Consider the following 278257-nt stretch of genomic DNA (forward strand, 5'->3'; position numbering starts at 1 on the left):
TTGTTATGCATTTAGCTAAGATAACTAGTCATTTTGCATCATTTTAGAACCTCTTTTATACACTTTGCATATTTAGGAAGTTTTTCCATCATCCTTGCATACATTGTACATTCGAAGTATTTCAGGTGTTTAGGAGACGTCGGAGACGCAGACGATCGAGCCACTCTCAGCGGCCGCAATCGAGCCATCCTCAACCGCCGCAATCGAGCCACTCTCAACCTACGCAATCGAGCCACTCTCAACCTACGCAATCGAGCCACTCTCAGCGGCACCAATCGAGCAACTCTCAGCGGCACCAATCGACCCACTCTCAGGGCATTAGTCGAGCTGCACCAATCGAGCCACTCGTGAGTCACCACTCGAATCACCACTCGAGCCATCACTCGAGCCCCCGATCGGGGGATTCAACTTTTGACGTCTTCATCAAAGTTGTAGCGAATTGAGTCATCTTTCCAATGCCGTTTATTTCAAGTCAATCGGAGTCGTGGTTCAAGAGGTATCACCATTTAAATGGAGACATATACACCCAGCTCGAGTCGCATCACCTCCACTCGACCCCCCTCGAGTTGTATGACCTCGACTCGATCCGTTCCACTCGACCGCACCCCAGGGACAGACGACACGCGATGACCGCACATGTTTGGTTTCACACGCTTCAGAAGATTCCCGAACCGACGCTCTATCTTGTCGTTTTTAAGTTTTAGGGATTCACGCGTTTTTACTATAAATACACTTTGTTAAGTCTTGTTTTGTACATCTTGTCTTTTATCTCGATTTTCTTTTGTAATGTTGACCTAGCCACCAAAAACGTACTCCGATCTTTTAATCCAGATAGCTTTGATTTTATTGAGTTTTTGCATTGGATTTCTTCTACAAAGCTGTTCTTCTCATTTCTATCTATCTACTATTCTTTGTTCAATATTTTCTGGATTTGTATCTTTGATGATGATTTTCGGATCTGAGTAGTGTGTTAGTTCTTGAGGATGAGATATATTAGGTGGAGGATCTTAGGATGTAGAGTGTTTAAGCTTTGATTGTATGATTCCCTTCTGGACTAGAGTTAGAAATACTAGTTTCTCTCTGATCAATTGGGACTAGGTTCGAGACATTTCCACACCCAAAAGGTGTTTGATGAAATGTCTGACCAACTAGTGACAGAGACTTATGTTCCTAGCCTAAGAGATTAGTTGTCTAGGATGTTTGTTGATGTGAATGAACTTGTTTGTCATGCCTGCTCGACCATGTTTCTCTAGCGAGAGCTAGGTATGGAAGTGGTTGAGTCTGAGTAGCTTTTGCCAAGAGATTGGATTAGCTAAGTTGTGATGTTCATTGTTTAGGGATAATTTGCTTGTGGTATGTTAGACACTCTGTAGACTAGGATATTCCACCGACATCAATTACTCCCATCCTTAGGACTTTTCTCTTTTTCATTGATATTACATTTCCGATACTGTTTCATTTGTTCATGCTTAGAATCTTTTTCGGTTTCACTTATTCTTGTTCGCTTCTTGTCATACATTTTTGTTTCTGATTCCGTGACTCATTTCCGTTTAGTATTTTGACCATTGTAGGATTGTTAGAAAAACACTCTTTTTGAATTGGCTTAACTTGTGACTTCTTGATTGTATCTTGAGTGATAGTAAAGATTCCCAATTGGATTGACACCTTAAGTATTACAACTGCATAAGGTTAATTGAACCTGCTAGGAAGACACACAAAAATCCTAGTATCAATGCTTCAGCAATTCTCCAAGATACCCCTCTTGTTTATGTCACAAATGATAGATCAGTTCAGAACTTGATAGATTTTAGTAGTAGGAATGTTGTTCGCTTTTGCGTTTCTACGCGATGCATGGATGGACAGCCGGTTAAAGAATATGTTAATGATATAAACAACTCGTGTTCTGCTGACGATGGGGAGCCAACAGATGAATTTGGTAACAATGTAGATCCAGGTGCCGAAGAATGTGCAGAAGCTTTCCATGATGATGACCATGCAGATGAGAAGCCGAAAGATGTTGATGACATGGATTTGGATTACAGTGAGTACGGGAAATTTGAAGATGAAGATGACGATGGAGATGGAGATGACCTGGATGTAGATTCTGAAGAAGGGAAACCGTTTTTTGGTGGTATTCATGGACAATTAAATAATCCATGGATAGACCAACTGAAAGTAGGTCAATGCTTTCCATGCAAAGATGATATCATAACTGAGGTGTGTTTGACCGCTGTGATGTTAAAATTCTCTTTCAAAATTAAGAAGTCCACAAAGTCTTGGTTGGTGGCAATATGCTCTGTGCCAGGATGTACATGGAGGGTCGTGGCCAGTGTGAAGAATGACCCAAACACTTTTTGGGTCACCAAATATTTGAACGTGCATACATGTTCTATTGTGGACCGCGACTCTAACCGTAAGCATTACACTCCTAAATATATTGGGAGGCGTTTTATAGACCATGTAGGAATAGTAGATGGTGTTGTCCCACAACATATCAAAGATTCAATGAGGACAATGTTTGGTATGATTTTGGATTATACAAATTCGTACAGGGCTTTACAATATGCCCAAAAATATGTGAGAGGAAGCGCCGAATCCGGATATGCGAAGTTGCCTTATTGTCTTAGGAAATTAGAGCAGTCAAACCCTGGAAGTGTCGTTGACATTGTTGTTGATGACGAGCATAGGTTTAAGTCCCTTTTCATATCTTTCGATGCTTCAATCCGTGGTTTCAATTACGTGAGGCGAGTTATTGTGGTTGATGGGACCCATCTCACTAGCAAGTATGAAGGTGTATTGCTAGTTGCTTGCACAGAGGATGGTAACTTTCAGATATTTTCGTTGACTTTTGGAATTGTCGACTCAGAGTGTTATGCTTCATGGGAGTGGTTTTTCACCAAATTAAGTGAGTGTATCTCGGATGAATATCCATTGGTAGTAGTTTCGGATAGGCACAATTCGATAACTAAAGCATGTCGCAATGTTATGCCATGGGCAACACGAGGGATATGTTACTACCATCTCCAACAAAACATAATTTCTAATTTTAATGGAAAGCAACTGATGTACTTGGTGAAAGGGGCAGCATATGCATACACATGATGATTACAACCGCTAGATGGTCTCACTTACTAACGTAAATCCGGCCCTTGCAGCGTACTTGAATGAGGCAGATCCAGCTTTATGGTCTCGAGTTTACTGTCTAGGAGATAGATACAACATCAAGACTATTAACATTGCGGAATCTATCAACTCCATGCTAAAGAAAGCCAAAGGTTATCTCATCACATATCTCATTGAGTTTATTACGAAAAAGTTAGGTAGGTGTTATTGGAAAAGACGAGAGGATGCACTGAATCTGACAACTACTTTTAGCCGGGGTGTTGAGTACTTATTGGCCGTAAGGGAGCATTACCCAGATATGATGACGGTTGAACGCATAGATGGTTGACGTTTCCAAGTTAAGGGAGGGCAACGTGACTGTATGGTTAACTTCGAAGCAAAATCTTATTCATGCGGGGTGTTTGATGTTGAGAAAATACCTTGTTCACATGCAATTAAGGCTGCCAAGTCAAATGGTTGGCATATGTCTACCGTGACCGATCCTTACTATAGAAAAGATTTTGTATATGCGTCGTACGCGACTAACATCATGCCCAATGTCGAGCACGATCCAATTGGGTCAGATGTCCGATGTATACCTCCCGTACCGAAGCGTCAGCCTGGCTAGAACTATTACGTAAAAAAGGGAGCAAGCCGAGAAAGGCTCAGAAGCCATATGCTTGTTCAAAATGCAGGCAGCCTGGACATACTCGACCTCATTGTGTGAGTAACATTCACTTGACTATTTTTAATGTTTTGTGGATGCTCGTCGGTTATACTAACAAGTATTTGTTCAGGTTGCTGAAGACGGAGAATAGAAGTTGACTTCCTCGTGAAATCTACTAATGAGAATTTCCTTAGCAGTAATTTGTCTTTGTAATATTTACGGGATTATTCCACGTGTTCAAGTCGACATTATTAAAGACAGTGTTTGCCTGTCATTTTCTCCTAAGGGGATTTCATTTTCTTCTCTTCTTCGTCAACTAGCATCAGATAGAGAATGATGAGTCAAATTTCAGGGTCAGAGTCTGATACAAATTCGCAAATACAAATTCCTGGTCCAATCTGCAACTACTGCGGTAGATCGACGATACTTGTGAAATCATGGACAGATGCAAATCCAGGAAGAAATTTCTTCAGATGCACTGTTCATGGGTTTTCCAATTGGTCAGACGAAGAACCATCACTTGGTTGGCAAAAGCGGAGCTTATTGGAGGCGAGGGAAGAGATTCATCGGCAGAAGGAAAAAATCAAGGTACTTAAAGAATCTATAAGAGCAATGAATAAACAAGTTGTTAATGGTTTGGTGAACTCTGAGTTGGTTAACAAATATGAGGAAGATAAGAAGAAGTTTGAATGTGATGTGATGGTAGCTAATGACAGGGAAAAAATGCTTCGACAATTCATGGTATTGTCTTGGATAGGTTTCATTGTTGTCATCGCCATGATTCTTGGGATGGGTATGAAATAGGTTGCAGTAGAAGTTTCCGAATTAACTTCAATCAGATGTCTACTAAGCTTTCGCTACTTGTATCTCTTTTTCTACGACTTTTTTTTTTTTTGGTTTTTTTTTTAGGTCTGCTACGCTATTTCACCCTGTTTTAAGCTTAACGTTTGAAGTCACAAGAATGTAACGAGAACTGCCAAAATTTACCAATATTCCACATAAACCTAGAAGACAACAAGAGCAATCATCCTAATACATTAGAGTTTAATAAGGAGGATCGCACAAAAAATTTCAAGATCCTGCCCATCATCAGAGTTTAACAAGAAGGATCCCACCCACAAAATATCAAGATCCCCCAACAGAAAGAAAACATCATCCTAATAAGTCATACATAATTAGTTTAAGTTATTGAAACAAATTTCTTAGTTAGTCCCGGATTGGGGGAGGATCATAGAGCCCAAAGTCTTCGACATAGTTCTGCTCATTTGGTCCACGACATTCAATCTCGTGAAATAAGTCACAAGCCAGCTTCTCCCTTATCCATGTGATGTTTGCGTTGCACAAAGCAGGAGGGAAGGTTATTCTGTGGGCATGGCATTCTATGTACTTCAAAGTATAAACACCACAGTCACCTGGCTTCCTGTTCAAAGGCACTCCCTTTATAACCCGCTCATGTGTGAACTTCTCGTACGAGTACATTTGTTTGTGGTCATGGCTGGCTAACTCCCACAGCACGTAAGAAACCATCACGGCAATAGGCTCAACTGCAGATGCAAGCTCTTCGTCGTTGGTGACACTTGGAATGTTGTCCCAGACGATGATGTGTCTCTTTGGAATCGAGATCCACAAAGCAACCTAGTTCGTCGATTTGACGTTTAGCAGTGCGTATAAGTCGTCCACTTCCAGACTCCTCTGTCTGTTAGTCTGAGCATACAGTGGATACTCCCCTGCGTGGTAGCTGAAAGCACCGGCAGGCAGAAGTTTTCCAGATCCATTAGCGTGTGGCTCAGACTTGACAAAATCAAAGTACTTGGATGTCCACAGATGAGTGAACATTGCGTCTAGGAAGGCAACTATATTTGATTTAAACAACTGTGGATGCAGTGTGTATCGATGTCTCAATAGATTCAGACCGGCATCCATGTGATGGATATGAGTTTGAAAACGAAGTTAAAATAATATTGAAGATTGTCAAAGTAAATCTTATAAGAAGTTTTCTAGTAGACTTACCGAATCTCGTAGCCACTGGGTTCTTGTTTGCAGTTCGTACCACCATAGAAAATTTCAAGATTTATCTGAAACTTTGCTCTTGAAAGTCCTGCGGGTGAAGAAAATGATTTGGAAACATGTAAGTTATTAGAGGTTTCGAAACATAGAATGGTTTGGAAACATAGAAGGTTGTTAACTTACGGATCTTTCTTTAAGAAATCAAACAAAATCTTCTTCTTCTCCTTGTCTGCTTTCTCAATCTGATTGTATGCAGACGTAGCTGTTAGAGCCTTGAAGCCAACCTCTTAGCCCTTTCAGCCTTGCCATGTGCCGCAATTCTAGCAGCTTCTATCCTCGGTTCTTGTTTCTTAGCTCTTGCAGACAAGTCAGCTACAGTTGGGATTTCTGTTCGAAGGAACATAGCTGGATCTGAATCAGTGTCAGATGATTCAGAGCTCACTACCCAAGGCACCTTCGTATCTGTTCGAGCAACAAATGGAAGTGGTTTATCTTTCAGACTTGAAGATTGACCTGGCTTGTTCTATAAATTCCGATTTAAAAGTTATATGATTATTGATGAAAACAAACAAATAATATTAAAGTTGCAGCATATGTTTAAAAGTCTCGAATAAAACAAAGACAATATGATTATTGAAGTCTACTTCACATCAGGAAGTCTACTTGATACACTTGATATTGTCTGCGAAGTTGACAACTTCTGGAAGTCTATTTTTTCTTCGCCTTGTACCTGGTATTGTGATTGTGAGGGATCGTAGTAGGAATTTGCAAGTGTTCAGAACTAACCATATCCGTTTTTTGATTGACAGACTCTTCATTTTTCCCAGTTGCTTCTTGAGTGGCAGTCTGTTCCTTTGATAAAGGATCTGCCTCTGACTTACTAGTTACATCTCCCTTCACTTTGGTAAGATCCGAAGCCAGATTTTCAGTCTTCTCATTCAGCATGTCAAACCTTGAATCAAAACTGCTGAATCCGTCCTTAATCTCTTGAAGCACAGCTGCTCCCCACATGCCGAGCTCTTCTTAATAGAATCCAGGAGATTAAAATCCAGGTCAGTTGAAGGACCTGGACAATGCCTCTTCCCACTTGGTTCACCATATGTACCGGCTCTTTTCTTCTCACCCTTTTCCTCCTCCTCCACCTTCGCATTGTTGGATTCATAAATACCGTCCGTCTCCCACAAACCTCTCCCCCACTTCCATGGACCAAAATCCCCATTGAACACTCTCAAAATATTATCAATTTTGCCATCTGCTTCATCCTCTTCCCAAACAGGGCTAATCATGCCACCAATAGTTTTAAAGTGATTGAAACGAGTCTACATTTGATATAAAACAGTGTAGTTGTTCAAATCTAACACGATAGTGGTTAAGAGTGTTGTTAATAGACAAATCTAAGATAGTAGATAAACTATATGCGTATCTGTTTTAGAATGCCCTCTTTGACATATTTTCTACCGCGAGAACCGCGGTAAGCAAGCAACGGTAGAGTTGGTTTATTAGGCAACGGGTCGTCAAATTTCTTGGCAAAATCTGGCATAGATTCGTACACCCAAATCTGCAGAGGTTTGACAAATCCGTCTATTGTGTAACTCTTGTTTATGTCCTTCTCCTTCACAGACTGAATGAGATTCTTGAAAGCAACTCTTCCCCAGGGATAATCAAGAAATGCATCTAAATCCATGACTAGCCTAGCCATATTTAGACGGGTGGGTGTTGAGGGTTTTCTAGCTTCTATAAACCCATCGTAGATGGCTTATTAACCCAATCTAATACGATCTACTCTATCCCAAGAGTAAGCGTTCTTACATGCTGCAACGAGTTGCTCAATACTCGGACCACTATCTTAACTGACTCCAAAATTCTCCCAAAACTCTTCCATCTCGTCTGTAAGTTCAATCTGTGGCTGCTCCAAGGACTCGACATCTTCACAGTTAAGTCCAGTGATGGCTTCAAACTCATTCAAAGAAAATCTTAACGGGTTAGATCCAACCAGACTTCATATCTCGTACTTTTTGTTGCAGACTATCTGAAAGCTGAGCATACGGTGAACCAGTCTGGAAGCCCATCCGAATTGGAGACGGTTGAACTGTAAGAAGACACCCAGTCGAGAGTCACGAACCTCATCCCATTCATCCGTTTCGAGAGCTTTGTACAGTTCATCAAACAGCTTCATATCGTTGCTGTAATAGCCGATGCTTTTACGCGGAAACGGTTCCTCACCCTTTGTGTAAAACCTCCGAGGAAATTCTGGATTGTTCGCCTCCTCCATTTTGCAAGATAAGATTAGGTTTGGCGGGAAATTAGAAATTGAGAGATTGAGATGGAAGAAGACAAATACAATAAGTCTACAATTGAATTGAAAAAGATGTCTAAAATCAAATTGAAAAAGAAGTCAACCTTTAGTTTAGTCGAAGAGGAAACGGCGGCGAAGACGTTGCAGCGAAGATGAAGCGGCGGGGTTGAAGAATACAGAGTTCGGCGAGATATGGTACAAAGACGTTAAGCAAGGTAAGCAAAAAGACAATCCGAAAGATGGAGATTTAAGTTTAACACGAAAAGAAATGGGAAAATCAACCGTTAGTGATAAGCGGAAGAGATAAGCGGAATAGAAAAGTTGACAAGAATATGAGCAAGACGGAATCAAAGATAACTATAGTTGTTATCATGGTTTTAAGTTGTGCAAAATTATAATAATTATAATAATCCCGGTTTTAAAAAACCAATTCCTGGTTATTTGAAACAGTACCAGAAAATTATTGATGAAAATCGATTAAAACCGGATCCCGCTTATCGGTAAACCAATTCCCGCTTATCGGTAAATTAAACAAATATATATATATTACCGCCAACTAACGTCAAATCAATTTATACCTTGTAATGATTATGTTGATGACTTCTCTGGCAGACTTTTCCATGGGAAACTGAACCGTCTGCAAATCAATCAAATCAAATTAATATTTGTACTAATTATGCTGAAGACTTATTAGGAAGACTTCTTCCTGGGAAACTAAACCATACTTTAAACTGCAAATCAATCTAATCAACCAAATTAATACATCGTTAACGACGATGAACGAGTTTCTAACTTTCTATGATATAGGGACAAAAGTTGCGGGTGAATATAGAATTCTACACTTATAAGTATGAAATGAAGTGATATAGAAACTTTCTAAGAATAATTATCCAACCGTGAATGATTTCAGTCTCCGATTCTTCGTGGATGTGATGATTTAGATTGACCGATAAAGATACTGAAAGACATTCAATCTCCAATTCTCCATCGTGAAGATGAACTACTTTTTCGGTTGCAGTTTTAAAATAATCAGAAGGCCCATGACTTGGTTTATATATATGAGACGAAACGGTTACAATGAACAGTTACATATAATTAATTAATAACGCAAACTATCACGTCGTAAATCATTAACGAGTATACTTCACACGCAGACTTCATCGCCTGACTTCTTTACTCACATTGTACGAATGACTTCATAATCTAAGTTTTAAGTCTTATGTAAATGGTTGAAGTCTACTAAATAAGTCAACTACTGAAGTCAACAAAGTTGTCCAAATATTATAGAAACTGAAGCAAATTCACAGATTACAAACATAAATACGCTATTCAAATAAACAGACACGATAAAGAAAGGTTCACAGATTTTAGTGAAAGATCTACGAAACCAAAGAGATAAATACAACAATGAGGATTATACCGGCGATTAACACATTCTCGACCACCCAGCGTACACGACGAACTGACAGACGTAATTTCTTCATCTGATCTTTCACCTTGTATAGCTCCTGCTGAACCCATAACATATCTTCATTTTCCTGGATGGCTGTAATAGAATCCCTTTGGTCAGCAAGTCCACCTCGTATTGCTTGAAATTCTTGCATAATAGCCTCATCCCACCATTTCATAATATGGTCCTCTCCATCCTATACAAAGAAATAAATATACCCATAAGAATATTATTTATACTCAAATAATAATTATACCAAACGAATAAACCACCACACAGTCTAACAACCTCATAGTTATTGCATCCAAAGAAAATCCTTCCAGGATTGTCGGCTGTAGTGGAACATTTCATAATGGTTTCCCTTCCGCATAAACATTTGTCAGGAATTCCAACTGTCATGCCAAGAAAGTTTACTTCGGGTGGACCTTCACTCCATACTTGCAAAGAACTAGAAGATGGCTGAGTGTAGCTGTGTAACCCCATATCTGTGTGCAAAATGAACAAAAAACGATGAGAACATATATATTTTTTGAACAAAATTAGCTAAAGCGTTACAAAAGCAAATCGCCAACGAGAATGATGAGAATACTTATCTGAGATGTCCTTGAGTTTTGAAGACGATAAATGATGAGAATACAATCTGAATTCTTGAGCGCAACAATATCAGAAATTTTTGAGAGAGAAATTTTGGAGAGAGAGAGAGAGATCACATAAAAAACTAGGGTTGAATTACAGAAAGAAGTATATATATGGTTAAATTATCCGGTTAGGTTAATTATCCGGTTAGGTTAAAATCAAAGAATCGGTACGCATTCGGTTAGGTTCAGCTATCGGTTTGGTTAAATTATCGGTGAAATTAAGATAATATAATATTAATGGTTGATGGCATAACAAAGTTAACCACCAATAGTCTACAGAGAAGTCTACTTAAGCAAACTCTAAATCAAATAATTTTAGCCTAATCAATCTTTTCTCCCTTAATTTTACTGGTTTATATGTAAATTTATTATAATTTTTTAATTAAAATTTAAACTATAATTAAGGAGTAGACATATTTTTATGTCTTCTTGTTGACGTCAATTTGTAATCCACCTTAAAAAAAACTATTGCAGACTTCCTCCAGGTTACATCTGTCATTACGGCTTCTGTTTTTTGTTTGGTCGTAAGGGAGTCAACTGTAATTTCAGTACCCTTAGTGGTTATGTTTCTCAAATATCGAATATGGGGTCTACTATTGCATTCAAGACCAAATAAAGGTCTACAAAATGCAATTGTCCTTGAAAGATAGTAATTAAAGAGAAAATAGTTATAATATATCTTGAAAATCAATTTATAGTCTAATATGTGTTGTATGTGAGCCAGTAAAAGGTGAAAAGAAAGTAAAAATGTCAAAAGGCAACTAATGCATTATAGATAATGATGAAAGAATTATAGCTATAATTGTTTGAAAATAAATTACTAAAAATTAAACAGATAATAATGCACATGTCTAAGTTAAAATCTTTGACATCTTATTCATTGTGTGAAAAAAATGAGTTTGTAGAAAAATAAATGACATACATTATTAAATAGATTATTAGATTCCAAGTCGGGCTTAACCATTTGGTCATATAATCATGGAAAGTGAGATAAGATAGACATACTCATGAATTAGTCTAGAATTCTTTAATGGTACGCTGCACTTGCTTTGATGGGTAAAACAAGCTCGGTAAAGATGTTATAACGATATGATATTATATATGTAACTTTACACTATGATATTATATATGTAACTTTACACTAAGTAATGTTCATGAGATTTGGTATATTTAGATTTTATATCGAATAGTGTCATGTTAGTATCAACATCTAATAATAATTGATATATACAATTAGGTCAACAATCGATAATCAACATCAAACCCTTTACAGACTGTTTTCATATAATATGAATAAGAAAAAAAAATTTAAGATAAAAAATCATGAGGTAATCATCAATGCGGTTTATTTTCCTGCGAATTTTTGAAGTGATTTTAGTTACCACATAATATATATCAAATTATTTATTTGTTAAGAAAAAATTATCGTCAACAATATATGTTTTATATCACTTAGTAACATAAGTTCAATGTTTATATAAATTTATACTCAAAAATTTAAATGATTCTATTTGAGCTATAGAATTTATATTGATATAAAATGTTTTATGTAAAAAGCATATGTGTGCACGAGTACAAATTCTAGTTTATAATATTTTAAAATATTCTATAAAGTTTAAATATTTATAATATTTTAAAACATCTTCTAAAGTTTAAATATTTATAATATTTTAAACATTCTATAAAATTTAAATATTTATAATATTTCAACATTTTAAAAGTTTTAATATTTTTAATATTTTAAAGTTAAAATTTAAAAACTACGATATTTTAAAACTTTTTAGTGGACTGGATACATCAAAGCAAAATCAAATTGCTGAGATTGAAGAAAAAGAGAATGCATTAGCTTTGGAGTGCGAGGACAAAGAGAATGCTACTATTGCAACGGCTGTCGATAGAGAAGATATTTCTGTAATAAAGGTGAGTGGACAGAACAAAGCAAAGCAATGTATGACTGTGGAGACTGAAGACAAGGAAAATGCATTACCGTTGGAGTGTGAGAACAAAGAAAATGCTACTAATGCGACGGATGTAGTTGATAGAGAAGGCGATGATAAGGAAAATTCTTCAGCCTTGGACAATAACAGGTACGGAAAGTGTTGGTTGTTTGCTCTACTTTGGGTTCTCTTTAGCTCATCACCTCACAAATATACAAATTCTCAAGGAAGCACACACGGAGAAGAAACCACAGTGTACTCTTGCCAAAGAAGAAGCTGCAAGCATTATGGGGTTCCATGGTGAAAACATGGGTTCAAAACATCAGCTAGTTCGAGTAAGTTCATCGTGTGAGTGTTTCTTTTGGTGATATAATAATCTCCAACTTGCAGGTAGAGAAGAACACAACTTCCCGGCTAAAAGCTCCAAGAGCCACAACACTTGTCTCTGAAAACATGATTAATGGAAAGAGGTAAAAACTGCTTGATCAGAAAGACAAAGTATAATCTATAACTTGAGCGAACATGGCAAACGAGTCTTGACTTGTCATAGCAGTTACCTTTTCTCGCAATGTAATCTGAAAATTTTGTGCATTTTCTCAGGGTTGCATCAGGTAGAAAGAAGCAAGTGGCAGCAAGGAAAGGAGATGAAACCGTGGAGGAAACCTCACAGATGGATGGAGAATCTAAAGAAGTTGCAGTCATCAACAAACCTTCTGTTTGTGTTCTTGCTTCAGGGGAGAAAAGACCTGCAACTGTCCCAAAGGGACCAAACTTCCATAGTATTCATCTCCCAAAGAGCTGTACAAAGAGATTGGCATCACAAGTCCAAGGTCGATCGGCTTTTTATAAAATATCTGCAGTTTAATTCACACGGAGAGTCTTGTAAGTTTGGTTGATTTTTGATAATTAACAGAAGTGAGATTGTGTTGTTGTCTATAATTAAACACTTGCTCAGTTTCCAGATTGATCAATACAAAAAATGTTTAAGCTAACGGAATCCTGGTTGGATGATGAAACGTTCACTGAAATGAGTGTTAACTTGTACTTAAAGCATCAAGTAACTTGAACAGGTAAAAATGATTTGAGGATTGCCGAGATGTTTTAACGGAACCTATTAAATCAACTAGGTGAATACCCGCAAGCCGCAAATAAAGATTTCCAACATTATGTAATCATATCATAGTTATTAATGAAATCACAATGTAAAGAAAGAGAAGTGATCAAACGATTTAAAATAGTGTTGAAGCCACGCATGCAGTAAAAAGATTTCCAGTAGACCTGCGGCTTAGATATCTAGCTCTGTCCTGACTCTTTTAAGGGCCAGGCTAACCTTCACTTTGTTTTTAACCATTAAATCGACCATCAAATGATTTATCTATGCCACTTATATTGTACTTCTCGTACACATTTATCCAATTTTCCCACCACCAAACTTTTGCTTGTTGCGCCACTCTTCGGCTACAAATAACCACTCATTGTTAGATTGAATGATATGAATCCTATGTGTACGTAAGAATATTCATATTTCACATTACCTGAACTCCAAACGTTTGAGAACTACAATTCTGCCACTGAGGATGCCAAGTGTTATATACACGCCTTCTTCACACTCGATCTTTTTCTCCTCCACTTGAGAAGCACTCACTATAGATGTTGGGCCCTGAAAATCAAATGATAAGTCACGACTGGTTCGAATCCAGTGATGCACAATTTTGTCTCTTCGGAGGCTTGCGTCCAGTTTTTTTCGAGACTGTGGATTTGAACATTTTCCATCCGTTATACCTGCAGGCATAAGTGTTTCAGGGACTTATATCAGCCAGAATTGTAATTAAGTGCAGATTACAATATCTCCATGCAAGTTTTAAAATATCACTTCCCTTACCATTGGGCAAATGCGCACCGTAATTTTTGAAAAGCATCTCACTCACAGGTTCATTTCTCATATTGCTTGCGTCCATGTTTTTTCGAAGCTCGGAATTTGAACTTTGTCCATACGTTAAATCTGCAGGCATAGAAGTAAGGGTGAAAAATATTTTCCACATGCAAACGTACGCTAAAAGATTGGTACGAATTCCAAAAGTTATATACACACACACACACACCTGGTTCACACTCGGTGTTTTCCTCCTCCACTTGAAAAGCTTTCGTTAAGGATGTTGAGAAATCTTTTGAGAATTCATTACTGGTTTTGTATCTTCTGAGGCTTGCGTCCATGTTTCTTTGAAATTGGGAATTCGAAGATTCCCCATACATTAAACCTGCATGCATAGCTAATGTGAAGCAAGAGAATTATTCATTGCGTGTGTGATATAGTTTAGTATACATTTGGATTTGCATCCAAATAAATCATCTAGATGCAGATACCAAATTAGAACAAGTAACAACATAGGGTGTACGTGTATTCATATCCAGATAAAATGGAGAAATGAACGGGCCAGTACGAAAGACTTATAATCAATGATTCTAATTCCAATGCTAATACTATCTAGCTCCGAGCCATTTTTTATATTATCAATTTCGTCACGCAATACCTTGATCTTTGCCGTTGGGATCTGACCCAGCATAGCAAACTTTATTTCTTTCCTCAAAATTACCACCACCACCAGTTGATTTATCCATGCCACATATAATATTATACTTCTTGCACACTCTTGCACAATTCTCCGACCACCATGCTTCTACTTGTTGGGCCACTCTTCGACTGCAACCAATAACTTATTGTTAGATTACTAGCTAGTTAAGATTCTAAAGACTACGTAATATGAAAAAACAAGCGTAACATTGTGTAAGATTCCACATTACTTGTAGCTCAAATGTTTGAGATCTCTCGTTCCGTCACTGTTGACATTAAGTAATATAGACACGCCTAGTGCTAAGTGGATCCACTCTGCTTTCACTTGATAAACACTTGAGCTTGCGTCCATGTTTCTTTGAGGCTGGGAATTTGAACCTGCATGCATGCATATATATGTGTGTTAAGTTGAGGGAATTATCAGCAATAATTGTAATTCAAGTGTTAACAACACTATCTCCATGCAATTTTTTATATTGATTCCCTCACCATTGGTTAAACACGCAATGTAATCTTGATCTTTGCCATCTAACCCATCATATCTGATTTTTAGGTTGCTCTCATTACGAAACTCCGATAGCATCTTCACCCACTGTTCCTTGTCCCATATCCTTCTAAAAGACGAACCGATGTGCTTGAGAGCATTAGGACGATTACCCGCAAGCTTTGCCGCTTCAGCTGCAAGGTTGCTGAAACCATCAGGTGGATAGTTTTTCTCGAAAGCATATCGACAAAACATTTGAAGAGCCAGTTCATCTGATGGGAATTCCACATCATAAACTTGTTGAATCTTGTGAGCCCTGAGAAGTTCCCTTTTCTGAGTAATCACAACGATTCTGCTCTCAGGTCCAAACCACCTTATTCGTCCTACCAACGTTTTTAGTAGCTCTAGTTCATCAACATCATCAAGAACGATAAGAACTTTCATGTGCTTTAGTCGTTGCTCCACGGCACCACATTGCTCTATCTTCTTTATATTCTTTTGACAAAGAATTTCTGATAAAAATTGTTTTTCCCAACACAACTTCTGGTCATAGTCGCTCCGCAATGTTCTCTTATATGCTACGAAAGCCCGATCCTCGAACTGCCTAATGAGTTTGATGTATAGAGCTCTTCCTATGGTAGTCTTACCACTTTCAGGAGGTCCACAAATCCCTATCATTCTCGCTTCCTTATATGAGCTTTAATCCCAACGAAGTCTCTAAAATTATCTGATGGGGTAATAAGTTTGTTTGAAACATCGTTGGCAATGTTTTCAACCATTTCTGCTTCGCTACGCCTACATAACAATAATGATACAACAAGACTATGGTTAGGTTGATTAGGATATGGTTAGGACATTATAATTAATTAGTGGTTTACTTTATGAGTTTGGTTTTCATATTATCCTTTATACGTTAGAGTTATGCATTAGGGTTATGATTAAGTCGTATGAAACCTATATATATAAGGGTCTCTATCAATTAATAAAAGAAGAAGCCCCAAGAATTAACCTTAATCTCTAAGGGAGAACTAACCTTTCATATTCTTCTTAATTCACAAGGAAAGAAAGGTTCATAACAAATAACAATAGCCAATTCTAATCAAGGAACATCCCTAAAAGCATAAACTAATTCTGAGATGTAAGCTAAAATATATATAAATAAAAAAAACATAATTACCAGTTCCGAAGATCTTCTCCGGCAAGATTTGCAACCTCTGCTAGAGCTCGCATCCATTTTCGTATCTCATTCTCCGTTCTGCCGATGCAGGTCTCTCCAAAGACCTTGCCGAACTGTCCCGTCTGTTTTCTAACATGAGAAGGATCTACTTTGTAGAAAATAGGAATCACCATTTGATCAAACTCCTCATGGCACTCTCGGATCTTGACCAACTCATCTAAGCACCACTTGGAAGAAGCATAGTTCTCAGAGAAGACGACGATCGCGATCCTCGATTCTGCTATCGCCTTTAAAAGCTCCGGGTTGATATCGCGGCTTCTTTCGATCCTGTTGTCGTTGAATGTTTTTATAAACTTGCGATCGAGTTCCTTACGAAGATGGCTGACTAATGACTGGCGGACATCTTCCCCTCTGAAGTTGGGGAAAACATCGTGTCTCCGGGAACGAGAAGAAGAAGAAGAAGAAGAAGAAAAAGAAGAAGACTTCATGGATAGCTATAGAAAGAAAAACACATTTCCAAAAGGGAAACCATTCTGAAGTTTATATACAGATATGGAAAAGATGAAGACGACATCAAGGTTGAATCCACTCAAAACCCAAGTTGAGCAAAGATTTCTCATCCTATAGCAATTAGGGCCACATCCTATAGCAATTAGGGCCACATCCTATAGAAAATAAGGCCACATCCTATTCCTCTATACGTCAACGGTTCATCAACACCACCAAAAAAAAAAAAAAAAAAATCAATTCATTTCAGGAAGATAAGCTTTATTTTGCAGTATGTGTTTTTTTTTGACAGAGTTGGTCTCTGTTCTTGAACTCGTTTATATTATTTTTGAAGTTGGAAAACAAAATTTTTGTTAAATTTCTAAACTGAACTATAAGTCTCATTTATTTAAGTTATTACCAATTTGCAAAATCTTATATAAGTAAAATTCAAATTTTGGTAGATGTTACCAAATTAATATACCTTGCACTACTCATAATTATGACATTTACTTGAGATAATTTTGTGTTTACTTTCAATTTTTTTTTGTGCGTGTTTGTGGCCATTTTTTTAAATCTTGTCCAGTTATCACTATTAATGACATTTAACCTATGGATTATGATTATTATAACCTATACTGATTGCAATCATTTTATACACCTGGGTTTATAACAAAAAAAAACATGTGAATTAGTGCTTTATTGTGATTCATACATTGTCACCGTTCAGAGCCTAAATAACTCTTTTACTTACACTAGAGTCTAAAACGTAAATTCAGTACGTAATAGAGTTCCTTCCTACAACTTCTTAAGTTTACAATACTTCATTTTGAGTTCAACCAGTCACTCCATTATAAAGTTAGAAAAATAGCCATTCTCATTCCAATGTAGCTAAAAGATAGCTGTTAACTTTTAGAAATTGGAGACTAAAAGCATCCCTTTCCATATAGATACAATGGTTCGTTGATCTATGTGCGCCAATGATCGTTGATTTCTGGTGTGTTAAACGCTAAAAATCATGCCTAGCTCATTTTTTATGGGTTATAGAGAATTAAGTGCATAGGAATCTTTGCACATTACATAAGTTCTTATAAATGATTGTATTAAATCCATGCGCAATAATCATCATATTGTTCTAAAAACATATCCAACAAATCCAATGGTCATCTATTTTTGCCTCTATAATAGAGATCCCCTATAATAGAGGTGAGTTTTATTCCAATCCATCCCTATTCTTATCTCTAAAATAGAGATTATTATTTTTTCCTCTATTTATAGAAGAACTCTATTTTTTCTACAAATGTTTCCTCTATATATAGAAGAAAAAATAGCAATCTCTATTTTAGAAGTGAGAATATAGGTGGTTTGGAGTAAAACTCACCTCTATTATAGAATTACTTTATTATAGAGGAAAAAATAGGGAAAACCATTGGAGATGGTTTAATATATTTACGCAATTACTTTAGAAATCCGAGGCGTCTATGCATATGTATATTTACGCGCAACAAAGAATTACGTTTAAAATAATAAATTAGTTACATGACTTGAAAAAAAAAATGCATATGTATAAACTTTTCTACAGAACTTTTTAAACGTATGGTTTAGTTTCTATACGTTTTAAACTTTTCTACACATTGGAAAATGGTATGGGCAATTGAGAAAGACAGTCATGTGAATGTCACTTTCTTTTTAGCTGTCCTCTATGGTCGATCGGGGCATATCTATTATCTATATTCCCTACCTACCATTTATTCACTATATACCCACCCTCTTTCATATTCTTCCATTCTCAAATATAACATATTTGATATTTTCTCATTTTTCATGAAAATGAAATCTTATTCATGTATTCTATACATGGTCCTCTATTAATGAAAATAAATTAAAAAAAAAGTAATTTATAGAGAATTCCAATGACAGCTTGCAGTTTTAGTTTTTTCCTTGGTTTGTCTCTTTGAGGAAGCACATTTGTTTATTTTTATTTTTATCGGAATAGTAATATTTCTGAACATTAGGGAGATTGTGTGTTTTGGTGCTCTCTTTTCTTGCGATTAATATACATCGATGTCATCAACTAACAACGTACGAGAGGTAGTATTGATCATGTTGTGTTATTATTCTTTTTGTAATCATATTTTTGTCCTATGAGGCTATGATTACGAATATTATGTTCCGTGACAATATAGATAGAAGATATGAATTTACATCACATACAAAGTCTCTCTTCAACTAGAGTTGACGATAAACTTATTAAGCAAATAATGCAAACAAATATCTGAATCGTACATATCAAACACAAACTCAAATATGATAAAATGACCAACACTAATAATCGTGAAAAAAAATATGAAAGTAAATTACAAGAAAAGGCTGACCGATTCAATAACCATCTCAAACGAGGATAAAATGTGCTGCAACAACTCCAACAACGTACGACAGTGTTACGACGTTGTTTCTAACATTGAAAGCTCCGGAATCAGGCGAGGCCATGGCCGGCGGCATGGGTCCCGGAGAAGGTGCGGATTCCATTCCGGATGGCATCGGCGGGGAAGCCATACCGGGAACTGTTACTGGGCTTGGGCTTGCGGCCATTGGGCTGGTAGATGGAGTCATTGGCATCATTGGTGGTGAAGCCATAGGCATAGGTGGTGGAGCCATAGCCATGGGTGGTGGAGTCATCATAGGCATGGGTGGTGGAGTCATAGGCATAGGTGGTGGAGTCATCATAGGCATGGGTGGTGGAGTCATAGGCATAGGTGGTGGAGTCATCATAGGCATAGGTGGTGGAGTCATCATAGGCATGGGTGGTGGAGTCATCATCATTGGCATCGGAGACATCGCCGGAGGAGGGACCATGCTTCCACCGCCGCCGCTAGACATAGGCGGCATGGACATTGAGCCAGAAGGAGCCATCATGGGAGCTTGAGCTAAAGAGAAAGGAATTAAAGCCATAGACAATGCAAGCCAGAGGAAGGTATGTGAACAAGAAGAAGAGGCCATGGTTATGTGTGTTTGTGTGTTGAATAGTGGTTTAAGTAAAGTGATATATAGAGAGAGATATGTGAAAGTAGTAGTAAAATGAAGAGTTGCATGAAAGAGAAAATGAAGGTTCTTTATATTATAAGGATATATATTAGGAGATTATTTGTTTTGATTTTTAGATCGTTGGATACATTGTGTGACACGTATCAGTCGATGGATAGGTATCATGAGATGCTGATTTAGTTTCCTCCACATATTGGAAGGAAAAAAAGATGAAAATTCCAAAATGAAACTTCTTTGTAGGTACAGATAGAATTGTCAATATATATGCAAAATAGGGATATTATGATTACAATGCCTTATATTTTCAAAACTTCTTTATAAATTTATATTATACACTTATATTGGAACGATCATTCGGATTCACGGGTTGGTTTTTGAAGGGGTCATATCATATTTATTAGAACAGGTCATTAATGATGTTAGCCATTGATATGCTAGAACGATGTTGTTTTCTTGACAATTTAACAGAAAATGATACCCATATCAAGATATTCTACGATATTATCAGAACGATGAGAAAAACTCATAGGAAAAGATAAAAGAGCATAATGCTATGTTACAAAACAAAAGACAAAAAACAAAAAACAAAAAAAAAATTAGGGACCATTGGTGTTGTATTTGGTCACACAGCCTAATAAAAGCTCCACGGCCAATATTATGTCCGCACCCACTAACCGACATTTTGGTTAACCCCATACAATTTCCTTTGTCTCTCACGAGCAGTACTCTTTGTCCCTCATTTACTATTTATCCATCTTTACATCTTATACCATCACAAACGCACATGTTCTATCCATCCCCACGTACATAAATATACATATATCAGGTTCGTACATGCATGCATATATTTTACAGGATTGATTTGAATGTCAAATCGACGAGGATTGTTGTTCTCTATTAGGACATATTCGTTTGCCTGTCGCCAGCGACAGAAAGGAGCGACAGCGACAGAAAGTTGTTTGTTTACCTGTCGCTGGTTTAGCGACCAGTCGCAGCGACTGTCGCCAGCGATCAGCGATCGTAATTTTCAATCGCTAAAATTTTTAGCGACTGTCGCCAACGATCAGCGACTGATTGCTGAAACTAGTCGTTGGATCCAGCGACAGGCAAACGAACAACATAGCGACCAAGAAAAATAAAAAAATAAAAATTGATAAATTAAATATGACCAAAATTAAAATTAATTAAATAAAAATATAACTGCGTATAGTTATTAAAATTAAACTAAATCTAAGTAAATAAAATAAAAAATTAATTTGAATATATTTAAATAAAATTCTAAAAAAATCAGTTATAACAATATTAAAATGAATAAATTAAAAATAAAATTCAAATTAATTATTTAAAAATATGTAAATATGTTTTTAATTTATTTTTATGGCTATATGTAATTTGTTTTTTAAAATAAAAATATAAATTATCAAAAATTAAGTTTTATTAATTTTTTAAAAGAATATATAGTATTTAGTCGCAGCGATAGGCAAACGAACAATTTAGCGACAGTTTCTAGCGACTGTCGCTACCGTCGCTAGCGACAGACAAACGAACAACATATGCTGTCGCTGAAATCTGTCGCTGGTCGCTGTCGCTGGATCCAGCGACAAGAAAACGAACAGAGCCATAATCTCCAGCTTTCTGATTGTATGTTGTAAACTGAATTGGTTTTATTCGACTTGCAAGTAGCAACAAGTTTGATCCTCGTGAATAATTGCAATGCTCTAAAATTTATCTATACAAGACTACGATCATCAATTCACAATAGTCTAGTGGTTAACTTCAATGGTTGGGCACTATAAAAGCATTAAACAAGAAGATAACTTCAATGGTTGTAATTAGTTTATGTTTTAGTCTAAAAATTTCCGAATATTATAAAATGAATCGGCATCTAGACCTAGCCGTCTAAGCACACACTAGGCGGCACGCGAACGCCATTAACCAACTAACTTAAACATAGTCCAGAAAAATCACGGGAAAATAACTTGAGTTCACTAATATCATTAGCCGTGATTTATCATATAAGAATATTTCAATAATTACGTTTGGTATACTTTGGTTTACAACAGGTGCGCGATTTTAAATGGGCCTATAGACGCATAAGGCCCGTATAAACGAGCGGGAACATTTATGTGCGAAAAACTCGAAACAAACATCACACGCATTTCACGTGCCATTCTCCCGCTCCTTCTCCATTTGCGCCCCCAAATCTTAAATTATCAAAGCCCTAGCTTCTCTCTGTCTCTCTCTACCCTCAGATTCACAGCATTTGCAATGACGGAAGACTCGGAACCGCGTCAACTCGAGAGTTCTGCAGCCGTAAGAGAGCTTCTAGCTCTAGGTCTCCCCGAGTCAGACGGCAACGACGAGCTTCGTTATTATCGGCAAGCCTTTGAGCTCTGTAGTCTCTTACTCTCTAGTGGCAATCCAGAATCCGTTATAGATCTTTCTTCAAAATGTACATACTTACAAGGTTCTCCTAATCTCGTTCAATTTCTCTGCTCGATCCCTAATTCTCCTATTTCCCTTGCTGGAGATGGCTTCACTGTGACTCTCTCGTGTGAGTTTCTCTCCGCTCCGGCTAGTTTCGCCTTTACTTTGGGTCTTCCGGAAAATGTTCTGTTTGACCAATTAAGGCGTTTTATGGATCCGAGATCTCCGAGGCCAAAGCGAATTAGTGTTGGGCATATGAGAGGTATTAAGTTTTTTTGTATTTAATTCAGTTTAGTCATACTTTACATAGAGATTCTATTCTCAATTTTTGGGGTTATCTATGGAAATATTTCAGAAAATGAGGAACAAGAAGAGCTACAGTTAATGCCATTGCTTAAAAGAAGCCGAAAGGATGAAGATGATGTAAGTAAAATCTCTTAATAAAATATGAAGTTTCTCACGGTTTAGTTTAGTTTCAAACATTTAGGGATTAAGTTATTCTGTTTTTGTTTTCTTTTTTTTCTTTAGGTGAATTACTCTGTAATTGATAGCAGGCCTAACGACACCAGAACTGTTGCCAGTGGGTCTATGCTTGGGACTATTATAGCTTTAGAATCCCAAGCTTCGTTGAAGTTAAATGCACATAACCGAGAAATAATGGCTTTTGATCTTAACGCTCAGCCTGGTCTGCAGACTGAAATTTTTGGTGGCGAGATTGTTGCCAATGCTTCAGTGGATGTCAATTTGCCATATCCTCAGGAGGGTGGAGATTGCGAGCAACTTGAAATTGAAGATTTTCAAATTGCTGACGACGAAGTATCATTCCAAGACGGTGATGATAAAAACAGGAAAGATCTCTACCCTACGGAGGAGATACAAACTACCTGTGTACAGATTGTGGAGGACACTGAAGATCGCACTGTGGACATCTGTAGCACCCCTGTCAGAGATCTACCTTTGAAGCCTTCTGCTACAGAAGCTAATCAAGATAAATCTTTGGTACAAGAAACTCAGGATCAATGCAAATCGCCAGGAAACAGCAAAACGCACAGCTCTTCCCCTGAGAAAAAAAACACTAGAAAAAGTAAAGCTATCCAGAAGTTGAAGCAGAATGTTAACTCTCTTCAACATAAAGATCAAAAGGTAGACATGTCTTTTTCCTCTAGCGTGAGCCCCTTTATGTAAAGCTTTCTACTACGTTAACACTTTTGCACTGACTTTTAGCACTAATGCACACTATATTAAAAGTTCTCATATTTGTGGTTTAGGATCAGTCAAGACATGACACAATTCCAGTTTTTGATTCTTACACTATTGTAGAGGAAGAAGGTTCAGGTATTTCTTTCCACACTCTTTCATCTACATTCCCGGTTTGTTGAAACAACTTTAATGGCTATCGACTAACCATTGGTGAATTCCAAATGTAGGTGGCTACGGTATTGTTTATAAGGCGAAGAGGAAAATTGATGGAACAGAATTTGCCATTAAATGTACGGGAAAGAAAATGATATCTAGCTAGATTTTTATTCACTGCATCAGTGTTTTTTGTTGGAAGACTTGCCTCATGTGTTTTCCTTGCAGGCCCTCATGCTGGCGCTCAGAAGCACTATGTAAATAATGAAATCAGAATGCTGGAGCGTTTTGGGTAAGTAACGAAGTATGATTAGGCATGAACCTTCCACATTTTTCAACATAATGATCTGAAATTGCTGAAATGTTGTTTCATTTAGGGGGAAAAACTGTATAATAAAGCATGAAGGCTGTCTCAAGAATGGAGATTCTGATTGCATCATCCTTGAGCACCTTGAACATGACAGACCTGATTTATTGAAGAGAGAAATAGACGTGTATCAGCTACAGTGGTACGGCTACTGCATGTTCAAAGCTCTATCGAGTCTGCATAAGCAGGTAACGCAGATTTTGGACTGAATTATTTTTAGCATTCATATATCAATCACGCAACTAACCAGTTCTATTGTTTTTTTCCTGCAATCTTGAAGGGTGTTGTTCATAGGGATGTTAAGCCAGGAAACTTCCTCTTCTCTAGGAAGACCAACAAAGGCTATCTCATTGATTTTAACCTTGCCATGGTTAGCATTCTTTTAGCACCCCTTCTCTTATCAAAATTTTACTAGCAACGGCTTTTGGTTAGTGTTATTTACAATAGAATTTGAGGTAACGAAAAAACCTGCTTATTCATTCCAAGGTCAGTGTCTAACAGAGGCACTGAAAAACTTGAGGGAGCACAAACGTTTATGTTGATATTTACTGTTACGTTCCCTTCCCCACCCACCGATATTAATCTCTTTTCTTTTTCCTGTATGGCTTAATTAGGATTTGCACCAGAAGTACAGGAAATCAGGTAAACTTCTCCCCTCATGCATATCTGTTGTACTTGGCTATAAATATGGAAACTAAAGCTATCTCTCTTTATGTTTTCTAGATAAATCAAAAGAAGCTTCAGGTCTTCCAACCGCCAGCAAGAAACATCATACAATGGTTAAATCACTTTATGCGACAAACCGAGGGACCAACAAATCTTCTCAGAAAACTTTAGCGCCCAATAGTCTCAAGAAAGCGGCGGGAAATATAAGAGCTCGGAATAACATAGGCAGATGGGAGATACTCAATAGCCAAGGGGCAGAAGGGTCTGGCTTAACTTCAGCTAAAGATGTGACCAGCACAAGGAACAACCCTTCAGGTGAAAAGAGGAGAGAGCCTTTGCCATGTCATGGAAGAAAAGCGCTTTTAGATTTTCTGCAGGAGACGATGTCTGTTCCAATTCCAAACCATGAAGTATCATCCAAAGCTCCTACGTCTATGAGAAAACGGGTAGCTGCTCTTCCTGGGAAAGCTGAGAAGGAACTTCTTTATCTGACCCCAATGCCACTGCGCTCTAACGGTCGGCATGAAGCAGGTGAGTTCTGGTGTAATCATTGACTCTTGTTTTTGTTTCAGAGTTTAATTTAAACCGTATGTATATTTATATTTTCTGTCCTTACTAGGGGCCGTAATTCAGAAGAAAGACGGTCCTTGCTCAGGAACCAAAGGCTTCCGAGCTCCAGAGGTACATCAACTGTAACTATCGCTCACTTCCCTTAATACTAGTTAAATCCATATGAAATCTTGTTCCTTGTGACTAAAGTTGTAGGCCTGAGCCACTCATTAACACATCTAGGATGAGAAAGCTAATTCTCTGGGGCTGTCGTTGGCTGAATTGGTTTGTGCAGGTTTGCTTTAGATCTTTGCACCAAGGATGTAAGATAGACGTGTGGTCTGCGGGAGTTACTTTCTTATACCTCATAATGGGAAGGACACCTTTCACAGGTGACCCTGAACAGTTAAGATCTGACTTGACTGAATACACCATCACTCGATTCCACTCTTTTTTCTTTTTTGCCGTCTTACAACAACCTTGTGATTCCCAGGAATATAAAGGACATTGCACAACTACGAGGCAGTGAAGAATTATGGGAAGTAGCCAAGCTGCACAACCGTGAATCCTCTTTCCCTGAGGTAACATTTCATCTTGCCACCCTTCTAAACTCTCCATTCATTGATTGCTGCATTAATGTGACAAAATTTACATGCTCTGTTCTACTTTACCGCCAGCATTTGGATTCACATATCACAAAAAAGGGTTTTCATTGTTAGAGTTCTGTGTTGCTTCTACTGCACCCCCTGAGCATGATATATCTTAAAAATGTAAATTACAAACTAGATAGATGATTGTGAGAGATGAATTTAGGTAGAGTTTTGTGTTGTTGTTTCAGGAATTGTACGAGTCAAGGTACTTGAAAGGGATGGATTTGAGAAAATGGTGCGAACTCAACACAAAACGCAGAGAGTTTCTAGAAGCAATTCCACAGTCGCTCCTTGACCTCGTTGATAGATGTTTGACAGTTAACCCGAGGCGACGAATCAGCGCAGAGGATGCTCTCAAGCACGAATTCTTCCAACCAGTACATGAAACCCTTAGAAACCAAAGGCTCCTAAAATAGCAGCAAATGCAATTGCATCCTTCAGTGGTTGCTGACGCAGTAGCCAGTAGGCCAAACTCTAAATTAAGATTACAAATTGTAGAAGTAAATAACAAAAACATTATATGAAAATCTTCACTCCACAGTTAACTCCACAGACTACACCACACAACTCTAGAAAACTGAAAGAGTATTTTAGCAAATAGATAGTTTTGTATGTTATTGTTTTCAATGTATTATTATTTGAATTAAAATCCTCACAATCAGATATACTCGTTTCTCATAATTTTATATGCATGTATACAGTATAGGGAAACAAGACCAATGTATTGCTCATCTTTATCTCTCTCACTAAAAGGGACTTGTACAGGAAGGCTAAGTTTCTCCTCTTATCTCGCTCTCTCTCACTCACTAATCACTATGTATTGCTGATTTACTTCTCTTAAAATAAAAACCTTCGACTCTTCCCTCTTTGGTCTCCCATGGCTGCTTCTTCTTCTTCTGGCAGCCGGAGATACGACGTTTTCCCAAGCTTCAGTGGGGAAGATGTTCGCAAGACGTTAAAAACCCATCTATGATTCCCATAAGTTTTGTATGTTAGTGTTTTCAAGTTGTTCTAATTTATGATGCTCTCGTATGTTAAAATTGTGTTGTTTGGGACCAGGAAATGTTCGGCTTAAAGCCATAATCGTGAACAAAATAAATAATTCACTTGTTGATGTAATGCCTAATATCACGAGGCACGTCCCAGGTGTGTCTGTTCATTGAACTTACTTATAGATTTGTCTCTTATTCGACAACTAAACAAAACAAATCATGTTTAGTTGACACAAACCTTTTGTTTTAAGCTGAACCTAAATTTCTTTAATTCAGTAATCTAATATTCAATATCCAAAGTTATACAATAACCTAAAATTTTTATATATATATTTTTTTATGGTTGTTTTTTTTTGTTTTTTTTAAAAACAGAGTTATACATGTTTATTTAATAATATCTATGTAGTTTCAGCTCATATATACCGTTTAACTCCCATAGACCATGAAGAGTGCTTCAGTGCCAATGTAAGTTTGATTACCCCTTTTCTTTTACCTTCTTCGTTTATATACTACTACTACTGTTGTTGGCAATAACAGCTCTCTATTGCTGCTTATCTTATCTTTGTGCAGTACACTCTTCGGAGAGTGTGGTGGGGAGAAATTAAGGAGGCAACTGAGGCTTTCACTACTTTAAGGCTTGTGGCTGGCAGATTCCACCAGATATCAGCATGCCTTTCCATATTTTTACCTTCTTCTTGAAGAAATCGGTTTCACTCCACTTCACTCCAAGCCAAATGGTGGTACTCAAGGGCGGATCCACGTAGATGAGTGTGAGGTCAATTGACTCCTTACTAATTTTTTTAAAAAAATATATATATATATATATATATATATATTTCCATAGCACTAAAATAGCATTAAAACAAGTTTATGGACAACTATAACAAACATTACATAAATTTCCAAAAATAACACTATTTAACAAAATAAAATATTTAAAATTAATTTTTAGAATTTGTTTTTTTTAGGTTTGGGTTCTCAATTTCACATTTACGGTATAATTTTGAGGTGTATGATTTAGTATTTTGATTTATGATTTAATTTTGAAAGATTAATTGGTGCTATTTTTGGAATTTTAGAGATGTTGTGCTAAGTTTGGAAAAAACTTATTTTGATGCTATTTTGGAGAATCTCCCTATATATATTACATATATTAGTTTTAATACGATTGCACGTTATTCGATCCACATAAAAAACCCAAAAAAAAAAATACATATTTGGTGAACTTTATCTTTAGTGGCCCATTAATATTCTCCTTAACCAAACAATTAAACAATTCTAACTAAATAACACAAAACTCTAACCTAATAACACAAAGATTACGTGAGGTTTTTGAAGAACATAGATGCACGCCTGACTGAATTTGCTGGGAGGTTTTTGAAGAAGAATCACGGATAGCTTCACTACTTCTTCATCGTTCCATGCTTTTCCTTTAGCATTTTTATGATAGAACTATTTGAATACATATATTAGAAACTAGTCTATCAATGTTATTTTGCTTTGGATGCTAATAATTTTGAATGACATGCTATAATCGAATCCTATCCTTAATATTCTAAAATGATTTAGGTTAAGTCATTAATTTTTGCCCAAAAAATGTTTACAAATTATTCTATTGAGATTTTACTAGTAAGATACTTTGCCTACCGTCACTAGCTAATTAATGACCCTAATCCTAATAACATAGATCGTATTTAATCGGATTATTCAATATTACTCTCCACATAACTCTACACTAAAGGTTTTTTTGAATCATGCATCCTAATTGGCCCGTTTGCTATTTGAATTATATTACAAATTGATGTTAACGGTCAGTTACCTATAAATCTTCCCTTCATTACGAAGTCACTTTTTCTATATATAAATTCAAAGATAAATATATTCCATATTCAGTTCTCCATAGATGCATTCATTTTCTATGAATCAAGTACATAATTTTCTAACCCAAAATTACTAGTGGGATTCACACCGATCTCACCCGGAAAATTAAGAATTAGAAACAAAATTATTTTTTTAAAAAACCGATTTTCTTTCTTAATCACAAACAAAACTTATGGGAATCATAGATGGGTTTTTAACGAATTTTGGAAACAATTAGTAAATGAACAATTTTCTTGGGTTCACACCCTTAAACGTGAATCTCTCTTATTCACTCCATTAATTTTAAGTACCCAATCAAAATTTACCATGTAATTAATCCAAGCTAACTAAAATAATTAATATTATCTAAATAAGATAATTAAAATAAATCAACATAATTTAATAAGATAAAAAATCTTACGTTTGATTTTTTAATAATTAACCTTAACATTTTTTTTATAGTTTTTAGTTATAAAATCTAAACTTTAATCATTTTTTTATAAAGTCAAACCAACATATAATTTCATCTAATTGTAAAATCTAAACTCTAACCACACTTTTAGAAAACTAAACAAAAATATAATTTTGTTTAATTGTAAAAACTTAACCTTAATTTTCTTTTATAAACTCTAACCAATAATTTAATGTTAAAATAAATGAAAAAAAGAACAACTTAAAAGTGTGTAATAAAAAATGAGAGAAAAGGCGATTGCGAATGCGATATTTCAGACGGTTATTTTCTGGTTTTCGATCTTCAAATCCGTCCCTTGGAGGGCGGTTTGTGACAGTTGCGCCGGCGTCGTGGAGCAGTTCCTCCACGTTTTGATGGTGGTTATCTCCACGAAGCACCTTTATCTTCGTGATGCTCATGGAACGGTTATCACTCGAATATACCTCTATAAAAGCCTCCTGAGAGATCATCACAAGATACACACTTCTATCCCGATATCAACAATTACAACCTTCCCACTCTGTTATTACAATGTTCTTTTTCTTATGGCTGATAATCTGAGAAGAGCGGTCCAAGACATCAATTTGGGAGCGGATGATGCCCCTGTTGCAATTCCGGCGGATGTTGTTGCTGTTGCAGCAGCAGAAAATTGGTTTATCCTCATGGGTCGTCCTGTCATGCCTCGTCGTCAAAACCTTCGCTCTATCATTGCGTCGATGCCTCGAATCTGGTGTCAAGCTGGATTGATTCATGGCCGAATTGTGGGTGGCAACAACTGTAGAGAACAGAGTTTTGTGCTCTGTTCTCTACAACAACTTCCAATTCATCTTCCCGACTGAAGAAGAACTTGAATTGGTCCTCCGCCGTGGCCCTTGGGCCTTCAATGATCGCATGCTGGTTCTTCAGCGATGGTTCCCGAATGACAACCCACCTCTAATGGATTTCATTCCTTTCTGGATTCAAATCCGTGGCATCCCCTTCCAGTATCTCAATCGTGAGGTCATTTCCTACATTGGTCGTTCAATTGGCAACCTCATGGATGTGGACTATGATGCTGAAGCGGCTGCTCGAGTGGAGTTCGTACGAGTACAGATTCATTGGGATATTCATCTCCCTCTCCGTTTCCAGCGACATTTCCAATTCCGCAATGGTGTCAATACTCTCATGCGATTCAGATTTGAAAGGCTCCGTGGTTTCTGTGAAGTCTGCGGTATGTTAACTCATGATACCGGAGCATGTATCCTGCAAAATGGAGGGGACGAACCTCATGAAGACCCTGATGATGATGAAGGTTTACCACCTGATGGTCATCAACATGGGGGTGTGATCATCCGTGAGTTAGATGAGGAGGAACAAGTCGAAGCTGACCAAAGAAACGAGCCAATGCAAAACGTTGAATTCCAAGAGGAAGCTCTCAATGATGAAGACCTCCAACATGATGATGTCGACCCTGGCAATCACACTATGAATGATCCTCCTCCTACTCACAACCAACAACACTCGAAGATCCTAACTGCTGAAGACTCGAAGGCAAATGGTAAGCGTAAGCGAGAAGACTATCTTGAGTACACAGACAGGCCAGAAAGCTCTGCACGTATGGATGTTGGAGACTCTGTGACCATCTCGGGAGACAACTTGCCTCCCCAACGACTTGAACGAGGCGCGGTGGGCCCTGAACCACCACTTCCCCCATGAGGACAACCGCTTGGAACTGTAGAGGACTAGGCAATGACCTTGCAGTTCGACGTCTAAAGGAGATTAAGAAAATTTACTCTCCAGACATCATATGCCTATTGGAAACAAAGCAAGGAGATGATGCAGTTAGGTCTGTGTGTGCTGAGTTAGGGTATGACCGTGTAGTAACAGTTCCCCCTGTAGGTTTAAGTGGTGGCATAGCTCTTTTATGGCATAGTAATATTTCTGTTTCAGTTCTTTTTCAATCCCCAAATCTTGTAGACACTTATGTTAAAATTAATGGATTTGGTTTCTACTTGTCTTGTGTGTATGGCAATCCAAATCCATCTCTTAGACACTTGATTTGGGAAAGATTGGAAAGAATTGCAGTAAATAGAACTGGTCCATGGATGGCTATAGGAGATTTTAATGAAATCAGGGGTAACCATGAAAAGAGAGGTGGCCCTGCTCGTCCTGAGAGTTCTTTTGCAGAGTTCAGAAATATGATTCAGGCTTGTGACTTTCATGATTTGAAACATCACGGTGATCCTTTCTCATGGTCAGGCAAACGCTATTCACATGATGTAGCATGCTGTCTAGATAGAACAATGGCCAATAATGAATGGCTAGCCCAGTTTGATATATCATGGTTTTTGTGGTTTTTAACCATGATATAAGGAGTCTTTTAGAGTCTTTTGATTTGTTTTCTAGGATGTTTTTGAGTCTTTACAGGTTTTCTAGGATTTTGGCATGAAAGGAGCAAAATAGAGCAATTTGGATCATTTTGGAGCATCAATTCAGAGGAAATCAATTTGGAGTCTGATCCTATGAGGAGCATCGACCGACACCACATAAGGGAGCATCGATCGACACCCCTCTTTGCCGACTCAAGACCCAAGTTTTGGAAAATTTACAAAAGTTTCCCAAAGTCTTCCAAAATTGTAACATAAGTCCCTGACGTGTTTTAGGACATATATATATATATATATATATATATATATATATATATATATATATATATATATATATATAGTTTTTAGGTTTTTGCAAACCCTTAAGTTTTATTCTATCAAGTTTTATTTTTCCTGCAACCCTGTGAGATTTGGAGAGCTTTGGAGAGAGAGAGAGATCAGATCTGCTTTGTAGAGAAGAATTCTTGAACTCCTTCTTACTCTTTATAATCTCAATTGCTTATTATTCAGAAAGATGTTTTGTTCTTCAATGATTATGTCTGAGTAGTTTGCTTGTTAGGTTTAAGGTTTTTCACAGGGATTTTATGAAATATTAGATCTGATTATTTAGGATTCATTATCTATCTAGATCTTCATCTTAGGTTGTTCTTCATATTAATCCTTGATTGGCCATCTAGAATTAATACTTTAGGAAAATAAATTGATATGAGAATATAATTGATTTTCCTGATAAAACCTTTTGATGAGCAAAATTATTTCTTGCAAAGAGATTTGATTTAATAATTTTGTGAACAATCTAAACTTGATTTTATTGCTGATTTTTAACCTAGAATTTTACAAAGAGATTTGGATTTTCTGGTTTTAAAATTTAGATATTATTTGCAGTGAGAACTGATTTAATTTACAAAAGTGTTTAGAGTTCTAGATCTGTTCTTAATTGTTTAAATCCTATTTATTTCCTGATTTAATATTTTCATAATTACCTGAGAAATTTCCTAGGCCTAGCTTTTTGATCTTCTGAATTTACAACAGCTTTATTTAATATTTTGCATTGCTATTTCAATTTTAATTTAATTTGTTTAGCATAATTGAAAAACTCTATAATTTATTGTGTAGTCTTGAGTCCTTGTGGAATTCGACCCCTAAGTACTGCAGTGATCTCTTAATTTGAGAGAGTAGCTCTAGGGTAAATTTGAGCATATCAAATTTTGGCGCCGTTGCCGGGGACTCTTTGATCTACCATTAGATTTGAGTTTTAGATTTTGTCTAAATATTTTATTTTTATTTTTTTACTTACACGTTTTGGTTTTTCCTCTCTTTGGTGTTTCAGGTGCATGCCTCCTAGACCTCACACAAGGAGCAACAAGTCTGGTCCTACTGTGAATTTGTCAAACCAAGAGTTGGGAAAACTTGAGCGTGAGAACAGAACAGCAGCTAAATCTCTGAAGATGGTTAATACGATCATTCTGATGCGTAATGAGGCTGGTGTTTTGAGAGATCAAGAGGGCCACTTGCGCAATGAGCAGGGCCAAAAGCTTGATGTAGAAGGAAACATGATTGATGAACCTGTTGTCAACGAGCAGGCTGTCGTGAATCAGCAAGCTGTCGTCGTTGATGAGCCGAACCTTGGTGTCGATCGACACCAACCAGGTGGCATCGATCGACACCCAGGTTCGGCAGACGGACGTGGAGCTGCAAACTACATCCAGAACCCAGTTCGAAGATAGGACCAAAACCGGGATCTGATCAGGACCATTGCTGACTACAACCGGGCTGATCTTGTGTATGAGAACCGGTCTGTGATTGTTCCTCCACCATTCTAGAGGAATGACTTTGAGCTGAAGCCTGCTTACTTCCAACTGGTTGGACAAAGACCTTTCTCTGCTTTGCCCATTGAGAAGCCTCTGGACCATATTGAGCATTTTGAGGATCTTGTGACCAGTATCAAGGCTAATGGAGTGACTGAGGACTTCATATTCTGCAAGCTCTTCCCATACTCACTTGCAGGAGAGGCATCTCAGTGGTTGAAGCAGTTGCCAGCTGGATCTTTGACATCTTGGCAACAAGTCAAAGTGGCTTTCCTCAACCATTTCTATGATGATGCAATGTCAGATGAGTTGAGAGTCAAGCTATCCACTTTCAAGCAAAGACCAGATGAAGCTTTCAAGGCAGCTTGGCTGAGATTCAAAGCTTATCAGAGGGATTGTCCACACCATGGGTTTTCAAGGGTACAATTGCTAAGTATCTTTTTCAGAGGGTGTGACTGGAAGTATCAGTTAGCTTTGGATGATGCAAGTCATGGGAATTCCAAAACAAGATTTCCAGAAGATGCTGAAGTTTTGATTGAGAATTTGGCTTCTAGCAATAGCACTAAGGGAGCAGATGCTGAAAGGAAGAGATTGCATGGAGGATTTGATTCAAACCAGTTAGCTTCTGTTAATGCTAAGCTGGATTCAGTGCATAATCTCCTTATGGGTAAGAAATCTGTTCATTTTGCTGATGAGGTTGAGACATATGAGCCAGAACCTGATCAAGGACACCAAGAGGAAGATGTGTATGTGTATGGGAATCAGGGACAGCGGTTTGGAAATCAGTAAGGCAATAGGCCTTACAGTGGGAACTCTTCAGGCTACACTTCCAAGCCAGAGTATCAGCAGCAACAAAAGAACAATGGCTATACAAGGACATATGGGAACTCATCTTATCAGTCTCCACCTCCTAAGAATTCTTCAGAGAGTAGAATGGAAGCCATGCTTGAGCAGCTTTTGCAAGGACAAGAGCAATTGACATTGACATTCAATGGGAAGATTGACAATGTCTACACTGAGCTGAATGGGAAGATTGATGCATTGAATGTTCATGTTAAGAAGCTGGAGATTCAAGTTGCACAGACTGCTGGGTCTGTTAAACGGCAAGAGAGTGTTCTTCCAGCAAGAACTGAGTCAAACCCCAGACATGCTTGCAATGCCATATCAGTGAGAGATGAAGATGATGGTGAAATTGCTTCTGCAGAAAAAGAAGAGAAATCGACCAATCTCTCAACTCCAGATGTTGGTGTCGATCGACACCACCTGGGTGTCGGTCGACACTCCTCTCAGACGAGCCCAGAAACCGCAAAATCTCAGGTTCCAGCTGCTGAAAGGGTCTACAAGCCTAAGGTTCCTTTTCCCAAGCCAAGAAAGTCTAAGCAGGAGCTTGAGGAAGCTAGATGCAAGGCAATGATGGACAAGGTGATGATTGAGATGCCATTGATTGATGCAGTGAAGCTTTCACCACCACTAAAGCGCTATGTGAAGAGAATGGTATCCAATGGTTTGAGCCCTGAAGAAGGAGCCTTGTTAACTAAGGATGTTAGTGCAATTCTGTTGAACTAGCCTGTTCAGAGGAAGAAGGAGAGAAAGCAGAAGGTGGTTGTCTCTAAGGAAGTGAGTGCAATTGTTCAATGTAGGACTGCTAATAGGCCTGCAAATTCGGTTTATTCGGGTAATTCGGGTTGGTTTTTTCGGTTATCTGTTTATTCGGAATCTGAAATCTCTACCGAATCTAACTGACTAATCGATCGGTTTGGTTTGGACACGGTTATTTCAGTTTTTGCAATTCGGTTATTTTGGTTTAATAATTTTGGGCTAAATATGTTTTTGATTGTTGGGCTTGCAGAAAAATAGCCCATTGACACACAAAAACAAAAAAAAAAAAAAAAAAAAAACAAAAAAAACTGAGAGGAGTCGAGACAACAGCGGCGATTCATGGAGATTCGTAAAAAAACAGAGAGAAGGAGAACCCATGAGTGGAGATTCGTGGAGGCAACAGCGGCGAGATCTCAAAAGCCGAAGCTTGCGGTATAGAAGTCAAAGGATAAGGAAGAGGAGAAGAAGAATGTAAATACAGAAGAAGAGATGATGAAGATGATAATAATAATATATGGAAGAAGAAGAATCGTAAACGAGGAACATGATGAATCGAAGAAGAAGAAGAAGATGATGATGAAGAATGAAAGATGATAGAGATGGTGAATTGAAGAAAAAGAAGAAGAAGTGAAGAAAAATCAAAAGAGTAACTGATGAAGAAGAGTCAATGGCGGCTAGTTAGAAAAATTAGATTAGGGTTTTCTTTTTCCGGTTAACCGTTTGGTTCAAGCAAACTGAACCGAAAATCTCGGTTAACCGAGCCTAATTAAAATCTTTCCGATCGGTTTATTTAATTAACAGAAACCGAACCGATTTGTCCAAATCTTGGTTCGGTTCGGTTCGGACAAATCAGTTCGGTTCAAATTCCCAGGCCTAACTGCTAAGAAGTTACCAGATCCTGGAAGCTTTGTTCTTGATTGCTCAATCTCCGCAGGAAGGTTCTCTCACTCACTCTGTGATCTTGGTTCCAGTATCAACTTGATGCCATATTCTGTTGCTGTGAGACTTGGGATGACAAAATTCAAGCCAACTCAGATTTCTCTAATCCTAGCTGATCGATCCAGAAGAACTCCTGAAGGTGTTTTAGAGGATATTCCAGTTAAGGTTTGAAACTTCATGATTCCCACTGACTTTGTGGTGCTGAAGTATGATCAAGAGCCTAAAGATCCTCTCATCTTAGGAAGATCTTTCTTGGCTACAGCTGGTGCCATCATTGATGTGCAGAAGGGACACATAGCACTGAATGTGGATGGTTTGAGTATGAGTTTTGAGATGGATAAACTGAGGAGAGCTCCTACCATTGATGAACAGACGTTTTCTGTTGAGAAGATTGCTCAGATAAGCTGCAGAGAAGCAAATTCACGAGCATCAGGCTCAGTGTCGATCGATGCCACCAAGAGGGTATCGATCGACACCCCTCCACGACCGCGACAAAGCTTGTCCAAAACTGATGCTCCAAGTCAGAAACCTGTTCCCAAACAGAAGAGTCATCAATCCACACTCCAGAGTCCGCAGGTAAAGCCAAGGTATGTATCTTCTTCACCTAAACCTTCTCCTATCATCAACAAGAATTTCAAAGAGATAAAAACTGTTTTGCAGTTAACTAAGCCACGAGATTATCGTAGAGCGCTTGTTTCTTCTGTTGATGATTTTGCAGGGCTAAAAAGAGGCAAACCCATCCCTAAAATCCCGCCCTGGTCCTGTTCCTAACATCCTTGGCAGACCTCATGCACCTAAAGCTTATACACCACCTTGGATGAAGAGGATTTCAATGCCACGTTCTGATCCACCGGATGCCTGAGCTCCAATACAGTCAAGCTAATGACTGAAAACAAGCGCTTAGTGGGAGGCAACCTACTGGTAGGTTTTTCTTTTTCTATTTATTTTGATTTTTATTTATTTTATTTTTCTTTTAGCTTTCCTCTTACTTGATAACACTGGGGACAGTGTTGTTTAAGTCTGGGGGAGGTTAGTTACTAACTATGTTTTCTGTTTTTGAGTTTCAGTTGTGTCAGTCAAAACCATAAAGTTTGAGTCAAATTTTTCAAAAATTTTCTTTTTGTCTTTGGGAATTATGATCTTGACTAATGATTTCTCTTATTTGGCTAACACTCTAATGATTACTTGTTTATGCTTGATCTCAGAACTGAAGCTTAGAAAGACCGTGAGCCTTATTAACAATCCTGAAAGCCCTTATTCAATGGATATCTGATTGATCTAACGTTGTCTCAACCTTTATCAGGATTTTAACCGGATTTAATCTCTTACTTTGGGGTTGGACATCAGTGGACTAGACTTCTTCTTCAGGCCATACAAGACAGTGCAATTTTTCAAAGTATGTCTCCCCTCTCTCTTCCCTTCAGTGCTTTAAGAAACAAAAAAAAAGAATAAAAGATGAGATGATTTTGATCAGTTTAGAGAGGTAGGTAAATTACCAGTGACCTCATTATTCTACTCTTGAGTCAAATGATCACACAAAGCTTGGAAGCGAGGGGTAGGTAAATTACCGATGACCCCGGTATTCGCTTACACCTTTGATTTAAAAAAAAAAAATAAAATAATGGAAGTGAGAAAAATGAGAGGAAAGGAGATGTAAGAAGAATGTCTTGGCCTGAAAAGAGTCCATATACCACTAATCAATACACCCAAGGTAAGAATTCACCTTATTTGTGCTTTATTATAGACTAATGAGATGACAATGGAGATTTCAGAGATTCCAAGGGATTGTGGGATTTGAGTAAGGAATGTTGATGCTTATCATGGTTGAGTATAAGAAGTAAGTTCTTGAGTCAGGTAAATGAAGAGTGTGAATAAGAATCATCATGCAATTGAGTGAGTTCCCTGTTTTCAAACCTCTTTCACCGGTCTAAGTTTCTGTTTTGCTTGAGGGCAAGCAAAGGCTAAGTCTGGGGGAGTTGATATATCATGGTTTTTGTGGTTTTTAACCATGATATAAGGAGTCTTTTAGAGTCTTTTGATTTGTTTTCTAGGATGTTTTTGAGTCTTTACAGGTTTTCTAGGATTTTGGCATGAAAGGAGCAAAATAGAGCAATTTGGATCATTTTGGAGCATCAATTCGGAGGAAATCAATTTGGAGTCTGATCCTATGAGGAGCATCGACCGACACCACATAAGGGAGCATCGATCGACACCCCTCTCTGCCGACTCAAGACCCAAGTTTTGGAAAATTTACAAAAGTTGCCCAAAGTCTTCCAAAATTGCAACATAAGTTCCTGACGTGTTTTAGGACACATATATATATATATATATATATATATATATATATATATAGTTTTTAGGTTTTTGCAAACCCTTAAGTTTTATTCTATCAAGTTTTATTTTTCCTGCAACCCTGTGAGATTTGGAGAGCTTTGGAGAGAGAGAGATCAGATCTGCTTTGTAGAGAATAATTCTTGAACTCCTTCTTACTCTTTATAATCTCAATTGCTTATTATTCAGAAAGATGTTTTGTTCTTCAATGATTATGTCTGAGTAGTTTACTTGTTAGGTTTAGGGTTTTTCACAGGGATTTTATGAATTATTAGATCTGATTATTTAGGATTCATTATCTATCTAGATCTTCATCTTAGGTTGTTCTTCATATTAATCCTTGATTGGCCATCTAGAATTAATACTTTAGGAAAATAAATTGATATGATAATATAATTGATTTTCCTGATAAAACCTTTTGATGAGCAAAATTATTTCTTGCAAAGAGATTTGATTTAATAATTTTGTGAACAATCTAAACTTGATTTTATTGCTGATTTTTAACCTAGAATTTTACAAAGAGATTTGGATTTTCTGGTTTTAAAATTTAGATATTATTTGCAATGAGAACTGATTTAATTTACAAAAGTGTTTAGAGTTCTAGATCTGTTCTTAATTGTTTAAATCCTATTTATTTCCTGATTTAATATTTCATAATTACCTGAGAAATTCCCTAGGCCTAGCTTTTTGATATTCTGAATTTACAACAGCTTTATTTAATATTTTGCATTGCTATTTCAATTTTAATTTAATTTGTTTAGCATAATTGAAAAACTCTATAATTTATTGTGTAGTCTTGAGTCCTTTTGGAATTCGACCCCTAAGTACTGCAGTGATCTCTTAATTTGAGAGAGTAGCTCTAGGGTAAATTTGAGCATATCACAGTTCCCAGCTTCTCATACTGAATTTTTGGAGCTCATCCAGAGTGATCATAGACCGGTTGTAACCACTATAACTAATGATTTCAACCCCAGGAGAGGACAGTTTTTTTATGACAATAGATTGTCAAATAGAGATAGGTTTAGTGCAGTAGTGAACCAAGGATGGAACCGTAGTAACCAGGGGAATATTACCAACTTAAGTAATAGGTTGCGAGCTTGTAGAAAAGCAATATCACAATTGAAACGCTGCAACAGATCAAATTCAAGAGATGAGATCACAGTTCTGGAATCGCTGATAGACAAAGCACATACTGATAGAGCTCCGACTCAACAAATACAGAATCTTCGACAGAAATTATTTTCTGCTTATGCAAATGAGGAAGAATTCTGGCGTGTTAAGAGTAGAAAACAATGGATGTCCTCTGGAGACCGTAACATAAAGTATTTCTTTGCTACTGCAAAGAGTCATACGGCCAGGAACAGGTTATATTCTATTCTTGATGATATGGGAAATGAGCACTGCAGAGATTCAGATATAGGCTCTGTGGCACAACAGTATTTTACCAGTCTCTTTAAGAGTGAATTGTCACCACAGAACAATCACTATCACGTTTTCCATGACTTCGAATCCAGAGTAACAACATAGATAAATGATGACCTTACGAAACCTGTTACTGAAGAGGAAATACAGAGTGCGATATTTGCTATAGGAGCCACAAAAGCTCCTTGTCCTGATGGGTTCACATGAGGTTTTTACCAACATTTCTGGGAGACAACTAAGGAAGCAATCATTCATGAAGTCAATGAGTTCTTCACCAGCGGGGCTTTTGATACATCACTCAACCATACTAATATCTGTCTAATTCCAAAAACAGAAGGTGCCCGACATATGAGTGAATTCAGGCCGATAGCTCTCTGCAATGTTAGTTACAAAATCATATCCAAAATCTTGGTATCAAGACTCAAACAGCATCTGAATGCCATTATTTCTGAAGAACAAGCAGCTTTTATACCGGGAAGAGTCATTACCGACAATGTGCTCATAGCACATGAGCTTATTCATGCCCTCAAAGTTAAACGGCGATGTGCAAACTCTTTTCTAGCGATCAAGACGGACATCACTAAGGCCTATGATAGACTGGAGTGGGATTTCTTGCAAGAAACGATGTTCAGATTTGGTTTTGATGCTAAATGGATACAATGGATTATGACATGTGTTCGTACACCAACTTTTTCGGTTAACATCAACGGTAATCCCCAAGGCTTTATTCAACCTGAGAGAGGAATACGCCAAGGTGATCCGCTATCACCATACTTGTCTATCCTCTGTGCTGAAGTTCTAAGCCACTTGATGAAGTGAGCTGAGCGGAAAGGAGAAATTAGAGGAATCAAGATCAGTAATGGTAGTCCTCCAATCACTCACCTTCTATTTGCTGATGACTCTCTGTTCTTCTGCCAAGCTAACCTAGGCTCCTGCGTGGCAATCAAAGAAATCCTAACACAATATGAGAGAGCATCAGGACAACAAGTAAATGTCAGGAAATCAGCCATAACGTTTGGAAAAAGGGTTAGAGAATCAACCAAAACACAGTTAAGACGGTTTCTGCAAATACACAATGAGGGAGGTTGTGGCAAATATCTGGGGCTTCCAGAACAGTTTGGACGCAAGAAGATTGAGCTTTTCCAATACATTATTGAAAATGTTCGGGGTAAGACAAAAGGCTGGAGTAACAAATTCCTCTCCCAAGGTGGTAAGGAGATTCTTCTGAAAGCCCTTGCACTTGCCATGCCAGTCTATACCATGAATTGTTTTAAACTCCCTAAAGGTATTTGTGAAGATATTGAAAGATTAATTGCACACTACTGGTGGAACTCTCAACAACACGGCAAGGCAACACACTGGGTAGCATGGGACCGTAGGAAATATTCGAAAAAAGAAGGTGGCCTTGGCTTTAGAGACATAGAGAAGTTCAATGAGGCGTTATTAGCGAAACAGGCCTGGAGAATACTACAAAACCCCAATAGTTTGCTGTCGCGTGTTCTGAGAGGAAGATATTTTGCAAGTTCTTGTATCCTCAATGCCAACAGGGGAGTTCAGCCATCTTTCGGTTGGCAGTCAATACTCCTTGGACGAGACTTACTAAGGAAAGGTTTACGTTACATTGTTGGTGATGGACATCAAATACAAACCTGGACAGACCCTTGGCTGCCTATTCACCCCCCACGGCCACCACGGAAAGCTCCTATACACCTTTTGGATGACACCCCTACTGTAGAAGATCTCTTACTTCCTGATAAAAGTGGCTGGAATGTTCCGTTGGTACAAGCCAGAGTCCATGTAGAGGATGTCAATACAATCCTATCAACCAAGATTAGTAGGTGGCAACACAATGATTATCTAGGATGGCACTATACAAAAACTGGTTTATACACTGTGAAATCAGGCTACTGGCTTGCAACTCATCATCCGGATCTACTCTTTGATGCTCGACCACCAGATGGAGACCCTTTGCTCAAGAGTGAATTCTGGAAAACGAGAACTCCACCAAAATTTAAACACTTCTTATGGCGTCTACTTTCAAATGCTTTGGCTACAGGAGCTGGACTAAATCGGAGACATATATCATCAGATGACTATTGCAAACGATGTACTACAGAGATAGAAACTACAGAACATATCTTTTTCACGGAATGATGGTATCGACAGCCCTTGAAGCTGAATGCCAAAGTCTTTGTCTTGCAATGAAACAATCATGGCTGAGTGGCTATAGAAAGGTGATCTTTGAAGGTGACTGCCAGTCTTTGGTTAAATACTTACATGAGGATAAAACTCGGTTTGACATATACAATTGGCTTGAAGAGATCAAAGGATGGGCATCATGTTTTGAGCCCATTGAATTTAAGTGGACTGCACGCGAAGCGAATACCCTTGCAGATAAGCTAGCTAAAGCTCAACATAATGCAGCAACAGACCGAAGAATTTATTTAACTATCCCATTTTGTATCCAATCTATTTTCAACTCTGTAACAACTCTTCCATAATTAATGCAGTTTTAGTGTTAAAAAAATAAAACTCTAACCAACATATCATTTTTTTCTAATTGTAAAATCTAAACCCTAACCACACTTTTATAGAACCAAACCAAAATATCATTTCGTTTAATTGTAAAATCTTAACTTTAATCTTCTTTTATAAACTCAAACCGACATATCTATATATACATTTTTCAAGTACATTTAGCAAATAAATCCTAGAGTTGCCACCTATTTACAAAACTGCCATTGTATTAAATTATTAAATATTAACTTGGTATTAATTTAAATAATACTAATATTCCGATTTTTGAAAACAAATTTCCAAAAAATCTGCGTAATAAATAATCTATTAATTGCTAAAAAATCAGCCGAGATTTTCGATTTCCAAAAATTAATTTCGATTATTTTCCTTTATAACATATGTTAACAATCAAATTAAATAAACAAATTTCAATACCAAAAGATATCATATCCCTACCATATTCCTTAAAAAACAAACTACAATGATTTACTCCCTAATTAGTTATTAAATCAGATTTTTTTTTTGCTTGGAAATGTTTATTTCCTCAACCTAATGTTCACCCTATAAATACTATACACCTAAACTCCGATTATATATCAGCAATCAGAACTACATAATTGTTAAACCCTCTTTTTCATGATTTTTAGATCTGTATCAACATATGTTGACTCGTGAATCTGTCTCCAAATCTTGGAAATCTTTATAAGAAAAAAAGATAATGATGGAGAAACAATAGAGTGTTTATTATACTTTTTTTTTTTCTTTTTGGGTTACAGCTCTATCAATATTTTGTAATATTATATACTTGGAATTTTTAGAATGTAGTTATTTTTTTTTGTCATGGTGTTTATTTCAATTCTCAAATATAAGGTTTTCTTATACAGTTAAAGTCATTATTGTTTATTTTACTTTATTAAAAAAACTATAGTTTATTTTATGTTTAATGCTTACAGTTTCACAAATAGTTTGGTTTGTATAAAATATATGTTCATAAACATGAACAAGATGAATCAAAACAAAAATAGAGAAGTCTTAGTTTTCGTTTTTATTTATTTATTTTTTGTTTTTTCTTAATTCATGCAAATTATTGTCAAATTATTTTAGATTTTTTTAGATAATAACTATTATTATTTATCTATATTAAAATTACATTTTAATTTGTTGACAATAAGAAACATCTCTAATTAAAAAATTCAGTAATTACAATTAAAAGATTTTATGGTTATAATTAATTAGTTTCCAAACTAGACAATTTATAACAAAAGATAGTTAATGTGATAGCTAAAATCCCGCAATTAAAGCAAAATAAAAACGTGATTACGAATAATTATTTTATATTAGAATCTAATTAATTTAAGAAAGCTCTACAAAAATCTAATTTATTTAATGTAATTTCTTTTAATGTCATATCTTCCTATAAATATTCACTTTAGATTTTTCTTTTATTATGGTAGCCTCATGATAACCAAATCGTTTTTTTTTTACGCCTGATTGGCCATCTTTAGCCAGATAGTCCTACTTAAAGAAAAGAAATGTTATGTTAATTAAAGAAAAATAATGTTTATTTGAGAAAAGAGCTCTTTATAGGTGATAAACTTTCCATATAATTCAGATTGTTTGTATATTTTTCACTAATATTTTCAAGACAGTTAAGTTATTTTCTGAAACTGATATTTGACAAAATCTTTTATCCTACAAAATCAATCACGATTAACAATATTATCTATATGTACATGCACAACCGAATAATTTCTAAATTTAGTTATATAAAATAATTGTCCACGGGTCATTCTCTAAGTTTTGAAAATGATACATTGTATAATATTTCTCTATGTATTCTTTTGGTATATTTATCTATTTATTTATTTCACATATTATTATCCAACTAAAATTATACAATCTAAATAATCTATATATACATTTTTGCAGACAATTATGAAATAAATCTTGGAGTTGGAACTTATTTACAATCATGCCATTAACATTAATTTTACAATTATCTTTTATTTTAAATAATATCAAATTAGGAATCTAACTTAGAAGATTTTCTCCTATTCAACTTTCCAAAAGTATTGGACTAACACCCATAATTAGCATTATATATTTTATATTTAATTAATTCATTCTATAAAAAACTGTTGATAATAACTTATTTTCATGTGTTTGAAAGTTCAAGTGATTAAACTGTTGATAATAAAATTTAATTTTAAAAAAATTTGGGGTCCGAACTAACACCAATTGTTTTAAAAAAATTTACTTCTCCAAATCAGCATAACTTAAGAAGAGAGTGTACCTTCTCCAAATCAGCATAACTTAGGAAAAGAGATTTTATTAATAAATATACTCCTGCGGGCTCGAATTGACACAAATTGTTATAAAAAAATGTATATATAGATAAACCACTATACACTACACAATTTATTGATGTAAAACTATAGTAAATTAAAAAAATACAAAATATATTATATACATATATAGTTAATATAATAATGAAATTTTATTTTGTATTTCTAAACAAAAAATATAGTCCCGCGGTGTACCGCGGGTGAATATCTAGTAGTTTCATAAAATCTTAACATTAATCTTCTTTTCCATCATACTTTTCAAAAATACCCCTCCATGTTGACCATCTTCAAAACTACACATCTCTATGTTCAAAATGACCAAATTACCCTTTTTAAGTGACAACAAGAATGTATAGTCACGAAAATCGAAACATTTTCCCGCCAAACTCAAATAATTTTCCGCCGAAAAAAAAATCCCACAAAAATTAAAAAATTGGATTTTCTCACCAAAAATTATGAAATTTATACCTTATAAAACCCGTCTTTACAAGGTATTTATAAGATTTTAATAAGGTATTTATAAGAATTTTTACAAACCCCTCTTTACAAGGTATTTATAAGATTTTAATAAGGTATTTATAAGGAGTTTTACAAAGTTTTTCTAAGATTTTTAGAAGGCATTTACAATGTTTTTATAAGATTTTTCTAAGATTTTTAGAAGGTTTAATAAGGTTTTTCATAAGGTTTTTTTATAAGGTTGACTAAAATATTTTTCATTTGGTTGACTAAAATATTTTTCAAAAATTTTGTTTTTTCCATTTGGTTGACTAAAATATTTTTCAAGTAGGGGTAAAATGATCATTAAAAATTAAAGGAGGGCAAAATTGAAATTTGCCAAAACGAGAGTACTTTTGAAAAGTGGTCTACCAAAAAAGGTATTTCTAACAACTTCCCTAAATTATACACCTAAACCCTAACTATTTTAATTATAAACCCAAATCGCCATATAATTTTGTTTAAATCTATACTCTAATTCTCCTTTATAAATCCAAACCAACATATAATTTTGTTTAATTGTATGATATAGACTCTAATATCTATTTTATAAATCCAAACATACATATAATTTTTTAATACTTATAATTTCTTTCATAAAAAATCAACATATTTCCTTAATTTGTTTTGTTTTTTATGATTTTAACTTTAATTTATTTTTTTAATATAATATGACATGATATATATATATATATATATATATTTTTGATTGACTAATTAAGAGGGAGTGAATGAGACCCGAGAATTTTTCATTAAGAATGAATCAAGCATGAAATCCCATTAAAAAGAACAATACTTGGGTTCACCCCTAGGGGTGAACCTCTCTATTCACCCCCTTATAAAATAAGGAAATAAAATATGTATATATTATTATAAAATTAAAAAATTTAAACCGCTCTTTAATAAACCCAAACCGACATATATAAAATCTAAACCCTAACAATCTCATTTGTGAACCCAAACTGATATATAATTTCGTTCTACTTGTAAAATCTAAACCCTAACCATCTCATTTGTGAACCCAAACCGACATATAATTTTGTTCTAATCGTGAAATCTAAACCCTAACATCTCATTTGTGAACCCAAACCGACATATAATTTTGTTCTACTTGTAAAATCTAAACCCTAACCATCTCATTTGTGAACCCAAACCGACATATAATTTCATTCTAATTGTAAAATCTAAACCCTAACCACCTCATTTGTAAACCCAAACCGACATATAATTTCGTTTTAGTTGTAAAATCTAAACCCTAACCACTTCATTTGTAAACCCAAACCGACATATAATTTTATTCTAATTTTAAAAATCTAAACCAATCCAATATTTAAATTTCCTTAATTAAAAGTATACAGAATTTGTTTCCTTAATTTGATTTGCTTTTTAATTTAATTTTGATTTATTTTTTAAATGAAATATTAGATGGAAGATTCTGATTGGCTGAAAGAAGAGGGGGTGAATGGAGAGGTTCACCCCTAGGGGTGAACCTAAGTATTTTTCCATTAAAAAACTTAGAAGAATCGTAACAAACTTTTACAAATCCCATTAAGAGGGGGTGAATGATAAAATGAGCTTGAGCTTCCTCTTTTTCCTTAAGGTAGGCCAAGAAGAATTATTCTAAATTAGAGGTTGCTAGGTTTCCTTAGGCTCACTGTCAGCCATATGATTCTAGCAAACGTTGCATTCATCCGATGAATGTTTCAATACAAGTTCTTGTCCTACACCCAAGTGCTTGGTGGCTGCCCCCAAACCTTACCTTGCCTTGGAAGGTTTTCTGACGCTGTTGCTTTCCGGGTTTACTCTGAAGCGTTTATGCTCCTTGTTTTTGAACTTATTTGAAGAAGGGTTAGCCGGTGGCTTGACTGGTCGATGCATCTGAAAGCATCTGTAAACACCACGTAAGGCTTATCCTAGGATTGCTGGTTCCTTGGTTCATGCTCGATCGGTCTAGGATGCTTCGGTTGTAATAGTTTGGAGCATAGAGTGGCGAGCTATCCGCATAGGAACACTGCACCGACTACAGCTCGAGTGTGCTACCAATTCGCTGCAACTGCACCATCATCCTGCTGTAGGATGGGAGCTCCTCAGTTGGATAAAGCTCTTGGCTCCACACCCACCTGCACACCAGCCATACGAAACATCCACTAGAGCCTGCAATGGCACAACTGCTTTCAACCGCTCCAACAGTGATGTTAGCAAGTCCGCACCTGAGGCAACACCAACATTGACACCGAGTTCACCAGCCTTGTCGATACCACCACCAGCCAAGTCTCCAAGTCCCCCTAATGAACTGGGCACTCAGCAACCTTTTCACCTGTGATACTCTGGGCTACACTATCACTGGCCTGGGTAATCTGCCCCTGGCCACGACCACGACCATGAGCGTCTTTACTACCACGACTAGTAGCTCCAGCTTCTCTAACCATCTACACTAACAATAACAGAGGCTAAGAAACCACACAATCCATACACACCAAAACAACTTATCGTAGAATTTCATTGAAGGCTTGAAGAGGTTGTTACTAGGACTCCAAGCCACACAATCCATTAACAACTTAATTAATTACAACACACAACAGAAACACAGTCAACCCATTAAATCCGTCTAAAAACCGTAAGGGCTCTGATACCAAAATAAAACAATTTGTCTCGTTTGTAAAAAAAAAAAAAATAGCAATCCTATACATGCTAAAAACCTAACAACAAACAATAGAACAAGCAGAAATAAACCAACATAAACATAATTCAATTACCCATATTAAATAACCACAAATCCCTTAAATACTTGAGTCCTAGGCTTTCTCAAACCCAAAACACAATAAAACGAGTGTTTTAACTTAAGTTGGTATATTTGAGAATTTTTGGTGTGTGGTGTCGATCGAGACTTAATGATGGAATTGTCGGATAGTGGTCGGAAGATATCTCACTCGATAAAGGAGGAGGAGGATAATTGACCATTCAAAACTCTACATGATCTTTGAAACTTTAGAATAATGTTGATAGATTATTGTAAAAAAAAAAACAAGGAACTTGAACGAAATAAATGGAGTTAAGGCTGACCGACGCTGGAGAGATCAACGCTGACCGGATTCAAAGAAATTAGTGAAAACACGGTTGGTTGTAAAAGAAGAATCGACAAGCTGAGTCCTGATGTTGTGAGGGGCCTTTTGTGGGTAGGCGAGAGTGGAAAAGAGTTTGTTGTGGTGTGGTCTCTTTGACCTCCCTGGCCACGCTTATATAAGCTTTTGCAAGCAAGGGGATACTCATTACACTGACATTCCTCTATTTCACCACCGAGACTCCCACTGGTTGGATGGCTTATCTGATATGGTATTACAGGGTTACCGTCTTTATATTTCTACAAGTCGTCGTTATGTGCGGGTCCTAGATCTATCTGGACAGAAAGGTTTCTTCAAGGACATCACCGATGGTACACCATTCCCAATGCTTTCTCGTCATCAATCATGCGATTCTAGCATTGCTGTTACTACATCATGGGAGGTTTTGTTGGTTGAGAGTGATCCATGCAATAGGACCTTCTTCCCCCTCTACAAGAAGAATCTTAACATGGAAAACCCAGATGCCTCCAGCCACACTGTTCCTGAGGTTACTTCTCTTGGTGGTGAGGCCCTGCTTCTTGACTTGGGTTTCACTATGCCTGCTAACGCTTCCCTTGGTATCGAACCAGACTCCATCTATTTCACCCGTCACTACCGTCCCTGCCATTGCACTCGTCGTGACCTTGACATCTGCGTGTTCAATCTTGCTAACAAGACCATCAAACGGTTTCATCTTGGCGACATGGATCTCATGGATGCTCGCTGGTTTCTCCTGTAAGGAAAGCTTGTATTATACATGAGAATGATTTACAAAATATTTAGTGACTAACACTAGGGTTTAGCAATAAGTAATTACAACATTAGTCCCTAAGATATATGTCTCTCCTATACGCCCCCTCAAGATAGAGGCAGGTTCTTGACTCCAATCTTGCTGTTTAAGATATGAAAACGAGCAGGAGGCAACGGTTTGGTGAGGGAATCCGCAAGTTGATCATCACCGGAGATATGCGCAACTCGCAAGGTGCCGGACTGAATGTTTTCTCGAACAAAATGGTAATCGATCGCCACATGCTTCATCTTGGAATGAAACACTGGATTTGCACAGAGGTATGTGGCGCCCATGTTATCACAGTAGATGACCGCAGCTGTTGGTAGTGTTATTCCCATCTCGGGTAAGAGCGAGCATATCCACCGGAGCTCGGATGCCGTGTTTGCAACAGCACGATATTCTGCCTCTGTTGATGAACAAGACGCACTCCTCTGTTTCTTTGATGACCACGAGACTGGACTACCTCCAAAATAAATTATGTACGCATTGGTGGAAACATATGTCGCTTTATCCCTTCCCCAATCTGCGTCTGAAAAGGCATGAACCGTGAGAGGAGCATCATTACGAAGAAAAATACCAAGTGTCCGTGTACCCACAAGATAACGAAGGACCCTCTTTGCTGCCTGCCAATGCTCATTAGTCGGTTTGTGCATGAACTGGGATAGACGATTTACCGGAAAAGCAATGTCAGGACGCGTAAACGCCAAGTATTGAAGACTTCCAACGACCATTCGATACTTAGTGACATCAGCGAGCAGTTGACCCGATAACACAGTGAGCTTCATCGATGTGGACATCGGTGTAGGGACTGGCTTAGCGTAAAGCATATTGGTTTTGGCTAGTAGATCAGTGATATACTTCCGCTGCATTAAGTGCAAACCATTTGATGTTCTAGTGGCCTTAACACCCAAGAAGTAACTCAATGGACCAAGATCCTTAAGAGAGAAACGATGAGCCAACAACACATGAAACCTCTGAACCAAAGCCGGTCCTGCAATAATTATATCATCAACATAGACCAACACATATATGTGAGCCGGACCATGTTTGCAAATGAATAATTGTCAGCCAAGGATGTCTTGAAACCGGATTCAACAAGAAACTTTCTCAACTCCTGATACCACGCCCGCGGAGCTTGTTTTAAACCATATAATGCTTTACTTAGTCGACACACATGATGCGAACGATCACGATCAACAAAACCAGGTGGCTGAGAGACGTAAACTTCATCCTTCAAAGAACCTTGTAGAAAAGCATTGTTGATATCAACCTATTGTATAGCCCAATTCCGTTTTACCGCAATTTCTAGCACAAGACGAATGGTCGTCGTCTTTATAACAGGACTAAACGTCTCAGAATAGTCAAGACCATACTGTTGATTAAAACCCCGAGCTACCAACCGTGCTTTGTACTGATCAACCGAGCCATAAGGTTTATACTTTATAGTGAATATCCACTTACAAGTGATAACATTCTGTGCAGGCTTTGGCGGTTCTAAATCCCAAGAGTGTTCACGACTCTGAGCATTTATCTCCTCCACCATCGCATTACGCCATCGTGAATCCTTCAATGCCTCTGCTACGGTTGTTGGGATGACGTGATGAGTTGAAGCGGTGAGACTGAACTTGGTGTTCGGTTTGGTGATATGATTTTTGGATCAAGTCTTCATCGGATGATTGTTTGCATTTGGCGGAGGAATTACAACCGAAGAAGACGAGAGAGAAGGATTTGCGGAAGATGTTGACGATGATACGGAACTTGGGCTTGTGCTTTCTGGTAAAGAACTAGTGACTTGGGGAGTCGAGGTAGCAGCAGAATCAGATCGATCATGGTTCTGTTTTGTTATGGTCTCATGAGAGTGATCTGGGGATGGCGAGGTAGAGGAGACAACAGTAGCAGATGAGGACTCGTCAACAGGTGACGGAGAGTGAGATGATGATTGCATTGTGGACTGTGACGATGGTGGAGTTGGAGGTTGTATAGAATAGCACGACGGCGAGTGTACCGGAGTATGGGAAGGTATTACTGGTTGTGATGAACTAACCGGAATCGAACTAGAGTAGTGGAGAGTTTGATCTGTTGGTGTCGATGGTGAAGTGATGACAGTTGGCTTTGCAAAGGGGAATTGCGTTTCAACAAACTGCACATGCCGAGAAGTATACAACCGACCGTTGACGACATCAAGACACAAGTAATCACTTTGTGTGAGTGAATAACCAAGAAAAACACAAGGTGTGGAGTGGGACTGGAGCTTGTGATACCGGTAAGGATGCAGCCAAGGATAACACACACAGCCGAAGACACGAAGCTTGAGATAGTTTGGTGTAGTGTTGAACAAGCGTCGATACGGTGTGTCACTGTGTAATACATCAGTAGGCATCATGTTGATCAAGTAGACCGCATTTGCGAATGCGTAAGGCCAGTAAGAAGGTGGCATCGAAGCATGACTAAGGAGAGCAAGTCCTGTTTTGACCACATGGCGGTGCTTGCGTTTGGCTAAACCGTTATGTTCAGGCGTATGCGGCGGAGATGTGAGGTGAGATATGCCGTGTGAAACCAAAAATGGTCGAAGACCAATAAATTCTCCCCCATTATCTGAATATAGAGTGCGTATCTTAGTCTGAAACCGGTTTTCCACCAAAGATTTGAAAGCCACAAAAACATCTTTTACTTGGGATTTAACTTTGAGTGGGTAAAGTCATGTATATCTTGTGAAATGATCAATAAGAACCAGATAGTATTTGAAATTTTCAGATGAAACAAATAGGAGATGACCACACATCCGTGTAAATGTATTCAAGGGGTATAGATGAGACAATTGTGTTTGTAAAAATTGGAAGTTTATGACTCTTATTGATAAAGCAATCTGAGCAGGACGTCTGTTTTTGTGGAGAGGAAGAGAGAGGTAAAGAAAATTGAGAAACAAGTGATTTTAAGACAGAGATGGAAGGATGCCCAAGTCAAAGATGCCAAGAGCTCAAATCTGTTGGTGAAGCCGGTGAGACAGAGAACGCCGTGATGGAGCCACCAGTCATCGGCCACTCATATAATTCATTTCTAGTTCGGCCTTGGAGTAACTTGACCCCCGTTTTCAGATCCCTCACTTGAAAAAGTGCAGGATAGAAGTGAACTGAAACCTGAATAGTGTTGCAGAGTCGAAAAACAGAGATTAAATTCTTTCGGACATCCGGAACATATAAAACATCGGTTAGAGTAAGAGAGCGAGATGGGGTAGGTAATGAGGCTGAACCAGTATTGGTGATTTTGAGACCAGAGCCATCCGCTATCTGCACTTCTTCACCACCAGTGTATGGTTGATGAAGAGATAAGTTGGCAAGATCTGATGTTAAGTGATGCGTGGCACCGGAGTCCATGATCCAATTCGCTGGGTTGTACGGTGGTACAGTAGCCACGTTGGCCCGAGGTTGCCACAGTGTGGAGCTGGAGTGATAGTTACCGCCGGAGGGTTGGTATGAACCGTCGGAAGGGAGTTGCGAGCACCGACGGGCACTGTGGCCAAACACACCACACAATTGGCAACGTCTTTGGTAGCCTTTACCTTGTGAGCCACGGGAGAATTGGTGATGAGAACCGCGTGAAGCAGGGCGATTCTGGTGCCGAGACGAGTTGTTGTTGCCAGAAGACTTATAGAACGCAGCATTGGCCTTGACAGGAACCACAGATGACGCAGAGACTTGCGTCTGAAGCTTCAGCTCATAGTTAATGAGTTTTTCATGAATGGCAGGCATAGATGGAGGAGTGTCACGTCCTTCGGTCTGATCAATGAGAGGCTTGTAATCCTCCGGAAGACCACCCAACAGATACTTGATATGTTCTTCATGTTCATATGGTTTGCCAAGGGTAGCAAGTTGATCGAAGCGTGCAACCAAACCTTGAATGTATTCATCAACGGTACGGGAACCTTTTCACCATTGCTTGATCTGTTCCCGAAGTTGTTTGATGTGTCCCCACGTTGGTTTGGCATAGGTGGAGGACAGAAGGCTCCACATCTCGGCCGATGTGGAAGCCTTGGAGAGCATGGGTTGGATCTCGATCGAGATCGCACCGAGAAGGCTAGCAACAATAAGTTGATCTTGCCTTTTCCAAATAGTATACTCTGGATTTTGAATAGAAGTCTCACCTTGACGCACGGTCGCATCCGGTGCAACCATGGTTCCATCAAGATACCCTGCAAGACCGTAACCAGCAAGCAAGGCACGAACCTGACGGTTCCACATCAAGTAATTGGAAGCGGTGTGCTTAGTAACATTAGACATGTTGATATTGTGAAGCTGGGAGGCAGAAGGAGGATTGATAACATCAGAGGTCAAACAAGAGAGGAAAGAGAGAGATAAGCGGCAGAAGAAAAAAAAATTTGGGGGGTGTATTCAACTTGACATTTTAAGTGATTTGTATAAAAGTTACAAATCATATGTTATTCAAACATGGATTTTTAAAAGTCTCCTGAAATATATTGTTATTCAATCATGAATTTTAAAAAGTCTCCTGAAATCTACTGTTATTGAAGTGATGATTTAAAAATCTACTTTAAAATCCACTGTTATTCAAAACAGTTTGTGGATTTGGATTTTAATAAGTTTTAGGGATTTTGGAGGATTTGAGAGGATTTGTTTAGTTAAAAATACAGAAATCCAAATCTCATAGTTTTAGGTGGGATTTGAAAGAATTTTACCATAAATCATATCAACTTCCCTAAAATCTATCAAAATTCCAAATTTTCTAAATCCCATAAAATCTTCCAAAATTATTGTTTCAATACACCCCCCTTTAAGTCTAGGATTTTTGCTGCTCTGATACCATGTAAGGAAAGCTTGTATTATACATGAGAATGATTTACAATATATATATAGTGACTAACACTAGAGTTTAGCAATAAGTAATTACAACATTAGTCCCTAAGATATATGTCTCTCCTATATCTCCGTGCTTCTTGAAATTTCCACACTATCTGTTTTTTTTTTAAAATTTTTATTTCTGAATCATAATTATCTTATCTGTAACTTGCTTCCCACCCACTGTTAAGTTAACATAGTATCTTGCTGGACACTTAAATTTTTGCTCTGTTGTTATTTATTTTCACTTTTTTTCTTTTAAAAATAAGCTTCGAAAGTCATTTACATCATCAACCTTCATTTACATCATCAACCTTCAGAGGAACAAAACAAACGCTTATTCAGAGAAGATTAACTAGTCTGCTTTGTGCTTGAATCATTTACCTTCACAAAAGTCCCATTTGGTTATCTCAATTTTGACTTCAATGGTTTCATCCCAATCTGTTCCTTCTTCACGCACAGAGTTGTTAGCTTCGTCTCCACTCCCACTTCTTACATCAGAAAGAATCCTTGTTTCAAGCAGGTAAGAGAATTTGACTCGTCTTACTTATTAGCAGCAATACATGTGATGCTTGCTGCTCTGTTTTTGCCTTTTGGAATTTCCTCATGGATCCAACATCATATTGGTAGTTGTGACAGAGAGCGAATCTGTTGGCTTGTTTCTCGTCCATTCATTCATATACCCACTTTAAACACGCTTGTTGGTGCGGGATTTAGCACCCCCAACATACCGAACTAAACCAGAAAGACAATTTGATTACTTAACCAGGAATCCGGTTAAGAACCCAATTCACTATTTATTAGAGGCCTGTTCGGAAGAAGGAGGCCCAGCAACAAAGATGGAGAAGCCGACTTCGCCCGACGACCGACTTGAAGAAGAAGGAGCAACTTTCTATATTTTAGTTCTAACTATAAGGAAAGTTAATATATTATGTAATCTACCAAAGAGTATAAATAAGGGAGAGACTTCTCCATTTTAATCATCCAGAATCTAATACAATAATTGAGTTCTTTCACTGTTCTTAGCAAAACTCTAGCTTGAGTCCTAAGAGATCTAAACCCTTTTCCGATTTCAAGCTTAGAACGAATTCCTAGAGAGATTACTTCCTTGAATTTGTTTCCCTCACTAAACAAATTCATTGTGGAAACCTAGTTTCTACAATTGGCGCCGTCTGTGGGGACGCAAAATCGTCTTTGCAAGCTAATCTCTCGAAGCGACTCGACGGAAAGATTTTCTCAGAACATCCGACAATGTCTCCAGTTACCAACAACGACATCACCAGCGCAAACCGCACCTCCTCAAGCGTATCCGAGGTCACGGGCCTCGCACCCTCTCAAGGCAACACCGAAGCACAAGGTGACGCCCCAACCACGCAGGCGACAGCCGTTTACGTTCGTCTTAACGTCACCTCATCAGTCAATCCAACCGATAACTGCCCCAAACTCCCAGTTGAGGTCAGATTTGAAGGAGAGCTCAGCCAAGGAGCAGGGAGAACTCGGGAACAACCAGTCAACCTCGACGCGGAGCGTTCGGATGAACAACCCTTGAACGAGGAAACGATGCGTGCCACGGAACAACAACCCAGGGCACGAACCGGGAATCTTCCTGATCGCACTACGACGGCGGTCCAAAACCCGCAGGTCGTCTCCATGGAAGACTTCAAGATCTTGTTCGGCACCATGACAAAGGAGATCTACCAGATGATCTCCGACACCAACCGTAGAGTCGATGCCGTCGATAACCCAGACAACCCCATCACCAGTCTCTGCGGGGTAGTCGCCTGCACTCGGGATAGGCGATCTCACTCGGCGTCTCGACTTCTCGGACATACCGATGGTCAACCAGTCGGAGCAACGTCGAGCATCCGACCCTTGGCAACGTCGAGCATCCAACCATCAAACTCGAACTCACGGATCCGTGAAACCCTGGTTATCCTGGTCGCCCCCTCAACGAACACGGGACCTTGACTCGAGATCGAGGAGATCCAATCACAGATTCGCGGCATGAGCTCGCTCCTCCACTGAGCTATCAGCAAAGCTCCGGAGATCGACAGGATTGTCGAGGTCAATCGGCGAACTCCTTTCACTCAGTGGATTCTTCAAGCCGCCATACGAAACGTCTAGTTGAAACTCCCAACCTACCTCGGTGATAAGGATCCGGTCCTTTTCATGACATCTTTCATGGCGACCGTGGCAAAGGCGCGATTTACCGATGAACAAAGGGATATCGGGTATTGCCAGCTGTTTGTTGATAGTCTCTCCAGTCCCGCCTTGACTTGGTTCACAAGGCTCGAGTCTAACTCAATCGACAACTTCACCTAATTGTCAATGGGTTTTCTCAAGCATTACCGAATCTTCATCGAGCGAGGGGTGATGAGTTCGGATCTCTGAGAGATGGCCGAAGAACCCGGTGAGCCCATCAGCGATTTCCTAGGCAGGTTCAAAGAGAAACTGGCAAATGTCTCTGTCCCAGAGGACGCCGCGATCGCTGCCTTTAGGAATGGTCTACTTCCCGGATCACCCCTGCGGAAGGACCTCAACATCTGGGAACCCAAAGACCTCGATGACGCGCTACATCGAGCCTCCCGATTCGCACTTGTAGAGGATAAGGACGCCCGATTGGCCGCTAAAGCAACCTCGACACCATCGTATCCGAAGGCTAAGAATTGGGACAAACACCACGAGCCCCGAAAACATCACGACCCTCAAGACCAGAAGAAGGGCGTCGTCCATGCAGTCTCCAAAGTGGATGGCCAAAACAAGCAACCGTTCGACCCGAAGGAGTTATACTGCGACTTCCACATGATAGCCGGCCACTCCACGCACGAGTGCGTCCACCTAAAGAACTACCTATATGAGAAGTACCATTCTGGCAAAGTCGAAGCCGTCTTTCAGCCCAAGAGCATCTTCGGAGGCAGAGGTCGCCGCAGAGGATGGCGAGGTGGTCGATCTAACGGTGGCCGCGGTGCAGGAGGTGGCGGACGAGGCTACGTGAACAACGGTCCGGCTAATGATATATAACAGCCAGTGAACCAAGTGCTCGCAAATTGCCAAGAGGAAATGCCCCAGGAGGACAAACTACCTTGTCCTCCCAAGCGACAGAGAGGGAAAAATCCTGAGCGCGCCAATTCGCCTCTCCAAGGTCGAATAACTATGATACTTGGCCCGCCAGAGGATTGTGCCGACTCCGCTCGAGCATTGAAGAAGAGGGCGCGCCAAGTTTGCAGCCTTCAGGCAGCCTCGAACGAACCTCCGCTCTGCATGGATCCCATATCATTCACACCAGAGGATGCCAAAGGAATCCAACACCCCCATTCTGATCCCCTGGTCATCGAAGTAGCCATGGGCGAATTCGACGTCGAAAGAGTCCTGGTCGATACTGGGAGCACCGTTAACATATTGTTCTGGCGAACGCTAGAAAAAATGGGTGTCACACCAGAGCAGGTGAAACCCGAAACTCGAACATTGACCGGCTACGATGGGATCGCTAAAATGTCGATGGGCGACGTAAAAATGCAAGTGCGAGCTGGCAGAGTTACCCGGAAAACTAAGTTTGTGGTCATCGATGCGCCCCCAATTTACAACGCCATTCTGGGGGAACCGTGGATATACGCAATGCAAGCCGTACTGTCAACTTACCATCTCTGCCTTAAGTTCCCGACCACCACAGGGATCTGCACGCTCTACGGCGATCAGAGGATGGCCCGATCTTGTTCCGTGATCGAAAAGAAGCAAATGAAAACGGAGAACGCATAGCAATTACAGAGCACGAACCACCTTATTGGTCCTCATAAGCCGGAGTGAGACCGTCTCAAGTCTCCGGAATGTCGGGTCATCCAGGCAAACATCGATCCTTCTGATCCCTCACGAACTGTTGGCATCGGGGCCGAACTCGAAGACCAGTTAAAGACAAAACTGATTGCCTTTCTCCAATCTTGGTCCTCCACATTCGCTTGGTCAACGAAGGAAATGGTTGGAATAAGTCCTGAAGTCATCTGCCACAGGCTCAAAGTCGACCCCACGTTCAAACAAATCAGACAAAAACGCAGGCGTTTGGGTCCAGATCGGGCAAAAGCAGTCCAAGACGAAGTCGAACGATTACTCAAAGCAGACCAAATAATGGAGGTCCAGTACCCCGATTGGTTGGCCAATTCTATCGTGGTCAAAAAGAAGAATGGCAAGTGGAGAGTCTGCGTGGATTTCACCGATCTCAATAAGGCGTGCCCTAAAGATAGTTTTCCCTTGCCACACATAGACCGTCTCGTCGAAGCCACAGCCGGAAACCAACTGCTCTCGTTCATGGATGCCTTCTTAGGCTATAACCAGATCGCCATGAGTTCAACCGATCGTGAGAAGACGACATTCATCACGGATAGGGGAACCTACTGTTACAAGGTAATGCCATTCGGACTGAAGAACGCCGGGGCAACCTACCAACGACTGGTGAACATGATGTTCGCCAACCTGCTCGGACGTACTATGGGGGTCTACATCGACGACATGCTGGTCAACTCTTTGATCGCGGAACAGCATATTCAACATCTCGCCGAATGCTTCGATATTTTGGACCAGTTCCAGATGAAGCTCAATTCGACGAAGTGCACGTTTGGGGTCACCTCAGGCGAATTCCTGGGATACATCATCACCAAACGAGGAATAGAGGTGAATCCCAAACAGATCGAAGCCATACTGGGACTACCGTCGCCAACCAACAAGCGAGAGGTACAACGCCTGACCGGTCAGATCGTTTAGATTCTTTGACTCTTGTCTCACTCCTTTCTTTAGATTCAATCCGGGATTGTTCTACCGAGAGAACCCTAGCTAACCTCGAACCGGGTTCGACGTTTGCTAGTTTGACCGTATCGTGTGGTGAGCCATCCCTCACGTGTCGTCGTTCGATCCATCATCGCAACCACTCGCAACCTCCATTGCTTCCTCTCGCAGCCGCTCGTGTCCACCATCGTTGAGCTTAGTGCAAAACGTCCGAGGCCAAGTCGTTTCTCGCGCCAAGGCCAAAGAAAGTTTTCTATCTTTACTTATGCTGTGCGTTTCATTTGAACTCTAGAATCTTCTTTTGAACGTTAAGTAGAGTTTGTGGTTGTATTTAAATTGCTAAGGAAGCGACGTGTTCTATTTCAAAGAGAACACGTCAAAGGACAAGTGTGCGGACATTGCAAGTCCGTGTGTCCTTAAGCCTTCTCTTAACCTAGCTATTTAAACCCCCTCTTAGCCTTTTGTAACCTTCAGACTTGAATGAAATAAAAACATTTCTCAAAGAGAGATTCTTTGACTCTTGTCTCACTCCTTTCTTTAGATTCAATCCGGGATTGTTCTACCGAGAGAACCCTAGCTAACCTCGAACCGGGTTCGACGTTTGCTAGTTTGACCGTATCGTGTGGCGAGCCATCCATCACGTGTCGTCGTTCGATCCATCATCGCAACCACTCGCAACCTCCATCGCTTCCTCTCGCAGCCGCTCGTGTCCACCATCGTTCCGTCTCGAAGCCTCTCGCAACCTCCATCGCTTCCTCTCGCAGCCGCTCGTGTCCACTATCGTTCCGTCTCGAAGCCTCTCGCAACCGCTCGTGTCCACCGTTGTTCCGTCTCGAAGTCTCTCGCAACCGCTCATGTCCGCTCGCAGCCTCTCATAGCCACTCGGTCACGACAAGGTCAAAGCTCGAATCTTTGATCCACTTGTTGGTTTGCGTTCATCGTCCGTTTCCACCTTTCACTTACTCCCTAGAGACGATTCACCGAGCCTTGTCCGAGAGAAACCGTTCGTAGCTCGCTAGGTCCGAGAGCGACCGATTCTGTCCGATCCGCGACGCGAGCAGCGCTCGCATCACAATGTCTGTTCCAATTCCAAACCATGAAGTATCATCCAAAGCTCCTACGTCTATGAGAAAACGGTAGCTGCTCTTCCTGGGAAAGCTGAGAAAGAACTTCTTTATCTGACAATGCCACTGTGTTCTAACGGTCAGCATGAATCAGATGAGTTCTGATGTACTCTTGTTTTTGTTTCAGAGTCTAATTTTAACCGTATGTATATTTATTTTTTCTGACCTTACTAGGGGCCGTAATTCAGAAGAAAGACGGTCCTTGCTCAGGAACCAAAGGCTTCCGAGCTCCAGAGGTATATCAACTGTAACTATTACTCACTTCCCTTATTACTAGTTAAATCCATATGGAAATCTTGTGTTTCTTGAGACTAAAGTTGTAGGCCTGAGCTACTCATTAGCACATCTAGGATGGGAAAGCTAATTCTCTGGGGCTGTCCTTCGCTGATTTGGTTTGTGCAGGTTTGCTTTAGATCTTTGCACCAAGGATGTAAGATAGACGTGTGGTCTGTGGGAGTTACTTTCTTATACCTCATAATGGGAAGGACACCTTTCACTGGTGACCCTGAACAGTTAAGATCTGACTTGACTGAACACACCATCACTCGATTCCACTCTTTTTCTTTTCTTTCTTGCCGTCTTACAACAACCTTGTGATTCCCAGGAATGTAAAGGACATTGCACAACTACGAGGCAGTGAAGAATTATGGGAAGTAGCCAAGCTGCACAACCGTGAATCCTCTTTCCCTGAGGTAACATTTCATCTTGCCACCCTTCTAAACTCTTTGGTCATTGATTGCTGCATTTGTGTGACATAATATGCATGCTCTGTTCTTCTTTACCGCCAGCATTTTGATTAAAATATCACATGAAAGGGTTGACACTTTTAGCATTCTATTGCTTCTACTTCACTCCTAGAACATGATATATCTTAAAAATGTAAATTACTGACAAAGTGATTAGATTGATGATCGTGAGAGATGAATTTAGGTAGAGTTTTGTGTTGTTGTTTCAGGAATTGTACGAGTCAAGGTACTTGAAAGGGATGGATTTGAGAAAATGGTGCGAACTCAACACAAAACGCAGAGAGTTTCTAGAAGCAATTCCACAGTCGCTCCTTGACCTCGTAGACAGATGTTTGACAGTTAACCCGAGGCGACGAATCAGCGCAGAGGATGCTCTCAAGCACGAATTCTTCCAACCAGTACATGAAACCCTTAGAAACCAAAGGCTCCTAAAACAGCAGCAAATGCAATTGCAGCCTTCAGTGGTTGCTGACGCAGTAGCCAGTAGGCCAAACTCTAAGTTAACATTACAATTGTAGAAGTAAATAACATAAACATTATATGAAAATCTTCACTCCACAGTCCACATCACACAACTCTAGAAAACTAAAAGAGTATTTCAGCAACGTAGATAGTTTGTGTTTGGCTGTTTGTGTTTTCACTGTATTACTATTTGAACTAGGACTCAGACCCCCGCAATATCGCGGGAAAAATATTTTAGAAAAAATAAATTAAATTTTAAAATTTAAAATTATATATTATGAAATCATTTGAAAATAATAAAATAGTTTGAATACATAAATATCAAACATAAATTGTTAGTGAAAATACAATAATCAAAATGAAGACTTATAACAAAAAAATATTATGCAGAATAGATGCAACTTTGCCAAAAAACATTGTTTAAAATATTCTAAATATAAGTTATTATATGAAGAATTATGTTAAAGAGCTACAAATAAAACACTATTATGATAAAGTGATCCTAACTGAGAATATTAAACTAATGGTTGTAATGAGTAAACGCAATTTTATAATAAATAATTGTAATTAAGAATATTTAATAATGAGTGAAAATGTATCAAAGAAAAATTATAACTAAAATAAATTTTAAATATTAAAATAATTTTTTTACTGAAAAGCTACAATAAATAGACGCAACTGTAAATTCTATATTAAGTTGTATTAAATTTCTATATTGCTATAATCATTTCTTAAATTTTAGTTAGATTATAAAATAACGTTGAATATTATATATTAATATTCAAATTATTTAGATTCAACATATAACGGAAAATTTGTTTCAATGAACAATTATTTGTAGTTATTGATGAAGAGACAAATATATAAAGAATTCAAAAGGCATGACTATTTAAATATATAGACAAACCTATTAGAACGAAAAGTTGTGATGAAAAAATGTGAATAAAATATATTGAAAAGACACAATTCTACAGTGAACGGATACAACCGTTTGAATTTTTTTTAAAACAAATAAAAATAAATTTTTGTACAAAAATGTATTACGAAAAGTCGTAACTGTTGTTATTATATAGATTAAAATCCTCACAATTAATATACTTATTTTAAACAAGACTTTCATATCAAGCAAGATTAACATTCTTACAATAAAATTGTCTTACAGTGACTACTAACAACCACAAAATTTTGTGTGTTTTTCTATGTATATATATATATGCCTAGAATTACGATAAATTGAAGTCTTATCTCTGTCTTGTACAGTGACTGATGACTACGTCTTTATCACAATTCAGTGACAACCACAAAATTCCTGTCTTCAAAAATATCTTTGTATGTATAGTAAAAGCTTTCGAAGGAAAGGAAGGGGAAGTTTCTGTATCATTATTGTCTTGTTAGGGGATTTGAATTTTTTAACCACTAAAAGAATATCTTGTACAGTAAGTCTTCGAGAAAAGGAAGACGAAGTTTCTCCACTCTTGTCGTTGTGTTGTATTATTGATTTTACTTCAAAGTGCTTTCACTTGAGAATTTTAGTCTCTTCTCTGTCTCATCCTCTTCCATGGCGTCTTCTACCTTCAGATGGGTATACAATGTTTTCGCTAGCTCCATTGGAGAAAGTTTCCGCAGATTTTTTCATAGCCATCTTGTTAACGAGCTCGACCGCAATATAATAGATACATCCAAAGACGATGAGATGGAGATAACTTCTTCTTCTGGCAGCCGGAGATATGACGTTTTCCCAAGCTTCAGTGGGGAAGATGTTCGCAAGACGTTCCTCAGCCATCTTGTCAAGGCTCTCGACGGCAGATCAATCAAAACATTCATCGATCATGGGGTCGAGAGAAGCCGCCCAATCGCCCCCGAGCTTTTATCGGCGATTAGAGAATCGAGCATCTCAATCGTCATCTTCTCTAAGAACTATGCTTCTTCAACGTGGTGCTTGAATGAATTGGTTGAGATCCACAAGTGCTTTAATGATTTGGGTCAAATGGTGATTCCAGTTGTCTACGACGTTGATCCTTCGGAAGTTAGAAAACAGACCGGTAAATTTGGCGAGGCCTTTAAATTGACATGCGAGCGCAAACAAAGATGGATGCAAGCTCTGGCAGATATAGCAAATATTGCCGGAGAGGATCTTCGGAATGGGTATGTGTGTTTGCTTCCATTCCTTATTTCTGTGTGTGTGTTTTTGATTCGATTTGATTTTTAGGGGTGCCCCTTTACTGATACAGTTGAGTTGACAATCGTTATTAGGCCTAATGAAGCGCATATGGTTGAAAAGATAGCCAATGATGTTTCTAACAAACTTTTTACTCCATCAAAGTGTTTTGGCGACTACGTTGGAATTGAAGCTCATTTCGAGGCTATGAATCCAATATTGTGCTTGGAATCAAAAGAAGCTAGAATGGTCGGGATTTGGGGACAATCAGGGATTGGTAAGAGTACCATAGCTAGAGCTCTTTTCAGTCAACTCTCTAGCCAATTCCACCATCGCGTCTTCCTAACTTATAATAGCACCAGTGGTGACGTCTCTGGCATGAAGTTGAGTTGGGAAAAAGAATTACTCTCGAAAATCTTAGGTCTAAAGGACATAGAGATTGAGCATTTAGGTCAGGTGGAGCAAAGGTTAAAGCACAAGAAAGTTCTTATCGTTCTTGATGGGATCAAGCGCAAACTGAATGGTTTGGACCTGGAAGTAGAATAATTGTGATCACTCAAGATAGGCAGCTTCTTAAGGCTCATGGTATTGACCTTTTATATGAGGTGAAACTCCCATCTCAAGATGGTGCTCTTACTATGTTATGCCGATTTGCTTTTGGGAAAGATTCTCCACCTTATGGTTTTAAGGTACTAACATTTGAAGTTGCAAAGAGTGCTAGGACTCACGGGATCAAGCGACAACTCACTGCCTACAATCCCTAGCAGAATGGTGTTGCTGAAAGGAGAAATTAAACCATCATTGTAATGACCCTCACCAAGAGTAGAAATCTCAAAATAAAAGATCGAGGAAACGAACCAGAAAAGACCTAAGAAAGAAGAGGAAGGAAAATAAAGAAGAATGACCCAAGGAAGTCCGAGGAAATATTTGTGAGTCGGAGGATGACCAAGCCAAGACAGGAGTACCGGATGCACGGTCGAGACCCTAAAATTCGTCGAGAGTGTCGAGAAAATTGGTCAAAGAAATTCGTCGAGAAGGTCGAGAAAACTTGTCGAGGGAATCTGTCGAGAAGACCCGAGAGAATTGTCGAGGACTCGAGGAAGTTTCCGAGTACTCGAGAGAATGGTCGAGGACTCGAGGAAATTGCCGAGTACTCGAGAGAATTGTCGAGGACTCGAGGAAGTTGCCGAATACTCGAGAAAATGGTCGAAATCCCGAGGAAGTTGCCGAGTACCCGAGAAAATAGTCGAAGTTGCTCGAGACGTATCGCCGAGGCGTACTGTCCGTATTGCCAGAGAGATTGCCAAGTGTTGCCGAACGGAGCGTCCGAACGATCGAGAAAATGGTCTGAATGGGACGAGAATTGCCAGAAGGAACGTCGAAGTTGCCAGACGAAGGATTGAGTATTTTGGGAAAATTATTATTTTCTCAAAATTTCGACCAATAAGAATCAAGGAAAGTGGGAGGATTAATTTAATTAAGGAGGAGTTAGTGGAGGAATTAAAAATTTAAGGAGATTAAGAGAGATAATGGAGGATTAACTTAATCAAGGAGATTAAGGAAGATGGCGGAATTCTATTGGCCAAAGTCAAACACAATTACGTGTTAATTGGCATGTACTAATAGAGAGTTTTACATGCACTAATACAAAGATTAATGGCGAGCAGCTATTGGGGATGAGATACACGCTCAACATGCAAGGATGGAGAGAGCCATTTGTCAAGAAGCACTAAGAGAAAGAAGAAAAATTTGGAGCCTATAAATAGAGGATACTCGACCACATTTTTGTGTTTAGCTCAAAAACACTCAAAACACTTAAGCTTTTTTGAGAGAAAGAAAGAAACGAAAAAGAGAGAGTTGTCGAGGAAGATCGAGAGAAGGATCAAGAACGATCGAGAGGGAGATCAAGAGGGGAAATCATCGACGTTTGCGTCTAGAAAAGACCAAGAAAAGTCAGCGGCTGTGTCGAAGAGAGATCGAGGAGATAAGCGGGTTGCGGTAAAGTGAAGCCGAGAGCGAGACGGTGGTTGCGATTGAAGAAGCGGGAAGCTGATCGACGCGAAGACTGTCTGATCGAGTGGTGCAGTGAAGTCCGGGTAATCATCATCGACACGTAAAGGTGAGTCTGTAGTAAGGCATGTAGAGTAGATGCGTGTCGTTTTGGTTTAGATTTTGGTGCATGCAAAGATGGTAGAATTCATGTTAGAATCACCATCCGAAAATGAGCTAGTTGCATGCTAAGTAATTTGGACTCACTCAATAATTGGTTAAAGGAAAACTTGGGTGCATTTTAAGTATAATCGGATCACTTAAAATTTGGTTTAAGGGTTGCATGCATGATCGAACCTAGAGGATTTTGCATGACTAAAGGAGTGAAGTATGACTAAAGGAGTGAAGTATTTTGCATTTTATTGCATAATATGCAATACTTAAAATCGGTTTCATGCATGACTAAAGGAGTGAAGTATTTTGCATTTTATTGCATAATATTGAGTGAGGTTAGTCGCATGCTTAAACGAGCTCAAGGATTTAAAGGGTTAAATCGGATAAACTCGCATGCTTAATTGGTTAAGAAGGATTTCAACGGTTAAATCAAATTGGTTACATGCATAAATAAACCTGTTGCATGAGTTGCTTAGGTTAATTGCATCGGTTGCATGCATGTAGTTTAATCATAAGTTCCGTGAATTTTCATTCTCGTTACTTGTTGATTTATTGCATGTGCTCTTGCTTGAAGTTTCTTGCTTATTGTTGCTCGATTTTCTTGCTTGAGCTGTGGGAAGTGTTTAGCGAAGTCTCTTGAATATGTTTCTCGAGTCTTAGCTAGTGTAGTGTCGATTTTCTGTTCCAAGTGCGGATGTCACGCGTGAGTTCCCGACGACCACTCACGTGGGGACACTGTCACGGCTAGCTAGCTACTAGCGTGACCGCTACATGACGATGTAGCTTATGTGTGGGCTCATGCTGGTGACCTTTGTGGTCTCGGCATGGAGAAGGAGATGGAACGGAACAGATTATCGAGGGCCCTTAGGAGAAAGAGTCTAGGGTATTTCAAGCGATCCTTGTTGTATTCTAGATGTCTTTATATGGTGGATTGGTGATGGAGTCTAGGATAGTTCAAGTGTTTCTTGTTTATTCTAGTCGTCCTTGCGTGTTGTGTATGAGTTAGGAGTCTAAAGTATTCTTTAGTCGTCCTTGAGGTGTGTAGCGAGTGTAGATCGTCGAGTCGAGTCGTTTGATCTAATCTCTCTCGCTTGTGTGTTGGTTATTTGCTTCCGCTATTGTTTCGGCTGCGTTGCTTTGATGACTTGCTAGTTTGTGATACTTGCTTGTTTTCTTTGCTTGCCGGGTAGTCGGGTTGGGGAAAGTAGAATCCTGTTTAGGATAAAGGGGTACCCAGGCTCACTGAGTAATCTTAGATTACTCATGTTTCATTTGTTGTCGTCTTGCAGGGAAGCCTAAGTGAGTCTAGAGCCGGAGCAAACGTTAGGGTACCGGATAGGGTTTTCTTGTGTTTCTTGTAAAACCCTATATTTTCTTAAACGAATAAGTGTAAAGTTTTCCGACTATCTTTATATATTGCTTTAATGATTTATTTGCGATGAATTATTTTATTAAAGTGATATATATACGGTTTTCAGGAAAACATGGTAAGTTGCAAATGATACTCGGCCTTGTCAGGGCTAACACAACGCACCAGGCCGCGAGGGTTGCAAAGCCTAAGTAACCTCGGTTGCGGGTGGGATTGTGCTAGGGAGGACCGGTCGGAAAGTCTGCAGCTTCCGTCCCTCGACCGGATCACCTCGGTACAATTCCGCATCATAGCGTCTCGTGGCTGTCCGACGGCCTTCGTGGTCATAGGACGGTTCGGGGGCATTACAATCATGAACCTGGTTCGAAGCACACTCACTGAGAAGAAAATGCCAAAAGAGTTTTGGGCTGAAGGAGTCAATTGAATAACATATATTCTGAATCGCAGTCCTACGACATCCTTGGAGAATCAAACACCAGAAGAAGCTTGGAATGGGATTAAACCAAATGTGAAACACTTCAAAGTGTTTGGTTGCATCGGCCATGTTCATATACCTGAAGCAAAGAGAACGAAGCTGGATGATAAAAGTTGTAAGTGCATCTTTTTGGGTTTCAGTGAAGAGTCAAAGGCCTACCACATGTACAATCCCACTTCAAAGAAAATTCTGGTGAGCAGAGATGTTGTTTTCGAAGAAACAAAGAATTGAGATTGGGGAAGGAATGATGTGGATGGCACAAATGCAGAGTCCAAAGTACTTACCTGGGAGAATAACGAAGATCAAGAGGCTGGAGAAGAGGATTTCTTAAATGAGGAGATTCCAGCACCTGCAGACGAAGAATATGCAGTAGATGAGGAACCGACTGCAGTTGTGCGGAATAGACGAGACGTAAGACGGTCTTCTTACCTGCAGGACTATGAGTGTGGTCTCATCTCAGCCGGAGAAGAAGCTATGGCACTTTAAGCGATCACTACAGATAGAGATCCCACAACATTCGATGAAGCAGTGGAGTCTGCAATATGGAGAGAAGCCATGAGAGCTGAGATAGACTCAATCGAAAAAACAAGACCTGGGAGCTTGTCAATCAACCTGAAGACACAAACATCATTGGGGTTAAGAGGGTTTTCATGACGAAGTATAATGAACATGGAGAGATAGACAAGTACAAGGCGAGGTTGGTTGCAAAAGGATATGCACAGAAGTTTGGTGTTGACTACAATGAAGTTTATGCACCAGTCGCAAGGTGGGACACCATTCGGATGATCATTGCAATAGCAGCTTATCAGAACTGGAACATCTATCAACTTGATGTTAAAAGCGCTTTTCTACATGGATAGTTGCAAGAGACAGTGTTCATCGATCAACCTCAAGGTTTCTTGAAGAGAGGAAGCAAAGGGAAAGTCTATAATCTGAGAAAAGCCCTCTATGGATTAAAACAAGCTCCAAGGGCTTGGTTCAGTAAGATAGAGAGTTATTTCATCAGGGAAGGATTTGAGAAGAATGAATCAGAGCACACCATGTTCGTCAAGACAGAAAAGCAAGGTCAAATCCTCATCGTAAGTCTGTATGTCGATGATTTGATCTTTACAAGAAATTGCGTGGTGCTGATCAATAACTTCAATGAATCAATGAAAAGAAACTTCGACATGACCGACCTTGGCAAAATGAGATACTTTCTGGGTGTTGAGATACATCAGAGAGAAGAAGGAATCTACATTTGTCAGAGGAAGTTTGCCAAGGAAGTTTTAGAGAGGTTTGAGATGAGCGCTTGCAATGGAGTAAGCAATCCTATTGTTCCAGGAGTTAAAATTTCTAAGAAAGGAGAAGGAGCAGTCTTCGATACCACTCTTTACAAGCAGATGATCGGGAGCTTGATGTACCTCACTGTTACACGACCAGATCTGACATTTGTGGTGGGTCTAGCGAGTCGCTACATGGAGAATCCAACAGAGGCTCACTTTAAGGTGCTGAAGCAAGTTCTAAGGTATGTGAAAAACACTGCAGAGCTTGGTATCTTGTACAAGCGTGGAGGGAACAGAGGGTTTCATGCTTATACAGATAGTGATTACGCTGGAGACCTGGATGATCGAAAGAGTACCTCGGGTTATGTTTTTATGTAGTTGGAGGTGCAGTATCGTGGAGTTCAAAGAAGCAGTCTATTGTGGCATTATCTACTACGAAGGCTGAGTACATAGCAGCTGTGTCATGTGCAACACAAGGTGTCTGGATTGCTAGAGTACTTGATAAACTTGGAGAAAGTCTTGAAGAATGCATCACGATCCATTGTGACAACAGTTCAACCATTCAACTTTCAAAGAATCCAATTCACCATGGTCGCAGCAAACACATCGAGGTTCGTTTTCATTACTTAAGGGAGATAACTGGGGAAGGCAAGGTGAAGCTGATACATTGTGGCACTAAAGATCAGTTGGCAGATATCATGACTAAATCATTGAAGTTGGAGACATTCATGAAGCTGAGGAAGATGCTCGGTTGGTCGAAGTACCAAAGTAAATTGTTCCTGCTTGCAGCAAAACAATTTAGGAAAGGAATTTGTTAGTTGATTTAGTCTTTGTCTTTCAATAATGGTTCGACATACGTAGGAGTAATTGCTTAGTTGTTGCTAAGTACATGTTCTAGTTTGTTTCATTGTTGTAGAAAATCCTCCGTATGATAAGGAGGTGTTGTTGTTTTTCTTTGGCTATTTAAGAGCCTTATTCAATAATATCAAAGGTATGCTTTGGTACAGAAACCGTTTGTTCAACAATTAACAATGAGTATGTCTGTTTGTTTTCAAGCACTTGGAAGCCTCAAGAAGATAAATATGCGTAATTCCAGATATTTGAAAGAAATTCCGGATCTGTATTTAGCCATAAACCTTGAGAAATTATATATTTTTGGATGCAAGTCCTTGTTGACACTACATTCCTCGATTCAGTATGCCATTAAACTGAGGAGGTTAAATATGGGGAATTGCACAAAGCTAGAGAGTGTTCCAATCAACTTAAAATCCTTGAAATATCTAGAGTACCTCAATTTCAGAGGATGCATCTGGTTGAGAAAATTCCCTCCTATTTCATTGTACAATTCAACCCGTTTCTTTTGGTCGGAATTAATATCAACCATCAGTTATCTTGAGCAGTAAGTCTTCTGAGGAAAGGAACGCAGAGTTTCTCCTCTCTCCCCCTCTTTATTTATTTACATTTACTGATTTGCTTCAGAGTGCTTTCTCTTATGAATATTCATCAGTTCTCACTACCGTCTCCCAACGTCTTCTTCTTCTCGTAGTGGATATGATGCTTTCCAGAGCTTCAGTGGAGAAGCTGTTTGCAAATCATTCTTCCGCCATGTTTTTAAGGAGCTCGACCAATCAATCAATATATTCGTCGACCCTGGGATGGAGAGAAGCCGCCCAATCGGCCCTTCGCTTTTATCGGCGATTAGAGAATCGAGGATCTCAATCAACGTCTTATCTAAGACCAGTGCTTCTTCCACGTGGTGCATGAATGAATTGGTTGATATCCATTCTAAGACATTGTCGGGTAGAAGATTAGTGATTTCGATTATCTACGACGTTGAAGTTAGAAAACTGACCGGTGAACCTAGCGATGTCTCTAAGGAGACATGCGAGGGCAGACCAAAGGATCAGAAACAAAGGTGGATGCAAGCTCTCGTAGATGTAGCTAAAAAGGCCGGAGAGGATTCTCGAAACAGGTACATTGTTTTCTCTGTTCCAGTATTGGTGTGTGTATTTTAATTTTGAATTATATCTTTGCATAAACTTCCGTTGTGCTTTGAGGATGCCTATTTAATGACGCGTTCAACTATTGTTATTAGGTGTGATGATGCAACCATGAATGAAAAGATAGCCGAATATGTTTCAAATAACATTATCACACCATGGAATTTTTTGGACGAATCGGTCGGACTTGAAGCTCATAAAGGGAACGAGTTCAATATCAGGAAGAGAAGATGGTAGGAATTGCTGGAACTTCAGGGAAATTCGAGATGACTATGACATGAGGTTGTATTGTACTGGGAAGAACAATTTATGTAAGAAATTCTTGCTCAAAGTGGATATAAATTTAGGTGTGGTGGAGCAAAGGCTTAAAGCACAATAAAGTTCTTATCGTTCTTGATGATCAGGTTTGTGCTGCTAGGAAGCAAAACTATCGTGTGAATTGGTTACTAAAGATAGGAACTTTTTCTGAAAGGTGGAGTTCTCATCTGAAATATTTGGCTATGGCGTTTGTCGATGATACTCAGTTATGGATTAGATGTTGATATTTTTACTTACTTTTGTAAATGTATCTTTAAACTAGTCGATATCAAAATTTTCGGGAAAAAGTTAGTGTGATTTGAATTTCTATTTATTTTGGTTAACATTAATTTTAGTTCTATTCTTTTGCACCATTTGTTTTGTTATACTGTTGTTCCGCCTATCAGCGTTTGCCAATGCCATCGATGTGAAAGTGTGAGAACTTATGATCTGAACAATGAAACAACGATTTCTTTAAATCTCTTTTGATTGATAGAAAATATGTTTACAAGTTTGTTCTAAACAATTTTCTAACCTCTCAAAACTCTCTTAAAGAAACCTCAAGCTCTCTCTAAGTTCTTACCTCTTCTCTTTTCTTAAAGACTAAAACTTAGTAGGTAGGTTAACTTTCTCTTGTTTGTGCTCAAGCTTACAATCAGCCTTAGCACCCTATTTATAGAACTAGGCCTATGCCACACAAAGGGCAAACTACATATTCTAATCCTAATAGGAATTGGACAATTTCCTTTTTCTTTATGATTTAGGAAATTTCCCTCTTTCTTCATGTTTACATTTCTATTGTAAACATGAAGCTCTTTGATCTTCTAGAAGCTTCTTATGCCTTATAATCCTTTGAAAGTCTTCAAGCTTTATAATTGCCGACATAGATAACTTGATACTCTGTTCTTGTACTAGTGCTGTGTCCTTCTGAAGTAGTTCATTCTCTTGTTCAAATACTGCATTTTCAATCTCCCCCTTTTTAACTTTGTACTTCTCAAGCATAAGTATCTTGTTGTTGGTTTTTAGACTTAAAACAAATATCTTTGAACCATAATCAAAACCGCAAATGATAATTCCGTTCAAAACATAAACCAAAAGACGTTCAAACACAATGAACCAAATACGATCATCAAAAGTCGAACGTTTAATGAAAGCATAAAACTCCCCTAGAATCTCAGACCAGCTCACAAAAACACTCCCCCAGAATCTCAGACCAACAACTCCTTCAGCTCCTTCTCCTTCTCCCCCTGCTTGAGAAGACAACAGTTAAAAAAACATCTAAATCATCTTGGAAAGTGGATGATTCTGTACGAGCCTGTGTACTACTTCCGTAAGTTTCTGTAGAGCTTGTGCTGTATCGACCAATGCTTCATACGAAATCTCAACATTCTCTTGACCAATGTGTGGCACACGAATGCTACCCAACTGAATAACCTCAGAAGTAGAAGAACATCCCTCATCAGTTTGCCTGCTAACTGGAGATACTGGCGTCGGCTCTTTACTCTCTGGAATCAGTTTATGCTTAACACCATAAACATACCCTGTTCTGGCATCCTTTGTATAAAACTCAGCATACATATCTTCCTCTTCATCTGACCACTAAAGTGGACCTTCTTGAACTCTTAAGAGTTTCAAAGATTGTTCTCGGAAAAATCACATAGCGAGTAGCATCATTCCAACTCATGTTCATAATCTGATTATAAATCAACTGCCCAAAATCAAACCGGATCCCCTTGATAATCTTGTATACTACCGGAGCTCGCTTCACCGAAAGATGATTCTTATGTTTCGAGGGCACCCAATTGTATGCTGCCAACATTAAGAGAGCTGCACTCTCTTCAGGTAGATCTGTAACTTTCAAATTAGCCCAAGTCGACTTGTCTTTGCCACTAAAAAACTCTGCAAGTTCATCCTTACTCAACTTATCTACTGCTGCATCAGCTTTCTTCTCAGCTTTAGTCAAAGGCGCAATACTAAAAGCTTGATTAATCGCCTTAGGAGAAAATTCATACCAATGTCCCCTCACAAACACTTGAATACCATCACTTGCCTTTCCATTTGGTAAATTTGCATAAAATTCACAAATAACCTCTTTGACATAAACCGAAGGATCATGAGCTGTAGCTCCAAGTCCTAACGACAATATCTTCTCAATGAACTCAATTTCATCTTTTTGAGACATATCCAATTGTCTCTCAGCCGTAAAATTCCTAGAGAAGAACTGAGAGTAGCTTAATTTTGCTGCTTTGGAGACAAACACATCAGAAAACCCAGATTTAGCCCGAACATTCCTAGCACTTGGTTCTGCGGATCTTGGTCGTTTCGACTTGCAAGCCAATTTCTTCTTGCTAGCGGATGCAACTTCTCTCTGATTCTTGCTCCTTTGCTTCTCTGTGTGTCTTTTAATCTGCTCTTGTACAGAGATTTCTTCAACCCCAATCTCTGCATCAGACTTCGAAACAAGATCCTTCCCTTTTCTCTTGCCAACAAACTCCACTTCGTCATCAGTTGGATTTTCTCCTTCGAGATCATCTACCCCTTGATCATCGCTGTCGGATTCATACGGCACAATCTTCGGTTGAACTTCTTCATCATCACTCGACTCATCAACCAACTGAGGTCGATCTACAACCCCATCACCTCGAGACATCTCCGACTTCCTTGCTCCACGCACCAATTCACTTCGAATCGCCCCTACCATCGCCGATTCGTTCCTTTTTTTTTTACTAAGATTTATTTTTTTCTTCTTCGACACACACGAAGTGCCTCTTGACTTCCCCCTTTAAATAAAAATATCTCAACAAAAAGACTTTTTTTTATAGAACTTTTGGAAACTTCAACAATCTAAATATTCTCCTAAATATTGAGTAAATCTTTTAAATAAACCCCAAAAATCAACTCCGGTTTTCTCCATTCTATAACTGAATCTAATAAACCACAACCCTTCTTAATAGCAATAAACCGTACCATATTCTCATACCCTATCTTTTTCTTGTACCAGTTCTTGCCTCATCATGAGACTGATTCACATCTCACACACACCAATTGAATTTCTCAACGTAGAGAGAATCGATTAAAATCAAGAGCTTTTGTGAAAATATCAGCTAATTGTTCCTTAGTATCAACATGCTCAATCAAAACTTGCTTTCTTTCAACCAGTTCTCTGATAATGTGATGTCTCACATCAATGTGCTTGGTTCTTGAATGTTGAACTGGATTCTTAGAGATATCAATTGCACTCCTATTATCACAATACACTTGTAGTTCATCTAAATCCATACCATAATCTGCTGATATATGCTTCATCCATAATAACTGAGTACAACAACTCCCCATTGCTATATATTTTGATTCAGCTGTAGACAAGGACTCTAAATTTTGTTTCTTACTCAACCAGGCTATTAGATTGTTGCCTAGAAAGAAACAACCTCCACTTGTACTCTTTCGATCTGTTACACTTCCTGCATCACAATAACCAACCAACCCTTTGTTCGAACCTTTAGAGTACCAAATCCCAAAATCAACAATTCCTTTGACATACTTGATAATTTGTTTGACTGCTTCAAGATGAGACTGTTTTGGTTTTGACTGATACCTTGCAGGCTTGCACATATACCCACACTAAAACTCAAATCTAGCCTACTAGCGGTAAGATATAGTAAACTCCCAATCATTCCTCTATATTGCTTGACATCTACATCCTTACCATCAACATCTTTTGATAGTTTCAGTGAAGTACTCATAGGTATCAAAGCTTCTTTGCACTTATTCATATGAAACTTCTTAAGAAGTTGTCTAGCATAGGTACTTTGTGAAATAAAAATACCTCGATCTGACTGTGTAATCTGCAACCTGAGAAAATACTTTAATTCTCCAACTAGACTCATCTCAAATTCTTTTGTCATACTACTCACAAACCTATCCACCAACTCCTTTGAAGTACTTCCAAAGATAATGTCATCAACAGAAATTTGAACCATCATAATATCATCATCTTGTTCCAAGACAAACAGAGTCTTGTCCACACTCCCTCTATTATAGTTCTGTTCCATAAGAAAACTAGTCAGCCTTTCATACCAAGCTCTTGGAGCTTGGTTCAAACCATAAAGAGCTTTCTTTAGCTTATATACATACTCAGGCCTAACTGGATCTTCAAAACCTTTGGGTTGTTCAACATATACTTCTTCTTGTAAAATCCCATTTAAGAAAGCACTCTTAACATCCATCTGAAAAACCTTGAAGTTCAGAATGCAAGCCATACCTAGAAACAGTCTAATTGACTCAAGTCTTGCTACTGGTGCAAAAGTTTCTTCAAAATCTACACCTTCGATCTGTGTATACTCTTGTGCAACCAATCTTGCTTTATTGCGAACCACAACACCACTCTCATCAATTTTATTCTTGAAAATCCACTTAGTACCAATGATATTCACATCTATTGGCCTACGAACCAGTTCCCAAACATCATTACGCTCAAACTGTTCCAGTTCTTCTTCCATGGCTATAATCCAAAATCATCTTGAACAACTTCTATATGATTCTTTGGTTCGATCATTGACACAAAACACTCATAGAAAACAGTTTCTAGAGTTGTAAAGTAACTTGTCATCTTTCTAAAGTCAATCTGAACTCCACGAGTCTTCATTTTCTCATTCAAGTCTCCAATGACATTAAATGCAGAATGATTCTTATGAACTTGTTGTACTTCTTCAGGTTTTGTAACAGGGATGTCCAACTCAGAACCTTCATTGTGTGCTTTAGTGACACTTACTTGATCATCAAAAACTACATTCACTGATTCCATGATTAAACATGTACGTCTGTTTTAGACTCTAAATGCTGTGCTACTCTCAGCATAACCCAAAAACATGCCTTCATCACTTCTGGAATCGAATTTACCGAGATAATTCTTGTCATTTAAGATATAGCATTTGCACCCAAAAACATGAAAGTAGCTCAGATTTGGTGGTTTGCCTTTCCATAACTCATAAGGCGTCTTTGTCGTATCTCTTCGTACATAGACTCTGTTAACTATATAGCATGCGGTGTTCAAAGCTTCAGCCCATAATTTCTTAGGAACATGGTTTCCATGAATCATTGCCCTTGCCATTTCCTGAAGAGTTCTATTCATTCTTTCTACCACCCCATTCTGTTGCGGAGTTCTTGGTGCTGAGAATTGATGTGCAATCCCATGTTGTTCACAAAATTCCTTCATAGCCTCATTTTGAAATTCTCCACCATGATCACTTCGTATTTTCTTGATTCCTCCACGTTCATTAAGTAGTTGTAAAGCTAAAATCTTGAAGCTGTCTACAGTATCTGACTTCTCACGGATGAAGCGAACCCAAGTGTATCTGGAATAATCATCAACTAGTACAAACACATACTTCTTTCCAGCTAAGCTTTCCACCTGCATTGGTCCCATCAAATCCATATGAATCAGATCCAGAACTGACTTTGACTGAACGTCTGGAACCTTTTTGTGCTGAATCTTGACTTGCTTTCCCTGATTACACGGTCCACATACCATATTGTCTTCACCTTTAAGCTTAAGTACCCCTCAAATTATCTCCTTATTCACAAGAGTAGTAAGATTTCTTGTATTCATATGACCAAGTCGTTGATGCCAAAGATCTATACTCCCTTGAGCACTGTAGCATTTAATTGAATGTTTCTCCCACATGTAACAATTATTTCCAGATCTCACACCATATAACTTGACATTACTTGATTCATCCAATGCTTTGCAATCAACCTTTGTAAATAAGACTGACAATCCTTCATAACAGAGTTGACTAATACTTATCAGGTTGGCACGCAATCCCTGAACTAGATAGACATTCACAAGCTGTGGAAGCTCTGTATCACGTGTTGTACCTTTGCCTTGTATGAAACCATGACTTCCATCTCCAAATGTTCTTGTACCTCCTTTCAATTTCTTAATATTCTGTAGATTACTCTTGGTTCCAGTCATATGTCTTGAGCAACCGCTATAAAAAAACCAAGGCTCCGCGTCTTCTTGTTCTTCAGTAATCATAGCCATATTGCATCTTGGTTCCGTTTCTTCTTGTTCTTCAGTAATCATGGCCATATTGCATCTAAACCCTGATCCAGAAGCTACCATTGATCCTGATTGATATAGGTCAGCTTTTTTCATCCAAACTTGTCTTCTAACTCCATTCCAGAAATATCTTCCTTGTTGCTTTAAGGTACAGACCTTCTGCCAAAATTTGTAGCAAAACCGTTTGTAGTGACCAATTTTCCCACAAAAATAACAACTCAAAGATCCATTAGAAACACCAGTAGATGTCTCCTTCTCAGATTGATAGGCTCCAGCAGATACAAATTTGGTTGTCTGTGATTTAGCTTCCTTGTTCTCATTAAAGCCTAATCCTCTATGAGTCTTCTCAGTTCTCCCATAGCTCAATATCTTGTCAAGTTGCTTTGTTTCTCCAAACATATGAATCTTCCTATGCTGTTGATCTAATTCAGATTGTAGTTCTGCGGATTTTTTCTTTTCTTTAAGTAGCTCTTCTTCAAGCTTGTCCGCTTTTGCTGATAAAACCAACTTCTCTTTCATCAGATCTAGCGAATCTTTAGCAAGCTTTTTTTAATCCACCAGTTCATTCTGTAAAGACATAACAAGTGCTTCTAAACGAAGTTTTTCGTTTATCAATCCTTGATTTTCCTTTCCTAGATCTTTAATTTTCTTCAGCTTCGCTTCCATATCTTTAATTTTCTTCATTTTCTTCATTTATCAATCCTCTTCATTTTCTTCAGCTTCGCTTCCACATCTTTAATTTTAATTTTTTCAATCCTTTTAAACATCTTTCTTGCAAATTCCCAGCCCCTTATTTTTTTTTGTAGTTCGGTGGGTACTCATGGCAGTCAAACATGGTTAACAACACATGCTCTTTCAAATAATACCTAATAGGCACTCCATTCACTACAAACCAACACTCTCTATCCATGTTCGTACAAGCTGTACGAAGCAGAAGCATCCACATATCTTGCACCATGTGGTTTGGCTCCCTAGGCATGTGGAATACATGCTTGAATTGAGAATGCTTCTTGAACCAACTGACTTCTTCTTCAAATGTCTCTATGTATTCCACTGTCTGGGTCACAAGACACATGCTTCCTATCTTACAACCCTTGTTGTAATCAGTTTCCTTAAAGAACATTTTCTCTAGCGGCGGTGGTTGGGATTCATCTTCCTCAACATCTTCATAAATATCATCATCACCCGCATCATCACCATCATTATCAGCATCATCACCATCATTATCATCATCATCACCATCATTATCAGCAGCATTATCATCATTTTCAACAACATCATCATTGTCACTGCTATCCTGTAAATCACATAGACAGACTTACTTACTTGTTCTAATTCTCCGAATTTGCTCCAACCATACTTTTTCTCAAACCATCATTTCTTGTAAATTTGTATTAATTGACACTTATCAGTTGCTCAAACTAATATATCTACCTGAGCATCGGATTCTGATTCCTCCTCTTCCTCATGCAATTCATTTGTATTTCCCTCTTCGGTAGAAGATGTTGCTTCCCCTCCTTTGGTGGGAGGTGCTATCACAGGATCAACGGCGGCTTCGGTTGTTGAGTCATAAACTATACCACCACTAGTATGTCTCCCGTGCTACGCACGGATACCGTTTCCTTTTCATAAAATATAAAATTTTATAAAACTAAAATGTAATTTTGACTGAATTTATAAATTAATGACAAAATTTAATGTCCAAATTCATATAAGAAAATATTAGGAAGAGTTACAAATATTTTTCTATAACCATATAAAGGTTTTGCATTGTTCACATTTCTAGTTTGATTTTTCATTTTAAGTTTGGAAGTTACAAAAGAAAAGTAAGAGAAGATTTAGTATACGTAACAGATTTATTCACAGGTTTCAAACATTAAATATTAAAAATGTGTTTTAGTTTGAATTGAACAGTAGATAAAAAAAACTTAGCTCATGGATAATGGATTATGCCATTAACATGATGAACACATAACGCATGCGTGCTTTCCAGAATGAACATTTTGCTTCGTTATGACTTGTGAGATAATCAGAGAGGGTTGATTTCCTTCACATCACATTTTCTCTGGGACTGTTTCTTAAGTAAAGAAAAGAGCACGTGCCTTGGCTTTGCTTTCTCATCAGAGTAGTGCATCTTTTCCGGTGATAGATACTTTTGGTGTTGTCTTCAAGTGTTATGAACTGCACCCAAAAAAGAGACAGAAAATCTTATCTTCCCAAAACTTTAGTGAAAAGAGTAAGAGCTGTGAGAGTTGAATAACACTTGCAAAAGGATGAAACAGAAAGAAGCAAAAGATATAAAAATTATGGATACCGTAAACATATGAAGAACTATGGTTTCTGTCAATTTTTGTCCTACATTTTGTCTTGGCAACCTGCAAAAGGAAGTAGATAGGAAGATTCTTGTCTTAGAACTAAAAAGCAAAAAGAAGTAAAAATTGTTGATATAAACTGTTTCACCGATATTTTGAGTTTCAAATCAAGAGAGTAGAGTGTGGTTATCACATTGCCTCTCGATTGTATCTATAGGATTTGGTAGCATCGAAAGAGAATATTGATCAGTGATGGCGGTGGGAGGAGAAAATGTAACATCCTAGATTTTGACAGGTGGGCTTTGTTACTAAGATCAGCCCACTAAAGGCCCAATTGAAGTTAAAGCAGAGGAGAAGAGGGTTTTGCTATGTGCTCTCGTTTAAGCCGCAAAATAGAATTGGGGATTATCAAACCTAAAACCAACAGCCACCGAGAATGGGAGAGACCAGAGAGCGCTGAGCCACCATTGTTGTTGTTGTTGTGGTCTCGTGATGGCGTTGTAGTTAAAGTCCCGTGATAAAGCCATCGTCGAGTCCACCATTGTTGTTGTTGTGAGTCTCGTGGAGATGAAGCGTTACTAAGACGTTCACCACCGTTGGTTTGTTAGCCACCGTGCGTTATCGAAGATGTCAGCCGCTGTCAACGGAGCAGCCGTAGTCCATCGGCGAGGCCATTATAGGTAAGGAAACCTAGATTTGTTTTATAACTTGGGATGTAAGTTACTGACTGTTGTAGACCTAATCCTCGATCTGTTGCTTGCTTTTGATGTATGATGTTGAGCCATGGGGAAGTAGCCACCGTATGCTTACACTGTCACGTTGAGCCGTCGAGGAGATTCACCAAAAGTAAACGCCGAGAAAGGTAAACGGCGGAACTCTTGTCTCGTGTTGTTGTTGTTGTGTTTGTTGATTATTGAACCGATGGGTTTAACCAAGCTAAACCAGGAAATTTACGTCCACAAACGAACCTTGATTGTTGAACGTACGTGCATGAGTTGAATTGTGGTGCCATGCATGGTTACGTACGATTACGTACGGTGACGTTGGGTTAATTTAATATTGGTGAATCGTGTATAATTGGGGATAATTATATTGGCTTGGTTTGGTTTAATTGTCAAATTCTGGTTAATCGATTTAATTAATGAGCACAAAGTCAAGCATATGTCAAGCGGGGTATGCGTTTTGGATTTGGTTTAATGGAATTAATAAATCATGGATTATTATTGGAATATAATCTTTGATGTCTTCTACACCATTGCAGTTTAAGATCGGCATCGAATCGGAGTTTTGATGTTTCTGGTCTTTTACCGAAGATGTGATTCATGTGGCCAAGGTGAGGACTAGTTGGTGTCTTTTTCATATGCCGATATGTTTAGATAGATACTTAGTTTAAGGTTAAGCCAAGTATACCTATGGATTATATATATATAATCTTAGTTGATTATTGAGTGTATAATAATATATATATAATATATTTATTAGATAAAAGATAAGGAAAAAGAACTAGTAATAGGATTTGAAAATTAAAAGAACTAGATATTTAAAACGGATTGCGTGGTGTGTGATATGCATGTTTGTATGATAAAATAAATTGTTTGAGTGTGGGGAGAAAATGTGCCAAGAGGCACGAAGAAGCGGGTGAGCCGCTGAGAGTCCTACAAGAAATTCTCCTTGTAGTTGTGTGGTGGTCTACGGGCGCAGAATGCGGGTAGATCAGGATTGGCTGACGAGCCAACGTGTTGTGCGTGGAAGAAGTGCGAGAAGCATGAGGAATCCGGATACGCAAGTGAAAAAGTGCAGGAAGAAGTGCGAAAGCATGAGGAATCCCATAATGCACGGTAATGAAAATGTGCAGGAAGAAGTGCGAAAGCATGAGGAATCCCGTAATGCACGGCGACGGAAATGTGCAGGAAGAAGTGCGAAAGCATGAGGAATCCCGTAATGCACAGCGTTGTCTATGGGACGTAGTCTCATTTGTTTGATGTTTGAGTGTCGTTGACACGTGATTGATTGCTTGTCTTAGGTTTATACTTTGTGATGGTCTAAGCATGTTTGTGTATGAAGACTTCGTGAGCCCTAAGGCTTGCCCTCGCTGAGTAATCTTAGATTGCTCATCCTTCTCTTTCTCTTGCAGGTAACCTTGAGGAGTAGATGGTAGAGTTGGTGTTGGTGTTAGGAGCTGGAGATTATTCTTTTATTTTCCACTATTGGATTTATCGAACTGGTTGTTAGTTTCAGTTTAACGTTTAAAGGATGGTTTGAAAGACGTTTAAATTGAATTAATGGATTTTTCGGTTATTTTCGGTTAAGTATGGTTTACTTATAGTATAAGTTAACCTGTGACATGCCATAGAAATTGGGTGTTACATAAAAGATGAACTTGAGTATCGTATGTGGAATAGAATCGTGACATCTAACCTTGAAGAACTCTTTTGCGTAAGGAAGCGAAAGAGAAGAGACAGAGTAAACAATTTGCAAACCAACAATCAAAACCTTCGGAGGGAGAAGAAGATATATATGACACACAAATAGTAGAAACGTGGTCTCTAAAAATCAAAAATTGTGTCAATTGTTTACTATGTCGGAAGTTGAATTAAATTGGAGTTAAATAAAAGATGAATCAGTTATTGATTGTGCCATGATTTATCCCTAATCGTGGTGGTATTAGTGTGAGAAATTTTAGGAATCTAGTTTTACAGTTTTTCTCTCATACACAGAAAGTTTCGCATTAGAGAAGAAAAAATTGTTTTCCTACTAATAGTTAATATTTAATAATAACATTTAAAATTTTGTTAATTATCAGATTTGTTTTTTTTTTGCACGATCTTAGCCTCTTAGGTTTTATTTAAAATTATTATGTGGTTTAAATTAGAAAATAAAAATCTATGTGGCAGTATATGATTGGCAAGTGACTTGTGCTTTATAGGATAAAGGATTTTCACAATAGCCATTTATTATTTTTTAAAATGAAACGTGGGTGGTTTAAAATTACCTTTTAGTGAAAAAACAAAATGCTAATTAAAAAATCCCAAAATTTTCTCATCATGATTCCAATATTTTTGAAACTGTTTAATATCTCTCTCTATTAATATAAATGACGATGAACTGTTTGCTCTTCATTTCTTGCTCTTACGCATTTTTTTTTCTTTTCTTAAATCATAAATGCAGTTTATAGTTTTCTACAAATTTCTTATCCGTCAAAAGAGCATCCTATCATAATTTCTTTCTTTCAAGTATGAAGGTGAAAAGTACTGACAGATTATGTTTATCTTCAAATTGATTTCTCAATCTTTATATAAAATCTCACACTTTTGGTGAATCGTGACTAACAGTCTCTTTTTTGGTGTGTACAGGTTTAAAATGCCATGAAACCTTTTTTATTATTAAATTTAATAGTTAAAATATAATCCTAAATGCATTTAGGAAAGAGTAAGGAGCAACAAGTGCTCGAGAAATCTTTCTACACAAAAAAGAATAGAGAACTACACATGTCGTGGAAGAAAAGGTTAGCAACAACTTCCTTAAGCTTTTATAGTTTGGCAACCAAATATTTTTGTTTCGATTTACATATGTAGGTGATATGTAATTAAATGCATTACTCTTTTAAAATTTAAGACAAAATCCAGTTAGTATATTCTGTTATTATTTGTGATTTTTTAGTAATTTTCTTAATTTTTGTTTGTTTCTGAAAACCAGATATTATTTCTAGAAAATGAATTAATGAGTTTTCTAAACAAAATATTTTTATTAATTTGATCTATATATATATATATATTTGATTTTTTTTTTCTGTTCATATATAATTTCGATACATCTAAACTAGCATTGATCAATATCTGTAATCTTTCTTCAATAATATCTTATTTTTCATCTTTTATAATTACAATATATATTACTGTACGTATGCGCGGGTCATAATACTAGTAACGTAATAAGACAGTGGCATTTTTTCAATAAGTGGCATTCCAGCCGTGCGCTCTGATATTACTGACGAAAAAATACAATATGCCTACACAGCTAAGTCTTCTCCGAGTCACACTTTTACGAAGTTTCTCTTTTTATCTCCTTTTCCATATTTCTGATTTACCTCAATGTTGAGAACGATTTCTATTGAGAATTTGAATTTTAGTATCTCTTCTCTATGGCTTCTTCTTCTCGCAGTCAGAGATACGACGTTTTCCCAAGCTTCAGCGGCGAAGATGTCCGCAAATCATTCCTCAGCCATCTTCTCAAGGAGCTCGACCGCAAATCAGTCAATACATTCATCGACCATGGGATCAAGAGAAGCCGCCCAATCGCCCCTGAGCTTTTATCGGCGATTAGAGAATCGAGGATCTCAATCGTCGTCTTCTCTAAGAAATATGCTGCTTCCACCTGGTGCTTGAATGAATTGGTTGAGATCCGCCACTGTTCAAAGGAATTGGATCAAATGGTGATTCCAATTTTTTACAACGTTGATCCTTCCGAAGTTAGAAAACAGAGTGGTGAATTCGGAAAGGTCTTTGAAGAGACATGTAAGGGCAAAACAGATGATGAGATACAAATGTGGATAAGAGCTCTCGCAGATGTGGCTAATATGGCTGGAGAAGATTCTCGAAACTGGTATTTTGTTTTTTCTTTCAAAATTTTGTTTGATTAAGCTTAAGACTGCGATTGTAGAGTGTTCCTTGTTGATTTTTAGGTGTGATGAAGCAAACATGATTGAAACAATTGCCAATGATGTTTCCAATAAGCTCATAACACCACCATCGAGTGATTTTGGTGATTTTGTTGGTGTTGAAGCTCATTTAGATAGATTGAATTCATTGTTGTGCTTGGAATCTGAAGAAGCTAGAATGGTTGGGATTGTCGGACCTTCGGGGATTGGTAAGACTACCATTTCAAGAGCTCTTTTCAGTCAGCTCTCTACTCAATTCAACTATCGCGCTTTCGTAGCTTATAAAAGAACCAACCGAAACGACTATGGCATGAAGCTGTGCTGGGAAGAACGGTTTTTATCAGAAATGTTATGTCAAAAGAACATCAAGATTTTGCATTTAGGTGCGGTAGAACAAAGGCTAAAGAACAAGAAAGTTCTTATTGTTCTTGACGATGTGGATGATCTTGAGATGCTAAAGACCTTGGTGGGACAAACTGGATGGTTTGGATTAGGGAGCAGAATCATTGTGATCACTAAAGATAAGCAGCTTCTCAAGGCTCACAGTATTGACCTTATTTATGAGGTGGAGTTCCCATCTAAAGATCTGGCTCTGAAAATGTTTTGTCGATCTGCTTTTGGGGAAAACTCTCCTCCTAGTGATTTCATGAAGCTAGCTGGTGAAGTTGCAGTCCTTGCCGGAAATCTTCCTTTAGGTCTGACGGTCTTAGGTTCTTCTTTAAGAGGGAAGGATAAGGAGGAGTGGATGGAGATGCTGCCTAGGCTCCAAAATGGTCTAGATGGTAAAATAGAGAAAACATTAAGAATTAGCTATGATGAGTTAGATGGCAAAGATCAAGACTTATTCCTTTACATTGCGTGTTTATTCAATGGTCACAAAGTCAATTATATCAAAAACTTGCTTGGAGATAGTGTTAACGTTGGGCTTAAAATGCTGGCTGACAAGTCCCTAATACGTATAACACCACCACATAAAACAGTACAGATGCACAACTTGCTACAGAAGTTGGGTAAAGAAATTGTTCGTTCAGAGTCTATTCACAATCCTGGAAAACGTCGATTCTTGGTGGATCCTAAGGATATTATTGATGTATTTACCGAAAACACTGTGAGTTCTTCTGCATACGATTGACATGTTTAACTCTATATGAAAAATTCATAGAATGTTTCTTATGATATTGTCTTTCTTTTGTGGGTTTTTTTTTCAGGGTACAGAAAATGTGTTAGGCATATATTTTAACACATCAGAAATCAATGAGCCATTGGTTATAAGTGAACATTCTTTCAAAGGAATGCGCAATCTCCAATTTATAAAAATTTACAAGGAGTGGTCGCGGGAGACTAGTGAAGGCATATTGGATTTACCTCGAGGCCTTGTTTATTTGCCCCGTAAACTCAGATTGCTACATTGGGACGAATATCCATTGAAGTGTATACCTTCTAACTTTAGGACAGAGTTTTTGGTTAAACTAACAATGGAGAATAGCAAGCTTGAGAAGCTGTGGGAAGGAATCCAGGTATTTTCATGTTTTGTTTCTCACCCTCAACCAATAATACTTAGCTTTACATTGTAGAACGTTACCCTCACCCAATTTTACTGAGCTTTACATTGCAGAACTTTATTTTAATGTTCCACATTTAGTTTTATAGTTTTGCTAATGAATATCGAAGAAGTTTTATAGTTTTGCCGTATTTTGTTTACAGCCACTTCGAAATCTCAAGAAGCTAAGATTGGACGGGTCTAGGAAGTTGAAAGATATTCCAAATCTTTCAAAGGCCATAAATCTCGAGAAACTGAATCTTTGGGGATGTGCATCTTTGGTTACACTTCCTTCCTCCTCTATTCGAAACCTCATTAAACTTAGGAAAGTGACCATGGAGGGATGCATAAAACTCGAGACTCTTCCAAATGACGTCATCTTGGGATCTTTTGATTACCTCAATCTCAGTGGATGCTTAAGGTTGAGAAGTTTTCCTGGGATTTCAAGAAACATCTCGGGGCTCATTCTTGATGGAACTGCAATAGAAGAAGAAGATTCTGTCAGCATTGTAAATATCTCTGGGATCACTAACCTTGATTGGAGTGGTTGTCCCATGAGATGTATGCCTTCTAACTTTCATCCAGAATATCTCGTTGAATTCACAATGAGAGATAGCAAACTTGAGAGGCTATGGGAAGGAGTCCAGGTATTTTTCTCTAAATTTTCATTATTAGGCTGTGTATTCAAGTTTGTCACTTTTCTTCACCTCAAATTTCAATTAATGCATTGTTTTCTCATTTCTGTTTTCAGTCGCTTAGAAATCTCGTGTATATGGATTTGTCAGGAAGTGAAAACCTGAAAGAAGTACCAGATCTTTCAGAGGCCATTAATCTTGAGAGATTGGAAGTCAACGACTGCAAAAGTTTGGTTTTTTTCCGTTCCTCCATTGGGAATCTCAGAAAACTCAAGGTGTTGCGCATGAGTGGATGTACAAGACTCGAGTTTTTTCCTACTGATGTCAACTTGGTATCTCTCGATTATCTTAACCTCAGTGGCTGCAAAAGGTTGAGAAGTTTTCCTCGGATTTCAAGGAACATATCAAGGCTCTTTCTAGATGGAGCTGCCATAGAAGAGGACCAAGACTGTTTCTTTATTGGTGAAATTTGTGGGCTCACTGAACTTGTTTGGAGTGACTGTCCAATGAAATATATGCCTTCTACTTTTCACCCAGAATATCTCGTTGAACTCACAATGCCAGGTAGCAAGCTTGTGGAGTTGTGGGAAGGAGTTCAGGTAAAGTTTCTCGTCAAATCTTTGTTAATATTATTTTGCTATATGATTTGCTTGATCAGTAGACTTAGTTAAGAGTATATTTTTTTAGTAAAGCCTTATACTATGGCAAGTCCAATGACCTTAACATAATTGCCTTACAAAATCAGTTAACACCAAAATTGGCTAATTGATAACAGTATGTTTTATTTCTGTTTCAGTCGCTTAGAAATCTCAGGAAGATGGATTTGTCAAGAAGTGAAAACCTGAAAGAAATCCCAAATCTTTCTAAGGCCACCAATCTCGAGTATTTGGATCTAACCGCATGCAAAAGTTTGGTGATTCTTCCTTCGTCAATTAGGAATCTCAACATACTGAAGAAGCTGAACATGAAAGGATGCACTGGGCTCGAGGTTCTTCCAAATGATGTTAACTTGGTATCTCTCTATCACCTCGATCTCAGTGGATGCTCACAGCTGAGAAGTTTTCCTCAGATTTCGACAAGCATTTCACTGCTCTATCTAGACTACACTTCGATTGAAGAAGTTCCTTCTTGGATTGAGAATTTCAGTGGGCTCACTACTCTAATGATGCGTGGTTGCAAAAGGTTAAAAAACGTTTCTCCAAACGTTTTTAAATTGGGAAGTCTTACGGTGGTAAACTTTTCAGACTGTGGAGGAGTCACAGCATTAGGTTGTGCAAGTATGGTTGCAACAGTACAACTAAATCCTCGAATAATATATCTGTGTGGCGAACGCTTTTACTCGCCGTATTCAATCTTAACAGTGTGTGCAAAGAATTGTGAATCGCTCCAGATTGTATCTCACTCCTTCCTCAATCCAATGAGTGGTCTTGAACTCCATAATTGCTTCAGTTTGGATCAAGATACGCGGGAACTCATCATACAATCAGATTTCAACTATGTCATCTTACCTGGTAGAGAAGTGCCAACATATTTCACGCATCAAGCTGGTGGCAGTTCCCTAGATATCTCTTTACATCAGAGCTCTCTTTCTCAACAAAATTGGGGATTCAAGGCTTGCATCATGTTTGGACCTCCTACTGACCCCAATGATCGTTCTGGAAACATCGGAGTGCGCTGGTACTTCAGAGGCAAAAGCAGTGTACATCATTTTTACGTTGACGTGGACTCATGTAAGGTGGATCATCTGGTTATGTTCCAGTTTGGGTTCCTGGTAGGAGATATCAATGATCCTCCATCTGAGCTAGACTACAACCGACTGGAATTTGAGTTTTTTCACCATAACTATGGTTGTTCTTTCATCAGATATGGGGCTAACCGCTGCACGCAAACTTGTCCCTTGTCGCTCGAGAGGATAAAAGGATGCGGTGTACGACTGTTGAATGTTTCTCCATCTCCAGATGATGCTGCTAGAATCTCTGAAACAGAGTACAACCAACAGTCTGGAGAAAAATGTAATACTGTAGAGACTGGGAGAAGTAAGAAGCGGAAGCTGGTACGCCTTTTGGATCAAAATTATGCCAAAATCAATACCATAGGGTGAACTATTTAATAGAATAGATTGTTTGATTGATAAATGCAGATTACATCAGGAACATCTGAAGAATGTTTGAACCTACCAGGCCAAATAGTAGCAGACGACACAGGATTGACGGCTACATATCTGGAGCTTTCGTTATGGCAAGGAGAAGCTTCCTCCCGGGTTTCTTCTAGAAGGAAGATAATGTCGTCATCAGTTTCTTCTAGCAACTTTCATGATGATGGAGCATCGTTGTCTCTTTCCCTTTCTCCTTGGTATCCATATATGGAGGAAGAAGCCTTGTGTGTTGATCCCATGATAACTGAACTACAAGATACAGAAACACCCATCGGGGATCCCTCATCATCTCCACAGCTTCTCAACTTCATAAGGTAACTGGAACAACTCACAGTTCTGTTTTGTTTTGTTTTGGGGTTTACCATGACTATAATGTTAATAACAAGACGATTGTATAATTATTCACACAATCTATTTTTTACTGCAGGTGATGGAGAGATTTTGGAAAACCAGAACCGTTTATGGCTCCAACTCCGGGGTCTGCAAATGTTTGTAATTAGTACTTTTGCTCAAGGCAGAAGTACTCTGTTCTTACTTCTTACATCTCTGTGTTTGCCTCATTGAGAATTTCGCTTTTCCTGAAAGAATAGCCTTTGCTAATTCTCTGGAACTGTTCTAGGCTGAATTGGCTAGTGCAGGTTTGCTTCAGATCTTTGCACCAAGGACCCATTCGATCTTTTATACTTTACTTTATTTTACAATTGACAACCAGAAATTTCTGTCTATGCCTTTGAAGATAAGTCTTCGTCAACGTCAACGGAAGAAAGGAATCTAAAGTTTCTCCTCTCTCTCTCACTATGTATTTCTAATTACTTCAGTTTACTTTCCCTTTGAGTCTTTCTTTTCTCTATCGTCTCCGATGGCGGCTTCTTCTTCTTCTGGTAGCCGGAGATACGACGTTTTCCCAAGCTTTCGTGGAGAAGATGTCCGCGACTCATTCCTCAGCCATCTTCTCAAGGAGCTCAAGCGCAAAGCAATCACATTCATAGATGATGAGATCGAGAGGAGCCGCCCAATCGGCCCTGAGCTTTTATCGGCAATAAAACAATCGAGGATCGCGATCGTCGTCTTCTCTGAGAACTATGCTTCATCCACCTGGTGCCTGAATGAATTGGTTGAGATTCACAAGTGTTACACGAAATTAAATCAAATGGTGATTCCGATCTTCTTCCACGTTGATCCTTCCGAAGTTAGAAAACAGACCGGTGAATTTGGCAAAGCCTTTCATAAAACCTGCGAGGGCAAATCAGAGGATGAGATACAAAGTTGGAAGCTAGCTCTAGCCGATGTTGCAAGTATGGCCGGAGAGGATCTCCGGAACTGGTATATTCCAATTTTTATTAATATCTCAGCTGTGCCTTTTTTTTAGCGTTGCTTGGTTAATGAAACAGTTTCCTATTGTTATTAGGCTTAATGAAGCAGCCATGATTGAAAAGGTAACCCACGATGTTTTGAAAAAGAGTATGACACCATCTGATGATTTTGACGTATTCGTGGGGATTGAAGCTCATCTAGAGGAATTGTATTCAATGTTGTGTTTGGAATCTGAGGAAGCTAGAGTGGTTGGGGTTTTAGGAACTTCAGGGATTGGTAAGACTACAATTGCAAGAGCTTTATACAGTCAACTCTCTAGCCAATTCCATCTTCGGGCTTTTGAAGCTTGTAGGAGAACCATCAGAGATGACTATAGCCAGAAGTTGTATTGGGAAGAACAACTTCTGTCAAAGATATTAGGTGAAAAGGATTTAAAGATAGAGAAGGTAGGTGTGGTGAAAGAAAGGTTAAAGGAGAAGAAAGTTCTCATAGTTCTTGATGATGTTGATGATCTAGAGCTACTAAAAACCTTGGTTGGACAAACTGGTTGGTTCGGATCCGGGAGCAGAGTTATCGTTATCACTCAAGATAGGCGAATTCTTGAGGCTCATAAGATTGAACTTATACATGAGGTGGAGTTCCCATCTGAACTTCTTGCTCTTAAGATATTTTGCCGATGTGCTTTTGCGCAAGACTCTCCACCCGATGGTTTTGTGGAACTCGCAGTTGAAGTGGCCGAGCTTGCCGGTAATCTTCCTTTAGGTCTCAGTGTCCTTGGTTCGTCTTTAAAAGGAAGAGACAAAGATGAGTGGATGATGATGCTTCCTCTGCTCCGAAATGGTTTGGATGGGCAAATTGAAAAAACATTAAGAGTCAGCTACGATAGGTTGGATAGAAAAGAGCGAGACTTGTTTCTTCACATTGCATGTTTATTTAACGGTGACCAAGTCCGTTTCATCAGTGACTTGCTCAGAGATAATGCTGACATTAGGCTTACAATGTTGGCTAAAAAGTCCCTCATACGTATAACAACACAGCCCGAAACTGTAGTGATGCACAATTTGCTACAGAAGTTGGGTAGAGAAATTGTTCGTGCGGAGTCTGATAGTCCTGAGAGACGTCGATTTCTGGTTGATATTGAGGATATCCGAGATGTACTAGTCGATAACGATGATGATACGGTAAGCTTTTTAAGCATTTTATGACTTTACATTAGTTTTGGCACACACACAGGAAAAAGAAGAAACTTACGATGTTCATGTGAATCTTTTTTGGCAGGGGATGCAAACTGTGCTTGGGATATATTTAGACGCATCATATACACCAGAATCATTTTCAATAAATGATCAAGCGTTCGAATGTGTGCGCAGTCTCCAGTTTCTAATAGTTTCTGATCATCGCCTGTGGGCAGAAAAAAGAGGAGGCAAATGGCTAATACCTATGGATATGCGTGTATATGAAGATGGACGAATTTGTTATACCGGTGATCACGATCTCAAATGGCTACAGTTGGGGACTAGGGGCAGATTGGATCTACCTAAAAGACTCGATTATTTGCCCCCTAAACTCAAATTGCTAAGGTGGAATAACTGCCCATTGAATTGTTTGCCTAATAGTTTTAAGGCTGCGTATCTGGTTGAACTCACATTGGAGAACAGTAACCTTGAGAAGCTGTGGGAAGAAACTCCGGTACGAATTCCATTTTTTTTTTTTAAGATGTTTTATAATTTTTTGAATGTTGCGTATTATAAATCCTTTCTCTGCTTTTTTTTCGTCAGCAACTTGGAAGGCTCAAGAGGATGAATCTGCATGGTTCTACAAATTTGAAAGAAATTCCAGATCTTTCTAATGCCATAAATCTCGAGAAATTAATTCTTATTGAATGCTCTTCTTTGGTGACACTTCCTACTTCGATTCAGAATGTAACTAAACTAAGTCACTTATATATGATGGGTTGCACAAAGCTTGAGAAGCTATGGGAAGGCGTCCTGGTACGTTACATTGCTAATGTTATATAGCATTTGCTGATTACTAATTAAGTATAACTTTCAATATGGATCGTGATCCACGGTTTATTGACTTATTCGTACATACATAGAATACATATATACATATTTCATTGACAATGATTAAAGCATAACAAAGTTTTTTTTGTTCTTTAAAATAAAAATCTCAGTCGCTTGGAAATCTTCAGCGGATGGATATGTCAGGATGTGAAAACCTGACAGAGATTCCAGATCTTTCAGAGGCCACCAATCTGGAGAGTTTGAAACTCAACAATTGCAAAAGTTTGGTGACGTTACCTTCTACTATTGGGAATCTCCAAAAATTGATGGAGTTATACATGAAAGGATGCACAACGCTGGAGCTTCTTCCAACCGATGTCAAATTGTCATCTCTTAAAATCCTCGATCTCAGTGGTTGCTCAAGTTTGACAAGTTTTCCTCAGATTTCACTTGGTATCGAATGTCTCTATCTAGAAAACACTGCCATTGAAGAAGTTCCCCCCTGGATTGAGCATTTCTCGAGGCTCATTGTACTAATGATGTATTGTTGCAAGAAGTTGAAATACATCTCCCCAAACGTTTTCAGCATGACAGGTCTACAGTTCGTCGACTTTACAGATTGTAGAGGTGCCATCCTTGCGTTTGGTGATGCCAGTGAGGAAGATTACCCTTCTGGTATATCATTATATGAAAACATTGAGTATACACCACGACGTAAGCTTTTCCGGCATGAGATGGGTACAAATTGCTACAGGTTACCCTCACGTGGTGAATATATTAGCCTGCAGAACTGCTTCAAATTGGAAAGAGATGTGCGAGAAGCCATCATACGAATGTGCACCAAGCCTGTGGCCTTACCAGGTGAACAAGTGCCCACGTATTTCCAACATCGAGCTTATGGAGATTCCCTAACTGTCACTTTACCTCAGAGCACTCTTTCTCGAGAATTATTGGGAGTTAAGGCTTGCGTCGTGGTTGACTTTCCAACCGAGGACAATGACTCGTCTTCATATTTGGAGGTAAAAATTGGCTTCAATGGCAGAACGTATAGGGACTCGTTTTTTGAAGATGGAGCAGAACTGCAGTTGTGTAAGACGGATCATCTGTTTTCTTGTTCCTTCATGTTCCGGCCTAAAAATGTTCTATCTAAATCGGCTTTCGACAACGTGGAGTTCAAGTTTTCTTGCTTCAATAGGATAAAAGAATGCGGTGTCCGACTCTTGAATGTGTCTCCATAGCCGGATGATAGTGATGGAAGAGACTGGGAGTAGCAAGAAGCGGATGCAGGGTAAGCCTTTGGTCATAATAATTTATAAATAATAAGAAATGAAAGTTATAAAGTTATCACTTGACTTTCGATTTCTTTTTACAGCATCCAAATAACATAGTGACAAATATTTAACAGAATCGTTTGTAGCGGACACAGGATTGGCAGGGAGAAGCATCATCAGTTTCTTCTTATCCATGTCTGGAGGGGGAAAGCTTTGTGTGTTGATTACATATGATAACTGAGCAACAAGATGCAGTTTATGCCCATCTTGACTATCTTTGGATCCTAATCTTGGTAACTGAAGCATCTTATTATTCTGTTTTGTTCTGTTTTAGAATAACTTGGGATCAACCATGACTAGTCTCTAATTGACAAGACGGTTTCATAGGTTTTGAGACGAGCCATTTTTTTCTGCAGATGGTAGGGGAGCTTGGAGATTTCGGAGAACCACAATCCGTTTAACTCTCCAACTTCGGTGCCTGAAAGTGTTTGTAGTTTTTTCTTTCTCTGAATGCAGAAACACTCTGTGTTTGCTTTGAAAATTTCGCTATTACTGAAAGAAGAAATGTTTCAATAAGCCACACTTTAGCATATATTCTGGAAAAATATTGCTGGCATGCTTTTTGTATTTTTACCATACACCTATGTATTTTAATCCAAAAAGACGTTGAATCTGTGAGCTTAGGGTTTACATACTTGAGCGTCAAGTACTACCCAAAATAGTCTTGCCTTTTTAAAAAACTACATATGTTAGCAAAGGTAGTTTTTCTCTTTATAAGCAGAGTAAACTAGAATTCGGGTAAAGGAATTGCACTTAGCAAATTCACCAGAGAAATGACAAAAACAAATTATTGTGTTGGAATGGAACTCATTTAAAAAGCCTTTGTAGTTCTTACAACGACTCCTAGGAACATAAAGAACATTGCGCAACTACGAGGCAATGAAGAAGAACATTACAACGACTCCAAAATGCACAAACGTAATTAGAGGATTTGATTTTTTATTTTAACCACTAGAAAAAAATTATCTTGTATACGTAAGTCTATTTGCGTAGAAAGTATCTTATTTATGTCTTGTAGAATTGATATCTCCAAAGATATCGTTAGATAGAGTAAAAGCATTCGAAGGGAGTTTCTGTATCAGTAATATGGTCTTGTTAGGGAATTTGATTTTTAACCACTAAAAAAAAAATATCTTGTACAGTGAGTCAGTGAAAGTCTTCTATGAAGTTTCTCCTCTCTCTCGCTCTCTCTCTCTCTCTGTCTCTCAATCTAGGTATTGCTGATTTACAAATCTTTGTCTCTTTTCCCTATCATCTCCATGGCGGCTTCTTTTTCTGGCAGCCGGAGATACGACGTTTTCCCAAGCTTCAGTGGGGAAGATGTCCGCAAGACGTTCCTCAGCCATCTCCGTAAGGAACTCGACCGCAAATCAATCATCACATTCATGGATCATGGGATCGAGAGAAGCTGTCAAATCGCTCATGAGCTTTTAAAAGCGATTAGAGAAGCGAGGATCTCAATCGTCATCTTCTCTAAGAACTATGCTTCTTCCACGTGGTGCTTGAATGAATTGGTTGAGATCCACAAGTGTTACAAGGAGTCGGGTCAAATCAGTGGCGTACCCAGGAATTTTTTTCACCCAGGTCAAAACAGAATTAAAAAAAAAAAGAGAAAAAGTACAACTTCAAACAAAACATCATACAAAAGCATTCTAGATCCTTTATATCTGAAATCTTTTCATCACAATCTCATCTATATATAATAATATTGAATACATTTTTTTCGATAAAACAAACTAAACAATCATTCAAAAATTAATCTCCAATCCGATTACATATACTCTTTACAGTCTTTATACCTAAAAAAACATCTCTCAACAATTGCAATATGCAAAATCAAAACCAATTTCAAAAACCTATAAACCAAAAGATAAGCAATATGTTTTCGTGCTTTCACCAACAATGGAACAAAATCTACTAAATTCTTCAAATTAAAAAATATTTCATCATTTGAAACATTATTAACGTAGATATATAAATATTTGCTCAAAAGACAAAAGTTCTCTCTCCTTTTCTTTTTTAATTCTGTTTGGTTTGGCAAGTATTAATAATTAGGTTAAAATATTAGGCTTTGTTTCTTTTTAAAACAAATAAAACAGTTAATATGATAAACTTTGTTTCATTGTGGTCTGGGACTTAGATGTCACAATCAAATTAGGGAGGTCAAATTGCTGAAATATTTTAAATTAAACTCTATTAATCTTAAATTTAAAATTTACAAACCTATACTATAAAGAAAAGTTTAAATTTGACCAGGTCAGCTGACCACCCTTTACTCTACATGGGTCCGCCGTTGGGTCAAATGGTGATTCCAGTTTTCTACGACGTTGATCCTTCGCAAGTTAAAAAATAGACGGGTGAATTTGGCAAGTTCTTTGAAAAGACATGCAAAGACAAAACAGAAGATGTGAAACAAGGATGGAAAAGAGTTCTGTCAGAGATAGCAAGTATAGCTGGAGAGCATCTTCAGAACGGGTAACTTTAATTTTTTTTAAACGGTTTATTATTTTAACTGATTTTGATTTTTGACGGTTTGATTATGTGAAGATGGGAATAGAACGGCTTGCGCTTTATTAGATGTATCATACAGTATATATACAAGCGTGAGAGACCTAGGTATTAGACAAATAAAGGAAAACCTAAGACAATACAATATTTACAAATCCATCCCATAATACTCCCCCTCAAGTTGGCGCATGTAAATCACATATGCCCAACTTACGAGACAGGTACTCGAACGCTGGAGAGCCAAGAGCCTTAGTGAAAATATCTGCAAGCTGTTGAGTGGTATGAAAGTAGACTGTTTTGATCAAGCCATTCTGGATCTCATCGCGGATGTAATGACAATCACGTTCAATGTGTTTGGTACGCTCCTGAAAAACAGGATTCGCAGCAATGTGGAGAGCCGCCTGATTGTCACAATGTAAACGAATGGAGTCGGTCAACGAGACACCAAATTCAGATAGAAGACTGGAAACCCATTTTAGCTCCGAGGTGGTGAAAGACATTGCTCGGTATTCCGCCTCCGCTGATGATTGAGATACCACTCCTTGCTTTTTAGTCTTCCAAGCGATGGGGGAACCACCCAACAAAACAACATATCCTGAGAGGGACCGACGAGATATTGGACAAGTCGAAAAATCAGAGTCACAGTATGCAGAGATATGTAAGTCACCATTAGCAGTAAACAAGATCCCTTGTCCAGGACTGTTCTTGAGATAACGAACAACACGCAATGAAGCCCACCAATGTTTCAGCCTAGGCTGATGTAAAAACTGAGCAAGAACGTGTACAACGTACATAAGCTCTGGCCTTGTAATTGTCAAATATACCAATCTCCCAACCAAACATCGATACCGTTCTGGCGTGTCAAAATACTCCCCTGTATCGTCTTCAAGTTTGTGATTTTGAAGCATAGGTGTACAAACCGGCCTTCCTCCTAATAAACCACACTCGTTAATAATATCTAAGGCATATTTACGCTGAGATAAGTAAATGCCTCGAGAAGACCTTGCAACTTCAATGCCCAAAAAATACTTAAGTGGACCCAAATCTTTCATGTGAAAACAATGGCTCAAATACTACTTAAAATGAACAACTTCGTCTTCATCATTACCCCCAATGAGCAAATCGTCCACATAAACAATCACGTAAAGGCACATTTTTCCCCGATTCAAAGCAAAGAGAGAGTAATTCGAATAAGATTGAACGAAGCCATACCCGAGCAGTGTTTGTGTGAGCTTGGAGAACCAACAGCGCGGAGCCTGTTTCAAACCATACAAAGACTTCTTCAACTTACACACTTTGTTCGGCCCCAATGCTTTGAAACCTGGTGGTAATTTCATGTAGACCTCTTCTTCCAAATCACCATGGAGAAACACATTATGTACATCCATCTGATGCACAACCCAATTTTTGACCGCCGCGACCTTGAGAAACATTCGGACAGTGGTTAATTTAACAACCGGCGCAAAAGTCTCCTGATAATCCTTCCCCTCTTTTTGACGATTACCCATCACTACCAAGCATGCTTTATGTCGTTCAATCGTACCATCCGAATTATATTTGATCTTAAACACAAACCTACAGCCAATAGCGACTTTCCCATCGGGTAGATCAACAATGTCCCATGTGTGGAGTTTCTCCAAAGCATTGACTTCAAACTTTACTGCATCACGCCATACTTGAAGTTTAATAGCCTCATTGTAAGACTCAGGCTCATATCCAGCTGTAATCGCTGCAAGAAAAGCAGCATGGTGTGCAGAAAAACGTTCACAAGTAACGTAGTGAGCAATAGGGTAGGTGACCGTACCTTTGTTCGAAGATGTGTGTGGGGTGGTCGAGTGTGAGGGGTCTTGTTCATGTGTCATAGAGTGACCAGATGTCACCACAAAATCTTTCAATCTCGTCGAGGGCTGTTTTTGTCGATGTCCACGACCCAATTGTTCGTGTGCAACAGGATGGTCTTGTGCAACAACTGGTAAGGTGGGCTGAACCTGCGGTTCCAGTTCGGGAGTTCTACCACACTAAACAATACTCCCCCTGTCTTCTACTATCGCTGGTATCTCTGTGTCGTTAGAGGTGAGATTCATGAAACCATCATCATGGTACACCGCAGGATCGTGTTGCAACACCACGTGGTCACTATCATCGGACTTGAACTGTGCAAATGGAAAAACCGTCTCGTGAAAATGCACATCCCGAGAGGCAAATAACTCGTGCGTGTCCAAGTCGTACATCGTCCACCCTTTTTTCCCATAGGGATAGCCCATAAACACACATTTTCGACTTCGCTCCCCAAATTTATCATTGTCACGAGAGATCTTACGGGCATAACCCAAACAGCCAAAAACTTTCAAACTATCAAACGAGGGAGCCTTGCGATACAAGATTTCATAAGGAGTTTTACCTTCCAGCAATGGTGTAGGTGTCCGGTTGATCAAATGACACGCCGCAAGAACGCATTTTCCCCAAAATTTCACCGGTAAATCAGCTTGAAACATTAACGAGCGAGCGACGTTAAGGATGTGTCTATGCTTGCGTTCCACGCGAGAGTTGTGTTGCGGAGTATAGACACATGAGGTTTGATGCACGATCCCTTCTTGCTCGAAATAACGTCTCATACAAGTGAATTCCGTTCCATTATCAGATCGTACAACACGGACCTTCTTGTCAAACTGCCGAGAAATCATGGTGCAAAATTTTTGTAAACATTCGGACACTTCTCTCTTTTCAAGCAACAAGTAAACCCAAACTGCTCGCGAATGATCATCTACGATAGTAAGAAAATATACTGCTCCTGAGGTAGACGGAGTACGATAGGCTCCCCAAACATCACAATGAATCAAATCAAAAATACTGGCTGCTTTATTATTACTTTCTGAAAAAGAATCCCGAGTTTGTTTTGCTCGATAACAAATATCACATCCTCCGTCTATCACATCGGATTTAGGTAAATCAAAAGCACTAGATAAAAAAAGATAAAACACGTTCAGAAGGATGCCCCAAACGTCGATGCCACAAAGTACGTTGATCACTACTCGTCACTTTGTTTGCTTGACCACCAACGTTGCCTCTGAACTTGTAGACCCCATCACACTCTTCACCCGCACCAATCATCTTCGAAGTACGGTCCTGCAAAACACAAAGTTCTTCAGTAAAAGTGGCTGAACCCTTAGTTGTTTTAAGCAATTTTGCCACAGAAATTAGAGAACACGTCAAGTCTGGAGAGAACAAAACACCATTCAGCCAGACATCTCCACCTAAACACATTCGTCCCTATTTCTCAGCCAATGCACGATCTCCATCATGAAGAAGGATGGAGCAAGGTGGTATAGCTGTAACGTTACTTAATAAATCCAGATTGGAAGTCATATGGTGCGACGCACCGGTATCAATGATAATATCCGTCTTACCAGAAAGTTTCGAAGATGAGTCCCCAGGTTTTGGTTTGGTGAGCAAACCAACCAATACAGTCCACTGTTCATTGCTTAGGTGAGGGAGAGAAGCCCTATCAAATCCTCCTTCCCGCTGTGGTGCCGCAGCCGAGTGTGCAACAGGGTGAACTTGAGCCGAGTTCGCAGAGCTAACGGTGTCGTGTGACGTCTGAGCCATGTTGGCTCTAGCAAAACTCGATCCTCGTCCCCGACCAGTGCTGCCAGCAATACCTCCACCGCGACCAAAACGACCACGACCTCCTCCTCTACTCACACCACCTTGACCATCTCCAAAATTTCTTCCACGTTCACCCCACCACTCTGGGTATCCTTTAATCTGAAAACAATCCCCAATATCATGTCCATATTTTCCACAATGAGTGCAAGTTGTGTCTGTTTCTCGATATTGAAACACCCCAGGCCTCCCTTGGTTTGCAGCTTGAACCGCAAAACCAACAGCTTCAGATCGTTCATCCTTGTCACGTGTAATACTTTGTTGTCGTTCGTCTCTCACCACCCATTGATACACTTGAGACAATTTCAACATTGGCTCCATATTGGTCAAAGTAGAATGAATTCCACCAAATCGCACATCATCTAAACCCATCAAAAACTGATGAGTACGTTCCTCATCTCTATCTTGTTCAAGCTGAGATGCGAGTTCTCCGCATGAACATGATCTCAAAGGCTTATAAACAGCCAATTCATCCCACATCTTCTTAAGCTTCCCAAAGTACATCATCACACTATCTCCTTTTTGCTTGCAGTTGGCCAAGTCTGACTTCAACTCATGCACCCTTGGTCCATTCCCAACCGAGAACTGCAGCTTCAAATCCTCCCACAATATGTGTGCATCATCAACCATCGATATTGTCGTTCTCAACGTTGGCTCTACGGTGTTCATGAGCCACGCCACAATCATTGAATTAACAACCTCCCACTGCTCGATCTCATCCGCCGTTGCTGGTTTCGCCAAGGTTCCATCAATGAAACCCAACTTTCTCTTAGTCTGCAAGGCATTCCGCACATGCTTAGACCAATCTTCATAGTTATCTCCTTTCAATTGTACCGTCGTAATCAAGCTTCCTGGTCCTTCCGATGGATGCAAATACAACGGCGAGGATGTCGGAGTCTCTTGCACCTTCACGATCTCTTTACCCTTTCCTTCATTCGTCGATGTCATAATCTCTCCTTCTTTTTTTCTTTTTTTCTTTTGGATCTAGTCTCGCTCTGATACCATGTGAAGATGGGAATAGAACGGCTTGCACTTTATTAGATATATCATACAGTATATATACAAGCGTGAAAGACCTAGGTATTAGACAAATAAGGAAAACCTAAGACAATATAATATTTACAAATCCATCCCTTAATAGATTATCCTTTAATTTTAGGAGTGACGACGCAAGCATGATTGAAAAAATCGCCAATGATGTCTCAAATAAACTGGTTACAAAATCTAATGATTTTGGCGACTTCGTGGGGATTGAAGCTCATTTAGAGGCATTGAATTCGATGTTGTGCTTGGAATCCGAGGAAGCTAGAATGGTTGGGATTGTCGGAACTTCAGGGATTGGTAAGAGTACCATTGGAAGATTTCTATACAGTCAACTATGTAGCCAGTTCTCCCATTACGCTTTCGGAACTTATAAAAGCACCAAAAAGGACTTAATGGGAATGAAGTTGAGTTGGGAAAAAGAATTTCTCTCCGAAATCTTAGGTCAAAAGGACATAAAGGTCGAGCATTTAGGTGAGGTGAAGCGAAGGTTAAAGCACAAGAAAGTTCTTGTCGTTCTTGATGATGTGGATGATCTAGAGTTACTTAAGACCTTGGTGGGTGAAACTGAATGGTTTGGACCTGGAAGCAGAATAATTGTGATCACTCAAGATAGGCAACTTCTCAAGGCTCATAAGATTGACACTATTTATGAGGTGGAGTTGCCTTCAGAAGCTCTTGCTATTAAGATGTTATGCCGATTTGCTTTTGGACAAGACTATCCACCTTATGATTTTATGGAGCTCGCAATTGAAGTTGCCAAGCTTGCTGGCAACCTTCCTTTGGGTCTCAGTGTATTGGGTTCGTCTTTAAAAGAAAGGGGCAAAGATGAGTGGGTGGAGATGATGCCTAGGCTCCGAAATGATTCAGATGATAAAATTGAGGAAACACTAAGAGTTGGCTACAAAAGGTTAAATAAAAAAGATCGAGAGTTATTTATGTACATTGCATGTTTTTTTAATGGTTTAAGAGTCAATCGCATCAAAGATTTCGTTGAAGATAATGGTGGGCTTAAAAGGTCGACTGACAAGTCCCTCATACGTATTACACCGCAAGGAAATATAGAGATGCACAGTTTGCTAGTGAAGTTGGGTATAGAGATTGATTGTGCAGAGTCCATGGGTAATCCTGGTAAACGTCGATTTCTGGACAATTCTGAGGAAATTCTAGATGTACTTACCGATAAAACTGTAAGTTTTTTCGCAGCTCCTTTTAATGCATCACTTTCTATTAAGGGACTCTTATATTAATTTATTAATATATAGTTCTCTTCGTATATAAACTTATTGAGAAATTTTAGGTATATGTGTTTGTGTAAAATTATCAATAAAACAGTTTAGTTCAGGTGAAGTTAAACTTATTCGTAGAGCTTTTTTTTTATAGGAAATGACATTTTCTCCTCTTTTTATTTTTTTCCCAGGGCACGGATACTATACTCGGAATATTTTTAAGAGCGTCACAAATCAGTATGCCCTTTTTAATTTCAATAGATGAAAACTCGTTCAAAGGCATGCTTAACCTCCAATTTCTAAAAGTTCATGATATTTCCTGGTGGTCATCGAATGAAACCATATTGCATCTACCTAACGGCCTCGTTTTCTTGCCTCGTAAAGTACTCAAATGGCTAGAGTGGGATAATTTTCCATTGAAGTGTTTGCCTTGTAATTTTAAGGCTGAGTATCTGGTTGAACTCACGATGTGTAATAGTAACCTTGAGAAGCTGTGGGAAGGAACCCAGGTACTAGAAACGAATATGTTTTATATAAAAAAAAAAATTGTAAACATGTGTGTAAGTCACTTTTTTTCCCTATTTTTGTTTTCAGCCACTTGGAAGACTCAAGAAGATGAATATGAGCGGTTCCAAATATTTGAAAGAAATTCCAGATCTTCTTTATGCCATAAACCTCGAGGAATTATATCTTTTTGAATGCACTTCTTTGGTGACACTTACTTCCTCGATTCAGAATGCCATTAAACTGAGGAAGTTAGATATGAGGGGTTGCACAAAGCTAGAGAGTTTTCCAAGTCATCTCAACTTGGAATCTCTCGAATACCTCCATCTCTCTGGATGCTCGAGCTTGAGAAAATTCCCTGAAATTATAATGGAAAAGTCAACCTCGTAGCCACATGGAATGACGATTGAAGTAGAAGATTGTTTCTGGAACAAGAATCTCCCTCCACTGGATTATCTCGACTGCCTTATGAGATGTATGCCTTGTGAATTTCGCCCAGAATATCTCGTTCGTCTTATAGTGAGAGGCAACAACATGCTGGAGAAGCTATGGGAAGGCGTCCAGGTACATACATACATTGTTAATGTTATAGCATTTTGCTTATATTCTTGTTTAACCTCTCTTATAACTTAATTAGGTTTAATAAAAATTGTCAATATGGCTTGTGATCCACGGTTTAATTATTCCTACACGTACATACTAATATTTAGTTATAGTTATAAAATTGAAACGATTATATATATCACTGATATTGATTGAAGAATATATACCAATGGAACAAACAAATTTCAGTCGCTTGGAAGTCTCGTGAAGATGGATCTGTCAGAATGTGAAAACCTAACAGAAGTCCCGGATCTTTCAAAGGCCACCAATCTGGAGAGTTTGAAACTCAACAACTGCAAAAGCTTGGTGACGTTACCTTCTACTATTGGCAATCTCCAAAATTTGGAGCATTTGGGTCTCAGTGGATGCAAAAGTTTGGTGACGATTCCTTCCACCATTGGGAATCTCCAAAAATTACGGGGTTTGTATATGGATGGATGCACAGTGCTGGAGGTTCTTCCAACCGATGTCAACTTGTCATCTCTTGGAAGCCTCTGTCTCAATGGTTGCTCAAGTTTGACAAGTTTTCCTCTCATTTCAAGTAGTATCTACACGCTCCATCTAGAAAACACCGCCATTGAAGAAGTTCCCAGCTGCATTGAAAATTTCTCGAGGCTCTTTGAACTAACGATGAGTGGTTGCAAGAGGTTGAAAAATGTCTCCCCAAACATTTTTGGACTGAGACGTCTTAAGAAGCTCGACTTTACCGACTGTGGAGGTGTCGTCACGGCACTGCGTGATGCCATTGTGATGGGAACATTGGAAGATCACTTTTCTTGTATAACAACTGATGACGAATATTGTAAGTTCTTGAATTGCTTCAAACTTGATGAAGATGCGCGAGAACTCATCCTACGATCATACTTCAAGCCTACGGTCTTACTAGGTGGACAGACAAGTACCTAAGTATTTCACGCATCGAGCTTATGGAGATTCCCTATCTGTCACTTTACCTCATAGCTCTCTCTCTCAAGAATACTTGCGATTCAAGGCTTGCATCGTGGTTAACTTTCGAACCGCGGTCGAGGGTCGGGATTCATGTTTGGTGGTAAACGCTTTCTTCAATGGCATAAAGTATTGGCAATTATTTTTCAAAGAGGCAGACCTACACTGGGGTAACACGGATCATCTGTTTGTTTGTTCCTTCAAGTTCCAGCCTATGGATCTTCCATCTAAATTGGTTTTCAACGATGTGGAGTTTAAGTTTTCTTGCTCCTGTAGTATAAAAGAGTGCGGTGTACGACTCTTAAATGTCTATCCATCTCCAGATGGTGCTGCTACAAGCTCTGAAACAGAGGAGTACAACCAACAGTCTAGAGGAAGAGGTGAAGTTGTAGTAGGGACTAGGAGAAGCAAGAAGCGGACGCGGGTAAGCCTTTTTGCCATAACTAGAACAAAGTATTTTAAATTCCAGGATCAAAATAACCACAGACTGCTTAACAGAATCGATCCTTTGAATTTATTATGCAGATGACATCTGAAGAATATATCAACTTACCCTGTGGCCAAATTGTAGCGGACACTGGATTGGACGCTCTAAATCTGGAGCTTTCGTTAGGGCAGGGAGACGCATCATCAGTTTATTCCCATCATGTATATCCCGGAACCTGATTCAGAATCAGATGCATGTTTCGAGCTAGATATTTGACAGCTATGCATGTTTCAAACTTGATATTTGGCAGCTTTTTTTCTATTTTACCATGCATCTATCGATTTTTTTAGTTCAAAACATTGAATTTTCTCTCTCTTTAAAGCAACGAATAAATCATAATTTTGGGTAAACAAAAATGTATATCACAATTTCACAAGAGAATTATCAACAACAAAAAAGTGTTGGGACTAAACTTTTAAATAGCAAGACCTGCGTCATCAGCAACATTTGCATCGCTGATACCATTGCGATTCCTACACTCACAGTAAAAAACAGTGATTACGACATAACTCAACACCACCTCAGCACCATACATACAAACCAGCTTCCACCCGTCCCACCCACCGGCCACAACCACCGACCTCCACCACGACCCTGAGCTCGAGTCCATATCTAGCTCCTTTGCCAACTTCTCCATCCCATGACCAATGAAACTCGACAGAAACACAAATACACCCGCCAAAGCCAACCCTGTTATCCTCCTCCCTTTCATCAGAGCGGTTCCTTCCTTAATCGCATCAAAACCGTATCTTTCTTCCAATACAGAAACGACAATGCCAAGCCCTGTTATAGCCATTATGTATACCTCAACAACGAGACAAAATATCGTGATGAGATAACGCAATGTGGGTGTGTAACCGAAGAGAGCTGATAGAAACATGGGAACGGGTGAGTAGAGGAAGAGCAGACCATAGACGATGACGGAAGTTGCTGTTAGTCTCATCCAAGAGGACTTCACTGAAGCAAATGACGACTTCAGAGATGGGTTTAGGCCTTGGTGTGAGAAGAAAGTAGATGTGATGACAGTTATGGAGGCGATACAGGAGAGGATAAAGGATGGGACGAAGTACCGAGACTTGAGATGTAAAAGCGAGACAGCGTCTTCTCTAGACTCTTGCCAGATCTGTCTAGCTTCAAACCGAGTGTGCACTACGTTAGCTAAGGCCTCTAGACGAAAGACATGGTTTTTAAGGCGAAAGGAGGTAAGAGTTAAGGAGAGGTGTAAAGCTGCTAAAGGGATCGCTATGAGGGCAAATATTGGTAACAAGATGTGTTTGTTTCTGAAGAGTATCATGAATGAATCAACGAGTGTTGTGGTGATCCGTGTGGTGGAAGAACCAGGTCGCTTTACCTCAATCATGATTTCAAAAGGCACATAGGAACCTTGCTTAAGCTTCAATAGCTGTTGGTCGATGCTTATGCTTCTAGAGAATTAATGTCAGCTTGTATGTGACCTGTGGTTAATAGTGAAAGCACAAAACTTTTTTAGCCGACTCAGAGAATCCAATCCATAAAGAAAACACAGACAAGACAATGCGTATTGTTGCAAAGCTTTAAACTTTATCACGAAATCAAACAATTCGAGAATCAACTAAACGCAATGAATCCAGAACTAGGTTCCTATTACCTAAAAACATCCCGTAAAAAACCGTAAATTCCGGATTCCCGATCTACCGCTAAATCCCAGTTCTAGGCAATTAATTGTAATTACTTGACTCCGATCTAGATTGAAACGGAGACAAACCTGAAGGATTCGAGAACACCGATCGGTGGCGTAAGAGCCAAATCGAAGAAGCTTGCTTTGTGTTGTGAGGGATACATTGACAAAGAACAAGTCAAAATTGGGGTTTTAAAATCTTAACCACTCTGTTTTTTTTTTTTTTTTTTGACGATACTTAACCACTCTGTTTTTTGTTATAAAACTCGCAACTCTTATCTTTTGATTCGTTTTCAATTTATTCTGATCCCAATATTTTGTCTATTTTCCTATTTTTATGCTATTTTACTTCATAGTTTTTACTAATTAGGGTAGATTTTCTCAAGTCAACAATAGTAAAAATTTAAGCAACCTTTTCATATTTTTCAGTTTTTAATTTTTAGAAAAGAAAAAAAAAAATTAGGCAGAATACACTGAAAAATGTAAATCAGTTGAATACATCTTTGTTTGCTCCTAAATATTTTTAAAATAAAAGAAGAACAAGTTACAATCCGATAAATCGGTATCATCTAAATCGACGATCTTCCTATTTGATTTAATTGTCTCTGGTGTTATTGTCATTGTTGTCAACATCCATACCGTCAGTGTTCTTGTTGCTTATGTCATTGGGATGATCCACACTTGTATTGTTGTTGGTGTCTGAGCTATTACGGCAATTCTCGAGGATGGTACTGCAGTTGTTGATGGTGGCTGAGTCGACAAGTCCATGGTTCCATAGTTTGATCAAAAACAATTTCCAGCACCTGGAATTATTATTATTTTCAGAAACGAAGCAAAACTGATAGTGTATAATGTGTATGTAGCTGGTGTATTTATATACAATGTCTGGAGGTTACCAGAAGAGAGATGAGTAACTGTGCAACTCCTTCTCGTAAAATCTTGAAAATGCTTCGCATGCCCATGAGATATGACCATCTGCTATAACCCTGCAACATTAATCATTATATGATTTTAGCATCATAATGTTCCATAACCAAAATCATTACAAAGGTATATGTAATGTAACACATAAGGTCTTTTCGTTTCAATGTCCGTAGAGACAGACAATAAACTTTGAGCCTTCTGAGTGTGTGTGTCTTTTCAAAGTGTAAGAAATGTAGTTACCTTTGCTTTCTTACAAATGTGTTCCAAAGATGCATGAATTGCTTTTCATCTTTATTCACATCCACAAAATCATCAAGCATCTGCAGCTTTTTTAAGTTTCAAAAGCCATTAGCAAGTTTTATCGAAATATACCATTTTCCTGTTTCTATTTATTGAACGCAGAAAGAAATCATGGTATACCTGGCGATCTTCGAAATCTGCAGTAAAGTCATCGACTTCATCCTCGCTATCCCGATCAGACATTACTTGTTCAAGCATCATTGGCTTTGTCACAGAAACATGCAGTTTTTGGTTAGTGGCAATAAATAGAGACAACATAGACATAGTATTTTTCACGTCGGGACCAAGTATGCTTTGATAGGATATCATAGCGGGCAATATAACGAAAATGCTTAAGAAGTAGGTGCAAGAACTTGAATCACCTGCACTCTGTGAGAATGATAGAATTGGCGTTTCTGAAGAAGCAGGTGGCTGGAAGAAAATTTCTCGGTTAATATGGCAGTACAGTAAACGTTATAGGAAGAACAATTCATAACAACAGGAATGGCAATTTGGATGAGAACAAACCTTCTAGCCTCTGATCGCTCAGCAGATAACTTTTTTGTCTTAGTAGCATGGATCACAGCTTCGCTTGTTAATACAACTTTTGCATCAGCGCCCAGAGAAGAATGAGCTATGGCAGGCGGAGTGTTTCTAGTCATCTCAAACAGTCCAGTTGCCTGGGGATATCCTAGACCACGGTTTCCTGTAGCATGCCATTCATTTTGTACATCAGTAATGGTAGAATTACCCTCGCAAGAAGAAGGACAAAAACTGAACAATCAAGCCATTGTATCTTCTCCTGATAATATGAAGTTCAAAGCCACAAGGAATACTACAGAAGAAGATGTGATTTTACCATCATTCAGTAGGGCAACTCCATTTTCTGTGCCATTAGCTAAACTGGGTGAATCCAGTGGTAAAAATTGAACTTTAAGTCGTCTTGTGTTATTTTTGCCACCTCTTTGTCTACGCTTACGAGGTTTCGAGCTGCAAAAACATTATGGTTGGATTTATAGAGAAGTACTGACAAGAAAAGCAAGGAGTTACTGCTATTAAGGTATTTTTATCAAGGGGTTCTGAGATTTACCAGAGAGAGAAGGGCTCAAACTTATCGTCATCACTTCCTTCTTCCTGGTACAAAGAAGGATGGAATATAAACTAAACTTTTCACCACCAAGAGGATTTCCCAAGTTACCAAGTTTAAAGTAACTGACCTCAAATATGAAGGAATCAAGTTTTACAGAAACATCAACTGTCTGGTATTCTTCAGAAAGCTACAACAGGAAAGACCGCTTTTAACATTAAAAAAAAAAAAAGACATAGCAAAACAAGAAATTCCATAAAACCACATATACCTTGAACTCAAATTCAAATAAATCATGAGACGAATTCAAATGAAATTGAAGCCCCTGCATAGACACAAGACAATGGATTGTAAGCTCCATCTGGAACATGTTTTCTCAGACAAAGACACACTCAGCAGTTCAAGAGTGAGAAGAAAAAACTAAAAACACAATATGCAACCGCACACTGCAAGTATACATCATGAAACGGTAGTAGCATTTCACAGTGTTAGATATAAAAGGCCTCGGAAGAAAAACCTCAGTTGTAATAGTTGCCCACCTTGAAGCTACCACATAGCATAAAACAAAATGGACAAGAACAATCTTCCCTAACTGCATGACAATACAAAAAAAAAAATAGTTAATAAAGAATCATCTAGAGAGAAACATAGAAATTGACATTGAATATTGTCGAAGAACAGAAAAAAACTAACCTTCAGTTTTCTGTAAAGTGTTATTACAATCCTTATAGTTGAAAACTACCATCCCAGTAGATCTTGACCTAACCAAACACACAATTTTGAAAAAATGTAAGTGTATAGCATGAACAAAGAGAAAACCATTCATTATGTCAATATCTACTCAACAGAGATAAATAGGCCATCAGCTTCCATATCAGAAGTTAGATATATAACATATCACAGTAGCAACTACATTCAAGACGAACTCATACTTTCTTTTGCGCTTCGCTCCAATTTTGTAGTTCAAACATCTTGGAAGAAACGATGGCTGCAACAACAAACAACAAGTTCAAATAACATTACGAGACAAAAGAAGCACACACTCGCCATGAGTCAGTCAGGCCATCATAGCAAAACCAAACCGAAGAAGAACCGAAGGGCAAAGCATACATTGCATAGAGAGCGAAGGTGAAAGATGTTGTATAGTCGAACAGGTTTACAATATATCAATAGATTCTCATCAGTTGAAATCACTTCCTCCGGTGAGGACTTAGCGCGACAATTTTGCCTACACATTCTTGTTTTCAATTACAATCAACGATGTCCAGAGCTGATTTATGAGGTTAGTGCAAACTCTGAGGCCTTCGCGGAATTAGAATTTTCTATGTCATAGCAATCAACTTGATGCAACAATTAGATCCGGCTTTATCTGAGTAAAATATCTGCAATAGAACCAGAGAAATTAGGATTATCAATGTGATCTAAGAAGAAAATCGAAAACGCAGATATTATGCTTCTAGAGAATGTCCTGTATGAGGCATGTGTAGTAAAGAAAGCACAAGACTTTTTTAGTAACTCAGAGAGTCCATTCAAGACACATACAAGAGTAGGCGTATTAATAAAACCAAGCTAGAATCATACTTATCTGGAATAATTAGAGTTCTCTCAGGACCAGATGTGAAAGAATGACACTTTAAGCAATGATTCTAAAAACAGAAACTTTGTTCAAACAACAAGTTCAGAGATCAAATTGTGTGATCTTTTTGGCGTAAATGTGTATTGAAGAAATCTTAAAATCCAGAACTAAGCTCCGTTTCCTAAAACAATCAGTCTATATGATGAAAAAAAGAAGGTAAAATTTCGATTCTCGATCTACAGCAAAAAATTTCAAACTCTATACAATCTTAACGAAAAGAATTAGGTTTTCACAATTGTTATTACTTGACTCCGATCTAAATTGAGATTTGAGACAAACCTGAAAGCTGCGAAAACACCGATTGGCCGTGTAAGAAGAAGAGCTAGCCAAATTCGTAGAAGCTTGATTGGGAGAGAATTTCACTGCGAGTACATGTAAAAACAAAACTTTGGGTTTTAAAGTCTGTTTCTAATTCTGGGCCTGTGGCCCATTTTTTAACCGTAGTTGAACTAAATTAATCCACTAATATTTCTATAATTGGTTTTTTTTACTTCTACCAATGGCAGTACAGTGACTATTTTAGAGGGTTTAAAACCATATTCATCGAGGATCTCTTGGGTTTAATTGCCACATGAGAGTTTTTGATTTCATTGTCTAACTCTAGTTGAGTTGGTGCATTAAGTTGAAATTGATCTTTGTTTTCGACCAACAGAATGATTGATTAAATTGAGTTGTGTGATGTTGAAATCGTCATTACAAATTAAACATTGTACATATAAATCAAAAGTCAAAACAAAAAAATGGACTATATGAGATATATTAGTCATGTTTGTGTGTAAAGAAGAAAAAAAAATGCAAGAGTTACGTATGGTTTGCGACACAAATTCACCGGCAGTAAAAAAAGTTGTTTCGTTTCCCAAAACTGAAATTGAGTTCCCATGGAGACAAGACAAGCATGTTGCTTCTTGAACTCAACTCCTTGAACCTGCTGACAAATTCCAAATCCAGTGGTATTAATGAACAAATTGAAACCATAATTGAACACAAGATTCTAACACTACAGAGACATCCCAATCCTTTTATCCATATGGGTCTTTCTGAAATTAACAAATTAAGTTTCACAGATCAATTATAGATTCATAAGAGTCTGAATCAATTTCTCGGTTTACCTGAATGAGAGGAGAGCCAGAGGATTACGACACAGAGAAGAAGAATGAGAGGAATGAGATGGATGACGTTTTCTGCAGATCTGAATCTTGAATTCTCTCTCTTCCCCGCTTCAGAATTCGGGTCGTACCTAGGCAGAAGCAGCTCCACATCATCATCTTCCACAGCTGTAACACTCTGAGATCGAGGCGGAGACGGGGTCTTCGTCGGAAACTGATCCGAAACTCTTGAACCACTCGTCGATCTACGCATCTCTCTCTCTCCTTAACGCAACTTGTCAAGTCAAAGGTCGAAACTTTTTTCACACAATGACGCATTTAAATACAGTCAGGTTTGACCAATGGGGAGAGTCAAAGGTCTTCTCTTTTCACCAGTAATCGCCACAAGAGCAAGACCCATCTTTGAAATGGTGAAACCTTGTGGTGTCTCTCACCATGATCTCTCGTTTCTCTATCTCCGATATAAATTTGATTGCTTTATGACAATCACCACAGATTCTCAAGTTCTTGAACACTTGTATCTGTGAACCTTGAGGGAGTTTTATGCAACCAAATGCAACAGCTAACTTCTCACTATGCCATAACAATAGCTTCTCCTTTTGCTCTTCTTCTACATTGTGTAAAGCAAATTCTAGCTCCGGTTTGTATCCAGCTAGTTTCATCTTCCTTTCCAACTCCTTCAGTTTCTTGTGTATTAAGTCTAGTTCCGGGTGAATCCGATCACTTGATCTGAAATGGTGAACCTTGTTTTGAATCTCTATCCAACTGTATCCGGGTACCTGAAACAGTCAAGTGAATACATTTAGAGTCTTGTAACTCGAATAAAGAATCGAACTTTTCACTCGCTCTACCTTCACAACATTGCTCTCTTTCATTCTTTTGCGAACCCTTGCAACATCATCCCAACGATTCTTTGATGCGTAGATATTCGCGAGCTGCACATACCCGGCTGCATTTCTCGGGTCTAGCTCAAGCAGCTTCTCAGCTGCAAATTCAGCCAATTCCGAGTTCTTGTGCACTCTACAAGCACCTAAGAGCGTCCCAAAGACTGCAGCATGCGGTCTAAACGGCATTGATCTTATCAGTTTCATTGCCTCCTCCAGCTTCCCAGCCCGACCCAAAAGATCAACCATACACGTGTAGTGATCAGGCCGCGGTTCTACCCTGTAATCTCTCACCATCGAATCAAAATACGCGATCCCAATATCCACTAGTCCTGCATGGTTACATGCCAGTAAAACCGCAACAAACGTTATCCAATCCGGCCTGATCTCGTTATCTCTCATCTCATTGAACAAACACAGAGCCTTTTCCGCATTACCATGCTGAGCGTATCCAGAAATCATTGCATTCCACGCCACAACATCTATCTTCTTCATCGCCTCAAAGAGTTTCCAAGCATCACCAAGCTCTCCACATTTGCAGTACATACTAATCAGAGACGTCAATGCAGTTACGTCATTACACAATGTAGATTTACACACTATCTGATGGATTTGCCTCCCTAACTGTAACGCTGATAACTCGCTGCATCCGAGCAATGCACTGCTTAGTCCAGACGAGTTAGGCTTAAATCCATCCTTAAGCATAGCTCTGAAAAGCTTCAGTCCATCTTCTGGCCGAGAATTTTCAACATAACCAGAGATCATAGCATTGCAAGTTACAAGATTTTTCTTCACTGTCATGTCTTTGAACACTGCCTCAGCTAATTCAACCTTCTTGGCTTTCATGTACCCTGTGATCATAGCCGTCCACGCCACAACGCCTCTAAATGGAGCCGCTCTGAACAAATGTGATGCCTTTTCCAAATCTCCGCATTCGATATATCCAGAGATCATGGCATTCCAAGAAACCTCGTTCTTCTCCGTCATGGAGTAGAACAATTCCCGCGCTTTCTCCATTTCACCTCTTCGTGCGTACCCTGTGATCATCGTGTTCCATGAAGCCGTGTCCTTGAATGGCATCCTATCGAAGAAGCTCTGGGCCTTCTCGAAGTTTCCGTTACGAACGTGGCAAGACAACATGATGTTGTAAGAGAAAGTATCCGGTTGAGGGATTTCGTCGAACAGTTGGTGTGCTTCTATCATTCTGCTTGGATCTTTGGAAACCCCAACGAGCAGAGAATTCCAGGTAACGGTGTTCTTAGCTCTCATCCCGTGAAACACTTTGAGAGCTCCATCTATATCTCCTGAACGTACACATCTGGTTATAATCTTGTTCAACTGAAAAATCTGGTCTTCGTCAAAACGTTTAGTCGTCGTTTGAAGCGTCAAGTAATCGGAGCGAACCAGAGATGGCTCTGGCGATGAACAAGAGGAATACAAACATGATGATCCCACCAAAATTGTATTTGGGTTTCCAACTGAACGCGAAAAGAATCGAAATTTACAGCGTTTCAATGGCTGATGAGTGTTGAAGCGAGGAAGCATTTTTCATGGTTTATGACAGAACACAAGAAAGTATTCAAATCCGACAAAACCTTTGGTATATGTAGTAGCAACCATTACGAGAATCTGAGTTTTCTCAAGCAATCGATGCGACAATCTTGTTAATAATATATACAACTTTGTATCTTATAACTACAACGTCAGAAAATTACTGATTTCTTGACATCTAAGAACACGATCAGATATGAGAGGGAAGGTGCCAAAGTTAAAGACTCAAAACCCATAACATTTAAGTATGTCTTGTCTCAAAACATGTTTCATAAGTAAGAAAACAACTAAAAAGACTAAAATGGTGAAAACAAAAGAGTGTAGTTTTCAAAAGTAAACAAAAACCATCAGGCGTAAGTTTGCATAAAATCTAAAAACTGACGACACCTAAACATTTACACCTGATAACGAGAGACCCGGTAAACAGTACACCCTCGCACAATATCCTTTAAGGATGCTGCACGAGTTTCGACGTTTTCGTGGATAGATGTTACTTGCCCCCAAGAGATGGGAACTGAGCAGTATCTTCAATGGCTGGCGCAGCTTCATTACGATTACCAACATGCTCTTCATTAGACACACCTCCACGGCCACGACCACGACCACCACGTCCACGGCCACCACGACCTCCTCGGTAGTAGTTCTCACCCTCAGCTGGCTTCAGAAACTCATTGATGCTCACAGCCTGCAAATCAGAAAACGCATCAATAAGCAAACTTATTGACTTCTACAGAATGTTAGATTCAGACAATGATTTAAACCTTCTTAGCCTTCTCTTCTTTGTCATCTTTGCGTTTGTCCTTATCAGAACCCTGGGAAGGTAGATCATAGTAAGATTCCGAAACAGCTAATCAAGTTTACAGGCGACAATAACGGAATGATAGAGGATATGTCTTACCAACTTGATGAAGATTTCATGATTAGACTTCTTGTTTGACAGTTGTTGCATTGACTCAAATACTTTAGTATCAACCTTCCTCTCAGAGGTGGTCAATGATTGAAGTGCCTTTTTCTTCTCCTCGAGTATTTTTTCATACTCATCAAGAGTCATTTCCTGTAGAAACACAAGTCAATAAGCAATCAGTGAGATTTTAGAAACTTATACAATGGAAACTAGAGTTTTATATCACGAAACCAGTTTGGAAAATAGTAAAGAGGAGCCTAGCATTTTTATTCCATTCTCTGTTTACCTTATCCTCAGGCTCTTTCTCCTCGACTTCAGCAGTGTTCTCCTTGTTAGCATCAGCATCAACAGCTGGCGTCTCCCCAACAGCCTTCTCAGTGTCAACACCAGCTACTGCTTCAGTCTCACTTAAAGATCAAGAGAAGCTTCGTTTAGTCCAAATCCCCATTCACAAGTCACATAAATACATACATTTTTAACAAATGCAATAAGTAATAACCATAAACAAATACTTACGCAGCTAACTCTTCCCCTGGAGTTCCCCAATTCCCACGACCAGATCCGTCACGCTTGAAATCACCCCTATGCAAAAGATAAACTCCAACTAATGAGATTGATGATACAGTCATTTCAATAGCAGATTATGCAACAAACAGAATAAGACTGACCCTCTGCCAGTTCCACTACGACGCTCATATGTCCTTCGAGGACGTTCACCTTCACCACCTTCATTGTTGAATCCGCCACGCCGACCACCACCCCCTTCACCACGGAAAGAACCACGAGGAGCACCCCCACCACCACCCGCACGCCTCTCATAAGAAGACTTAGAAACGTCTCCTTCCTCAGAGGGTTTAGAGTATCCTCCTGAATATCCATTGTTACCATCATCACGGTTGTAACCACCACGACCACGGCTAAATCCTCCACGGCCTCCACGCGGAACATCACTCCTTGCCTCTCTCACTAATCAACACAACATCAAAAACTAATCAGATAACCAATCCCAATCACTCAAACAACAATACCCAACTCCATGAATAATCAACAGAACCCAAACAACAATAAAGATCGGATTTTTATTAATTAAAGTATTGATTATTTTTTATATGAGAAGAAAGAAACATCACCGGCTTGAGCAGGAGGGAGTGGCTTAGAGGGAAGCTTAGGAGTTGACTTAGCAGGCAAGCCCGAAACAGGTCCAAATTTCTTGGACTTGTCAGTTTTCTCTATGGACATGGCGAGCTGGCTCGGATCCTCAACATCATCACCCAACAAATCAAAAGGGTTCAAAGTTGCCATATCTTTTGAGTGATCTAAAACCCTAATTTTCTTCCACACACATCGACTGAGTCACTACTAGTGATTACAGGAAGCCATGGATAAAATAGATCTAAAAAGAGTAAACGTCAGAATGAAGAAGACGAAATGGGGAAAAGAATAGAGGAACTTGTTTGGGTTGGTGAGATAGAAAGATATGAAGATAAATGAAAATAAAAAATGTGGGGAAATATATGTATATATTTTCTTGCTTTTAGTGTGAGTAAAAATTTGGAGTGCTAAAAAAGGCGGTGGTGGATAAGAACATCTCCAACTATAAAACACCATAACACCAAATTTTGACATTAATGGTCCGAATGTTAACGGCGTATTTGATTGTATAGAACAAAAAGAATTGATAGTATAGTACGATTCAACTGTATTTCATACCGGAGAAATATATTTGCAAGACAAGTCCATTTTTCCATAATAAGCAGTTTAAAATAATGTTTGATTGATGAAAAAAATTGTAGTGCGGATACATATTTTAATATATTAAGAATATTAGTTTAGGTAAAACTTAAAAATTTAATTGAACAAATAATTATAATGTATCATTTATGAACTTTAAATATGAAATTTTATTTAATTTAAAATTTAATTATATATATATTGTTAAATAAATTAACAAGTTCAATCATAAAAAAATATTACAAAATAAAAAGAATTATTATGGAATATATTTTTTAAATCCAGTTGTTGATATATTAAATTTTTAAAAAAAAAATTGATATATTATTAGAATAACTGGATTTATTAATGGTTATACATGCATACTACTAAAATTACTTATATATATTATATTTTGAAATTTCTTTTTAAAGGTAAGATGGAAAATGAATTTTTGTTTTTTAAAGCATTATAAAATTACTTGAACAAGAGAAAGAAGAAAGAAAAGGTATGTAGTGTTGTAAACTATATAAATGTTTGGAGGCAACAAGATGTTTATTATGAGAAGAATCAAAGGAGGAGATCTAGAGAGATGAATATAAAAAATTTAGAGAGAAGATAGAAAGATAGATAAACTTCTCATCTTTTTTCTTCTTTTGAACATAACTCTTAGAGGGAGGTATTGGTTTAGGATTTAGAAAGAGTTTTAATGACTTTGTGTTTTTAAAAATCTTGCTGATTTTTAAAATCATAGAAAATTAGAAAGTAAAAATGAAGGATTCTATAAGAGATTGTTTAGGAAGTTATTTTAAATCTTGCTGATTTGTGTTTCCTAATCTTGTAAAATATTTCATAAAATCTTTCAAAATCTTTCAAAATCTTTCTATTTGATGAAAGAGTTTTCATGACTTTTGTTATGAAGGAAATGTTATAAAATCCTAAACCAATAACACAAAATTTGAATTCATTAACAATCCATGATTCTTTTGTTTTAATTGAATAACATAAAACTTTTAATGACTTTATAAGACTCTTAATCCAATAACACTAGATTTATCAAGATTTTAGATAACTTTTTACAAATCCACAACCAATAATACCAAATTTTTAAAGAATTTTAAAAAGTCTTGATTGAATAACAACATATTTTACATAACTTTTAAAATCATTCAAATTCTTTCTAAATCCTAAACCAATAACCCCCCCTTATTTATAGAGGGAGGAGACAAAGAGAGGTTGAGAACAAGTGGTGAACAAGTGTTCCAAGTGTTATTGCATAAAGAGGGACACATGTTGTGATGGATATACACATATTTTACAATACTCTCCCTTGAGTATCCATCACTAGTGATGAGTTACACACTGCCTCATTAAAAACCTCATAATGGAAAAACCCAGTGGGATAAAAACCATGACAAAGGAAAAAGAGTACAGTAGTGTAAACTCCCCCTCGAAAAAACTTCACAGATCTTGTAGATGCCGCATTCCAATATTATGAATATGCTTTCTGAATGTGCTAGTCGGAAGCGTCCTTGAGTGTGGGAGAAAAATCCTAGAGGTATATGCTTTATTCTGTCGCTCTTGATGTAACCTTCTTTGATTTGAGTGACACAAGCAGCATTGTCTTCAAATAATGTTGTTGGCTCTTTACTGGTGACTATTCCACTCGATTATTGTATGTGGTTAGTCATTGATCTGAGTCATACACATTCCCTCGATGCTTCATGAAGAGCAATTATTTCTGCATGATTTGAGGAAGAGGCGACCAAAGTCTGTTTCTGTGAGCGCCATGAGATTGCAGTTCCTCCAATTGTGAAAACATATCCAGTTTGGGATTGGGATTTATGTGGATCTAATAAATATCCTGCATCTGCAAAACCAACTAGACCAACCGAAGAGTTTCTAGGATAGAATAATCCCAAGTCAATCGTACCTTGAAGATAACAAATATTTTATCCCATTCCAATGTCTGCGAGTAGGGGATGAGTTGTATCTTGCAAGTAAATTCGTAGCAAATGCAATATCCGGTCTAATGCAATTTGCAAGATACATGAGTCCACCGATAGCACTTATATAAGGTACTTCGGGACCAAGTATTTTCTCGTTGTTTTCACAAGGTCTGAATGGATCACTATCGACATTCAGAGATCTATTGACCATTGGAGTACTCACGCTTTGTCCATACTAAAACGCTTTAAAATCTTTTTCGTATAATTTGATTGATGCACAACTATTTCATCTTGGAAATGTTCTATTTGGAGCCCAAGACAAAATTTAGTCTTTCCAAGATCTTTCATTTCAAACTCCTCTTTCATATGAGTTCTTGCATCATCAATCTCCTTTTAAGTTTCATTTATATTCAGATCATCAACATATACAGCAATGATCACAAATCCCGATGGAGATTTTTTTTTAAAGATGCATGGGCATATTTCATTATTAACATACCTTTTCTTCAATAGGTATTCGCTTAAGCGATTATACCACATGCACCCAGGTTGTTTTAATCCGTAAAGTGATCGATGTAATTTGATCGCACAAATTTCATTAGACTTAAAGCCTAATGCCTCAGGAATCTTAAAATCCTTCTGGGATTTTTATGTATATATCATTATCCAATGATCTATATAAATATGCTGTCACTACATCCATAAAGTACATTTCTAAATTCTTAGAAGCCGTTAGGCTCATTAAGTACCTGAATGTAATTGCATACATGACTGGAGAATATGTTTCTTCATAATCAACTCCAGATCTTTGAGAAAAACCTTGTGCAACAAGTCAGGTTTTATATTGTGTGATTTCATCTTTCTCATTTCTTTTTCGCACAAATACCCACTTGCAACCAACATGTTTTACATCTTTAGATGCAGTGACACAAGGTCCAAAGACATTTCTTTTATTGAGGGAGAGCAACTCAAGTTGCATAGCCTTTTTCCATTTCTCCTAATCAGGCCTATGTTGGCATTCTGATACGGACCTTGGATCTGGATCATCTTTTTCATGATCGATCTCTTTAGATACAAAAAAAGAGAATATTCCATGATCATCATCGATTTCATCTCTATACCATAATATTCCATTTTGGGCATAGTTAATAGAAATCTCATATTTTCTGTATCATCCTGAGGACTTTTCTCTTTACTTGGTTCTTCTTGAACTTCTTGAACCTTTTCATCTCCCATTTTCTTTTTCTTTCGGGGATTTTTATCTTTAGAGCCCATTGGTCTCCCCCTTTTCAATTGAACCTTAGGTTCATTAGCTTTGCTTCCATCAAGTTCCTCTCTAGGAATTTCAACTCTTGATGGTGCATTTACAGCGGGGATATATGACTTTGTCACCCTTTTGTATCTATGAAAGCATCTGGTAATTGATTTGCCAAATTTTGTAAATGTACAATTTTCTGAACTTCCAGCTCACGTTGATTTGTAGGGGGATCAAGATATATCAAAGATGGTGTATACCATGTAATATCTTTTGGTACTTGTTTAATTCCTCCCCCTAACGATGGAAATTCATCTTCATTAAAATGGCAATTGGCAAAACGCGCCATAAACATATCACCAGTTTGCGGTTCAAGATTTCGAATTATACTCAGTGATGCATAACCGACATATATGTCCAATCTCCTTTGTGGCCCCATTTTTGTTCTTTGTGGTGGGGCTATAGGAACATAAACTGCACATCCAAAAATACGGAGATAGGATATGTTTGGCTCTTGACCAGATGCTAATTGTAAAGGGGAATAGTTATTATATGCCCTTGGTCGTATTTGGACCAATGCCGCAGCATGCAATATAGCATGACTGCATGACCCCATATAGAAATTGGGAGCTTTGTTCTCAATATTAACGGTCTAGCAATGAGTTGTAGCCGGTTAATTAAAGATTCAGCCATGCCATTTTATGTATGAACATGAGGAACCAGATGCTCAACATCGATTCCTATTGACATACAATAGTCACTGAAAGCTTGTGAAGTGAATTCACCAGCGTTATCAAGTCTGACTTTCTTTATGGCATAATCAGGAAATTGAGCTTTCAACCTGATTATTTGGGCAATGAATTTTGCGAAGACCGTGTTTCGTGTTGTCAATAGACACACATTTGACCACCTACTAGATGCGTCAATCATTACCATAAAATAACGAAACGGTCCGCATGAAGGGTGGATAGGTCCACATATATCACCATGTATTCTCTCTAAGAACAATCGTGATTCATTCCCAATTTTGGCTGACAATGGCCGAATTATGAGTTTTCCTTGGGAACATGCATCAAATGAAAACTCATCAGATCTAAAAATCTTTTGGTTCTTTAATGGATGGCCATTATAATTTTGCACAATCTTTTGCATCATGACTGAACCAGGATGTCCAAGTCTTTCATGCCATATCTTAAATGTACTAGTAAACTTAGGGTTTATTGTAACATAAGATGCAAAATTATTTATTTTTGTGCAATACAATCCAGAGGATAATATTGGCAATTCTTCCAATATATGTTTCTCCTCAGATGTTATGCAAAGGTATTCAATGCCATTCTTATTCAGAGTCTCTATATGATATCCATTTCTTCGGATATCTCTGAAACAGATCAAGTTTCTTTGAGACTTAGAACAATATAATGCATCAATTTCAAATTTTGTCCCCCTTAGCATTAAAAATTTGGCTTTTCCAGAGCATATAATAATCTTTGCATTACTACATATAGTGCTCACGCTTCTAGCAGAGTCTTCTATTTTGAGAGAGGAGAAATATTTTTTCTCTTTAATTATTGAGTGTGTTGTAGCACTGTCTGCTAAACAAATATCTTCGTCCTCAATCTCAAAATTTGACATTTTCTCAAATGGATGACGGATTGAGAGTCACTCGTGCTGATAACGTGTTGTAAACTATATAAATGTTTGGAGGCAACAAGATGTTTATTATGAGAAGAATCAAAGGAGGAGATCTAGAGAGATGAGTATATAAACTTTAGAGAGAAGATAGAGAGAAAAACTAGAGAGATAGATAAACTTCTCATCTTTTTCTTCTCTTATACATAACTCTTATTTATAGAGGGAGGAGACAAAGAGAGGTTGTGAACAAGTGGTGAATAAGTGTTCCAAGTGTTATTGCATGAAGACGGACACATGTTGTGATGGATACACACATATTTTACAACACGTAGAACTTTTTTGCATTAAAATATGTATTAGTTATTTAGCTTTTTTATTTAAAATAAATTAAATATTAAAAAATATTATGTATGTGCGTTATTTACAAAAGAACGCATGGTAATAGATAGTTAGAGGTAGAAGTGCGGCCCATGACTTAATCTTCAACCTAAAAAAAAATATTTTAGAAAAATACAAAATGTTCGATATTTTGGTGATTGGTGTATAATACAACTTTTACAAAAACGTGTTTTGAAATCCACAATTTTGATGTCTCCATTCAAGGTCTAAGAGTCTGAATGGTGATTGCGTATTTTATTGTGCGGGACAAGTAATTTACTAGTGTGGTACGGTTCAACTGCGATTCATGCGGGAGAAATATATTTGCAGGACAAGTGCATGTAATAAAAAATAAACGGTCCAGAATAAAACTTGATTGGTGAAAAAAATAATTGTGGTTTATACAAAATATATTTAATATAAGTAAACAAGATTTGTATGAAACCAATTAATTCTCTTTACTAAAATCTCTTATAGCTCAATTTTCAAAGATAGAGTTACTCGAATATTGTTAAATAATTGTATTTTTATCAAAGCCTTATATATTTATGTGAAAAAATGAACATCTATATACATGACTTCTTGTATTAGAAGAAGACAAATAATTTTGGTTTATGAATGTTTGTGTTAGGTTCAAACTTATATTAAAACCTTTTTCTATTAAAAATATATAAAAAAGCTCAATTTTGGTTTGTGGAAATTTCTATTTAGGGAAATTGATATGAAAAAAAATTATTTGACAAAAAGTTATTAAATTAAAAAACAATTTTTTTTATAAAATGTTTTAACAAATTTAATATACCAAAATATCACTTGTTTATTCAATGTTTATCCAATAATAATGAAGTTAAAATATAATATTATTTTAGTATTATATGATATAAGAAGAAAGAGAAGAGAATAGATAGCTTAGGTATACCCATGTTTTAAAAATCGCTAGGCACTAGTCGGGCGGTCGATGAAGGCCTAGCGATTAATTGATTAATCGGGTATTACGCGGAGATTAATCGGAGACTAGTTTTAAAGTATATTTTAATATTTTATAATTAATATTAAATATTAGAACTTTTGGTGGTTATATACTTACTTTGTGTGTCTAGCAATAGAATTAAGCACAGCCCAGTTGGTTAAAATCCCATCTCCTAAGCTTTGAATCAAGGTTTAACCCTTTGTTACTCCAATTTATGTATTTTTCGTTATTTTATTAATAAAAGACAAAATAGTCTTTTCCCAGGTCATTTTCTCCACCCATTTTTGCGAACCTGCAAACCTAGTTTATGGCCGCCAGTCATTTAAACACCCGTTTTTCATCGATTTCTTCTTCAGTTCAATTGTTTTTAATAACTAAATGTTAGATCCAACATCTTTCATCCAATTTTCAGCCAAAAAAAAAATCGATTTTTTCGTTTTTCCGATTTTAAAACCGATTTGGGTAAAATCCCGGCGGAGCACCACCGCCGAGCGATTAACTGGCGCTTCGGCGGCTTCGGCGGCTGCGTTTTAAAACAGGAAGTATAACCGTATAATTATATATGTGAGAGAAAAAAATAAGAGCTATATTATATTTTAATTATAATAAAAAATAATAATATATAAATATAAATGTAATCCATTGCGTATTTGCTCCGTCCGCATGGTAATAGCCACTTTGAAGTTCTATAGCAGTCTCAGACTATTTTATGTTCTCAAAAAATGCACTCATTCTCTTTTTTCTTTTTTATTGCAAAACCACAAATTTATAATAATAGTGGTGATTGGAGACACATGTGCGTAATTCATAAAAAATTTCTCAATTTCGCATATATACTTGCTTCCATTCAGGGCCTAAATTTTGAATGTCCCTATGACAACTAATGATGAGTAAAAAACACACAGAAAAATAATATAGCAAATATGTGAATTATTATTATGTTATTAAATTTGTTTGTCATTTTGAAATATTGGAAGAGTGGCAAAAAGCAGATACTATAAGATTAGGGCTCTGAATGGAGATAGTGTATCAGACATAGCGGATTTTGTAGATCTAGTGGATCAAGTGGAAAAAAGTGGATCTAGCGGATCTAGTGAAACAAATGTGGATCTAGTGGATCAAGCGGTTTAAAATTTATGTTTGAATGGTAAAAGTGGTTTAAAGTACTGTACAAATTTAAAATAATATATTTAAATTTTAAAATTAGTATTTAATTTTTCATAAGTAGATTCTAATTAATATTTTATTTTAGGAAAACCTAGAATAAAAATATTTTTTAAAAAATAATTAATATAATTGCACTTTTAAAATAATTTTGAAATTAAATTAAATTACTACACAATTATTTTAAAAGACATATGTTTGTGTTATAGCGCATATCCAAACTTATTATATTAATTAAATTAAAACCATAATATATAAAGAGAATTTGTTAAAAATGCCCCTTTTGATATACCCCTTTTCAAAAATACCCTCTTTTCTGGCCATTTTTATTTTTGCCCTCTTTTAATTTTTAATGACCATTTTACCCTTAGATGAAAATTATTTTATTCAATAAAAAGAAAAAAAACAAAATTTTCGCGCCAAAAATTTTTTTGTCAAAAAAATTTACAAGGTTTTTAAAAGGTTTTATAAGGTTTCTACCTTATAAAAGCCTTATAAACACCTTGTAAAGGCTTTTACAAGATTTTTTAAAGAGTTTTAAAAGGTTTTTTAAACAACTTGTAAACGCTTTTACAAGATTTTTAAAAGGTTTTTAAAAGGTTTTTAAAAGGTTTTCAAATGGTTTTTCAAAAGATTTTTAAAAAGTTTTTAAACACCTTGTAAACGCTTTTACAATGTTTTTATAAACCTTGTAAAAGTTTTTATAAGATTTTTAAAAGGGTTTTAAAAAAATTTTAAACACCTTGTAAATGCTTTTAAAAAGTTTTTAAAAGCGTTTACAAGGTGTTTAAAAACCTTTTAAAAGCATTTACAAGCTTTTTAAAAGCATTTACATGGTTTTTAAAAGCGTTTACAATGTGTTTAAAAACCTTTTAAAAACCTTGTAAACGTTTTTAAAAGCGTTTACAATGTTTTTAAAAGGTATAAATTTCAATATTTTTGGCGGGAAAAATTTTCGATTTTGGAGGGAAAATTTTTTTTTGGCGGGAAAAAATAATTTTTTCGGGAAAATTTTTCGATTTTGGCGGGAAAAAAAATTTTTGGCGGGAAAATATTTTCGATTTTGATGACTGTACATTCTTGCTGTCACTCAAAAAGGGTAATTTGGTCATTTTGTATATAAAGAGGGGTAGTTTTAAAAATAGTCAACATGAAGGGGTATTTTTAAAAAGGGGTATGGAAAAAGGGGCATTTTTGAGAATGCCTAAATGTATTTTAAACATTCATTCAACAAATTTTTTTAATATAAAAGATGTTTATTAGCCCATAATATATATACAAGATGTGAAGTTTGTATTATTATTTTCTTTTACAACAACTTTTATTATTGGACCACTTGAAACACCTTCATATCTGGATAAAAGTGGTCAATTCATATTTTTTTACTAAAAGACAAGAGTTTCTTATCTACATGTATTTCCTTCTTTTTTTCTTTTCTTTTTTTCGTTTTTGCAGTTGCTGAATAGGAATACATAAGTGGAGAGACCACTTGGGCTGAAGAACCATTCCTTTTCCCACTCCTCATTCAAAGCCTAAGGTAAATTAAATGCGTGGCGTTTATTTCAGATTTTATAATGTTAGATTAATCCCACCAGTTCCAGGATGGTAGTTGGGCTGCATTTATGAAAAACACCCATGCATAAATTAAGCTCCTGCATATACATTTGAACCTACATACGTTATACATCTGCATATACCTTTGAACCTATATAGACGTAACTACATATTTAGGCCTTGAATGGTAACTTCTCATAAGCGGATTTCAACACTATTCTTTCGAAAAGTTAATTCATTCACCAATCACACATAGTTGATATTATTTGCGTTATTGGGTACATTTTTCATGTAGTGTATTATCAAGTGGACCGCAGTTTATTTTTAGAACTGTCTATTATGTAACGGTTTTGCCAATAACGCACTAAACAAAATAATTATTTGTTTTTAACAATGAAAAAATTAATTTAATGGATTTTTGTTATTCTTGTTGTGATCAATAAAAAAAAGTAATAAGTAGATTTTAAGAAATGACTTTATGCTAAGTACAAGTTAATAACCAACCTAAAGTCTTAATATTTCTATTAACACAAAGCAGATAATAATTTATAATTATATTAATTATTTGTATTTTTAATTTATTAATATAATTATTGGTCTCATAATCATATATATATATACAAAAATGAAAAATATTTATTTATTAATACAAACAAATTAAAATAAATAATTATATTAGTTATTAATAAAACAATATGAAATCCGCACCACACATTATTTTTCACCAATCAGACTTTACTTTGCACCGCTTACTTTATATTAACTTCACTTGTCCTGCAATTATTGGTCCGAATGGTAACGGCGGATTTAGGTAGTGAATGGAGACATATAATAAGCGGTTTTGAGTTTTGATTTGTCAAAACCGTACCACAGTCACCAATCACAACAAAAACTGAAATTTGCTTTTTTGAGAAAAAAAAGAAAAAAATTTTGTTTGCAGTTTTCATGAAAGAGATAATAAGGCATTGGCCACTTTTTGAAGTGGTTTCAGTTCTTTACATGCGGTCGGACACAAAAACGCATTGGGTAGTAACCATTTGCTTACTTTTGACTTTTTAATTATTATAAATCACTGTATATGTATATATTCTTTATATTATATATATATATATATATATGTATATATGCATCTTCTCTCGCTTTCTTCTTTTAAACATTTTTAGCTATACATAAAATTTACATCATTAATTAAAATTAAATTCTGGTTTTATACATAAAATTTACATTAGTAATTAAAATTAAATTTTGGTTTTTGTAGTTCATATATAATAGATAAAGATATTATTCCATTAACATTAATAATTAATTTAAATTAACAAGAATCTATTTAAATTTATAATATATTTACTTATATTTTTATCTATAATATGTATTTTGCGATTTTGTAGTTATTAATAAATATATTTAATTATATTTTTATTTATATACTAGTTATGAATAAAATAATATTAAAATCTGTACCGCAAATTATATTTCACTAATCAGACATTATTTTGTACTGCTTATTTTGAAATAACCGCATTTGTCCCGCAAATACATTTATCCCGCACGTACCGCAGTTGAATCATACCGCACCAGCAATTTTTTTGTCCCGCATTACTAAATCCGCGGTTACTATTCGAACGCTTAATAGTGCGAGATAAAAAATTTGATAGTGCGGTATAGTTCAACTGCAGTACATGCGAGACAAATATATTTGCGGGACAAATACGGTTATTCCAAAATAAGTGGTACAAAATAATGTTTGATTGGTGAAAAATAATTTGTGGTGCGGATTTCATATTATTTTGTTAATAAATAATATAATTATATAATTATATTTTTATTAACAAATAAAGTTTTAATTTCTGAATTTAAATACGAAAAACTTATTTAAAACTAAAATTTGATTCGTAAAAAAAAAAGCCGATGCAGAGTCCTATTGATAAAAATGTTAGATATAAATTTACTTCTTTTTTTATTATTTTTTCAAATATATCAATAATTAGTATAGATATAAATTATTAATTTTTTTTTATTGAAGAAACATTTTCATACAATTATGAATATTAGATACTTAAATTATTATAAAAAATACATATTGCTAAATGAATTAAAAAATTCAATGATAAAAAATTAAAAAATAATAAAATAATATCAAAATATATGGTGAAACCTAGTGTTAAGTTGTTGTAAAAGTAAAAGCAAGGAATACTTACATATTATATGTTTAATCTATATATTGTACCTACTAGTAAATTAAACAAAAAAAAAGTAAAAAAATAATATTATACACTGTACATAGGCGTATTTACACAAAACCACTGGATAATGAAGTGTTGTTATCTCAAACTGCGGTTCGCTATATTATACACTATAGAAATCCGCAAAACTTACTTTTTCTGCCGCACGAACCGCAGTTGAACCATACTGCACTGTCAAATCGTTTGTCCCGCACAATCAAATCTGCTGTCACCATTCGGAAACAATCTGTTGGGTATTTGGTGGTGTGATAAATAAAGGCGGTCCATTGTGTATTATATGGTTTAAAAAACGTAAATGAGTTGTTTTCACTTTTTTGGAAAAAAACGCACACTATTGGAAGAACAACTATGATTGGTAAAATTAACTATTGTTTTGCTTTTATGTATTGAAATACGCACTTTACTATGCTTCCAATCAGGACATGAATGTCCCTATGACAGATAATGATGATAAAAAAGCACAGAAAAATATATAGCAAATATGTGACTTATTATTATGTTATTAAATTTGTTTGTCATTTTGTAATATTGGAAAGTGGCAAAAAGCAAATACTATAAGATTAAGGTAAATTAAATGTAGGCATGTGTTTCAGATTTTATAACGTTAGATTAATGCCACCAGTTCCAGGATAGTAGTTGGGCTGCATTTATGAAAAACGTCCATTCATAAATTAAGCTCCTGCATATACCTTTAAACCTACATACATTATACGTCTGCATATACCTTTGAACCTAAATAGATGTAACTACATATTTAGGGTCTGAATGGTAACATCGGATTTAGTTGTGCAGTATGGTTTAGCTGCAGTATATGCGGGATAAATGTATTTTTGGAACAAGTGCAGTTAATGCATAATAAGTGGGACAAGTGCAGTTAATGCAGGAGAAAATGTATTTTGGAAACAATCCGCTGGGTATTTGTCGGTGTGATAAACAAAGTCGGTCCATTGTGTATTATCATGGTTTAAAAAACACAAATGAGTTGTTTTCATTTTTTGGAAAAACGCACACTATTGGAAGAACAACTATGATTGGTAACATTAACTACTGTTTTGCTTTTAGGTATTTAAATACGCATTTTACCATGCTTCCAATCAGGGCCTGAATGTTCCCATGACAGCTAATGATGATAAAAAAACACAGAAAAAATATATAGCAAATATGTGACTTATTATTATGTTATTAAATTTGTTTGTCATTTTGAAGTATTGGAAGAGTGGCAAAAAGCAGATACTATAAGATTAAGGTAAATTAAATGTGTGGCATGTGTTTCAGATTTAATAACGTTAGATTAATGCCACCAGTTCCAGGATAGTAGTTGGGTTGCATTTATGAAAAATGACATGCATAAATTAAGCTCCTGCATATACCTTTGAACCTACATACGTTATACGTCTGCATATACCTTTGAACCTAAATAGACATAATTACATATTTAGGGTCTGAATGGTAACAACGGATTTGGTTGTGCGGTACGGTTGAACTGCGGTACGTGCAGGACAAATGTATTTTCGGAACAAGTGAAGTTAATGCAAAATAATGCGGGACAAATGTATTTTGGAAATCGCTGGGTATTTGGTGGTGTGATAAACAAAGGCGATCCATTATGTATTATCATTGTTTAAAAAACGCAAATGAGTTGTTTTCATTTTTTTGGAAAAACGCACACTATTGGAAGAACAACTATGATTGGTAACATTAACTACTGTTTTGCTTTTATGTATTTACATATGTACTTTACCATAGAAGAAATACAATGTTTTAAACATAAATTTGTTCTAGAAGAAACTATAATTTGTTTTAAAAAAATTTTAAATCTAGTTAATTATACATTATTGGTTTAATTTGTAATGATAAAAAAAAATCAAATTTATTTAAACTAAAATTTAACTTTTATGTACATATTTTTATGCACAACTAAAATATATATATTTCTAATTTATTAAATTTTTTGGTACTTAAAACATATATAAATTATTCTTATTTATTTTGTTATTTGTAATATAATTATTTATTGCATAAGCATATTCTTTTTTACTTAAAACAACTAGATTTTAATCCGCGGTACGCGTACACATAATTTTATTATTACTTATATTTTATGTTGTATTTGTTTGTTAAATTTTGTATGTTTTGTAAATAGAAGAATAACTAAATTTTCCGGCTATTTGTACGGCTATATATTTATATAATTTTTTAACTGATGATATACTTCATGACCATTTGTTTGTTATATTTAGTTTGTTTTGTTTAGTGTTTGAGATTTTATTTTGATTTTTAATTATTATAACAAAAAAAATATAAAGAATCTAAATACATAATAAGTCATTTATACGCTATGATTAAGTCACATTGTTCCTAATGATTTAATTATTATACCCAATCTTAGTTAAATCAACTTGATTTTATATGTCAAATATTATAATATTATTAGTGTTGAAAAATAATAAAATGAGGATTTAACCCGTATTAGCACAAATCTAATGATATTTTATTAATTTCAACATGTCCTCTTTATAACTCATCTACTATATAACCATATTATATAGTATTTTAAACTTTTTTAATTTTACATATTCGTAATATTTTAAAATTTTATTAAGTTCATATATATATATTTATTATTATATTTAAATAAATGTGAATCAAAGTTCTTCTTACGTTAAGAATCAAAGCTCACAAGTATTAGAAAACAAAATGGGAATCAAATTGTTGTTTTCTTTATTTGCAAATGATTGAGAGATAGAATATCTTCAAAACAAAATAGAAAGTGTTGTTAAATATATCATTCTGTTTCCATATTGATTTTGCTGTAATTTTTTTTAGTTGGAATGGAATGTAAAATATTTAGGAACAAAATCTGAAGTAATGTTATTTTTAAAAAATTTTAGGAATTATTTTTGTAAATAAGTTTCTAAATAAGTACAAATAAAAGGATAGAACCCAAAATATACTTCAAAAATGTATATATAGATATATTAGTTACGATTTCTACCAAAAAAAGAAAGATATATTAGTTACCATAAACCTTCTTTTAATACAAATTTGGATAATCATTAATGGATCATTTATAATTTTTAAAAAGATAGAAAGCGGATTTATGGTGAAACGCACCATATCTGAAAAAAATTATTAGAGGGACGTTTTTCATTTAACAAGACAAAACAAAAAGCTAATGTGGTTTACAAAACCACAAATTAGTGTAAATTATATGAATGGTGTAATAAATGCTGATTTTCCTTTTTTCACAAAAACGTCCCGCTTTTCAATCACCATTCAAAGCCTTAATGTTTTGGTGTTCCTAAAATTTTTTCATCTCCAACACAACACAAAATTTTACAATAAAGACAAAACTTTGATTATTATATTATTAAATTTAAAATTCTTTTTTTAATAGTTTAATAAATCAATATTTATAGAAACAATTTATTTCTATTCAGTACAACTTAATATAAAATTACAATCAATAAATTAAAATAACAGAAAATCCTTTTTAAAATTAAAAAAGAAATTACATTTTACTAATTTTCAGAATTAGTAAATTTGGACCACAACTGCTCAATTGAAGAATTCCGAAGTTTAATATGTGCTTCACGATCTTTAATTTGTCTGTGTCGTACTAAAAATTCTTGAAACTGAGCATTGTTCCTCGAAATTAGATTGTTGTTTAAACTTATTTTATGCCTGGTAAAATTATCTTATTACATTTAGTTTTTATGGTTGTTTAGTTTTAATTTTGTAATATTATGTTTTCACTATTTTATTAAAGTTTAGTATGAACTTTTAATCTTATTAAATTTGATATTTATTTTGCATTAACACTATAATTGCTGTTATACAGTCTCGGTTGGAATTGCTTTAAGTGTATATGATGAACCAGATTTAAGCCGTACGATAAAAAAAACGATAACTTATTTCGTTTATTGACCGTTTTCACGACCAAAAGAAAAAAAATTCTCGTTTATTGGCCAAACATACTGTTCTTCATGGGTCCATTTTAGTAAAATTTGATTTATTATTGCAATTTTGATGTTAAGTGTTCTTACTTATATGAAAACTAGGAGATATCCCGTGCTTAAAGCACGGGTCAACATTTTTTTAAAAAAACTTATAATATAATAATAAAAGTTCTTGTTATATTTTTAAAAAAAAAGTTATTTTGTTTGAGATAATATTGTTCTCAAAATCTATTAGTCTATTTGAATACTAATTATTTAAGAATATTAGAGTATTTTATTTTTGACGTATTATTATAGTTTTATATTGTTTGTTTGTTGTATTTGCATTATTATTTTATGAAATATAAAATTGTAATTTTAATATTATAATTGTGAGCAAATAAAAATTATTAATTTATCATCTGTATAAATTTAGTTTTACCAACCCGCCAATGTGGAAATTAAAACACATGTTTTCATAGATTGAGTGATATATATTCGTTTTTAAAAATTCAAATCACAACATATGCAGAAAAAATTCTGCATTTTATTAATCATAAGTATTATATGAAAATTCCAAACAATTTGTAAATAAAATAAAATAAAGATGATAGGAGAATCATAATTTGAAATCTAAGAATTTAGTTATTAAAAATAATTATATTTTATACTTTGATATAAAATCTTAGTTTTTAAAATTCTGATTGGTTTATATTTCTTTTAAAAAATATAGTTATTAATTTCGTCCATAATTTGTTAGAGCCAGAAAATATATTATTTTATTTTTTAGATTTTTTAATATTTGATATGTGAGTGTTTTTATTTTTAGTTAATTATGTTTATTTTAAATTAATTAATTAAGCTTAATTAAAATTTTCTAATGGCAATTGAATGTAATTTTTTACACAATTTAAGGTTAATTTCATATTTGTACTTCCCAATTAATATAGTAGGATACTCATTACAATTTACAATATATTTACTTGATCATTTTGATGCATTATGAAACATTCTTTATACGATAATATAAGACTATTTAGTTTTCTAAAATTATATTCCTAGTGTTTGTTGCCTATATATAGCCGTATGATGTAGTGTTTCTAAAATAAAGTGAGATAACAATAACTTGCTGGTTGTTGCACCTAAAACAAATCTCATTGTTTAAAGGGTTTAACTAACCTAATATTCGTCCAAGGGTCATTTTAGTAGAATTTGGTCATTTAGCCACACTTTAATTTTGCATTTAGCATGTAACAATTTAGTAATTTACAATATATTAAAATACTTATTATAATTTACAATCTTTACATACTACAATTTATAACTTTTTAATGCATAAAGAAACGATCTATTTTTCTGCTCAAACATATACTCCATTCATTTTAATACCAGTGTCTTTTAAAGTTTTTTTTTCACACATATTTTTAAAAAATAAAATTTTTTTCTTTCCATTTTACTCCTTATTACTCTACAAAAAAGTAGAAAAAAAATTGTCTATACATTAAAAGTTTAAAACAATAGAATCAACACCTTATATTTCATCTTAGTTTATTTGGTTGCCATGCAACGCCATTTTTTAATATTATTTACAACTTTTGTGAAAAATCACAATTTGTTAAAACAAACCCATAATCCTAAACTACACCACTTTTATTATTATCACCGAAATGACGACAAAGAAATCATAACAAACGAAGACATAAATAAATTCCCACCACCAGTAATAAATGATTGTCATAGTCTTAAGAAAAATAAATACTATATAAATATAGCAAAAACAAAAAAAAATATTTACTACTCCCTCTATTTCATATTAAGTGTCATTTTAAAGTTTCTCACACATATTAAGAAAATTATTAAATTTTCTATTTTACCCCATATTAATATAGTAATCAATTTTTTCTATTGGTGTATACATTAAATTAGTAGGGATAAAAATAGAAAATTTACCAAACATCTACATCGGAAATATAAAGTAACACTTATTTTGTAACAAAATAATCCGTTTAAAATGACACTTAATATGAAACAGAGGGAGTAATAGAGAATAAATCATAGCTCATGACGACGACGGACTAGGCAAAACATCTCCGTTATCGTGAACAGTACGGTTTAATCTCAAAGACTTTCCTGTATACAAAACCTTGACGTTTGACCGTTGCTCATCCAACAGTTTCCTCAAACTCCGCTTCGCGTTTGCCCGAAACGGACAGTTAGATGCTAAAAACCCATCGACCAAGTGCAAGTACGCCTCCAGGTCATGGCAACACGCCACGTCAGCGTTCGGTTTCAAGTACGGAGACATCTTCATGTCTACACGCAGCTCTGCTCCCACATGCGAGTAAGCCCAAGGGTTGTTCCTCTCCACCATCTCCATTATACCCCCCGGACGACTTCTCCCGTTGTTATTATCGTTATCGGAGAATATCCCGGGGACTTTGGTCACCACGTCTTGGCTGTTCACGACTCGTAGGACTTTCACTCCTTTCGAATCCAAACGATCAGCGAACTCGCGGTTCCCGACTCGTGGCCCGCCAAAGGAAAACACCGCGACCGGAGGAGCGTGGGGGACACGTTCCGCGATGTCGTCCGCGGCGAGAAGGGCGATCGCGGCGCCGAGGCTGTGACCGGTTACGCTTATGCTCAGCTCCTCTCCTGCGTAGAGCTCGACGAGCCGGCTGATCTCTTCGATTAAAGACTCGGCGAGGCTTGGCCCATGTTGGCTACTCGTAGTGTAGAGGCTGTTGAATCCGCATTCCACTTTGGGTCGAGTCGGGTCTGATGAATCGGGTTTGGGTTCGGGCATAGAAACTAGATTTGGTCTGAAATTCTCTGACCATTCGAGCAACGTGGCGGTTCCACGGAGCGCGATGACGATCTCCCTTCTCCCCATCCGTCGGATCTCTCTCGGATCATCACAGACCGCCACGTAACCAACCCAGCTCGTCTGTTTAGTCATCCACCGTAGATCCGGTGCGACGTCATCGATCCATTTAGGCAAACGAACGGATGAGGTGGCGTAAAGACTCTTCGTAACTTTAAACGACCCGTCTTGTAACCCCACGTGTGTCGGCGACCCTTGCGGGTCAGAGTGAAAGGCGTGATAAACCGCTTGTACAAACTCTCCGTAACGGACGAGCTCTCGCCGGAGATCCTCGTCTAACGGATCCAACAACCCGGCCCAGTTGTTTAACCCGTGTAGCTCCTTCCATTTAGACCCGAGTTTACTCTTCGGCGAACGTTCCTCCGATGACTTCGAGAGGAGCCTTTGGAGCCGCTTCAGATTCTTAGGAGACATTTCGTCGACGGCTGCTTTCATCTGAGGCCAGATTCGTGCCAAATTCAAACCTCCGAGTAGCGACGACGTGGATGTATTCGTCTTCTCTTGACGAGAAGTTACATTTTCGATATGATCTATAGAAGTACTCGACGAGTTTTTGAGAACGTTCTCGAGGTTTTTGAGATGTTCTCTGTTGGTCTTTCTCGCCGGAGAAATAGAGAGAGGCTTCGTCGGGATCAACGTAGAGGTTTGGTTACTGCAACTGAAACGAATGCGTTTTGTGTGGAATATGTCGGCGTTAGGCGTAAGTGTCTGCATGTGAACTATTATTGCCGAGAGAGAGGAGATGATGGCTCAAGTTTTGATGGGACAAGAACAGAAGATAGAATGAAACTAAGTTTGGTATTTAAATGAAAACGTTGAAGGTGGCTGTGACGTAATTTAACATCAGCCTGGAGTTTGAATGTTATTACCAATTTCGACCATCGTTCGTTTGACTTAGACTTTGTTTTTATTTGATTTTTTTATTTTTTGTGTTTTTTTAAAAGGAATATTGAAACCGTATTGGCTGGCCATTTATGGTTTATAAGATGTTTTGGACCGTTTCCTTGAAAGTCTCCCTAAGTTCCGTGTGTTTTCAAGAAAAGTCCTGATTGTATTCTTTTGCACATGCAATGATATACTATCGTATTACAGGACTAGTAAGGATCAAGGACCATGTAATTTAATATTTAATGAATACAATTATTACTTATCAGACAGTATTCTCAGTTAAAACTCAAAACTAATTTGAGGACTACATTGTTCGTCGATGATGGATATATATCTGCCTTTTTGATGGACGAATTTGATTTTTAGTTTATTCTCGGTCAGAATGGACAAGTTTAATTTGATAATCTTTATGTGAGTTAGAATAGATAGAGCACTGGTCTATTAAGCCGTCTTCCTATACTACAATACTAGGATGGTCGGATTTTCCTATATATATAAAGCCTGAAAGATACAATGGATATAGTAGAAAAAAAGAAGAAGAAATATTGGCCTCTTTTTATTACCCCGTAGGAGATAACAAAAAAAAGCTTTGCAAAAGCCATTTGATTTTTGCTGTGTGCTCGAAAGTTTAAGCTAGGGGCGTTAAAATAAATTAATCCAACCAGTTTAATCAATTTTGTAAAACCGGTTCTATGATTTTTTAAAGATTTATGTTAATGTTATGATATGATCATGTGGTCTACACGTGAAGTAATCGTTGAGAAAACCATAGTGGCATAGTGCAAGCAGCTTCTCCCGGATATCTATGGAGAAGATGAATTAATCAAGGGTCATTTTGCAACCAAAAAAAGGAATCATATTATTTTGCTCACTAATTAATAAGTAAACGAAAACGACTAAACGGTAGAGTTATTTTCACAAAAACATGAACGAAGTACAAGAAGAAAAAACAGCATGTCAAGCTGATCAAGCAGTAAACCTTGGATTCATGATTTTTTTTTTTTTGTCTTAGTAACGAATAAAGGACTTTTCTGTAGAGTTTAAAAAAAAAAAAAAAAACAGAATCACTTCTTGCCATCCCATTGAGCCGGGGCTGGTGATCAAGCAGTTAACCTTGGATACATATTTCTTCAATTTTTCTTTTTTTTCTTAGTAACGAATAAAGAGATGGATGTACATTGTGCTACTCCAGAGCCAAAGACAAATATGCAAACTATCCAGGCTTCCTAAAAGGACTTCGCGGATAACAAATAGCGTAGGCTGGATTAATCCTATTATATTTGACGAACTAATTAAATGACTTTATTTCTCTTTGACAAAACAATAAATAAAAGGAATTTGTTTCGATTGGTATGTACAGTTTAATATTGTAACTTGTAACCTGGTCAATCAATTCCATTTATATTTTATTTTTGTTACCAAACCGGTTGTCGTTACGTACGAACTTAAGGTGTGAAAGTGATGAAGTGCTTGCAGTACGGTAGACAACCTTTTACCAACTCCTACCCGTTCGGTCCAAATGTGGGCTTCAAACATATTGCATTTCACACAACTGTGTCAAACATATATTTTAAAATAGCTCCCATTATATATAATCCTATTAAAAATATTTTCTACAACAATATTTTTGATTTTTGGTTAAAGAATTTCTCCAATAATATTTCCCTTATTTGTTTCTCCTTGGTGATTAGATTTATAAAGTTACAATACACAAATATCTTTTGTTGAAAATCTTACATTATTTTTAATAGAGTTTCCATCTTGCATAATTTTTTTTTAACTTCAAAATTATTAACATTAACAAAGATTGAGAATTATACTTTTGCCTAACCAGTTCAAACGTTTGACAGAAATAACAAATTTTCATGAATTTTTCTTACATTATGGTATTGTAGAATTGTATAAATGACACTTTTCATCCAAACTTGACGAACCGTTCTTAACTTGTGAAGTTCTAAAGTCTAAACTCAAACTCAACTTATTTTGTTACGAGTATATTTGTCTAAAAGAAACGACGTACTGATGCCATGCTGTCGTAGTTGTGACGTTCCCCATATGAAAAGACTCGTTCCTTTCTCCATATACGAAATCTTGATTAAACTAATCCAAATGCATAAGGCAGTACGTACTCATATTTTCATGCATGCACGGTAATTAACAGGTCAAATTAATATATATATATATATATATCTATATATATCTATATATATCTATATATATATCTATATATATTTTGGACAACAAAAGGTTAAATATTCATGTTGCAAATCGTATGCATTTTCCACCAAATCAAGAAAACTGGAATCATCATGTATTTGGAAATTTTCAAATCACATGTTAGACCATTTTATACATACACTAGTGTACTACCTTTTCAATAATTGTATATGTATGGTTTTTGTAGATGGTAAAAGTTTTCAAGTAAAGTTGTTAAACATAAATGGTACACGTGTCAATTTTTGTGTGAACAGGAATTTGCAAATGTCAAAATTGTAATTCTTAGTTTGTATGTTTCTTTTGTTGGTAATCGCTAAAGATAGATTTGGAAAGAACTCTCAAGTCTCTCAAACCAAGCGTGTTGAATTGAACCGTTACGGTTACTGTCCAGCTCAGCTGTCTTAATGACACGTGGAAAAGTCAGACCTGTCGATTCATAATTTTGACTAAAATTGTTCGTCCGTTCGAATAGACGCAATAGCAGCCATTTAATGAGCATAAATAACTAAATTAGGTCCATAAAATGATCTCTAAGAGTAAAACGTAAACATTAGTTATGTATTTTTTTTTCAACTAATTAACTTCTTTTTTATTTACATCAAGGAAGTATTCAATGGTTAGCTAGATGACTAATTTTGAACAATTGCAAACATAATTATAAAACTAGCCAATATAAAATCACGAGACAATACTCGTGTTACAAATTGTGTAAACTTAAAATAGATGATTTTTTGAAAAGTACTATTATATTCTATATTAAAAATTTTATTTAACACCTAATTTTCATTAATTCGTAAAAGGGTAACAAAAATAGCTAATCAACCATCTAGCTAGGTGGTGCAATGAAAGTTTTATACAAAGTATCTGTAATAACAAGTACTTCAGAAAGTTTTATACAAAGCTTGTTATTTAATAATTTATGGATGAAAATATATATTAATATTTATGTATTATTTTCTGTTAAATTTCAACTTTTGTTAGACTACTATTTATTGAATAGTACACGATGTTATGAATTAATTTAATTATATTGTATTTATTTATAATTAATTTGTATTTGAGGACAAAATAGTCATTTAGTGCAATACATAAGATACATTTTATAGACTTAAAAAAAATTTAGTATAGATTTCAAATTCTCTATTAAGTTTAAGGTATGTATTCAAATTTTTTCTTTTATTATCCTATATGTAGATAAAAGATTGATTAGTTGTAAAAAGAAAATTTTAAATTTGATATTTATGATTTTCCATGTTTTATTAAGCATACATATTTGGATCAGAGAGAAATATTATGAGTGTAGCATGAGAAATACAAACTGAAGTGTAGCATGAGAAATACAAACTTTAAAAATAGAGCATATGATCTTATTAATAATCATATAATTTTTTTTATATGTAAAACAACAAAAAACTGAAGTAGATATAACATAAGTGTAGCATGAGAATTACAAACTTTAAAAATAAAGCATATGGTCTCATTAATATCATAAATTAGTAATTACATAAAATTATAGAAAGAATTTTAATGGCCTTTAATAAAATATAGAAAGTGAGCGATATGATTATAAAAGATTGTTTGAGAGTTTTTCTATAATTTTATTGATTACTTTCCATAAACTTATAAAAATTTCATATTTTTCATAATTTTATTTTGTGAAAATAAATGTATAAAATCATAAACCAATAACATAATATTTAATTCATTAGAATTTGAAATCACCTTTGATGTCAATCAATTATGTCATTAATATACTTATAACCCATAAGAAGATACTAGTAATTCGTAACAAATCCAAAGAGACTAAGAGAGTGCAACTGCGGCGGCATTGAACACTTGCATAAATTAAAAAAAATAGTACTAACACACAAGAATAAGTCAACATCATAAAATAAAATGCTAACGACACGTAAGCTGCACATTTGTGCAATAACACATACTCAATGCAAGATATATATAGGATGGAGATTAGTCGAATGTTTACAACTGAAGAAGGCCAAAGAATTTTTATGGATCATGGAGAGTTGTGGAAAATTAAGCCTACCATTGTCACTTACAACAGTCTTGATCTTTAAGAGGACGAATCGAAGGAGCTCGTTTGATTATCAGTGAAATGAAATTTAAAGGATTTCAACTAGACTTGCAGACATACAACCCGATTCTTTCTTGGATGTGTAATGAATGAAGAGCCTCCGAGGGAGATGAAGGGGATTGGGTTGGTTCCAGACTCTGTTTCCTACCAATATTTTGATCATGTGGTTGTAGTAACAATGGGGATTTGGAGACAGGGATGAGATGGGGAAACAAGGTATGGAGCCGACGTTTTATACGTACAAGTACAACACTTTGATTTATTCATGGTTTGTTTATGGAGAACAAGATAGAAGGTGCAGAAATATTGATACAGGAGATTAGAGAGAAGGGTATTGTGTTGGATTCTGTTACTTGCAGTATACTCATAAATGGATATTGCCAGCATGGAGATGCAAAGAAAGCATTTGCTTTGCACGACGAATTGCTGACCGATGGAGTTCAGCCTACGCAGTTTACTTATATACATCACTTTTGTTTATTTCCTGTGTAGAAGAAATAAAACGAGGGAAGCACCGATGAGTTGTTTGAGAAAGTTTTAGGCATGGGAATGAAGCCTGATCTTTTGATGGACCGTGCACTTTCACTGCTTAAGGAGATGGACCGTGCATTTTCACTACTCTTCTCACCTACAATGCTCTGTTAAAGGGTTTGAGTAAAAACCAGGAAGGTGAACTCGCAGAAGAGCTATGATAAGAAAAAAGAACTCTCTCTTTTTATTATCTGAATGACGGTTACAAGGTAACGAGATCGGCCTCTAGTTGCAACTAGATCATAACCGATTCCTCAAAGCCATACAAGACTCTCTTTTCACAACAAACTTCATAAAAGACTCTGTTCTCTCTTTACAAGTATATAAGCAATGTAGAGAAATGAGTTATTCATTCGCACGTGTTCCTCTCCTGCTCCACACGTGCCGTTTCTTCTTTATTCTTCCTTCTAAAGTAAACCTGATGAGGCTTATCAATACCCCCCCCCCCCCCTTCGAAATGAAGCTTGTCCTCAAGCGCTAATGATGGAAATTGTCTCTGTAACTCTCTTGCTACCTCCCAAGTCTTCTCGTCAGGCGGTAATCCTTTCCAACGAACCAAGACTTCCAACACTCCTTTGTCGCTGTAGCGTGTATCCAGCACTTCCTCTGGTTCCATAGTTATCTCTTCTGTTTCACTTAAAACTTCTGGTAGAGGAATGACTTGCTGATGTTCTCCTAGTACCTTCTTTATCTGAGAGATATGAAAAACTGGATGTATCTTAGAACCTTCTGGTAGCTTTAATCTGTAAGCAGCTTTCCCAATTCTCTCCATCACTTCACAAGGTCCGAAATATTTTGCTGCAAGTTTCTGACATGCTCGTTTAGTAACTGATTGTTGTCGATAAGGTCTCAGTTTCAAAAATACCCAATCACCCACTGCTAACTCCAAGTCTCTTCTGTGTTTATCAGCGTTGTTCTTCATCAGTTGTTGTGCCCGTAATAGCTGATCTTTTATGTGATTCAGCATCAAATCTCTTTCTTTCAACAATGCTTCGACTTCCATAACTTTTGTCGACTGCTCTTCAAATCTGATTATAGCTGGAGGATCTCTTCCATATAGCACTTTAAACGGTGAGGTTTTGAGTGATGTGTGATAAGAAGTGTTGTACCAAAGTTCTGCCCAGTGTAAAAATTGATGCCAAGTACGAGGATGTGCAGACGCATAGCACCGTAGAAAAGTCTCGAGGCATCTGTTCAATACTTCTGTCTGACCATCGGTTTGTGGATGGAATGCTGTGCTATACTTCAACTTTGTTCCTGACATTCTGAAACAATCCTTCCAAAAAGAGCTCAAAAATGTGTTACCTCTGTCTGAGACGATGGAAGCCGGATATCCATGTAACTTCACTATATTTTTTATGAAAAGATTGGCCACCTCTGAAGCAGTGAAAGGGTGTTTCAAAGCAATAAAGTGACTGTATTTGCTTAGCCTGTCCACTACTACCAGTATGACATTTTTCTGTTGTGAAGTAGGTAAGCCCTCTACAAAGTCCATCGATATATCTTCCCATACTTGTTTTGGTAATGGTAAGGGTTGGAGCAAGCCTGCTGGAGATAGTGTTGAGTATTTATGTCTCTGGCATACTTCACATTCTGATACAAATTTCTGAACATCTTTCACCAAACCTTCCCAATGAAATGATTGCTGAATCCTCTTAACTGTTTTTAACACACCTGAATGCCCTCCCAATAGACCTGCGTGACCTTCTTCCAAGATGAGAGGAATTGAAGTTGATGTTTTAGGAATTACCAACCGATGTTTAAACCAAAGTCTTCCCTCTTTAACCGTGTATTTGCTGAATTTATCAGGTTCCTCCGTATAAGTACTGATATCCGCCTGCAACTGTGCATCTTTCTCAATATCATCAAAAATATCCTGTAACTGTAGTGCTGTTGGAATTGTTATTGCCCATAGTAGGATTGATGATAAAGTGCCTTCTGTTTGTGTCATTCTGGATAGTCCATCTGCTGCTGTATTCTCAACTCCTGGCTTATAAATGATTTCAAAATCATAACTCAAGAGTTTAATAAGCCATTTTTGATAATCCATGGTTACTTCTCTCTGATCCAGCAAAAATTTCAGACTTTTTTGATCTGTATGTACCACAAAGTGTCGACCAAACAGATAGTGTTTCCACTTTTGAATGGCTAGGACTATGGCCATTAACTCCCTCTCATACACTGGTTTCAACTGTTCCTTGCTTGTTAACCCATGACTGAAATAAGCAATTGGTCTCTTGTTCTGCATCAATACAGCTCCTAAACCATATCCAGACGCATCTGCTTCTACTGTAAAGACCTCCTCAAAGTTTGGTAATGCTAGTACTGGAGCTGTCGACATCACTTGTTTCAGTTTATCAAAGGTAACTTGAGCTTCTGAACTCCATTCAAAGTTGTCTTTCTTTAAGAGCTCTGTTAAAGGTCTAGCTAACATCCCATAGCCTTTAATGAATCTTCTGTAGTAACCAGTTAACCCCAAAAAACCTCTCTCTCAGCTCCTTAACCGACTTTGGTGTTATCCACTTAGTCATAGCTTGTGTTTTAGCAGGATCAGTGGATACACCTTTTTTAGAGATGATATGTCCCAAGTAATCCACTTGTTGCTGACCAAACATACACTTCTTCTTGTTTGCAAACAGCCTGTTTTCTTTTAAAATCCTCAAGACCACTGTTAGATGCTCCACATGCTGCTGTAAGCTCTCGCTATAAACCAAAATATCATCGAAAAATACCAGAATAAATTTTCTCAAGTAAGGTCTGAACAACTCATTCATCAGAGCTTGAAAAGTGGCTGGAGCATTTGTAAGCCCAAATGGCATCACCAAAAATTCATAATGGCCATCGTGGGTTCTAAAAGCGGTTTTGGGAATGTCTTCCTCCTTCATACGTATTTGATGATAACCTGCTCTGAGGTCCAATTTGGAAAAAAAAAACAGATCCATTCAGTTCATCTAGTAATTGATCAATAATGGGAATTGGGAACTTGTCAGGAACTGTAGCTCTGTTTAGCGTCCTATAATCCACACAAAATCTCCAACTGTTGTCCTTCTTTTTAACTAGCAAGACTGGACTGGAAAAAGGACTTTGGCTTGGTCGTATAATGCCCGAGTCTAACATCTCCTTAACCATTCGTTCCATCACTTCTTTCTGTGCATGAGGGTATCGATATGGACGTACACTCACAGCTGTTGTCCCTTTAATCAATGAAATTGCGTGTTCTCTTCCTCTGTTTGGGGGTAAGGATGTTGGAACCTCAAACACGCATTCATATTCTTTCAATACTGTTTGAATGTTTTTATCAACTGTTTCTTCCATTGATGGTTTCGCTTGTTGATTACACAGTTCAACTGCTATCCCTTTTGATTTTATTTCATAACCGCTTGACAAAGACTTCAGGGACATCTTATTGATCATCAAGTCTGATTCTCCTTTCAAGGATACCATCTTCCCATTGTGAATGAATGACATTTCATTCCTCTCCCAATTCACTCTACAGTCACCCAGGGTTCTTAGCCAATACACTCCCAAAATTACATCAATCTGTCCCAATTCTAGAACAATGAAATCAGTTGTGAACTCTAGGTTTTGAGCAGAGAAGGTTACTTTCTCACATACGCCTAAACCATTCACCATTATACCATTCCCCAGTTTGACATTGAGGTTTGGATCTTCTCTGCATTTCAGTTTAAGTTTCTTCACTGCTGTAGGCGAAATAAAATTGTGGCTTGCTCCACTATCCAACATTATCACCACTGTATCTTTTCCTACTGCGCCCCTTAATTTTGTTGTTGATGGACCTGACATGCCTCGAAAGGAGGAGAATGAGAGTGCCATGCATTCACCAGTGGGTTCTGTATATACTTCTTCATACTTCTCATCCAACACCTCCACTTCATAACCATTGAGCACTGTCAACACACGTAACTCTTTGTTGGGACATTTGTGATCTCTGGACCAAGGAGCATCACATTTAAAACATATCCCTTTCTTCCTTTTCTCATCTAATTCAGCATTTGTATTGTGTCTTCTTGGTCTTTGCTCAACTCTTCCCCCTTGTTTCTCATTGTTGAGTATCGGTTCCGTAGACACAGTCTTCATCTTCCATGTATTTGTATTGTACACAGAATTCCCTATATGTTCATAACCTGAATTTTCTTTGTTAGCCAGCATAAGCTCCTTCTTAACTACTCTCCTCATGATACTTGATTCCATAGCTCTAGCTTCTGCTACCATTTCATCTAGATTTCGAGGTTTTTGCATATGCACCAGTTCCTGCATTTCTTGAGTTAATCCATTTAAGAAGATCCCTTCTAACTTCTGTTCATCAAGGCCACTGACTTGGGATGATAGATCTTCAAATCTTTGTATGTAATCAGCTACTGACCCTGTTTGCTTGATACAAAACAAGCTCTGGCTTGGTCCTCTGATTTTTAGGTTCCCAAACCTTAACATCAGGCTAGATTTAAACTGTACCCAACTTCCAAATTGCCTTGTGTTCACAACCCAGTTGTACCAACTCAACGCTTCGCCACTCAAACTTACTGATACCAGTGCAAGCTTCTCCTCATCATTGTATCCTCCAATGCGAAAAAATCTCTCCACTCTCGCAACCCAACCATACACGCCAGCTCCATCAAAGATTGGCATTTCCACATTCTTGATCAAGTTTTCTCTAAGTCCTGGCCTAATGTTGCTAAGGCATGGTTCCGAGTTCAAGGAACGTACCTGATTGAGACGATCTTGTAATGGTAGATGCATCGATTGACTCGTACTTCCCACCTCACGAGTTGTTGCGATTCCTGGTAACGAACTGAGTACCAATTCTATTTTCCTCGTCAATTCTTCCAACCTCTAGTCTCGCGATCGCATTTCATTGCCCAAGGCTTCCATCTTTGATTCGATTCTTGATTCGAATTTGGTTTCTGATTTTCGCATCTCGCCTAACTGATCGTAGACATCAGCTAAAGATTCTTCGCGCTGCTCCGCCTCCGATAACTCGCGAACCGGTGATAATCCGATCCCCAGCACCATCGTTTCAATCGTCTTCTCCGCTGATTGTAAAATCCCTAAACTCCGACGAAGCTTCTCACCGTGGCGTTAGCTTCAACCCAGTTTCACGACGCACCAATTGATAAGAAAAAGGAACTCTCTCTTTTTATTATCTGAATGACGGTTACAAGGTAACGAGATCGGCCTCTAGTTGCAACTAGATCATAACCGATTCCTCAAAGCCATACAAGACTCTGTTTTCACAACAAACTTCATAAAAGACTCTGTTCTCTCTTTACAAGTATATAAGCAATGTAGAGAAATGAGTTATTCATTCGCACGTGTTCCTCTCCTGCTCCACACGTGCCGTTTCTTCTTTATTCTTCCTTCTAAAGTAAACCTGATGAGGCTTATCAAGCTACTAAGGGAAATGAAAAGTGAAGGCATTACTTCTAATGACAGCTCCTTATGCTCTGTCATTGAGGGAATGTCTAACTTGGATTCAGAAAAAAAAATCAGATAATTAATTGGTCATGGAAATTTAAAGAACAGTGTAAGCTTAGGCCATGATCTTTTTTACCTAAGACATGCATTTGTAGCTGCTGAAAAGTCAGTTAGGAAGATCTGCAGTGCCATTAACTCATCTGATATGGTTATCATGACAGCTTTGAATGATCTCTCTTTTTCTTGTGAATTCTGTAATCTGGTCGTTTGAGACACGAATTTGCCTGACAAACTTGATTGTCCCGAGTTATTATGTATTATGGTTCACTTCACAGGTTCTAAGTCATTTCGTCGGTTTTTTTAGGTTCATACTTTTTTTTTTTCAGAAACTTGACTTTATAAAATATAGTCCTGTTGATGAACAGTTGAGAGAGAGAGAGAGATCCATCCGACAAACAATAAGAAAAGTCTAAACACCAACTTAACCAAACTAAAGTCATAACATAAATTAAACTTAAGACAACACCACCACAAACTCTTTTTTGCCTCACATCCATCATTATTAGCGAGTCTCTCTTAGGGTTTAGAGACAACAAGAATCAGCTCGTCTGGTTTGATGAATGTGAATGTGCAAATATCATCAACAGCAATAGGATACTCCTTGACTACATATGCCCATCCACCAGAGAATAATGTGTAGCCCTCCGCCAAACAAACCACAACATCCCATGTCTTCCTCCCATTTGAGTGATGGATCTTGAATGTTGCCTTCTTTGCCTTCCACCTATGATCCTTTGGTATCCTCTGCAAACTCAAAACGAAAAACTGATTCACATATCAGGTTTTTCAAATAAGATACTATGTGTGTTAGTGTCTTGGTTCGTCTTTATCATACCAGCCATTTGAGGTATGTTTTTTCTGATGATGACGGTGAATTTTGCAACAGAAGATGAATAGGCACCTCCTCCAGAATCTCTCCGCTTCCTTTTCCTTGTTCCTCCTTCATTAGATTCAGCAGCTACTGTCGGGCTACGATTACTCACGTCAGTAGATACCACCACCTCTTCCTTCTTGTCATCTTCCACATTATCTATTTTGATAAGACCTGTTTCATCATCAGAAATAAAGAATCGGTTTCTTTATCCAAACTCACTGTTTCATAATCAGAAAAGCAAGTCTTACTTGGAGGTTGCATCATCTCCTTGCCGTCTTGCTTAAAGATATTCACAGTAAACCGCATCTTCCCTTTGCGAGTGAAGGTAATAAACTCACTGTGTCCCAAGGCATTGTCACTCACAAACTTCTTGTAAGAAAATAATTATTTCTTACCCATGTATGTGGTCTTATTAGTAGGTTATTTAATTGGGTTTGTTATATTTTGTTTTTAATCATTTGGAAACCAAAAGGACAGGTGTTAAGCTACATGTCATGCTTATGCTTATAAGGACAAGTGCTAAGCTACATGTCATGCTTATGCTTATAATGACAAGTGCTAAGCTACATGTCATGCTAAAACTTATAAGAGGACAAGTGTGAAGCTGCATGTTGTGTTTGAAGCAATGCTAGACACTTGTGTTCACACTTGTCACTATTGTCTTCATCTCTACTATGATGGATGGTTGAGATTAAATCAGAAGACAAAACCCTTATGAGGAGTAAGGTCCTCTTCCCTCCTATAAATAGATGGTTTGCTCCATCACAACTCATCACAAGAACAAAAACAACACAAAGAAAAGAGTTTATAGGAAAGGGGAGAGAAACCTTATCTTCCACCTAAAGATCATCTAAGAGTTTCTTTCAAGTCTTCAAGCCATTGAAGAAGAAGAAACTATTCAAGGAAGCATCATTTCTACAATGAGTGGAGGTATTACTTTAACCCTCTTTATGATTCTATTATGTGATTAATATAGATGTTTAAGATCTTGGAGTTCATGTTAAAAATATGTTTAACATGTGGTATCAGAGCTTATGGTTATGAACATCTAATTAATCCATTAAAATAATAGATCTATGGTTTAAAGAACTGAAAATTAAAGTTTTAAGTTATGATGTTTGTTCACTTGTTTTTTTGTTTGATTTAAGCTTCAAGATACAATCTGTGTTTAAATTAAATTAAAAAAAAAAGTGATAAAAGATTGGTTTCTCTTAATGTGCATAATTAAGAAATTGATATCACCATAATGGTTTTATCTTATAATGATTTGCAAATAGAAAACCAAAATACTTAAATTTTGATATGTTTATGTATTAATTAGCTACCCACAGGTAGGCTATTCACATAAAACATGATCAATAATTTATTAGAATGTTTGTATATGAGTTAATTAAGTATATTCACAAATAGCTTAATTAATCTGATACATCATTCGAGAAAAACAAATTCTGAAAGCTATGACATCAGGATATATTATAATGACTACCCACATGAGCATTATAATTTGAAGTCATATGCATTCAATAATTATGGTTAATGTGTTGTTTAAATTTTGAACCTCAATTAAAACTTGTTATATCTCTATATCGCAGCATCATTTCCTGCTAGTTTGCCATCTATGGTCTCTACTGTTCCGATCCTCACTGGAACCAACTTCTCAGAATGGAAAGAGAAAGTTGAGTTCACATTAAGAGTACTAGATATGGATTTGGCACTTCGTGAAGAAGAGCCAGATCCCTTAAACTATAATTAGTACTGAGGAAGAAAAGGCTCTCCATAAAGCTTGGGAGAAAAGGAACAGATTAAGCATGATGTTTTTAAAAATGACCATAGCTAGCAACATTAAAATTTCCCTTCCAGATGCAGATAAAGCTAAAGCTTATCTAGTAGCTATAGAAGAACGGTTTAAGACTGCAGACAAATCCCTTGCAGGGAAACTTATGGCAGATCTTACAACCATTAAGTATGATGGGACAAGGTCTATGCATGAAAATTGCATTGAAATGATCAACCTTGCGGCTAAACTAAAGAATTTAGGAATGAGTGTGGACGATTCATTTCTTGTCCAATTTATCCTAAATTCATTACCTCTTCAGTATGGACCCTTTCAGATAATTATAATGCAATTGATGAAAGATGGACATCTAATGAATTGGCTAATAAACTAGTTCAAGAGGAGGCTAGACTTGGTCGTGAAGGAATTAAAGTTTCCCATCATGTTCAAGGAGCTGGACCAAAAGTTGGGTTTAGGCATAAAAAGAGCCATCAAAGAGCACAACCCACAATGAACGATTCCGATCAAGTTAATCCGAAGAAAAAGGCAAAGAAAGATTACAAGTACAACTTTTGTAAAAAGGTTGGAAACATTCAGAAAGATTGCCCTAAAAGAAGAGAATGGTTCGAAAAGAAAGGTAATCCTATGGGTTCTGTAAGCTTTTTCGAATCTAATCTTCCTTATGTTTCTTTCAAAACTTGGTGGATTGATAGCGGTGCTAATGTACATGTAACAAATTCCGTTCAGAGATTCCTTACAATCTAGACCATAAATTCAAGTGAAAACTACTTACTGATGGGAAATCGAGACAAGGCACCAGTCGAAGCTGTTGGCACATATCGTCTCATTTTAGATGGTGGATTTTGGAGATTTATATCAGACTCTTTATGTTCCATCTATTTCCCGTAATTTAGTTTCTGTAAGCAAACTTGATTTAGCTGGTTTTAAATCTACTTAAGGAGATGGTTGTTTTAATATATTTCTGAACTCTAAACGAATTGGTTCTGGAATATTAGTTGATGGTATTTATATGTTACAACTGGCTGATCAAGCTTATGAGACACATCTCTCCTTGTATTCTGAAAGTAGACTTAAAAATAAAACATGTACTGATGACTCATATTTCTTGTGGCATAAAAGATTATGACATATTTCTTATGAAAGAATTAAAAGATTAGTAAAAGATGGAGTCATTCCGAATCTTGATTTTACCAATAAGAAAATGTGTATAGATTGCATTAAAGGTAAGCAAACTAAACACACTAAGAAAGGAGCCACAAGAAGTACACAGCTTCTTGAAATCATACATATAAATATTTGTGGACTATTTGACGTTTCAACTTTTGGAGGTGAAAAGTATTTCATCACTTTTATCGATGATTATTCACGTTATTGTTATCTCTATTTATTGGATGAAAAATCTCAATCTGTGGATGATGTACAAGCATTCATTAATGAAGTTGAGAGGCAGTTAGATAGAAAGGTGAAAATGATAAGGTCAGATAGAGGTGGTGAATTTTATGGCAGATATAATGAAACATGACAACATCCTGGACCATTTGCCATACCCCTTTAAAAAATTAGGAATTGTTGCGCAGTACACAACACCTGGTTCTCCATGGCAGAATGGTGTAGCTGAAAGGCATAATCGTACTTATATAGAAATGGTTAGATCTATGATGAGTCATGCTAACCTACCTATATCCTTGTGGATGGACGCATTACGTACTGCGATCTATATTTTGAATAGGGTACCTAGCAAAGCAGTTTCAAAAACCCCTTTTGAACTGTGGAAAGACTGGAAACATAGTCTGTCACACCTCCAAGTTTGGGGGTGTCCAGCTGAAGTAAGAATATACAATCCACAGGAAAAGAAATTAGACTTCAGAACGATTAGTGGTTTCTTTATAGGTTACCCTGAGAAGTCTAAAGGATATAGATTTTATTGTCCATCCCATAGTACGAGAATAGTAGAAACCAATAATGCTAGATTTTTTGAGAATGGTGAGATTATTGGGAGTGATAAAGTCCGTGATATAACTATTCAGGAAACTAGGGTTGATATTCCATTACCCTTAGTTCCAAATGTTGGGGTTCCTAGCATTGTTGAACCGTTAAACAATGAGGAAACCCCATTGAATGATCACACACTCCATGATGAAAATCTTACCAATAATGATCATGAAGCACAAGACGAACCATCATTAAGAAGATCAAATCGTACGAGGAGATCTGCTCTTTCTGATGACTTTGTAATTTATCAAATATAATATGGAGAAGAAAACATTAAAGATCTTATTTCTTATTCACAAGCCATGAAGGATGTTAATTCTGATAAATGGATTGATGCCAGTAGAGATGAAATAAACTCGATGGTTAAGAATGAAGCTTGGGACATCGTTCCATTGCCTGATGGACACAAAGCAGTCGGGTGTAAGTGGATCTTTAAGACCAAACTCGACTGTAATGGCAATGTAGAATGATATAAAGCCAGACTTGTAGCCAAAGGGTTTAGTCAAAAGGAAGGCATCAATTATAGTGAGACTTTTTCACCTGTGTCTAGAAAAGACTCTCTTAGAATTATCATGGCGTTAGTAGCTCAGTATGATCTCGAGTTACATCAAATGAATGTGAAAACTGCCTTTCTTAATGGAGACTTGCAAGAAGAAGTCTATATGCGCCAACCTGAAGGCTTCATAATCGAAGGTCAGGAATATATGGTTTGCAAATTGAAGAAATCAATATATGGACTGAAACAAGCTTTGAGGCAATGGTATCTAAAGTTTGATGAAACCATCACGAAATTCGGTTTCAAAGAAATCGTTGTGGATCCATGTATATACCTCAAGATCAGTGGGAGTAAGTTCATATTTTTGGTATTGTATGTTGATGACATCTTATTAGCCAGTAATGATCTTGGTCTACTACATGAGACTAAGAGTTATCTCTCTAAGAACTTTGATATGAAAGATATGGGTGAGGCATCCTATGTGATAGGAATTGAAATATTCCATGATAGATCACTAGAAACTTTAGGATTGTCTCAGAAAACATATTTTGATAAAGTTCTTGAGAGATTTGGCATGATGATGTGTTCTTCTAATAATGTTCCTATGCAAAAGGGTGACAAGCTTAACCTTAAACAATGTCCGTAGAATGAAATGGAACATAATGAAATGCAAAAGTACCCTTATGCATCTCTTATGGGAAGTTTGATGTACGCACAGGCCTGCACCCGACCTGATATTAGCCATGCAGTCGGAAAGTTGGGTAGATTTCAGAGTAACCCAGGACTTGCTCATTGGAAAGCTGCGAAGAAAGTTTTGAGATACCTAAAGGGAACAAGAAACTGCATGTTGACATATTGAAAATCAACACATCCACAGATGGTTGGATTTTCAGACTCAGATTTTGGTGGATGTGAAGATTCTACGCACTGTACTCTCGGCTCTGTGTATCTCCTTGGTGGAGGTGCCATTTCATGGAAAAGCCAGAAATCAGAATTGATTTATACATCCACCATGGAGGCTGAGTATGTAGCATGTTATGAGGCTTCTATTCAAGGAACATGGTTGCAGAATTTTGTGTCAGAGTTTGGGGTTTTGAATTTTGTTGACAAACCTCTAACTCTTTACTGTGAAAATCAAGCCGCAATCTTCTTCTCTAAGCATGATAGGATATCTAAAGAAGCCAAGCATATGGAACTCAAATATCTATCATTAAAGCAAGATGTTAAAAGAGAAGTTTGTCATTGAACACATAGGCACTGAGCTAATGGTCGCAGACATATTTACGAAAGCATTACCTCCAAAGAAATTTATGAAGCATGCAGAAAGTATGGGTCTGGAGGATATCACTTAATTATGTTGTCTGTTAATGTTTTAGCCTATGTTTGACATTTATAAGAGCTCTCTTATGACTTTTACATCTTCTATTATGTTTCCAACGTGCGCACACATTATTTTTTGTTGGAATTATTGATAACAGAATACGTCTTAAAAAACATCAAAAAGACCATTAAAGATAACTCCTACTTATGGAATAATGTTTATGGTCTAGCTATGAAAAGTAGTCAATGTAGTAGTACATGAAAGGAATCATGTTGCAAAATGATGTGTGACCGCCATGACTCCCATTGGTTCCAAGATAGCTAAGACACTTATGAAAGACCAAATGAAAAATATAACATATTATGCCGGCCTAATGATTCCCGAATAAAACCATTATACTAACGACCAAGTGGGAGAATGTAAGAAAATAATTATTTCTTACCCATGTATGTGGTCTTATAGTTAGTAATGAAACTTTATCCTTTAATGAAACTTCTTTTGCCGTGTAACCGCTCATTTCCTCAAGCCAAACAACAAGTTCCATTGCTTCTTGAAGTCGCTTGGGTTGCAAATTTCTGACCTCCATCTGCAATGGTTGAGCCAACCCACGTAGAAACACGTCCAACACATGCTTCTCTGGAATACTCATTGCCTCTCTAAGCTTAGCTTCAAATTCTCTGCAGTAACTAGCCACAAAACCTTCTTGTAGCATACCCGAGTATAGTGAGCGCTGTATCCAGCTTTGTCTCGGTATCTCCTTTGCTTCTTCTTTGATCATCCACTTAAATTCTTTCCAACTTGTAGGAGAATTCTTTTCCCATATTCTCCTGACCCACTGACCAGATTCTCCTTCTAAGAGAGAATACACAATGCTCATCCACTCATTGTGAGGAGTATGACTTGCAGCAAAATAAGTCTCCAAGCTGTTGATCCACTTGAATAAGTCTTCCTTAGAGCACTTTGACAGCCCAACTTCTTGAAAACCTTTTTTATCCAATGAGAACTTTGCTCTCTTTCTCGCAAAACCGTGTAGCCTTGTTTCCTGAAATTCACTGTTGAAAATCTCCACTCTAGATCCTTCAAAGACATGTCATCACGGCTCGGTTGTAGAGCTGATATTTGAAATCCAATGTAAATAATTCTTGCAGCATCAGCATCATCACTCAATCGCTGAGGTTTCATCCCAATGTTTTCCCATGCATCTGTAGATTTTGTCCAGAACATTGACTCATTCCTTGAGTTACCATTTCTGTTCACCGCACTTGAATCATGAATCCTGACATTACTAACCTAATGGACTGTATTAGCATGAGAAACACTCCTTGATCTACTTCTAACATTCACATCCTCATCTACATCATGTGATTGAGACCCATCATAACCAGAAGACAAATCCATGTAACTACCCCTTCTTACATCGTCGTGATTCCACTGGTATAACAACATCTGCGGTTGGATACTAGAATCAAACCCAAGAGATCTAGAAGGTTTACCTCGTTCCTTCACTAAACGTTTGCTGATTTTTGTTTCACGGAAGTTGACGTGTTGCCTCTTACAGATTTTCTTCTTCCTGTCCGTATGGTAGCTGGGTGTAACATGATTTCTTTCTTCCCTTGGAGCTTGAACAGCGATTGGAAGCTCAGAAATCCATGAACTGAAAGAAGCCTCTGGTAACGCAGTGCTCACCAAGTGTTCGACAGAAGTCCCAAGAGAAATTTCTGGGGATTTTCTTGGTGTAGGCTCTGAATGTGGACGATCTAGACTTGCCGTGACGGATTGTTGGACAGATGGAAGAAGATCTGGACTCGCCATGGTAGTTTGTTGATCAGCTGACGGACGATCTAGACTCGCCATGTTGGTTTGTAGGCCGAGGAGGTTTTGTCAACACTCCCTGATGTGAGCACCGGACAAGAAGCCGACCACGACACGCTGGACGCGTCCGAGACGCCTGACCAAGACGCACCGGACACGGCCAAGACGTCTACTTCGAACGCGGCCAAGGCACCAATAGTTCTCCCAGGAGCCACGAAGAGGTCAAGGAGCTCCACCAAGGCGGCCAAACAAAGGATCAACCTCTTCGTTCAATCGTTCGTTCAACATCACCCGGCCAACGAAGAGCTTGAAGGTTCAGTTCGCATGGCCTTCACTCTTACCCAAGAGTGAAGGCAACCAAAGTCACTATAGCGAGGAATTGTACTCTTTTTCCTCACTCCGGGTTTGTCCCATTGGGTTTACCGGAGGAGGTTTTAACGAGGCAAGGAGCTTAGTGCAAAACGCTCAAGGCTAAGTCGTTTCCCGCGTCAAGGCCAAAGGCGGTTCTTTTCTTTCTTATGCGTTGCATTTTAATTTGAACTTTGGAATATTCCTTTGTGAACGTTAGAGTGTTTGTGGCTAAGTTTGTTGGTCAAAGGAGGCGACGTGTTCTATTTGCAAAGAGAACACGTCAAAAGATGATGTGCGGACCAAGATGAGTCCACGTGTCCTTAAGCCCCTTCCTTAACCTAGCTATTTAAACCTCTCTTAGCTCTTTGTAGTTCCTTAGACTTGAATGAAAATAAAACTTTTCTCAAAGAGAGATTCTTTGATCTTGTCTCAACCCTTTCTTTAGTTCAATCCAGGATTGCTCTAAGAGAGAACCCTAGCGACTCCAAACCTGGTTTGTCGTCGTTAGCTTGGCCGTATAGAGAGGAGAGCCAAACCTCTCGTATCGTCAAATCGCTCCATCCTTCGTTTCGCATCGTCTCGTTTCCATATCGCACCATACGCTAGCCGCTTCGCATCCGATCCATCCTTACCGCATTCGTTCGACCAGATCGTGGCCTCTCGATCGTTCTCTAGAACGGCTCGTTGGAATCTCGTCATATTCTGTTTCCCTCGTTTGATTCATCTCTAGTTTCGATTCCACAAGCCTTGTCCGAGGAAAGTTTCGCCCATCTCGTTCTGTCCGAGGACGTTTCTTCCGACCGTTCCACATCCGCGACCTTCGGTCACATCAGCTTGGTATTAGAGCTTCAAAAGCTCCTACGAGGTTGTTTCTTGTTAAAACTCGTTCCTTTGTTTAATAGTTTGAGGCTTTAGCGTTTTTCTTAGTTTAGCTAGTTTAATCTTGTATCGCATGCGTAGTTTAGTCCTTTGGTTTAATTTGGTGCATGAGTTGTGTTGTCAATCGTTTGTTTAGGTTGTTTAGCGTTCGTTCTGCTCATCTTGTTCATCCTCGTGTTCATATTTTTTCTGCATAGACACTTTTAGATCGATAAAGCTAGAGTCTCGTTTTGTTTCCGTGTTTTTTTTATTGGTCATAAAGCAAGTCTTGTCGTGTAGCACTTTTACTTTTGCTTTTGTTAGTCATAGGTTTGAATTGTGTGCGCTGTCCTCAATCATTTGGTGACAAAAAAGAAATCTATTGTGTGGCCCTTGAACGTTTGATACTCACGCGTTTGTGTTGTTTCTTTTTTATCTTACGAGGTTTAAATTCAAACAAAAACCACGTCACAAAGCCACACGTCACCATAGACCGTACGGACGATGGCCGATCAACAACCACCAGCAAATCCACTACCTCCACCCGAAATAGGAGTCACTCTCGCAGCCTTACGCAACGACATTGAGCAACTGGCCGAGCGTATGAACCGCCTTGAGTTGTTAAACCCACCGAGGGAGGATCCTATGCCGATGAGACGCCAGTGACAAGAACCGGAGCAAATCGACCAATCCGGCGAGGACTATGAGATGAGGCCTAGACGACGTCACCAAGGCGATGATCCTTATGACGAAGCCCCAAGACATCACGAGCCTATTCTCAAGATGATAGCGCCCACGTTCGCGGGAAAATCAGACCCGAAGGCCTATCTTGAATGGGAGAGCCGTATGGAGCACTTATATTCGTGTCACGCCTACCCGGAGTTACGCAAAGTCCAGTAAGCTGTGGCTCAATTCACCGATTACCCCCTTACTTGGTGGGATCGACTTGAAGCTGAGCAACGACGCAACCGCGACCGACCCATCACCGTTTGGGAGGTCTTGAAGGCGGAGATGCGAAGGCGTTACGTGCCTCCATTCTACCACCGCGAGCTCCAGAAGAAGTTCCGGAGGCTCACGCAAGGCGCACAAACCGTGGAAGAATATTTCGAGGAGTTCGAGCATTTGCGCAATTGACTTCAAGTCGACGACTCGGAAGAGTCACTCATGACTCAGTTCTTAGACGGATTACAAGACAAAATAGCGCGCAAAGTCGAACGCCAGCCTTATCAAGGCTTCGAGGAATTGTTGGATCTGTCGGTTCAAATTGAAAGTCAGATCAAGAAGAAGAACGCAGCCTCGAGTCGCACCAGAGCTCACGGAGTCCCAAGTTGGTCTCCAAATACGTCAACATCGAACCGGCCCCAAGAGAAGCCTAAGCAACCAGCGTCGACACAAGGTTCAAGCCAAGGGATCCGGCCACCAATGAGCGACAAGATCCGAGACACAACACCACCGACGTCCGGAGCCGCGACATTGTGTGTTTCAAATGTCAAGGGAGAGGCCACTATGCTCGAGAGTGTCCAAACGCACGCACGATGATCATCACTGAGTCCGGAGAGCACGAGTCCGATGGAGAAGAGGCCAAAGTGAAAGATCAAGTCGAAGGAGAACTTGAAGAGGCCGTAGCTGAGCCCGTCGTCGGGGAGCTTCTGATGATTCGCCGCATCCTCAACACTAGTGTGGTGACCGCCGAAGACGCAAGCCAGCGCGACAACATTTTCCACACTCGATGCACTGTAAGTGGGAAGGTTTGTGGGTTGATAATAGACGGCGGTTCTTGCACTAATGTGGCAAGCACCAGTCTAGTCAAGAAATTGTCTCTCCCTACCACAAACCACCCTCGTCCCTATCGTTTAAAATGGTTGAATGACAAGACTGTGATCCATGTAAAGGAACATGTCACGGTCTCATTTAGTGTCGGTCCGTATAAGTACCAAGTCCTATGTGACGTGGTGCCTATGCAAGCTAGCAGACTCTTATTAGTGTAATCTTAGTGGATATTTAGTGGGCTAGTTCCTTCATTCTATCTGTCTTGTTTTTTTTTTTTTTTTGCTTTTAAGTTTGTATGTTGTTTCTTCCCATCTAAGATTAAGTGTATGCTCAATCACTTTTCTCTCTAAAATGTTCTTGCAAATTTTATGACCCAAAAAAGTCATAGCCAATGTAACAACTACTCAACATTTTCATTTTTTTTTTTTTTGTCAAAACCCTTTGCTTTCATTCATTTAAAATAAACACCATTACAAGTACAAGAAGCAAGAATTCCGAGGTTAAAGATAGAGTTCTTTGACTGTATATCTAAGAGAGATGTGAACCATAAGCTTGGAAGCCCATTGGCATATGTGAGGTCTTGGTAAATCGAAAGGCTATCCTCGAACACTTTGAGATATTGTTGTTTGGTCACGGTCAAAGGACGTTAAGACGTTGATAAGAGAGTCGATGTTGTGTTGTCCACCGGGGCAAGAATCACTGCCCACAGTAACAGAACCGTAAAGATTCGAGAGACTATGGTTTTGTAGTCGATAAAGGGTTACTTTAACATCCAAAGCATAAGGAATGGATCACTTCGATAAACCGCAGTTGGGACTATTTGGTATGGGATCCGGATGGTGGGAGATGTTTGGAAGGGATGCCTGGAAACATCAAATGATAGCACCGATTGCCAAGATGCAAAAAAGATGTGACGGCTGCCCGAGAGTAGCGGGGAGGTTAGCGCTGTAAGGAGCATCTCCGGTGAATAAAATCTCAGCAAGAACAATTGATAGCCTCGGTTTGGTTCGACAATAATAACTAGGTCCAATAGGGAAAACCCTAGTTTCACAAAAAATTCCACGATGAGGGAAGAGTATGTTGGCTGCCCAAGATTTGCGAAGAGAACATCTTCGGTGAGTGAAAGATCGACGGGAGCGTACGGTGGTCTTTGGTTGGATCTGAGACAGATTTTATTAGGGTTTGAGGAGAATTAAAAAGGGGGGGGGGACAGGGGAGAAAGCTTGAAAAAAATTACAGTAGAAGGAACAGAGAGGAGCTAACCAAAGGAGAGATCGATTAGGCGTCAGGCAGAAGCCTCACCGGCGCCGAAAAACTCGGTTGGGAAGGGTTTCTCGATAATAATGCCTGGGAGAAAAGTCCAAGAACAGTTCTGGTTATAGATACAAGGTTTACCCAACATTTTCATTTGAATAGTATATTAAATATTTGTTTTTGTCCTACTTGTAACTATAAAGAGATACCTCATCACTTTTTTTTTTCAAAGAGTCTGATCTCTCTGTATTATTCTATAGAGACTTAATCTACTAAACCAATTTGTGTTAACATAATTTTTTGGAATTTTATCATTGGATCTCATCCTAATTTCTTGGGCACCAACAACAATAATAGTGTGGATCTGCAAATTGACCAAACGATGGTATAAATCTTCCAGTTACGTTTCTCTAATGCTATTTTCATCGACATCAACATACATATGCTCAATGTTTTTGATTACTCAACAGTTCAGACATTAACAACAACATAAATGTTGATGATGTGGATGTTGACAATAATGAATATAATGGCGTGTTTCGACTTGCTATTTCTTCTCTTTCTTATCTTTTAGGAGCAAATATAAATATTTAAGTTTTAATATGCAATGAATTACATTTTTAGTTGAAAAATGGATTATATTCAATTTTGGCCAAAATTAAAAAAGTTGGGGGGGGGGGGGGGGGAGAGGGGTGGAAATCTCCTAATAAAAGTAAAAAATAAAATGGGAGAAATCCCTTGTTAAAGAAAAAAATCTCCTAACAAAAGGAAGAAATAAAATGGGAGAAAAAAATCTCACGAAAAAAGTAAGAAATAAAATGGAAATAGAAACTTAGACAAAAGAGAGAAATAAAATAGGGAAACAATCCCAATAAAAAAAGCAATAAAATGTGTATAAATCTCTAATGAAAGACTAGCCTAATATATATCACTAGATGAGGTTTTCATGATTGTCCAAGCCTCTGCAACCACAACCACTTCGGTTTTCACGAGAATGACCTCTACGCATACTGCTTCCACGACTAACAAAAGTAGCTCATTTCATCTATAACATCTTTTTCATCTTCGGAGTTTGTTTGATCGACTTTTTTTAAAAGCTCCTCTGAAAAGATATGATCATGTCCATAACTTGAGAAGATTCTTTATCGAGAGTTGCAATATCATCATCCACAAACAGCCTAATACCTTAGACAGCGTTAATGCGTTTAAATCATATATTTTTAATGATTTGTTTTTGCTTTTATTGTCATTTTTGCCGATATCCATGTCTTCAACGGTATTATTGTTTCTGTCATTGGGATGATTTGTGTTGTCTAAAGTATTAGGTTGTTTGTGGATGATGGTACTACAACGCCTCGACAAAGAGTATTATCAAGTTATGGACATGACCGCATCTTTTTGAGCAGCTTTGGAAAAAGGCTGATCAAACAAATTTAAAAGATGAAACAGGTGATATAGATGAAATGGACTACTTTTTTAGTTGTGGAAGCAGTAACCGTAAAATTCATGTCGTGAAGGCCGGAGTGGTTGTGGTCTCAAAGGCCGGGACGGTCATGGACACCTCATCTAGTGATCTCTATAGTGTTAGTCCTTCATTTTATCTTCCTCTCTCAAATGCTCCTTCAAATTGTATGACCCAAAAAAGTCATAGTCAATGTAAAAACTGATTAACATTTTTATTTAAATAATCTTTTAATTATGAGTTTTTGCCCTTGTAGTTACAAAGCCACTTCTCCACGTTTTCTACTTTCTGGAGAATCTTCTAAATATTACTTGTGTTAAATTAAACTTTTGGGACTTTATCAGTTGATCTCATCCTAATGTTTAGGGCATTAAAACAATAATAATGTGGATTGGCAAATTGACAAACGATAAGAGAGAGATCTTCCAGCTACTTGTCTCTAATGTTATTGTTATCGACATCAACATACATATTTTCTATGTTCTACCCAATGGTATATACATTTTACAACATAAACATTAACGATATAGATGTTGACAAAAATGAAATTTACAGCCATGTATCTTGATATATACTTCTTATTCTTTCTTATGTTGTAGGAGCAAAAATTTCAGTAGTCTAGTCTGCATTTGATTACATTTTTAATAAAGGGAAGATATAGTAGGGTCCAAATGGTAACAGCAGATTCGGTTGTGCTTGACAAGCAATTTGATAGTGCGATGCGGTTTTACTACAGTACATGCGGGTCAAATACAATTGCGGAACAAGTACGGTTAATACAAAATAAGCAATGCAAAATAATCTTTAATTGGTGAAAAATAATTTACATAAATTTTTTAAAAGTGTATTTTGTATAATCCATTAAATCTTTTAACAAATGTATTTTAATCCATTAAATCTTTTAACGAATGTATTTTTGTATTAAATATTTTGCAAATACATTATAAATCAAATGTTATAGAATAATAAATATTTTGAAAAAAGTTACAGATAAGTGGAAGACATAGAAGTAGAAAGAGAAGAGAGACTCTATTTTTTTCTCTTGTATTTGCATCTCTATATTTATATAAATGTATTATTTTTAAAATTAAAAGGTTAAAAAAAAAAAATGTTATCTTGTGCGGTTTAAAAAACGTTGGGTAAAGATCCATAAATGTTGAAAAAACGGTCCAACTCATAATCTGTTGGACAAATCCACGATTTTTTTATAACATAACTTTTTCAAAAATGTTGATTGGAGACTAGAGTACGGTTTTCAACAAAAACAACTGAAATCTGCTTTAGTTACAATTCACTACCATAATAGTTCAAAATGGATTATAGTTGTAACATCTGCGAACCGGAATCCTGGTTTGGGATGTGTATCAGTCGATGCAGGTGATGCATCGGTCGATGCTGTTAGAATTAGTAGAAGAGATTAAGAGTTTGAGTAGCCTAGAGAGAGTTTAGTATGGCAAACAAAGAGAATGTGTGAGAAGATAAGATTCCACTAGAATATACTTTTACAACATATGTCTACAACTTTAAATAGGAGACTAAATTAGGGCAACCCCCTTTACAAGAATAGAAACATAGGATGTCGACATTTAGGAGAGAGAGAAGCGTTTCCCAAGTGGTGATAGTGACATCTCCGAAGTCAACTTGTGCACCCGTGACTCTCTTCTTCTCATCGTTCCCCAACGGCTAGATTAGAGTGTTCTAGAACATTTAATGGACTTGATGGACCAAGCTTCTTCTCTTCTCTTGCCCCTATGTCTTAGATAAAGACCTCGGCCTTATTTTGAAACTGTACGGACGTCTGTACGGTCGAGTCTCGAGATGGACCTTGATCAGTACTCCCCCTCAAGCTTAGCCGAATGCAATGGCTAAGCTTGGAACCCGTGAAGCATCACCTCATTAAAAACCTTAACATAGAAAACCTCATGGGACAAAACTATGTTTAGGGAAAAAGAGTGTGATGTCTACGGATTAGGGAAATGAATCAAGGATGAGTCAAGTCTACAAGCCCAAGTTTGCTATGAATGTATTCGCAAACCTTGAGGCATGCAGCCTTTGTAAAAATGTCAGCCAGTTGGTCTCCACTCCGAGTGTAACACGGTAAGACCACTCCTTCTTCTATATTCTCACGAACCTTGTGGCAATCTACTTCAATGTGTTTGGTTCGCTCGTGAAAGACTGAGTTGGTGGCAATGTGAATCGCAGCTTCATTGTCACAGTGCATAGTGATCGGTTGTCTTGTCTCAACACCGAGATCCTTGAGTTGTCCTTTCAACCATGTCAATTCACTCGTTAGCTTCCTCATTGCACGATATTCAGCCTCATCACTTGAACATGAGACCACCTTTTGCTTCATTGATTTCCAAGTCACCAAGTTGCCTCCTACAAACGTACAGTATCCGGTGGTGGACCGTCTGTCAAATGTATCTCCGGCATATTCAGCATCACAGTAGCCTACTAACTCCGTGTTGGAATTCTTGCCCATCCAGATGCCTTGACCCGGGTGTCCTTTGAGATAGCTTAGAATCCTTTCCACCATGCTCCATTGGTACTTAGTTGGAGCTTTCATATGTTGACTCACCTGATTCATAGCATAACATATGTCAGGTCGGGTAATGGTAAGATATATCAACTTACCTACAAGTCGTTGATATCGCGTGACGTCCTCGTATGGCTCATCCATCGGTTCCTTCGGCTTGCCCTCTTGGGCTCTAATACTCTCCCCCTTTCGCTTGAGCTGATAATCCTCATCGAGTGGTGTGAGAGCCGGTTTGGCCGCAAGTTTACCTGTTTCAGCCAACAAATCGAGAGTATACTTTCATTGTGATAGAAATAGGCCTTCCGGGGAATGGCATACTTCTATCACAAGAAAGTATTTCATCTCGCCAAGATATTTAATATCAAAGACAGACTTAAGAAAGTGTTTAGTATCCGAGATACCGTCCTTGTTGTCGCCGGAGATGATAATATCATCGACATAGATCAAAACAACAATGATGCCAAGGTCACTTTGGAGAGTAAAAAAGGTATGATCAGCTTCAGACCGGCGAAACCCACGATCTTTGAGTGTAGAGCTGAATTTGTGATACCAATCTCGTGGAGACTGCTTAAGGCCGTAGATAGCTTTTCGAAGTCGGAGAACCTTTCCTGGAGCAACAATGTTTTCAAGACCAGGCGGAGGCGTCATGTAGACTTTGTCTTCGAGTTCGCCTTGAAGAAATGCGTTCTTCACTTCCATTTTCCATAAGTCCCACTCGAGATTAGTGGCCAGGGAAAGGACCACACGAACGGTATGTAGTTTGGCCACGGGAGCCACAAGGCGAGCCTTATACCGTTCAATATCTCCATTACTCAAATACTTGATGGTGAAGACCCACTTGGAGCTAACCGCCTTCTTTCCTTTGGGCAAATCGGCTTCATCCCACGTATGATTCTTAATCATAGTGCTCGTTTCATCTTGCACCGCTCCCAACCATTCATCATGATCTTTGGCTTCATCATAGGTTTGAGGGATCCACTGATCCTCAATTTTGCCAAAGAAGGCCCGATGTTCTTCTGGTAGAAGCTCAAGTGAACAGACCGCTTGGAGTCGATGAGCCACAGCTTGACTATTGTAGTAAACACGATGAGACTTAAGGCGATCACTTTGCTGTAACACGGGACGTGCAACCTCTTGGTCATCTAATGCGGTTACACTGTCCTCAGCTGTCTCGTCATCGTGTTCTGTTACCTCGCAAGACTTAAGGCGTTCACTTCGTCGTAACACAGGACGTGCAACCTCTTGGTCAGTGAATGCGGGTACGCTATCCTCAGCTGTCTCGTCAGCTTCATGAGGTGCGTTACTGCCCGGAGCGTCAGAAGGTTCTGTAGGGATTGTTGGCTCTTTGTCACCATTGGTCAAGGAAGACGTACTTTGATCACGTATCGGCTTTGGTGGAGGGTTGCCAAGGTGATCAAGAAGAAACCTCAAGCTGGACGCTCGGTCATTTGGTGAACTTGAAATATCCTTTAAACTGTTCCAATCTTTCTTGTCGAAGTAGCTGGCGTTTTCCATGAACTTCACGTCCCGAGAGACAAATAAGCAACATGTGGTCGGCTCATAGCACTTATAGCCTTTTTGAGTTGTGGAGTAACCGATGAACATACACTTGGTGCTCTTAGCATCGAGTTTACTTCTTTGCTCTCCAGGTACTAATACAAAACAAACACACCCAAACACGCGTATGTGATCTAATGATGGTTTAATTTTGTTTAATACCTCGAATGGAGACAGGTCGTTTAAGACTTTTGTTGGAGTTCTATTAATTAGATAGCAGGCCGTCATGACCGCGTCACCCCAAAATCTCTTAGTGACGTTTGTGTGGAACATCATCGACCTAGCAACCTCCATGAGGTGTCGATTCTTTCTCTCCGCCACACCATTTTGTTGGGGTGTGTATGGGCAGCTAGTTTGTTGTAAAATCCCATGTTTGGTAAGGTGTTCCTTGAACTTGTGACTTGTGTATTCTCCTCCATTATCTGACCTAAGTACCTTTATTTTAGCATTGAAGTGATTAGTAACATAATTTTGAAAGTTAACAAATGCATCAAACACTCTATCTTTAGAAGGTAACAGGATGATCCATGTATATTTAGATTTTTCATCAATGAATGTCACAAAATACTTGTTATTATCTCTAGATAAACATGGTGATGTCCATACATCTGAATGTACTAAATCAAAGCAATGCTCATAAATAGTGGTAGACTTAGGGAAAATAGACTTGCAATGTTTACCAAGAATACAAGACTCACAACTTGAGTTATCAAAAGAAACATTTGGCAACATTAAATTAAGAGCACGAGAATGGGGGGATGGCCTAGCCTAGCATGCCACATAGTATCCGAACTAACAACAAAACAAGACTTAAATGAAGTATATAGACTTGGTGAGGTTTTCTCTAGGACATAGAGATCTCCTTTAGCAATTCGTCCTCCAAGAACCTTTCCAGTCTTAATATCCTGAAAATGAACACTATTAGGACCAAAGATGGTGTAGCAGTTCAAGTCATTAGTGGTTCTTTTAACCGATAAGAGATTTGATGTCAATGTAGGTATAAAGAAAGCTTTTGAGGTTTTATCAAACAGTTTCAAGTTCCCTACTCCCTTTACTGGTATTCGATCTCCATTTGCTATAATAACACTTCCTAAAGCCGGATTTCTGTTGTCTAGCAAACTCGGGTTACTAATCATATGGTGAGAAGCACTCGAGTCAACAACAAGTGAACTACTCGGATTAGAGGCAAAGAAAGTGATACCAGAATCCTTGAAAAAGGCAATGGATCGAATGAGTGCCTCCAAGTCAGATTTCCTCACCACCTCACCATAGGATGCAGTCATAGCCGCCTCATTTCCTTTTTTTGACGACCCGATTCCTTTTTCGCTAGTTGCTTCCTTAGAGAAATTAGCCTTGAACTTGGCCGGCTTGAGATGAGGATGAAGTATCCAGCACTTGTCTTTCATGTGGCCCCGCTTATTGCAGTGGTCACATATCCACACCTTCCTATCTTCTTGCTTGTACACACATTTGTTGGCTGTGACAAGCTCCCCCTTACCACTAAACAGATCAAGAGACCCTTGTTCCTTTTGGATCTGCGAACAAATGTCTTCAAAGGTAGGTAGCCTGTCGGATCTTAGGATGTGCTTCAAGAGATCATTGAAGGCTGGATTTAGAGTAAGTAGGAGACCAAATATCTTGTCTTTCTCCTTCCGTTCGTTCAACACAGCTGGATCCAACGAACTTGGTCGTAAAGTGTCAAGTTCTGACCAAAGCGCCCAAAATTTCCCAAGATGTTTGGTAAACTCCAAATCCTCTTGAGTGAGACTGTTAATGGCTTTCTTGACTTCAAAGACTCTCATTAAGTTCGAGACATTACCATACACATTCTTGAGTGTCTCCCACAGTTCTCTAGCCGTCTTGCAGTATGAGTAGGCTTCAAGAATCGGAGGATCAAGTGAGTTTTGGAGAACTGAGAGCACTACTTGGTCTTCTTGAAACCATTTCGCCTTCCTCTCATCCTCCTCTTCTTCCACCTCGGAAGTGTCTTTCTCATCTCCTTTAGAGATCTCCTTTGGTGCGTAGTCTTTTTCGACGTGGCTCCAAAGTCCTCGACCTCCCAGGGCAGTTCTTGTGGTTCGTGTCCACAGCAAGTAGTTAGTTCCCTTAAGAACAACTGGCGTAACAATCGGCTTAGAATTATCCATCGAGTAAAGCAAAGAGAAATCAAAGAAGAGTAAAGGATATAAATCTTAGTAAAACAAGAATAATAGAAGAATAGAGAAGAGAAGAATAGACTGATGAGATTAAGTTGTCAAGAATCGAAGAACATGCTCTGATACCATGTTAGAATTAGTGGAAGAGATTAAGAGTTTGAGTAGCCTTGAGAGAGTTTAGTATGACAAATAAAGAGAATGTGTGAGAAGATAAGATTCCACTAGAATATACTTTTACAACATATGTCTACAACATTAAATAGGAGACTAAATTAGGGCAACCCCCTTTACAAGAATAGAAACATAGGATGTCGACATTTAGGAGAGAGAGAAGCGTTTCCCAAGTGGTGATAGTGACATATCCGAAGTCAACTTGTGCACCCGTGACTCTCTTCTTCTCATCGTTCCCCAACGGCTAGGTTAGAGTGTTCTAGAACACTTAATGGGCTTGATGGACCGAGATTCTTCTCTTCTCTTGCCCTTATGTCTTAGATAGAGACCTCGGCCTTATTGTGAAACTGTACGGACGTCCGTACGGTCGAGTCTCGAGATGGACCTTGATCAATAGATGCAAGGCCAGTTTTGTGCGGACAAAGTTAAACGCTGCGTTTTGGGTTAGGGAAAACTCTTAAGTCGAGTTTTTGTCTTCATTCGGCGAGTTTAGCCGCTTTTGAGAGAAAATAAAGGAGAAAACTGTTCTTGAGCGTTCCAGAGGATTTTGGGAGATTTGAGGCTATTCCTGTAGAGATCTGTAGCTGGGATCATTGAAAGAGCTTCCTAGGAGCGTTGTTTTGCTTGTTTAAGGTTCATAATCTTCTTGGCAAAGGTGAGTGCATGACCATGACTTATCTAAGCTTGAGATTTCTCTGATCTGGTTGTTTCTGTGTTGTTTGGCTTGTTAGAACATTATTAGAGGCTTTGTGAAGCTTTCTTGTGGCTTGGGATTGAGTTTGACGTTTGAAGGAACGAAGATCCAGCGAGAAGCTTCGGGGAAGACGATGCTCGGCATGTGCATCGGTCGATGTATTTTGTGCGTCGGTCGGTGCAAATGTGAAGACAGCGTGATTTGACCTAGGAACATCGGTCGATGCCATGTGGAGGCGTTGGTCGATGCAACTAGGGTTTTTGTGAAATATTGAGCATGCATCGGTCGATGCAATGTGAGAATCGGTCGATGCAAGTGAACTTTGCATCGGTCGATGCATATCATGCGTCGGTCAATGCAATCCCATGATGGTGTCGGTCGATGCAAAGCTAGGGTTACGGATGTGGGAGTCCCAGCGGGTGGAGTCCCTGGAGTTGACTTTGCTGACTTGTTGGCACGGGTATTGAAGCGGTTACCGGCAGTGGCACCGACTCAGGCTCAGGTAGTGCCACCAGTGGTGGCGGAGGAGCGGCGGCCAGTGGCTGCGGATGAGGGAGCTCATTCTCGTTATGTGTTTATGCTGAGGGAGATGCATAACATTGATACTGCACGGTTTTCAGGTGGTACGGATACTACTGCTGCATATGCGTGGAGGACGAGTGTGAAACGTAACTTCTAGACTCTGAGATGTCCTAAGGAGGATATCTGGGCACAGGCAGTGACAGTTAGTCCAGCGGTGCAGCCTAGGAAGGCTCATCATCACGGAGGTTCTAGCAAGGGCGACAAGCCTGCGCAGGGAACCAAGAGGAAGTGGGAAGCTACGTAGAGACCGAGTGGTGCAGGATGCTGCGGGTGTAGGAGCATGGATCACAAGGTAGCTAGCTGTCCCCAGAGGAGTGCTCCGATAGCAGCGGTTCGTGTGTGCTATCATTACAGGGAGCCTGCACATCAAGCCCAAGTGTCCTAAGTTGCAGTAGATGGCAGTGGCAGCGGTACAACATGTGGTGCAGCCTGGAGTGCAGCAGGTGGCATGGATTGAGCAGGCGCCACGGGTTTACACGACTGTCGAGACTGGTGCAACCAGTGCTAGGGCGATCACAGGTATAATTTCTGGTACTTTAACTTTGTGAATTTCAGTAGGTTCAGATTTTATGTTTTGCTTGTGATAAGTGTTAAGTTCTCAACACATGAGGTTTGTGTAGGGACCTTGTTGGTGGGCGGGTTTAAGTCCAATGTTATGTTTGATTCTGGAGCTACTCATAGCTTCATTACTCCGGAGTGCGCAGAGAGTGCTGCTATCAAGACGATCCCAGGGAGCGTGCGGGAGGCAAGTTTCTGAGAAAATTACAAAGAAATAACACTTAAAATTTAATTTTTTTTTATCAAATAACTTGTCTCTCGATGTACCGCGGGTCAAATATAGTATATATATAACATTATTCACTATATTAAATTTGGTTTTGTTTCTTGGAAAATAAAATAAAATAAGAGAGATTTACATGGAGACACACTTTGTGGGAAACTTTGTTCATTTAACACACTTTTTGACCACTATGCACTTTTTTGCCAACTTTTCCATTGTTCACATTAGTTTTAGACCATTTTAGCCCCAAACATATTTTCTACTTTTTTGTCAATTTCATCTCTCTCTTCCTCTTCCTCTTCCTCTTCTTCTCCATCAATTTTTTTATTTCTCTTTCTATTTGTTCATGTCCAACTTGAAATTAGATCTCCTCATATTTGATTTATTGTTGTTGTTATTTCTCTAACTTTTTGTCAACGAAAAGGAAATTGCACTCATGCTTCCTTTTTTTGTTTTATACAATTTTAATGAAAGAAGATCTATAAGCATTGCTTATCTAATGTGAGTTCAATTCGTTTTATTGGTTTTGTTCATGATTTCGATTTCATTTTCTGAATTTTGTTCATGTCTAATTCGTCTTTCCTTAATCCTCAAAACCAATGATGTCCATAAAATAATGACCATATGGTTAGTTTACATGTAAATTAACCACGTGATGTCCACGAGACAGTGACCATATGGTTAGTTTATTTGTGGCATCAACAATCAATTCTCATATGTTGTTTTTTTTAAGGGTTGTCCACGAGACAATGGTAATATGGTTAGTTTAGATGTAAATTGACCACATGATGTCCACGAGACAATGACCATATGGTTATTTTCTTTGTGTTAGCAATAACCAATTCCCATATGTTGTTTTTTTTAATGGTTGTCCACGAGACAATGGTCATAGATGTAAATTGACCACATGATGTCTACGAGACAATGACCATATGGTTATTTTCTTTGTGTCATCAACAACCAATTCTCATATGTTATTTTTCTTAAGGGTTGTCTACGAGACATTGATCATATGGTTAGTTTACATGGAAATTGACCACGTGAGGTCCACGAAACAGTGACCATATGGTTAGTTTCTTTGTACCATCAACAACCAATTCCCATATGTTACCTTTCTTAAAAGTCCTTGTGGACAGAACGAAACAAGTGAGAACGATAACAATAGAAGATGAATTGGAGATCTATGGTTTTTTCTTATTTCTCCTTTTATTTTGTATTGAAATATTTTTTTAACTTTTGGATTGAAAGTTTTATTAATATTAAAAAAAAACAGTTACGTTTGTTAAATCAGAAAAACCATATGATCATATGTTAGTTGAACAATGGATTATATTCAATTTTTGCCAAAATTAAAAAAGTTGGGGGGGGGGGGGGGTGGAAATCTCCTAATAAAGGTAAAAAATAAAATGGAAGAAATCCCTTGTTAAAGAAACAAATCTCCTAACAAAAGGAAGAAATAAAATGGGAGAAAAAAATCTCGCGAAAAAGTAAGAAATAAAATGGAAATAGAAACTTAGACAAAAGAGAGAAATAAAATGGGGAAACAAACCCAATAAAAAGGAGCAATAAAATGTGTATAAATCTCTAATGAAAGACTAGCCTAATAGATATCACTAGATGAGGTTTTCATGATTGTCCAAACCTCTGCAACCACAGCCAGTTCGGCTTTCACGAGAATGACCTCTACGCATACTGCTTCCACGACTAACAAAAGCAGCTCATTTCATCTATAACATCTTTTTCATCTTCGGAGTTTGTTTGATTGACTTTTTTTAAAAGCTCCTCTGAATAATATATGGTCATGTCCATAACTTGAGAAGATTCTTTATCTGAGAGTTGCAATATCATCATCCACAAACAGCCTAATACCTTAGACAGCGTTAATGCGTTTAAATCACAGATATTTAATGATTTGCCTTTGCTTTTATGGTCATTTTTGCTGATATCCATATCTACAACGTTATTTCCTGTCATTGGGATAATTTGTGTTGTCTAAGGTATTAGGTTGTTTGTGGATGATGGTACTACAACGTCTCGACAAAGAGTATTATCAAGTTATGGACATGACTGCATCTTTTTGAGCAGCTTTGGAAAAAGGCTGATCAAACAAATTTCAAAGATGAAACATGTGATATAAATGAAATGGACTACTTTTTTTAGTTGTAGAAGCAGTAACCGTAAAATTCATGGTCGTGAAGGACGGAGTGGTTGTGGTCTCAAAAGCCAGGACGGTCGTGGACACCTCATCTAGTGATCTCTAGAGTGTTAGTCCTTCATTTTATCTTCCTCTCTCAAATGTTCCTTCAAATTGTATGACCCAAAAAAGTCAGTCAATGTAAAAACTGATTAACATTTTTATTTAAATAATCTTTTAATTATGAGTTTTTGCCCTTGTAGTTACAAAGCCACTTCTCCACGTTTTCCACTTTCTTGATAATCTTCTAAATATTACTTGTGTTAAATTAAACTTTTGGGATTTTATCAGTTGATCTCATCCTAGTGTTTAGGACATTAAAACAATAATAATGTGGATTAGCAAATCGCTAAACGATAAGAGAGAGATCTTCCAGCTACTTTGTCTCTAATGTTATTGTTATCGACAACAACATACATATTTTCTATGTTCTACCCAATGGTATATACATTTTACAACATAAACATTGACGATATAGATGTTGACAAAAATGAAATTTACAGCCATGTATCTTGATATATACTTCTTATTCTTTCTTATGTTGTAGGAGCAAAAATTTCAATAGTCTAGTCTGCATTTGATTACATTTTTAATAAAGGGAAGATATAGTAGGGTCCAAATGGTAACAGCGGATTCGGTTGTGCTTGACAAGCAATTTGATAGTGCGATACGGTTTTACTGCAGTACATGCGGGACAAATACAATTGCGGGACAAGTGCGGTTAATACAAAATAAGCAATACAAAATAATCTTTAATTGGTGAAAAATAATTTACATAAATTTTTTTTAAAGTGTATTTTGTATAATCCATTAATGTAACATCCGCGAACCGAATTTCCGGTTTAGAGGTGCATCGGTCGATGCAACAGGTGCATTGGTCGATGCAGGTTCGGTTTCCTCGGTCGATTTTTAAGTTAAACGCTACGTTTTGGATTAGGAAAACCACTTAACTCGTGTTTTTGTCTCATTCGACGTGATTGGCCGTTTTTGAGAGAAAACAAAAGAGAGAAAAAGGTTCTCGAGTGTTCTTGAGGATTTTGGGTGATTTGAGGCTGTTCTTGTAGAGATCTGTAGCTGGGATCGTTGTAGGAGCTTCCTAGGAGCGTTGTTTTGCTTGTTTAAGGTTCAGAATCTTCTTGGCAATGGTAAGTGCATGACCATGGCTTATCTAAGCCAGAGATCTCTCTGATTTGCTTGTTATGTGTTGTTAGGCTTGTTAGATTGATGTTTGGGACGTTAGGAAGCTTTCTTGTGGCTTGGTTGTGGTTGTAAGAACAAAGATCCGGCGAGAAGCTTCGAGGAAAACACGATGCTCGACATTGCATCGATCGATGCACTTTGTGCGTCGGTCGATGCACGTGCAAGGACGGCGCATAAAAACTTAGGGTTTTCGTGTTATGTCGAGCATGCATCGGTCGATGCAGTGCGAGTGTCGATCGATGCAAGTGCATCTAGCATTGGTTGATGCAACCTTGTGTCGGTCGATGCATCCCCATCTGGTGTCGGTCGATGCATGTTGGTGTCGGTCGATGCAGAGTCCTGGTTTGTTATTGTTGATTGTTGATTGTTGGTTGATGGTTAGAGATGTCTTGCTTGTGTGTATAGCCCAGTAGATGGGAAGATTGCCTTACTGAGTGTTTATAAAATACTCATGCATTGCAATTTGTGTTTGTGGTGCAGGTAAAGGCAAAGTGTGATCGTGGAATCAAGGCAATGAAGAGGAGGGTGTTCTAGGGACTCGATTGGTTGTTGTCTGGCATTGCTAGGTTGCTATAGTTGAGTCATTAGAAACATTGCTAGGTTGTTGGTTCTATGATTCCTATTGTTTGGTATTTGGATATTGATTATGTTATAATTATTGGATTATTATTGGTTATTTATTGGATAATGATATTGGTTATTTCCACTGTTGATTGTGATTGTGATTGTGGTTTAGGTGGCTAGTGGATATGGTACCACTAGTTGTAGTTTATTTTTTATTATTATTATTATAATTATTATTATTATTATTATTATTATTGTTATTATTAATATTATTATTATTATTATTATTATTATATTTATTATTTATTATTTTTTTTAAAAATGGGTCGGGTCGTTTCAGTTTGGTATCAGAGCCCTTACAGTTCTAGGTTTGGGTTCACTAGGCTTTGTGCTGTAGATGTTTGGGATTTGCATGCTTTGATTGATTATGTGAGTTAGTCAATTGTGTGTGGCATGGAGTCCTAGAACATCTTCTTCGAGCCTACTCTGTGATTCCACGGTGAGTTTGTATTTTTGTGTATTTGTGTTATGAAAGAGTTTGTTTGTTAGCCTCTGTTCTTGGAAGTGCAGTGGTTAAAGGTGTTTGAGTTTTTGGTCATGGACGAGGACGTGGTCGTGGTCATGGTCGGGCGGGTCCCGAGGCCAGTGAGTGTGCGGTCCAGAGTTCCACGAGGAGGTAAGTCGGAAGATCGCAAGCGTATCAGGAAGACCACAGGGAGTTAGCCGGTGAGCGTTCCGAGGGTGCTGGGAACCCAGATGTGGGGTTACAGCAGGTGGAGCCCAGGGTCGAGATGATTGCTTGGTGGATCTGTTGACGTGCTGTTGGAGCGGTTACCGAGAGGGGTACTAGTGTAGGCTCTAGTTGTGCCGCGTGTGGCGGGTGCAGCCGAGGGCTGCGGATGTCGAGGAGTTTTCATCCTATGTTAAGAGGATGGAGCGGTTGTAGATGACCGGTATGAGATTATTCTCAAGAGGTATCGGGCCTAGATAGGCGGATAGGAGGACATATGCAGTTGGAGCAGATATTTCTCTGTTTGGGGGTTAATCCAGTTGGATATTAGAAGTTGAGTGGGCAAGTGTAACATTGCAATGTTATACTCGGACCACAGGAGGTACTTTTTTTGTTGAGAGATGTTTATAATCGTTAAGGATTGTTGCTCATGAGGGGATGGTGATTCCCCTTAATACCGATAGCTCGAGGGGCTGAGGGCTCCAAGAGTGGCATAGGGATGATGTTTCCCTGAGGGGATGAGTAGTTCCCCTGATACCGAGATCTTGAGGATTATAGTCCAAGAGTGAGACGGTATAACTCGAAGACGCTGGTCTGAGAGTGAGATCGGTATAGCTCGAAGGTTTCGACCTAAGGGTGCAAGAGTTGGGAGCAAGCAATGTATAGAATGTGAGTATAAACATAACGACGGAATGTAGACCTCGAGAGTGATGGTGGTTTAATCTTGGATTTTAGGATTATGTTGGCCGGTGGGCCAGGGTTTTATGATCGGTACGGTCATGAATGTGTGGCTGATGTGCAAGGATTGGGTGGCCGGTGGTGCTGAAGTCTCGGGAAGGAGAGCTGCAGCAGGTATGAGCCGGCAAGGGCATGGTTGCCAGGTACATAAGATTCACGAGAAGCCTTCATGGTAGGATTAACTAATCGTTGCGACGATGGTGGATGAAGTTCATTGGAGATGGACAGGGTTGCTAGATTCAAGGTTTTGGTAAGCTTGCTGGGGGGAAACAAGTCAAGTAGGTTAAGTTGGCTTGCAAGGCGTTTGATGTGGTGAATTGGAATATGCGAACGTATGGTACTTGTTTTTTTTATTACGCTCGTATTGATGATTTGCTGTGGAGAATTGCCAAGTGTAAAAGCTATTTCTGGGATAATTTATCTTGTGGAAGTTTTCCTAAGAGGCAAGTTACTAGAGGTTCTTGGACGAACAAGAGGGTTGATATTCATGTGGCGGCGAGTTGATGTCGGCATACTTGAGTATTTTTTTAGTAGAGCTGAGAAAGTAACTAGAGGATTTATGGAGCAAGGGATTCATCCGTCCTAGTGTATCACCGTGGGGAGGGCCGGTGTTGTTTGTGAAGAAGAAGGATGGGAGTTTTCGGTTATGTAATTATTATCGGGGTTTGAACCGGGTCAATGTGAAGAACAAGTACCCTTTTCCTAGGATCGATGAGTTGTTGGATCAGTTGAGGGGTGCTATTTGGTTCTCCAAGGTAGATCTGGCGTCGGATTATCATCAGATACCGATAGATGAGGCAGATGTGAGGAAGACGGCTTTTAGGACGAGGTATGGGCGTTATGGGTTCGTGGTGATGCCTTTCGGGTTGACTAACGCGCCGGCAGCGTTTATGAGATTGATGAACATCGTGTTTCAGGAGTTTCTGGACGTGTCTGTCATCATTTTCTTAATCAATGACATCTTGGTATATTCTAAGAGTTCTGAGGAGCATGCAGTGCATTTGAGGGCAGTTCTGGAGAAGATGCAGGAGCATAAGTTGTTTGCTAAGTTGAGCAAGTGCATTTTTTGGCAGCGTGAGATGGGTTTTTCTGGGTCATATTGTTTCTGCAGAGGGATTTTCTGTAGATCCGGAGAAGATTCAGTCTTTCAGGGTTTGACCTAAACCGCAGAATGCCACAGAGATCAGGAGTTTTCTTCGTTTGGCAGGTTACTACAGGAGCAGAAGATGAAGTCTCTGGTAGGAGAAATCAGTGTGTTGAGCAAGGTGTGGTTGGCTTGAGAACCGGTGGGTTTGGAGGCGGCTGATAGAGCGGATCTTCTGAGCAGGGTGCGGTTGGATCAGGAGAAGTTATCAGCTCATGGTACTATCTTGGTGCACAGTCGAGAATTTGTGTGCCCAGGGTTGATGATTTGAGATAGGAGATCTTGAGGGAGACTATGACAACCCGTCTAGTTGATCCCACTAGCCCACTGCTTGCTTGCTCCCATAAGCCCGAAGCTGGCCCTGCAGGGCATTGATCCTAACCCCTCACTGTGGACATCCAAATCCACTAGTAGGTTATTGGTGTGCCAGGCGTTCCTCGAACCCTGGTCCCCACCCTTTAACAACCTTCCCACAGGACAAGCTGTCACCAAATTGATCTGTGAGTTCCTTTCCACGGTGAGGGGTTAGGATCGATGCCCTGCAAGGCCAGCTTAGGGACTAAGGGAGAAAGCTAGCGGAAGCTAGTGGGGTCCACGGGACGGGTTGTCACAAGTTGTATCATTAGAATGTGGTTTAGGCTAGAGGTTCTATGATTAATGTTGTTTAGAATATTGGTTTAATTGTTCTGCTTTAATATTGGTTAGTTATTATTGGATATTTATTGATTATTCATTGGTATTGTTTATTTCCGGTGTTAGTGTAATTGTGGTTAGGTGTCTAGTGGATATGGGACCACTAGTTTAGAGTATTTTATTAATTAATATTATTTATTATTTATTATTAAAAAAAAAAAACGGGTCGGTCGTTTCGGTTTGGTATCAGAGCCCTTACGGTTATAGGTTTGGGTTCACTAGGCTTTGTGTTGTAGATGTTTGGGCTTTGTGCTGTAGATGTTTGGGATTTGCATGCTTTAATTGATTATGTGAGTTAGTCAATTGTGTGTGGCATGGAGTCCTAGAACATCCTCGTTGAGCCTACTGTGTGATTCCACGGTGAGTGTATGTTTCTGTGTTCTATAAAAATTGCTTGCTTAGCCTTCTGTGCATGATAGTGCAGATGGTTAGAGAGGATGATGTTGCTGGTCGTGGACGCGGTCGTGGTTGTGGACGCGGTCATGGTCGTGGTAGGAGAAGAGGCACAGCAGTTAGAGATACTGTGGACCAGAGCGTGACAGCTGACGGTGTCAGCGAGTCGTAGGGTGTCCAGGAGGATTCCATGAGGGTGGCCGGAGGGGGCGGTGTTGATGCTAGGGTTTCGGGTGTGGGAGTCCCAGCGGGTGGAATTCCTAGAGTTGACTTTGCTGACTTTTTGGCACGGGTATTGAAGCGGTTGCCGACAGTGGTACCGGCTCAGGCTCATATAGTGCTACTAGTGGTGGCAGAGGAGCGGTGGCCAGTGGCTGCGGATGAGGGAGCTCATTCTCATTATGTGTCTATGCTAAGGGAGATGCGTAACAATGATACTGCATGGTTTTCGGGTGGTACGGATCCTATTGCTGCAGATGCGTGGAGGACGAGTGTGGAACGTAACTTCCAGACTCTGAGATGTCCTAAGGAGTTTTGGGTGGACATAGGGGTCCACAATATTATTGGTGATGCTCAGGTGTGGTGGAGATCAGTGGCTGCTAGGAGAGTGTAGAGAGAGATGACTTGGGCTGACTTCATGGAGGAGTTCAACCGCAAGTACTTTCGGAGAGAGGCATTGGACCGGTTGGAGGTGCAGTTCCTTCAGTTATCTCAAGGGACACGGTTAGTGCGGGAGCCGGACTTGGAGTTCAGTCAACTTCTGGCTTATGGAGTCGGGCTATGGAGTTTGAAGAGGCCCAGATCAGGAGGTTTATGTAGGCTCTTCGTGATGATTTGAGGGTCCATTGCAGGGGACGGAGTTATGTTACGCGTGCAGAGCTGGTTGAGACTGTAGCAGAGTTTGAGGAGGATATCTGGGCACAGGCAGTAACGATTAGTCCAGCGGTGCAGCCTAGGAAGGCTCATCATCACGAAGGTTCTAGCAAGGGTGGCAAGCCTGCGTAGGGAACCAAGAGGAAGTGCGAGGCTAAGCAGAGACCGAGTGGTGCAGGGTGCTTCGGGTGTGGGAGCATGGATCACAAGGTAGCTAGTTGTCCCCAGAGGAGTGCTCCGGTGGCAGCGGTTCGTGTGTCCTATCATTGCAGGGAGCCTGCACATCAAACAAGTGTCCTAAGTTGCAGTAGATGGCAGTGGCAGCGGTGCAGCATGTGGTGCAGCCTGGAGTGCAGTAGGTGGCACAGATTGAGCAGGCGCCACGAGCTTACACAACTGTCCAGACTGGTGCAACCAGTGCTAGGGCGATCATATGTATAATTTCTGGTACTTTAACTTTGTGAACTTCACTAGGTTCAGATTTTATGTTTTGCTTGTGATAAGTGTTAAGTTCTCAACACATGAGGTTTGTGTAGGGACCTTGTTGGTGGGCGGGTTTAAGTCCCATGTTATGTTTGATTATGGAGCTACTCATAGCTTCATTACTCCGGAGTGCGCAGAGAGTACTACTATCAGGACGATCCCAGGGAGAGTGCTTGAGGCAAGTTTCTGAGAGTCGTTGGACGAGCGAGGGGAGTTGATATTTAGATCGCAGGAGAGTCATGGCTAGCGGATTTTCGTATCAGTCCAGTGGAGTTATATGATGTTATTCTTGGGATGGATTGGTTACATCAGCAGAAAGTACATCTTGATTGCTATCATGGTAGAGTGGAGTTTAAGCATCCAGGAGGGAAGTTGGTTTTTGAGAGAGTTAGACCGACTTCAGGGAGTCTCGTGATCTCGTCCATGCAGGCTGGGAAGATGACCGAGAAGGGCCATGAGGCTTATTTAGTTACTATATCGATTCCAGGGTCAGTGGGGCAGTCTACGGTTAGCGGTATTCAGGTTGTTAAGGAATTTGAGGATGTGTTCCAATCGTTGCAGGGGTTACCACCATCTCGGTCTGATCCTTTCACGATTAAACTGGAACCAGGGACGACACCGTTATCCAAGGCTCCTTACAGGATGGCTCTAGCAGAGATGGCAGAGCTGAAGAAGCAGTTGGAGGATCTGTTGAGCAAGGGATTCCGATAGATATATCTGGCGTCGGGTTATCATCAAATTCCGATAGATGAGGCAGATGTGAGGAAGACTACATTCAGGACGAGGTATGGGCATTATGAGTTCGTGGTGATGCCTTTTGGGTTAACTAATACGCCAGTAGCGTTTATGAGATTGATGAACAGCGTGTTTCTGGAATTTCTGGACATGTCTGTCATCATTTTCATCGACGACATCCTGGTATATTCTAAGAGTCCTGAGGAGCATGCAGTGCATCCGAGGACAGCTCTGGAGAAGCTGCGGGAGCAGAAGTTGTTTGCTAAGTTAAGTAAGTGTAGTTTCTGGCAGCATGAGATGGGTTTTATGGGTCATATTGTTTCTGCAGAGGGAGTTTATGTAGATCCGGAGAAGATTCAGGCTATCAAGGAGTTTCCTTGGTTTGGCAAGTTACTACAGGAGATTTGTGAGGGCTTTGCGAGCAGAGCACGTCCCATGACTAAGTTGACAGGGAAGAATGTTCTTTTTGTTTGGTCACAGGAGTGCGAGGAGGGCTTTGCAAGCCTGAAGGAGATGTTGACTACTACACCAGTATTGGCTTTGCCAGAGCAGGGAGAACCCTATGTGGTTTATACAGATGCATTCAGAGTTGGTTTGGGGTGTGTGTTGATGCAGCACGGGATTGCCTACACTTCGCGGTAGTTGCGAAAGCATGAGAACAACTATCCTACTCCTGATTTGGAGATGGATGTTGTAGTTTTTACCCTCAATATTTGGAGATCTTATATTTATGGTGCAAAAGTGCAGGTGTTTACAGATCATAAGAGCCTGAAGTATATATTCACTCAGCCTGAGCTGAATTTGATGCAGAGGCGGTGGATGGAGCTAGTGGCAGATTTTGATCTGGAGATAGCCTACCACCATGGTAAGGCTAACTTGGTTGCAGATTCTTAGAGTCGGAAGAGGGCAGCTTCGGCTCAGGAGCAGGATATGGAGTCTCTGGTAGGAGAGATCAGTGCGTTGAGGTTGTGTGCGGTTTCACAGGAGCCGTTGGATTTGGAGGCGGCTGATAGAGCAGATCTTCTGAGCAGGGTGCGGTTGGCTCAAGAGAAAGATTTGGGGTTGTAGAATGCCTCTAAGGATGTTGATTCAGAGTATCAGGTATCAGCTAACGGTACTATTTTGGTGCACGGGCGATTTTTGTGTGCCCAAGGATGAGGAGTTGAGGCAGAAGATCTTGAGAAAGGCACATGCGAGCATGTTCTCTATTCATCCAGGAGCGACTAAGATGTACCGTGACCTCAAGAGGTACTACCACTAGGTTGGGATGAAGAAGGATGTAGCTAGTTGGGTCGCGAGGTGTGATGTGTGTCAGCTAGTGAAGGCTAAGCATCAGGTTTCAGGAAGGTTGGTAAAGAGCTTGCCCATTCCAGAGTGAAAGTGGGATATGATCACGATGGACTTCGTGGTAGGATTGCCACTGTCTCGGACCTTTGATGTTATTTGGGTCATTGTGGACCAGTTGACTAACTCAGCACATTTTCGGGCCATTAAGAAGACTGATGGAGGAGCGGTCTTGGCTAAGAAATATGTGAAGGAGATAGTCAGGTTGCATGGGGTGCCAGCGAGTATTGTGTTTGATAGGGATTCTAAGATCACTTCAGTGTTCTGGAAAGCATTGCAGGCAGAGATGGGCACAAAGGTGCATATGAGTACAGTTTACCATCCCCAGACAGATGGACAGTCTGAGAGGACGATCCAGACGTTGGAGGATTTGCTGAGGATGTGTGTGTTGGATTGGGGTGGCCATTGGGTGGATCACCCGTGCTTGGCAGAATTTGCTTACAGCAACAGTTAACAGGCGAGCATTGGGATGGCTCCTTATGAGGCATTGTATGGGAGGTCATGTTGTACACTGTTATGCTGGATTCAGGTGGGGGAGAGGAGCATGTATGGTGCTAGTTTTGTTCAGGAGACCTCAGAGAAGATTCGGGTTCTCAAGCTGAACATGAAGGAAGCTCAGGATAAGCAGAGGAGTTATGTCGATAAGAGGAGGAGAGATCTTGAGTTTCAGGTGGGAGACAGAGTGTACCTCATGATGGCCATGTTTCGGGGTCCGAACAGGTCATTGACAGTGACTAAGTTGAGTCTGAGGTATATGGGTCCGTTCAGAGTGATTGAGCGGGTGGAACCGGTAGCAAATAGGCTGGAGTTGTCTGAGGTTATGCGTGCGTTCCACAAGGTTTTTCATGGATCGCTGTTGCGGAAGTGTCTCCGTGAGGATGATCAGTTGTTGGCTAAGATTCCTGAGAACCTTCAGCCTAACATGACTTTAGAGGCGAGACCAGTGAGGGTTCTTGAGAGGAGGATCAAGGAACTTCAGAAGAAGAAGATTCCTTTGATAAGAGTCCTTTGGGACTGTGATGGTGTTGAGGAGCAGACTTGGGAGCCAGAGGCGAGGATGAAGGCAAGGTTTAAGAAGTGGCATGAGAAGCAGGCCGCGACTTGAGCTTGTCTAGCCTGGTCCCAGCTGTAGTCCGTGGCTGGAGCAGCAAAGGAGTATTCCAGCCCATCTCTCTTGTTTACTTGGTCGCTTAGGGGTGGTTGGTTGTGCGACTAAGTAACAAGATGAGGTGGTGTTCGGGATACGAGATTTCCGCGAGGTGGTGTTTTGAGGGATATTTTTCTGAAATAGAAGTTTCTAAAAGTGGAAAGTTTCCAGAAGTGGAAAGTTCTAAAATTGGAAAGTTTTATGTGAGTTAGAATTTGTCTATTTTTAGTGGTTGTGAGCCTTGGAGGGGCTTGTGTGCAGAGCCGGCCAAGAGTACAAGCAAAGCAAGCCTGTGCTTGCGGCCGTTAATTATTTATACAATATTTCGGCCAATATTTGCAAAGTGATGTCTTTTGTCTAGCGGTAAAGTTGTTGTGCAAGTATTCAACTGGTAAAGGGTTCGAATCCCAAATCCACTTTTCTTTTTAATTTTTAAAACTAGCCCTTAAATTTTTTAACCAGCCTTTTAAATGCAGCTTTTAATTTTTTTAGGGCATTTGGCCTTTAAAAACTCAGCGCCGGCTCTGCTTGTGTGGCCTTCGTGGCGGCCTTTTGAGTCATTGTGCCCATGTGTGGCGGTCTTTTGAGACATTGTGTGGCCTTCGTGGCGGTCTTTTGAGACATTGTGTGGCCTTTGTGGTGGGCTGTTTAGCCAATTGTGTGGCCTTTGTGGCATCCTATTTAGCCAATTGTGTGGCCTTTGTGGCGGGCTGTTTAGCCAATTGTGTGGCCTTTGTGGCGGGCTGTTTAACCAATGTACATGTTTAGGCGGTCCTTCAGGATGTGTGGTCTTCGTGATGGTCTTTCTGGACGTGTGGCCTGTTTAGGCAATCCTTCGGGATGAGAGGTCTTCGTGACGGTCCTTCGGGACGTATGGTCTTCGTGACGGTCCTTTGAGATGAGTGGTCTTCGTGACGGTCCTTCTGGAAAATTGGCTTTTGTGGTGGTCTTGTTTAGGACATTTGTTTGGCCTTGGTGGCGGTCCTGTTTAGGACATTTGTTTTGCCTTGGTGACGGTTCTGTTTAGGACATTTGTTTGGCCTTGGTGGCGGTCCTGTTTAGGACATTTGTTGGCCTTCGTGGCGGCCCTTGTGGCATGTTGATGATCCTTGTGTTGTCATCAGGTATTCCAGTGAGGGGATATGTGGTTGGTATGACATAGTGTTGTTTTACGCGAGCCACGGGAAGAAACCTGGATAGGGATAGGACTCATATGTGTTCAGAATTGTTTGCTCACGACTTTTGGGGGACTTTGGTTCTCTTAGTACTTCCATATTATGAGACTTTGTGGCTTGAGAGTATGGTTGGTATATCGACTTCGGATAACGATCCGGGGGCGCGCTGTAGGGTGGCAACCCGAGAGACGAATATTGGACTTCCTTTATATATTATGGCATGCGGGCTTAGGCCTGATGAGGAGCCAATAAAAACTCAAGGTTGAGGCCTATGAGTAAAAAGGAAATTCCAAAAGTCGAGAGCAAATAATGCCTGGAACGTGAGTCTATCACCTAGAGGTGACCTTTCCTAGATCGGTTGGAGGAGGTGCGGGCCGTGGAGACGGTTGCACAGGAGTCCTTGACTGATGGTTGTTCGAGATTCGAGGACGAATCTATGTTGGTGGGGGAGAATTGTAACATCCACGAACCGGAATCCAGATTTGGGATGTGCATCGGTCGATGTAAGGCCGGTTATGTGCGGACAATTTTAAGTTAAACGCTGCATTTTGGGTTAGGGAAAACCCTTAAGTCGAGTTTTTGTCTTCATTCGGCGAGTTTAGCCGCTTTTGAGAGAAAAGAGAAGGAGAAAACTGTTCTTGAGCGTTCTTGAGGATTTTGGGAGATTTGAGGATGTTCCTGTAGAGATCTGTAGTTGGGATCGTTGTAGGAGCTTCCTAGGAGCGTTGTTTTGCTTGTTTAAGGTTCAGAATCTTCTTGGCAAAGGTGAGTGCATGACCATGGCTTATCTAAGCTTGAGATTTCTCTGATCTGATTGTTTCTATGTTGTTTGGCTTGTTAGAACATTATTAGAGGCTTTGTGAAGCTTTCTTGCGGCTTGGGATCGAGTTTGACATTTGTAGGAATGAAGATCCAGCGGGAAGCTTCGGGGAAGACGATGCTCGGCATGTGCATCGGTCGATGCACTTTATGCGTTGGTCGATGCAAATGCGAGGACGGCGCGATTTGACCTAGGAACATCGGTTGATGCCATGTGGAGGCGTCGGCCGATGCAACTAAAGTTTTTTGTGAAATGTCGAGCATGCGTTGATGAAATATGAGCATCGGTCGATGCATATCATGCGTCGGTTGATGCATATCATGCGTCGGTCGATGCAATCCCATGATGGTGTCGGTCAATGCAAAGTTGGCGTCTGTCGATGTAGTGCCTGGTTTGTTTGTTTATTGTTGTTTGATGGTAAGAGTATCTCAATTGCTTGTGTGTATAGCCCAGTAGATGGGAGGATTGCCTCACTGAGTGTTTATAAAATACTCATGCATCTCAATTTGTGTTTGTGGTGCAGGTAAAGGCAAAGTGTGATCGTGGAATCAAGGTGATGAAGAGAAGGATGTTATAGGGACTCGATTGGATGTTGTCTGGCTTTGCTAGGTTGCTAGAGTTGAGTCATTAGAATGTGGTTTAGGTTGCTGGTTCTATGATTCATGTTGTTTGGAATATTGGTTTAATTGTTATGCTTTAATATTAGTTAGTTATTATTGGATATTTATTGATTATTCATTGGTATTGTTTATTTTCGCTGTTGGTGTAATTGTGGTTAGGTGGCTAGTTGGATATGAGACCACTAGTTTAGAGTATTTTATTTATTAATACTATTTATTATTTATTATTTTAAAAAAAACGGGTCGGATCATTTCAATACTCAAACATGAGAAATGATCTTCTAATAAAGAAAATATATATGAGGCCATACATCAAGCCAGTTCAGCTACGGTAGTGATAATCAGAAGTTTGGTTCCTCCTGTAAACATTCCTCCATTAATCTACATAATTAACAAATCATGTTACTTAGGGCTCGAACCCCTTGCCTTCTTGTGTAGAAGCATTAATCAACCATTAGTCAATCATTGGGCCAAGAGGGCTTCCACTATGGTTAATACTTTAAAAAATGAGAATTTGTATACATATTTGGAAATTATATACTTTTGCCTTAACTTCTTTTTTTTTTTACTTTTGTCCTAACCAGTTCAAACGTTTGACAGAAAACAACAAGTTGCATAAAATTATCTTAAATTATCTTGCACAATTGTATTTATTTGCATTGGTTAACTATTATTAGCAATAGTAATTTGATTGTTTATCTACAAATGCAAAACTTATACTCAAACTAAACTTTGAGTTTTGTCGATTATATATATTTAGAACAAATCAAGTATCTCTTACGTATGGAGAAAACAAGTCTTCATCAGGGAAACATAACAACTGCAACAGCATGGCATAAGTAGTTTAATGATCTTTTCAATAAAATTATATCTTGTATGATTTTTGTAGATATAAAGAGTTATCAAGTAGCATAATAGTTAAAGTCACAAGTTTTGTATGCCTTTTCTCTAGTATTATATTAATTAAACATTTTAACTTGACTGCCTATCTGTACATTGTTGTAAAACAAGTGTGATTAATCCATCAACACATGTCATCACACTTTTACATCTGTCATTACCATGTTAATAAGTGGTATGACTCATAACTTCTTTATTCCACTATAAGTAAGAATTATATAACATGAGAAAGACACAATAATAATGTAAAGCTTTTTACTCTCCTCCACTCTCGTAGCCTCTCCTCCCTCTCCCTCTCTTTAGTATTTCTTGTTTTACATTATAGAATATTATATACATATAGGTGTATTATAGTTATAGTTTACATCACGTTATCAGCACGATCGTCTCTCTGCTCCAACCGATCTAACCGTTTCTATACAAGATCACTCTTTTGAGGTAACATCTAATTTATGTCGAATTTGTTTATTTAAAATTTCTTTAAATTCCTCTAAATTCAAGAATATATATATGAGATATTTACGGAGTAAAAAGACTATGTCTTCTCCTTGATCATAATGGTAGGCTCTGCCTCCTTGATCATATAGATCTACATTCTTGATCAGAAAGATAGACTCTGCCTTCTCGATCATATGTTAAGATTTATATTATATTATGGAAGGCTCTGCCTCCTCAAAATCTCATGAATAAATTAATAATGGACTTATTATTCATGTAGATAATTATGTCAAATCTCGCCAGACTCGAAATCCTTGCCCTTGATGTATCTGGAAAAAATTATATGACATGGGCATCGGATGCACGAATGCATCTGAGATCGGATGGGCTTTTAAGCACCATCGATCCGTCGAAAACGACGTCAGATGAGGATAAGGCCAAGGCCATGGTGTTTTTACGCCACCACCTCCACGATAATCTGAAAAACGAGTACATCACGAAAGAAGATCTTGTAGATATTTGGCAATCACTCAAAGATAGGTTTGATCACCAGAAATATGTGATCTTACCAAAGGCTAGACATGAGTGGTTAAATCTCCGGTTCTTGGATTACAAAAGTGTTGGTGAATTTAATTCCGCTATGTTCGGAATCACCTCCAGGATGGCTTTGTGTGGCGAAGAAGTGAGCGATTATGATATGATCAAAAAAATGCTCTCAACTTTTCATCCTGGACATGTAATCCTGCAAGAACAATACCGGACCAAAGGATACACTCGATATTCTGAGTTAATGCACGTTCTTCTTGTTGCTGAACAAAATAATCAACTCGTGATGCTGAATCATCAAACTCTTCCAACTGGATCAGCTCCACTTCCAGAAATGAATGTTGCTTCATCCAGTTATAATAATTGGCAAGGACGAGGACGCGGACGCGGTCGAGGCCATGGCCGTGGTCGTGGGCGTGGAGGAGGTCGTGGTCGAGGTAGAGGAAGAGGTCACTATTCTAATAGCTTCAACGCTGGCAAAGCCAACAACGATCTTCATGTAAATGATGTCAGCCGCGTTATAAAGAAAAAAGATGAGAGTAGTTGTTACAGATGCGGCATGAAAGGTCATTGGTACCAAACTTGTAGTATACCAAAGCATTTGGCCGATCTATATCAAGCGTCTCAAAAGGAAAAAGAAAGAGACGTTGAGACCAATCTCATCTCAAATGAAGCTGGACCTTCCTACCATGGTCTCAATGATGAAACTCATCTGGATATCGCAGATTTCCTCGTCAATCAAGTTTCATTTCTTCTCTCTCAAAATGAATGACTCTGCTAAAAGCGTGAGCACTATATCTGGAAATGCAAAGATTATAATGGGCTTTGGCAAAGCCAATTTTTCAATGCCAAGGGGAACAAAATTTGAAATAAAAGATGCATTATATTCCCCTAAGTCTCAACGAAACTTGATAAGTTTCAGAGATATCCGAAGAAATGGATATCATATAGAGACTATGAATAAGAATGGCATTGAATATCTTTGCATCAAATCCGAGGAAAAACATATATTGGAAGAGTTACCAATGTTATCCTCTAGATTATATTGCACAAAAATAAATGTACTCGCATCGTATGTTACAGTAAACTCAAAGTTTACTAATACGTTTAAAATTTGGCATGAGAGACTTGGACATCCTGGTTCAATCATGATGCAAAAAATTGTGCAAAATTCTAATGGCCACCCGTTAAAAAACCAGAAAATTTATTGTTCTAGTGAGTTTTCATGTGATGCATGTTCTCAAGGAAAACTCATAATTAAGCCATCGCCAACCAAAGTCGGGAATGAATTGCCAATATTCTTAGAGAGAATACATGGTGATATATGTGGACCTATTCACCCTTCATGCGGGCCATTTCGTTATTTTATGGTAATGAACGCATCTAGTAGATGGTCATATGTGTGTCTTTTGACAACACGGAATACGGTTTTAGCAAAATTCATTTCCCAAATAATCAGGTTAAAAGCACAATTCTCTGATTATGCCATAAAGAAAGTAATGCTTGATAACGCTGGTGAATTCACTTCACAAGCTTTTAATGAATATTGTATGTCAATGGGAATTGATGTTGAACATCTGGTCCCTCATGTTCATACACAAAATGGCATGGCTGAATCTTTGATTAAACAGTTACAACTCATTGCTAGACCGTTGATATTGAGAATAAAACTCCCAATTTCTATATGGGGTCATGCTATATTGCATGTTGCAGCGTTGGTCCAAATACGACCAAGTGCATACAATACATATTCCCCTTTACAATTAACGTCTGGTCAAGAACCAAACATTTCTCATCTCCGCGTTTTTGGATGTGCGGTTTATGTTCCTATAGCCCCACCGCAAAGAACAAAAATGGGGCCACAAAGGAGATTGGGAATATACGTCGGTTATGCATCACCGAGTATCATAAATTCTCTTGAACCACAAACTGGTGATATGTTTACAGCACGTTTTGCTGATTGCCATTTTAATGAAGATGAATTTCCAGCGTTAGGGGGAGGAATTAAATAGGTACCAAAAGAGATTACATGGAATACACCATCTTTGGTACATCTTGATCCCCCTACGAATCAACGTGAGCTGGAAGTTCAGAAAATTGTACATTTACAAAATTTGGCAAATCAATTACCAGATGCGTTCACAGATACAAAAAGGGTGACAAAATCACATATTCCCGCTGCAAATGCACCATCAAGAGTTGAAATTCCTAAAGAGGAAATCGATGGGAAAAAGGTTAATGAGCCTAAAGTTCAATTGAAACGGGGGAGGCCAATAGGTTCTAAAGATAAAAATCCCCGAAAGAAAAAGAAAATGGGAGACGGAAATGAAAAGGTTCAAGAGGAACCAAGTGAAGAGAAAAGTCATCAGGAAGACGATACAAAAAATTATGAGATCTCTATTAACTATGCCCAAGATGGAAAATTATGGGCTAGAGATGAAATCAATGATGATAATGGAATATTTTCTTTTTCTGTATCTAAAGAGATTGATTATGAAAATGATGATCCTGGTCCAAGGTTTGTGTCAGAATGCCAACAAAGGCCTGATTGGAAAAAATGGAAAAGTACAATGCAAACTGAATTGTTCTCCCTTAATAAAAGAAATGTCTTCGGACCTATTGTCACTGCATCTAATGATAGAAAACATGTTGGGTGCAAGTGGGTTTTCGTGAGAAAGAGAAATGAGAAAGATGAGATAACACGATATAAAGCCCAATTTTTTGCACAAGGTTTTTCTCAAAGGCCGGGAGTTGATTATGAGGAAACATATTCTCCGGTCATAGATGCAATTACATTCAGGTACTTAATGAGTCTAACAGCTTCTAATAATTTAGAAATGTACCTTATGGATGTAGTGACAGCGTATTTATATGGATCATTGGATAATGAACTACACATGAAAATTCCAGAAGGATTTAAGATTCCTGAGACTTTAAAGGAAAAGCCTAATGAGATCTATGCGGTAAAATTACAGTGATCACTTTACGGATTAAAACAATCTGGACGCATGTGGTATAATCGCTTAAGCGATCACTTATTGAAGAAAGAGTATGTAAATAATGAAATATGCCCTTGCGTCTTTATAAAGAAATCCTCATCGGGAATTGTGATCATTGCTGTATATGTTGATGATCTCAATATAATTGGAACTCAAAAGGAGATTGATTATGCTAGAACTCATATGAAAGAAGATTCGAAATGCAAGATCTTGGAAAGACAAAATTTTGTCTCGGTCTTCAGATAGAACATCTCCAAGATGGAGTATTTGTGCATCAGTCAAATTATACGAAAAAGATTTTAAAGCGCTTTTATATGGATAAAGCGACTCCTTTGAGTACTCCAATGGTCGGTAGGTCTCTGAATGTTGATACAGATCCATTCAGACCTTGTGAAGAGAATGAAAAAATACTTGGTCCCGAAGTACCTTATATGAGTGCTATCGGTGGACTTATGTATCTTGCAAATTGTGCTCGACCAGACATTGCATTTGCAACTAATTTACTTGCAAGATACAACTCAGCTCCTACCCGCAGGCACTGGAATGGAATTAAGCACATATTCCGCTATCTTCAAGGTACGATTGTGGGATTGTTGTATCGTAGAAACTCTGCGTTTGGTCTAGTTGGTTTTGCAGATGCAGGATATTTATCGGATCCACATAAATCTCGATCCCAAACTGGATACGTTTTCACAATTGGAGGAACTGCAATCTCGTGGCGTTCACAAAAACAGACTTTGGTCGCCACCTCTTCGAACCACGCAGAACTAATGGCGCTTCATGAAGCATGCAGAGAATGTGTATGGCTCAGATCCATGTCAAACCATATAAAAGATGCAAGTGGAATGGTCAGCAGTAAGGAGCCAACGACACTATACGAAGACAATGCAGCTTGTGTCGCTCAAATCAAAGAAGGATATATCAAGAGCGACTGAACAAAACATATTCCTCCAAGATTCTTCTCCTACATTCAAGAACTCGAGAAGAACAAGGAAGTCAATATCCAATATATCCGATCAAGTGACAACGCAGCAGATCTCTTTACAAAATCGCTTCCGACTACCAAGTTTAGAAAGCATATTCATAGCATCGGAATGCGTCATCTACGAGATCTTTGAAGAAAAGACTACTCATATCTTTTCCAGGGGGAGATTACGTCACTGTACTCTTTTTCTCTTGTCATGGTTTTTATCCCAATGAGTTTTTCTATGATAAGGTTTTTAACGAGGCAGTACGTAATTCTCTAGTGATGGATAATAAGGGAGAGTGTTGTAAAACAAGTGTGATTAATCCATCAACACATGTCATCACACTTTTACATCTATCATTACCATGTTAATAAGTGGTATGACTCATAACTTCTTTATTCCACTATAAATAAGAATTGTACAACATGAGAAAGACACAATAATAATGCAAAGCTTTTTACTCTCCTCCACTCTCGTAGCCTCTCCTCCCTCTCCCTCTCTTTAGTATTTCTTGTTTTACATTATAGAATATTATACACACATATAGGTGTACTATAGTTATAGTTTACATCATACATAATTTTTGTTGGGCACAAACATTTTTTGGACAAGTATCCATTAAAGATCGTCCAACTATGGTCCATAAACAAAAATTTTCATGTGAAAAAACTCATGGGCCTATGGATGGACTATTTGACAGCTATAATTAAAGTCAATCTTCTATTACCAGATTACTAAGTTCCATTCACTTCTTAATAGTTGAACTAGTAGGTTATGTGCTAGAGCACGGGTTGAAATTTTTTTTTTTTATATTATAATTTTAGAATAAAATATAATTTATATGTTTGTTTTTTAAAAAAATTTTGGATAAAACATTATTCAATAAAATTATATGCTAAATATGATGGTTTGAAAAAAACATCTATTTTGTAAGTTTTATATTGTTAATTTTGTAATTTTATGTATGAGATATGATTATGTTTGCTGTTTGTTTTAATTTTAATTTTTGAACATATTTGGTGAAAGTTTTTTAATATGACTCGTGCTTAGTTAAAATTAAACTTTTATTTTTAACTGCACAATAAGAACCCAGAAATCACGATTAAGTGTGATAAATTGCCAGGATTTTATTCTTTTTTATGTCTAACATTATATATTTTATAATAATACATGGAATACTAAAGATTTTATTTTGGAAATTATATAAATTATTGGAATATTCTCTTTCAGAGGATTTTTTGGGATATTCTTAAGTTTATATTTACCAATTAATCTATAACCTTTTTAGATAACTAAACTATATTTAATTTATAACCTATTTTGTAACCAACTTATAAAAATTATATAGTCTATAAAAGAAAGTTGTGTACTTCCGTTTTATTATATAGGAGATTGCTCTCTTTTGGTCCATCTATATCCAACAAATATGACTCATCATTTGACGAATCTAACTTATAAAGCTGATGAAGAAGAATGCCAGCGAATTATAAATTTGTTAAGGATATATGCAGCAGCGTCAGGACAACATGTCAACTTCCAAAAGTCAGCTATTCTATTTGGTAAGACTGTTCACCCAAATACCCAGCAAAGTATTATGAATTCTATTGGAATAACTAAAAATGGAGGATTTGGGAAATATCTGGGATTACCAGAAGCAATAGGAAGAAACAAAACAGACGTTTTTGCTTATATTTCTCAGAAAATGCAAAACAAGCTGAATAGCTGGTACTCTAAGCTCTTATCCCCAGGGGGAAAGGAAGTATTGCTTAAAGCTGTTGCTACTGCACTTCCTACATATACAATGTCATGTTTTTTACTGCCTCAAAAAACCATCAATCACCTTACAGGTCAAATCAGAAAGTTTTGGTGGTCTGGAGGTAAGGACAAGAATAAAATTCCTTGGATTTCTTGGGACAAGATGACAAAACTAAAGCAGTATGGAGGAATGGGTTTCAAAGATCTCCATCAATTCAATATTGCATTATTGGCAAAGCAGGCTTGGAGAATGCTTAAAGAACCTCAATCCCTCCTTGCAAGGGTTCTTTAAGCAAAGTATTTCTCTCAATCTGAACTGATAGATGCAAAGTTGGGACACCGCCCTAGCCATGCCTGGCGAAGCATCTTCCAAGGTATACAACTTATTAAGCAGGGCCTCAAATGGAGAATAGGAGATGGAAACACTGTGAGAATATGGCAAGATCCATGGATCGATAACCCTCCTCGTCCAGCCAGGAGAGCAAATCAAAGCCAAGGAGACCCAAATTTCTCCAAAGTGGTGGATCTCCTAATACCGAATACAAACCAATGGAATGTTGAGCATTTGCAAGAGTTAATACACCCAGATGACATCAGCCATATTCGAAGAATCAGACCACGACTCTCTAAGGTACCTGACACTCCTATTTGGACATTTACAAATAATGGCCATTATTCAGTAAAGTCAGGTTATCATCAGTTAACAAAAGTGAATGAAGTGACTACTCCATTAGTAAATAAAATCTGGAAGTCTTTGTGGTCTTTGCATGTTCCGCCGAAAATAAAGCACTTTTGGTGGAAAGCTCTTCATAATGCCCTCCCGGTTGCTGAGACATTGGCGTCAAGAAACATCAGAATCCCAAGAGAATGTCATCTATGTGGAGAAGCACAAGAGTCCATTATACATCTCCTCTTCCATTGTAGAATAGCAAGAGAAGTTTGGGAGCTCTCTCCTGTACCCATCACTGCAGGTCAGTTAGCTTCAAACAATTCTCTTCATGAAATTGTCCAGACACTCATTTCAGGAACAAAAGTGATCTCCCCGGACTGCATTTTCCCATTTATTGGCTGGCGTATCTTGAAAGCACGCAATGACCTTTTATATAATAACAAGCGATGGTCCATCCCGGACATTATACGTAAAGCTCTCATGGATCATAAACTATGGACAGAAGCAAACAATGGTCCAGCATTTCCTGAAAATAAGCAAGGACAAAAAGAGAAGAGTTGTATCTCCACTAAGAGTGTTGTTTTCAATCAACCTAACTCTTTTTATTGTTACACAGATGGATTATGGCTGAATAATTGCAGCAGAGCTGGGATAGGATGGACATTGCACAATGATCAGGGCAAATATTTTCTCAAGGGATCTTCCTCCATTGAGCCAACCAATTCAGCCCTTGAAGTAGAAGCCATTGCGATCAAAGAAGCACTCCTTCAGATAAAGCGGTTAGACTATCACCCAGTTTTCTTCTGCGGTGATTCAAAGACTCTCTACACCTATCTTCAGAAAGCTAAAGAACAAGGAAGGCCTCCAGACGAAATCGCAGAAGTTCAAGGATATTTGGAAGATATACTCGCCTTGTCCAATAGTTTTCATCACTTCATGTTTGTTGGTAGAACATCTAATGCACTAGCTGATGCATTAACAAAAAAAGCTAGAATTGACCAATCTCCAATGGTTGTATCGTGGATCTGTTAATGGTGTAGAACTCTGTATCATTTTGTTTATATCAATAGAAATGTTAGCCGACAAAAAAAAAAAACTTATATCTTTACCAAAATAAATAAATATTAGTCATATAAACAAAACATTGTTAACTTATACAGATTTCTTTTTAGTTTTTAGTTTTGAATATTGACTACCTTTTTTTTTTCTTTTTTTTTTTGGCAAACTAATATTGACTATCTTATATACCATTAATATTATCTATTTTTTCGCGTAAACAATATATAAATAAATTTGTATATATATAAGGTGAGCTATGTTTTGAGTACACAACAAAAGTTAGCGAGAAACAAAAAAAAAAGAGTGGAGAGAGAGTTTTCATATTAATCTAGCCGACGATTATCTCTCTGTTCTCCCGGTGCATCTACTCTTACCAATCAGGTCTCAACAGACATTTTTTTTTCAACATACATAGTTTCGCACATCTATCAAAAATTTCATGTTTACGTTAGCGAATATAGCTGCCACATTACCTTAGCATGAGTTTGTTTCATTAGTTTCGTTATCTTTTTAACTTCCATCATATGATATTATATTCAATTTTAATTTTCCTCTTAGATCTTGGTTTCTCATTCAAAGATATAATAATTAATTAACATAGTCATAACGTTTATCTTGTAGATTCAACGTACATCCTTTGTTTTTATAATGGATCCCCATACAGTAACCACTGAAGTTGAGGTCCCTGCTAACCTATCAAAGACTACAAGGTTTGTTGATAGATGTGGAATTATAGTGTGATTTAGAGCCTCAATTTCATATGTCTCGATTTGGTCAAAACTTTGTATATATTGGGTCTCTTTTTTTTTTTTACTCCAAGAATGATTTTCTAAACTTTGTTTTAACAATCTTCGTCTAATTATTATGTTGCTCTTCCTTTGTTTTGACTTTATTTCTTATTGAATTTTAAAAAAGAAGAAATCTTTAAGAAAAGATATTCAATATTTTTCTTCTTTTAAAAAAATATTTTTATTTTAATTGATCTTCAATTTACTTAAATCATTTGATTTCTATTTTTTTTTTTTAACTTGACAGTTAGATTCAAGGATCATTTTCAAAAATACCCATTTTCAGTGTAACTTTTCAAAAATACTCCTTTATGTTGTCTATTTTCAAAAATACCCCTTTTAATTTACAAAATAACTAAATTCTAGACCATACTAAACCCTACCCTCCTAAAACTGTACTCTAAATGTAAAATAAAGAACCCAAATCTAAAAAAAAATCTTAAAATTAATTTAACATATTATAATTGTGTAAAAGATGCCAAAAATGAAAAAGTTCAAAAAATGAGTATTTTTGAAAAGAGTATCTCAAAATAGGCATTTTTAACAAATTCTCTAGATGATTTCAATGTATTTGAACAAAAAAAATCTTTTATAGATAATACAATCTAAAATTGTCTATTTAGTTTTTGTCTTTTGTATATTTCATTCTTTGAACAATTATTCAAAAGCTAATAAGTTTAGGGTTTCCGTTTATGAATCTCGCCTTAGGTCCACGTCCACCCAGGACCCTTGGTTTGTTCTAATCATGACATGCTGTCTTATTTTACCATTTGTCTGTTTGTTTATTTACCGGATAAAAATGTTTCCTCCAGTCACTTACCTCTTCCAAGACACCAGTTCTATCACTCCCAGAGTGGTCAGGTGATTCAAGTTCCTTCACCTATTTCTTTTACATATTATTCTTTTACTTTAAGGTTATGAATCTTATGATATATCTCATGAGAGTATACTTGGTCCAAATTCACGATATATACTCTAGTTGTCTCCGTTTTATTGCCACTAACCAAAAACTGCATGTGTCTCTTGTTAAATAGCCATTGACACTTGACGAAGTAATCTCTGACGTCCGAGATAGCAAAAATGAAAGCCGACAATGAGGCTGAGGCTGAGGCTCCAGATCTGGTTTATTCCATGATTTATAAAACAACCAACTATTAACCAAGGTTGTCCATACGGTCGGTTTACCACGACAAGAGAAGAAGGAAAGAAGCTAAAGTCTTACAATGATCCGGAATCTTCCAATATAGCCGTTGGAGGTGTAGAAAAGGAAAGGTTGTATTGTAGGAAAGCGTCTCTCTCTCATTATGGTCATATCTTGTGTTTCCTTATGTGTAAAGGAGAGTTGACTCTCCTACTTAAAGTCGTAATCACATTGTAAAATATCTCTCAATATATCGAGAACCTATTCTATCGATTATCCTAAGTGTTCTACACGAAATCCTCTTTCTAATCTACCAAACTCTTAATCTCTTCCGCTAATTCTAACATGGTATCAGAGCAAGTTTTCCGATTCTAATCTCAAAAACTTCTACCTCATCTCATTCTAGATCTTACTCTCAAATCTTTCTAAACAATCTCTTGGTTTATTCGATAGATTCTATCATGGAAAACGCTAAGCCGATTGTTACTCTGGTTGTTCTCAAGGGAATGAATTATCTGTTGTGGACTAGAACCACAAGAACTGTCCTTGGAGGTCGAGGACTCTGGAGCCATGTCGAAATGGATTATGTCCCGAAACAAACCTCTAAAGGAGAAAACAAAGGTGCTTCTAGGAGGAAGAACAAGAAAAGGAAGCGGAGAGGGAGGCAAAATGGTTCCAAGAAGACCAAGTCGTCCTGTCCGTCCTTCAAAACTCTCGTGATGCTCCGATTCTCGAAGCCTACTCTTACTGTGAGACGGCTAAGGATCTGTGGGAGACACTCAAGAACGTTTATGGGAATGTCTCAAATCTGACTCGAGTATTTGAAGTCAAACGAGCCATCAACAGTCTTACTCAAGAAGACTTTGAATTTACCAAGCACCTTGGCAAGTTTAGAGCACTATGGTCGGAACTTGAAGCCCTACGGCCAAATACTAAAGATCCGGTGATACTTAACGAGAGGAAGGAACAAGATAAAGTCTTTGGTCTTCTTCTCACCTTGAATCCGGCCTTCAACGACCTCTTGAAGCATATTCTAAGAGCCGACAAACTTCCCAACTTTGAAGAAATATGTTCTCAAATTCAAAAGGAGCAGGGATCTCTAGATCTTTTTAGTGGAAAGGGAGAGCTTGTCACGGCCAACAAAGGAGTGTATAAACAAGAAGATAGAAGGGTGTGGATATGTGATCGCTGCAAGAAGAAAGGCTATATGAAGGATAAGTGCTGGATCCTTCACCCCCATCTCAAGCCGGCAAAGTTCAAAGCCAATCTCTCCAAGGAGGCGACAAGCGAGAGAGGGACGGGTTCATCTAGGCAAGGTGACGAAGCAGCGATGACAGCATCCTATGGTGAGGTAGAGAAAAATCTGACCTAGAGGCACTCATTCGATCCATTGCTTCACTCAAGGATTCTGGTATCACTTTCTTTGCCTCTAAACTGAGTAGTTCTTTTGTTGTTAACTCGGGTGCTTCTCACCATATGATAATTAACCCTAGTCTATTAGACAACATAAAGCCCGCCTTAGGTAACGTTGTTATCGCTAATGGATATCGAATACCAGTAAAAGGAATAGGGGACTTAAAGTTATTTGACAAAAACTCAAAAGCTTTCTTTATGCCTACCTTTACATCAAATTTGTTATCGGTTAAAAGATCCACTAACGACTTGAACTGCTACACCATCTTTGGTCCTAATAGTGTTAATTTTCAGGATATTAAGACGGGAAAGGTTCTTGGAGGAGGAAATGCTAGTGGAGATCTCTATGTCCTAGAGAATACCTCATCAAATTTGCCTACTTCTTTTAAGTCTTGTTTTATTGCTAGTTCGGATATTATGTGGCATGCTAGGCTAGGCCATCCCCGTTCTCGTGCTCTCGAATTAATGTTGCCTAATGTTCATTTTGATAACTCAAGTTGTGAGTCTTGTATTCTTGGCAAACATTGCAAATCGATTTTCCCTAAGTCTAATACTATCTATGAGCATTGTTTTGATTTAGTGCATTCAGATGTGTGGACTTCACCATGCCTATCTAGGGATAATAACAAGTACTTTGTGACATTCATTGATGAAAAATCTAAATATACTTGGATTACCTTGTTACCATCTAAAGATAGGGTGTTTGATGCCTTTGTTAATTTTCAAAATTATGTTACTAATCATTTCAATGCTAAAATAAAGGTACTTAGATCAGACAATGGGGGCGAGTACATAAGTCACAAGTTTAAAGAGCATCTTACTAAGCATGGCATCTTACAACAAACGAGCTGCCCATATACGCCCCAACAAAATGGTGTGGCTGAGAGGAAGAACCGACATCTTATTGAGGTTGCAAGGTCGATGATGTTCCACACAAATGTCACTAAGAGATTTTGGGGTGATGCGGTCATGACGGCATGCTACCTCATCAATAGGACACCGACAAAAGTTCTCAATGATCTGTCTCCGTTTGAGGTACTAAATAAACTTAAACCATCTTTGGAACACTTACGTGTGCTTGGTTATGTTTGTTTTGTTTTAGTGCCCAGGGAACAGCGGAGTAAACTCGATGCTAAGAGTAACAAGTGCATGTTCATTGGATATTCCACAACACAAAAGGGGTATAAGTGCTATGATCCAACCACAAGCCGCCTGTATGTCTCTAGAGATGTGAAGTTCATGGAAAATGTAGGTTATTTCGACAACAAGGATTGGAACAGTCTTAAAGATCTCTCGGATTCGCCCACTGATCGAGCGGCTAGCTTAAGGTTTCTACTTGATCATCTCGGGAACTCTCCCTCAGAACCGAGAAGTGCTCCAACCGAGCCACCTAATGCCGAGACAGAAACTATCCATCCCACCACACTTGATGTCGCACCCCATATCGATACAAGCGAATCAAGGGAGTGATACAAGCGAACTTGAACAACGGTCTTCACACTCGGATGAGGCAACTGCTACTGACGATCTCGTCACCACACAGGCAGACCACGGCCCTACACACCAACCTCTACGCAGGAGTGAACGCATTCGGTCTCACAAACGGGTCTACTACAACAATCAAGCTGTGGCTCATCCTATTCAAGCGGTCTGTTCACTTGAGCTCCTATCTCCTGATCACCAAGCCTTCTTTGGTAAAATTGAAGATCAATGGATTCCTCAAACCTATGAAGAGGTCCAGGCTCACGACAAATGGTTAGGTGCTGTTAAAGATGAAACGAGAGCCATGATCCGTAACCATACTTGGGACGAAGCTGACCTCCCTAAAGGCAAAAAGGCAGTTAGCTCCAAATGGGTCTTCACTATCAAGTACTTAAGCAATGGTGACATTGAACGCTATAAAGCTCGGTTGGTTGCTCTTGGTTTTACTCAAACCTATGGTGCAGACTACACGGAAACTTTTGCTCCGGTGGCTAAGTTACACACTGTGCGAGTCGTACTCTCTTTGACGGTTAACCTATCATGGGAGCTGTGGCAGATGGATGTGAAAAATGCTTTCCTTCAAGGTGAACTCGATGATGAAGTTTATATGACTCCACCACCAGGATTAGAAGACATTGTTGCTCCAGGGAAAGTTTTTCGCCTCCGCAAAGCTATCTACGGTCTCAAACAATCTCCTCGCGCTTGGTACCACAAACTTAGCTCAACCCTCAAAGCCCGTGGCTTCCGGCGATCAGAGGCTGATCATACGCTTTTTACGCTTCAGACTGATCTCGGACTTATTGTGGTGCTAATATATGTCGATGATATCATTGTCACCGGCGACAACAAGGACGGTATATCTGACACTAAGCAATTCCTTCAATCTATTTTTGATATCAAGGATCTTGGTGAGCTAAAATATATCCTAGGAATTGAAATTTGTCGTTCTCCGGAAGGCTTATTTCTTTCACAACGGAAGTATACTCTTGATTTGTTGAGTGAAACAGGGAAGCTTGGCGTTAAACCTGTCCTAACTCCTCTAGATGAAGACTACCAGCTCAAGCGAAAGGGGGAGAGCATCCGGGCAAAGGAAGGAAAGCCGCGGGAACCGATGGATGAGCCGTATGAGGATGTCACCAGATATAGACGGCTTGTAGGTAAGTTGATTTACTTAACCATTACACGACCTGATATCTGCTATGATGTGAATCAGGTTAGTCAACATATGAAGGCCCCGACCAAGTATCAGTGGAGCATGGTGGAAAGAATTCTGAGCTATCTAAAAGGAACTCCGGGTCAAGGCATTTGGATGGGCAAGAACTCTAATACGGAGATAGTGGGTTACTGTGATGCAGATTATGCCGGGGATACTATAGACCGACGATCTACCATGGGGTACTGTACTTTCATTGGAGGCAACTTAGTGACATGGAAGTCAAAGAAGCAAAAAGTGGTGTCAAGCTCTAGTGTCGAGGCCGAGTATCGAGCAATGAGGAAGCTCACAAACGAAGTAACATGGTTGAAGGCGCTCCTAAAGGATCTTGGCATTGAATCAAAACAACCAATGACTATGCATTGTGACAACCAAGCGGCGATTCACATAGCTACCAACTCAGTCTTTCACGAGAGAACAAAACACATTGAAGTAGACTGCCACAAAGTTTGTGAGAAGATCGAAAAAGGGGTGGTCCTACCATGTTACACTAGGAGTGAAGCTCAACTAGCAGACATTTTCACCAAGGCTGCATGTCCTAAGGTTTGTGAACATATTCATAGCAAACTTGGACTTGTAGACCTCACACATCCTTGATGCACTTCCCTAATTTGTGGACATCACACTCTTTTTCCCTTAACATAGTTTTGTCCCATGAGGTTTTCTATGTTAAGGTTTTTAATGAGGTGATGCTTCACGGGTTCCAAGCTTAGCCATTGCATTCGGCTAAGCTTGAGGGGGAGTATTAACCAAGGTTGTCCATACGGTCGGTTTACCACGACAAGAGGAGAAGGAAAGAAGCTAAAGTCTTACAATGATCCGGAATCTTCCAATATAGCCATTGGAGGTGTAGAAAAGGAAAGGTTGTATTGTAGGAAAGCGTCTCTCTCTCATTATGGTCATATCTTGTGTTTCCTTATGTGTAAAGGAGAGTTGTCCTAGCAACTCTCCTACTTAAAGTCGTAATCACATTGTAAAATATCTCTCAATATATCGAGAACCTATTCTATCGATTATCCTAAGTGTTCTACACGAAACCCTCTTTCTAATCTCACCAAACTCTTAATCTCTTCCGCTAATTCTAACACCAACAACAACAAAAAATGATATATGAAGATGTACTTGCTAATGACTTTTGAAACTTGTAAAAACTGCATATGATTGATGCTTCTATGGACGATGATGAAATATTATGGAGAAATTCATACAAGTTTGGAACTCTTTTGCTAAAAAGAATAGGTAACATTTTTGGTCAAATGAATGGTTTTGCTTAAGAACTCAAAAATCATATATTATAAATTAATGATTTTACTTAATCAAAATTATGAATTATGTTGCAGGGTTATGACTTATGACAGATGCTCATATTCTTTGGGCATGTGAAGAATTTTCAAAATTATACAAGAAAAAGTTGCATGATAACTTAAAATTTGACACGGACCCCACTAGCCCCCCGCTAGCTGCCCCAACGGACCGTTTGTGGACCTGCTAACCCCCCGCTAGCCGTTCCAACGGACCTCAAGCTGGCCCTGCAGGACATCGATCATAATCTATCATTATGGATATCCAAATCCACTAGTAGGTTATTGGTGCGCCAAGCGTTCCTCGAACCCTGGTCCCCACCCTTTAACAATCTTCCCACAGGACAAGCTGTCACCAATTGATTTGTCCGTTGGGACAGTTAGCGGGGGGCTAATGGGGTCCACGGGATAGGTTGTTACAACATGTATACTATCTCTCCAAAACAACCATATATATATGTATAACATTATACACTATATTAAATTTTGTTTTGTTTTTTGGAAAAAAAAAACTAAAATAATTCAGGTGCTGGAGATTATTCATGATTAAGCAATGGAATTATGGAAATTTTAACGCAGCCACCATTACCAAATGCAATACCATCATCCATCAACACCCTACTAGCGTGTCACACATGGATGTTGACAAAAATAATCATAAAAGCAAAAACAAGTACTTGAAAAATCTCTAATTTGTTATTGTTTTGGAGCGAAAAATAAATATATTTTTCTTTTTCTAATAATTATATAATATTTTGTTATTTTTGTAGCGAGAACAACAAAGAAACTACTACACATGCATCAGAGAGTGAATCAAATATGTGTATAAATGGGGAACAAGATTAAATGGATGTGGGAGTAAAAGCTCTCCGCATAGAATCTTCACAAGTTGTGGGCATAACCACACCTTTTCATAGGAGTTTGGAAAAAAGGCCATTAAACAAACTCCAAAGATAAAAGAGATGATAGAAATAAAATGGGATACTCTTTTTGGTCAAGGAAGTAGTAGCCATAGAGGTCGTGGTCGCAAAGGTCAAGGTGGTCGTGGTTGCGGAGGTCGGGACGGTCATGGAAACCTCATCTAGTGATCTCTAGTGGGCTAGTTTCTTCAATCTATCATTCCTTTTTCTTTTTATTATTTTTAAGTTTATGTTGTTTCACCACATTTAAGATTAAGTGTATGCTTAATCACTTTTCTCTCTCAAATGCTCTTGCAAATTGTATGAACGAAAAATTCATAGCAATGTAACAACTACTTAAAGTTTTAATTTGACTATTTATTTTTAAAGAAAATGGGGAAAATCCCCTAACAAAATATAAAAAGAAGAAAAACTCCTATAATAGAGAAAAAGAAATAAAAAGGAGAAAAAAATCCTCAAACAAAAGGAAGAAATAAAACGCAAACAAAATCCTCTACTATATTCGTTATATAAAAAATATAAAAATTGAAAAAGAAAAGGTCTTTTTACAAAACGAATAAATTAAAAGGAAAAAGCCCTAAAATATATAAAATTGGAAGAAAAAAAAAAGAAAATAAGTTAATAATAATACGAAGAAATAAATCTCATTTTTTCACTAATTAAATTCATCCAATTCTTAATTGAATAGCCCAAAAAGCCTTTAAATTAATCTTCGTATTAAAACTATAGGCCCACTCATAATGAAAATAAGGTCCAATTCTAAATTATGTTTTTCCGCTCCCAAATAATCTTAAAAGAAAATTAGCGCGCGAAACCATAAAAAAATGAAAACGCAAAAACCAAACCTCTCAGTCTCAGATTTGCAGACTCAAAACGAAAAAAAAAAAGAAAAAAAAAAATTGAGAAAGAGAGAGACGAAGCGGAGAACTCTAATGGAGAACTTTAGCTCAGTAGTAGTGGTGAGAAGCTTATTTCTGTATAATCTCCTTTGTTCGCATTTATATGAATTTGTTGCTGAAATTTCTCGATTCTAGTTTCGATTTATATTATTTTGAAACCTCCGTGTTAATATTTTTGTAGGAGGAACCTGGATACTCCGATTCATTATCTCCCATTTCCGGTGAGTAGTAATTAAAATTAATTGGTTTAATAATATCTCTCTAATTGCAAATTCTAGGTTTCCTGACATTTTGCCTTTTCAATTTTTGGGTAATTTCGTACAGAACCACCAGATATTAGGAATTGGTTTCCCAGTTATGTCTATGAATCGGTACCATCGTGTTCTTCAATCAACAACATTGAAAACAAAGTCGATGTGGTGAAACAGGTGACTGACAATAATATCTCACCATTTGAGGTTTTTTTTTTTATTTTGGTTAAAACCCTTTTTAAAGTTCTTTCATTTTTTTTTGGCAGATTTCAGATTACTCTGAATCACTTCCTTCTGGTAATCTTTCTTTTTGGTTAAAGTTTCTTGATCATGTGGCTATTGATGGATTTTTGTTTGTAACTTTGAATTCATTTGCTTCTCAGAACCTCCTGATGTCAGAAACTGGTTTCCAAGCTATGTCTATGAATCGCCATTGCTGGATACAAGTGATGGTTTTGAATTGTCTCTTCCTGGAGAAAGTGTATGTATAAAGGAGACCGAAACAGATATTGAAAGAAACGATAGTTGTCCTAGGTTCTTTGAGCAAGAACTTGTCTCTTCTACAAAGGTATTATTGCAATTGAATCTGTTTTTTCTTTAGCTGTTATGCTTATTGTTTCTCATTATCTGCTGATCTTTTTCTTCCTATCAGCCTGATGAGTTGGTCTCCTTACAGGATACAGATTTCTCTCAGTCCCTGTCTGTTATCTCGGGTGAGTAAAGCCAGTTTTTTTGTATATGTTATTGATGTTTGCTTTCTTGAAATGTGTTATTATTCAAGTGACTTAGGTTTATATTTAGAACTGTGGGGTTGAATCTTACATGTTTTATGTCTTGTTCTATTATAGAGCCTCCTGATGTCAGAAACTGGTTTCCAAGCTATGAGTATCAATCTCCTCAGCTTTCAGACACTCATGATGAACTTGGATTTTCTTCTTTTGAGAAAGATGGGTTAATCGTTGACGAGAGTGACACAGAGGACGGAAATGGTTCTGGTATTTTTCGAAAAATTAAGAGCAAGCAAGAGAATGTTGGTCTTGCCAGGTCAAATTCAAATGACTACGAGGATAACATTGCCACAGAGACGGTAAGTAATGTTCTTGAACCATCTAAACATTGAGAAATCATTACTGCACATTTTATATAGTATGCAAGCTAGCCACAACATCTGTAGTCTAAAGAAAGAAACTTGTGTGGATAGTTTTTAAATTAGATGAAATCCAGTTGTCAATTACTATCAATTGCACATTTTTGTTGTGTTGACTCTAGAGTCTGTTAGTTGTCACTGACTCTTTCTCGATTCTACATGTTAGGCCAAGGAGGTCACCTCAGACAATGCAAATTCAGACAAAGAAATGGAAAAGCAGTTCTCAGTTAGATTGTCCAATGCCTCAGAGAAAGAAGTGAATCCAAAATCAAGCTTCAAGCAGGAACCGTTATGCTGTGAACCAAAAGAAGAAGCAAAGTTTAACCCCGAAGTTTCCCGGTACAACCAAAAACGTAAATTACCCTCGAAGAACGAAGCTTCTTTACATGAGCTGAGACCTAATCATATCCAAGAAACCATTTCCATGAACTCCAACAGACATAAATCTCCAATAGAGCAAGAATCAGATGACAAGGAAAATGTTCATCATGGACAAAGCACTGAAACTGGATTTGTGACAACGAAAAAGGCAAGATTCAAAGAAGCAAGAGGCCAAAGTTTCGTGGCGAAACCAAATACAGGAGTTCAGGTGGAATGTTCTAGAAGTAAAGAGTTGAAGATTATGTCTGCGGAGGAGGAAGACAAAGAAGAAAGAAAGAAGAAGAGAAGAGTTTTGGGAGAAATGTCGAATCACCAGTCCTTCTCTGGAGCAGAGGAGATCGCAGGAAAATGGCGTTGCCCGCAGAAGAATAAAAAGAACATAGTTCCACCATTGAAGCAGCTTCGACTTGACGCATGGATACATAAAGTCTGAGTCTTTTGATTAGTCTTCACCATTTCACCAACAATGTTGTATAATTGTATTGCATTCTTTTCCTCTCTTTTGTACTCCTCCATGTTTATATAAGCTGAGCCTAACCAAAAATAACCCGAACCAGATCAGACGCATTTAACCGGAATTGAAAATGAGCATAGATTTTGTACCGGTACAGCTTGTTTCAGAGACCATAGGTGTTGAATGATGATAAGAATTAAGAAGCAAATTAGTACTCAATAAGGATGCTTTCCCCCTAATTTAGTTTACTTTATTGTTTCTCTCTTGATTTCTAGAACTTGCATGATCAAGAAGCGTTTCTTCGGACAGAGCAAATCTCTTTAAGCAAAAAAAATCAAAACTTTGGGTGTTTTCACGGGTCCGATTCAGTGAAGATGAGCTTCGTCAAGTACCTCCGCCGAGAAAGTTTGCTCAAATTAGCCGGAAAATCATATCTCAGCCGTAATCACATGCTTCAGACCTGCCGGACTCTTATAATCGAAACCGCTCCACCTGAATTTGTCAAGCTTAATCGTCTAACTGGTTCCGATTCCGGTAATATCACCTTTTCCTTTATACCCTTTCTTGTTCATTGTCGAAATTGGTTTGTTTCTTTGAGTTTTCATTTTCTGTAGATGATACTGAACTGGTTTCTTAAGAGTGTTTGGACAAAATCGATGGTAAAAAGATGACAAAAAGTACTTCTTGTGTTTATGATTTACAGGTATAATCGAAGTCAATCTAGATAGGCCTGTTGCCAAAAATGCCATTAATAACGAGATGCTGAAAAGTCTCCAGAACACATTTGAGTCCATACATCAAGATAGTTCAGCTAGGGTTGTCATGATCAAAAGTCTGGTTCCTGGAGTTTTCTGTGCTGGTGCAGATCTGAAGGTAGTTTTGTCACTACCATTTCTCCCGGAATGTTCATAACCAATTTGTTTACCCATGCTTGAAAATTACTGGTTGCTTGGTTGTCAGGAACGTAGAACTATGAGTCCATCTGAGGTTCACACATATGTCAACTCGTTGCGCTACGTGTTCTCGTTCATAGAGGTATCTTCTCATTTATCTTTGTTTGTGCTCATAGATTAGCTGCTACTGTCATTGATATGGATAGGTTGTTGGGAATTAATGTATACCACATTTGTAGAATTATCTCAGCTTTATCAAGATTCAGAATTGTGTTTAGTGACTTTAAAGACTTATGTTTCTAGGTACTGAGTATCCCAACTATTGCTGCAATAGAAGGTGTGGCACTGGGAGGTGGACTCGAAATGGCTCTAGCTTGTGATCTTCGAATCTGTGGTATTTACATATCTGTTCATACTCTTATTATATAATCAACCGGCCAAGATAAGCAATTATGGATTTATGGTTAATACTCGGAAATTGAAATTCTCAGGCGAAAACGCAGTATTTGGCTTACCTGAAACAGGACTTGCTATAATCCCTGGGTATATATATAATAAGCTTCATCACTCTTGACAAATGATTTCACTTATTACCCTTTTTTGATTATTCTTCTGATAATTTATTTCTCTTTGCTTCTATTTAGAGCTGGTGGGACACAGAGGCTCTCGAGGCTGGTTGGGAGATCGGTAGCAAAGGAACTTATATTCACCGGTCGAAAGATTGATGCAAGAGAAGCTGCAACTAAAGGTCCTTGACTATTCAAGTTGCATACCTTATAACGACTGGTGGTTTTCTTTTGGCAATATACCAAATAAGGATTGATTCATATAGTCCTTTTTTTTTTTTGTGGTGCAGGGCTTGTGAACCTTTGTGTTACGGCAGGTGAGGCTCATGAGAAAGCAATTGAAATGGCACAGCAGATAAATGAAAAAGGTCCATTGGCTATAAAGATGGCGAAGAAAGCGATTAATGAAGGAATAGAGACGCATATAAGTTCGGGTTTGGGGGTAGAAGAGATGTGTTATCAGCAGCTTCTTCATACTCAAGATCGTCTTGAAGGATTAGCTGCTTTCGCCGAGAAGCGCAAGCCTCTTTACACTGGCAAGTGAAAACCGCACCTTGCAAGTGAATGAGTCATCATTAGAGTCCAATCAACTTTAGTTTCAATAAGCATTGAATTGGATGTTTATAACCCGAATGGTTTAGGATTATAATTATGTGTGTATGTCACAGTAAGCAAGGAAACACTTAAATATCACTGCTTGTGTTTGTGCATAAGGAGAGAAAAAACAAAAAGGAGGAAAGAGCACACAAGCTAGAATACTAAAGTTGGTCAAAACTTAAAACTAGTGGTTATACTTTAAGCGTATGTTTTAAGCTAGTTGTTGAGTTCACAAATGCATCTTCTTGAAGTTTGTTGTGTAAAAACATAAAAAAAATTGACTGTTAAAGAAAAAGTGAACCCAACAAAACAAAACAAAAACTAATTTAAGAGTCGATAAAAGTAGCCGACCAAGTGATCCACCGCCCGCACCAAAGTGGTGTCAAAATGATGTGGTCGTGATTAGACACTTTTTTCAGTTTGACCTGTTAAATTTATATTTTACTTTTTTAGTGATTCTTTGACTAATCATAATACCATACTATTAATTAGACCTATGTTTCCATTCATCTAAGAAAAAAATATTTATCGAATAGTGTCGGATTCATATACAGTAGAACCTCTATAAATTAATACTCTTTAAATTAATACTCGCTGTAAATTAATAAATTTTTTCAGTCCCAAGTTGGCCCGGTGTAAAAAATAAAAAATTTTGATAAATTAATAAGATAATAATTTTTTTGGAAATCCTATGTAAAAATATGGTAATTGATTCTAAATGCGATAATTGATTCTTTATATGTAGTTGGTTCTAAAATTACCACAATATCTTATTCGACTTCATCATTAACATGAATGATACTAGTAGCAATTCCTTCTAAACTCTAAGCTTCTAATATTTATCATTTTTAACTAAACTCAACTTAGCAATTACGATAAACAAGATTATAAATTAAGAAAAAAATTTTAAAATATGAATGACAACAAAAGTATCTTATTTTGTAATACAAAATTTTCAAAATTATGAAGATTAAAAATCTCTTCATAAATTAATAAAATATTAATTTATCGATAAATTAAAACCTCTATAAATTAATAAAATTTCATGGTCCCGACCTTATTAATTTATAGAGGTTCTACTGTAACAAGTTTAAAACGTCTAGTGTTGAGAGATTCTAAATCTTAAACCCTAACAATTCAACAACATAACAATAAGATAAATTCGTTTGTTCTATTCCTTTTCCCTCGAATTTCAAAGTTTTATTATATTCAGAAAGTATAGATACCTTATCGACAAAGTTTGGTCTTAAAGAAAAAGAATCGTCCCTTATTTTTTATCTTCCCAAGTCCGGTGGTAATTGTGTTAGAAGGATCTTATATTTTGGTTAGTGTTTAATTAGGGTTTTCAGACAAAGTGCTGCTGCGTTAAAAAGAAAATAAGGCTTAGCGTAAATAAACCAAAAGAAGAGAATCAAGATTCCTCTGAGGGTCATATGCCTACGCGACCTACTCTCTGTCATATTCTCTAAACGTATTATCAATTAATTGCTCTGTTTATTCTACCACCCTTTTTCTTCTAACAACTTTCAGAATTTGCTTTCTTAATTGTATTAGACAACCAAACCAGATTAACGGCTGGTGTAGATCATGACTGAAATACGAGTTGAACAATTTGGCGCTGTTAGGGGTGGATCCAACCCCAACAAAAGGGCCCGGCCCAGGAAAAAGCCCAAGGAATCCCTTTCAAGAGAAGAGGGTATTATGGTCTTTTATATGGACGAACCGACACGATTCCCTATAAATACAGGCGTACGGCCCGCATTTCAAGGGATCGTGAAAAAGGCAGCAGAATTCGTACAGCAAAAACCAGAGCTCAGCTCGTCCAAGAAAAAGTCAACGCTTTCCAGCCTATAGCTCGGAGAGTCGACGAGCTATCAGCCCGTCGATTACTTTGTTTGTAACTCGTTTACATTGTGTTGTAATCCGTCCTTTAGTGCCTCGGCACCGATATAATAAAGAGAACTTCGACCCTCCCTTGACCGAACTAAATATTCTAATTGTGACCAAAAGGGACATCAACAATTTGGCGCGCCAGGTAGGGGGCACGACAAGTCAAAGTTTTCTGAAAAATTGAAGAACGGACCTACACCAACTAAACGAGATGACGATAGTTGACAAGGAAAGAAGCAAAGACGCAAGCTCGTCGGGGGGAACAGTCACCCCGGCGACGGATCAAGTGGAGCAGATAATCCTTCCCACGCCAGATGCTCCAAGGAAAGTTGTGACGGTAGAAAGCCCAGAAACGTTCGTCATAGCTACAAATTTGACGACCCCAGCGACCGCAGAGGCACCACAGGCGCCGACACAACTCTCTCTGCTCAATAACCAGCCCGTCTCCAGCATAGACGAGCTTTTTCAAGGAATCTTAACGCGCCTTGACCAGCAAGAAGAGCGAACAAACAACCGTTTGGATGCGCTCACTGCGGCGCAGCTCAATTCGCAAGACGAAATCAATCATCTCCACAACGTTCGGCTCACCCCAAGGAACTTCACCTCAGCAAGGACAACGCCAGGGCCATATGTACAGACCGGCGGATTAGAGCGCAATCCCGTCCAGCGCCTTGCCGAGCAGGGTACCGAAGTGGCAGATCGAACGAAGGATGCCGAGCTAATAGCAATGAAACAACAAATGAAAGAAATGGCCGCAATGATCCAGAAAGCGACGGATAAGGCACCCGAAGTCGGACTCATGCTCGAGGCAACACAGCGAACTCCATTCTCCCGACGACTCGCTACAACAGCGGTCAAACGAGCGGTCAAGCCAAGGTTGGGCCATTATGATGGAACGGTCGACCCACGAGACTTCTTGCTCACCTTTGGCGTGGCCCTCGGCCCATTGCAGTTCAGCCCGGCAGAATACGACGCAGGAGCTTGTCAAGTTTTCGCCGAACATTTGACGGGAACCGCCTTGAGTTGGTTCTCGAGGCTACCACCAGGATCAATCGACAGCATCAGGGAGCTGATAACTGAGTTTCTGAAGCAGTTCTCTGTTTTAATTGAGGACAAGAATTCCCACGCCGACTTATATGCCTTAACCCAGCACAAGGGGGAATCGCTTCGGTCCTTTATTGGACGATTCAAGGAGATTTATGTCAACATCTCAATCCCCGATGCGGCCGCAATCGTTGCGCTCCGAAACGCACTATGGTATGAATCTCGATTCAAGGAGGAATTATCTTTGACACATGTCGAGACCGTGGCCGAGGCATTACTCCGAGCTGCAAAGCACATTGGGCTCGAAGAAGAGAAAGCTATCAACGCCAAGAAGTATTCCTCGGAGGCAAGTGCAATAACCAGACAGCCTATAGCCGTAGCTCCAAAAGTCGATTATGTCGAGCCACGGCAGCACTTCACCAAGAACCAAGATCGAACTCGCCGAACCTTTGCGATCGGCGAAAATAAGTATATCCGGAAAGAAGGAGCTGAAAATAGCGCGACCTCGTATTGTGACTACCATCAGAGTAATACCCACTCGACAGACGAATGTCATTACCTCCAGAGGATTCTGATGGAACGATATAAGAAAGGCACAATAGTCGTCGAGCCGGACAGAAGCAAGACAGTCCGACCTGGACGACATGATGCCAAGCGCGCTGAAAATAACGCTCGAAAGTTCGTCAAAGATTCAAAGATATTAGCCGACCAAAGTGAAGACGAGATGGAAATACCAAACCTACTAGCTGAGCGACGAGAGGACAGCGGTCGCGACAAACGACCGCATACAGACCGTAAGCCTGATCAACGTCCCCCGACTATAAGACGAATCAATATGATAATGGGTGGACTAGCCGGATGTAACGATTCGGTTAGAGCGATCAGAGATTATACTAAGAAGGCCGAAATGACGAAGTCTTGGCCGTCGCGGTTCGAGGCTGAAAGTATGCCAATCACCTTTGACGGAAAAGACCTGGAAGGTTTGGACCTACCGCACAACGACCCGTTGGTCGTCGAGCTCTTGATCGGTGAAAGCGAGGTGACGAGAATATTGATCGACACTGGAAGCTCGGTCAACGTCATCTTCAGAGACGTCTTGTCAAAAATGGAAATCGGCGAGCGGGACATTATGCCAGAATGTCACTCTTTGACGGGTTTCGACGGGGATCACCTTATGTCCGTCGGCACAATTACTTTGCCGATCTTCGTTGCGGGGATAGCCAGGTATTTCCGTTTCGCAGTCATCGACAAGCCGACAATCTACAACGTCATCCTCGGCACCCCGTGGATCCACAAGATGAAAGCCGTCCCATCAACGTATCATCAGTGCGTTAAATTCCCAACTTTAAAAGGGGTGTACACGTTGCGCGGCAACCAGCAAACCGCACGAGCCTGTTTTCTGATCGAGCATAAGCTTCGCACCGGAAAGAAATTATAGCAATCAAAGCAGCGAGTCGGCGACAACAGTACGTCGCCGACAGACGGAAAGCCGACTGCTGTCCAACAAGGCGTTGCCGCGGTCGAGGAGGTGAGCTTAGACGAGAACGACAAGAAGCGATGCGTGAATATCGGCACAGAAATAACATCCGCCATGCGAGACGAGTTAATACTTTTCCTCAAAACCAACATCTCAACGTTCGCATGGAGCGTGACTGATATGAAAGGAATCGACCCAAACGTCACGACCCACGAGCTTAATGCCGACCCAACGCATAAGCCGGTCAAACAGAAACGGCGCAAGTTAGGCCCTGAACGGTCGCAAGCAGTGAACGATGAAGTCGACAAACTCCTTGGTGCCGGGTCAATCGTGGAGGTAAAATATCCAGAGTGGCTAGCCAATCCGGTAGTCGTCAAAAAGAAGAATGGAAAGTGGCGAGTTTGCGTCGATTTTACCGATCTTAACAAGGCCTGCCCAAAGGATAGTTTCCCACTGCCAAGAATCGATCAGCTCGTCGAAGCAACTGCGGGCAACGAGCTGTTAACCTTCATGGATACATTCTCCGGTTACAACCAGATTCTGATGCACAAGGGCGACCAGGAGAAAACATCATTCATCACGGACAGAGGGACGTACTGCTACAAGGTCATGCCCTTTGGTCTAAAAAACGCGGGAGCGACGTATCAACGGCTAGTCAACAAGATGTTTGCCGAGCAGCTCGGCCGGACTATGGAGGTCTATATTGACGATATGCTCGTCAAATCACAGCATGCCAAGGATCATATTACTCACCTACGACAATGCTTCGACACCCTTAACAAGTACGGGATGAAGCTAAACCCGGCCAAATGCACATTTGCAGTAAAATCCGGCGAATTCCTTGGGTACCTGGTAACCAGACGAGGCATCGAGGCAAACCCGAAGCAAATTAAGGCGATCATCGATCTACCACAATCAAAGAACGCCAGAGAAGTACAGCGGTTAACTGGACGAATCGCTGCTCTAAACCGCTTTATATCCAGATCGACCGACAAGTGTCTACCATTTTACCAGCTTCTCAAAACAAAGGGCAAGTTCGAGTGGACTGACGCCTGTCATAGCGCGTTCAACGAGCTAAAAAATTATTTATCGACCCCACCAATTTTAGCAAAGCCGGAGCTAGGCGAAATCTTATTTCTCTATATCGCTGTCTCGGAGTCGGCCGTCAGTGGTGTACTCGTTAAAGACGACCGAGGAGAGCAACGGCCCATCTTTTATATAAGCAAATCACTTGACGACGCGGAAACTCGCTACCCAACAGTTGAAAAGGTCGCCTTGGCAGTAGTCACGTCGGCAAGAAAGCTCCGACCGTATTTCCAATCACATACTGTCGCTGTCCTGTCCAACCAACCTTTACGATCTATATTGCACAGCCCGAACCAATCGGGTCGACTAACGAAGTGGGCGATTGAACTTAGTGAATACGATATCGAGTATCGTACTCGGCCGGCCGCAAAGTCCCAGGTACTCGCCGATTTCTTGATCGAGCTGCCGTTTGGGGAGGCCGAACCAACACCTGTCGACCCGTCAGATGACCGATGGACCTTGCATGTGGACGGAGCGTCCTCTCATCTTGGATCGGACATAGGGATTCGACTGACTTCGCCGACCGGAGAAATTTTGGAGCAATCCTTCCGCCTTCGATTCCAAGCAACCAACAATGTCGCCGAATACGAAGCACTTATCGCCGGTCTTAAGCTCGCTAACGGAATGCAGATTAAACGGATACGGGCTTTTTGCGATTCCCAGCTTGTCGCCAACCAGTTCAGCGGCGAGTACGACACCAAGAGCGAACCTATGGCCGCCTACCTTAGTGTCGTAAAGATTTTGTCAAAGCGCTTTGACAAATTCGAACTCGTAAAAATTCCCAGAGGAGACAATGCTCCGGCCGACGCTTTGGCAGCACTCGCCTCAACATCGGATCCCGATCTTCGGCGAATCATCCCGGTAGAAAGCATAGATACGCCGAGCATAAGTGAAAATTACACCGAGACGTGCCTCGCACTCCACCAACCAAATGAAATAAGGACGACTTATCGGTCGATGAGGTCAGGCCGAAGGTGCAAACCCGCATCTGGCAGCGACGCGACGGATTGGCGGGTCGAAATCCGAGCATACCTAGCCGACGGTGACGTACCAACAGACAAATGGGCTAGACGAAGATTAAAAGCCAAGGCCGCCCACTACACTTTGATGAAAGACCATTTGCTCCGATGGACGGCGGCAGGAGCCTTGTTGCTTTGCATACACGGCGACGACACCGAGAGAGTCATGATGGAAATGCACGAGGGAGCTGGAGGAAATCACTCAGGTGGCCGAGCCCTAGCACTACGAATCAGGAAGCATGGCCATTACTGGCCTACAATGATATCTGACTGTGAAAAGTTCGTCGCCAAGTGTGAAAAATGCCAGCGACACGCCCCCATTATTCATCAGCCGACCGAACTGCTACGAGCTGGAGTAGCCCCTTACCCTTTCATGCGCTGGGCAATGGACATCATCGGCCCATTACCAACTTCCAGACAAAAGCGATATATACTCGTCCTAACCGATTATTTCACTAAATGGGTCGAGGCTGAATCTTACGCAAATATCAAAGCAAGGGACGTTCAACTCTTCGTCTGGAAGTACGTAATCTGTCGTCACGGCCTCCCATATGAGATAATCACCGACAACGGCTCACAGTTCATCTCCCTGCAGTTCGAAAATTTTTGTGCAAGATGGCGAATCAAACTAAGCAAATCGACGCCGAGGTATCCACAAGGGAACGGCCAGGCAGAAGCTACCAACAAAACCATACTCGATGGTCTTAAGAAAAGGCTAGACGCCAAGAAGGGCGCCTGGGCCGACGAGCTTGATGGAGTACTTTGGTCCTACCGGACGACCCCAAGGACGTCCACTAACCAAACCCCATTCTCTCTGGCTTACGGAATGGAAGCAATGGCACCGGCAGAGGTCGGCAGTTCGAGCCTCCGGCGGACAATGCTCGTTCAGAACACCGCGCTCAACAGTCAGATGCTCTTGGATAGGCTAGACGAGTTGGAGGAAGAACGAGATAAAGCACTCCTACGAATCCAGAACTATCAACTCGCCGCAGCTAAGTACTATAACAAAAAGGTCCATAATCGGCATTTTGACGAAGGTGATCTCGTCCTTCGCAAGGTCTTTGAGAATACCGCCGAACCGGATGCCGGGAAAATGGGAGCTAATTGGGAAGGTCCATATATAGTATCTAAGGTCGTCCATCCCGGCGTGTACGAACTCTTAACCATAGGCGGCAAACCGGTGCCGAGGTCTTGGAATTCAATGCATCTCAAGCGTTACTACTACTGAAAATCACCAAGCGAGCTCGGCTATGTGTAGCTCGTCCTTTTTTATAAGTATGAATAAGCATGTAAATGTGAACTACGATCGGCTTGATCCCTCCTGATCGGGGGGTACGTAGGCAGTCCCATTCTACGGGACCCAGCCGCCAGTAATATAAAATTTCTTTTTCAAAAATATTACCCTGGCCCGGTAATGACCCGACGTTCCGACGTATTATTCTAAGCCGAGTCGCACTCGCACAAAAAGGGTAAGCCGACTATTAACGGTCGCCCATGGTTATCTTAAGCAGAGTCCTAACTCGCATTAAAAGGGTAAGCCGACCATCACGAGTCGCACTGTTTTCAAAAAAAAAAAAAAGAGTGAAAGAAGAATTCTCGAAAGTAACATGAAATTTTGACTTGTTTAAAAAAAAAAAGGGAGAGAGGCGAAACACTCTGATGCGGGTGCCGACCCCATTACGGCACAAACCAAAAAAAAAAAAAACAAAAAAAACAAAAAAAAAAAACAACAAAAGCAACAACACACCAAAGACAAGTCATTCAATTCCTAGATCGGCGTTGGAAGGCACGTTCAATTCCAACCCGGCAATTGTCGTCTGCCAATAGCGGCACGACTCTTTCACATCCTTCAGCAGGTCCATCGGAATAGCCACACCTCGTCCAACCATGTCCTCGAGGTACGTACAAACCCCATTGACGCGACTACTTTCGCTAAAGTAGTGACTTGTGCTCTCCAACTGCCTCACATAACGGCGAAGCACGTCGATACGATCGCGACGAGCTTCGATCTCCTCCCGCTCCTCGAACGGCCTCCGACCAAGGGTGTCAAGGTCGCCCTGCTCAAGTGCGGGAACTACCACTTCCGCATAAAGATCTTCGCGCCGGGTCCGCTCTTCCACCAACCGATCCCATCGCCACTTTGGGAAGAAGAGCCCTTCGTCGATCAGCGGTTCAAGACATTCCACAACCCCGTCAATACGACAGAAGTCGTAGTAACGTTCGAACGAACGACGGGTGGCAATGATGTAAGCCCTTAGCCGTTGAATGCGAGCGTTGTAATAGGCAAGTTCCGATCGAATCACCTCGTCAGACCTAACGCCGAGCTGTTCCCGCGCCCTGCGTAACCACGCTGACCTAGTTGTCACCGGCATCAGAGCAACTTTCTCCTTCCTACAAAAAAAAAAACAACAAACACAACGAACTCACCAAGACAGAAGTGAAGGAAAACACAGACTATTTATAGAACGGGGGCACAAGTTTCCAAACGGAAAGAGCATTAAATGAGATCAATAAATCCAATAAGCAACGCTTCGAAAATAAAGCATTAAATGAGACCCTCAATTAATGCCTCCAAAAGGACGAATAAAGTTTTTCAAGGGAGCCGACCCCTATACACGGCGCATAAAGTACGAGGGAGCCGACCCCAAAACACGGCAAAAGAAAGAAAGTACGAGGGAGCCGACCCCTAAACACGGCAGAAGACAGATAGTACGAAGGAGCCAACCCCTCAACACGGCGACAACACTGATCACGAGACTAGACCAGCAACCGGAGACTCGCGCCCAGGAGTGGAAGGACGAGGTAACCCACCGGCAGAACAGTCCGGAACCTGCTCCTCAACTCCATGAGAAGGTTGGTCGGTGATTTGCGCCTCAACCCCATCTGAAGGACGGTCGTCAACCTGCTCCTGCTCGTCCAGTTCTTCGCCCCCGATCTCCCCACTCTCCGACCCTTCATCCCCACCCTCATCAGTATGACCCTCCGTATTCCCGCTGATTGGGGAAGTGATCCAAGTCGGAATTGGGGGGAGAGGCCCGGCAAAAATCTGAGACAAGTCAAAATCAGCGTCGGAGATGTCTGGCAGATCAAACTCTTCAACCTCGTCCTTCAGCTGATTCATCACGGTCACGACCTGGCCCTTAAGCTCCTCATCAAGCAAGGAAATTCGACCCTCGGCGGCGAGCGTCTCCAGCATTTGAACGTTCCCAACAGCTTGGTTGTATTCGAGGAATTTCTCCCGCGACGCTTCAACCGCTTCGGCGTGGCTTTTATGCTTCGCTAGGAGCCTCTGCACACGACCGGCCACCTCATGAAAGGCATTGATTCGCTCATGGTGCCCATATTCATCACGCCGATCCCTGAGCCTCCTCGTCTCCGAGCTAAGAGTTAGCTTCAGACCATTGCAGGAAGCTTCGGACTCCTTAAGCTTCGTCGAAAGAGAATCCCGTTCTTTGATAAGCCCACTCCGGTGATGTTCGAGCTTGGCCACAAGGTCGGTAAGCCTCTGGTTGGACCGAACTGCATCCCCCAATTGAGCCTCGAGGCGCTCAATCCTCTCATTCGACGCCCCTGAACGTTCCAGGTCTCGAACACGACGTTCGTAGCGGGTAGCCATGCGGTTAATACGCGCATTAAACTGACGAACATCAAAAGACGAACATCAAAAGACGCAATAAAGAGAAGAAAAGGATTAAAATACAATTGATTTAACTGACGAACCTCAAAAGACGCTTGAGCAACTTCGGTGACAGCATCGGACTCTTTCATCCTTTCAACAGAAGAGAGACGATCTTCGCCATAATGGATCTTTCGAAACAACTCGGCACAAGACTGCGAGTCAGATGGAAAGGGACGAGCTCCAGATGAATGGGCAAAATCCCAGCTGAAGTCGACCGACTTCGACTTCTTTAGCGGGACAGATGGCTCTTGTTCAGGGCCATCTTTCCTTTTCTGTGACCTTTGTGGAGGGTCGGCAATGCGACCAGAAGTCCCGTCCACCTTCCTCCTTGGGAGCGTCTCTTCAGGGCCAGTATGGCGGTTAGGCGGGGGAGACCTTTGACGGGTTTCCGCAGTTCGACGAGGGGAAGGGGGGACCTTTTTGGACGATCCTGCAGCTGGGGGATCGGAACCTCGACGAACATCCTGTCGGGGAGCCGACCGAGACGACGGCTCTGGAGCTTGGCGATAGCGAGCGGATGCATTAGGAACGTTTAAATTCAGTTTCCCCATAGTCTCAGCTAAAATAAAAAAAATATAATGGGGACAATATCAAAACAAAGCTCGCAACATATCTATGTACAACCAAAAAAAAAAAAGAGGGAAATAGTACCTCTTGGTCTTCGGCTAGATGCTGACTTCCGCGGACGATCCTTTCTACCCTCGGTTCCCGGCCAAACGAATGGGCAGCGGAGCTTAATCGCGTCTATTTCAGCTCGGAAAGAAGAAGGGTATGGAAGCAAACACCTCGGAATAACAACTAAAAAAAAAAACAAAAAGGGGGGGAGAGGTGTTAAAAAAAAAACAAAGGAAGCAAGTTAAGATAACTAATCAAGAAGGGTCGGCTACCGGGTGAAGGGTTCCACCCAGAAAACCAAGGGATCGACGGATCCTCCATAACCCCCGCGGCAACTTCCAAAAAGAAATATGAGCCTTTCCAGTTATACGTTTTACCCTTGGCACCCTCGACGAGCGTCGTCTTCTTTCCCGAGGCTACGTAATAAAGCCCGGGAGCCTTCTCCCGACTCGACGGATTCAGACACGTCAACTCTTCGAAGTGATCACAAGTGAGCTTGACCCCTGCAGCCTCGGCCATGATCGAAAGACCGACAGCATTTCGAAAGGTCGCCGGGGCAAATTGGGAAATAGCCGCCTTTCGACGAGAAAAATACGTCATCAAAAAAGACGGAAGAGGAAAAGTGAGTCCACACTCGGTGAAGTATTTCTCTGAAAGACAAATAAAACCGGAAGGTGCATCCCAGGGACGTTGAAAGGCGTTCGGAATCAAGATCTTCGGTCTCGTGTTCAGTTTCCTGGGACGATCCGCAACAACTGTCACATCAACCTTTAATTTCCCGATACGAAGTGCGTCAACTACCGCATCAATTTTTATCGACGTCGCCGGCATATGATTGAAGAGGTTCACGGTCGGCAAAGGGACATCGTCCAAATTAGGAGAAGACAAGCCATCGTTCATAGGCTCGTCTATCAGGGAAGGAATCTTGAAAGTAAGCCCAGAAGAGCTAGGGACTGCAGATCCCGGAGCGAGACGACGCTTTATCTCTTCGAATTGAGCCGCATCTGAATCCGTCGAAGACGAGTCAGAGGGTCTTGGAGAACGAGTTCGACGGCGAACAGACCTGGTAGAGTCGCTAGATTCAGAAGTCGTCGCTCGTCAAAGGTGACTTCCGGCAGAGGGATTGGACGACGCGGATCGAGGGGAATTCATAATAAAGGAAAAACGACGACACGCTAAAAGCAATATAACGACGAGATAGAAGAATGGAGAAATACCTGAACGACGGAAGCACCAAAAACACGAGAAGAAGATAACAAGGGACATCGAGGAAGCGATATTTATAGGGGGGAAAGAAGAATCCAGAAACGCCATCATTACAGCACGCGCTTCATGACGATCCAACTTCCGGATTTCACGCGCTCCAAGCACCGAACGCGACGATTCGACCCTAAACGTCGGAAACTGCACCTTCACGCGCTATTCTCCCACGCGCAGTCCTTCGCCTAAAGACTACGAACTAGAGGCGAAGGGGGGGGACTATTGTTAGGGGTGGATCCAACCCCAACAAAAGGGCCCGGCCCAGGAAAAAGCCCAAGGAATCCCTTTCAAGAGAAGAGGGTATTATGGTCTTTTATATGGACGAACCGACACGATTCCCTATAAATACAGGCGTACGGCCCGCATTTCAAGGGATCGTGAAAAAGGCAGCAGAATTCGTACAGCAAAAACCAGAGCTCAGCTCGTCCAAGAAAAAGTCAACGCTTTCCAGCCTATAGCTCGGAGAGTCGACGAGCTATCAGCCCGTCGATTACTTTGTTTGTAACTCGTTTACATTGTGTTGTAATCCGTCCTTTAGTGCCTCGGCACCGATATAATAAAGAGAACTTCGACCCTCCCTTGACCGAACTAAATATTCTAATTGTGACCAAAAGGAACATCAACAGGCGCCGTCTGTGGGAAATCAAAACAAACATCTAATTTTGAAAGTTATTAAACTTATAAAAGATGATAAATATTTTGATTCACCACATACGACGTCAATTGTTAAACTAGTATTATATATTAGATAGTGAAAATTGATGTAGGGATTTGGAGAGTTTTGTTAAGGAGGATCTAACTAAAAATAAGAACTTAAGAAATCAGAAGGGGAGAGGGCTCTATCAATCTCTTAGATCTAGACCTAGTGTATGAGGTTTTTTTCGTATCCCTCTACAATGAAGAGTCTCCATATTTATACACGTATTCATTAGGTTAATTTTGATATGCTTTTCCTCTCTTTTTGTAAATTTTTCTTTTCTTTATCCCTTGATTTTCTCTTTTCCTAACTGATTTCCTTTCTTCCCGTAGGTTGGTAACTTCCTTTCTTTCTTTTAAGTTGGCAAACATGAATGGGTTGTATAGGTTATTGAGTGGGCTAATTAATTTTAATTTGGCCTATGGTTATGTAAGGGTGTACAACCTATATTCAACAATCATATTTCTCTAAATGTAAAACGTAATTTTTTTTTCAAGTAACTATTTAGAACCGATCGTATGGTATTATGGTTGTGCCATTTGTTTTGATTAGCTAAATTTCATGCTAAATATATGTCTTTAATTGGTTGTTTTTTTTCGGTGTGGTGAACCACACTATCTCAATTTTGAGTGTTACAAAATTAGTTTAAGACAATTGAAATTTTGTCGGGTAGGTCAATTATATGCTCCATATATGTATATTGGACACACTAGCTAGTAATAGACCTTTTCTCGACATCTAACTAGCATATCATACCTGCTAAAGATAATTTGGTTCTAAATGTCATTTAGCTGTTCGTTTAGTGATCATACAGCCAAGCAAATCTTTTAAATGTTATAATATAAAACTTCGTTATTAAACAAGTTCTAGACGTCACAAAAGTAAAACAGTTCTTTTATATATATCTTCTACAACAGTACAACTCATACACCCTAAACTAAAACGAATAAAAAATTAATCATAGTTATAAATTTCTTTTGTAATATCCAATTTACATCTTGTGTAGTTCATGCACTACACATTCAAGTAAATTAAATTTGGATAATAATAATAATAATCTAAGGCACTAATAAAGACCATAAAACTACAAATTTTCTAATGTAACATTTGGATGTTCTTGACAAGTTTTGAGTAGCGATTCTCTAGTCGCTGTCAGTTGATCAAAAATAACGTTAGAATAGTATTGGAAACCAAACATAAAAGTTGGTAGTGAATTCACACATCAACTTGGATTTCAGATTTTGTTCTCTTCAATCTCTTTTTCTTCTTCTTAAGTATTTTTTTTATAGTAGGGAAGAAAAAAACAGAACTTAACCTCTAAGTCTCAGCATTTCCACTAACTCATCTCTCTGTCTCTCTCTTCTTTCATCACCAAAATAAAGAACCTTTACAACTTCTCTCTACAACATTCCCTTTTTCTCTTCAATGGTGGAAGCAAGAAGCTCGAAGAAACCAACCCAATTGGGTAACAAAGAAGATCAAAACCCTACAAAATTCTACTCTCGGTTCATCTTCAAAGCTCTTATCCTCACCGTGCTCTGCGCCGTCGTACCTGTCTTCCTCTCTCAGACGCCAGAGCTCGCTAACCAAACAAGACTCCTCGAGCTTCTCCACCTTATTTTCGTCGGCATCGCCGTCTCCTACGGCCTCTTCAGCCGCCGTAACTACGACGGAGGAGGAGGATCAAGCAATAGTGATCACAACAAAGCTGATCATCATAATAACAACAGTTCGCACTCCTATGTCCCTAAGATTCTTGAAGTGTCCTCTGTTTTTAACGTTGGTCACGAGAGTGAATCTGAACCGTCCGATGATTCTTCCGGCGATCACCGTAAGTTTCAGACATGGAAGAACAAGTACCACATGAAAATCCCCGACGTTGAGACTCGTTTCGTCGATCGAGTAAGTTCAGAGATCAGAGACAAACCTCTGCTTTTACCTGTTCGGAGTTTGAACTATTCTCGTGTTCCTGATTCCCCCGGCGATAACTCCGGTCGATGGGATAAAGTGAGATCCAAAAGAAAGATTTTGAAGACTCTCGGTGATGATAACGGTGATGTGCTTCCTTCTCCGATTCCATGGAGCTCAAGATCATCTTCATCATCGTCAAAGGAGATTGAATCTCTACCGTCCATTAAGAATCTGACTACAGTTGAATCACAACCGTTGATCAAGAATCTGACACCATCTTCTTCTCTCTCTTCTCCAAGAAAGTCGAATCCTTTACCTAATCTTGCATCTCCGCCACCTCCTCCTCCGCCTCCACCGCCGCTACCGGCTTTTTATAACTCATCGTCGAGAAAGGTTCAACCGGGAATTTATAGGGTTGAGCGGAGGGAATCAGTTCACAAGACAAAATTTGGAGACGGTGAGTTTCATCCTCCGCCGCCTCCGCCACCACCACCTCCGGTTGAGTATTACAAGTCACCTCCGACGAAATTCAGATTAAGCAGCGAACGGAGAAAGTCGTCGGAGCAAAAGATGAGAAGAAACTCTCCTAAAAAAGTGTGGTGGTCTGATCCAATCGTGGAATCCAAGGAACAAAACAACGAGAAGAATGATCAAAGAAGTAACTTGGGAAGCAAGGAAGTCGAAGAATTCGAGAATGAAGAACAGAGAAGAAGAGAAAATGAAATCCACAACGACGAGGTTGAGAAGAAGATAATAGAGGAAGAAGGAGTTTGTGAGAGCAACAATGTCAGTGACGTAGACAAGAAGGCAGATGAGTTCATTGCAAAGTTCAGAGAACAGATTAGGTTACAGAGAATCGAGTCTATCAAGAGATCTGCTAATAAGATCTCTGCTTCGAGGTAGAACGTAGTAATTATAGGAAAGAAATACATTTTCAGTTTATGTTGGTTATCATCATAAGGTTGTAATATTAAGGAGAACAAATACTTTTGTTATATTTTATTCAGCCAGGAAAATAAAAACTGGAATGGAGATGTATGTGAATTACTACAACTCAGATTGAAGATACCCTTCTTTCTATCTCTCTTTCTGCATTTGCACATGAAGATCTTATTAAGGTTTTTTCTTTGCGGCGAAAAGCTTCATAGATTAATGATCTGATGAGAATGAGATGAGGCTTGTCTCCAAAGAGAGTCAATCTTAATACCAAGTTGCTTACATAGAAAACATAAACCCTCGTGATCTTACCTTTATAGCAAACCAATTAATACGGATATTATCACAACAAGAATCAAATACATCCAAAAACGTTAAACGTATCCCTAAAGTAAGAAAATTTATCTAACTCGTGGGAAAAGGCTTGCCAATCTGACATGTAGCATTTTCAGCATCTCAGAGCAGTCTGATTGAAACACCATCGAAATGAGCTCTTTGAACAAGAGTACAAGACACATTTTTCTTTGGGATGTGAATGTTCTAGTTCTAGGCCTTGATGTCTCTTTGAGATGCCACTACCTATCGACCTGATGGTGCAAGGATCTCCCGATTGTGTTCGGGTTATTTACCGTGATAATCTCCGCGTCATATCCATCCAGCCCGGGTACAAATCTCCGCTCATGAAGTGTCGATTCCGCATGAAAATCATCAATTGTTGTATCAAAACATTTATATTTGGGCTAAGTGGGTGGATAAGAAGTGTACCCTATTAGCATAACCTCCATTTCAATAAGGCCTATACTCTCGACCCATACTCATCTACGACCATATGGTAATATCCTCAGTTGCAAGTTGTAATCGTACCAATTCACCAGTAGATTTGGCCCAACCTATATACTCAAAAATTTAAATAATTCAACTATTAACAAAATTAAATTGGCTGAAAACAAGTACACATTTCAACTATTTTTGATCACTATTTAGTATTTTAACATACGCCAAATGAAACAGTTTGGACCTTTTTTTTTTTTCATTTCCTACATCAATATTGTACTTCTTCCTTTGTCGCTAAGACACTATTTTAACCTAACACTAATTATTATTATCGCAATAAATTTTCTTGTCATAGTTTTCCAAAATATTTATTGCAAAAAAATATATATATTATTGAAACAAAACAAAAAAATGATTTCAAGTCGCAATATTGGATAATTTGATTTTGATGTTTAAAAGAAAATATATCGGATAAATATGGCTGTAGACATTTTGTTGTTACTCGTTAGCATGAACATGTTGGTTTAATAATCAATCAAAATATTAATCTGTTTTTTTCTTCTTCTTTTTTCTAAAAATACATACATGTTAACAACTACATGCATTCTGGTCCCTGAAACTTAATAAAATGACCAAAACACCCTTCGGTTGCCAAGTAAAAAAAGACTTAGGACCGAGGACGAAGAGCGTCAAAAGTCAAGCCGTGAGAGATCCTCGCAGCAGGAGCCCAAGCATTGACCGGCAACGACCCTCGGTGGTGCACTGACGTTGCAGCCTGTGGTGGTGGAGGGACCGACACGTGTTCGCACGAAGGGCACATGGTCAATGTGGTTGGTGGGCTCATGTGCATGTAGAACTGAGGAGAGAGCTTAAGTGCCCTTAACTCCGTTACTTCTTTCTGTAGCCTGCGGTTCTCTTCCGTTAGATTCTCGCAGCATCGCCTTAAGAACTCACAGTCAACCTCCGTCTGCTTCAGCTTTGTTCTGTTATTATTTACCAAAACACCCATATTAGCAAATCGATAAATCAGGGGCAAATCGGGAAACAGAGATGTGGTTTTTTTTGGGGGTTTATCTTACCTAGCTCGTCTGTTCTGAAACCAAACTTCCACTTGTCTAGCTCTTAATCCTAGTTGCTTAGCCAATGCTTGCTTCTGCTTCTGTTAAACCAAAAAAGTTGAAAACAACCTTGGTTCAGTCTAAAATTAACGAAAATGCCATTAACAAGTTAATATCTGCATTTATTATGAGTTACCAAAACCAATACTACTAGTAGAAATGTTTTCTTTTTTCCTCGTCAACAAGTAATAATAGTCTCGTTGAATACAATGAATGTGAATTTATTTTACCGGATTGAGAGTGCTGTGATCTTTGAAGGTTTCTTCGAGAATAGCAGATTGATCTTTGGAGAGTCTAAGTTTTTTCCTGGAGTTATCACCGTCTTCATCGTCACTGATTCCTCCTCTTGAGCCTTGTGGATCTGTGTCTTCCTCTCTCTCGCTTCTTTTCCCTGTAGAGCTTGAGACTGTGCTGTTAGGTGAAGATACTCCGGCGTCTTCGTCTCCGTATTCCGTCGTCGACGGTGGTATGTTCACGTCTATTCCACGGATGAAGGTTCTTGTTTCTTTTTGAGATGAATCTGAGTTTGGAACTGCATGCATAACATTAGAGAAGAAAAAAAAAGTGAGACTTTGCTGAGTTTTTCCTGGAAAATGAATATTTTTCTCGGGGAAAAGAAAAACAGAGGAACCAAGAAAGATATGAAGTAGTATAATACCTGAAGAAGTAAAACTCTCGTTCCAGGAGGATCTACGGGGTAATCCAAAAGAAGAAGAAGAAGGAGCAACAGAAACAACAGATGGATTTGGTTTGAGATTCATCTGTTTCTTTTGATAATTCAAGCCTAAGCTTAAACCCAAGTCGTCTTTCTCCAGCATCATCTTCTTTTCTCAAGAACAACAACAAGAAAGACTCTGTTTTTGCAATAAAGTTTCCTGCTTTGTTTTTTCTTTTGTGAGAGAGAGGAGAGAAGATGAATGGGTAAGTATAAGGAAGAAGGAGTAGAGAGTTAATATAGAGAGGTAGAGAGAGAGAGAGAGAGAGGAAATATTTTTTTATTTTATTTTTTCCAATCATGAGTGTGTGACTTAGCTGAGTCAATTAATTATTGATACTTTGGTTCAATGAAATAATTTTATAATTCAGAAACTTTGCTTCTTTGTCCCCTCTCTTAAACTCTCTCAACCTAATCAAATCTAAAGAAATAGTTGTATGATAAAATAATAATTATAGTCACACCATTAATGATTAATGTTGATGATATTAATGTATAACATCAAAATTTCTCAGTCAAAGATGATTTCAAAGTTCAAACTATCATTAATCGTTCATTTTGTAGGATATATTCATATGACTTTTAGTGGACATCTCTTCCTCTTTAGTCTTAACAAACAAACAAATAATGACTAGAACAAAATCTAACAATCATTATTTTAATTTGATTTGGTTAACATTGTTTTCAATTGCTTGCATGTAGTATTACTTTTCGTTTTTTTTTTTTCAATCAAATGGTCTGGTTTATAACGTGACTAGATTGTTAGGTCGTGAGAAGATATGAACTAGTCAAACAAAACTTACAAATCCTCTTTGAAATGTATTAACATTGGACATTTCATTTTCTTTCCACTATACCATCTACACCCAAACAAAATTATATACCTTATAAATTACCATGTACAGCTAATATATTTATTCAGTCAAAGTTTCATACTAGGAATTTATCAAGTTTTTGCCAAGATTTGACTTTATTTTTATGGGTAGAAATGATAATGCTAAATCGTTTTCATTGCTATTGTCGAGAAAGAGTATAAAAAAATGATTACCCTTATTAATGGCTCTAAAGGCCAAGAGTCACGCTTTGTTGCACACTTTCAAAAACTTTTACTTTTATTGTATTGATCACTGAGAAAAAAAAAAAATTAATTAAAGAACAACTAAACAAAACGGTTGAATTGAATTCAAACTTCTTTTTATGAAAAAAAATAAAGAATACAAACTTCTTTTTCAGATTTTCTTGTTCTCTAACGCATGGCATGGGTCGACCGCATGAGTTTTACTTTTGTCGTTGAACTACTTAATGACCAAAAAACAGTACATTGTACCAGAAAAATCAAATTATTAAACTTATCGACAACTTATAATGATGTTTATGACTAATGAGAGTATGTATGTGTATACCATAGACGTATTTGTCTGAGCAGTAGTGATTATCATAATTACAACAAAAAAAAAAAAAACAGAATTGTTAATTTTGGTTCAAAGCGAAAATATTACCTTTTTCCAACTATACCATTTTATCAAATCTAGATTCACATGATGATGATGACCAAGACTAACGAGGATCTTAATATATAAAAACTACTATATTTTGGTCATAGTTTTTTTTTTTTTTTTTTTTTTTTGGTCATAGTTGAACGATAAATGATATATCACCAACATCAGAGTATGCTATATAATCTTGTAACTTTACATATACATTTTTATAAAATATTGGCACACTCGTATATGTGCAATTGTGCATGCATATATCCAATTCTACATAAAACGTACACATATTCATATACAGGGTTTTATTCAACTTTTACAATTCAAAGTTTAGAATTAATAACATCGTACATAAAGCATGGTTAGATAAAGGTTGTAATGAGAAAATCATTGAATATTTTGTTTTAATCAACTGGTTACTTGTCAAATCATTTAGTATAAATGACCCAACCAATTGAATGGTTTAACATGTATCGCGAGTCTTGACCATTCTTTTTATCATGTAAAGTCGAGATATCCTTTTAATTTAGTTAGTTGCAACAAGATTTTTTTGCTTGCTTCCAAATCCTTAAAGGGGGATATTAATTTCAGCATTGGTGGAGACACAGTGAAGAAGGTCCCAGTGACACGCTGCTAGCTATACAGAAATGATTATAGAGATTGAAAATAAAATCAACGGCCACGACTGAAAGCTGAGAAAACAAAAGATCAAATGGTTAAGAAAACGTATTCATGGTTCATGGTTGGCCTTGGCCCCCACTTAATCCAGCATCAACAAAATAGGTATATGAAAGAAGTGAAATTTTTGGATCAATATGATTGGAAGCAGACACACAACCTTTTCGTCCATCTGATTTCTATAATCAATGTGGGTCCTTTTTTGATAGTCGTCTTTTTTTTTTCTTTTTTCTTATATGCGATGTAAAATAGTCACAGTCACATTATATTTTACGAGCCAGATTTTGAGGGAAGTTTCCTTTTCTTATTTTTATTTTCTTTGGTTCTAATAAAAAAATGTAACTTATTTTCATTAAATAGTTTTTTTTCTTCTGATCCAGAAAAAACTTCTTTTTTCTTCTTCACAAAAAAGGAATAATTTCGTTAAATTAATTTCAAATATATGGATTAAGTTGTGTATTTGAAATTAATTGAAAGTTTTGTTCTATTAAGATTAATACATATACTTTCTGTTTCAAATTTTCTATTTTATTTCTTTTGATATATCTTTTTAATTCTTTTTTATTGATGTAGACATTAAAATAATTGGAATAAAATTCAAAAATAATTTGTTATATTTAGCTGGTTTTTGACAAAAAAAATTGGATACACAATGTTAAAATTAAAAAATAATTTGAACTCATCAACCACATAATGACATACTTAAATGAATGGCCCGAAGAATTTCGAAAACGTCTGTACAACTCAATAAACAAACCTTCACAACTGTTAATCTTTACATAAATGACTACAAAATTTAGTTTAAAACTTTTGTCGTCTATCAAAAAAGTTATAAAAAAAAAATAGAGGTGGAGTTCACGTGGGGGTGCAGAAATTTATGGAGATATTTTTACCAAAGTGTTAATTTTATAGAAAGGATGAAATTTTATAAAATATACTTCATTTTATAAAGAGTATATTTTTGTGCTTGTAAGGGAAAAAACTATTTTACTCTTTACATAAAGGAGAAAGAAGAAAACAAATGTAAGAAGAAAAAAAAGGTAAAGAAAACTCACGTGGACCCAAATATGATACGAGCCAGTGCGAGGCCTCTCGAATCATGTGACTCAGACATACGCGCGTGTCCTATTGTCGGATCACGCGCCGACAGAAGAAGTCTTCACAATCATACGATACGATACAATTTGGTTCTTCCCTTAAAAACAGCAAACTCCATGACCATATCCATCATTATAGCATGGCTCCTCTCATTTTTGCCCATTAAACGATACTAGTATAAAAAATAGTATCGAGTAAATGAATAGAGCATGGACTTCTTTAATGATACATGTTCCAGTTCGACTACATACTGTTGCACGTACACTTTCGGCTTGATTGGTCGCATTTTATTCCACTTGTGTTGACGTATCTCCTTCTCTTTTTTTTTTCATAAAAATTGGGATTTTTTTTTCTGGTTTTTAGTTGATTAAAAATTAAAATATAAATTTCCAAGTTCTATTATCAAAATACTAAAACCTTGGTAATATAAGCTACCTTGGTAATATAAGCTTTAGTAATTTTCTAAAAGTTAAATTGTGATATAAACCCTAACCATATACTAATTGTTGATATGTAGTAACTGATTTGTTCTCCATCATGTTCTGATGAACCACAAGCTGAACATTGTTCACCGCATAATTTACTCCGAGATAGAGTATGAGGTGTCGGCTATATATGGTCATAGCTAGCCACTAAGCTAGGAGGGCTTAAAATTCAAAGGGTAAACTTTGGTGAATGTTTTTATGTATCATCATCTCCAGGATTTCATGTAACCTGGTCTCCTTGTCTCGATAATAAAGTTGAAGTACAGTATTGTCCCTAGGAGCAGGTGGTGTGATATTTTCTGCGGGTATTATTACACTGTACTTAAATGGTTCAATTATTGGGTTCCCTTCTCAATCTTATTGTCGGTCGATATTTTATTTCTTTCTATTTTTAATAAATATATTTTTTTTGGGGGAAAATCTTTTTCTAAAATGAGTTTTATGTATTTTACACTGGATTTTCTATATCTCATATTTATGTGACAGGTTGTTATATTTAAATCATTGTCAACCCTAAAGAAGAAACTTTCATGATATAACAAAAATCGCTATCATATGAGTCATGAGTCTTATTTATGGGAAAATACATACCACTATTATGTCACTATATTGAGTTTTCATACATATTGAAAAAATATTATTGTTGATATTGTCATTTTATCACCCAAATTTTTAGATTTCCCATTTTTGGTCACTTAAAAAACTATACATTTTTTTAATATGAAATACATATTTACCAAAACCCCCAAAGAAATGGAACCAAGAAAACTCAAACATAATGTGTAAAATTGTTTTTAAAAATCTTTAAAAATAGCAGATCTAAACTATTTAAACCAAAATGGCAAAATCCACTATTGCCACACCAAAAAAAAAATATACTTTTCCTAATTGATTCTATAGAAAATCATTATAAATTCTATCAATACATCCTTATTCAATTGCTTGTTATAAAATCATAATGAATTAAGCTAAAAATGAGTTAGCTCTGAGTAAATGTCAAATTCGCTCTTTTTTTTTGGTTAAGAAAACCATATCATATTAAATTAAACTTACCAACATATTCTATTAGATTTGATGAAACAAACACTACAAGAAAATAATTTTATTGAGATGCATTTTTGAGACAAAAAAATTTCATCACAAATTTGTGACACTTTAAATACGATATTATGACTAAATTTATTTTTCACAAATTCATAGTATTTTCGTCACGACAGAAAAAATCAGTAACAAAAGTTTGTTACAATTAGTGACAAATATGCTACGATAATATTAGTCGTCACTCTTATGACTACATTGTGACCAATATGTTGTTGCAAATTAGTTATGAACTTATAACAGATATGCAAGTCACAGTTTGTGACATTAAAATGAGAGTCACTGTTTGTGACAATAAAATGAGTAAACATTAGTCATAAAATAGTATAAATTGTTATGTCATTTATACAAAGCCCATTAAACCAAGTCTATAACCCTAATTTAACAAGACTTATTTAAGAGATAATTAGGGGTTTATTCTTAATAATTTCGTGCCTTCTAAACCTAAAGAGAGAGAGAGTAAACTATTTGAGAGAAAGAAAACAAGGAGCCACAGTTGAGATTAAGGACAGATCTTACATGTCCTAGGAGATGGTGGAAAAGAAAGGGTAAACGGACTCTTTAATGGACGAATTTTGGTGAGCAATTTTCCAACCCATAGATGTAAGTTTTCCCCAAAGAATTTTGTAACCTTTTTTGTAGATTAAAAGTTATACATATTTTCTCAAATTTATTCTGCGCAGATCCGCGAATTAACATCAGTCATCTTGTGAAATCATTTCCTACTGCTACAAATTGAACCAGAAGCTGATCTACCTGCCGTTGGAAAGATCTGAGTCTTACCTTTCCAGAGAGCCTGGGATCGTTTCCATATAAATTATAATATAAAAGTTATGGTCGAATATGTGCATCTGGTTGAATTTGTGATTTATTTCTTTTGTAAAAATAAAGATAACTTATAATGTATATCTAATGTTTATGATTATAAAAAATTTGTATGATTATAAATTTTAAAAAATAATATTGTTTTGAAATTAATTTTTTAGTTATAATTTTTTTCATATGCAATGAATTTTTTCGTAATAACTTGTGACCATTTGAAACTAACTTCTAATGATAAGATTGGACATTATAATAGTCACAAAATATAATGATTTTGAGTATTTGTTGAAATTTTGCGACAAAATTTTAATTATCATTTGTGACCATTTGAGACTACATTTTTGTAATAATAAGATACATAATTAAAACGTTATTTTAAACATGAATTATGACAATTTAAATATGTTTTGTTAGTCTATAATTGAGACATTTTTGTTACTCTTTTTGTCGTAATTATTGATGACAAAATGGTTACTAATATATTCATTGCAACTTTTGTGACGTTTTTGTTATAAATAAAAATTTGTGACTAGTGTATTGCAACTATTCAAATATCGTTATAAATTTGTAACAATGTTTATATTGTGACTAAATATTTCGTCTTAATAAAATTATTTTCTTGTAATGTTAAAGAACTTTAAAAAACAACATTTTAATGTTTACATTTCCTTTCCACTTGTTATTCTCAGTCATTTGTAGTCCGGTTTTTAATAACATTTTTCTAATGTATATATTAACTTCGAAATAAAATCAAGAATAACTAAAATTTGGGGGAAAATAAATGGGGATGAGGGACCAATATTAATCATGTGGATGTGACTGAGTAAAAAAAAAAACCCCACCAAAAAAAATAATAGTAATAATTTTGAGATCTACCCCTCGTGGCATGTTTTCATTCGAATGTACTTAATCATTTAACTATGTACACACCCCTACAGCTAATTGACAAGTCAACATCCCACGTGCGACTCGTGCCACTCTCTCTCTATTCTCCTACACCGTACGAGGCTCGTGTGTCCACACCATTACCCGCGTGATATGCACGTGAACTCTACCCCTCCTGTTTTTCCGATCGTGTTAACAACTTTTTTTTTTTGATAAATCATTGCATTTTACTGAATTTTTGTTTTTGGTTTGGTAAACATTTTACCGATTCATTCTTTAGGGAACATTAGATGATTGAAAGTCATACATAATAAAGAAGGCAAATTTTCAATATGTCATGATAATCACTGACTTATTTTTTACACCATCCAGAAGCGAGAATGTAAGACTTTTCTTTTGGAAGATAACTTGATTTTTCTTCATTTTTAATTAATTTTTTATATGTCAAGGATTGTTGTCTTGCGCTTATTTAATATATGACCAACCACATGCATGTCCAAATGTAAGATCCCTTACATAAATATCAATTAGATCTGCGACGACGAAAGCAAAAAAAAAAAAAGAAAAAAAAAGAAAGAAAAGAAGAACAAGCACCACGATTTTTGTGTGGTTATATATAGGGAAAAAGATTGGTAAATGTATTATGAGCATTTCATTTTTTAAAAATTTCCTAATATAGAAAATATATTAGCTAGCTATACATACTTAAAAATAATAAGTCTGTATCAAAGGGAAGACTACAAGTGACTTAAAGGCAAAGAAGACCCACAGAATGACCCAAACGGTGCATGGAAAGCATGTGAACTTCACGTGAAGCTGACCCCATACCCATAGTGATGGCTGCGTCCTAAGATAAAACTAAAGGAGTTTAAATGACTATTTTGTCCTTGAATGTAGTATTCGTTTCAATTATATGTTGTGGTCTCCACCGGTGCTTTTGTCCGATTTGACTTTTGCAGTTTTGGGCTTCTTCATTCTCCTCTAATCATCAACAATCCCCAATCTTTTGTACTCACTCCATAGGCAAGCAATCAAAAAAGAGGTTTTTATTTTTTATTAGCATAAACTAGGTGATATTCCATGCTACAGCACCGGATTATATATTTTGTTAGTTATTATTTTGTAATTTGTATTTTTGTAATGTAATTTTTTATTTTGACTTATTTTCTTTGTTTATATAGTGTTTATTTGTATATTTGGGGTTATAGAGTAAATTAAAAATCCTAATAGAGTAAATAATTTATAAAATGTAGTTTTTCACGGAAACAGACACACCGCAATAGTAGATAGTAGTTTTGTAAGAGAATAGATACTCCGCAATATCGGATAGTAGTTTTGTAAGAGGATAAACACAACGCGCTTCCATGGCTTAATTTATAGTTTGATAAAAATATATATTTTAACGGGTTTAACTCAAACTTTTTTTATATTCTAAAATTTTTAAGAGAAAAAATATTAATATTACTTAAATATTTTATAGACTTTAAATATATTATAATATTTTAAACTTTCAACGGAGTTCAAATATTTATAATAATTCAAACATTCTATAAAAATTTAAATATTTATAATATCTTAAACTTTTTTAAAGAACGTAAATATATTATAATATGTTTACTTTTTAAAAATTTAAATATTCTCAAATATAGAACCAAATTAAACTGTTAAATTTGGATACCTGATAAATCAAGCTTCCTGTTCATTTGTACTCAAAATATTTTAATCATATATTTATAGTAATTATGAACCATATTCCAAAATATTTAGTCGATGTGGGATATACAGTACATCTTTTCTATGAATTAGTTTACAACTTTACATATATATAATTTCTGCGTTTTTGTCCTTTTTATTACGAAGGGCAAAACGGTAATTTCGCCGGTCATCTTCTCCACCGATCCAGCGACTGTGAAACCCTAATCTATGGCCGCAACCTTTTTTTAGCTCAGTTTCTACCCAATTCATCTTATATTCAATTGGATATGATATAGAAATAGTAGATCTTCAGATTTTACATCATATCTAAGTAGAAAATAGTCAAAATCAAAAAAAAAAAAAAAATTCCTGATTTTTCTCCCGATTTGGGCGTAATCGCGGCGGCTCTATACTGCCTAGCGACTCCACGCCGATTAATCGGCCGATTTGACCGATTTTAGAACAGGGGTAGTAGTTAATATTTGATATTACTGCAGCCATTAAATACTCAGATACCAGTTTCCTTATTTATAGGGATTATACCTCTGTTTGGTGATGAAAATAATTATTTTTGAACCAAACAACATACATGATCCGAATATTATAAACCTGGAGTACAAACAGATCCGCAGAATTTTTCTTTCTTCTATTACCGGGTTAAATAGAATCCGCGTCCCGACCCAGTGGTAATTAGGTGGGCAAGCAAGGGGTATTTTCGTCATTTAGTGAAATCAAAACTATAAGGTAATTTAATTAAATTAAGTGATTCTCTAATATTTTTAATGAAAAATGTACCAAAACAAAGTTATGGTCCAATTTGAATTTAGTGAGTACTTCAGCTTTAATAGTATAGATGATTTTCACATTATTTTTGGGAAACTTTTTTTTAATTACAAGTTTGTTGATCTCCATATCGTCCATAATCTATATGTAATGTTATATATGTGGATTCATTTTAATCATTTAAAAAATATTTTTAAAACAACAAATCTATTTATGTCAACAAAAGTGGTATATTGTTCTTATTTTTTATCATATATATATATATTATTTGATATGTTACATTATTTGTTTTTATCTATATATATATTCTTATTTTCATAAGAAAAGTTAATGAGTTTCTTTTAATTAAAAATTCATTGAAAAATAAAAGTTAAAAAATTAATTGAAATGAACGTTCGTCTAAACCGAATATCTATGTTCTACATAATTGGTTCATTTGAATTAGTCTATTATATTTGTTGACAAAATGCTTTGTAATTTACCTTTGATAGACAAAATCAAATTGAAAACCATGTATTACTGTGAAGCATAACAACTAAATACCGGAGCACTATCATTTACATTAAAACAAAACATAAGAATTGAATATTTCATTTATTTTCTCAGTATCCAAATAGTTAAAGAGTCTGGTGAAAACTGACAGTAAAATATTGACTTCTTTCCCAAACGTTGACTTCTCTTCCGAAAAGGCGATTCTCTTGTTTCTCCCTTCACCTTCGCCGATTTCGGCGTCGATCCCCACCATCTCTCATGGGAAAATCCAAGCCAAAGAAAAAACTCTCCCGCGCCTTCCCCACTGAAATCGCATCCTCTAACCCCACGAATCTCAAAATCTCACCACCTGAATCATCTGAATCAGCTGGTGAAGGTTCCATCTCTTCTTCACCAATTTACCTCCCTGCATCTGCCAAGGTGCCAGCCAAGACTTTAACCTCAGATCCCGGTAGCGCTGCCCCATCCGCTATGCCTGTAGCATAATTGGAAAACCCTAAATCTAAAATCCCTTTATCCGCAGCTACTCCTATTTTGGCCGTTGTATCTGAGTTAAACGCAAATGTCGCCTCTACAACAGTTCAAAGCCCAGTAATAGGCTCGGCAAAGGCTTCCCTACAAGGTGAGGACCACCCCTGGAAGAATCTAGTTAAAAGTAACTCGATTCATCTAAAAAAAAGGTACCCCTTTTGTCTTAGATTCATGTGAGACTTGTGTAACAATTCCCAACTCCGTCATCGAGAAGAACAAGAAAATGTGGGACAGCTTCATTCTCGGGCAATTCTACGAAGAACCACCTCCTCGTGGAGCTGTACACGCCATTGTTAATGGGATTTGGAGCAGACAGCATCGAGATATATCTGTTTCGAAATTGGAAGGTAACTCCTTCCTATTCAAGGTTCCGTGTCCGAACACTCGCAGAAGAATTCTTAGTCAGTGTCTCTGGCAAGTAGATGGCCAAACAATGTTTGTGGCGAAATGGTCTCCTGATTTCACTCCTAAAAAACCCAGAGTTGTCACAAATTCCTGTCTGGCTTGATTTTCATGGAGTGCCTTTGGAATTCTTCAACAAAGAAGGTCTTGAACACATTGCGGGTCTGGTGGGTCACCCAGTTTGTTTGCATCCTAATATGGAAAAGCTTATAAACCTGGAAGTGGCCAAGGTGTACACAGTCATTGATCCTCGCAAACCTCTCCCGGAAGCTGTCATTGCGAGATTTGAATCTGGCTAGATAAAGAGAATCAGGGTTTCGAACCCTTGGCTCCCTTTACTATGCAGTCATTGCAAAAAGGTAGGACATACAATCTCCCGGTGTTCATCAGCCCCTCCCACCTGTTCGAGTTGTGGTTCAGTCAAACACCCCACTATGGAATGTCCTTGCTCGAAGAAAGATAATTAACGAGGCAAGACCCCTATCCAAAGCCAACTTCCAGTGGTGGAAGCCTCTTCTCCTGTTAACAAACCTAAACAAGTATCATGGCAGCCAATAAGGTCTACCAAACAGAGTGTACAACCTGCGATCGAAGCTGGAGAAACCAGCAAGTCTAACACTAAGGCTCCATCTTCGGACAAAATCAGTGCAAGCAAAAACCGGACTTCTATGCTTGGCTTGAATCTTGAAGAGGGGAAGCTTTGCGTCGACCTAACTGCAAATCTCTTCTCCCACCTATCTTACCACGAGGATAAGGGAGAAACCATTGAGGATGACTTTGATCCAGACAATATATTCGGTGGTGAAGATAACCCTGATGTTGAATCTGATAGGTTCCTCAAAGTAATTTCTAAGAGAATGCTTAAGAAGAAGGATACTAGAGCAAGGGCTGGAGGCCCTCTAATCCTCTAATCCATATCTTTTTTTATGGATATTTTTTGTCGTAATGTAAGAGGGTTTAATGACCCATTAAAGCATATGAGCTTTCGGAAATGGCTAAAGGTGCATAAACCTTTTTTTGGTGCCCACGTCCATCCTACTAAGGCTCAAATTTTTGTCTCTCAAGTGGCCCTAGGGGTTTTGCGGATAATTACGAATTCTCAGAGTTAGGATAGATATGGGTACTGTGTCACCCGTAGATATCGGTTACCATTCTATCAAAGTCTCTTCAGATGGTATCCTGTTTGGTCAAGCTTCCCTTCGTCACTAAGGAGATAGTGGTCTCTATTGTCTATGCCTCTTCAACCTGCAATGATGAAAGAAAGGAGTTATGGACAGAGCTCCAAGAGTTTGCGGTTTCACCAAATTGTCTCAACAAACCTTGGATGGTTGTCGGCGATTTTAATCAAATCCTTTATCCTCATGAGCACTCCAAACCAAATTCAGTTACATCAACTCGTGGAATGCGTGATTTTAGTCAGTGTCTGCTTAATTCTGGTCTATCCGATCTCCCCTACCATGGAAACACCTTGACATGGTCCAACAAGCACGAAGTGGATCCGATAGCAAAGAAGCTAGATAGAATTTTGATAAATGATGTCTGGTTTCAAGAGTTCCCGCAATCATTGGGTGTATTCGGTGAACCAGGATTCTTGGATCATAGTCTGTGCTGTGTCTTCTTGGATACTCTGAAGCTAAAGCTACAGAAGCCTTTCAAGTTCCTGTCTCTTTTGAACAAAAACCCGGAGTTTGCTATCCTGTTAAATACTTGGTGGAATGTCATTGCCTTTGATTGTTCCAAAATGCTAAATGTCTCTAAAAAACTCAAGGAGCTCAAGAGCATCATCAAGGACTTTAGCAAGCAGAACTATTTAAATCTTGAAAAGAAGACTGCAGAAGCTTATGAGGAGCTTCTCTCCAGTCAACAAATCTTTTTAAGCTCAAACTCGCCACAAGCTGTTAAGCTAGAGAAGGAAGCGCATAGAAAATGGTCACTTCTGGCAAAAGCAGAGGAGTCCTTCTTGCGACAAAAATCTAGAATCTGCTGGTTGGAGGATGGAGACAGAAACTCTAAGTTCTTTTACCGTGTTGTGGCCTCGCATTTGGCGCAGAATCAGATACTCTACTTGATGGATGAGCATGATCAAATTGTTGATTCAAAGCAGGGGATCCAGAAGCTAGCAATGGATTTCTATACAAATATCTTAGGCTCTAAAAGCTCTTCAAGGCCATCGACGGTGGAGGAGATTCAAAGGATTGTCCCACAGCGATGCTCCGAAGCAGCTATTCGGTTCGTGGACAGTAGAGTCACCCCAAAGGAGATCAAAATGCGCTTTTCTCCTTACCAAGTAACAAGGCACCAGGTCCCGATGGATACTGTGCAGATTTCTTCACGGCAAACTGGTCAACGGTTGGAAAAGACATAGTGGAAGCTGTTTCTGAATTCTTCATCTCGGGTCAGCTCTTAAAAAAACAGTGGAATTCAACTCTCCTGACTCTTATATCGAAAACACCGAATGCATCTAGGACGACAGAGTTTAGACCAATCGATGCTGTAACACCATTTATAAGGTAATCTTGAAGATTCTAGCTAACAGGCTTAAATCAGTTTCTCCCGGACCTCATTTTCAACACCCAATCTGCATTCATACCGGGTCGACTCTTAGTCGAGAATGTTTTATTGGCAACAGAACTGGTTCAAGGGTACAACCAAGTGAACATCTCCGAGAGAGGTATGTTGTAGGTTGTTCTCAAGAAAGCATTTGATTCTCTACAGTGGGACTTTATCTTGAATTTGCTAAAGGCTATGAGGTTTCCTCCACACTTTGTGACATTGATTAGTGAATGCATCACTACCACCAGATTCTCAGTCTCGGTTAATGGTGAATCATGTGGATACTTTCTAGGAGCCAAAGGATTACGGCAAGGTGATTCAGTGTTTCCCTATCTATTCACATTGGCAATGGAGGTCTTCACAAACCTGCTCAACCAATCCTACAACAATAACCACATAGGCCATCACCCGTCAGCAGCGAATCCCCAGGTTACACACTTGGCATTTGCGGATGATATAATGGTATTCTTCGATGGTACAAGGGAGTCTCTCGAAGCTATCAACTCTTTACTGCAGGACTTTGCACAAATTTCTGGCCTTAAAATGAACAGAGCCAAAACGGACTTGTTCCTAGCTGGGGTGAACCAGTTTGAAACCAATCAGATTGCATCTCTTGGTTTCAATCTTGGTTCACTACCCATCCGTCTTAGGGCTACCTCTGATGCACAGAAAGCTACGTATTGCTGACTATCAACCGTTGATTGATAGTGTAACTACTAAATTCTCCTCTTGGTCAGCTCGTGCGTTGTCCTATGCTGGTAGGAAGGAGCTGATCTCCACGGTGATCTATGACACAGTCACATTCTAGGCCTCTGCCTTCATCCTTCCATAAGGTTGTCTAAAAACCACTGAGATTTTTTGCTCAAGATATCTGTGGAACGGTGACATAACTAAGAAAGCAAATGCAAAAGTCTCTTGGACAACCTTATGCTTGCCTAAAGAAGAAGGAGGTTTAGGCTTTCACAACTTACTCAATGGAATAGAACTCTGATGCTAAAGCTGATCTGGAGACTGTCCTTGGTAAGAGACCCTTTATGGGCAGATTGGATCAGAAAAAATAAAATTAAAGACGCGGTCTTTTGGTCTCTTGATGAAAGGAAGCCTAACTCTTGGACTTGGAGATCTCTCCTCCAGCTTTGCCCTCTAGCAATCCGTTTTATCCGATGTAATCTGGGAACAAGCATGAAAGCTAGCTTCTGGTACGACTGGTGGACTCCTCTTGGTCCGCTGATACGCCTATTCGGACATTCGGATCCAACTCAAACATGTATTCCTCTCAATGGTTTTGTAGCTCAAGCTTGCTCTTCATCAGGTTGGTGCTTACGTTCTGTGAGATCCCCACAAGCCCAACTCCTTCATTTTCACATGACCACAATTCCAGAACCTACCTCAACCACCAAAGAAGACTCATTTGTGTGGAGTATAGAGGATATAGAACATGATCATTTTAATACTAAGAAGATTTGGGAAGCAATCAGACACATGCAACACCCACTCTCCTGGACTTGGCATGTATGGTACAGAGGAGCGATCCCGAGGAATGCTTTCATGATGTGGCTTACTCATCTTGATAGGATTCCAACTAGAACTCGCCTAGCAAGCTGGGAAATGCAAGTCGATACAACCTCCTGCTGTGTTTGTGGTACTCTTCCTGAAACGAGATATCACCTTTTCCTGCGATGTGACTTCAGTGAAGATATTTGGTTAGAAGCGTCTCGGAGATTAGGCTACAGACCATTTGTATTTCACACCTAGGATGCTTTTTCAGTTTGGCAAGACATCAAAGACTCGACCTCAACCCAAACGATGCAGAGACTAGTGTCACAGGCTGTCATATATACAATTTGGATTGAGAGGAATAACAAGTACCATAACAGAGTCGCCACACCTGCCCATGTCTTATTCAAAATGTTGGATAGACAGGTACGGGACGCCATTCTGGCAAAGAGTCACCGGTGGAAGTTTAAGAAACTAATGCAAAGCTGGCTACAATTTATCTAGTGCCCAGTCGAAGAACATATCCCTTTCTTGTTTTTATTTTTTGTGCAAGAAGTATCTTTTGTATATAAGCTATTGTATTCGCTATAATGGAAATTCACATTTTTACAAAAAATAAAAAAACTGACAGTCACGATTTACCAACCTACGAGGCTATCGACGGGCTTGTTATTATTAGTATGATCAAATCTATATTATGAAAGATGGTCAACTCTCTCCATCTGAGTGACACATCAACAGTGGAGAGAGTGTCACCTGCCTATCCTCATTAAAAGCAAAGAGACCTATTCATGTGTTCTATTCCTTTTTATATCACAAAAATAGTTTCAATATTTAATAAAAAATTTAGAGAAACTTATAACATGTCGCAAGAAAGTAGATTCATCACCAAAAGAAAAAAAATACATTGGGATTGAATCAAACAGCCACTTCGTCCTCTCAGCGTAAACCATGAATCTACGGATATATGGTTTAGAAGTTACAACTTTGTCAATAGTTTGAAGAGTTGCAGCGGTGATAGAGATATTTGTTAATATTGTAGAGAAAATCATGAAAGTTTGTCCCTAAAAAAACATTTTTTTGAAGAAGATTGAAGTTTTGTTCACTATCAAATGGAAAATAATTGAATTAAATTGTAGAATGTTGGTTTAGCAAAATACAGAGACAAAGAAGAATGGGTTTTCATATTCTAATATTTAGAAATTGTCAAAAAGAAAATTAAATGAAATTCTTATAAAAAATATTCTAGAGTTATATTCAAGAAATTGAAGAGCTAACATGAAAGGAAGATGTCTATCTTAATTATATCTATTAAAGAGTTAACCAAACTACAATCTTGATAAATTAAAATGTTAGTATTTCATATTATATAACTGAGAAGCTAAAAAACTCTTTGTTACAAAATATGCATCCTTAGATCCAGCCTTCATTTGGAATATTTTTTTAGAAGTTTTAGACAAGAATTGTAAAATGTTTAAGCTCTCAAACCAAAGTTGTCCATGCATGCATCTAATAATTCAATTGCAAAATGAAAAAACTTATTTGAAGTATTAAAAATATCAAAATCAAAATTATATTTTTCAAGATTTCTACAATTAAAAAATAGATAAATTCTAAATAAAAAACCAAATTAGTAGCAAAATTGTTTAAAAAATGATAAACCATAAGCCCGTGCATAGTGTCAGTATTCATTTAGTACCAATAATGTACTCAATGTGAATAAATCCTCGCTTTCTGTGACGATTGAATTTTCGATCTATTATGGCAGTGTGGCACCAAGCCACCAATAACTAACTTGTGCAGTTTTGCTGGAAATTGTAAAAATCTAAGACTAAATTATTTATTTATTGAGTAAACTGTTTGTTGACGAAGAAAGGATTGAATCCTCTGTTTAATGATAGTTTTTTGGAAACTTCTCGTTGATGGGATGCGATTAAGTTTCATTTTTTTGTGTATAGGCTTATACAGAAGGGTATAAGGTCACCCTGGGCGTTCGGTAGAAACCGTTCAAACTGAACCGAACAAACCGACATTTTCGGTTATTGGTGCGAACCGAAGACATTCAGTATAACCGTTCGGCGCAATTAAATTTGGCAATCGGATTTCGGTTCGGTTCCGTTCGGTAATCGGATCCGATCGGTTATACTTAAACCGAGATTCCGCAGCCATATATAAGGCTAATAACATAACCCATTAACCCTAATACGTTTTGTTTGTCTTCTTTGACTGCCTCTTGCGAGTCCTCAGATCCAAAATCTCCATCTATTCAATACTTCTCCAATCTTATATAGGTAAGCTCTTCTTCTTTCTCTTTAATTCTATGTTTTATTCTTTACTATGTAAGTTCTTCCTATATCTTTATAACTTCTGATTAGATTTGGAGAATTATTCTTCTGAGTTTGTTACTTTTTTTAGGGTACTAGTGTTGATATTTGTCTTCTTCTATCATTTTAAGATCTTAACTGTTGTTTTTTTTGCTGTTTGGTGATTTTACTTTCACTGGTTTATTTAATCGATTCTCATTGGTGTTGATGATGTTAGGTAATAAAGTGGATGCCCAAGAACCACATCTTCACCGTCTCACATCGCCATCATTGTTTCGCCGTCATTGTTAACTGTTGGCCGTCATCGCCGTCATCGCCGTCATCGCTGTCATCGTTTCGCTATCACCGTCTCACATCGCCGTCATCGTTAACTGTTGGCCGCAACCACAGCTCATTCTAGAAAACCCTAATATTTGATGGATTTGTCTATTTGGGCTTTTCGCTATTGGACTTGTTTTCAGATCCATTTACTTGTTTTGACTTATTTTTTTAGGTTTGTAAATTTTTCTTTGTTGATTTAAGCCCATTTATTTTGTTTTTTTGTTTATTCGGTTCAAATTAACCGAATAAGAAAAAAATCGGTTTGAATTCGGAATTAATTTAAAACATGATAACCGACCCGAATAACTCGTGTACCGATTGACCCGAACCGAATTTAATTTCGGCTCAATTCGGCATGAATTTTCAAAAACCGAATTTTCTCAAAACCGAATAACCCGACCCATTTAACCCGAGATCGCCGAACGTCCAGGGCGAATATAAGGGCTTAATGTAGGCTGAAGTAAGATAAGTGATATATGTATCCTTATGTGCCTGATTGTATGATAACATCAAGGTTATTCTAATATAATTCCAGTTGACAAAAAAAAAGTAAACTGTTTGTTGACGCATACACATACACGCGTGCGTGTGTAACATGCTCGGTTTGAAAAAAGTGTATATTACTGGAAGTGCAAAAGTACAACTTTAACCCCAAAAAAGGGTGCAAATGTAAAGAATTCCAACTTTGTTTATGCATGAGAATTTCTGTATATGTTATATATAGTTTTATATAAGTAAAATGAGATAGAAAATTCAAACTCCTATCTTTCAATCTCTAAGAACAGAAAATAGTGGCTGCTAGTCTTTAGTCTCTAGTCATCAAATTTGAAAGCTTTAATTTCTCACATTTTTTATGTACCAATTTCTTAATTTTTTTAACGGATGAAGCAATAATCAACAGGATCTAATCCCCTATATATTAATAGAGGAACTTTTTGGCAAAAAAGCTGAGGTGTCAGCATTACAGAGCTCAGGACACTCTTTCCTTTATTTGTTATCAGCTTTTAAAAATATTTACATTTATATACCATTGTATTTTTCCAAAAATACAATTAACACCCATAATTAAAATTTTATAATATCTTTCTAACTTAATTATATCCTTCAATTATATTTTCATAAAATCTTTAAAATGAATTTTAAGAATCCTTTGTTCATATGCTATAATAATATAACATTAATATTATAATAACTCTCACGAGTTAAATTTTAATTATTATATAATTTTTTATATATAGATATATACTACACAATCAAATTTTAAATATTTCAATTACCCATAAATATAATAGATTTTGTAAATAAAAATTACAGTAAAAATATTAAATAATTATTTTATACCGCACTATGTACGGCTTGTTATCTAGTATCACTTTATATTCTGAATATGAAATTACCTCGGAACATACGGTTGTGATAAAATTCGTCTATTATGTTGTGATCCCACAGGAGACTTTTTATTTTTTATTTTTATAATTATCATCTAACCGACTTTTGACATCAACCTCACTGGGATGTCTAGAAGCCAAAATGCATGAGAGCATTTAAGAATTAAGACTATACTACATCATCTAGCGGGATCGGAAGCTCATACGCAATGAGATGTAATACCACCCAAAATGGTATGAATGTTATCACTGCTTTTATTGATACGATACGTTGTTACGATAGAGTGTCCTACGTACGGACGCTAGTCGTATTGAACCTTACTAGTCACTAGTTTTTGAGAAAGAACGACAAATGTCTAAATGCCTAAATCATCCACTAAAGTCTAAGAATCCAGCCTGCTATGAATACTACTCTAAACATAACATAACCATAGATATAGATCCGAGAAAAAACATACGAATATAGGATAGAAGAAATCTGATAAAAATAAAGAACTTGAACACTAGTGCTCACTAAAACAAAATTTAAATTAGCCCATCCGGTTGCCTCTTGCTTCAAGTTACAACGACTGCAATTTGATTTTAGCGTTAGCTATATATTCGAAAACATCATAAATTAAATCCTAATGTAATTATATTTCCAACAGGCGTTCCTTACTGATTTCATTTCAAAAAACAAATGCACGATGAATTAGATATCTAAATTTTTACACGAATACGTGTAATATTTGTTTTGCTTATTCGATTGATTTAAAACGGCTATAATAGTCGACAAAAAAAAAAAAACGGCTATGATAATAATATCAATATATTATTATTAGTTTAATACGCAAACCACGATACCATCAAAAAATGACAGACAACGTTAAATTATATGCATAAGAAACGAAAAAAGAACATTAATGTGAAAAAGGACAGGAAGGGATCGAAAACTAAAGGCAAGTTGGTTCGACCATTACCATCTTCACGTGGAAGGACGTGGAGCTCGAAGTTTCACACCCGATTCAGAATCCTAAGACAGCGAAGCACACGTGTGTCCTCGTTTGCCCCATAACACTTCATCTCCTCAACTGTCAAGAATCTCCCAAAATCCAATGAGTTCCCATTTCGGACTTCGTCAGATCAATTGTACTGATCTTTAATGATTAATTTTACCAGATATAAGTAACAATACACCTTTTATACATAGTTACTAACCATGTACAAAATGTATATCTTACAAAATATTAAGGGTTAATTCGCTGTTCTAACAGAACCAGGGAAATTATGCAAAAAAAAAAAAAAAAAAAACACATAGCACGATCGATTCTTACTAACCCACGGTAATATCATCACCATAAAAAAAAATTAACAAAGAAACCAAAAGATTACTAATAATGGAACTGCTTTCAGTTAGTTTACATATGGAATGAACAAAAGAACGAACAAATATAAGAGTAGCTACTTATAGTATTAGAACTATATTTTGCGCCATGCACATATTCAAAATTTCATATAAAAATACCCACTAATTAAGGATATGTATTCTAAAAAAAAAAAGATATGCAAAGTGATTATCGTATAAGATATCAAAGTGTTTAAAAAAAAAAACAAATTTCACTTCATCTATTTTTATATAAATTTTATGCAAAATTAAAAAATATTAGATAAATCGCAACCTTGTATCAAGCAATGAGTTTTATTTTTGACTGAATTATTTTTAATAATATAAAATATTTTAAGTGTAATACATACTATAAAAATATGTATACATAAAGATTTTGTAATATATTACTATTATTATTGTTATAAGTTGCTTTTCATTTCTTTATATCATCCAAATAATTCTAAAAAACTGGTGGAAGGATTTTGAGGATTTCTATGTCTAATCAATATTTGTTGTCGTTCAATATTTAGATGGGATGTTCTATCTATAGTTTCTATTTTTGATGAACCGAAAGAAAATATTTCTATTGTTATTTCAAATTGACACGTAATTAATTGTTTTTGTTTTTGTTTTGGGGTCAGATTCACGCAATTACAAATTTGTTTGGTTGGATTATACAATGATCACTGAGACTTACCTGACCTGAGTCATAGCAGTCCAATGAAAGCTGGAGCCTAGAGGAAACCACCATCGTGCCGTCGTCCATCGATGACAGAATCCGCCGCACGTGCGGCTACGTGCATTTCCAAACACAAAATCAAACAAAGCTTGTGCTTTGGGAATGGGTTGTGGTTCGGGAACTGGTCTCACGTGTCTATGCATGTGACTGGCTGAGCTGGCGCATTCGATTAACTGCTAAATCAAAAAACGGCAATAATCATTTGCTTCATTAGAACCATAATCACTTGTTAATTAGTACTAATATATTGCTTAAAAGCTGTGCCACACGTGCAACCTCGTTCATGGCATGGATACTTTAGGATCTCTTTACTTTATTATATGGCTCCATTGCTTCGTTTACATATATAGCCCTTGGCTTATGAATAAAACTAGAATGAATTTTCAAATATAATATGCATGTTTAGACTTTGGAGCTTGGTCGGAATTTTAATAAGTAAAAAAAAACAAAAGTTGGGACGAATAATGCTCTATATGACATTAACGCAAACCTGAGTATAATCAAACAGAGCAATACCACTTACTGATTGCAAATTTGCAATTATTGAGTGTTGGCAAAAGAAACATTTATTAGTAGTTGATCTTTTTTGTTAGGAGTATATTACTAGTATAATAAAAGGTGGTGCGACCAATTCAACAATCAGCCGAGATTTGCAATCAAATCTTGGGCATAATGATCTACATATACAATTATTATTAGTGTTAGTATTTAACGAAGCTAAATGATAATTAATTTATATGGCCAAGCTGTCTTTTGCTTAAAATGATGGAAGTTGTTCCCAACAAACTTATATACTAGTACATACTGAATTTTCATAATAAATAGTGAAACATATACACCCACTTTAATAACGCTGGAATCTGTATAAGCCATTCTACGTGCAATCAAGACAGAAAGGCTTTATATTATAATCTGATAGTAATTTTCCTATACAATCATTTAACTAGATTATTACCGTGATAGAGCACGGGTTGAAATTTATTTTATTTATATTACATTTTTTTATATAAAATATAATTTATATGATTATTTAAAAATATTTTTTGGACAATATATGGTTGTCTGTAACCGTACTCGTGCTCGTACAAGGTAAAAATCTAGTAATTAAAATCGACCCTTGCTCTATCACCTTAGTGATTGAAAATTTCTCAATGATTTTCTAATCCCATTTTGTGAGAACTTTCTTAAATTTCGTAACATCCTCCTTTTTCATCCCTGCTTGGATTTTGTTATTCTGTTAAAAGAAATTAAAAATATAAGAGATTTTCATCTAATACTGATTAAAATTATTAGCATGATATTGATAAGCAATACTTACATTTTGATCCTCCAAAATCATTTCAAATGACATACCAACATCCTTGGAATAATGTGTCCAAGTATGCAATATCTAAACTCGAATACACCATAAATTTTTGTAGGATTTTAGTCGGTTTAGCATTGTAAACTGAGAAACGATTGTCATTTTTTTTGTATAAATATTGTGATTTACGGTGAATGGAGGTATGAATGATTTACAATCAAAGGTAGGAATGATGGTAGGTAAGATTTTATTTTGTAGTATAATCGGAAATCACTCTTAAACGGAAGAGTGATTAAGTTTTGAGATTTTATTACCTATATATGTTTAATTAAATATTCTTTGGAGATTTAATGATATTTTTTCAAACATCCTTTTTAAGAGAATTTTAAATCGAGATTTAATTAATAATTATAATCCATATAACCTATAACCTATTAAATATCAAAAAATAAATCTTATAACCTATATTATATAGTCTAAAAAAATGTTGTGTACTTTCGTTTTATTATATAGGGGATTTAATCTCATCTTTCATCTATGAAATCACTAAACAAGAAGAACTTAAACTAAATTAACAAAATTTAATTATGAAAGAGGGAATATTTGTTAGTCTTTTTTTTTTCTTCTTCGTGGCAATGGAAAATGATTAAATTAATTAGGGTTCTGCAAGAATTTGTCAGTAGACGGTTTAATAAATGTGTGTTACCAATGTAGTTGAATAGTATGCACAATACTTCAGAATGTGATAAAATGAGGAGAGGTCCAATGATTGATGAAGCAAAACTACTACTCCCTCTGTTTCATAATATAGGATGTTTAGAGAAATAATTTTGTTTCATAATATAGTATGTTTACAACTTTCTATGTAACTTTTAGATTGATTTTATATGTTATATTATACAGTTTTGTTTATAATTGGTTAAACTTTGTAAAAGTAATTATTCCTTAATACGTGTGTTTTCATTAAAACATTTTATATTTTGAAACGGAAGGAGTATACAAGAAAACGTGTTTGGGCAAAATGTCTTCTGTGGATGTGGCATTGGTATCATCAATATTTAGATTTATGGTCCACCTGCATTTATTATTGAATCTTCCATTAATTAAGGAATCACTGTCCTAAAATTATTTTTTCTTCCTAAAATTTGTTGATGAAATCATTACGCACAATGCATTTATGTCCGAACCTATTAAATCAGGTCCATTAATGAACAAAATAATCTACAATCATATCAACGTTTGTTGGTATATTAGGTTTAGCCACTTAACTCTCTTCCTTCTTACTTTCTTGTTAAATGTACAAACACATTAGACTTATCTTATCTTAACTACTTATTTTAATTGTCTGATCTTAACAACACAAAATAACCCATTTAACATTTGGACCTTCAATCAACACCATGGCCCATTGGCCATTTTCCTCATTCTTCTTCCTCCTACGCACACAACACTTCTTCGCTTCCTCTTCTTCTTACGATTCTTCACACTCTTCCTTCGGCTTCTTCTTCTAATTTTTTTCTCGTGCATTATTAATCAAATATGAGATTCTAACAACGTTTTCCTTACCTTTGAAAACTACATATTAAACTCAAACTGTAATTGATTGTAATAATATCAACGGTGTTAGAATAATCGGTGTTCATAAAACTTTTTTTGAATAAATTACTGTAGTTGATATTATATTTTATGAATACATTATATGCCGCCGAATCTACATAAAATTAATTATATAGTTGAATTTTCTAATTTTTATTTCGATTGTCTTATTATTTTCTTTTACCGATTTTCTTGGGACATTTTCAAAAATACCATTTTTTATATATCACTTTTCAAAAATATCTCTTTATGGTGTCTATTTTCAAAAGTACATTTTTAATATATAAAATGACTAAATTCTAAACCCAAAACCTCAAATATTAAACCCTAACCTTTTAAAACTATAGCCTAAATGTAAAATAGAGAATCCAAATCTAAAAAAAAATTCTAAAAATTAATTTAACATATTGTAATTGTGTAAAAAAGAACAAAAATGAAAATGTTCAAAAATGATATTTTTGAAAAAAGTATCTCAAAAGGGCTATTTCCAAAAAATTCTCAAGAAAATAAAAGAAATTTATCTCATATCTTTTTTTTTCTTTTATGTAAAAAGCTTATTTAGCTATGTGGAACCACTAATATCTGTATTTCGTTTACTTCTTGCATACATATACAATATTTCATGTTCGTTGGATCAGCCTTATATTGAATTAGATTCATTGCTTTCCTTTATCAAAAAAAAGAACTAAAAGACCGTGACTTTGGTCTTTCTGTAAAAAACACAAATCAAAAGAACTGAGATACGAAAATGCTATCACTTAACCAAAAAAATTACAGATCTAGCAATCAAGTGAAGAAATAGAACATTACCAGGAACTTCATTTGCAGATGCATGTTATCAATCGGAAATTCCAAAGCTTGATCCACTATAATATCCGCCGTTAAACTCCTTTGAGAACACAAGTTAATATCAATCAACAAATTGACTAAAGTTTCAGCAACAAACAATTCCGATATAAATCTCGAGAAGAATAACCATGGCGGATGTTTCTTTCAAGGCTGTCGAAGAATTGGCAGCGGAAATCACTAGGAAGATTTGTTGTTGATTAAAGATTAATTATAAAATAGTGAGAAGATGGTGAAGGGTAAAATGTACGCAGATGAAGTAAAGAAGAAAAAGTGTTTGTCGTCGAAAAAATAAGAAAAGAGAAGAATGAAGGCCTATGGGTCATGTTATTACTTAAGGCCCGGCCCAAGTGATTAGTGGGGTTTGTTTTTTGCTGCTAAAATGAAACAATTAAGGTAAATTAGCTTGAATCTTGAGTGGTCGTAAGATAACAATTAACCAGGATGAGAAAAAGGTTAAATGGCTAAACCTGGCAAAAACAAACAGATTTTATCGACTTCTAGATCCCAAAATTCATGACGAAAGTATTTTTCTCTTGAATCTTTCATTTATTGGGTTTTTTACCACTTTCAATATTTGTTTTCATAAACAGTGATGCCGATAGTTTTAGGCTTTTAGTACTAAAAATAAATGATAAAGAGATAATAAAATCTGTGGGACATATCCTGTAAACTCAAGCAGGACATATGGGTGCAGACTATATACTTCTTTGGGGTTTTGTAGGATAATTTTTTGCGGATTAAATTCATTGAATCTGTTCCAGAACTAACCTAACATTACCGGTTTTACTAACACTAAAAATATTAACTTATTTTTTATATTATAAATTTTTAATTCACAAAATAATTAACCATCCTACAAAACCTGCAAAAGTATATACATGTCCGCAACCGTTTCAGTACATACATTTTATTAAGTTTTTTAATAGTATAAATCTTTTAACTTCTAAAATATTCAAAGAAAAAATAACTAATATCAATGATAAATTATTTTAAAAATAATTATACATATATTTATTAAAATATTTAAATGTATTAGAAAGAATAAAAACAAAAATAGTTCCGCGGTGTACCGCAGGTTCAAACCTAGTGAATATTAATCCAAAAGTCAGATTTAATAGGACATGTATTTTTTTACTGAATTCAGTTTATATATATATATATTAAATTTACAACAACTGTATAATCCAATCAAGTTTCCTACTTTTTATTCTAAATAATGATATTTTATGCTTAAGCTCCAATTCCTCAAATCAAAACATTATAAAAATTACCAAAATTGATTAGAAAAGCCTAAAAAAAAATCAATTTTAAATTCAAAACTGAAACAGGAACTTAAAGAGGTTTGGAACATTCAAATAAACTGCAGACTAAGTAATAATGGTATTTATATATTAGTATTTTAACCATAGACTAATAGGACTGAAATTTGATTAGAGTTTTTACCCACAAGTGGATTAGGTTGACAATGAAAACATAGTCCACATAACCATTAACCCCACTCACATTTAATTTGTTTCGCTTTTTGCCATGATTTTAATCTATATATCTATGTTTTTTTATTTCTTAATTTGGTTTCAAATTTTGTTTCTCTTCTCTATAATAAGGGCTGCTTTAAACATTGTTTTATATCTATTTTAAAGAAAATATTTTATCTAGTTTACAAATTTTTTTTTTGTAATTATTAGTTATCTACCTATAATATATTCATTTTTTGCAAACTTTTCAATAAGGTTTCAACCTTTTTATTTATGTTAAAAAAATGTAGCACATTTTATATATACAGCTCTAGTGAATCTCAGATTTTTTTTTTTGAAATTTTTTATATTGAAATGTTGTAATAGAAACATACTAGTGGCAGTTCTTTGTCATTTAGATAAGAACTTTATTGGTGTGACTTAGATTTTTTATACATTAAAAATAAAATATATTAATATGTCAAACTACTAAAAAATAGTTTAATATATTTAAAACTATATATATTTCAGTTAGTATATAACCTCATATTCAAAAAATTGGCTTAGAAGTTTTCATGTTTTAAAACAAAATTACGACGTTCTCCATTTAAACAAGATATCTTTACTTGTATTAAAATTTTCATTATAATTTTAAAACCAATAATTGAAAAGAAAAATTTAAACGCTCATAGTGTGTTTATTTACCAAGAAAATAAACTCTTTCTCATTGATTATTTTAGTTTTGTAGTATGTTATGATAGTTACGTTGGGTTTTCAATTACATATAAATAGCTTATGTAGCTTTCTGTCTATAATATCAGATACAAAACACACTTCATTACATTATTTTTATATAAGAATTAATAGTCGGTAAATTTCACGTATAATCACATATGACTAAATTTACCTCTCAGATTGCTATGCTATTCATTGTTGTAGCCTTGGTTTGTGCCTTTGTTCCTATATTTTCAATCGACGAATCTGAAGCAAAATCGTTATGGGATACTTGTTAAAATCTCTCCCCATTGTGCCTTGAATACAATTGCCGTTGTTTTTGGAAATGCAACCATCAATGATTCTTGCTGCCACGATCTTGTTCAAGAAGGAAAAGTGTGTCATGATAATCTCATTAAATATATTGCTGACAGACCAGTCCTAATTGCTCGTGAATCACTATATTTGAAGAAGAGGGACGACTTGTGGAATCATTGCATTGCAATCTCGAAAACTGCTTAAATTATTTGATTAAAATTTTGATAATTTTGTTTTATCCGAAATAACCACTTCAGTATTTTTACAAAAAATAAAGCAAAGTAAATCTCTTTGAAGATATGGACATTTTCAAAAATACCTCTTTTTATATGTCACTTTTCAAAAATATATTTTTATGGTGTCCATTTTCAAAATACCCTTTTTTAATATACAAAATAACTAAATTTTAAACCCTAAACCTCAAATACTAAATCCTAATCCCTTAAAACTATACCATAAATGAAAAATAGAGAACACAAACCTAAAAAAATTCTAAAAATTAATTTAACATATTGTAATTATGTAAAAAAAAATAAAAAAAATGTTAAAAAAAAGAAGTATTTTTGAAAAAAGATATCTCAAAAAGGTATTATACATTCAATTGTTTTGGATTGCAAACTGTAAGAGCATTTTGAGAAAACGGTGGCCCTATATTTAATGGGAAAACCACATGAGCTAATGAGAAAACGGTGGTCCTATATTTAATGGGCCTAAAGCCCAGTGTATAGCAAAAAGTTAAGGAATAAAACAAAAAACGATGACGTACGGACATACTGACAAGTGCAGGCAGCTGCTTAAAAAGAATATAATAACACAAGAGGACTTGAGAGAAACAATGTATGAATTTGAATAGAGAGGGATAAGAAGTAATAATGGGAACGGTTCTCAAACTTCCGATCATCGATCTTTCTTCGCCGGAGAAGCTCTCTATTTCCCAATTGATTCGTCAGGTTCTTCTTCTTAATTCTTCCTTTACGTGTCTTTTTTTTTTTCATGGAAACAAAACGAAGTCATTGATTGTATTATCTATATATATATATTCTTAACGGTAATTGCTTCTTTATGTTACTACGCAAATTTCGATCTTAAACTGATATTTTGATGATAATATATATATATTTATAAGGCTTGTGTGGATCATGGATTCTTCTATCTCACGAATCATGGCGTTTCGGAAGAGTTGATGGAAAGAGTGTTAACGGAGAGCAAGAAACTATTCTCTCTTCCTCTTGATGAGAAGATGGTGATGGCTCGTCGTGGTTCTCGTGGTTACTCACCTTTATACGACGAGAAACATGAATCCTCTGCCACTTACAAAGGTTCTTAATTATATTATATTATAGGTTATTATTGGTTTGTCCAACTACTTTAGATTAATGATCTCTATAATTGGCTTTGGTTGAGAAAAAGGAAATGTGTGATTGATTGGAAATATTCATGTAAAAGGTGATTCCAAGGAGATGTTCACGTTTGGATCTTCAGAAGGAGTTTTGGGACAACTTTACCCTAACGAGTGGCCTCTTGAAGGTAAAATTTGTTTGATATATAATACTTATAAGAAGATAATACAGTATAGATTATAGAAATTGATACTTTAATAGATGATGATAGTGCGGGATTACAATTTACAAATTAAAGAAAATGAGGAATTTGATAATGGAACTCCTATTAATCTTCTAATAATTGTCACTCTTTAATAATAAACTATTTTCCAACTCTCGAGAATTATATATATAATTAGAAAAGTAGAAACAGGAAACCAAACCGGATTTTCCAGATAGTCGATTCAATATCATAATTTAATAACTTAAAATATAGTACTTTATATATTTATATATATTGTTAGTTTATTATAATAGAAACTGTACTATAATTAATGTTATCTTAAATTCTTAATAGTCTGATAACATGTCTTCTTCTGTTTTTCTTGGTCTAGAAGATCTTAATGACAAAAAAAATCTTATCTTTGACTTATGTAACATCAGCAAAAATAAAATAATAATTGATAGATTATATTTTACTGAAATGTTTGTTTTAGCTACCAATTGTAAACGGAATTTCAATTAAATTAGGATTTAACCCGTGGTACACCACGGAATATTTTTTTCTATAATTTTCCGCATAATTTTATTGTTGTATAAATTGATTGAGTTTTTTTAAAAAAAATTAATACAGATGTTACAATATTATATATATTTTAGTGTATTTGTAACAACTAATAGTTTTTTTTATTGAGTATATATGGATTAAATTTGAAAGAACTATAAAGTATGTTCATTTTGGAAAGATAAAAGTACTAATTAAACTCAAATTTGCCACAATAATGGTTCACGCCTAAGACATTGTAAATATATTTATATTTAAGTATGGAAACAACTACAAAAATATTAATATATACTTTAGGCTGATATTATTTTTGTTTCTTAAATAAAACAATAAAATCTTTTTTTTTTAATTTTAAAAGGAAAATAGCAATTAAGTCAAGATAATGTATGGGAATATACTTTATTGATTTTGGTCATTTACCATTTCGCTTATTTATTTTTGTGTACTTTTGTAGGATTAAGATTGTAAATTAAAATTTACATAAGCAAATTTAAAAAGGTTAAACACAAAATGTATATCAAAAATGTTAAAATCACACAATTTATGCAATTAGACAAAAGTATTAGGTAACATTTTAACATTTTACATAATTTATGCATTTAACATATTAGATGATCAGGCTACCATATACATAATCAAATATATTAAATGCATAAAATATTGATCAGGCTACCATATTCTTGCAATACTTTTGTCTAATTGCATTTAACATTTTAACATTTTTTATTGTGCTACAACTACATAGGTAATTGTTTGACTTTGTCAATTATTAAAATCGCACAATTTATTATAAATTTCTAAATTATAAATTACCTTGAAAATTATAATAGAGATCTAAATTGTTAGTAAAATTAGACAAAAGTACAGAAAATAAGATTATTTAAAAGAAAAAATCGATACAGTATTTTGTTTTATCTCTTCTTTGTCTCTTTCCCTTTTTCTTGACTTACCTACAAAGAAAACACGAAACCAATTTAGAGTACAATCAAACAATCATGCAAGGGACTGTTGAGAAAACAAAACATATGTGTTTAAATACTTTTAGTTCTCTAAAACATATAGAGTAAAAAGATTTGTCCACTGAATGCATAAGGATTGTTTGAAAGGTAAAGTTTCTTATGAGTTGGTGCATTTTTGGTCTTAAGGTTATTTATTTAGTAACTTATTTAGGATGGAATTAGGTTTGATAGTTGTAAAAATTGGTGAGCAAGCTTTATATTTTGGAATTTACAACTATGATTTAGAATATAGATAATGAATATACTCCTAAATTGCCGTCTGTATATATTACTAATTCCTTATACATTAGCATTAGTTGAGATTCAGTATATATTTGTTATCATAATCAAAGAAACGCTTACCACATAAGATTTGCGAAATTAACTAATAAGAGTAACTAGATTTGGACCCGCACATACGTGCGGGATTGATTTCAAAAACTAAGGTGATTTATCAGGTTTACAATATATTACGTATGTGTGGACTTATGTTTGTAAACATATTTTTAACGAACATTATTAATATTTATAATCTAAACTCATATCAGTACAATATTTTCTATGTTTTAGTCAAAAAGAAGGATTAGATCTGTTTTGTTATTAGTAGAAATAACTACAATAAAAATATAAGATAAAAATAGTATGTTTATTTCTAGAACAAAAAACTCGTCCCGTCTCATATGTGTCATGTTTTTTTTCTATCTCATAATTATGGTTTTTATAAATTTGAGATTGTATTTTTTAGTCCAACATATAAAAAAATAGTTAAGAGGTTCATATGGAATATATACCCGTATTTTATGTACCTTTTTTTTGGTATTTAAGTTTTATAAAATTAATGAAAATTATCCAAATTTTCTTTATGTTTTTCAAAATTTATCTATTATGTTTTTAAAAATACTTGAATTTCCTGTAAATTTTGTCCCCAAGTAGAACTTTACCTGTCCCAAAATTAATCATTTGCAAAAGAGTACAAAATTTATTGACGTTTTATTCTTATTGAAAATATCATATTTCATAGTATATTTATATATCATATGAATATATGATATCCTTTTTTATTGGTATTTTTATTCATGAAATTTATCCTTATGTATTATCACTATTACAGTAATTATGGTTGTTAATCTAATTAATGTTTGCTTCAAAAAAATATATTCGAATTATAAGGAAAATTAAGAATATTCGTGTGAATCAAAATTTTATCATTTTGATATATTTGTATTTAAAGACTTATGATATTAACGTAATGATTCAAATTGAAACCCAAACATATCTTTTTGAAATCGCATTATATGGTTCATGAAGGCGAAGATTATGGGGATTCTTTATTTTTAGTTGGTATGATAATTTCTATATATACGGTAGAATTAAATATGAATTACTTATATTACTTAAATTTATAATTATCTTTCCAAAATTTTATTGAAGATTATATTGATTCCTATCAGTTTGGATAGACAATTGTAGCCATATGTTTTGTTTTGTTTGATAACCTCAATTTAAATAGCACCCAAATTGAATAAAAATAAACAAAAATGTGAATTTAAAATTCGATTTTTAAAATATATTAATAACATTTTGATTTTTTATACCAAACATATATATACACATATATACCTACGTTATATGTGTGGATGGATAAACAAATTTGATATATAATTACATATTATTCATGATTAAAGTCCCTTAACAATTACTCTTTCATATTTTCTCTTTCACACCATATGTATGTAGTAACAACATTTGTTATTTTTACCGCCTCCAAACATATATATACATATAAATATTATTAAATTATGTATGGCTAAAAACAATTAAAATCATTTTAAAATGAAAATATCAATTTAAAATATTAGATCTTAAATGAAATATGTTACAAATTTTTCATTACAATTTTTCAAAGTTACTCTAGTCTTGAGATGTTAAACCTAAGAGAAGGAACCATTGCATTATTTATATTTTAGTTCTAAACCTTCATCAGATGGTTAAGCTAGCCATTTCAGAACCTTATAACACTGCAAAATTTATTATGATTTGGAAATAGATCGAAGAAATCACTCACACTAATATGATTATTATCAATAGGCGACGTGTAACAATATAATCATGAAGTAAAACTATACGGTTATAACTAATGTATATATGTACTAACATTAAAAAACGATAATTATACAAAAAAATCATAAGATAAAATCGATTATAAAAACCTCATTGTTTCACAGCACCCGTATTTTAACAGTTTTACAGTCTTGACTTTTATATTTCACATGTTCTTGAAGAATTTCAAATCTGAAAGACTAAAAGATATTGAAATATAAAAGTTAAGAAACTCAAATCTCAAAATATTGATGCTCAAAATTTTTTTTGTGAATGAATGAAACAAAATACTTCGATGTGTCTTATATAGAGATTAGATTAGCTCAATACAATCTATTTTAATATACTAACAAAAAGGAAAATCATAATGTAAAATCCATTTTAAACTGTTCGATTTTATAACAATATAATCATGAAGTAAAACTATACTATTATAACTAATGTATATATGTACTAACATTAAAAACGGTAATTATACAAAAAAAAAATCATAAGATAAAATCGATTATAAGAACTTGATTGTTTCACATCACCCATATTTTAGAAGTTTTATAGTCTTGACTTTTATATTTCACATGTTCTTGAAGAGTTTCAAATCTGAAAGACTAAAAGATATTGAAATATAAAAGTTAAGAAACTCAAAATTCAAAATATTGATGCTCAATTTTTTTTTTTGTGAATGAATGAAACAAAATATTTCCATATGTCTTATATAGAGATTAGATTAGCTCAATACAATCTATTTTAATATACTAACAAAAAGGAAAATCATAATGTAAAATCAATTTAAACTGTTCGATTTTGTAACATAAAATCGATAATCAATGTTTCCGGAAATATCTCAAAATAAATAACCAAATGAAATATGTTTACATATATAAAATTTTGAATTTATAATTTTATACCTGTTTTTATAATTAGCTAAGATAACTACAGAATTTGGTAAGTAGCTTAAATTTCGTATATATGATAATCTAACTTTTTCAAACTAAATCAAGAAAATATATGAAACGTGTAGACTTTTGTATCACATTAATTTCTTAAATAAAAACAATTTTCCCAAATTACTGAAATTATATATGGTCGTATTTAACTTGCTAATTAACAACCATTTGAGGTTAATTAGATATTTGATTTGATATCATTATTTAAGGTAATATTCGAGATTTCAACTTAATGATTCATTTTTAATTAGAATAAATATGGATAGTTTTCTATATTGAATTATATGTTATTTAAAATGTGTGATTAATGTTCCACAATATTAGCTATGGAAGTTACTAATTATCACCGATACTGATTTGTTTTCACTTCCCTAAAATATATATTTTTTGTTTGACTTTTATGGTGTATAATTGTGGTCGATTATGTTTGGATGCAAGACTTTTTATTCTTGATCTGTTTTGTAAAACACGATCCGAATTTTATATTAATAAAACCGGGGTCACAAACGGATCATCTTGTTTTTACATTAAAAATTACTTTAATGTCCTTCTCCTATTGTATGCTTTTTAATTTATTCAGGGTTATTTTATGTCATATATTCTCAAGTTTCATTTTGCCTTGTAAATAATGCTTCCCTTTTAATAGTATAGATGCTAATTATACACCTTATTTCATGCTTAACTGAATATTGTAAAATCAATACCTAATTACCAAAATCTCAACATGATCATATTTTTTTGGAAAACATCTCGACATCATCATAAATGCGATGTTGTAGACATATTATTTTAGGAATCTATTTTGATTTGCCATATTTTAATTATGGTTATTTTATGTAATTTTTAGGAATTATTTTTATAAATAAGTTAAACTTAAAGGGTAAAACCCAAAATGTACTTAAAAAATGTATATATAGATATACTCAAAACATTCCAACCAAAAGACTTTTAATTTGATCTGCTAACCAGTCGGATCATGAAATCTAACAGGTAAACAAAACTACGGCTTTTAACATATAACGAAACCATATCAGGTCGCGAGTTTAAAGGTCTGACCTGCGGCCTTGCGGGGTTGGTCTGAGGTTTAAAACACTGATAGAAACTAAAGAGCCTAACCTACTTAAACCATATTGTTGTTACTTGAGATCATAACCCACAATAAAAAACATATTTAGCAAGAAGTAGTCTCTGGGCCTTTGAACCTAGCTCTTTGTTTCTATCAAATACTATTTTGTTATGTTGATTATCTTATCTTATATATGGGTTATGGATGTTTGTATTAGAGCTTCTGCCGCTTTGTAGGCCAACCATGGAATGCTACTATAAAAATGTCATGTAAGTAGAAGGAAACAATTGCTCTGCTTATGCTGACCAAAAATACTTCTAAACTATTGTTTTTTCGTACTTATATATTGGGTTGTACGTTGTGGTTTTTGTTTACTGGTCTGGTCTTTGTTGTTTCTTAGGGATATTGTTGGTAAGAAATTGCTTGGCCTAGTGGCTTTGGCATTGAATTTAGAGGAAAACTTCTTTGAACAAGTGGGAGCCTTCAATGATCAAGCAGCAGTTGTTCGTCTCATACGTTATCCAGGTCTTCCACCAAACCTGTTTTCTAAATGAGAAAACCTCCACTGCTCGTTTCTTTATTTTGCGCTTAGATATTCCCTCTTTGTCACATTATATATAATAGGAGAGTTGGATTCATCTGGAGAAGAAACATGTGGGGCTTCTGCTCATTCAGATTTTGGAATGATAACTCTTCTTGCAACGGATGGAGTTGCAGGCCTTCAAGTATTCATCTCATATATATATTTTTAAAACTGATAATTTCTTTTTATTATATCTTTTTTTTTTTTAGTTCTAATAATTAATGTTTACGTACGTACTAAAAGGTTTGTAGGGATAAAGATAAAGAACCAAAGGTTTGGGAAGATGTCGCTGGAATCAAAGGGTAAGTTACATAATTAAAACCATAAGCATATAGCGTTTTGATTGACTCTATTTGTAGTTAAGGCCTAAAACTTAAGATGACTTTGTGTAAATTATAATCACAGGGCTTTTGTTGTCAATATTGGCGACCTTATGGAGAGATGGACTAATGGTCTTTTCCGGTACCTTAACAAAGAAAACATCTATACTTCTAGTTTACAATCGTTCTCATTTCTAGGATATGAATAATCTGACTAATTAAGATATATCGCTTCTTGATTATAAGATCAACCATGCATAGAGTGGTGTCGGTGGGGAAAGAACGTTATTCGGTACGTACGATGTAATTGGTTTGAATTAGTCTCTTTTTTTTTTACTAATCGTCATCATTATCGTGACATAAACATGTTCGTTTAATTACTTGAAGGTGGCTGTATTCGTCGATCCAGACCCAAACTGCGTTGTGAAGTGCTTGGAGAGCTGCTGCAGTGAAACGTCTCCTCCCAGGTATATTAATAACTCTCGTTATATTGTGATAACTTAAAAAGTTTTGGTCTTCTATCACAAAGCTTAAACGTACGGTTGATTTGTGAAATTCTTGCCTGATCAGGTTTCCACCGGTCCGGGCCAAAGATTATTTCCACGAGCGATTCAGTCAAACTCTCGCTTCGTATTCTGGTTCCGGCTAAAAGACGTATATGAGAAGCTCCTCCACATTTGCTTAAATAAGACATGCATGTGTCAAATGTTTGAGTTTTCTACCTTATTAAAGCCTGTTCTAATGTTTGGGTTTGAGTCGTTTGCTTTGCGTGGACAAAGATGTATTGTAATAAATTATTAAAGGTGATAAAATACTTATAACTATATCACGGATGCTGTATTATTTGCGACTGGTCAAATATTCTAGTTGTGGTCCTTGGGGACTATGATTCCGTATTTGGAACAGATTTTTCCATATATAAAATGGTTTCATCCTGTTGAGAATGTTCTTGGGTTTGGAAGAAGCCGAGAAGTTCCTCCAAAGCATTCCCGATAACATGAGGGATTACTCTGGCCACTCTCCTGAGCTCTTACACGAAATCTGAGAATACATTGGATAAAACTGAGGCCACCTTTGAGAAGATGAGAGAGCTTGGATTCCTCTTCAAAGTTTCACCCTTCAATTCGATGATTACTCTCTACGGTAAGCTCCAAAATCGAGATATGGTCGAGAAGCTTGTACGTGAGATGCAAGAGAGAGAAAGGTCGAGTGTGACAGTCCCACAGTGAAGAAGGTTTTGAGGGTATACGCAGACACAAGCAGCCAGTATGAAATCGATGGAAACACTTCAAAATGTGGGTTGATGAACAAGGAATCAAACGGGAGGGAGGCACTGTCGTTGCAATGGCAAAAGCTTACCTTAGATGTGGTTCCAAAGAGAAGGCGATAAAGATGTATGGGTAACTTGGCAGGGAGTGAAAAAGAAGTGTACTGATTATTTTTCAAATTTTAAGTGTCTAAAATGTACTAAAACACAAACAAACCCTTCAAATATTTTTCGGATTGGTTCGGTTCAAATACTCGGTTCCGGTTATTTTATCTAAAACGTAGTCGTATTCCAGTATACGTCTGGTTCTCTCATATATGCCAAAACGATCAGAGCAAAATCAATTTCCAAACAGAGAGAATGGGGACGTCGCTTCCACTTCCGATCATCGACCTCTCTTCGCCGGAAAAAATCTCCACCGCACAATTGATTCGTCAGGTTCTTCTTCACCTCTCTGTTACTTTGTATCCTGCTTCTTCTACTAGATTAGTCTGCTTCTTCTTCCTCTTCTTACCTCTTTCTCAGCAGTCATATGATTTCCAGGAGTTCAATTTTTCCAAATCCAGTTGTGGATTAGTAAGTGATAGGACTAGTTAGTACCTGTAGCCATCAATTGACGAAGATTGTTTTTTTTTCTTTGAGTGGTTCGGTTTTAGTCTGGGTTATTGAAGGAGGTCTTGTCTTGTGTATACTTAAGTTGAACTGGTTCAGACGATGTTTGTTTAAGACATGTCTCTCTCTATGATTGCTGATAAACTGTTTTGTTTTTATTATGTCGGTGAAATTAGGCATGTCTTGAACATGGATTCTTTTATGTCAAGAATCATGGCATCGAGGAAGAATTAATAAAAGGGGTTTTTAAGGAGAGCAAAGGCTTCTTTGATCTTCCACTAGATGAGAAGATGGCTTTACTCCGCCGTGATTTGCTTGGTTATACTCCTTTGTATGCTGAGAAACTTGACCCGTCCGTGACCTCCATAGGTTCATTCAATTTGGTGGTTTTGTATATGGCATATGGTTTGTTTTCTTGCTGAGGTGGTGGTCGTTAAGATTTGATCTTTCTTTGTTAGGTGATTCCAAGGAAAGCTTCTATTTTGGCTCTTTCGAAGGCGTTCTCGCTCAACGTTACCCAAATCAGTGGCCTTCTCAAGGTTATTTCCCTACTACCTGTTTCTTTAATCTGTTTTGATCTCAATCTCTCTTACGGATTAGGTGTATGTATATAGATCTCTTGCCATCATGGAGACAAACCATGGAATGTTACTACAAGAATGTCCTGTAAGCACCTGCTTTTTAGTCGCTCTATTGGAAAATGAATCTCAAACTAAAACTTTATACTCTGTCTTCTCTATGCATCCTCAGTTGATAATAGGTTTTTCAAGTTCATTATCAACATTTAGATTTGAACCTCGATGGTAGGGACAAATATAGTTTATTGTAGCCAATTACATTGGTACTATCTTTGGTCTCTTGATAAATCAATTTCTAAATATAAGGAGATTATGATATTTCATGATTATTTTCTCCTGGATCAACTTGCTAGTTGTGTGTTTGCATTGCTGCTTTAAGGTCCGTGGGTAGAAATTTGCTTGGCTTGATTGCCTTAGCATTGGATTTAGATGAGGACTTCTTCGAAAAAGTTGGAGCCCTGAATGATCCTGCAGCAGTTGTTCGCCTCTTACGCTATCCAGGTATCTCTATGTACATCAGATTCTGGTTGGATTGATGATTGATATTAATCTTGATTGATTTTGCTAAGAATTAGAACTTAACATAAACCAGAGGAACATGTATATCTAAACAAGTAAACATATGTAATAAGTGAAAACTTGATCCGTATTCCAGGAGTTCAAGTCAGGTTTTGATCTCTGCACTTCTGATGATATATATAGGTGAAGTGATTTCGTCAGGTGTAGAAACATATGGTGCCTCAGCTCACTCAGATTATGGAATGGTCACTCTTCTTTTGACTGATGGAGTTCCGGGGCTTCAGGTAAACTATATATATATATATATATTTTTTCTTGTAACTCTCCTCATACTCGTCTCTTTTTAGTAACCTTATGTGTTCTTACACCGTCTGTTAAAAATCATAGGTTTGTAGAGACAAATCGAAACAACCACACATTTGGGAAGATGTCCCTGGAATTGAAGGGTAAGTTTAGCGTTTTTATAGCTACTGGATTTTGGATGCTTGTTGATTAGAAATAATGGTTGAATTCCGGGGGACTTTCTATAACTGTAGGGCGTTTATTGTCAACATTGGTGATTTGATGGAGAGATGGACCAATGGAATGTTCCGGTAAATTTTTATCAGTCTTAGTTTAGAGTGTGTTTTCTAGGTAACGTTTCAAGATTATTCATGTAATATATGTGAATGGGTTTTAGGTCTACCTTGCACCGAGTGATGCCGGTTGGAAAAGAACGTTACTCGGTAACTTTGCCTGATTCTTTCTAATTTCCTTACAAATTGATAAGTTTTGGGCAAAAGTAGCTAACTTGAGGAGAAGTTTATTGTAGGTGGTGTTCTTCTTAGATCCCAATCCAGATTGTAATGTAAAATGCTTGGAGAGTTGTTGCAGCGAAACTTGTCCCCCAAGGTATTTGAGAAAACTCTTGTTGAATGAATCTTTACTCCATTGCACATTTGTTAAATCTTTTTGATATTGAATGGTAGAAAAATAAAAGTTTTGAGTCCGTTTCTCATATATTTTTTTTATCGGTGTAGATTCCCGCCTATTCTGGCCGGCGACTATATTAAGGAGCGTTTCAGGCTAACCTACGTCTATGTTGTTTGGTTACGAAATCGAAATGTAAAAGAAATGGTGTTCTAGCTTGTAGTAATGTTTAATTAGCGAAATATGAAGGAAGTAACAAGGAATCCGGTGGGACTTGAAAATGATTTAGTCAAAGACGCACAAAAAAAAACTCGTGGAGCTTGAATGGGCGGTTACGTATATGGACCATACTTCTACACGTTGTGAATTTGTATGTGGTCTATAGCGACAATGTCTTTTATTCAAAGCATAAATATGTTTGTCGTTTACGATTATAATAGAAAACGATATAAATACTAGTTAACCTAACTGTACTTTTGAGATCGGAACACAAATCTTCATACACAGTTGACAAGTGAAAAAAGACTTAAATATTCATGGGAAAAATCATTATACTGTATAGAGTATAGGTACATTTTTTTTGAAAAAGGACATATGATGGATAGAGTAAGCTCAGAAGGTTGGCACTGTATAAGTACATTACAAGCTGTTTTTTCTTTTATCTTCCAACTGCCCATAACGCAACTATATGTACATTGCAATTTAAAGATAAGAAAACAAAACATTATCTTATCTTTTTAGCCTAATTCCTTTATCTTGTTTTAGCAACATGTTGGTCAGATTGCATGTCATTTTATTGGCGGAAAATTAAATTTATTACACGTCTGATTTTACTGTGTGTGTGTGTTTTTTTTTTAAAAAGTTTCAGGACAAGATATAAATTAATTTTAATTTGTTAGTCAAATACAGTATATATGTTCCATATGAGGGAAAAATGGATATAATTCCATATTTTTTTTGCCGACCATCTAATTTTGTTCTTAATATATCCGTTGAACAATAATTACGAGTATGAAAAAGAATCCAAAAATTAATTAATTTTCACTTTTAAAAAAAAATATTTATTATCTATGTCAACAGTGAGACATGGATCTGAGAGAATGAGATAAATACAAAATATTTCATCAATTTATAAAGAAAGAAAGAAAAGAAAAAAAAGGAAAAAAGTCCTATTATAAATCGATTTGTCTTTCTTCTTCTCTATTTATATCCGAAATAAAAGTTTTAATTTTAATTTGCTTCTCTCCAACTACTTTTGTGCAATTAAATCGGTAGAGGAAGAAGAAGAAGGCATTGGCCACCAATCTTCATCACCATCATCTCTTAATAATCTCTGAGAGTTTTTCTCTGGAAAATTTTGAGTGTTTTTTTTTGTTTTGAAATTACAAAATCATGGAAGGAATTGATCACCTTGCTGATGAGAGGAACAAGGCGGAGTTCGACGTCGACGAAATGAAGATCGTCTGGGCTGGTTCCCGCCACGCTTTTGAGGTTTCCGATCGAATTGCCCGCCTCGTCGCCTCCGATCCGGTTTCTTTTCTTCTTCCTCTTCTTCTTCTTCTTCTCAATTCTCCTTGTTCTTTTTTTTTGTTCTTCCACTTAGGATTAGGGATCGTGTTCGATTTGTTGAATTTTCGTGTTTTATCTTTGCTTATATGTAGGTATTTGAGAAAAGCAATAGAGCTCGGTTGAGTAGGAAGGAGCTGTTTAAGAGCACCTTGAGGAAATGTGCTCATGCTTTCAAAAGGATCATCGAGCTTCGTCTCACTGGTATGGATGATTCCTTCTTCTCACGCTCCTTATTGTTTGAGTTTTTGTATTGATCAGTCTTTTGTTGGTTGGTTACAGAGGAAGAAGCAGGACGATTGAGGCACTTTGTTGATCAGCCTGCTTATGTGGATCTGCACTGGGTACTCTCTTTTTTTTTTATCAATCAATAGATATGATTCCAAAAGACACCATTTTGATTCGTTGATTCTCTTTCTGTAGGGAATGTTTGTGCCTGCTATTAAGGGACAGGGCACTGAGGAGCAGCAGAAGAAGTGGTTGTCGCTGGCCAATAAGATGCAGATTATTGGGTGTTATGCACAAACTGAGCTTGGTCATGGCTCTAATGTTCAAGGCCTTGAGACAACTGCCACATTTGATCCCAAGACGGATGAGTTTGTGATTCACACACCTACTCAGACTGCTTCCAAAGTGAGTTGATGACTAGGAAGTCTTTTGATTGAGTTATTATTATGCACAGTGACTGAGTTGTGTAAGATTCTTATCTGCTTTGGTTGTTGAATAGTGGTGGCCTGGTGGCTTGGGAAAAGTTTCTACCCATGCTGTTGTTTACGCTCGTCTCATTACTGATGGCAAAGACTATGGTGTCCATGGTATGTACCGGAAACAAAAAAAAGGTTTAGTATTTTAGTTTTGCTTGCTCCGGTATTGATTGCTTTAAACTTCCACTTCCAGGATTCATTGTGCAACTGCGCAGCTTAGAAGATCATTCTCCTCTTCCAAATATAACTGTTGGTGATATCGGGACGAAGATGGGAAATGGAGCATATAATTCAATGGACAACGGGTTTCTTATGTTTGATCATGTTCGCATTCCCAGGGATCAAATGCTCATGAGGTCCTTCCTCTTTGCCTTTCTGGTCTGATGTTAATAAGCATTCATGATGTAATGATAGTTATAGAGGAAAATGCTTGTGCTTAAATGCGGGCTTATGGTTCTACCTTTTCTCCTCCTTCAAAACATTTCAGGCTGTCAAAAGTTACAAGGGAAGGAAAATATGTTCCATCGGATGTTCCAAAGCAGCTGGTGTATGGTACTATGGTGTATGTGAGACAAACAATTGTGGCAGATGCTTCCAATGCACTATCTCGAGCAGTTTGCATAGCTACAAGGTACAGTGCAGTGCGGAGGCAATTTGGTGCACATAACGGTGGCATTGAGACACAGGTACTCATTTATACCCATTTCATAACCAAGGATACTCATAGCTGTGTGCACCTATTGATTGATGTTGGATCATAGCAAATTTCAAAGTATTTCTACCTTGAAAAACTTACTTGTACGAATATTTTCCAGATTTAGGCAGATTGTTTCTGCTGAAGTGATTTTCTTTGACTTGGTAGTGTAGAGTTTTTTTCTTCTTTACAATCATTAACGTCTTGTGACTAAAATTATGTTGGCTGAAAAAGGGGATGTAATATTTTTCTGCATGTTGTTGTCACAGGTGATTGATTATAAAACTCAGCAGAACAGGCTATTTCCTCTGCTAGCATCTGCATATGCATTTCGATTTGTTGGAGAGTGGCTAAAATGGCTGTACACGGATGTAACTGAAAGACTGGCTGCTAGTGATTTCGCAACTTTGCCAGAGGCTCATGCATGCACTGCAGGATTGAAGTCTCTCACCACCACAGCCACTGCGGTATGTTCCGGAGCTGGTCCTTTATGCTCATTAGACTAGACTGATAGGTTTAGTTTCTCTGAGGGTCCAACCGCTCACATGTTGGAACGTTAGTTCCCTCCTTGACATTGTCTCGGAGGTTTATATAGAATTCGAAAATTCAGCCTAAGCGTTATATTGGGTGCAGGATGGTATTGAAGAATGTCGTAAGTTATGTGGTGGACATGGCTACTTGTGGTGCAGTGGACTCCCTGAGCTGTTTGCTGTGTATGTTCCTGCCTGCACATACGAAGGAGACAATGTTGTGCTGCAATTACAGGTACTTATTATCAGCTGGGAGATATTCTCATTTACTAGAATAATACTGTCAGCACATATAGATTTCTTAGCACGTGGCTCTTCATCTTATGTCTCTCTGGTTTCGGCTGTGAGTTCTTGATTTAACATGCTTTCATATTGTGAGTTTTGTACCTTTTCCGATATAATTATTTGCAGGTTTTTGTCAATTTCACATGTTTCTGGCTTTTGTCACCTGCAATTTGTGATTGTTTTCTTGGTTGATACTTGATATGCAAAACACATTTAACAGCTTTTGAAGTTTTTTGTTCATTGTTGTTTCCCCAATATTTCCAACAGTAAGAAAAGCTCTAAGCCTCCTTGCGATTTGTGGTTATTTATGCTATTGTTCGAAATTGTTTTTATAGGTTGCTCGATTCCTTATGAAGACCGTCTCCCAGCTGGGATCTGGAAAGGTTCCTGTTGGCACAACTGCTTATATGGGCCGGGCAGTACATCTTTTGCAATGTCGTTCTGGTGTTCAAAAGGGTGAGTTTTTAAGTTTATATGTTCTATCCTTCTTCCTGCTACAAAAGCAAACAAATGATCTTTCGTCGATATGATTCCCGAGTTAGTGATATAGTTGGTTTTATTGATTGGGCATGTAGCTGAGGATTGGTTAAACCCTGATGCGGTACTGGAAGCTTTTGAAGCTAGGGCTTTGAGAATGGCTGTTACTTGTGCCAAAAATTTGAGCAAGTTTGAGAATCAAGAACAAGGTACTCATCTAACTCCATGAATCCAGAATCCTAAGGTAAAAGACCAAACTCTCAAACATTTCTCCTGTCTATAGGATTCCAAGAACTCTTGGCTGATCTGGTTGAGGCTGCAATTGCGCATTGCCAATTGATTGTTGTTTCCAAGTAAGCTTCTTTAAAAACGTTTGCACGTATCAAATAAGTTAGCGATTCTCTCTGTGTCAGCTCCTGAATTTTGCCAATTTTGTCTCGGTTAGGTTCATAGCTAAACTAGAGGAAGACATAGGAGGCAAAGGAGTGAAGAAACAGCTGAATAATCTGTGTTACATTTACGCGCTCTATCTCCTTCACAAGCACCTCGGAGATTTCCTCTCCACAAACACCATCACTCCCAAGCAAGCCTCGCTAGCCAACGACCAGCTCCGCTCCTTATACTCTCAGGTTCAGCATCTCTTACTCACTACATTTGATTCCTTAAAAAGCAGAGTTCTAACATTTTGTGTTCCTTCATATAGGTTCGTCCTAATGCGGTTGCCCTTGTGGACGCTTTCAATTACACTGACCATTACTTGAATTCGGTGCTGGGCCGTTACGACGGTAATGTGTACCCGAAACTGTTTGAGGAAGCGTGGAAGGATCCATTGAACGACTCGGTGGTTCCTGACGGGTACCATGAATACCTTCGACCTGTGCTCAAGCAGCAACTTCGTACCGCTAGACTCTAAAGAGTTTGTTTTACTTGATTGCTCGATATGGTTAATCGCACGTTTGATTTGCTTCTTCTTAACGTTCCGGTTATTGCTTTGAATAAATTCGCCGGTTTAAAAACTGGTGATGCCCTTATTTATATGTAGCAATGTAGTAGTAGCTAATACGGTGGAATTTAGTATTCAAGAAACATTAATAATAAATTGATCGTTTCTACTCTGAGAAGGATATGGTGTATGCTACTTTGTAATATTCGTACATACATACGCTCGAATTTGACGGATGTTATAATTTTGGAATGTATTGTTGGATATGGGTTTCATCCAGCTTTAGCAGGCTTTCCCTCAGGCCCATTATTGAAATAGTCAGCATAACCTCTAGAAATCTTGACTGACCGAATCACCCTAATTGGGCCGACAAAGTTTCTAGAAGGCCCATTTGAGACGGACAGCCCAGTTAGTTGATGGCCCGCTAAAGAACGATCGCCGCCTTTGCTCGAAGATAATACCACATCGATCCCGAGGTAGAAAGATGAAGCGTCCCATCAACTATAAATACCAAGGGAGCAGGGCATAGAAGGCATCAAGTAACAGAGGCCAAGAGTCAGGAGTCAATCCGATTCTAAGCTTTAGTACTGCTAGTCAATTTGAGAATACAATTCTCTGTAATTAGCCGATCGGCTTATAACGGTTATATTGTAATTCGACGATCTTTGACTATCTTAATAAAAGTCCTTTGTTTCGCCTTCCCTAATTATCATTCCCGAGCTAGTAGTATTACTCGTTCAACATTTAGTGCGCATCCACGGAAAAGAAACAAGGGGAACTTTTCAAGAAAGTCCAACATCAAGGAAGTACAATGAGAGAAGGAGATACCACAAGAAGCGACGGGTACGTAGCGGATACGCCGGACCGCATTCAGCAAGCCCAGGAGGAGCTTCCAATACCGCCGACCCGAGCCCCGGCAATGCCGAACGGATCGGTAGGAGAAGGAACAAGCACCCTCGATGTAGGCGCATTAATGAGAAGCATACTCGAAAAGATGGAAGCCCAGGACAAGAAAATGGAGGAACGTTTCGCTTCCCTCTCCAACATCTGCGCAAAGTTGCAAGAAAATGCCGATCAGCCTGAAGTCACCGTAAGAGCCGAGAAGAACCAGAACGGAGAATTGGCCGAGCTCAAAAGTCAGATTAAAGATGTCACAAGCAAGTTCCATCAGGCTACCAACGCGGCACCTGATGTAAACCACATGCTAGAGCAATCCCAGAAGACTCCGTTCACTGCGCGAATTCGCCGAGTCGTTGTTCGTCCGGATTGCAAAATCAAGCACCTGACCCCATACAAAGGGGACTCAGACCCAACTCATCATTTGACGTCCTTCGAGATTGCGATCCACCGATGCGAGTTTCGCCCGGAAGAGCTCAACGCAGGGAAATGGCAGCTGTTTATAGAAAACTTGAGTGGTGACGCCCTAGGCTGGTTTTCTTCTTTGCCGCCTGACTCAATCGACAGCTTCCGCATACTTTTGCTGACCTTTTTGAAGCAATACTCGATTCTTGCTGTCCCCACGGCGACAATCGCCGACCTCTATAATATCGAGCAAGGAGAGCATGAACTGTTGTGAAAGTTCATGGATAGGTTTAAAAAGATTGCCACGCAGGTGAATGCCCCCCATAGCGTTTCGCTCGCCGCCCTCAAAAAGGCTCTGTGGTACAAGTCAAAGTTCCACGAGGATCTCAAGTTGAACAGATTCCTTACTTTCCAAGATGCCCTCCATCGAGCAGGAGTCCACATCGAAATGGAGGAAGAGAAGGTCATCTTTGATAAAAAGCGCGTTTCCACCGGAGCCCAATTGTCGACCGGCAAGGCAAAAGAGGTCTACCACGAACCTCGCCAGCATCTCGACAAAGAGTACCTCGCGGACAGCAAAAAATGCGGTGCGACGTACCTTGTCAATGACGCTCCACCGCCCCCAGCCGCAAGCTCGTCAGCCCTGGTACCGACGACCACGCCAAAGGGTGCGAGAGATGAGTCCGACCATAACCTTTACTGCGAATTACATAAATACACCGGGCACTCAACGCAGTCCTGCAGACATCTACAAAATGCGTTGTTGGGAAAGTACCTAAACGGCAAGGTCATGGTGCAGCTGCGGCAATACAAGAGCAACACCCCGCGAGGATGAGGTAATTCACGAGGACGCCTAGGGCAACAAGGTCGTCCCAATAACCGGCCAGTACCTAATAACCAGCCCGAGGCTGGTAACCAGGCAGGCGGACAGGAAAATCAGCCGGCTGACGCGCCACCACCTCCGGCCCGTCGTAGAATCAATGTCATAAGGGGAAGCCTCCCATACGACCCTAATTCGCCTCGCGTCGTGTATCCCGTTCATGACGTTGAAAGAGCTGATCGCGATTGGTTACCAGGTAGTTGGCCTATATGCCAATCGTACTTTCCGATCATGTTTAGAGAAGAAGATACTATCGGGTTGCAAGCTTCGCCCACAGGACCTGTTGTCGTCAAAATGAATATCAGTGACTGCCTAGTCCCGGATGTCTTAATCGACACAGGAAGTTCAGTAAATGTCTTCTTCCGGAGAGCGCTTCCCCAGATAAAAGTTGACCTGCACCTCGCCATGCGAGAAGTACAAACCTTGACTGGTTTCGATGGACACTCCCTCACCTCCCTAGGCACGGTCATGCTCCCAATATACATCGGTGGAATGGTCCATCTCTTCGATTTCGCCGTCGTTGACAGACCAACTGCGTATAATGTCATCCTCGGAACGCCCTGGCTTCATAAAATGAAGGTCGTGGTCTTAACATACCACCAATGCATTAAATTTCCAACGGAGTTCGGCACTTACACCTTCTATGCCGACCCAACGGCGACCCAATGGCCACCTCGCCGCCATGTTGATATGATAATGGGAGGACTGACAGCCTGCAGAGATTCCGTACGATCAATCCGTGACTACGTAAAGGCCAGCACAGCCGCAATATGGCCATTAAAAGTCCCACCTTTCGTACCGCCGTGCACGTTCACAGCAGACGACCTGGCTGGAGTCAACTTTCCATACAATGACCCTCTCGTCATCGAATTACATGTTGGCGAAAGCGAAGTCACAAGGATCATGATCGACACAGGCAGCTCCGTGAACGTTATCTTCAGAGACGTCCTCGACAAAATGAAAGTCAACGACAGAGAAATCAAACCGTCGATCAGGCCACTCACAGGGTTCGATGGAAATTACATGATGTCGTCCGGCACAATCAAGTTGCTGATCTATGTGTCTGGCGTACCTTCGTGGCACAAGTTTGTCGTGGTCGACAAGCCATCAGTTTATAACATCATTCTAGGATCCCCTGGATTCACGACATGCAGGCCGTCCCGTCAACTTATCATCAGTGTGTCAAATTCCCCCTGTCCGGCCAAATATTCACGATCAAGGGAAATCAGGCGGGCGCCAGGAACTGCTTCGTTATTTAGTGAAAACTACGAAAAGCCGTCGATTTGTAGCAATCAAAGAAAGAGCTGGACGAGCTACCAGCTCCCAGTTCTGAAGAAATTCCGGGTCATCACCTGATTGACGAAATCAATATCGACGAACGCAACCCAAAGCGGTGCGTCGGGATCGGCGCCAACCTTGACCCAGCAATAAGAGCAGACTTGATTCAATTCTTGAAAGACAATGCTTCCACTTTTGCCTGGTCTTTTGACGACATGGTCGGAATTAGCATGGACGTCACGAGCCACGAGCTTAACGTCGACTCGACCTACAAACCCATCAAGCAAAAGAGGCGCAAGCTCAGACCCGAACGATCCAAGGCGGTAAATGACGAAGTCAAGAAGTTGCTCGCAGCCGGGTCCATCATGGAGGTCAAGTACCCCGAATGGCTGGCAAACCCGGTGGTAGTAAAAAAGAAAAATGGAAAGAATAGAGTCTGCATTGACTTCACAGATCTAAATAAAGCCTGCCCCAAGGATAGCTACCTGTTACCGCATATAGAGAGGCTCGTCGAAGCCACGGCAGGGAATGTACTGCTCTCCTTCATGGATGTCTTCTCCGGATATAACCAGATCCTGATGCACACCGACGACCGTGAAAAGACCGCCTTTATTACCGATCAAGGCACGTTCTGCTACAAAGTAATGCCGTTCGGCCTAAAGAACGTGGGAGCCACCTATCAGCTGGGGATAACTATGAAGGTGTACATCGACGATATGTTAGTCAAGTCCGCAAGTGCAAGCGATCATGTCGAGCATTTGCGAAAATGTTTTCAAACCCTGAATAAGTATAACATGAAACTCAACCCGGCGAAATGCTCATTCAACGTAACGTCTGGTGAATTCCTAGGGTACATCGTCACAAAAAGGGGAATAGGCAAACCCGAAGCAAATCAAGGCTATACTCGATATGCCCTCGCCGGGATGCGACTTGCAGCAGGGATCGGCGTGTAACGACTTCACGCCTACTGTGATTCCCAGCTCATCGCCAACCAATATAATGGTGAGTATAACACCAAATGCGGTCGCATGGACGCCTACTTGAAGATAGTTAAGGAACTCGCACAAGGGTTTGATCATTTTGTGATTGACAAGATACCTCGAAATGCTAACGCTCCTGCAGATGCTCTGGCTGTTTTAGCATCAACTTCAGACCCGGACTTGCGTCGAGTGATCCCAGTCGAAAGCATTTCGACAAGCAGTATCGACGTCGGAGCTCACATCAATGTAATATCCGCCAACCCGGCGGAGCCTGCCAACCTAGATAAAGAACTGCGGCCTGATAACAATGCCGAGTCAACTGATTGGCGACAGGAGTACTTCAATATATCAATGAAGGAGCAGTCCCCGCGGACAAGTGGCAGGCCCGGCGTCTTAAAAAGAAAGCGGCACAGTACGCCGTAATTGAAGGACACCTCTACCGATGGAGTGCGGCCGGCATTTTATTGCATTGCATTTTGGCAGAAGAGGCCCACCGAGTAATGCAGGAAACACACGAAGAAGCTGGGGGAAACCACTCAGGCGTGCACGCTCTAGCGCTGAAAATCAGAAAACATGGAATAAACTGGCCAACTATGATCAGTGATTGCGAGCAATTTGCCGTGAAATGCGAAAAATGTCAGAGGCACGCATCTGATATACACGCTCCGGCGGAATTACTCTCCACAACAATAGCGCCGTACCCATTCATGAGATGGGTGATGGATATTGTCGGACCACTGCCTGCTTCGCACGACAAAAAATTCCTTCTTATATTGTCTGACTACTTCACTAAGTGGGTCGAGACTGAATCCTATAAGAAAATCCAAGCGAATGAGGTTCAGAATTTTGTTTGGAAAAACATAATATGCCGACTTGGATTACCATAAGAGATCGTAACTGATAACGGGTCGCAATTTATATCCAAGAAGTTCGACGACTTCTGCGCAAGTTGGCGTATCCGCCTTAGCAAGTCATCTCTAAGGTACCCACAAGGTAACGGCCAGGCTGAAGCAACCAACAAGACAATCATAAATGGCCTAAAAAAACGACTTGAAGAAAAGAAAGGACTCTGGGCCGACGAGCTAGATGGCAGGCTATGGTCTCACCGAACAACCCCGCGAAGAGCATCAGGGCAAACACCATTTTCACTAGCTTACGGTTTGGAAGAAATGGCACCGGCCGAAGTCAGCGTCGGCAGTCTACGCCAAACTATGCTAGTCAAAAATCCAGAGCTGAACGACGAAATGCTTTACAACAGCCTAGACGAGATCGAAGAATTGCGGGACCATGCTTTGCTCCGAATTCAGAATTACCAACAAGCGGCAGCCCGTCACTATAACAAAAAGGTCAACCTGCGGTCTTTCAGTGAGGGAGATCTCGTTTTATGCAAAGTGTCTGAGAACACCGCCGAACTTAATGCTGGGAAACTCGGCGCAAAATGGGAAGGTCCATACCAAGTGTCCAAAGTCGTTCGCCCAGGAGTCTACGGCCTAATCACCATGTCCGGCGAAGCAATCCCGCGATCCTGGAACGCTGGCAACCTTAAGCGTTATTTCTACTAACATATTTATTTCTGTCTAGGAGTATCTAATATCTATGTAACATGAACTACGATCGGCTTGATCCTCTAAAAAAAAAAAAAAATTTCTTTAGGCAACCTGAAAAGGTGCAGCCACTAGTTATAAAATTTTCTTTAAAGATAACTTCGACATTTCTTTTATTTAAGCATACCACAAAATTGACAAGCATCATACAAAAAAAAAACAAAAAAAAAAACAAATCAAAGAGTATAAACAAACAAGATCGGCAATTTGGCCAGTTGTCCGACTAAAAAAAAAAACAAACAAAAACCACACTCCACGCGAAGTGTGGGTAAAAGCCGGGTTCCAAACAATGCCCGCAAACAGGCCAAGGTCGATGAGCAAAATAAGCCGCCGCCTGCGCGCAATATCTTCGATCCAAGGCAAGGTATAAGCCGGGCTTCAACACGCGAACTCAACGCTTCCCGCTTCCGAAATTTAAAAGCAACCCCCTGCAAAAGCAGACCACAGGCAAAAAGCACTCGGTTCCGAACAAAGCCTTTCGGCTCGACTTAATAAGATGAGAGACGTCTCACTGTCGTGAATAACCAAAATATAGCATAAAACATCTTAAAATAAAACCCATCGATTGGGTGAAATGTTCAACAGAAAACGCACATTATGCCCAATAGCAAGACAAGGGCCCCGAAAGAGTTAGCAGCCCAACATGCGGGCGCAAAAACCAGTTCATAAAAAAAAAAAAAACATAACATAAATAACATGATGAGCGCACTCAGCGACCTCCATGACCCCCACGGCTTGAGGCACAAACTCGATCACGGAGCCAGAAAGGCATCGCACAGAACTTTCGAAACCCGAACCGCTCCCAATCTTCCGGCCCAGCCTCCAATTTCCTCATCCCCATCTCGAGATCCATTATCTGCTTGAGTAGAAACTCATGCTGGCAACGATAGGCAAGATGTTGAATCTCAATCTACCAATAACAAAAAACAAGGGGAAGAGGAGAGAGACACAAACCAAACAGTCAAGAAATCGAGAACGGCAATATTAAAAAAATAGAAGGCAAGTGACAAACTAACCGTCCTGAACCAGCCAACCGCCTGACGCCTTTCTTTGGAAGTCAGGGTTCGAAGGAACTCCGGCGGAATCTTGGCAACACCCGGCACAAAATCCCGCGGCAATGGCCGAAAAGGAGGTGACACAGCTGCAGCCGGTGGCCTCCTCCACGGGAAGAACAGGTCGTTGGGACGAGCCTCGACGTAGCGACCCGATCCATCACTAGGTTGAGCCGGATCGACACGAACTGGTGATGGTGAGCGATCGATCCGAGGACGGCCAAAGACAACCCGATCATTGCAATTCACCGGAACCCAGTCACCAGAGTCATCAGAGTCACTCATGATCGAACAAGAAAGGAGGAAGGAGAGTATAGAACAAGAAGAAATTATCAATAAAAAGAAAGAGAGTAGAGAGTAAGTTGTGTGGTTCACTCGCCCGCCCACACCACCCTTTATATAGCAAGAATGGAGGAGAGTGAATAGATATCGCATTAATCAAACGCCCGTCCGCTTGCCCGCATTTAATGCGCCTCCCTCCTCAGCCAATCGAAACCACACAATAAAAATCGTGCCACACGCAACGACCGCATGCGCGGTAATGATGAGAAACACCTTGGAAAAGTAACTCACCATTCAAATCAAACATTTATTATGGCGAAGCCGAAGGGTCAAAGAGTTGCAACCACTCACCGTCACAGAGTCCCTGCTCGTCAAAAAGGGGGAGGCTATGGCAAATTCTCAATTTGCCTAGACTCGCACCCAGCTCGTCAAAAAGGGGGAGGCTATGGCAAATTCTCACTTTTCCTAGACTCACTCCCAGCTCGTCAAAAAGGGAGAGACTATGGTAAATTCTCACTTTGCCTAGATTTGCTTCCAGCTAATCCAAAAGGGGAGGCTATGGCAAATTCTCACTTTGCCTAGACTCACTCCCAGCTCATCAAAAAGGGGGAGGCTATGGCAAGTTCTTACTTTGCCTAGACTCACTCCCAGCTCGTCAAAAAGGGAAGGCTATGGCAAGTTCTTACTTTGCCTAGACTCGCTCCCAGCTCGTCAAAAAGGGGGAGACTATGGCAAACTCTAACTTTGCCTAGACTCGCACCCAGCTCATCAAAAAAAAAAAGTGAGAATGGCAATTTTAAACTTTGCAAACTTAAAAATCATCACCATCATCCATAACCAAAAAGGGAAGGGGTACAAACAGACCACCCTCCAAAACTTCTCAACAATTCAGATCCATCCAAAAGAGAAGCAAACAAAACGCAACACATAGATAAGTCCTAAAATGATGCTGGCCACAAGCAGCACTATTCAAAAAGCCACGCAGGACTTATTCAGGCACAACCTCACTCACACGTTCAGGAGCAGTGACAGGAACAGGAGCTAACGGGTCCACCACGGCTGCATCACTAACGAGCCCAGGGATCTGAATGGCATGCCCGTCTATTCCTTCAGAAATTAGAGCCACAACAGCATCAGCCAAAGCAAGGCCGGTCACAATATCCCATTCCGGCGTCCCCTACGGCATCACCTGCGGTTCAACGTCCGGAGCTTGTTCGTCATCGTTTCCATGAGGTAGTTTGGGTTATGCGGTCTCAGTGGTAGTAGAAGGCATATTCGAACCATACTCGTCAAAATTGACGACCTCATCGTAACCTAGAATACGCCAAGGGTTGGCCGCAACATGCTCAGCAGTCGGAGTCACCACATACCCGTCGTTAACAAGCGGAACAATCTCAATACCATCCACGATGTTATCCCAAAAAGCCGAACCATCAACAACAAAGTGGATCGTCTCAGCAGGAATCGCGCAACTGCCTTTCACAAGATCGTCGATCTGCTTTGCAATACCGTTTGCTTGAGCCTTCATCATCATTGCGTTAAAAGCCCGCCTCGACTCCCAGATATGCTGACGAATTTGGTTTGACCGTTCGCGGTAACCCTCCCTCACTTCACGGCGAACCTCCTCGGCCCTTTTCTCAACTGCCAACTTAAGCCGATGGTCAAAGTCTTCAGCAGCTCGTTGGGCAGAGGTTTCCAAGCGAGTACCATCAGCACAAGACGCTCCAATGACCCTTGCAACTGGCGATTTTCCTCCTTCAGGCGATCAAACTCTCGTCGAGCCTTGGTTGATTCAGACCGGTATTTGCCGATCTGATTCTGGCAGTCTTTCAATCCAGCTTTGGCGAGAGCAGTATCACGTTCGGCAGCCTTCAATCTACGCTCATAGCGACAAGCCATCGAGTATGCCGAGCTCGCTGACTGAAACAAAGCCAAGTAGAGTAAAAAAAAAAAAAATCACCCTCGGAGGTGATGCCGAGCCCATTTGTCAAATGCGTCATCCTCCTTCAAATCTCCCTCGGAGCGATCACCCGGCACTTTGGAAACCTCACGAACGAGAGCACCACATTCCCTTTTGTCATAAAGAAAGGGGGTGTCCTTCACATAACGGAAATGGAGAGAATAGGAGTGGACATCCTTGTCCTTCGGATCCAGTGAGGAGGTCTTAGGCTTTTTAAACGCAACGGCCCCATCAGAACCAGATGGAACCTCCTTGCGCTTGCCAGAATCCCCCGTCGAGTCAGGCAAATTCTTCGAAGAAAAGCGATCCTTTTCAACCGTGAGATCGATGGGGATAACATCCTTATCTCGCTGGACAGCGTCACTGGTTTTCCCCTTGTCACGTGAGGACTTGTTACCATCTGAAGCTCGACTGCCCGAAGCACCCCCAACACGAGAATTCTAGATAGACGAATGGTCAACCAGACTCCTCTTCAAAGCCAGCTGCAGCTCCTTCTCTTCTGCGACTTCCTTCTTCTTCGAGACAGGCTTGCCAGAATACTTGGAAACGCCCATTTTCACCATCCTTGTCCGACTCGCGCCTCCTGCCAATACAAACCAAGGTCCTCAACAAAAGGAACACGACGAGAAGGCCGGTCGAAAACTGACGAGCACGGCAAATAGTACCTTTTGATGGTTTCCTGCCTCTAACTTGGTCCAGCTGTGGAATGGTCCTCCAGTCAAGAACTGCCTGCCTTCTTAATAGATCACGAACCTCAAGGAAATCAGGAATCGGTGGATCGGCTGACTTGTCAACTAACTCTGAAAATCAACAAAAACAGAGTAATCAGCAATCGACAATCAAAGCAAAGAAAGAAAATAAGGATCACCCAAGAAACTACCAGGGAACAAATTCCACTCAGTCTTAAAACCTATTTATGTATCCTCTACCAAAGGGTCGTCAACCTTAGCATAGAAGTATCTATTCAGCCAGGTATGGGTTTTCGATGGTGGGTGGTCCATCAGCTTATACCCGGGCATCGCACTAGCATACCAAATGCCATTAAACCTCTTCTGCCTGGTAAAACGCATCATGTCTTCGACAAAATAAGGTGTCAGCTTGACCCTGCACTGATCAGCAAGGTGTTTAAGACTGACCATACTGCGGATTGTATGAACGGTAAGCTGAGTAATAGCGATCTGACGGCGCCAACAATAATCCATCAGAAAAGCTAGAATCGGGAAACAGAGGCCTCCTTACGTAAAAAATGGCTCGTACAAGCTAATATATCTATCAGGACACTTAAACACTCGTTCCTCAGGTGTCGGACATACAACAAAAACGCGCCGGGGAGAGTTACAAAAGTCAGTTATGGCAGAGAGAGAATCGGCATCGCTAAGCGACTTCCTCAAGTCATAGGGTGCATCCGGATAATCAATCCCTTCACCAACTTCGATCTCATCGCCAAGAGAAACATTGTTAGACGAATGGGTGGATCCAGCTTCATCATGAGAGTGAGATGAGTCAGGAGAGCCAATTCGACTAGGAGGAAACTCATTCATCTCCGGCTTGGCAGGAACATCGGAAGACATAGAGGATTCCGGGTCAATCCTAAGCTCCGGGGAACAATTCCGTGATTGTCTCCTCCTATATCGTCTGAGAAGCCTAGACGAATCCGCTGACATCTCAAAATCAGACATATCAGCAGCCTGCTCCGATGGACGAGCCCCAGAGGAACTAGCAGGGTGAGCTTTCGTTCAAATATTCTTCACAAGAGCCCAACATCGAGATCGAAATTGGCGATTACAACAACAAACCCAATCGGGTACAAGTATAAACAACGCGATAAAGCCTAAAGAAAAACTAAAAGAAGAAAAACTGTCCTAAGAAAGGAAAAGAAAAGGTTACCTCGACTTTTGCGGCTGGAGAAGAAGTGGAGAAGATACCCTAAAGAATCCCCTTTTATAAGCGGCAAGGGAGGAAACCCTCAAAACGGCGGTTGGGCACGAAACGATGTAACCCTAGGACGCAACGTTTCGATTCCCCT

The 278257-nt window shown here is 37.9% G+C and overlaps 33 protein-coding genes, 2 long non-coding RNA genes and 6 pseudogenes across 65 annotated transcripts; 27 read left to right on the forward strand and 14 right to left on the reverse strand.

Annotated features, from left to right (window-relative positions):
• Window positions 1-1851: 1851 nt before the first annotated feature.
• Window positions 1852-3102, forward strand: LOC147930568 (uncharacterized). The gene has a single exon (XM_087476934.1). The coding sequence runs from the start codon at window positions 1852-1854 to the stop codon at window positions 3100-3102; it is 1251 nt and encodes a 416-aa protein (XP_087333060.1).
• A 1003-nt stretch (window positions 3103-4105) lies between these two features.
• LOC147930569 (uncharacterized) lies at window positions 4106-4573 on the forward strand. Its single transcript, XM_087476935.1, has one exon. The coding sequence runs from the start codon at window positions 4106-4108 to the stop codon at window positions 4571-4573; it is 468 nt and encodes a 155-aa protein (XP_087333061.1).
• Window positions 4574-7187: 2614 nt separating this feature from the next.
• LOC147930570 (uncharacterized) lies at window positions 7188-10005 on the reverse strand (annotated as a pseudogene).
• Window positions 10006-12700: 2695 nt separating this feature from the next.
• On the forward strand, window positions 12701-19834 carry LOC109127879 (uncharacterized). The gene is made up of 2 exons (XM_019233414.2): window positions 12701-12722; window positions 18912-19834. Exon 2 carries the CDS (start codon window positions 19305-19307, stop codon window positions 19740-19742), a length of 438 nt encoding a protein of 145 aa, XP_019088959.2. The 5' UTR covers window positions 12701-12722; window positions 18912-19304; the 3' UTR covers window positions 19743-19834.
• On the reverse strand, window positions 13195-17121 carry LOC104731885 (disease resistance protein RLM3). Its single transcript, XM_087478405.1, is given in 9 exon segments — window positions 13195-13555; window positions 13633-13879; window positions 13980-14099; window positions 14200-14355; window positions 14629-14798; window positions 14900-15047; window positions 15159-15845; window positions 15848-15948; window positions 16331-17121. Coding segments are annotated over 9 exon segments (2232 nt in total). The 5' UTR covers window positions 16819-17121; the 3' UTR covers window positions 13195-13440.
• Window positions 19835-21924: 2090 nt separating the features above from the next.
• Window positions 21925-26522, forward strand: LOC104731887 (uncharacterized). 2 transcript variants are annotated; one of them, XM_010451394.3, is made up of 14 exons: window positions 21925-22550; window positions 22644-22711; window positions 22817-23431; window positions 23557-23623; window positions 23716-23778; window positions 23870-23933; window positions 24019-24196; window positions 24289-24378; window positions 24623-24650; window positions 24732-25205; window positions 25294-25355; window positions 25519-25628; window positions 25717-25804; window positions 26062-26522. In XM_010451394.3, exons 1-14 carry the CDS (start codon window positions 21986-21988, stop codon window positions 26287-26289), a joined length of 2700 nt encoding a protein of 899 aa, XP_010449696.2. In that variant the 5' UTR covers window positions 21925-21985; the 3' UTR covers window positions 26290-26522. The 2 variants fall into 2 exon arrangements, with proteins under 2 accessions (XP_010449696.2, XP_010449697.2); XM_010451395.3 differs by having other exon boundaries at window positions 22021-22550; window positions 23563-23623.
• A 3199-nt stretch (window positions 26523-29721) lies between these two features.
• Window positions 29722-30871, forward strand: LOC147930571 (uncharacterized). Its single transcript, XM_087476936.1, has 2 exons — window positions 29722-29945; window positions 29986-30871. The coding sequence occupies exons 1-2, from the start codon at window positions 29722-29724 to the stop codon at window positions 30869-30871; spliced, it is 1110 nt and encodes a 369-aa protein (XP_087333062.1).
• LOC147930572 (uncharacterized) lies at window positions 30868-41795 on the forward strand. Its single transcript, XM_087476937.1, has 4 exons — window positions 30868-31499; window positions 39194-39734; window positions 39873-40395; window positions 40561-41795. The coding sequence occupies exons 1-4, from the start codon at window positions 30868-30870 to the stop codon at window positions 41793-41795; spliced, it is 2931 nt and encodes a 976-aa protein (XP_087333063.1).
• Window positions 41796-48044: 6249 nt separating this feature from the next.
• Window positions 48045-48838, forward strand: LOC147930573 (F-box protein At2g14290 pseudogene; annotated as a pseudogene).
• A 7964-nt stretch (window positions 48839-56802) lies between these two features.
• On the forward strand, window positions 56803-57498 carry LOC147930574 (uncharacterized). Its single transcript, XM_087476938.1, has one exon. The coding sequence runs from the start codon at window positions 56803-56805 to the stop codon at window positions 57496-57498; it is 696 nt and encodes a 231-aa protein (XP_087333064.1).
• A 2201-nt stretch (window positions 57499-59699) lies between these two features.
• On the forward strand, window positions 59700-61119 carry LOC147930575 (putative cell division control protein 7 homolog 1). Its single transcript, XM_087476939.1, has 5 exons — window positions 59700-59718; window positions 59814-59875; window positions 60042-60151; window positions 60244-60331; window positions 60595-61119. The coding sequence occupies exons 1-5, from the start codon at window positions 59700-59702 to the stop codon at window positions 60901-60903; spliced, it is 588 nt and encodes a 195-aa protein (XP_087333065.1). The 3' UTR covers window positions 60904-61119.
• A 1005-nt stretch (window positions 61120-62124) lies between these two features.
• LOC104723414 (disease resistance protein RPP5) lies at window positions 62125-70902 on the forward strand. Of its 12 annotated transcripts, none has more exons than XR_015574517.1 (4): window positions 62125-62992; window positions 63101-65124; window positions 66458-66557; window positions 66647-69287. XR_015574517.1 is itself a non-coding variant. In XM_087478418.1 (3 exons), exons 1-3 carry the CDS (start codon window positions 62406-62408, stop codon window positions 70512-70514), a joined length of 1155 nt encoding a protein of 384 aa, XP_087334544.1. In that variant the 5' UTR covers window positions 62204-62405; the 3' UTR covers window positions 70515-70902. The 12 variants fall into 12 exon arrangements, 5 of the variants coding, with proteins under 5 accessions (XP_087334545.1, XP_087334547.1, XP_087334544.1 ...); XR_015574515.1 differs by lacking the exons at window positions 63101-65124; window positions 66458-66557; window positions 66647-69287 and adding exons at window positions 69824-70249; window positions 70373-70588; window positions 70682-70902 and having other exon boundaries at window positions 62204-62992; XR_015574520.1 differs by having other exon boundaries at window positions 62214-62992; window positions 63101-63282.
• An 8445-nt stretch (window positions 70903-79347) lies between these two features.
• Window positions 79348-81214, forward strand: LOC147930576 (uncharacterized). Its single transcript, XR_015574522.1, has 3 exons — window positions 79348-79809; window positions 80209-80280; window positions 81082-81214. It is a non-coding gene; the product is annotated as an uncharacterized LOC147930576 (long non-coding RNA).
• Window positions 81215-82850: 1636 nt separating this feature from the next.
• Window positions 82851-88657, forward strand: LOC104718662 (disease resistance protein RPP4). Of its 4 annotated transcripts, none has more exons than XR_015574512.1 (9): window positions 82873-83549; window positions 83629-84712; window positions 84813-85121; window positions 85309-85791; window positions 85896-86378; window positions 86576-87550; window positions 87643-87832; window positions 87920-88248; window positions 88362-88657. XR_015574512.1 is itself a non-coding variant. In XM_087478407.1 (8 exons), the coding sequence occupies exons 1-8, from the start codon at window positions 83089-83091 to the stop codon at window positions 88363-88365; spliced, it is 4410 nt and encodes a 1469-aa protein (XP_087334533.1). In that variant the 5' UTR covers window positions 82851-83088; the 3' UTR covers window positions 88366-88657. The 4 variants fall into 4 exon arrangements, 2 of the variants coding, with proteins under 2 accessions (XP_087334533.1, XP_010434749.2); XR_015574513.1 differs by having other exon boundaries at window positions 82907-83549; window positions 85930-86378; XM_087478407.1 differs by having other exon boundaries at window positions 82851-83549; window positions 86576-87832.
• On the forward strand, window positions 88430-93198 carry LOC109125093 (protein SUPPRESSOR OF npr1-1, CONSTITUTIVE 1-like). Of its 10 annotated transcripts, none has more exons than XM_087478416.1 (9): window positions 88430-88572; window positions 88671-88733; window positions 88820-89257; window positions 89343-90429; window positions 90527-90937; window positions 91027-91239; window positions 91425-92542; window positions 92660-92818; window positions 92942-93198. In XM_087478416.1, exons 3-7 carry the CDS (start codon window positions 89085-89087, stop codon window positions 92490-92492), a joined length of 2952 nt encoding a protein of 983 aa, XP_087334542.1. In that variant the 5' UTR covers window positions 88430-88572; window positions 88671-88733; window positions 88820-89084; the 3' UTR covers window positions 92493-92542; window positions 92660-92818; window positions 92942-93198. The 10 variants fall into 10 exon arrangements, with proteins under 10 accessions (XP_087334542.1, XP_087334543.1, XP_087334540.1 ...); XM_087478417.1 differs by having other exon boundaries at window positions 92681-92818; XM_087478414.1 differs by lacking the exon at window positions 88430-88572 and having other exon boundaries at window positions 88654-89257; window positions 92627-92818; window positions 92913-93198.
• Window positions 93199-93743: 545 nt separating this feature from the next.
• LOC109125247 (disease resistance protein RPP5) lies at window positions 93744-103744 on the forward strand. The gene is given in 9 exon segments (XM_087476940.1): window positions 93744-94131; window positions 94878-95060; window positions 99916-100987; window positions 101218-101535; window positions 101621-102094; window positions 102323-102506; window positions 102579-103024; window positions 103026-103502; window positions 103604-103744. Coding segments are annotated over 9 exon segments (3582 nt in total). The 5' UTR covers window positions 93744-93844.
• On the reverse strand, window positions 98364-99704 carry LOC147930577 (uncharacterized). The gene has a single exon (XM_087478637.1). It carries the CDS (start codon window positions 99702-99704, stop codon window positions 98364-98366), a length of 1341 nt encoding a protein of 446 aa, XP_087334763.1.
• LOC147930578 (uncharacterized) lies at window positions 102169-105499 on the reverse strand. The gene is made up of 3 exons (XM_087478423.1): window positions 105310-105499; window positions 103632-105019; window positions 102169-103521 (listed from the first exon to the last, which is right to left on the reverse strand). The coding sequence occupies exon 2, from the start codon at window positions 104923-104925 to the stop codon at window positions 103981-103983; it is 945 nt and encodes a 314-aa protein (XP_087334549.1). The 5' UTR covers window positions 104926-105019; window positions 105310-105499; the 3' UTR covers window positions 102169-103521; window positions 103632-103980.
• A 174-nt stretch (window positions 105500-105673) lies between these two features.
• On the reverse strand, window positions 105674-109554 carry LOC147930579 (polycomb group protein VERNALIZATION 2-like). Of its 2 annotated transcripts, none has more exons than XM_087478425.1 (15): window positions 109428-109554; window positions 108623-108894; window positions 108445-108500; window positions 108206-108273; window positions 108052-108104; window positions 107784-107837; window positions 107643-107702; window positions 107516-107559; window positions 107285-107415; window positions 106954-107131; window positions 106809-106857; window positions 106567-106650; window positions 106387-106466; window positions 106119-106208; window positions 105674-106025 (listed from the first exon to the last, which is right to left on the reverse strand). In XM_087478425.1, the coding sequence occupies exons 2-15, from the start codon at window positions 108746-108748 to the stop codon at window positions 105818-105820; spliced, it is 1281 nt and encodes a 426-aa protein (XP_087334551.1). In that variant the 5' UTR covers window positions 108749-108894; window positions 109428-109554; the 3' UTR covers window positions 105674-105817. The 2 variants fall into 2 exon arrangements, with proteins under 2 accessions (XP_087334551.1, XP_087334550.1); XM_087478424.1 differs by having other exon boundaries at window positions 106387-106472; window positions 109428-109530.
• Window positions 109555-109920: 366 nt separating this feature from the next.
• LOC104718669 (uncharacterized) lies at window positions 109921-110507 on the reverse strand. Of its 2 annotated transcripts, none has more exons than XM_087478427.1 (2): window positions 110258-110507; window positions 109921-110073 (listed from the first exon to the last, which is right to left on the reverse strand). In XM_087478427.1, the coding sequence occupies exons 1-2, from the start codon at window positions 110505-110507 to the stop codon at window positions 110060-110062; spliced, it is 264 nt and encodes an 87-aa protein (XP_087334553.1). In that variant the 3' UTR covers window positions 109921-110059. The 2 variants fall into 2 exon arrangements, with proteins under 2 accessions (XP_087334553.1, XP_087334552.1); XM_087478426.1 differs by having other exon boundaries at window positions 109921-110076.
• LOC104718668 (pentatricopeptide repeat-containing protein At4g16835, mitochondrial) lies at window positions 110194-112875 on the reverse strand. The gene is made up of 2 exons (XM_010436456.3): window positions 111106-112875; window positions 110194-111033 (listed from the first exon to the last, which is right to left on the reverse strand). Exons 1-2 carry the CDS (start codon window positions 112681-112683, stop codon window positions 110623-110625), a joined length of 1989 nt encoding a protein of 662 aa, XP_010434758.2. The 5' UTR covers window positions 112684-112875; the 3' UTR covers window positions 110194-110622.
• Window positions 112876-112911: 36 nt separating this feature from the next.
• On the reverse strand, window positions 112912-115217 carry LOC104731895 (RGG repeats nuclear RNA binding protein A-like). The gene is made up of 7 exons (XM_010451407.2): window positions 114724-115217; window positions 114262-114559; window positions 114110-114175; window positions 113880-114000; window positions 113588-113743; window positions 113451-113501; window positions 112912-113374 (listed from the first exon to the last, which is right to left on the reverse strand). Exons 1-7 carry the CDS (start codon window positions 114893-114895, stop codon window positions 113180-113182), a joined length of 1059 nt encoding a protein of 352 aa, XP_010449709.2. The 5' UTR covers window positions 114896-115217; the 3' UTR covers window positions 112912-113179.
• Window positions 115218-132374: 17157 nt separating this feature from the next.
• LOC147930580 (phospholipase A1-Ibeta2, chloroplastic pseudogene) lies at window positions 132375-134067 on the reverse strand (annotated as a pseudogene). The gene has a single exon (XR_015575262.1). The product of XR_015575262.1 is annotated as a phospholipase A1-Ibeta2, chloroplastic pseudogene (transcript).
• Window positions 134068-144975: 10908 nt separating this feature from the next.
• Window positions 144976-145903, reverse strand: LOC147930581 (B3 domain-containing protein At2g16210-like; annotated as a pseudogene).
• Window positions 145904-150303: 4400 nt separating this feature from the next.
• Window positions 150304-150897, forward strand: LOC147930582 (secreted RxLR effector protein 161-like). The gene is made up of 2 exons (XM_087476941.1): window positions 150304-150462; window positions 150529-150897. The coding sequence occupies exons 1-2, from the start codon at window positions 150304-150306 to the stop codon at window positions 150895-150897; spliced, it is 528 nt and encodes a 175-aa protein (XP_087333067.1).
• Window positions 150898-162535: 11638 nt separating this feature from the next.
• On the reverse strand, window positions 162536-164719 carry LOC147930583 (uncharacterized). The gene is made up of 3 exons (XM_087476942.1): window positions 164015-164719; window positions 163490-163939; window positions 162536-162667 (listed from the first exon to the last, which is right to left on the reverse strand). The coding sequence occupies exons 1-3, from the start codon at window positions 164717-164719 to the stop codon at window positions 162536-162538; spliced, it is 1287 nt and encodes a 428-aa protein (XP_087333068.1).
• A 12104-nt stretch (window positions 164720-176823) lies between these two features.
• Window positions 176824-184465, forward strand: LOC147930584 (uncharacterized). The gene is made up of 2 exons (XM_087476943.1): window positions 176824-176832; window positions 183428-184465. Exons 1-2 carry the CDS (start codon window positions 176824-176826, stop codon window positions 184463-184465), a joined length of 1047 nt encoding a protein of 348 aa, XP_087333069.1.
• Window positions 184466-200234: 15769 nt separating this feature from the next.
• LOC104731898 (uncharacterized) lies at window positions 200235-202624 on the forward strand. 2 transcript variants are annotated; one of them, XM_087479283.1, is made up of 8 exons: window positions 200235-200361; window positions 200483-200522; window positions 200626-200729; window positions 200819-200849; window positions 200936-201120; window positions 201229-201265; window positions 201401-201639; window positions 201866-202624. In XM_087479283.1, the coding sequence occupies exons 1-8, from the start codon at window positions 200335-200337 to the stop codon at window positions 202511-202513; spliced, it is 1311 nt and encodes a 436-aa protein (XP_087335409.1). In that variant the 5' UTR covers window positions 200235-200334; the 3' UTR covers window positions 202514-202624. The 2 variants fall into 2 exon arrangements, with proteins under 2 accessions (XP_087335409.1, XP_087335408.1); XM_087479282.1 differs by having other exon boundaries at window positions 200255-200361; window positions 201205-201265.
• Window positions 202625-202630: 6 nt separating this feature from the next.
• Window positions 202631-204686, forward strand: LOC104731900 (putative enoyl-CoA hydratase 2, mitochondrial). The gene is made up of 7 exons (XM_010451413.2): window positions 202631-203068; window positions 203238-203407; window positions 203495-203569; window positions 203731-203821; window positions 203919-203970; window positions 204072-204175; window positions 204284-204686. The coding sequence occupies exons 1-7, from the start codon at window positions 202909-202911 to the stop codon at window positions 204535-204537; spliced, it is 906 nt and encodes a 301-aa protein (XP_010449715.2). The 5' UTR covers window positions 202631-202908; the 3' UTR covers window positions 204538-204686.
• A 2005-nt stretch (window positions 204687-206691) lies between these two features.
• On the forward strand, window positions 206692-208962 carry LOC147930585 (uncharacterized). Its single transcript, XM_087476944.1, has one exon. The coding sequence runs from the start codon at window positions 206692-206694 to the stop codon at window positions 208960-208962; it is 2271 nt and encodes a 756-aa protein (XP_087333070.1).
• Window positions 208963-218559: 9597 nt separating this feature from the next.
• On the forward strand, window positions 218560-220354 carry LOC104731902 (uncharacterized). Its single transcript, XM_010451415.3, has one exon. The coding sequence runs from the start codon at window positions 218783-218785 to the stop codon at window positions 220169-220171; it is 1389 nt and encodes a 462-aa protein (XP_010449717.2). The 5' UTR covers window positions 218560-218782; the 3' UTR covers window positions 220172-220354.
• A 1147-nt stretch (window positions 220355-221501) lies between these two features.
• Window positions 221502-223146, reverse strand: LOC104731903 (homeobox-leucine zipper protein HAT4). Its single transcript, XM_010451416.3, has 4 exons — window positions 222755-223146; window positions 222327-222628; window positions 222058-222137; window positions 221502-221961 (listed from the first exon to the last, which is right to left on the reverse strand). Exons 1-4 carry the CDS (start codon window positions 222915-222917, stop codon window positions 221646-221648), a joined length of 861 nt encoding a protein of 286 aa, XP_010449718.1. The 5' UTR covers window positions 222918-223146; the 3' UTR covers window positions 221502-221645.
• Window positions 223147-234441: 11295 nt separating this feature from the next.
• On the forward strand, window positions 234442-235635 carry LOC147930586 (uncharacterized). The gene has a single exon (XM_087476945.1). It carries the CDS (start codon window positions 234442-234444, stop codon window positions 235633-235635), a length of 1194 nt encoding a protein of 397 aa, XP_087333071.1.
• Window positions 235636-237005: 1370 nt separating this feature from the next.
• On the forward strand, window positions 237006-237578 carry LOC147930587 (uncharacterized). Its single transcript, XM_087476946.1, has one exon. The coding sequence runs from the start codon at window positions 237006-237008 to the stop codon at window positions 237576-237578; it is 573 nt and encodes a 190-aa protein (XP_087333072.1).
• Window positions 237579-247096: 9518 nt separating this feature from the next.
• LOC104731904 (uncharacterized) lies at window positions 247097-247488 on the reverse strand. Its single transcript, XR_015575404.1, has 2 exons — window positions 247334-247488; window positions 247097-247246 (listed from the first exon to the last, which is right to left on the reverse strand). It is a non-coding gene; the product is annotated as an uncharacterized LOC104731904 (long non-coding RNA).
• Window positions 247489-249536: 2048 nt separating this feature from the next.
• LOC104731905 (uncharacterized) lies at window positions 249537-250008 on the forward strand (annotated as a pseudogene).
• Window positions 250009-250467: 459 nt separating this feature from the next.
• LOC104731906 (azadirone synthase LFS) lies at window positions 250468-258705 on the forward strand. 2 transcript variants are annotated; one of them, XM_010451417.3, is made up of 11 exons: window positions 250468-250642; window positions 250819-251011; window positions 251139-251219; window positions 257124-257175; window positions 257307-257431; window positions 257531-257631; window positions 257733-257791; window positions 257895-257951; window positions 258056-258101; window positions 258197-258276; window positions 258380-258705. In XM_010451417.3, the coding sequence occupies exons 1-11, from the start codon at window positions 250565-250567 to the stop codon at window positions 258456-258458; spliced, it is 951 nt and encodes a 316-aa protein (XP_010449719.1). In that variant the 5' UTR covers window positions 250468-250564; the 3' UTR covers window positions 258459-258705. The 2 variants fall into 2 exon arrangements, with proteins under 2 accessions (XP_010449719.1, XP_087333783.1); XM_087477657.1 differs by having other exon boundaries at window positions 250484-250642; window positions 257895-257941.
• Window positions 258706-258752: 47 nt separating this feature from the next.
• LOC109127958 (putative pentatricopeptide repeat-containing protein At1g43010) lies at window positions 258753-259213 on the forward strand (annotated as a pseudogene).
• A 121-nt stretch (window positions 259214-259334) lies between these two features.
• Window positions 259335-262138, forward strand: LOC104731908 (kihadalactone A synthase LFS). 2 transcript variants are annotated; one of them, XM_010451419.3, is made up of 11 exons: window positions 259335-259514; window positions 259865-260057; window positions 260147-260227; window positions 260303-260354; window positions 260646-260767; window positions 260969-261069; window positions 261173-261231; window positions 261322-261378; window positions 261465-261510; window positions 261597-261676; window positions 261805-262138. In XM_010451419.3, the coding sequence occupies exons 1-11, from the start codon at window positions 259437-259439 to the stop codon at window positions 261908-261910; spliced, it is 975 nt and encodes a 324-aa protein (XP_010449721.2). In that variant the 5' UTR covers window positions 259335-259436; the 3' UTR covers window positions 261911-262138. The 2 variants fall into 2 exon arrangements, with proteins under 2 accessions (XP_010449721.2, XP_087333782.1); XM_087477656.1 differs by lacking the exons at window positions 261465-261510; window positions 261597-261676; window positions 261805-262138 and having other exon boundaries at window positions 261322-261382.
• A 588-nt stretch (window positions 262139-262726) lies between these two features.
• Window positions 262727-267071, forward strand: LOC104731909 (peroxisomal acyl-coenzyme A oxidase 1). Its single transcript, XM_010451420.3, has 14 exons — window positions 262727-263224; window positions 263356-263464; window positions 263543-263604; window positions 263684-263893; window positions 263988-264075; window positions 264158-264320; window positions 264452-264650; window positions 264928-265125; window positions 265292-265423; window positions 265809-265929; window positions 266049-266159; window positions 266234-266303; window positions 266396-266579; window positions 266654-267071. The coding sequence occupies exons 1-14, from the start codon at window positions 263087-263089 to the stop codon at window positions 266861-266863; spliced, it is 1995 nt and encodes a 664-aa protein (XP_010449722.2). The 5' UTR covers window positions 262727-263086; the 3' UTR covers window positions 266864-267071.
• A 6575-nt stretch (window positions 267072-273646) lies between these two features.
• On the reverse strand, window positions 273647-274274 carry LOC147930588 (uncharacterized). The gene is made up of 2 exons (XM_087476947.1): window positions 273954-274274; window positions 273647-273847 (listed from the first exon to the last, which is right to left on the reverse strand). The coding sequence occupies exons 1-2, from the start codon at window positions 274272-274274 to the stop codon at window positions 273647-273649; spliced, it is 522 nt and encodes a 173-aa protein (XP_087333073.1).
• Window positions 274275-278257: the final 3983 nt, after the last annotated feature.

Source organism: Camelina sativa, chromosome 12 (assembly GCF_030686135.1).
Source record: "Camelina sativa cultivar CO46 ecotype springtype chromosome 12, ASM3068613v1".
NCBI lineage: Eukaryota > Viridiplantae > Streptophyta > Magnoliopsida > Brassicales > Brassicaceae > Camelina > Camelina sativa.

Coding starts and splice junctions, on each gene's coding strand:
- LOC104718668 (XM_010436456.3), bottom strand. CDS start 112,683: ATGCTTCCTCGCTTCAACACTCATCAGCCATTGAAACGCTGTAAATTT. Junction 111,034..111,105: donor AAGAGAGCAATGTTGTGAAG/GTAGAGCGAGTG, acceptor TGACTGTTTCAG/GTACCCGGATACAGTTGGAT.
- LOC147930579 (XM_087478424.1), bottom strand. CDS start 108,748: ATGTGTAGGCAAAATTGTCGCGCTAAGTCCTCACCGGAGGAAGTGATT. Junction 108,501..108,622: donor ACCTTCGCTCTCTATGCAAT/GTATGCTTTGCC, acceptor TTGTTGTTGCAG/CCATCGTTTCTTCCAAGATG. Junction 106,651..106,808: donor ATCATTCTCACAGAGTGCAG/GTGATTCAAGTT, acceptor TCTGTGACAAAG/CCAATGATGCTTGAACAAGT.
- LOC104731909 (XM_010451420.3), top strand. CDS start 263,087: ATGGAAGGAATTGATCACCTTGCTGATGAGAGGAACAAGGCGGAGTTC. Junction 265,424..265,808: donor ATGTTGTGCTGCAATTACAG/GTACTTATTATC, acceptor TTGTTTTTATAG/GTTGCTCGATTCCTTATGAA. Junction 266,580..266,653: donor TCCGCTCCTTATACTCTCAG/GTTCAGCATCTC, acceptor TCCTTCATATAG/GTTCGTCCTAATGCGGTTGC.
- LOC147930568 (XM_087476934.1), top strand. CDS start 1,852: ATGGATGGACAGCCGGTTAAAGAATATGTTAATGATATAAACAACTCG.
- LOC147930572 (XM_087476937.1), top strand. CDS start 30,868: ATGAGGACAACCGCTTGGAACTGTAGAGGACTAGGCAATGACCTTGCA. Junction 39,735..39,872: donor TCCATGACTTCGAATCCAGA/GTAACAACATAG, acceptor CATTTCTGGGAG/ACAACTAAGGAAGCAATCAT. Junction 40,396..40,560: donor TGAGAGAGGAATACGCCAAG/GTGATCCGCTAT, acceptor TCTTCTGCCAAG/CTAACCTAGGCTCCTGCGTG.
- LOC109125093 (XM_087478414.1), top strand. CDS start 88,794: ATGGCGGCTTCTTCTTCTTCTGGTAGCCGGAGATACGACGTTTTCCCA. Junction 89,258..89,342: donor GGAGAGGATCTCCGGAACTG/GTATATTCCAAT, acceptor TATTGTTATTAG/GCTTAATGAAGCAGCCATGA. Junction 91,240..91,424: donor AGCTATGGGAAGGCGTCCTG/GTACGTTACATT, acceptor TAAAAATCTCAG/TCGCTTGGAAATCTTCAGCG.
- LOC147930571 (XM_087476936.1), top strand. CDS start 29,722: ATGGCTGATAATCTGAGAAGAGCGGTCCAAGACATCAATTTGGGAGCG. Junction 29,946..29,985: donor CATGGCCGAATTGTGGGTGG/CAACAACTGTAG, acceptor CTCTGTTCTCTA/CAACAACTTCCAATTCATCT.
- LOC147930588 (XM_087476947.1), bottom strand. CDS start 274,274: ATGAGTGACTCTGATGACTCTGGTGACTGGGTTCCGGTGAATTGCAAT. Junction 273,848..273,953: donor CGGTTGGCTGGTTCAGGACG/GTTAGTTTGTCA, acceptor TGTTATTGGTAG/ATTGAGATTCAACATCTTGC.
- LOC147930575 (XM_087476939.1), top strand. Junction 60,152..60,243: donor TTCACTGGTGACCCTGAACA/GTTAAGATCTGA, acceptor TGTGATTCCCAG/GAATGTAAAGGACATTGCAC. Junction 60,332..60,594: donor GTGAATCCTCTTTCCCTGAG/GTAACATTTCAT, acceptor TTGTTGTTTCAG/GAATTGTACGAGTCAAGGTA.
- LOC104731902 (XM_010451415.3), top strand. CDS start 218,783: ATGGTGGAAGCAAGAAGCTCGAAGAAACCAACCCAATTGGGTAACAAA.
- LOC104731887 (XM_010451394.3), top strand. CDS start 21,986: ATGTGCGAAAAACTCGAAACAAACATCACACGCATTTCACGTGCCATT. Junction 25,206..25,293: donor TAACGGTCGGCATGAAGCAG/GTGAGTTCTGGT, acceptor TGTCCTTACTAG/GGGCCGTAATTCAGAAGAAA. Junction 25,629..25,716: donor TTCACAGGTGACCCTGAACA/GTTAAGATCTGA, acceptor TGTGATTCCCAG/GAATATAAAGGACATTGCAC.
- LOC147930578 (XM_087478423.1), bottom strand. CDS start 104,925: ATGATTGAGGTAAAGCGACCTGGTTCTTCCACCACACGGATCACCACA.
- LOC104731895 (XM_010451407.2), bottom strand. CDS start 114,895: ATGGCAACTTTGAACCCTTTTGATTTGTTGGGTGATGATGTTGAGGAT. Junction 114,176..114,261: donor CGTAGTGGAACTGGCAGAGG/GTCAGTCTTATT, acceptor TCTTTTGCATAG/GGGTGATTTCAAGCGTGACG. Junction 113,502..113,587: donor ATGAAATCTTCATCAAGTTG/GTAAGACATATC, acceptor CTACCTTCCCAG/GGTTCTGATAAGGACAAACG.
- LOC147930582 (XM_087476941.1), top strand. CDS start 150,304: ATGGAACATAATGAAATGCAAAAGTACCCTTATGCATCTCTTATGGGA. Junction 150,463..150,528: donor ATTGGAAAGCTGCGAAGAAA/GTTTTGAGATAC, acceptor ACACATCCACAG/ATGGTTGGATTTTCAGACTC.
- LOC147930574 (XM_087476938.1), top strand. CDS start 56,803: ATGCCCCAGGAGGACAAACTACCTTGTCCTCCCAAGCGACAGAGAGGG.
- LOC104723414 (XM_087478418.1), top strand. CDS start 62,406: ATGGCGTCTTCTACCTTCAGATGGGTATACAATGTTTTCGCTAGCTCC. Junction 62,993..69,823: donor GGAGAGGATCTTCGGAATGG/GTATGTGTGTTT, acceptor TTCTTCTCGTAG/TGGATATGATGCTTTCCAGA. Junction 70,250..70,372: donor GGAGAGGATTCTCGAAACAG/GTACATTGTTTT, acceptor TATTGTTATTAG/GTGTGATGATGCAACCATGA.
- LOC104731900 (XM_010451413.2), top strand. CDS start 202,909: ATGAGCTTCGTCAAGTACCTCCGCCGAGAAAGTTTGCTCAAATTAGCC. Junction 203,822..203,918: donor TTGTGATCTTCGAATCTGTG/GTATTTACATAT, acceptor TGAAATTCTCAG/GCGAAAACGCAGTATTTGGC. Junction 204,176..204,283: donor AAGAGAAGCTGCAACTAAAG/GTCCTTGACTAT, acceptor TTTGTGGTGCAG/GGCTTGTGAACCTTTGTGTT.
- LOC147930569 (XM_087476935.1), top strand. CDS start 4,106: ATGAGTCAAATTTCAGGGTCAGAGTCTGATACAAATTCGCAAATACAA.
- LOC104731898 (XM_087479282.1), top strand. CDS start 200,335: ATGGAGAACTTTAGCTCAGTAGTAGTG. Junction 200,523..200,625: donor TTCATTATCTCCCATTTCCG/GTGAGTAGTAAT, acceptor AATTTCGTACAG/AACCACCAGATATTAGGAAT. Junction 200,730..200,818: donor AAGTCGATGTGGTGAAACAG/GTGACTGACAAT, acceptor TTTTTTTGGCAG/ATTTCAGATTACTCTGAATC.
- LOC104718669 (XM_087478426.1), bottom strand. CDS start 110,507: ATGCGTAGATCGACGAGTGGTTCAAGAGTTTCGGATCAGTTTCCGACG.
- LOC104731908 (XM_010451419.3), top strand. CDS start 259,437: ATGGGGACGTCGCTTCCACTTCCGATCATCGACCTCTCTTCGCCGGAA. Junction 260,058..260,146: donor CCCGTCCGTGACCTCCATAG/GTTCATTCAATT, acceptor TTTCTTTGTTAG/GTGATTCCAAGGAAAGCTTC. Junction 261,677..261,804: donor AGCGAAACTTGTCCCCCAAG/GTATTTGAGAAA, acceptor TTATCGGTGTAG/ATTCCCGCCTATTCTGGCCG.
- LOC147930583 (XM_087476942.1), bottom strand. CDS start 164,719: ATGGATAATTCTAAGCCGATTGTTACGCCAGTTGTTCTTAAGGGAACT. Junction 163,940..164,014: donor ACAAGCAAGAAGATAGGAAG/GTGTGGATATGT, acceptor CCTCATCTCAAG/CCGGCCAAGTTCAAGGCTAA. Junction 162,668..163,489: donor CCATCTTTGGTCCTAATAGT/GTTCATTTTCAG, acceptor GTTTTGTATTAG/TACCTGGAGAGCAAAGAAGT.
- LOC104731906 (XM_010451417.3), top strand. CDS start 250,565: ATGGGAACGGTTCTCAAACTTCCGATCATCGATCTTTCTTCGCCGGAG. Junction 257,176..257,306: donor TGCTACTATAAAAATGTCAT/GTAAGTAGAAGG, acceptor GTTGTTTCTTAG/GGATATTGTTGGTAAGAAAT. Junction 257,632..257,732: donor ATGGAGTTGCAGGCCTTCAA/GTATTCATCTCA, acceptor ACGTACTAAAAG/GTTTGTAGGGATAAAGATAA.
- LOC104731903 (XM_010451416.3), bottom strand. CDS start 222,917: ATGATGCTGGAGAAAGACGACTTGGGTTTAAGCTTAGGCTTGAATTAT. Junction 222,138..222,326: donor ATCACAGCACTCTCAATCCG/GTAAAATAAATT, acceptor TTGGTTTAACAG/AAGCAGAAGCAAGCATTGGC. Junction 221,962..222,057: donor TTTCAGAACAGACGAGCTAG/GTAAGATAAACC, acceptor AAATAATAACAG/AACAAAGCTGAAGCAGACGG.
- LOC147930586 (XM_087476945.1), top strand. CDS start 234,442: ATGGTATCCTGTTTGGTCAAGCTTCCCTTCGTCACTAAGGAGATAGTG.
- LOC109127879 (XM_019233414.2), top strand. CDS start 19,305: ATGGCCGGCGGCATGGGTCCCGGAGAAGGTGCGGATTCCATTCCGGAT.
- LOC147930587 (XM_087476946.1), top strand. CDS start 237,006: ATGAAAGCTAGCTTCTGGTACGACTGGTGGACTCCTCTTGGTCCGCTG.
- LOC147930577 (XM_087478637.1), bottom strand. CDS start 99,704: ATGACATCGACGAATGAAGGAAAGGGTAAAGAGATCGTGAAGGTGCAA.
- LOC104718662 (XM_087478407.1), top strand. CDS start 83,089: ATGGCTTCTTCTTCTCGCAGTCAGAGATACGACGTTTTCCCAAGCTTC. Junction 84,713..84,812: donor ATGTATTTACCGAAAACACT/GTGAGTTCTTCT, acceptor TTTTTTTTTCAG/GGTACAGAAAATGTGTTAGG. Junction 87,833..87,919: donor GAAGTAAGAAGCGGAAGCTG/GTACGCCTTTTG, acceptor TGATAAATGCAG/ATTACATCAGGAACATCTGA.
- LOC147930585 (XM_087476944.1), top strand. CDS start 206,692: ATGACGATAGTTGACAAGGAAAGAAGCAAAGACGCAAGCTCGTCGGGG.